The following is a 259,482-nucleotide window of genomic DNA, read 5'->3' as shown; positions in this document are numbered from 1 at the left end:
TGGTATTGGGAGACTTCCAGCATTTAAATGAAGAGATCACAAACTGAACCGCAAAAGAACAGTAGAAAGGATAGGCTTGGTGGGGAGGTCTCCTGCAGGAGTGATGTCAGGGTACAGGTTACTACTTCGTTTTTAATTATCCTTATATGTATATGTGTGTGCCTGAATGAATGTGTGTGCATCCTGTGCATGTAGGTGCCCGCTAAGGCTCCGGGACAGGTACCCGAACCCGGAACCGGATCCTCAGCAAGAATGAGTCGTTCTTAACCGTTGAGCCAATTCTACACCCCGTTTTGGTTTTGCAGCACAGGCTGGCCTTGAATTCAGGATGCCGAACTTCCTGAGAGCAAATATCATAAGCATACATCACCAAAACCAGGCACAGCAGTTTCTAGGATATGTCTTAACTAGGGGGTAAAAGAGGTGGGAAAGACAAGACTAAACAGCTCTGACAGATACTAAGAAAATATGCTGTTTTGGAAACTGCTGCTTCTTAGTAATCAAAGTTAGGGAAAGGCAAGATGGTTCAGGAAGTAAAGATGCTTGCTATGAAGCCTGACTACTAGATCCCCATGGTGGAAGGTGTTAAGCTGGAAGCCATAAAACAGTGAGCTTTATCAAGAATGTACACATGCGGAAATATGGTCAAATCTGCTTACAAAGCTTGACGATGTGGAAAGGGGATGAAGTAGGCATCACATTAGAGGTAAGAGGAAAGTAGACAGAGGGGATTAGAAATCCTGGGATGAGTCAGTGGGTTGGTGGCAAAGAGAATGAGCCAGTTGCAAGAAATGAGAGAATGGCAGAAATTCTGAACTGGGAAGTTTCGGCCTTTTTCCAAGAAGGGACTCTCATCTCAGCTCTGACTGAATTATGACAAATGGACATTGGGACCTCAGGTTGCCAGGTACTGGAGTTTTGCTTTTTTCCAAAGCAAGCTAGGATCTGCCCTTTAAGATATAATTAGCTATATTTCTAAATGTTGGCAGACTACTATTGTTCAGACCAAGGAAAGCTTTTCTCTAATCTGAAGGTGGCCCTTTGGTTGCTAATTTACAAGCCCAGATCTAAGCCAGAGCAGGGGCTAGAAGAATAAGGAGGTTAAGATTACAATATTAAGGTAAGAGAATCAGCATTATTTTGTGAAGGGCCTGATAAAGCAAGTGAGGCTAGAGCAGAGAGCATGGACAACACCATTAAAACTAAGGACTGATAAAGATAACACAACTTCTAAGAATTCTCTCATTTGGGCTGGAGATGTAGCTCAGCTGGTGGTAGGCCATTGCATGATATTTGATCACACTGTAATCCCAAAATCGTGTTACTTACTGGAAAAACCTGTTTCTTGTTGTGTTGTGGCTCAGCCCTCGAACACCTCTTTAATCCAAAAGCCATGGAGAGTAAGGGGGAGTCAGGAGCATGGATAGAAAGACACAGAGGAAGAAGGGAGGGACATTCAGTTTGAGCGTCTAGTTTGAGACAATGTAGGAGAAAAAGGCTTCTGGGATCCCGTAGGCAGAGAAGGAAGATCAGGTAGGTGCTTCCTCTGCCTTTCTGAGCTAGTAGTCTTTCACCTCAACATTTGGCTCCTGAGTCTTTATTGGTAAAATAAAACCATCGAGATTTTGTTGAAAACAACAGTAGCCTCCAAGGTTCAATCCCTAGCACCACATAAATGGGACATAGTAGTGTATATCTGTAAATCTTGGCACTAGAGAGGCAAAGGATCTTAAGTTCAAGCTCATCCTTGACTATGTACTGAGTTTAAAGCTGGTCTTGGCTCTATATGAGATCCTGTGTCGAAAAAAAAATACCACTTTCATTCAAGGAAAGACAAAATCCATGCCTGTTGTGGTATCAGATGCCTATAATCCCATTAGTCAAGAGGCCTAAGTGGGAGTATTGTGAGCTGTGCTACACAGTAAGATTGTCTCAAAAAAAAATGTAAAAAAAAAACTTGAAAAAATTTTCATAATACAACAATTTATTTCAAAACAAATACAATATTTTTAAAAGATGATACAAATGACTACATCCATTTGTCTCAGAAATGCACTATCCTGGGCTGGAGAGTTGGTTCAGAGATCAGGAGCACATAGTGTTCTTCAGAGGACCTGAGTGAAGGGACTCTAGCCAGCCCCGGCTCAGCAAACAGGGCTCTGGCGGGACTTGCCCTTCTCCCCTATGCCTCTGCCTTGCTAAAAACCATTAGATTATATTCATAAAGCTAGCCACCAAGGTCTATTTCCTTATTTGGCCACTCACTTCTCCTGAGGCTGACTACCAAGGTCCAGCAATCAAAATCCCCCTTTGGCTGCACTAATTAACATGCCCAGTTAAAAGTAGTAACATCCTAACACGGGTTTCCCCTTTTACCTTTATAAATTGCCATTTGACTATGGGTCACATCAGTCTCCTCTCTATCCAGAGGCAGTCCTTTGTCCCCCTCTGGGACAAATATCCCTTCCTCTCTCCCTTAATCCCTTCTCCTCCTCCTTCATCCTCTATCACCTGTCTTTGACTATTCCCTGCTCTTTGTCCCTTTGGAGAAAATAAATCTCCTTTGTGCTGAGAACTTGGTGTCTTGAGTTGAGCCAATACCAGTCTCGTCACTGAGTTTGGTTCCCAACAACCATTTCAGATGACTCACAACTACCTGTAACTCCAGCTCATAGATACCCAACATCCTCTTCTGGCCTCTGCAGGCCCGACATGCACGCACGCACGCACGCACGCACACATATACACGTACCATCTTTAATTTTAAAGATGTAATATTGAAGATGCTTAATACAGTGAATAAAACAACAGTGTACAAAGGATTATTCCACAGTGTGTGCTGCTTTCATTGGTTAAACAAACAGCCAACTGGCCAATACCTAGGCAGAAAGAGGTGAGGCAGGAGGGCCAGATTGAGAGAACACAGTCGCCAGCCAGATGTAGAAAAAGCAGGGGATGTCATGCTGACTTTCACATAGTAGAGTGTAGCTAAGAAATATGAATTAATTTAAGTTAAAAGAGCTAGTTAGTAACAAGCCTAAGCTATTGGCTGAGCATTTATAATTAATAATAAGTCTCTACATGGTTATTTGGGGAGCTGGTAGTCCCAATGAAAAACTCTACCTACAAATGGTACTCAACATCTGGCACCTACATCCACATAAGGTCTGAGAAAGCTTTTTTTAAAAAGTTTGAAAAAGCAGAGTCAAATGAAGCTTCCTAGTCTCGTGTCTCTCATGTTGGCTGCAGTATGGAGACACATCTCCCAGCCATTTCCTGGGGCATGATCCTCACCAGCACACCATGAGCTGAGGAGCTGCATGGTGGGTTAAAGGTTTTGCTCATACAGACAGAAAAGGTTATAGATACACAGTAAAGACAGATCAAGATGGGGGAAAAAAAAAACCTCTAAAGGGGTTACAATGTGTTTAGAAATGTACATATTCTCAGGAGAGAAAAAGAGAAAGAATATAGACAGTCATAGAAAAATACTTTAAAAGCTGGAGAGATGTCTCGAAGGTTAAGAGCACTGGCTGTTCTTCCAGAGGTCCTGAGTTCAATTCCCAGCAACCACATGGTGGCTCACAGCCATCTGTAATGAGATATGGTGCCCTCTTCTGGTGTGCAGGCAGAATGTTGTATACATAATAAAGAAATAAATCTTTAAAAAAAAGAAAAATATTTTAAAAATAGAATAAAGTAATATAAAGGGAAAGGGCCATATCAAGATGAAAAATACTTGTGGAGTCAGGATCCTGTATGTTGTTGTCTTTGAATTTTTTGGTTGCTGATGAACAAATGATAGCTGCTAAGAGACACTGGATTGTGAAGGCTGCTGAATTAAACCAACATATATATTTAAAAAATGTCTTGACTTCAAAATGAAAATCAAAATCTGGGGAAAAGGCTATGCTTTTGTTCCCACAGAAAATGAAAGGCTGTGGATTCATTCAGGGTTGAAGAAGATCAAGTTTGACTGAGGAAGACCCCCTGAAAATCTTGGATCAAACATAAGGAAATAAACCTAAAAACAAGACATATAATATATATTTTTACCTCCTCAAACATAAAACAAAGAATCACCTTTTGCTAACTTGTGTACAATATACAGTCTATACTTATATTAATGAAGATATGTAAATTACCTTTGAAAGTTTATGCATTATTAGAATAAGGGGACCAGATACCAATAAAAATGAATGGTCCTGATGATCCAACATCTCAGAATGTCTTTGTTAGAGTCTCCTTAGAGTTCTGCATCTAGAACTCAAGGCTGCTGGCTGAGATGGTCCAGCCTCACAGACTACTCCAGCCAGGACTTGATCATTATCCTGACTTTCTCAGGGTCCCCCAAAGATGCCAGTGCCCCCAAACAACGGGAAGCAGTCCAGAGAAAACAACATCCACATTCCCAAAAGATGGGTTATGCATGTTTGTCATCATTTAAGGGGGGTTGGTTACAAGTTGCTATTGGTCGATGTAAAAAAAAATGCTAAACAAAGGAGTTAAATTCAAAGATCTCTTTCTAAAGAAAAAAAAGGGGGATATAATATAGAAATGATGAGATAAAAGAGTAGATTATTGAATCCACTTTAATCCAAAAAGCAACTATTGATCTCAAAATACTTTACATTGGTATAGATTTTAGTTTATCGATACAAATTTAAAGTTATTTTTGTTGTACTATACATGTTTCTATTTGTTTTGGGTATTGTGCTTATATAGCTCATTTAAAAATGTAATGTATAATTAAAAACTACAGGTCAGTAGTTAGTCATCTATAACAATCAAACTTGTAGCCATATTAGGTATGATTTCAAGGTTAAACAGATATATTTATCTTGAAGATGGTCTTCAAATATTTCAAAGACCTACAGAATATGGAATTTAAGATATTTAATAACCTGAGGCTTTTCATGATAGTCTTCTCCCAAAAGCACAATTCACTTCAAAGAAGATGATGGGCATAGAAAACTGCCCTTGCCTCAATTGCTGACAATATACTATCCAAATTGGACAAGCAGGACACAAAAGAAGCACTGCTGGACTTTGCCAAGACAAGGCGGGACAGTCTTTCAAAATTCCTGCTTCACAAAAAAGTCTGTCAGATATTCTAGGCCTGTGGGCCAAGGATGAATGCCCCAACATTGCAGAGGAACTCTGGGTGAAGAAGGAAGTATTACATCCTTCTGGGGTCTTTGATGGAGTTTAAGGCTAAATAGTTAGACATAGTTTTCCTTAGTTATGATAGAAAAGTAAATTAGGTATAAGACTTTAAATTCGCAAAGATAAAGATAGATAATAGAGTATTTTCTCCCAATTTGCCAAATACAAATGGACTGGATATTGTAACTATGATTGCTACTTGATAACTGTTTTTGTTGTATATAACTTTACTATGTTAAAGTTAAAAACCTTCCTTTTTAATTAGCCAAAAGGGGGGGAAGTGCTGTGGAATGATCCTTTTGTACACTGTGAAGATGTTTTGTTCTCACTTGTTTCATAAGAAGCCAACTAGCCCATAGCTAGGCAGGAAGAGGTTAGGCAGGAGAGCCAGACTGAAAGAATTTGGGGAAGAAGGAGGGTGAAGATGCCAGCCAGATGCAGAGGAAGCAGGAGATGAACATGCCATGCTGGAAAAAAGGTACCACCACATGGTAGAGCACAGATAAGAAATATGGATTAATTTAAGTTGAAAGAGCTAGTCAGTAACAAGCCTAAGCTATTGGTTTAACATTTATAGTTAATAATAAGTCTCTGAGCGGTTATGTAAGGAGCCAGTGGTCCTAACAAAAAAACTCTGCCTGACCATAATAATACATACGCATAATTTTAAAAAATGAGTAAAAAAGAAATACAAATCCATCTACTATGTTAACATAATTTTAAAATAACCATCTGATTATGTCACTTGATACAGCAAAGGCATTAAATAGAGTTCAACATTCATAATTAAAACTCAACACACCAGGCACAGATGGGCACTTCCTCATCCTAATAAAGAATATCTTTTAAAAATGTGATACTTAACAAAAAGCATCTAAAAAAATTAAGGTATGTCACAGTCATTTACTGTTTATCTTTTGAGCCTATTACACTTATCTGGCACTCAAATCCTACCCATACATGTGTGTGCACACATTCACACTCCACACACTAAACACACACATATACATATAAGATATAATCTTAAAAACTATAGCAGATACAAACAGTAAAAATAATTATTGTTTATCTGAAACATGTGACATTGTCTTTGCTTATCTGAAATATACATTTAATTGGACCTCTATTTTCTCTGGCCATACTAGATGTTGTCTTATCTATAGCGTATGAAATCAAGCCTCTAAAAAGAGGTGGCTACTTGGATTCTATTTATTTTGACTTGGAGGAGGATTCTGGACTGCTCCACTCCAGGCAAAGATACATGCTACATCCAACACAGTGCCTGGTTCACACAGGTATTCAGAAAGTGCCTATTGCTCTGCAGATTGTGTGAAGATAAGGGCTACACTTATATTGTTTTTATATTGTTTACTGCTTACCCCCCCCCAGTCTATTGCAACACCCGGTGCACATTGAATATATGATTAACTGAATAGCTAACACTCATGCACCTACAAAATACACAGTTGACCTTTGAACTCCAGCCTTTGTACCTGGCTAATAAACACCTCTGTCAGTTGTGTGTGCTCGGGTGCTTACAAGTGTGCGAATGTGTGTGTGTGTGTGTCTGTCTGTGTCTGTGTGTCTGTGTATACAGTTGTGACAGGGAAGACACTGAGGAAGGTGCAATGAGACAGCTGGTCACATCCACAAGTCAGGAAGCAGAAAGAGATGAAAGGCCAAGCTCAGCTCATAAAGTGGTGCCGCCCACATTTAGTGTGAGCCTTCTAACTCAATTAACTCGGTTTAGAAACTTCCTCATAGACATGCACAAAGGTTTGTCTTCTAGGTGATTCTAGATCCTCTCAAGATGAAAATTAGTATCAACTATCACATAGCCAGAACTAAGACATTATTAGTGTCTAATATTATATTAGTAACTTTAAATTATTTTCTTTCAATATGAATCCTCAAAGTAAAATTCAGAATGTAAAGTCCTGACTATAATTCTGGAAATAAAATTTTCTCAGTTTTTTTTTTCTTTTTTGGTTTTTGGAGACATATTTTCTCTGTGTAATAGCTCTGGCTGTCCTGGAACTCACTCTGTAGACCAGACTGGCCTCTAATTCACATAGATCTGCCTGACTCTGCCTCCTGAGTGCTGGCATTAAAGTTGTGTGCCTACACTACAATTTATTAGTATGATATGAGGGAGGTATAATTGTGATTCAGGGAGTTGAAATATTTACTACAGCATGAAAAATAAAAGAACCCAGATACTGATATTGGGGTTCAAACATCAAGCTGAGTATCAGAAAAGCATCAGGCCACTAACTCTCACCTCTAACTCAGGCTGAAAGGGCTGATCCATGCAAGAGCTCTTCACCAAGTCTCAAACTGTTACCTCTCCTCAGTCTGGCTAGAGAATGAATGCCTGATACTGACCACTGAAGTCCCTGCTTCTATCTTTTATACCCCTCTAGTGCTGGGATTAAAGGCAAGTGATCTGTTACTCTTTTAGTCTGATTCAATCTCATGTATCCCTGGGTAGCCTTGAACTCAGAAATATCCATCTACCTTTTAAACAGGAGTCCTAGGATTAAAGGTGTGTGTACCACTACCTCCTCGCTTCTGCCTGCTGGGATTAAAGGTATCTGCCTAGCTTCCATGGCTTGTGGCTGACTTTGTTTTCTGAATCTTCAGGCAAGCTTTATTAGATCATAAACAAAATATCACCACAATTTACCACAAGCAACAGCTTATGGGAATCAAAATCAGATCTGTAACTCTAAAGTCAGTTTAAAGATCAGTTTGACTATACTATCTAATTGATTTGGATCATTACTTCTAAATCTAGTCTTTATGGTAATGTTTGTACCAAGTAGAACACTTCTCTGATCACAACTTCATATTTAAGCTTTAACTGATACACAAGTATAAAGTCAAACTTTTTCACAAAAATAGCAGCAAGCATTAATGAATATGTAGCATGTGGAAATACAAGCGCCCTCATATGCTGCTGTTTGGAATGTTTATAATGTAGGTGCTATGAAAAACAATCTTCAAATTCCTTAAAAAGTTGAAGTGCCCTAGGCAGTGGTGACACACGCTCTTAATCCCTGCACTCAGGAGGCAGAAGCAGCCAGATCTCAATGAGTTCAAGGCCAGCCTGAGTTCCAGGGCAGGCTCCAAAGCTACAGAGAAACACTGTATTGAAAAACAAAACAAAACAACAACAACAACAAAAAAACAAAAACAGAAAGAAAGAAAGAAAGAAAGAAAGAAAGAAAGAAAGAAAGAAAGAAAGAAAGATAGATAGATAGATCTGATAATTTGAATTAGATCCCTCTGTGGTAAAAGAGAGAATGGACTCCACAAGTTGTCCTTTAATTCCACACATGTGCCATGTCACATGTGCTCACCTACACAGGCACACAAACACAATAAACAAACAAACACATAAATGTTTCCAGAACATTTTCAGAACACAAAATTTCCAGGCTGAGTATCGTAGTGAACACTTGGCACTAAGAAGGCAGAGGCAGGTAGATCTTTCTGAGTAAGAGACCAGCCTGATTGATTACATAGTGAGTTCCAGGCTAGTCAGGGCCACATAGGAGATGATGCTGTTAAAATGAAAACAGGAAACAAGCTACAACTCTCTATAGTTTACTCCTACAAATGAACAGAGACTGCATAAGTTAGAACTAATGACAGAGGGCTAATGCAGAAAGAATTGTCTGTTTTTAGAGGATCTTAGAACTGTAAAGAATGTTTTTTTTTTTCTTTTCTTTCTCAAGACAGGGTTCCTCTGTGTAGCCCTGGCTGTTCTAGAACTCACTCTGTAGACTAGGCTGGCCTCAAACTCAGAGCTGCGGCCTGCCTTTGCCTTGCAAGTTCTGGGTTTCAAGGTGTACACCACCACCAACCAACTCACATTTGTAAAGAATCTTAATATAACTTAGAAAAGCATATCTACTTTCTTGTTTTGAAGATGAGTAAGGCCTATAGAATTTCATAAGGTAATATAACCAATGACTGAAAGAAATGGTAAATGTACTACCTTAGTAACTTAGTATACCTTGGTAAATCAGGAACCTTAGTAACTTTTTTGTTTGGCTGGTTGGTTTTGTTTTGTTGTTTTGAGACAGTCTCACTATGTAGTCCTAGTTAGCCTGGAATTCACAGAGATCCACCTGCTTCTGCTTCCTGAGTGCTAAGATAAAACGCATTGTCCACCATGCCTGATGTCATTCATGTTCTTTGCAATCTAGCTTTCCTAGTTGCTAGCAGTTCAAAGGAGGTAGAGTTGGAGAGTAGAATAGCAAACTCAAGAACCTTGTACCAAGATCATCAGGCTATTCTACTTGATATACCAGATTCTGTTGCTGGATCTTGCTGAGTTCAAACCTTTCACCATCAGTTTCTTGTATTCCTAGATAGATGTATGCTATGTTAACTGACTATATGTAGTTATATTTTTGCCACGGGAAAGAAAACCAACTTGACTTTTGTTTTGAGACAGGGTCTCTTTACATAGCCCTGATTGTCCTGGAACTCTCTATGTAGATCTGGCAGTCTTCCAACTCACAGAAATTCAACAGTCTCTGACCCAGAGTGCTGAGATTAAAGGCATTGAACACATCTGGCCCAACTTGACTTTTGAGAATAAGGAATTGTATTTCTAGAAGTCTTAAAAGAAAATTATATATTTCCTCAAGATAAGACTACTGAGGCTCATCAAACACACACACACACACACACACACACACACACACACACACACACACACACACACACGTATGTCATGGTTCTTTGCTTTTGGCTGGAATCATAACTTGGGGTAGCTTTTGGTTTTAACCATATTACAAGTATATGAAGCATTAGCATGTAGTTTTATTTTTAAGATAGATAATAACTGTCACAGCCGGGCAGTGGTGGCGCACTCCTTTAGTTCTAGCTCTCAGGAGGCAGAGGCAGGCGGATCTCTGTGAGTTCAAGACCAGCCTGGTCTACAAGAGCTAGTTCCAGGACAGCCTCCAAAGCCACAGAGAAACCCTGTCTCTGGGAAAAAAAGAAAAAAAAATACCTGTCACAATCTTTACTAGAAAGGGCAGATGTGATGTAATTAAGTTTCAGTTGATAAAGTTAAGAAAAAGTCAGAAAATATGATACTTATAAATGCCATTGTACATGATAAGAGATATTTTAAGTTATGGGAGTCCCAAGCAAAAAATAGTAAAATGTGTCACTGCTGTTGAATTTGCGAACCACATGGCATTGTGACATTACTAAACTAAACATAGGCTACTGTGGTTTTTAGATACTTTGGGTCACCACAAAGCTCTGGCTCAGGTCTCTACTAAAGAAATTTTAGGAAGCAGAGAAAATGGTGGCAGAAATTTTTACAAGAACAGAACATTTGACGCTGTTTTCTTTTTTTTTTCTCTCCCCTTAGATGAAAATGTCTAAGATTGTTTTGAGCTGTTGGGGGAGGGGCGTTGAATAACATGAATGCTTCCACACAAGGGAGAAATGAGGTTAAAAGGGCAGTTGGGAAACTAGCTACTAAGCAAGAATGCAAACATCAAGTTTTCCAATAAAGATGAATAGGGAAATAGATATACCTATTCTAATCGTAACTCAATTGAATAATAGAAAAACGCAAGTAAATAAACAGAAGTACTTACCCTCCCAAGGGAAGATGAGAGCTAGTACCGTGCCAAATGTTTATAAAGTGCCGAGTGAGAGGCGGTGCAGACACATTAGCATTTACTTTTATTGTTAAGGTGGCGCAAGATTTGTCCCTGCAGCTTTGGCTATCGGACGTGGCAACTCCGGGGGGTCTGTGCAGCCTCAAGAAGCTGCATCGCAGAGGGGCGTGCCGAGCCTTTCCGCAGCAGGAAGGGACCCGGAGAACAAGCAGGGCCAGGCTAGCGTTATCAAGTTAGGTGTCCCAGGCGCTGGGGTCCGGTCGCTGCCGCTGGTGCGGATCGTCCAGGCGCTAGGACAGCGGCTCTCCACGGCGCCAGGGACTGCGGCTCTGGAGCGGAGCCCCAGGCCGACAAGGGCCGCTAGGGGCCAGTTGCGCGTAGGCCGCTCTGGCCCTCCTCCGCTCGCTCGTCTCGGTGGCCCCGCTCCCCTCCCGCTGCCGCGGATGGGAGGGTGAGGACGCAGCCAGCGCGCGTGCGCGCTCCGCGCTGCAGCTAGTCTGCGTGCGTGAGTGGGAGGCGGCGGGCCTGCGACTCTGGCCTTCCCGGCTTGACTGCTCCGACGCCGCATCTCCAGTCATGAACCGGTTCGGCACCCGGTTGGTGGGAGCCACGGCGACCCCGCCGCCGCCGCCGAAAGCCCGCAGCAATGAGAACCTCGACAAAATCGATATGTCCCTGGGTGAGGGGCCGGGGCGGCCGCGCCGCGGTGGGGGAGGGGGCGGGAGTCCCGGTGGGGGAAGGGGCGGTTGGCCGCGGTTGTCGGGCGGGTTTGTTCGCGCGTGGGCGGAACCCGCGCGGGGGACCCCCCCAGGTGGGGCGGCGGAGACCCGGGCGTGCCCACCCCCCGCGGGGTAGGGAGGGGCCGGGCCGAGGACTGGTGTGGCCGCGCGGCCCGCAGGGTCGGCGGGTGCTGTCCTTTTCCCACGCGGGACGAGGGCCACGGTTTCCCTTGGGCGTGTGCGCAGCCCACCGCCTTTTCCTTACGAAGGGTCTTAAACCCGGCTAGGGCTGCGACCGGCCGCTGCGAGAAGGGGGTTTGCCTGGCGTGACTGTGCCCAGACTTACGCCTGGGACCGGAGATTTCCAACCGGCGCTCTCCTGGGAACGCCGGGGGCGGGGACGCGGTCCCGGAACGGGCGCTCTGAGCATCGTTAAGCGTGGACCATATTGCTGTGTTGTGTTAGGTGTTTACTGAGTGAAGCATGTTCCCAAGCCGGGTTTCAAAGTTAGCCAGTTGGGGGCGGGGAGGGAGAGATGTACGCAGATTGCTGAAACGTCAGGTAGAACGAGGGGTACAGCGCACCTAGTCAAAAGGATTCCGTGGTTGCTGTTGATTGTGTAAAAAGGAAAATAATAATAAAAAGCATGATGATTGTTTTTATTTTCGTTAAATAAAATTCAGATCCACCCAAACGAAGGCTTCTGTTTGACTTAGCGGGTCCCAAAGTGATTCCATTTTTGTAGAATGAAGTTGCCTGCTTTTTCCGGGTCTTTGCTCCCCACCACCACCCCTCTTTGATATATTTTTAAAAATGAAATAACTGACTGCTGAATTCAAGTGTGACCTTTTCTGAGGATGGTATTTAGGGTAATACTGTGCCTGGAAACATTGTTTTGCTTGCTATTTCTTTACATCCGTGTTACGTTTTATGTTAATTGGGAAAGTTTTTGATCAGCAGCTGAGAACGCTTTCTTGGTTTCTAGGGTTACCTCAGATCAGAACCTAATGTTTGAATTAGAAAAATCGTCAGGAATATGTTTGGCCTCTAGTCTGATGACACTGCTGATCAGTAATAAGCTAAAAAAAAAAAAAATGAGGACAGCTTTTGAGTGATAGCCGTCAATCCGTATAACTGATGTTGGATGCTTACAGGCAGCTAGGCAGTGGACTAAACATTTAATATACATTTAATTTCCTAATAAACTCACAAGCTTTGTGCTCCTAGTGATAGGTAATCTAGAGCTATACTATTTCAGCGGGCCCCTGCTTCTGACACTTCTAACCACATAACTGTGGATAAATTACTTGTTAGTACCTTTTGTCTAAAAAAGTGATGGAGGGGGCTAGAGAGATTGGCTTGGTGGCTAACAGCATATTCTGTTCTTGCAGTGGCCCAAAGTTTGGTTTCCAGCACCCACTTTTAGCAGCTTGGCTCATGACTTCCTGTTACTCCAGTTCCATTCCCTCTTTTTTCAGCGGCCATAGACACTGCTCACATGCACAAACCTACAGTCACACACACATAATTAAAAATAAAAGTTTAAGAAAGGTGACTGTTACTACCTAGAGATAGTTGGTTCTCTCCAGCCAATAGTTCCAGAGATTAAACTCAGGTCATCATGCTTTTGCCCACTGAGCCATTTTGTGTTTTGAGTTAAGGAAGGGTGTGTGTGTGTGTGTGTGTGGTGTGTGTGTGTGTGTGTGTGTGTGTGTGTGTGTGTGTTGCCTGTGGATGCCAGAAGTTGGCATCTGGTGTCCTCTTTAATCTCTGTCTACCTTTATGAGTCAGGGCCTCTAACTGAGTCTGAAGCTTGTCCATCTGGCTAACCTGGCTGGCCAGCATGTTATCAGAGGTCTGTGTCTGCTTCCCCGGTGCTGGGATTACAGGCCCAGCTTTGTATATAGGTGCTGGGGATCTGAACTGAGGTCTTCGTGCTTGTTGGGTAAGCATTTTACTGACTGAGACACCCCTCTATTCTTTTTGTATTTTGTTTGATAATTAGGACATCAGTTAAAGAGGGCTGATTCTTTTCAAAATAGAAGAAAAGTGCTGTGGAGAGCTGGAATAGAGCTGTCTTTTCCTCAAGAGAGTAGGTCAGTCTTCAGGTGCTTTTCTTTTAATCTTAGAGGTTTGTGAGGAAGAGATGGTTAGTCTTACAAGGTCTGCAGAAGTTTTAGAATCTGCATCTGGGTGTGACGAGACACACCCTAATCCCATCAGAGACGTTCAGGCAGACAGATCTCTGAGTTTGAGACCAGCCTGGTCTATATAGCAAGTTCTAGGTCAGCCAGGGTTTCATAGACAACTCCTCTCCAAAAATTTGGCTTTCATTTATTTATTCTTTCATTCATTTATTCTTTTTTTTTTTTTTACTCTGTTGGATTTATATGAGAACTTACGTAGATCATCTACCAAGTTAACTGACATTGGCTCAGTTTCTTACTTTAAAAATTAATATTGTAACCCTTTTTTCATAAGATTGCTGTGAGAATAATTGAATGCACTGTAATTATCTCAGACACATGAAGATTACCCTGGAAGAAATGTTTTTCTTTTGTTAAAAAAAGAAATGATGTATGTGTATGGGTGTTTAGCCTACAAATGTCTGTACACCACATGAGTGCCTGGTGCCTGTGGAAACTGGGGAAGGGCGTCAGATCCCCTGGAACTTGAGTTATAGCCCATTATAAGCTGCCACGTGGTCTCAGGGAATTAAACCTGGGTTCTCTGGAAGAGCAGCAAGTGCTCTTAACTGCTGACCAATCTCTAGCCCCAGAAGAGACTTTATAAAGTAGTTCATTGTAATGGATATTTTATCTTCTAGTACTTACCCTGTGTACTCATTGGGTAAGAGAGGCCATTTTCTCCTTTCATGCCAAAAGATTTTGTCTGAGGACTTAGATAATAAAATGTTTTTATATTTTTAATTTTTAGTTGTGGCAAGAATTGTGTTATACACCAGTAATGCAAGAGGATCATGAGTTTGAGGCTAGCCTGGCCCAAAGTGAGACCTGGTCTCAAGTTAATTTCAGCTGTATACATACGCTCTGTGTAAAAATTACCCTACTATGCTGGGCAATATACCTTTAATCTCAGCACTTGGAGGTAGAGGAAAATAGAATTCTAAGTTCCGAGATAGCCTGATCTATGAGTTCAAGGCCAGCCAGGGATATATAGTAGGACCTTGTCTCAAAAACAACAAAAAATTATCCTAGTAATCAAAAACAACACCTTCCTTGCTCTAATCTCCTGACCAGATTCATTGTTTGGGTATATTTTCAAAACTTTGAGGTTGTGGATGTCTACTGGAAAGTAAATAGTAGCCTATTAAGGGAAAACAATGTTTCCTGTTTTCTACTGAATGAGAATTTAATAAATTCTGATATTTCTGAAACCTTTTGTTTAAACCTAGCGTTATGGTTTAAATTAGTGTCTCCCAAAGGGCCCCTAATTGAAGTTCCCCAGCTGGTGATGGAATCATGAAGGCAGTGATACCCTCAATGGATTAGACATGGATAGGTTCATAACTGAAGGGGTTATTTAGGAGAGGTAGGACCTAGTTGGAGGAAGTAGGTTACCAAAGGCATGCCTTTGAAGGTCAGCGCCCTCTTCTCCTTTTCCAGGAAGTCAAGAGGCAGTCAGCTTTCCCTTCCATGCCCTTCCCTCATGATGTTATGTATCACTACAGGCCTAAAAACAATGGGGCCAAGTGACCACAGATGGAATGAAGCCTCTGGAATTATGAGCTCCGTCCCCCCCAAACACCTTTCAGTGTGTGTATGTGTGTGTGTTTCTTCAGTGGAGAAATGTGGCTAACACAAATGGTTTTTAGTGTCTTTTATTAAGTGGTAGTGAGGATCAATCCTAAGTTCTTAGGAGTGCTTAGTGTGGAGCACTCTACCACTGAGCTATACCTTCAGCCCTTATGTTTTTACATTTAGCAAGCTATTTTGCAGTTGGAGATTGGTATCAAGAAAACAACTATGTACTTTGAAGTACTTTAAATTACATGTATTTTTGTATATTTGTGTGCATGTTGCTGTATTTAGTCCAGAGAACAATTTATGTGAGAAATAATATAAATCATGTAAAAAATGATCCTTATAATCTCTTGTATTTCCTTCTCTGATTTAGGAAAAACTAATTATATTGACATCTCTATGGTTAAAGTTATTTGGAAAAACTATTGGAATAGCCTTTAGCTTTAGTAGGAAGTTGTTGACAGTGCAGTTTCTTTAGTTATTTGCATTGTCAGTCATCACAATTAATATTTGGCTTAGGGACTAGAGAGTTTTCCTTCCTTCCCTTTCCTTCCTTCCCTCCTTCATCCTCTCTGTCTTGAGATGGAGTGACATTATGTAGCTAAAGCTGCCCTTGGAGTTACAACAGTCCTCCTGCCTCACTCTGTCAAGTGCCAGGATTACAATTGAATGCCACCACACCCAGCTGTGTTTGGATATTTCTTCCTTTTTTTTTTTTTTGACACTTATTTCTTTGGGTCTGGGCTTGCACATCACAGCATGAGTAGGGTATGGAAAGGTATGGAAGTCAGAGGACAGCTTGTGGGGACCAGTTCTCTCCTTTGGCCATCAGGCCAGGAGGTAGGTGCCTTTATTTGCAGAGCCATCTCCCTGGCTCAGATATTTTTTGAATGAGTGTATTGTTGGCTTCTAGTAACCTTTAGCACTTAATAAGAATTTGAAATATATTTAATTTTCTCATCTTTTACATTGTTCACTGTGGTATTAATACAGTGTGATGTTTATGAATTATTCTGAGGTAGTTTGATGGTGTGTTTGGAATAATTAAGCTTACAGAATTAGAGAGGTCAGAATAGAAGTAATTATGAATGACTTTGCTAGAGGAAACAGAATCAGAATACAATACCTTTATGATGATACTTGTTAATTTTGTTGGTATTTGCTTGCCTGTTTCCATAAATAATTTAAACTATTGAGAATGAGGACTGTCTCACACTTTTGTTTCCTTTACTTACTTACACTTGAATTATTTGCCTAAAGTGTACACACAATAAATGTTTTCTGGATTCAGGTGAATTTAGAAATTTTGTCTTTTGAGGTCTTTATTGCTATTTTTGAGTTGGTTGGTTGGTTGGGTCTTTCTGAGAGCCCAAGTTTGCCTCAAACTCAGTATGTAGTCAAAGCTAACCCTTGAACTCCTGATCTCCTGCCTCTGCCTCCTTTTGCTGGCACTACAGGCACGTGCCACCATTCCAACAGCAAGAGTATACATTTTCTTGTTTGTAGTACTAGATTTGAACCCAAGGCTTTATATGTTCTAGGCAAACACTACTATTGAGCTAAATCTACCTGCTGTCCCATCTCCCTGGCAGAACTCATTAGTTGGTAGATCCTCTTTTCTCTGTTGATCGGAACTTTTGCTACAGAAACTTTTTTCAAGCATTTCATCAGGTACAATGGCTGATTGAAGCTTGGGATGAGGGAAAAGGATTGGAGTTCAGGTAGGCTAAGCCATATAGTAAGTTCAAAACCAGCCATGGGTACACACTGAGGCTGTCTGAAAAAGCTAAGATAATAATAATGGGGACTAAGTTTAGGAATATAGGAGAAATCTATTGACTATAAAGAGCCTGAGCAATTTATTCATTATGTCAAAATGAAAATAATTATGGCATTCCCTCTTTTGTAGATGATATTATCAAACTGAATAGAAAGGAAGGAAAGAAGCAAAATTTTCCAAGACTAAATAGAAGACTTCAGCAAAGTGGTACCCGGCAATTCAGGATGAGAGTACGGTGGGGAATCCAGCAGAATTCTGGTAAGTTTTAAAAAGCTGTTATTTATGAATTTATAGTGTAATATGTTCAGGGTAGACTTAAACCCTGGAAGGAATGCATCAGTACCACTTTGTGATTTTTATTTACTCTCAAATTTTTGTTTAGGTTTGAAAATGTGATAAAAAGAAATATGTCCTAAAATAGCCGATTGATATCCTTAAAATACTAAGTTGTTTAAGAGTAATCTCAGTTTATAAATAGTTTAAATTAGATTTAGAGTTTGGAATTGCCAAAGGTCATATATGGAATCAGATCCTGTGTCCCTCCCAGTGACAGTCTGATGGATAACTGACTGACCTCAGCTAGAGTTTGTCCAGTGAAAGAGCAAGCTGTACCACAAGATAACTGACTCTATTGAGGGACAGCTCTATTACTAGAAAATTCTCAGTTTGAATTAAAGCATGTCTAAGTATAGCAAGAACAAACTCACTTTGTAAAGGAGAATGCTATTCTGCAAAGAAAATTACTGCAGATTTATTTAGTTAGAGGCAGAGTCTCACTGTGTGGCCATGCTAGCTGTGTAGACGAGCCTGGCTTCAAAATCACAGAATCCGCCTGCCTCTACCTCCCAAGTACTGAGATTAAAGGCCTGCACCACCTTGCCCAGCTTTCCTCCAGGCTCTTTATCTATCTTATCATCCAAGAACTTTATTTGTAAATTTCTCAAAGGTGGCACTAAATAGACTGTTGTAGGTGTAATTAAATAATGTGCATGTATAGTTATTTTTGATAATCTGACAGCTGCTTTACCTATAATCATTTTGTTCTAAAATAGATTGGGAGCAATAATTAAACATATACATTATAAGTTAACTTTTTAGCAATGATACCAGCATCTTAGAATAAACCTTTGTTCAAATAAAAAGAAACTTAAGTCTTTCACATAAAAAACAACTTTTTTGGAAGCTACATCTGCAGTGGCATTGACAATTGTAGACACAAAGTTGGGAGGGAGGGACAACCCCTGTTTCTCAGCCCCTCCCCCACGTCCCACCTCACAAAACCCAGGAACCCATGGAAGAGAACTATTATGAAGTGTGATAAGGATGCTGAGGGTGGCTCCCTCAACTGATTGCTTCTGGTGGGGGTACAAGAGGGGGATGACTCAGTTCTGCTAAAGGGGCAGGCCAGTGAGGGTTTGATCATGTTCTGGTGAATGTATGAATAACCAAGTTGGACTTAGAAAAATACATCTTTTATTATTATTTTTCTTAATTTTAGGAGACGGCACAATGGGGGTGGACATGGAATGACCGGGTAATAAGAGCGAATGGGGTGTATGATGTGAAATTCCCGAAGAATCAATAAAAATTTTTAAAAAAGATAAAAAAAAACAGGGTTAGGAATGAATTTTAACGCTTGTTGGTGGGTAGGAAGGGGTGGAATAAGAGAATCTTACGTGTTTTAACATTTTCTACAATAGATGGAATTTTGACAGAAAATAACTTTGCCAAATTAATCAACTGTTAATTTCTTATTCTATATTTTGAAAAGCAAAAATTAATCTTCAGTTGTTTGAGAATAACATGTTTAACAGGTAATATATCAGCATGTATTCAAAAATATTACTGAGACTGGAACCTACAGGAAACAATGTTCTTTAGTGAGTTTTAAAAAATGTGTTTTTTGTTTTTATTTATATATAGGGGTGTGTGCATGTGAGTGCAGTTGCTGATGGAAGTCAGACCCTGGAGACTCTGGAGCTGGAGTTACATGTGGGTGTGAGCCACCTGACTTAGGTTCTGGGAACTGAGCTTGAGTTATCTGGAAGAGCAGCTAGTGCTCTTAACAGCTAAACCATATCTTTAACCTCTAATAATTTTTTGAAAAGATGAATCTAGTTTGTACATTTTGTGATAGGTATTTAGTTGTTAGAAATAAATATGTAATTCTTTTGATTTAAAGATTCCTTTGCAAATGTTTTTCAATATGCCATGTTTAATGTACCATGATTGTATGTTTATATATTTTGTTTTGAAGTAATCATCTAGAGTTCAGAGTATCCAGAAATAGAATTTATTAATATTTTACATACCTGATAAATGATTTGAACCTGCCTGGTTCTGGAAATGCATAAAGATACAGTCTTACGTTAAGGAGATAATTTCTAGTGACAAATAACTTAGAGAAGATAGAATTTTTAAAATGTCATTGGTGGGCATAGCAATGCATGTCCAGCATTTAGGAAGCAGAGAAAGGAGATTTGCTGCAAGTTCAAGGCCAGCTTAATCTATGTAGTGAGACTGTCTAAAAAAACAACAGCCAAAGTTGGGACAAGATGATAGGAGATAAGTATGTGGGGGTGGGGGGTGGTTACAGTATGGCTCAGCAGGAAAGAGAACAGACTGCTTCTCCAGAGGACTTAGGTTGGATTCCCAGCACTCACATGGTGGCTCACAACTGTCTATAACTACAATTCCAGAGCATCCAACACCATCTTCTGTCCTTGGTGGGCACCAGGTGTGCACGCAGGCAGGCACGCACACGCGCGCACACACACACACACACACACACACACACACACACACACGCACGCACGCACGCACGCACGCACGCATACACACACACACACACGCGCACGCACGCATACACACACACGCGCACACACACACAGAGCAAAGCACTCATACACATAAATTACACTCATACACATAAATTTTTTAAAGATACAATATTATAGACTTCACATAAGAAATTTGTGCTGAGAGAAAGTATGATTTGACAAATAAAATGAGATTTGATTTGATCCATGATGCATAAGAAAAATTATCCTTTTATGGGGTTATCATCTGAGCCTTGAGGTAAATGATATCTAGGGGAAGCTTAGCAACTCCTATGGTTGATGTTGCACTGGGTTAGGCTCTGATGACGGACTAGCTTAAAATAGAAGAGCTGCTGCTGCTATTGGATTGTTGTTACTATCCAATTGGCTGAGAAGAGTTTAGATTTCCACTTGTGGTATCAGTAATGACATTATTTAAGGGAACAGAATAATAGCAGATGGCCATTGGCAGATGATCATAGTATGATTTTGTTGGCTGGAAAACATAATTGAAGTCTTTAACTCCTTGTCTAAAATACTAACTTAGAAACTCATTGAACACTTGTAAAAATAACTTTAATGTCTTGTGGTAGAATCAAACCAAACAACAGAGGTGACCAAAATGTTATCTGGACACCTGTAGAGAATCCTAAAGACTGAAGGCTACGTGAGATGAAAACTGCATTTATATCAAGGCATTGTCATTCTTTCATGCAGATAGACTCTTCCTGAGTCTCTGTGACAAGTGATAATTTAAATTGCCTAAATACAGAATCGGTATCTTAGTTCATGCTTTAAAACATATTATTATGGACTAGGTAGTTTATAAACTCCTAATAAGTGTATTTCTTGGTTCTGGTGTCTAAGTCCTAGATCAGGGTTCCACCAGGGTCAAATTCTGATGAGAGCCTTCTGGGGTGATGCCCATGGACTTCTTGTGATAATGTCATGTGGTAGAAAGGGGTAGAGAACCCTCTGGGGTCCATTATATAAGAGTGAAAGCTCCCGCCTCATAACTTCAGTTATTTCTCAGAGGCTCCTAAAATTATTAAAGCAAAGGATGTATATCTGAAAGAAATTCATGGAAAGGACCAGTATGGGGTTTCAAAAGAAAGATAACTTTTCTATGTCTAGTCTAGTTCTCATGGATAAGAGAAGTGAAAGAATGGTGTAAGTGGATCTTTCTCTGTTCCACCTGCCAGCTCCCAAATAATCACATGGAGACTTCTTATTAATTATGAAAGTTTGGCCGATAACTTAGGCTTGTTTTTTTCGTTTACGATTTTTAAAAAATTTATTATGTATTCAATGTTCTGCCTGCATGTATGCCTGCAGGCCAGAAGAGGGCACCAGATCTCATTGTAGATGGTTGTGAGCCACCATGTAGTTGCTGGGAATTGAACTCAGGACCTCTGGAGGAGCAGTCAGTGCTCTTAACCTTGGAGCCATCTCTCCAGCCCCTTAGGCTTGTTTCTAACTAGCTCTTATAGCACAAATAATAAAAACCCAGAGACAGATATTGGGGTTAAAGCAGAAGATCAGAAAAGCAAAGTGGCCAGAAGCAAAGCAGCCAGCCACTAGCTCTTACCCCCCACCTCAGACCAAAATGGGCGATCTGACTCCATGAAATCCTTCCTTAGACTGCCTTGAGACGGCACTGAGCTCCTGCTTTGTATTCCTCTCTAATGGCTGGGATTAAAGGTATGTCATCCTAAGTGCTGGGATAAAAGGTGTGAATTCTATTTCTCTTTTAGACTGATTTATTTTCATGTAGCCCAGAGTGGCCTTGAACTCACAGAGATCCATCTGCCTCTGTCTCCTGAGTTTTGGGATAAAGGTATGTACCATTACTACCTGACCTCTATGGCTAACTAATGGCTTAGAGGTGTGTGGCTAACTAGTGGCTCTGCTCTGCACTATGATCTTCAGGCAAGCTTTATTAGATTACAAACAAAATATCACTACACTTAGAACTTAAAGTAACCCATTTTTATTAACTTACTTTCTGCCTTGTGGCTTTATTACCATATCTCCATAGTGCCCGTACTGCTCACTCAGCGTCTCCTGTCATCTCTACCCTTCTTCCCAGCATCCTCTGTGCCTGGAAATCACAACACAGTGGAAAGAATAATGAGTATGGGAGCAGTGTTCTATACGCTGACATTGAGAAGTGGAAGAGATTAAAGGGTAGACTCTGAACAGTATTATTTGCTCTCAGGTTTATTCCTGTTAGTCTTGTTTGTTTCATCTGCTGGAAACTATGGTATAAAAATGGATTCACTCTCAACGTTTCTTTTTTGCTTTGCAATTCACTCTTCAGGGGGAGAGATTGAGTGGGAATGAGGTGGGGAGGGGAAAGAACAATCAAATATATATTGAAAAGTAAACTGAAGCAAGATAAAAGTCCAACTCACTCCTGTGTAGTAATTTCAGTTTTTTGTTCCTCTTGTAGTCCTTTATCAAGTTGTGCTTGAGTGTTAGTGTGGAATTTATCCTAAATGGTCTTACCACATTCTCTTCCTCTCTTCCAGTGGGTCTAAGATACTAATAGTAAGCTGATATAATATTATCGGGAATTCTTTGTCATACATAGACTATGTCCGTTCCAAGCCTTACATGATTTATACCAAGTACTTCCATTCACTTTTACCCTCCCCTAGACTTACATTTCTCAATATATTGTGGTCATTCATGTCTTGTAGTTGTTACACTAACCGGAAATTCTTTGTGTCTGCCTTCCTACTCAAATGCTCATTTTCTAACAGCTAGTACAAAGCTCACTTTTTCATCGACCATTTTAGAGCTACATACACCTGCATTTAGAGCATGGATCTGTTCTTCTCTTTGATCATTGTTCCTTGCATTACCTACAAAAGTGAGATGGAAGCATCAGTCTCATTAGGTTCTCATGGAAATTAGCATTTGACAGTACCATGAGCTGTTTTAGTAGTTGACACAAATAAAATGACAAGTCAGATTTTATATACAAATTCACACAACATAATTTAATCTTTCCAGAAGAAAGTCACATATGGTTTAATTAGTCATTTTGTATCTTTATTGCTTTTTTTCTGTTAAAATTAATAGTAGTCAATACTTCTAGGACTGAGAATACCTGAGAAGGAGCATACCTGGACAAAACACAGTTCCCCTACACAAGAATTGATCTTATTAGAGAGGGTGAGACCATGCCATAGCCTCCTGGATGGCAGGAGAAGTGTATTGAGTTTCTGTCCTAATGTGACTCAGCGGGAAGTTATCTACGGATGTGTGGTGATGGGAACTGGACAAGTGCTGCTGAGGGTATAAAATGTGGGGGCAGGAAGGCTGGTGAATGTTCTTTAGTGTCCCATGCACAGGAACAAACCTCGAGAAGCACAGTGACACCTGTAAGAAAAATTCCTTCATTCTCTAGACTCTCCCTAGCTTCCTCTACTGACAACAGTGTCATGCCCACTGATAAAGCAGTGTTCTTATTAGAGGCAGATAGTAAAGGATGAGCTGTGGGAGCTGAAAGATAATAAATTAATAATGATTCACACATCCCATAGCATAACAGGCTTTCCTATCTTGTACTCTGATCTCAAAATTATTGGTAAGAATATCACACATAAAGATTCAGGAGTTAATAAGCTTGGAAATGATTCTATTACTTTCCCCTTAGAGATCCTACAGCAAAGAAAATTATTTTTTAAGAAATTTATGTATGTGAGTGCTCTATCTGCATGTACACCTCTATTTTCAAAAGAGGGTATCAGATCCCACTATAGATGGTTGTGAGCCACCATGCAGTTCGTGGAAATAGGTCGAACTGAGGAACTATAAAATAGCAGCCAGTGCTCTTAATCACTAAACCATCCTCTAGCCCCCAAGATCTATCTCTCTCTCTCTCTCTCTCTCTCTCTCTCTCTCTCTCTCTGTGTGTGTGTGTGTGTGTGTGTGTGTGTGTGTCTGTCTGTCTGTCTGTCTGTCTGTCTCTCTCTGTCCCCCACCCCTGCCATGGTCTCTCTGTGTTGCCCTTGCTGTCTATAGACCAGGCTGGCCTTAATCCACCTACCTGCCTGTGCCTCCTGAGTGCTGGTATTAAAGGCTTGCACCACCACTTCCTGGCTAAAAAAAAAAATTACTTTAATCTTAATTTTTACAATGAGACTTTACAATGTTACAGGTGTCATCTAAGGACTTTCCCCCTAAAAATCAATTAAATTGAGACTGCTCATTATCCCAGACATATTCTCCCCTAAATCAGAATTAACATGAGACTGCCCACCATCAAAGTAGTTACCTAGCTAAATCTCTGAAAATTTCTGGCTGTTGCATTAGGAAATTTTAAAAAGTTGAAGTATTATTGTTGGAAATAAGAAGGTATCATTTAATAGAAATCCCAAGGTTAAAAATACAGAATTACTTGTAAGACTCTAGGTTCAAGCTCAAGTACCAAGAGGAAAAGAAAAGTCTCCAGAAAATAATGCAAATTGTAACTGAATTCCATATAATAGTTTTTTAAAAAGGAAAAGACTATATTTTCTCTCATATGCAGAATCGTGTGTGTGTGTGTGTGTGTGTGTGTGTGTGTGTGTGTGTGTGTGTGTACATACACACATATATATATATGACATGAAAGCAAAGGAGGACTATTTGAGGGAAGGGAGAGGACTTGGGATGTAGTTCAGTGGTAGAACACTTGTCTAGTATAAATAAGACCCTGATTGAATCCCCTGTGCCTCCTGAGTGCTGGTATTAAAGGCTTGCACCACCATAGAAAAAGGGAATTCTACCATATGCTTCTAAAAATACAAGTAAATGCATTCATTTGGTTTTTTTTTTTTTTTTTTTTTTTTTTTTTTTTTTTTTTTTTTTTTTTTTTTGGTAATGTAAGTAAAAGTCCTTAAGAGCTTGCCTTATTCTTTGGCCTAGCATTTCATCTTCTAGAAATATGTTGAAGTGATGTGTAGAAATGTTAGAAGTAACTGAAATGAAAGTTGAAGGCCATGCTGTTGGATAATAAATTAGAGTCAGCCTGAACTACCTGAGACCCCTTCTCAAAAAGACAAAACAGATAACTGAAGTTGGTTAGACTGAGTGTAGCATACCTAAAAGTAATATAATAAAAAGATACAAGAAACATGGAATAATATTCATAGTGTAGTGTTAATGTATATACTATAAAATATTACATAAACATATGAATTTAGTTGATGTGAAAAGTTGGTTCAGTTCACCCTTAGGTGCTTAACTAATACACAGGGAATGCTTACCATGTGGTAATACTTTTTGAGTTAACTTAAATATAGCTGAAACTAAAAATATGCAGCAAGCTTTTTTATTTAGGCTATTTTGTTCTTTGATGATTTCATATATGTATAGAATGAGCTTTTTTAATCATTAAAAAGTGTATAAATTGGCGAGCTATTTAACAGAATAGCAAACTTAGTGATGTTACATGCTGCAGAGTTTAAAATAAGTTCATTCACTCTAGTGAAGATTTCAGCAAAAGCAGTTTGAATAGAGTAAGGCTAAAAGTAAAGAAACCAAATTGTAACTTAGTAAATGGAAGATGAGCTAGTGACTCTAGTGTAGATCAACGCTAATAGAAAAAAAAATTCGAACCATGTACTAAGGAATTTGGTTTAGACAAGTATATTCAGTATATTACCCATTTTAACATAAAATACAAAATCATTAATGAAACACTGTACCATCTCAGTTCAGATTAAACTCGCCACATATAATTAGTGACCACTACTGAACATGACGACACACATCTGTAATCCTAGACTTGGGAGACAAAAACAGGAAGATTGCTATGAAGTCAAGGCTAAGCCCATCTTCATAGCATTTCAAGACCAGCCAGGACTATGTAGTGAGACAAGAGCCTGTGTCAAAAACAAATAAATTAGTAGTTAGTGTATTGCACAAGTTGGTTTAGTCTGTCCTATTGGGAAATTGATGTTAGGGTAATGTTTACATAGCACCTGTAAGTCTGTGAGTTTGATCCCCATCACCACATACACTGTGTTTCACAAGTAAAATAGCTGATCAACTCTGCAGTTGAATTCCTAAATTTTTGTTGTCCTTTCCTTCTACAGGTTTTGGTAAAACTAGTGTGAGCCGTAGAGGAAGAGTATTGCCTGGAAAGAGACGTCCTTATGGAGTTATCACTGGCCTTGCTGCTAGGAAAGCAACTGGAATTCGAAAAGGAATTAGTCCTATGAATCGTCCACCTCTAAGTGACAAGGTAGGATGATGGCTTAATCCTGGGCTAGATACTATTTTCCTGTGTGTGTGTGTGTGTGTGTGTGTGTGTGTGTGTGTGTGTGTGTGTGTGTCACACACTTACTGTTAGTGATTTTTTTTGTTTTTTCTATGTTTGTTTATCTTTCAAGACAGGGTTTCTCTGTATAGATTTAGTTGTCCTAGAACTTGCTGTTGTAGACCAGACTGGCCTCGAACTCACAGAGATCCACCTGCCTCTGCCTCCCGAGTGCTGGGATGAAAAAAGGTGTGCACCACGACTGCCCAGCTCCAGTCCTGATTTTTAATATATCTTTTTGAATCAGAATCTCATGTAACCAAAGCTAGCTTTGGACTCCTGCCTCCACCTCTCAAATGCTGGAATTACAGTCATGTTCCTTCATGCCATGCTCTCTGATTTTTATATTTAATATGTAATTTATTTATTTTGGTTTATTTATCTTTGAGACAGTCTCTCTATTATATAACCCTAGCTGTACTGGAACTCAGTATGTAAACCAGGCTAGCCTCAGACTCAAAAAGATTGACCTTGGGCTAGAGAGATAGCTCAGAGGTTAAGTACTGACTGCTCTTCCAGAGGTCCTGAGTTCAATTCCCAGCAACCACATGGTGGCTCACAACCATCATCCCTAATGAGGTGCCCTCTTCTAGTGTGCAGATATACATGGAAGCAGAATGTTGTATAAATAAAAAAAAAAAAAAAGATTGGCCTGCCTCTGCCTTCCAGATGCTAGGATTAAAGGTATGTGCTGCCATTCCCAGATTGGTTTTTATTTTTGAGATGAAGTACTTTGGGATTAACATAAACATTTCAGTAGCTAAGTAGAGATCTTTACCATTCATAAATATACCTCATCCTCTAATACAGTTGTCCTTCCATATCTGTAGGAATTAGTTCCAGGACACTTCTTTGATACTTAGATGTTCACTTGGCTCAAAGTCAGTTTAGTATTTGCATATAAAATATGATCATTCTCCTGTGAACTTCATCATCCCTTAGTTACTTGTAATTCCTATTACATTATAATACTGTATAAATAATTGTTTTGCTGTATTTAAGAAACAATGACAAGAAACATCCATATACACATTTAGTAAACTTAGTTTCTGTCTCCTGTTTTTGATTGGGGGAGAGTTGAACTCACTGTTTAATCAAAGATGACTTGAACAACTGAACCCGCCTGCCTTTACTTGCCAAGGGAGGTTTGGATGATAGGACTTCACCACTGTACCTGGCATAAGGAAAGTTAAGAATTAACTTATAACAAATGATTACGACATGCCAAGTACTTTATAAGAAAAATTACATTTTATAGAGGAACCCTTCACATTTATCTATAAAATGGTCTTTGATGCTATCACTTAAGATAAAATAAGCTTGGAATGGGGGCTAGAGAAATTGTTCCAGGGATATGAAAACATGCTGCTCTTGCATGTTCTTGAGTTTAATTCCCAGCACCTATGTCAGGAAGCTTATGATCACATGTGACTCCAACTTCAGGGCCTCCAACAGCTTCTTCTGGCCTCTGTAAGCACCTGCATGCATATTCACAAACCTACACTCATACACAATATGCATAACTAAGGAAAATGCTTGGGCATTTCCTTCTTTCTAAATAATCTCTAAGAACCAATAAGGGGGTTCTGGGAGATGGCTCAGGATGGCACTTGCTGTGTAAGCATGTGGACCTTAGTTCATTCCACATAAAACAGCCTGTAATTTGAGAACTGGGAAGATGGAAACAGGCGGGTTCCTGGGGCTTGCTGGCCATTCAGTCTGTCTGAAATGGGTGAGGTCCATATTCAGTGAGGTTCTTTCTCAAAAGATAAAGTGGAAAGCTATTGAAGAATTACCTGAGATTCACCTCTGTCCTCCACACACATTTACACAAATGCATGTACATCCACACACATAAGTAAATAAAGATATGTTTAGGGGCTGGAGAGATGGCTCAGTGGTTAAAAGCCCTGGCTATTCTTCCAGAGGTCCTGAGTTCAATTCCCAGCACCCACATGGCAGCTCACAACTGTCTATAACTGTACCCTCTTCAGGTGTGTAAATGTACCTGCAGACAACATGCCAATAAACATAAATAAATAAATCTTTAAAAAAAAATCTGTTTAAAACAAAAATGGAGCCAGCTATGATTGCCTCAAAATCCTAATGCTTAGAAGATGGAGGTTGGAGGATTGTAAATCTGAGTCTAGCTTGGATTACATAGTATAACTGTATCTCAGGAAAACAAATAAACAGGCTGGGTGTGATTGTACACACCTTTAATCTCAGCACTTAGGAGGCACGGACAGGTGGATCTCTGTGAGTTACATAGTGGGTACCAGAATAGCCAGGGAAATGTAGAAAGACCCTGTCTAAAGAAAGACAGAAAGAAAGAATGAAATAAATCGAAGTTAAATATTCAAGAAAATATTTAAATACTGTTTATTTTTTAACCATTGTCAGTGGATGTTTATTAAGAACTTCTCATGCTTAAAGCAGTAGAAAAATGCAGGTAATGTATAAGAAATGGTCCATACAGTTAAGGATTTTGGAGACATCTTCATAGGACTATGGAAGGTTGAATTAGGATTATATGATGGAAATAATTTACATATATGGAGAAAAAAGATATTTCACGTGTTTGATTTTTATTAAATCCTACTCTACCTTATTATATTATACTCTACCCTCTTTGTTAGTAAAATACCTTTTTCACATACTTGTTTTGGAAATTTGTCTTTATTCTTAACATACAGTGTTAGTCAGCTTTTTAGTATTGTTGTAAATAGCTGAAATAATTAAGGAGTAAAGTTTATTTTGGCCTTACTTTTAGGGGTTTGTAGGTGCTACTGCTGGGAGTTGAGAAGGAACAGAGCTCATAGCTTTGGGCCTCTGGTGAAATAGGTCATGGCAGGAGATGGTAGTGGAACAAAATGTTCATCTCATGGCCAGAAATCAGAAAGAGGAGGGGGTAGGGTTGTCACAGTTCCCCCAGTGACCTAAGAACTTTCTCAGTGTGCCTTGGATTCTTTTCTTGAGTGCTAGAGTAGCATTTCTCCATCACTGGTTTACCTTCCCACCCAGTAACTTAGGTATTTTTTAAGTGTAATCTGATTGTCATCTTTTCAGTCATTTATGAAAAGTTCAAATTAGTTTAGTTTCTCTCCCTATTGTATGCAAGAAAGTGTTAGTCAGGCTTGGTAGTACACACCTTTAATCCCAGCACTAGGGAGGCAGAAGCAGGTGGATCTCTGAGTTCAAGGCCAGCCTGATCTACAGAGTGAGTTCAGGGCAGCCAGGGCTATATAGAGACCCTGTCTCAAAAAACAAAAGCAAAAAATAACAAAAAAATGTTTATTGTAGTAAGGTAGTTAATAGATGGCACTCTGATTAACACAGTTGTCTTACCTTCTAAAAGAATATAGAACGATATTTTCCAGCGTTAAAAAGGAAGACAAGCCTTCTGAGACAAAATGAAGTACAAAGGAAACCAGTTGCAGTTCTCAAGAGACCTAACCAGTTAAATAGAAAGTAAGTACTCAAAGAGAAGAGAAGAATGGGTTATCTGGAAGTATCTGTGTTAGTTACTTGTCTTGTTGCTGTGCCGAAAGATGTGATGAAAGCAACTTGAGGAGGGGTTTGTTTTAGGTAATAGTTAATCGTGGCAGGGAAGGTATGGCAGCAAGAACAGGTTGGTGACAGTGTCCACAGACATGAAACGGATGAGTGAGTCACTTCCCTTTTTCTATAGTTTGGGTCCCCAACCCATGGAATGTGTCTTAGTTACTTTTCTGTTGCTGTGAAGAGACACCATGACCAAGACAACTTGTAGAAGAAATGGTTTATTTGTGACTTAATATTTCAGAGTCCATGACCATCATGGTGGGGGATCATGGCAGCAGGTAGATGTGGCTCTGGAGCAGTAGCTGAGAGCTCACATCTTAATCCACAAGTAGGAAGTGAAGAGAAAGAGAGCACTGGGAATTATAGGACTTCAAAACCCACCCCTAGTGACACTCTCAGCTCTAAGAAGGCCACCCATACCTCCTAATCCTTCCCAAACAGTTCCACCAACTGGGAACCAAGTGTTCAAGTTTATGAGCCTGTGGGGCCATTTTTACTCAAACCACCACAGAATGGTGCCTTCTCTCTATGTTGGATGTATTTTCTTCCTTCAGTGTAATCTAATCTAAATAATCCTTTACAGACATGTCCAGAGAGTTCTTTCCATAGTGATTATAAATCCTGCCAAGTTGCCAATCAAGGTTAACTCTCACGGTGTACAAAATACTTTCTTTGATGGATGCTCAGAAGAGTGGATTTACAGTGATTCTTACTAGGTCATTTCAGTACAGTTACTTGCTGTGGTCTGGAGAGTGACTCGGTGCACTAAGCTAGCATGTGGGAGGCCCAGGGTTCCATCCCTAACACTGAGGGGAAAAAAAAAATAAAGATACTTGAAATGTCTATCTGAAATCTAAGATGGAAGGCATTCTGTAGGCACTTTCTTATTTCTTAGACACAATAATATTAAGGAGTTTCATTAATATAAACTTTTTAAAAAGTACCACTTTTTACGTGGTGGTGGTGGTGGTGGCATGTACCTTTAATCCCTGCACTCTGGAGGAAGAGGCAGGTGGATCTCCATGTGTTTGAGGCCAGCCTGGTCTACAAAGTGAGTTCCAGGACAGCCAGGGCCACACAGAGAAACCCTGTCTTGACCACCACCCCCAAAAATAAGTACCACTTTTTAATTTTGTATGTGTACATGTGTACCATGATGCATATGAGGAGGTCAAAGGACAACTCAAGGGCACTAGTTCATTCTTTCTCCCATGTAGATTGCAAGGATCCAGCTTGGGTTGTCAGGCTTGGTGGCCAGTGCCTTTACCTGCTGAGCTATCTCTCTGGACTTCTTTACCTCCCTTAACATATAAAACAAAATGTGTAAAAGTAATCATTTTGGTGAAAATCCTAGCACTTGGATAATAGTTATTCAGAATTGGAAATTATGAAAGGTGAATTGATTTATTTTCAGCCTTGACTCTTAAAACACTGAAGCATAATATGGTTTATTTTGGGAATAGGCAAGCTAGAAAGTTACATAAATATTTCTGGGTTTTGCTTGTTTTTCCTTTTCTTTTTTTCTTTTTTTTTTTTTTTTTTTTTTAAGATAGTCTTGTTGAGTAGCCCTGTAACCATGTAGATGAAACTGTCCTTCTGCCTCTGCCTTCCAGGTGCTGGGATTCAGGAGTATACCACCAGCCTAGGATGCATAGATATTTCTTAAATTGCTTTATTTGTTGGTTTTTGGTTTTTGGTTTTTTGGAGACAGGGTTTCTCTGTGGCTTTGGAGGCTATCCTGGAACTAGCTCTTGTAGACCAGGCTGGTCTTGCACTCACAGAGATCCTCTGCCTCAGCCTTCACCATTGCCAGGCTCCAAATCCTTTTTTTTAAAAGTTTATTTTTGTTCTGTGTGTATGGTGTTTTACCTCCATGTATGTCCATGAATCACGTGTTTGCAGTGCCCACAGAGGTCAGAAAAGCATGCTGGCTCTGCTGGAACTGGAGTTACAAATGGTTGTGAGCCACTGTGTGGGTGCTGGGAATCAAACCTAGGTCCCTTAGAAAGAGCAGCCAGTGCTCTTAACTGTTGAGCCCTCTCTCCAGCCACAAGTCTTTATTTGTGTTTTCAGATTGACTATGAGTGTATCTAGGTATGATTTGAACTAATCTTGTAAATTGTAATTTAAGAAACAAAATTTAGGGATAGAAAGTTTTGAAATATTAGAGAATAGAACATTTGGGAAATAGATTAATTCAAAACCAAGTTGTTATGTGGTATATTGCAGAGGGAAATATTTGTAAATCAAATTTAGCAACTTTATAAATAAGAAAGCAAATTGGAGTCTCTATTACATGCTTATCAGATTTTAAGCTTTTGAGTTTAACTGTTTTGCTTATTTTTTCTCAAGGTATTTGAAAACAAAGAGGCTGAGATTACTCATACATGTTTTTTGTTGCAGAAATAACATTCCAGCTAACTTTACCAGGAGTGGAAATAAACTAAGTCATCAGAAAGATACTCGTCAGGCAACTTTTCTTTTCAGAAGAGGCCTGAAGGTATTAAAAAGCACTGGTTGTGCTTCCTTTACTACCAGTGAATCCTTTGGTTTTCATAGGCTTGGACTGTTGGTGAGAGGGAGAAGTATGTATTATTGTGAAAGCAAGACATTAGGTTAGTTCTTTCTGTTAATAGATGTTTTTTTCTATTTCCCGTCTTTTTCTTGCTTGTATAGTGGCATCTTACAATAGTTTAGCTTGATTATTTACTAATAAACTTGGGTTTGCACTTGTTCTGATCCAGGGGCCCCAACAGAGTGTGTTGCTAGCACGGAACAGGCCCCTCCTGGGCTCATGTTCACGTTTATTTACTCTGGGTTGTAAAGTGACAATTTATAATAGCAATGCCGATTGCCCTTAAATCTTCTCTTTTCTATGAGATCAGCTGGGGTCTTGTTTTTATTTCCGTTTAGATTCAGTACCATTTATTTTCTTTGAGATCTGCTGGGGTTTTGTTGTTTTTATTTCCTTTTAGGTTCAGGCCCAGTTGAACACAGAACAACTGCTGGATGATGTGGTAGCAAAGAGAACTCGTCAGTAAGTTTCACCTTGGTTTTTTAAGATGTCATTTCTAAACTCATAAGATTGCCATCTGTCTCAGTGTGCAAAAATTAATGAAACCCAAAATGAATTCTTCCTGCAGTTGATAAATGGAACCCAGGACCTCACATGTGCTAGAACATCACTGAGCCACTTCTTTAGTCCCCAAAAGATTCAGGTTTTCAGATGTCTGTTTAGTACTGAGTCACTAAGTTAATTCTTCACTATTTATTGAATTTAAATGGTATCCACTACTCTCTCTGTCTCTCTCTCTCTCTCTCTCTCTCTCTCTCTCTCTCTCTCTCTCTCTCTCTCTTTCTCCCTCCCTCCCTCCCTCCCTCTCTGTCTCTCTTTGTCTCTTTCTCTGTACTTTCTTTTATACAAATTAGCCTGTTTAGAGAATGCCTAGAATAGAATCCCATAAAGCTTTTAGAAAATTTATAAAACACACAAGCACAGTAGAAATTTTTCTCCCTGCAACCCTGTAAAAGTCTTTTAAAAGTCAGCTTCTGTCCATTTTCTTCCCAAGTGTGACTTGTATAGTGCTCTGATTCTACTCAAGCTGCCAGAATTTGGAATTTTTTTTAGGCACTTCTATTTTTTTTTTAAAGATTTATTTATTTTTATGTGCATTGGTGTTTTGCCTGCATTTGTGTCTGTGTGAGGGTGCCAAATCCCCTAGAACTGGAGTTACAGGTGGTTGTCAGCTGCCATATGGGTGGTGGGAATTGAACCTAGGTCTTCTAGAGGAGCAGCAACTGAGCCCCCGAATTTGGAATTAAAAAATAAAAGAAGTTAAGTTTTTGTAGAATAAAATAAAGGTGGTCACAGTCCAGATGTAATGATAATTACAGTGAAGTGTGATTTTGAGCAGCTAGCATAGGAAATTATTTCAACCTGATGCTTGCAGTATCCTTTAGCACAGGAGACACGAACCAAAAACTACAGGAAGAAAATTATAATCATAGCCTGTAAATAATAATCATAGCCTGTGTGTGCTTCTTCAATGAACATTTATGTAATAGTGGTATTATATACTGTTTGTTTATGCTGGGAGAGGGTCTCATGTGACTCAGCCTCAAATTCAATGACATCTGACCTAAGCCTTAAACTCCTTATCTTCTGCCTCTCAAGTGCTGGAATTACAGATGTGTGGCAGCATGCATTACCTATTTTGAGCTTTGAGAGTCAAATGTAAATAGAGCAAAAGATAGCTTGGCAAAAATATAATGAAAGTATGCCAGATTTTGGCTAATATAAATTATAGAGGTAGAGCTCGCACTATTGTGTCATCCACCTGTAATGCCAGTGTTTAGAGGCTGATACAAGAAGATGCCAAGTTCAAGACTAGCCTAGACTACATAGTGAGACCCAATGAGACTGAAGAGGAAGAGGGGGGGGGGAAGAGGAGGAGGAGGAGAAAGAGGAGATACAAGCTGGGGAAAAAGGTGGAAAGAAGTAGAGAGGTGTAGGGGACAGTAAGCCACGCCTGTTAGAGGCTGGCTACAGGTGTGTGGTCAAGGTGAGGTCAGGATGATGTGGAATGGGCTCTTAAAGGGCCGCAGAGTGCATGGAAGCCCCTTCTCCTTCCCCTTCTCCCTGGCCTCGCTGCTCTGGCTTGCGTTTGGCTGGTATTTATCTCAATAAAGATAATCTTAAAAACCTACAGACGCAACGATTCAGAGAGGCTATTAAACTTTCATACAAGCAAACAGAAATTGAAATTAGATGCCATTGGACGAACCAGAGTTTTAAATTGCAATGAAAAGTAAAATAATAATATAACCATGAAAATAATTAGGAGGGAAGCTGAAGGCCTTGTTTCAGCTTGGGAAGTTTTTTGTTGTTGTTGTTGGGTTTTGTTTTGTCTAGGAAGAACTTTTTACATAGGCATCTTGTTTAATGAACTAGAAGTAGCTGGCAGTCAGAGCAAACAGGAAAGGTCAGAAATGCTGCCTCTAGATTAGAAATGGTGCACCTGGGGTGAGAGATTGTTAGTTTCATTAGACACTCCTCTGCATTTAATTTTTTTAAATGTCTGTATATTCATTGCATTGAAAAACATCTCACGAATTCAGGTTTGCAGTTCCTACACCTAAGATGTTGGTGCGTTAATTAGATCTTGGTGGGGTCCAGCGTGTGTGTGTGTGTGTGTGTGTGTGTGTGTGTGTGTGTGTGTGTGTGTGGTGTGTGTGTGTGAGAGAGAGAGAGAGAGAGAGAGAGAGAGAGAGAGAGAGAGAGAGAGATCTAAAAAATGAATGGCTCCTTTGCAGATGTGTAGTTTAGAGTTGAGAGTTCATCTTGGTAGTGGAACACTCAGCTGGTACACTAAGACAGAGGTGGGCAGAGGTGGAATGAGTATCTTTCCTTGGGATGCACTGTAATATTTACAAGTTTGCAAAAAAAAAAAAAAAAAAAGATTTACAAGTTTGCTTTTTAAGAAAAATTTGAATCCTAGATGGCGTACTTCCACCACAAATGGAGGAATTTTGACTGTATCCATTGACAACCCTGGAGCAGTACAGTGTCCGGTGTAAGTCTTTTTCTTCCTTCCTTTCTTTCCTTCAAAAATTGTAACCTCTCAGATGTAATAGGAAAGTGAAAAATATTGAACTTGTGCTCAGAGTATGCTGTCTAAGTTAGGATAAAATGAGATGCAAGGAAAAAGAGTAATTGTGACACTAACTAGGCCTTTAGTCCCAATACTTGGGAGGCTAAGGCAGAAGGAAGGATTGCCATGAGTTCTAAGACCAGGTTTAGATACATAGTGAGTTCAGGGTTATCTTGGACTAACCATTTCACTATATGTATTGCACTAGAAAACATAGGTTAATTTAATTAAAGGACCATGACTTAGAAATCACCAATCATTTAACTTGGTAAACATGTTGTATAGATAAGGCTGGAGAGGCAACTCTCTGTTCTTGCATAGGATCTGAATTCAGTTCCCAACATCCAGAAGGCATATCACAACCGTCTGTAACTTGAATCTCAGGGGCTCCAACACCCTCTCCTTGGCTTCCTGGTCACTGCACACATGGGTGCATATGAATACATGGAGGCAAGCACTCACACACATAAAATGGAAAAAAAAAAAACTTTTAAAAATAAGTTATACTTTAAAAAGATATTCTAGGAGCAGTTATAAATTTTGGTAGAGTAGTCCATCAAGAGCCAGCATGATAATTTTACTGTTTGAGAGCACAATGTAATAGCTGTAATTTACTTGACCTTGTGTAAAGAAATTTTGAGTACTTTTATCTGGTAAACTAACTGAAACTGTTTTTCTTTGCTAGACCTCAGAAACCACGATTAGCTCGTACTGCTGTGCCCTCATTCTTGACAAAAAGAGAGCAGTCTGATGTCAAGAAAGTTCCCAAAGGTGTCCCTCTACAGTTTGACATAAATAGTGTGGGAAAACAGGTAAAAAACAAAAACAAACAAACAAAAAACATACTTCTTTGGACCACTCATTGACAGTCTTCTGATAACCAAAATCATTTTATAGCAAATTAAATGGGGTGGCCTAACCCTTTCCCCAACCCCTAGGCAACTGCTAATCTGTTTTTTGTCTCATAGATTGCCTACTTTGGCATTTCATTTAAATCAGATCTTGTAGTATATGAACTTTTTTACTGGCTTCTTACACTTCCATAATTTATTTAAAGTTTCATTCAGATTAACATTTTCTTTTTATTATTTGAATAATGTTCATCACGTGTGTATGTCACATTTTGCCGTCTTTAATTATTTGGAAGTTTTTATGTTCTTTGGCTACTATAAATCTGTTTTGTCAGTTTTTATGTTAGCATGTTTCCTTCCTTCCTTCCTTCCTTCCTTCCTTCCTTCCTTCCTTCCTTCCTTCCTTCCTTTCTAAGTGCCAATGGCTATATTTGATATTTTGGTAGACTTTATGCTAACTCCACATTTAACCTTTTTAAGAACTACCAAGCTGTTTCCCAAAGAGGTGGCTATGTTCTTTCATATTCCTTTAGCATATATGGGGTTCCTAAACTTCTCCACATTCCTATCAACATTTATTGTCATCTGTCACTTTGAGTATAGTGGCAAGTGAGTGTAAATTGATATCTCACTGTGGTTTTCGACAGTTTGTATATTGTTGTATTCTTTGATCTTGTTAAGTTTACTTAACTTTAGGGGGCTGGAGAGATGACTCAGTGGTTAAGAGTACTGACTGCTCTCCTATAGGTCCTGAGTTCAATTTTCAACACCCACATGACTTCTTACAACCATTTATAATGAGATCCCATGCCCTCTTTTGGTATGTATACGTACATGCAAACAAAGTGCCCATAAACGTAAAATACTTAACAGATTTTTAAAAGATAAAAATAAAAACACCTTGGTTGATCAACTACTTTTAAAAAAAAGTACTGAACTTTATAGTCAATCTCTGGATTTCTTAGGGTTTTCTATATGAATACTTGTTTATTCTCTAAATTCTTTTCCAGTGTTAAAACCCTTTTTCTTATTGTAATGACTAGCACATTGACTACAGTGTTGAATAGGCATAGTAGGACTGGTGTGCTTGTTGTGTTCCAAAGCCTGAGGAAAAGCATTAAAAGGTTAACCATGTGTGCAATACTGTTAACAGTTGTTTACAGATCTTCACACCTGAGCTTGCCCACTTTTCTGAGCTTGAACTCAAAAGTATAGTTTTGCCTTTTCCCTTTTTTCTTCAGATACTGACCAATCCCAAGCATGCTTGCGGGGACACTCGGGGCCTTCCCGCTCTTTGCTCCCACTCCTCTTCTCTAGCTGTTTTCAGGTCTACATTGTGGCCTCTCCATTTCTATTTTCTGTCAGATGTTGAGAATTACAGCTTGCCTGTCTGTAGTTCCTCTCAAACTCTAGGAAAATAGTTTTTATATTTAAATGCATATCTCTGATGGCTTTAAGTTTATTGTAGATCCTCTTTATCAGATTGAGGGACTTCCCATCTTATTAATTTTCTGAGTTTTTACTGTGAATTTATGTTGAATTTCGTTGTACACTTCATTAGAAAACAGCTTGGCAGAAATAAGGTTCTGGTATTTAATTAGGTTAGAAGTAATGGGTTGTGGGGGAACTTGGTTTTGTTTCATGAGAGAGTACATGTTTATCATAGACAAAGTCCTTGGTACAGTCTCTAATACCAAACGTAGAAAAAAAAGAAACAAATTTGTTGTATTTTATTTTGATCATATTCTTAGTTTCTTCTCTGTTTGGAAGTATTTTGTTAGTTGTTAATCAAACCAAGTTTTATTTGAATTTTTATAGGGCACTCAGCTAAAAACTTCATTTTGAATACTCAGAAGTTGAAATAACAATAGTTCTATTATTTTTTTAAGTCATAGTCTCATACTTGGCCTCCTGGGATATTAGAAGTAGGCTACCATTTCTGGGTACAAATACCTTTTTTTGGTTGCTTTTTTTTTTCTTTTTTTGAGACAGGGTCTCACTGTATATCCTGGGGCTAGCCTCGTATTTGGTAAAGATCAGGCTGGCTTCAAACTCATAGATCCACCTGCCTTTGCTTCCTGAGTGCTAGATCAAAGGTGTATGCCAACACCATTTGAAGTAACTCTTTACCAAAGGAATCACTAGAATTTGTAACTGTTTGCAGAGCCACAAATTAATTCAGATAGAAGTATCAAATGTCTGTTACAGACAATAGTAGTAGTATGCATGTATTTATATAATATGTAATGTAGGCATTATAGTGATGGGAAGATAAGGATTCTTGGACTACCTAGTTGTAAGTTCTAGAGCTACTGATAGGCAACTTAATTATGTATGCCTTATTTTTGTTAGAGTTAAATTATACACGCAATTCAAGATTTTACGTATGGCTGTTACTAATTACTATTAATCTTTAGATCACATATAAAGGAAATGTTTTTTTTTTTTTTCAGTCAAGTTAATTTTTCCTTCCTTTTCTGTAGACAGGGATGACTTTGAATGAACGATTTGGGATACTGAAAGAACAAAGAGCCACTCTCACATTCAACAAAGGAGGAAGCCGCTTTGTAACTGTGGGATAGATCCACGGCAAAGGAACTCTTAAGTGATGACTGTTTGAAAAGTTGAATTGCTTGAAGAGTTCGTCAGAGAAGTTCAAGAAACTTTACTTCAGAATATTCACAAGCCTAAATAACTTTATTTTTGAAGGTTTTTTTTAATGTATAAATAATGCCCTGAAAGAATAACAGGGAATATACCTATCTGTTCTTAAAGATTTCATGGTTGGCCCAAACAAAGCAATTCTTTATTGACTTCTTAGATTCCTCGTGAAGCAGAAGGAAGACAGAAATATAGAAATTGATTATTTTTTATGAGTGTGGTATTTAGGATCTCATCACTTCTGTCCAGTTTGTAGACTTTGCCATGGTTAACCTTAAACTTCAGAAATAAGAATATACCCCTATGTTGCTGTCACTTATCATTAATGTGCTGGGGTAATAAGTACAGTTGTCATTAATGATATTTTTTAAACTGTAGGAGAATTTCAGTTTTGGCCTTTAAGATTTATGGAACTTAGAACTTGGCTCTTTTTTTTTTTTTTTTTTTTTTTTTTCAGTTGTTGTTAAGAGTAAACCCCCCTGAGTTCTAAGCATTTAGTGCTGAACTTTTAATAAGAATGTGGCTCTCAGGATTAGTCTTAGATCACAACATGTCAGGGCTAGAAATGCTTATTTGCATAATTATCTGGCAGAGCCTTGCAGGAGATGTTCAATACAAACCCTTATAGTTTGTCTTTAGTAAATGAAGAAGACATGAAAAACAGTAGCAAATCGAAGGATTGGAAACAGTAAAAAATAAAAACCTGGGTTATAGTTATACTCTTAATTTAGTGCTGATTTGAGTCTAGTGCCCACAGATTCTTAAAAGAATGGAATCCTGTATTTTGACAGTACACTTGCTAGACATAAAATCCTTTGCTTCATATTCAAAAGTTTTTTTTTAAAGCTCAATAAGTTCAATAATTTACAACCCTCCCAAACAAAAATCTACTTGTATGTGTCACAAAGAAAAAAAAATTATAATGAAGTTAAACTTAACTGTACACGTTCACTCGGTTTCTTTTTTTATTTTTATTTTTTTTATTTTTATTTTTATTTTTTTTTGTTTTTGTTTTTTTTTGTTTTTCGAGACAGGGTTTCTCTGTAGCTTTGGAGCCTCTCCTGAAATTCAAAGGCTAGGCTGGCCTCGAATTCAACAGAGATCTTCCTGTCTCTGCCTCCCAAGTGCTGGGATTGAAGGTGTGCATCACCACTACCCGGCTCACTGTTTCTTGTATCACTCAAAATTCAGGCATTATAGAGAGAAAGGGTTTCTTTCTTAATCTGGAGATCTGCTGTGCCAAGATAGTGCTGAGAGTCTTCACATAGTTATACAATTTGAATTACAGTAAAATGCCAAAATGCAGTGACATATCCCAGCTACAGGTTATCAAGTGTGATCATTTTGAAGCTTGACCTTTTGTTTTGCTATGATTTCAAGTCTCCGAGTGGGTGTTCAAGTATCTCTGATGTTGATTTCTTCTGTAAAACGAGACAAAGTACTATGCTTCCCACCCGCCTTCATTGCATCCTAGACTCCATTGTCTTTGATGCTCTTTGAATTTCTTACTGGCTTATGCTAGTCATGGAAAATCAGCAACAATTCCATGCTTATACCAAAGATCCAAATCTGATCCTCAATGTCTGTTATTTGCCAGTACTTCTACTTGATAAGGGATTTTTGGAAGCCAATCATAGAACTTGAAAATAAACTCTAGTTTCTCCTTAGCTGTGATGCTTTTCATTGAGGCCAAGGACTCATTATAAAACATTTTTGCCAATATGAATATTTATATTTGGTTCAGGAACAAAACATTTTAGAGTGGTTTGCTGGTAGCTTATTTTAAAGCAAAGGAAAAACAACTGAGCATGAACACTATCTTTGGAACAATTTGTGAAAATACAATATAAAAGTCTTTGTTTCCTGTTGTTTTAAATGTTATTATACAGAGGTATTAGTAATTCCGTTTTTTGGAAAAAATCTTAAAAATTGCCCAAATGTTGACATAAGTACATTGAAAAACAGTGTCTTTGGTATAGTAAATGTTTGCTCTTCATGCATTGTAATTTAATTTTCTTTCAAAGTGAATTTTGCCTTTGATACAACTAAGTTAAAACTCTTGAGTGCTAACATGTTGTATATAAACAAAACAATATGCTTTGTTGAAGGAAAATTCCCTTTCTTGGAATGTGGTTGTAGTCATCCTTGTTCAGTTTTTGAAGTCTTTTTTTTTTTTTTAATTTAAACAGGGTGCAACTTAAATTTTCCTTTGCATCAAGGTGTATGCAAAACATTGATGCAGTGCATCACAAAATGAAAGTTTGTATTTAGTGAGGAGGTGCTTTACACTGTACTTTTTGGTGTTTTTTGGAAAAGTTACATTAGATTTATTCTGAAGCTGTTCATTTTTGACAAATAAAATGTAACAGGTTTCACATGAATTATTCTGAGCTATAAAGGTTGAGTTGTGGTTTTCAGCTTGTTCTGTGTTATAGAACATTTCGCATCGATTATACTTGTGATTTCTAAGGATTTGAAGTGAAATCTACACTCTTGATGTCCTTCTATAACTGCCTTTTAACCATTTCATGCATAGGTAACATGGGGTTCCAACATAAGGTAACTGAGGGGAATTAAAGCTAATCAAATGGTTTACATTACAGAGCGTGAAGCCAGATGAGCCTTTAGAGATATCTTCATTAGCTCCTTTTTGACATCTTAGCAAAGTGAGAACCATGTTTTGAGCATTCATGTTTGAAGTCTCACATGTTATAATTCTCAGTGGACAATCAGCCACTTCCCATATAGACAATAGTTTTATGGTATTTAACATGTCAGATATCTAAGAATCAGGAATATCCCTGTCTCAGCATTTGTGGCATGTTCAGGAAATCTACTCTTCTGATGATAATTCCTACTTTATTGCTTTGATATTGAAGTTACTGAAGCTCATTAGGAAAGGCCAATGTTTCCAGCATATACCTGGAGGAAGATTGCTTATTCCAGACCCCATCTCAAAAAAACAAATACACCAAGGAAAAAAACTGGTGTTCTAATCTGACATGTATTTTCAAACAGACACAAACTTTTCACTTTATTAGTTATCAAATTATAAAATACTTTATATTTAAGAAGCATACATGAGTTGTTCTCAGTTGCTTAGTTTTATTAGAGGTGTAGATAATACGTTGCTATCTGTAATGTAATTCACATAGCATATGCAATTGGGAGAGTAGAAAAAAATAGTTCACTTGTCACTACAATGAATAATATATTCCAAATTTGGGCAATATTAAGCAAAAAGGTGCTTACTCAGACCTGGTCAGTAGACCTTTCCCATTAATTCAGAATTATTTGTTTTGCCTATATAAAAATCTTAGTTGAGAATGGTGATTCTATTTGGAGCTAGAGGTTTGGGTGGAGGTGGTATTACAGTCAGTCTCCATCTCCCCTTTCTTCTCTTCCTCCTCCCCTTCTCTTTCTCCATCTCCCCCTTCCTCTCCAGACTATGCATCACACTGTTATGCTTCAGCATTCAGAGAACTAAGTTCACAGCTATATGCCACACTACCCAGTTTTTTCACCTTTTTTTTTTTTTTTTTTTTTTTTTTTTTTTTGAGACATGGTTTCTCTGTATTGTTTTGGAGCCTGTTCTGGCACTCACTCTGTAGGCAAGGCTGGCCTTGAACTCAGAGATCTGCCTGCCTCTGCACCCTGAGTGCTGGGATTAAAGGCATGCACCACCACTGCCCGGCAGTTTTTTTTACATTTCAAAGACTGACTTGTGTGTTTGTGTACCTGTATGTCTGAATATGCATTGTGTGTGTGATGGTGCCCATGGAAGCAGTGAGTACTCTTAACCCTCTCCAGCCCCATTGACATTTCAGGATGGATACTTCAGTAAACACCCAGCATTTGTGAAAGGAATCTTGGAAACTGTAAAGATTTGCTTGGAAATTGTAGACTTCTAAGTATACTCTCATGAGAGGTATGCTAATGTGTATATATACTATGTTGAAGATTAATAGGAAGCTATTTACTTAGTGTATATGGCCATTAATGTCTACCCCTTAACCATTTACCCCTTTACCTCTAAAGAGAAGAAAATAGCATTAAACTTGGTTGTATAAATGTTCTTTAATTAATCAGTCCTTATTAAAGGAATAAGAAAGGCAAGTGTGATGGCCCATACCTGTGATCCCAGTACTTGGGAGGCAGAGGCCGAAAGATCACATTGCAGGTTCCAGTCTGCATAGTGAGTTCCAGGCCAGGCAGAACCAGACCTGTCTCAGGAAAACCAAAACTAAAAACAAAATGACCAAACATTTGTTGAATATTCACCAAGTGAGTTTCCTAAATTTAAAGAGGATTCAATACACCTAGTTTTTAAACTTAAGTAATAACCACAATGATTTTTTAGTGACTCTTTTCAAAGCTAGTGAAATTTGCCTCTAGTATTGAATGAGTTAATGTTTAGCCTATAAAGTAAACAGGAAGGGGGATCTGGCAACTCCTAAGACTGAATAACCCTCCACTGCCTTTTGTTCAGCTTCTCCTTAGAATGGTAGTTGATTTCTGTATCCCTTTTGACCAGAACCTTTTTACAGCTCTTCAATTCTTCACTAAAGTTATGAACTCTCTACAAAGACCCCATTTCTTACAATATGGTGCCTACTTTATGAAGATTGAGGAGCTGCATTAGATAGTGCATGTCTATATTCTTAGCCCTCAGGAAGCTGAGGCAGGAAAATCAAGAGTTTGAAGCCAGCCTGGGCTACATAGATAACTGCCTCAGATTAAAAAAAAAAAAAAAAAAAAAAAAAAAAGATGGAATAAGGTGAGAACTCTCCACTTTATAGTTGAAACCCCAAATCTTTACAAAAATAGTCTTTATCTCAAAAATATCTCCTTGATCTCAAATCCTTTAACAACTTAAAAATACTTTTTTTAAAGACTGTGTGTGTTGCTTGAGTTTACATGTATGTACCATGTGCTTTCCTGGTGCTTGACAAAATCAGAAGAGAATATTGGATCCCCTGGAACTAGAGTTGTGAGCCACTATGTGGGAGCTAGAACTAAACCCAGATTCTCAGCCAGAGCAACAGGTTCTAACCAGTAGCCAACAGTGCAACTCAGATTTAATCTTACATATTGTTCATGTTTTCACATGTGCACAAGTGTGTGTGTGTGTGTGTGTCACACGTACACATATCACAGAGCACATGTGGAAGTCAGAAGATAGCTTCCTTTCTGGAGTCTGTTCTTTGCTCCCACCCCCTGGCTTCTGGAAATCAAATTTGGGTGGTCAAGTTTGGTGGTAAGCACCTTTGCTCCCGGAGCTATCTCACTGGCCTAAATATTTTATTTTTAAAAGACCCATGTTTTTAACCGGGCATTGGTGGCACATGCCTTTAGTCCCAGCCCTTGGGAAGCAGAGGCAGGCAGATCTCTGTGAGTGCGAGGCCAGCCTGGTCTCCAGAGCGACTGCCAGGATAGGCTCCAAAGCTACACAGAGAAACCCTGTCTCGAAAAACCAAAAAAAAAAAAAAAAAAAAAAAAAAAAAAAAGGATACCTGTTTTTTTAGATAACATCTCACTATTGTCTGATACAGGATTTAAATTCCTGTGCTCAAGTAATTCCCTGCCTTCATTCATCCATTACTTGATTGAGGCAGGATCCCACCAGCTCTCTTATATTGATGAGCTCCTTGTTCTTGCTCCCCCCTCCTTTGTACTCCCCATTTCCAAATAACTTTAAAATAACGTTTTTATGTATGTATGGTGTATGCCTGTATGTGCTCAGAGGCCAGGTGAAGATGTCAAGTGTCCTGCTTTATCACTCTTGAAATACAGTCTCTCTCTGAACCTGCAGCTAGACTGGCACCTGGCGACCCTGAGTGATCTGTTTCCACTCTCCACTCTGTTGGACTTGGAACTCAGATGCTGCCACACCGGGTTTCCTTACCTGAATGCTGGAGATTTGAACTAGGGTCCTCATGTTTATGTAGCAAGGAACTCAACCCACAGAACCATCTTCCCAGGCTTCGAATTTTTTTTCTTGAGCATATTCTCACATGTGTAGCATCTTCATTTCTCCCCATATCCACAGACCCTTTAGTTAGTTTATTTTGGCTTCCAGCTATCTACAGACTTTCTTACCCTGTTCTGAAAAATTCTAATTTCCACCTGTACATTCTCTCTCTGGTGTTAATACATTATCTACTTCTCTTGCTTCCCACACTTCCTTATTACTGTTCTCTGTGGTCAGCCCTCCCGTATCTTCCTGGGATATGGGAGATTTGTATAGCATCAAGTTTAATTCACTAATGACTTCAAGTCAAACAGACTAGCCTCAGCCTAACACATCTGGTCAGTCCAGGATTATGTAGTATGTTGAGATTGCAGTGGAGTGTGCATATTGATAGGAAAAGGGCCATATTACTAAGAATTTGTCAAAATTCATGTGGATAGAAATGGCAATAGTGCATTAGGAAAGGCACATCTGGAAGTCTTGTAGGATTATATAGTTTATGTGTGTGATGTGTGAGTGAACATACACACAAGTCAGAGAGTAGTCCGTTCTCCCCTTCCACTATGGGGTCTGTAAGTTAAACACAACTCAAGTTGTATGACAAGCTTATTCCTGCACTGAGCCATTTTGCCAGTCCAGTTTAATCTATTTCAAGAGAGGTATCCCTTTGTAGCTAGGCTGACCTGGGTCCTGCTTCAATCTCTCAGGTACCCGAATTATAAGCATGTGCTACCATGCCTGGAAAGCTTAGCATCTTTCAAAGAACAACAATTTCAGAAAGACAGAAAATGCATATATTTGATAAACATTAATTGACAAAGACCACATTACTTTCCATGAAGTGATATTAATAGACAATAATTTATTGTAGGACTTGTTGCAAAAGAAACTAGAATGTCACATTATGAAGCGTCAGGCATGATATCAGGAACTTAACTTTGTATTCTCGAGGCTTAGAAGGCCAAGGCCAACCTGGGCTACAGGGGGACTCTTATCTTAAAGAAAAAAAAAAAAGGTTCATAGGGCAGTTCTCTGAGCAGCCTTTACTAATCAACTTTATTATTGAAACATTTTTACCACTTCTTGAACTCCGGAAAGTGCTTGTCTGGGCTTTCCTGAAGTTGGTCCTTGAATGATGAATAACTTCTCACACCTCATATTTTCTTTCATGCTCTGCTATGGAGTTTCTCATTTGTGTCTTAATGCTCTTACATGCTTCTAAATCTACCGGAATATGTGTTTACTGGTCTTTCATTATGGAATTTTGCTCTCTGTCATCCCATCCTACTTCATAAATTCTCCAGGTTTTGTTCGAAACCTCATTCATTCTTGCGAGAGATCCCTTTGCTGTGAACTCTGGTAGATAACCCTCCCCTCTTCATGCTCAGCCCTCAACTATTACTGTAACTGGCCTCCTCAGATTCCATAATAAGATTAGATAATTATTTAGGAAAAAGACTTTATCTGACAGCCCTTCGTATTTTCCACAGCGAATTGAATTTAATGGTAAGTGAAATTTAGATCACATACTAGGAATGGCTTGAGTTTAAAACAGATTTGGGGAAATAAGAGTGCAATATTAGGGAGATCCAACTAGTTTAAATTTGAGTGGTATTTTCACTTTTTCATTATAGAGTATTTTGTCTTTCTCAATTTTGGTTGCAGACTTGAATTTTAGACTTAAATGTTCTGCTTGAGGCAGTGATTAAAATCTGTACAAACAGCCATACTATTTAGACGCTTGTTTTCATTAAGAGCGCTTTCATAAAAAGTAGAATCTAAAATACATAACAATTTCAACAAGAATTAGGGACTTTGTAGCAAACTCTTCGCACACAGTATTTTTCTTCACTCAAGAACTAATAGTATATCCACAAATCTCAATGTAAATCATCTGGTGGTTCGGTGGCGATTTGGAGAGATAATTTCGGGCACATCCCAAGGAGTCGCCTCTTAACTGCCCAAGTTTCTGTCAGCAACAGTGCTAAGAATCGTTGCTGCTTAAAGTAATCCAACACTGAGGCAGGAAGGCGGGTGCTGAGGAGCGTTGTTAAAGATGGTTTTTGTAGCGGCCTTTTAGAAATACCGCTGGAAATCCGGAATAGAGAGCCGATGCAACTCTGCGATCTCCCTTTGGTTTCCCTGGAAAACCTCGGCATGGGCGGGGCACCAGCGCGTCCCGAGAGCTGTCCGGGGTCCCCGAGCCCCTTTCCCCGCCCACCCAGCGGTTCGGGTGGCGCATGCGCAGAGCCGGCCCGGAGAGTTGTCGGCTGGGAAATGGCGGCCGCGGGCTTGGTGGCTGTGGCAGCGGCTGCGGAATACTCTGGCCCAGTGGCGTCCGGGGGAAACCTCTCCGGTGCTAACTGTGGGCCGAGCCCTGGGGTAGGCCCGGGTCCTGTCCCGGGCTCGTGGAGCCGCTCGGTCGACCGAGCCCTGGAGGAGGCGGCGGTCACCGGGGTGCTGAGCCTGAGCGGCCGGAAACTGAGGGAGTTTCCCCGGGGAGCGGCCAACCATGACCTGACGGACACCACCCGGGCCGGTGAGCGGGGCGCAGGCATCCCTGCCGCCCGGGGCTGGCGGGGTGGGGAGGGGTTCGTCGGGTGGGGGGCGTGTGGCGACCGGCCCGAGGCTCCTGGTGGCCGGGGTAACGGGGGAGGCTGGCGGGACCGCGCACCCTCCCGGCCTGGCCAGACCGGGAGCCTGGGGTGCGGCGGCGCGCAGCATCACCTCCGAAGCCGGCCAGAGGCGACTGAGGATGATCTTTCCCGAGTCGCTCTCAGAGATCCCGCTGTCAGTGTTCCCTGTAGACTTTTGCCCCACCCCGATGTCTGCAGGCCCCATTGGATTGGGGCTGCCAAATTGACTTTGCTGAGTTGGGGAGTGTGGCCAGCTCGTCCTTCCATCGTAGGACGGGTGACGGCTGGATGCTGCATTGTCAAAGGGACCCATGTCCGTGCTGGCGTTTCCCTCTGTGTGTGTGTGTCTGTGTGATGTGGACTCTAACGTTGTAACTTAACTCTCGCCTCCGTCTGTTGATTTACCGAAAAGTACTTGTAAAAATATCGCATCTTTAGGTGCTCATTAGTTTCGTCTTCCACTCTGACGTGCCCTCCAAGAAAACGTGAGAAGAAAAGCTTCATAGGATATTGTCTACCTCATCTATATTTACTTTTCCCTTTAAAAACATTACTTTGCCTTATATTGTTTAAGACAGGAAAGAGAATGGGAATTAAGTATTATTCGGTTTCCTTAGTTGTGGGAAACAATGTATGGTGCCTGAGGTATTCAGCATACTATAATGTGTTCCCCTTGTGTTTAAAATATAGTTTCCTCAGGGAGTAGATTAAGAATTGAGTCTATGTTTTACATACATACAAGTGGAGAGGTCTCTTACGAAGTGGTTTAAATATTTTGTGTTTATGTAGTTAGTGAATGTGCAATATAATATACATTGTGTCGTCCTCATTCTGCTTAATTTTAAAATCTTAGAGTTAATACTTTCTTAAGCTTCTGTAGTCATCAAATTATTACATATAATCACTCCTGTTGGAAAAATAAATAGAACTGGGCTGGTGAGATGGATAAAAAGGCCCTTGCTGCCAAGCCTGACAGACAACCCGAGTTTGATCCCCAGAACCTACAGTTACATATTAGGAGAGAACTAATTTCTCAAAGTTGTCTTCTGACTCTCTCTCTCTCTCTCTCTCTCTCTCTCTCTCTCTCACACACACACACACACACACACACACACACACACACACACACTGCACCAAACACTAAAAACAAAGCAACAACAAAAAAAATGAAACAAAGATGTTAAGTATCTGCTAAAAAACTATTATTTCCAAAGAAACTTTGTTCTGCTTACTAAAGCTTATTTTGGGGAGTTATTCTTTGAATATAATTTGTATTTATTTTCTTTTAGTCAGTGGTACTAAACTTGCTAAGGTAAACATGAGCAGTTACTTGAATTCTAATGTATGTGTTGGTAGACATCATCTAAAATTGTCATGCCTACCCCTGCCTTCTTGAATCTGCTCAGGAGAGGGCTGATTGGCAGAGTGATTTTTATACTGAGGTGAGTCATTTTAGTATTGCTACACTAAGCCTGAAGGTAAAGAAAAAGATGATTACAGGAGTCTGTCTATCTAGCTTATTATCTTATCTGCTCTTCAGTAATTCTAGTAGCAACAGTTTAAGCCATCAGAAAATAAAAGTTTTATCCACAAAGAAAAACACATTTATGAGAAATAATATTTAATCTCAAGGAAAGTTTTCCTTTTTGAGCTCTTGTTTTTTATGTAAATTATTACTCAGACTTTAATTTTCTAGCTGCTATGTTAAATCAAAGGTTTTGTTGTTGTTTGACATTTTATCTGGTCAAAAGTATTTAAAAAAGAGGTTAAAAAGATCACAGAGCATAACCTGTTAGACCAGATTCATTTCTAACTTTGGCAGCCCTTATAATTAGAACAAAAATAGTTTTAAAACAAGCAGTTTAATGCCAATGACATAATTTATTGAGTGTTCATTATTTGTTATTCATCCTTAGATGTTTAAACATATTGCCTTGTTAAATATACACAGCATGTGGATTAAATACGATTACACCCAGTTTCTTAGGAAAAATAACTCAGAGATACTCCTACTGCTGATAGACTTTTATCTGACTCTGTTTGCTCCACTGTATCAAGCAGCTTCTCTGTGCAGTGAGGCATTCTTTTTGTTCTTGTTGCAGATAGTGAAAGCAAGGCTTAATAATGTGCTCAAAGACCTGTAGCCAAAGGACAAAGGAAGAGGGTGCTCTTTAGGACTGGAGCCCTGTTTGACATAACTCCAAAACCTATTCTTTTTTTGTAGATACTTGATGAATCCAGACTGGATTCTGTGTCTGTGTATCTTTATATGCTGTGTATGTATGGTATGTGTATGCCTGTCTCTGGTGTGGGTATGTGCGTATGAATGACGTGAAGGTGCTAAGGAGACCGGTCAGAAGAGGAGGGCATCAGCTCCGCTGGAGGGCGAGCTACCTGCTGCAGGTGCTGGGAATCAATTCAGGTTCTCTGCAGCCTGAGTTCAGACTTACAATAGTTAAAATCTATTTTGCTTAGAGCAGAAATTATAGAAAATTTAAAACTATGTATCAAAGCTGTCTCATAGATTGTTCTTTCATTAAGTATGGGATGTCCACAGTAGAATTGCTGCTTTCTAAGAATTTACATACTAAGAAGCAGACTTATTATTACCCATACTATTTACAATTGGACATAATTAGAAATTTCTTGAGTCCCCTCCTCCCCCCTTTGTTTAAAAAGGTAGATACTGCTGGGCATGATGGCACATGCCTTTAGTCCCAGTACTTGGGAGACAGAGGCAGGAGGATTCTGTGAGTTCCAGGACAGCCAGGGCTACAAAGAGAATCCCTGTCTTGAAAAAGTAAATAAATAAAGATAGCTGAACTGTTGAAACTAGAGGACCAGAAAGATAATACTATTACTAATAGCTGTGCTTGACACCTCTAAGCCCAGTCAGCGTTGTGTGTGTTACTGTGACAAAATACAAGTGGGACTTAGCTTAGGAGGAAATGGAGCTGGAGAGATGGCTCAGGAGTTACTAGTGCACACTGTTCTTGGAAGACTGTGTTTGGTCCCCAGCACCCACAGCAGGCAGTTCATAACTGCCTGTAACTCCAGCTCCAGGAGATCTGAGACCTCTGGCCTCCTAAGGTACTTGCAATCATGTGCACATATTCCCTCACCCCCTCACATACACATGCTTAAAGACAAACAAAAAACAAAAAACCAAACTTCTGTTTTTTTAAAGGAGGAGAAAAGGCTATTTGGCTCCTGGCTTCAGAAGTTTAAGTCCTTGCTCACTTTACCAAGTTACCAAAAGAGGAGGAGGTATGCCTATCTTGAGATGGCCTGGAAACAGAACCAGGAAGGAGCTGGGCTCTCTGCATCCTCCTCAAGGACAAAACTCCAGTGACCCAACTTCCTAATGGTTCCACCATTTCCCAGATCATTCCAGGCTGGGGACCAAGCTTTCCACACTTAGACATTTTAACTGCAGACTGCAGCAAACCTTTCCCATACTTCTGATATTGTGCTGAGGTGCCTCACAAGCATACAATTGTGAGCTGTGCGTACTAATTTATTTTCTCTCACTCCACACATCAGAAGATTGAGGGTCAGTAGATGATATAATTCAGTCAGGACGTCACAGCCAGAAAGCAACAGAACTAGGATTCAGATTCATATTTATCTAGGCATGCTGGTATATGCTTATAACCCTAACCTTTAGGAAGCTGAGGCAAGGAGGATCAGGGAGTTGAGGCAGCCTAAGCTATTTAGGAAGTTTAAGGCTAGATAGTGAGACCCTGTCTCAAGAATAGTCACATACATATTATTCTAAATCTTGTATTTTTGATCACTGAGTCATACAGGTTTGAAACCTGAGATTTCTTTTGTTTGCCTGATGCCTTCATTGGTATCATGATTGGTAGCACCGCCAGTTAGTAATGTACAGCCAAAAGCAATACAAACGGAAACTTTAGAGTAAAACTGGGGCTAGAGCATAAATTCAAGAAAATGATAGTGAAAGTTCAGAGATTCCGATTGTTTCTCCAAGAATAGAAAAGTGAGTCTTTTCTGGCATTTTGAAAAGGAGTATGAACGAACCAGCCTGAGGAAAAGCAAACAAAATTCACTAACTAGGCCTGTTCCAGAGTTCATATAATTGTAAGGCTTGGGGGAGCCATGGTACCCATCCGAGTTACTTACAGATGAGAAGCCTTCTCAGTTTGATGATGTGCTTTAGATGGTAGAGGTGATGACCAGATAGGTAGTATTTCACAGACAGCAAACATGAGTCATAGTTGAAACTGTAAGATGTTTTTTGAATGGAAGACCGAAAACAAGAAACAGAACAGGGTAGGGATGGGGAGGAAAGAATTAGATTACACACTTGAAAACAAATGGAGATGTAACGGGTATACCAATGTAATGCAGTGTCATCACAGGCATGAGGACTGAGACACTAACAACTGAATACTTATTTCCTAGGCAGGAAGAATGGAGACAGCTAAAATGCCATTTAATTTGTCAAGAATGCAATCTGTAACCCACAAAATGATGGTTTTATAAGCCTTAGAAATATATACTAGAGTGCCAAGTCTTAAGTGGAAATAATGTGGTTTTTGATATCAATCATGATTGAGATAAAATCTCCATGAAATTTTCTAGAACTTTGACTAGCCATAGGTGCTATTAAAATAAAAAAATTATTCTAGATCTGGAGACACAATGCCTATAATCTTAACCTTAGAAGGCTGCAGCAGGAGGATAAGGAGTTTAGATCAGCCTAAGATAGTTAGTGAGGCCCTGTTTCAGTCAAGCAACAAACCAGTGAATGAACCATCGAATAAATAAATGAGTGAAGCTGGCTATGTGCCTGGACTCCAGCTATGTAAGAGGTTCAGGTAGGAAATTACTTGAGCACAAGAAATTTGAGTCTTGTATTAAACAGCAGTGAGCAACACAGTGAGATGTTACCTCAATATATATATATATATATATATATATATATATATATGTATATGTATATGTATATGTATATATATGTATATGTATATGTGTGTATGTGTGTGTATATATACATATATATATGTTTATATAAATAAACAATAAAATATTTTAAAATTTTAAGGAATAAAATAAAAGCTTAGCCAGGTGATAGTGGTGCACACTTTTAATCCCAGCACTTGGGAGGCAGAGGCAGGTGGATCTCTGTGAGTTTGAGACCAGCCTGGTTTACAGAGTGAGTTCCAGGACAGCCAGGGCTACACAGAGAAACCCTGTCTCAAACAGTAAAACAAATAAATAAAATAAAAGATTTAGGTAGGCCAGCGAGATAGCTCAATGGGCAAAGGCACTTGCCACCAAGCTTAATGATTTTTTTAGCTTTCTTTTTATTTATTCTTTGTGTGTTTTACATCATGCACCTGGATCCCATTCATTTCCCTGTCTCTTCGAATCCACCTTCTGTCCTTGCAACACCCCCCCCAATAAAATAAAATTTAAGAGAAAAAAATTTTAAAAAGGAAAAATGTTGTCATGGAAGCTGTAGTGTGACATAGTGAGTCACGAAGTAAACCCTTTAGTCCATGTATCTTTACTGGAAGTGTTCATTACAAACAGTCATTGGTCTGGTTCAAGGCCTCGGTTTTCTGTTGCACTATTGATGCTGGGCCCTCACTGGGACTCCTCTCGGATATCCTGTTGTTGCCCTGTGTCATGGAGTTCCTGCGGCTTTGGGTCTGCAGAATTGGCCCCTTCATATACTCCAGCAGATCATAGATGGGGTGGATGTTGGGGCGGGCCAACTCGTAACCCTGGTTCTGGGCCTGGGTAGTTGCAGGGTTGGTCAGCCCATCAACTCTCCTCACCCTCAGCACCAGGTTGAGCTCTCCAGCATTGCCTGAGCTAGTTCACCCTATGCGTCACTGAGCAAGGGGCAGGGCTAATTGTCTTGCCTTCACCTCAAGGTCGCTTTCCGACATCTGGACTCTCAGGGCCAGCAACTATGTTGCTGAGGTGAAGTGCAGGGGCCACTCTCCAAGTGCTGCAGCTGATGAGGGGCAGACAGTTCTCCTGCTCATGTGGCCTCAGGGCCAGCTCGCCACCTGCCGCCATATGGCAGATGAGGAAGGAGCAGGGCCAGATCTCCCACCCTCAAGTTCTTGGGGTAGGTTCACCCGTACCCCATCAATAGGGTTAGTTCTACTGTGCTGGCCAGGCAAGGTGCAGGGCTCACTTTCCCAAGTGAAGCCTGATATTTTTCATTGGTCCCCAGAACCTGTGTCCTGGGAAGAAAGAATTAACTCCAGCAGGTTGTCTTCTGTGACACATGCATGTGCACCCGAACACACACACACACACACACACACACACTTGAAGTACACACACACCCACATATATATTTGAAGGCACAAGAATGTGGAAGTCAGAGGACAACCTCAGGTGTCAATTTTTGCCTTCCATTTTGAGACAGGGTCTTTTATTCACACTGTTAACACAGGTTAGCTGGCCAGCAAGTTTCTCTACCTGACGGGGCATGATAGGATTACAAATGCTACTACAACTATACCCAGCTTTTACTGGAGTTCCGTGGACCTGAACTCAGGTCATGAAGCTTGCAAGGCAATATATCTTACACACACACACACACACACACACACACACACACACACACACACGCGCACGCACGCACGCACGCGCGCGCGCACACACACACACACACTGAAATTTAAAAATTGAAGTCTTTGGCACTAATAAAGTCTCATCCTCACTCTCCTTCCTTTCTGCTTCAAAAACAAGTACAAGCTGTATATGATATTGACACTGTGGAAAAGGGACCTGGGGACTCGTTACTTAGATCATACACATAAATACTCATACACACATATGCTTATAAAGAGAGACAGGCTATGGTGGTTTACTATAAAGCTATTTAAAAATAAGAGTTAAATTGAAGTTTCAGGGAGAAAATCCAGGATTCTCTACAATGGGATGACTTTTGAAACAGGAAGGGTAAACAGTAGGATGATGACCACAGAGTCAGTGTGGAGACTGAAATAATACCAGCAGCATAATTCAGACTAGATTTTTTTAAGTTCTGATTTCTTTTACATATGTATCTTTGGGAGGTGGAATTATAGAAAATATAACTAAGTTACATAGCATCAGATATCCTCCAGTTCATTTATGAGGCAGTTATTCCATTTTGCTTAAGGGAGAGTTTTGTAAATGTGATGATTCAAGCAAAGGAATATTATTTTGAATTTCTAGAGAAGCCAATAACTTGTCATCCTAGCACTCAGTTGGTAGAGGCTGGATGATTACAAGTTCAAAGTCATTTTTGGTTACAAGGCAAGTTTGAGGCCAGCCTGGGCTACATGAAACTACACACACACACACACACACACACACACACACACAAATATCTTAGGCTTATTTCCTACAAAAGCTATAGACAGCACATTTTTCACTGAAGACACATTTTGGAGAACAGTTTGCACATCATAAAGAGAAGCCCCAATGTGAATGAAGGCTTATTTTTAATACATACATATGGAATGCAGAACACGATTGATTTTTTTCTGCAAATGAAGAGAACCTGTAAGAAAGCTGAGGAATCACTTGAACTGATACTTTACCAAAGAGGAGTTCCAAATGGCCAATAAATGTGGGAAAGTGCTCAACCTCCTCAGTAGTCAAGGCAATGGAAAACAACCACATTTTGAGGTACCACTTATGGAGCTGATAAAACCAGACACCAGGGAGAATGGGAAGAGTGGGGACACTCATGCACCTGCTGCTGGAAGTGGGAGTTGATATCAGCACCGACTTTGAAGACAAGTTTGAATTATCCAGCACAGTTAAAAATGCATGTGCTCTGTGGTCCAGAAAGTCAGCTCTGAGGTACATGTTCCAGAGACACTTGTGCTTAGTATACATGTGTATATCACATAAGTGTTCGTAACAGTATTTATATTTGACAACTCAAATGCTTATTGTAATAGATTAGTCAGTTGTGATACATCTGTTTATGGAGACTTCCTAGCAGTGAAAATGCATAAGCTACAACCATGTTTATTACATGGACCAGTCAGAGAAATGATGCTGAATGCTTGAAGTTTGACACAATATGTGTAGTTCAAATTTTTTTTTGTTTGACACAATATGTGTAGTTCAAATATATTTTAAGTTCAAAAGCAGGCACAATACATAAACGTTAAAATTATAAAGAAAATCACTGATGTGTTTCCCTTAGAAATGAGTATGCTGGTTCCACAGAAGTGGAAAGGAATCTGGAAGGGTTGCTGGATTGAGGTCAGATGTCCTTCTGAAGCTCGGGAGTCAGGTTTGTCCAATTCAGGGTAAAATGATTGCTGGGTTACAAAGTAGTTTGTTGGTTTTCCAGACAAGGTTTCTCTGTGTAGCTTTGCAGACCAGGCTGGCCTTGAACTCACAGAGATCTGCCTGACTCTGCCTCCCAAGTGCTGCAATTAAAGATGTGAATCACCACTGCCTGGCTACAAAGTAGTTTTATTACAGTGTACAATACTTATCTTTTCTGAGCCAGGCAGTGGTGGCTCATGCTTTTAATCCTTTAATCCCAGCACTAGGGAGGCAGAGGCAGGAGGATCTCTGTGAGTTCGAGACCAGCCTGGTCTACAAGAGCTAGTTCCAGGACAGCCTCCAAAGCCACAGAGAAACCCTGTCTCAAAAAAAAAAAAAAAAATTACCTTTTCTCCCATCCTCATCAACACATGCCATATGCCATATTTGTCTTTTTTTTTAAGATTTTATTTATTTATTATGTGTACAGTTATCTGCATGCATGCTTGCACACCAGAAGAGGGCACCAGATCTCATTACAGATGGTTGTGAGCCACCATGTGGTTGCTGGGAATTGAACTCAGGTCCTCTGGAAGAGTAGTCAGTGCTCTTAACCTCTGAGCCATCTCTCCAGCCCATATTTGTCTTTTTGATAATAACTGTTTTGACAGGTTGTGAGGTATTCTGTCCTTTTTATTTTCTTTTATCTGGTAATTAGTGATATTGAATGCCTTTTCCCATTTAATTATATCTATCTAGGTTCTTTGTCCATTTGAAGTTTTACTACATTTTATTATTTTGTGTGTGTGGTGCACAGGAGCCACCGTGTGTGCCTGCTGTACGTGTGTATGTAGGGCGCTAAACAATGTGCAGGAGCACTGGGGGGTCCCAAGGGTTGAACTCAGTTTGTCAGGCTTGGTAGCAACAGCTTTTACCAGACAAGCCATCTTGCCAGCTGTCTTTGTCCATTCTTTATTTTTTCTTTTGGTTTTCCAAGACAGAGTTTCTCATGTAACTGCTCTGGTTGTCCGGGAACTCAATTTGTAGATCAGGCTGGCCTCCAACTCAGAGATCTGACTGTCTCTACCTCCTGAGTGCTGGGATTAAAGGTTCGTGCCACCACAGCCTGGCATCTTTCTTGATATTGAGTCAGAGTTTTTTTACTTGGAGTTATTGGACTTCTGTATGTATTGTTACTTTTTGCTTACTCTGCCTTTTGTTGCCTTTTATGTTAGGGTCATTCCCAAAAAAACATTCTCTAGACAAGTATCATGGGAGTCTTCCCTCTGTTTTGTTTTGGGTTTTTTGTTGTTGTTTTGGGGTTTTTTTGTTTGTTTGTTTGTTTTTTTCTGTCTTTTGGGTGGTTTTGGTGTTTTGTTTTGTTTTGAGACAGGAACTTACTATATGTAGTCCTGGCCTGTAAATTGGAGTCCAGCCTGGGATTAAAGGTGTGGCATGCTGGGAAACCACAACCAGCTTCCCCTATTTTATGCTAGTAGTTTTATAGTTTCAAGTCTTACATTTAGGTTTTTACCACATTTTGAGATGATTTTTTTTTAGAAGATGTAAGAATCTAATTACATTTTTGATACTATTTTATGTGTATTTGTAGTTTTGCCTGTGTATGGGTGACTGATACCCAGGGTGGTCAGAAGAAGTCAACTGATCCACTGGAACTGGAGTTAGGGATGGTTGTGAGTTGCCATATGGGTGCTGAAAACTGAATCCTGATCCTTTGCGAGAGCAGCAAGTACCTCTCAACTTCTGAGCTTTCTCTCCAGCCCCAATTTTAATCTTCTGCATGTGGATATCCAACTTCCCCAACGTCATTAAAAAAGGACTGCTTTTCCCCATCGTGATTCTTGGTAGTGTCCTCAAGAGTCTTTTGACCAAAACTATGTGAGTTTCTTTCTGGGCTCTTTTTTTCCACTGGCTGTGTATTTTCATGTTATTGCCATTCTGTTTTTGAGTGCTACAGCCTGATAGGGTTTGAAATCAGGCAGTATGATGCTTTCAACTTTGTTCTTTTTGCCTAGGATTGTTTTGGTCCTTTAAAGGTTTTTGTGGTTGCAGAAACATTTTTAGGACTGTGGGGTTTTTTTTGTTGTTGTTGTTTTTTGTTTGTTTTTTTCCTGGTGGTAGGGAGTGAACCCAGGGGTTTTGTATGGCTTTGTTCAGAAAGATGGAACCTTACTGTGTTGCCTAGGCTGTGATCAGGAGACCCTCTGTCTGGAGCCTCTTGATTAGTTGGGAGTACATACAAGTGCCACCATGTCTAATTTTAGGATTGTTTCTGTGAAAAATGTCACTTAAAAAAAGAAGAAAAGGCTGCTGGGTGGGAGTGGGTGGGGAAGTGGGGAGATGGGGGGGTCACACTTCTTTAATCCCAGCATTCAGGAGGCAGAGGCAGATGGATATCTATAAATTTGAGGCCAGCTTGATCTACAGAGCTAGTTCTGGGATAGCCAAGGCTAGGGAGAGACTTGTCTTGAGAAAGAAAAAACAACAACAACAACAAAAAAAAAAAAAAAAAAAAAAAAAAGAGGAGGAGGAGGAAATTTTAATAATAGTAACAATTCCTCTAAACCATGGCAGCCCTAGAAGATGACCTGTAGAGTCTGATTCAGACTGGGTGGAGTCTCCTAAAGCTGCCTGTGGAACAAGCATCCTAAAGTTTAAGGTGTAGAAGATGGACAAGAATGGACAAGAACCACTTTTTGGAGAGAATCCTAAGGCTTTAGTCTTTTAAATTTTAAATAATTTTTTAAAAGATTTTATTTATTTATTATGTATACAACATTCTGCTTCCATGTGTATCTGCATATCAGAAGAGGGCACCAGATCTCATAACGGATGGTTGTAAGCCATCATGTGGTTGCTGGGAATTGAACTCAGGACCTTTGGAAGAGCAGTCGGTGCTCTTAATCTCTGAGCCATCTCTCCAGCCCAAATTTTAAATAATTTTTAAAACTTTAATAATTTAAAATAATGGAAGCTAATAAATTTTCATGTTTTTTTTTTTTTTGAAAGTTTGCTGCTCTTCCACATGAAATGATTAAGGTTGTTCGTAATGTCATTGTCTGGCTTTATTTGCCAGGTGTGATGAAATAAAATGAGGATCCAAAAGTCTTTATTCTTTTGTTCACTAAAAGGAACCAAGGCTTTTTAGGATAACAGTGTCTCATTTAGAGGACATGTGAGGCAAGTTGGACATAGAAAGGATTTTATTCTTGGCCTGCACCTTCTATGTTTTTCAGGGGCAGTGTTGGGGAAGCAGGCCTGCCATGTGATGTAGGCAGTGGCCCATGCATATGGGCTATAACAGTTATGATCACTTATAAATATCTGTAGGAATGGAGTAGGCATAGGAGGTAAAGTACAGATTGTAATATGAAAACGTTTTATGAAAAACTTTATTACATGTTTAAAAACTATCATAGAGAGAGAGAGGGAGGGAGGGGAAGAGAGAGAGAGAGGAAGGGAGGGAGGGAGGGAGGGAGGGAGGGAGGGAGGAAGAACAAAAGAAAGCTAGATGTGCCTGTGTGTGCCTATAATCCCACAGCACCTGGGAGGTGAAGGCGGTTATATCAGTTCAAGGTTATTCTTGGTTGTATAAAGTTCAAGGCCAGCCTTGACTGTGTAAGACCCCATTTAAAACCAACAAACCAAAAAAGTAATAAAAATTTGGGGACTACGGAGATTAAGATAGGAAGCATGAGTAAGACTCAGAAAGCACATCCCAATATCATTGTTTTTAACCTTCCTATCTGTATTAGTCCCTTTTTCATTGCTGCAATAAAATGTCTCAGTAGAGTAATAAATTTTTAAAAAGGTTTATTTAGCTCACAGTTCTGAGGGTCTGAGAGTATGTTACCTACTTCTGCTTAGCCCTGGTAGGGCCTCACGGTGTTGGCACACAATGGCACATGTAGAAGAGGTCACATGACATGACAGCGCAGAGAATAGCTAGTATTACACTTTTATAATAGCTTACTCTGAAAGGACCTAACCAGGGTCCTACAAAAGTTACTTTAGCCGGGCATTGGTGGCCCTCGCCTTTAATCCCAGAACTCCAGAGGCAGAGGTAGATGGATCTCTGTGAGTTGGAGGCCAGCCTGGTCTACAGAGCGAGTGCCAGGATAGGCTCCAAAACCACAGAGAAACCCTGTCTCAAAAAACAAAACAACAAAAAAGTTACTTTGATACTGCAAAGCTGTGCCCTTACCTTGCAGTGCCCCTATGTTCCATTGCCACACTAGTGACCAGGTTTCCAACACATGGACGTCCTGCAGATATACTCAAACCATATCCAAGCCACACTGCCTCAAGATCTGAAGGAATCCAGCTGGGTGACATTGTATTATAATATAGATACCTAACCTATAATCCCTACTTATCTTAACAGTCATATTTAGTAAGAGTCTCTGTGAAGAAAGACTGGTTTAATGATAGATCTGTATTAACCAAGGCTCTCTAGAAGAGGACCAGTTGAATGTATATGTAATTATATAGGGGATTTATTACACTGGCTTACACCATTAGAGGTTGGAGATTCCCACAGTGGCCATCTGCAAGCTTGAGAGCAAGGGAAAGCAGTAGCTGCTCAATCTAAAGCTCAGCATAAGAGGAACAACCTGGGGAGTCACTGGTGTGACTCTAGTTTAAAGCTAAAGAAGCTGGAGTCTGATGTCTGCTGGCAAAGCAATGGCAGCAGCAAAAGTTTGTTCCCACTCAAGAAAAATTGAACTTGCCTACCAAGGTGATTTCCTCTGTCTTCTATTATATGTTCTTCCCAAGCTCCCACCCTATTGGACAGTTCAGGAGACATTAATGGATCTCCTCCTGTAATTGCTGATCCACATGCAGAGAACGCCTTGATGTATATTAGCATTTTTTCTGGCTTCTCTCAATCTGGTCAAGCTGACAACATCACAAATATCTTATTAGATAGTACCCCATATATGATCCCTGGTTTTGAGTAGGATTACAGAGGTTCATATTTGGTTTCTGGCATCATCATCACTATTGAAACTGGGTCTCATGTAGCTTAGAATAGTAGTCTTGAATGTTTGATCTTAATACTTCTGACTCCAGGGTGTTAGAGCTCCCTGGGTGCATCACCACACCCTATTTCTTATTTATATTTTTTAAGCAGGATCTCATTGTCTGTTACCTGCTGGCAGGAAACTTGCCACATAACCCAGACTGGTCTAGAATTTGTGATCCTCATGTTTCTGCTTCCCCAGTGCTGGGATTACAAACTTACACCACAACCTTTGGCTATACATTTTAAAATCATGTATAGGATAATGATTTGTACACAAGAGTTGGGATCTTTTTGTATTGACCTTGAGTTCAAAGAAATTTAAGCTTGACGTTCAATAATGCTAACCCTAAATAGCATTCTCATCTGTGCAGTGTCTGTCTGATAAAAAGGTTTTACAGATTACAACCATATGGAACAAAGCAACAAAGGTGCTGTTATTATGTGCTTGGCACTTTTTTTTTTCTTTCCCAGTTTGGATTTTTTGTGTTTGTTGGTGTTTTGCCTGAAAAATAGATAGATAGATAGATAGATAGATAGATAGATAGATAGATAGATAGATAGATAGCTATATCTGTGTGAGATGCTGGATGGATCCCCTGGAACTAGAGTTACAGACAGTGTGAGCTGCCACGTGGATGCTGGGAATTGAACCCAGTTCCTCTGGAAGAACAGTCAGTGCTTTTAACCACAGAGCCAATTCTCCAGCAGTTTGGGCTTTTTGAAATAAAGTCTTACTGTGTGTTCTGGTTGTCCTAGAATTCACCATGGAATTCAGGCTTGTCTCAAACTTGTAGCCATCCTCCTGTCTCTGCCTCCCACCTTGTCTTTTCTTTTTTATATTGCTAGGGCCCCGGCCCTGGTATATGTTAGGCAATTGCTGTCCTACAGAGTTATTACTTCTAAGTTGTATTGTGTTTTCCCAGAGTGCTTTGTTGAAGACATTTATTTTTCCTATTGCATGATTTAATTCCCTAAACGATACGTTTTTATTTTACCTTGATTTGTGTGTGTATTATTTTAAGGGTTTTCTGTTAATTTTTCTTTTTTTGAGGAGTTGGGGATGAGGCAGTTTGTGTGTGTGTGTGTGTGTGTGTGTGTGTGTGTGTGGGCATTGGTGTGTGTGTGCCTGCATGTGTGCATGCATGTGTGCCAGTGTATGTAGAGTCAGTTCTCTTCTTCTACCATGTGAGTCCTGGGGTTTGAATTCAGGTCCTCCATCCTGGTGGTAAGTGCCTTTATCCATTGTCATCTTGATGGTCGTGGGGATTTTCTTTTTAAAGTTGTAGGTAAATCCTTTATTTTAGTTATTTTTAGACTTCCTATTAGTTGAAGTAGCTATCACTAGTAATTTCATGTTTTGCTGCAGTGTTTTCATGATGAGAGTAATGGGTGTTGTTGTCACTGTGTGCATGTGCTAACACACCCAGCTCATAAGTCACCTGCTTTTGGACATTATTAATTTATGTGCATTTACTTAGAAAGTCAATCATGCTTGAAACAGCTTTATTTCTTTTTCACAGCTATGCTTTCCTTGTATCATCTGAGTGGGATGCTGAAAAATGTATGTGGGCTGATAAAATTTTGGTGCATATTTCATAAACTGGGCTATGAAAAAAAGTTATAAGGAAATTTATCTAGAAAAATGAAAAATAAAGTGAGAACTACAACTGAATGTATCTCAGAGAATTATCTTGGACTATAAGTTTGGTTTTAGTGACATGTGCTGGACTGAAAACATCTATGACACCAAAGACAGGCAATGTGTAACAAAAAGAAACTCAGAAAAGAACACTAGTGTGATAATAAAACAAGAAAAATAATTCCAAAAGCTTAGAATTGATAACCACCTCCTGCCCTTTTTTAAAGACTGCCTCCTGTAGCCCAGTCTGGCTTCTAACCTGCCTCTAGTTCGAGGATTTCCCTCGACTTCAGAGCCTCTTGTCTTTGTTCCCAAGTGTTGGGATTACAGGGCTTTGTGCATGCTAGCCAAGCTCTCTGCCAGCCAGGCTGCATCCCCAGTCCTGGTTGATTTTGAGACAGTTTCATGTGGCTTAGGCTGGCCTCTAATTTGCTACTTCTTGGAGGATGACCCTTCTGCAGTGTTTCCCTCCTGCATTCACCTCCTGAGGGCTGAGATTACTGATGTGTGCCACTAGTTCTGGCTTTTAAAGATAGAACTAGGAGAAAATAGATTTTGGTCTTTGAAATCATGGTGTGTAGTATCTATTATAGCAGCCCTGGCAAGCTGATATACTCTGTTATTTCTTACTGTTTTACGGTTTGTTCTTTTATTGCTTTCTTTGTGTTGAGAGAACTGCTTTTAGTCTTCCTTTTAGATTAGCTATGCTGGCCACAGGTTCTCTTAGTTTTTCTTCATCTGAAGATATCTTGATTTTCCTCTTCCACTCCTGAGGGTGCTTTTTATTTAGACACAGTTCTGGGTGAGCAACTGTTGTCTTTCAGCATCTCAAAGATGCCCCACTTCTTCTTTTCTCATAGTTCAGAGTGTGCTGTTTACTGTCATTTCTGTTCTCATTGTTTTCAAGGTTGTTTTTATGTTCAGATTTCAGAAGTTTAGGTACTCTTATCTTAATGTCATTTTTCTTCTTTTTAAATTACTTGGAATTTGTTCAGTGCCTTGAGTCTCTAAATTTATAACTTCCCAACTGAGGAAGCTTTCACTTGGTGGCTTTTCCAGGCCCACCCTCCTGTTCTCACAGAACATTGTGACATGAGGAGTCTTAGATTTTTGCTTTAGTCTTACAGCTCTTTTATGCTCTGTTCATTTTTCTTACTTTCTGTCTTTCATTCTGAACAGAGGATTTCTACATTTCATTTTATTGCTTTTTTTTCTAAGATTTGTGTGTGTGTGTGTGTGTGTGTGTGTGTGTGTGTGTGTGTGTGTGCGTGCGTGCGTGCGTGCGTGCGCGCGCGTGCAAGTGAGCACATGAGTGCAGGTGCCCCAGTGGCTTGAAAACTGTGATCCTTCTGGAGCTGGTGTTACAGGTAGTTGTAAGCCACTTGACATGGCTTCCGGAACTGTCCTTAGACCCTCTACAAGAGCAGCAAGCACTCCATCTCCCTAGCCCCTACTTTGTTCTGTACCCTCCATCCTGCTGTTGACCCACACATTGGGTATGCTTGTTTCAGTTGCTTTATTTTTTCAGTTCTAGTTTTCATTTTAATCTCATTTCTTTCTGACAAGTTCCATTTCTTTGATGAGGCTTTCTGATTTTCACATGTTCCAAAGGAGTTTATGATGCTCACTGAAGCATTTTCATGATGGTCTAACAGCTGCCCCACCCACTTTGTTTTCTTTCCCTTGTGAGCTGTGACTTGTTTCTGAGGTGCCAACTGGGTGACTTCAGCTCCATGTCTGGAATGTGTGGCACAGGACAAAGCAGCACAAGCAAAACAACAACAAAACAAAACAACCCTGGAACTCAATGCCCTGAGGTCCCTGCCTTTCAACTTTTTAGAGCCTTCTTGTGTCTGTTTCATGTATAACATCTCAGTAGTTAGTTGTATTAAACAGAAGGAGTAAGGAAAAGTATATTTGTCCTATCATCCAGATATACTTTTAAAATTATATACATTTGCAGCTTTGATTATAATTAAAAACAAATTTAAAAAATAATTCACAAGTTGTATAAATGTGATATGACGAGTGAAATTCTGTTGCTTTTAACTTTCCTGGGTTAATATTAATAAACAAAAATTAATTTTATTTGCTTTCTACCTCAAAATTTTCATAGGAATGGCATTGGGTTTAGTTGAAAACAAAAATGAAATGTGTAAGCATAAAGTATTTCTACATTGTGGCAAATTTAAAGAGAAAGTTTCAAAAGTGTGATAGTCAGCCATCCTCAAGTTATCTTCATTCAACAAGGGTGACTTTGTGCTCCTTCTGTTTGATAATTGGGCTGCAGGAGGAGTGTGAGCAGTGCTGTGGTTTCTTATGTGACTGTATTACTTTGATATGGCACTCTAAGTACTTGACCTTCCATAAGACTTTTGTTTTTTAGTTGATTTAATATTGAACTGTGTATTGTAGAAGTTTTGTAGTTTGTACTTACAGTTTCTTATTAAATTGCTCAGTGTTGAAAAGAATACCTCATATAGAGATTGTTTGTAATAATCTCAGGCTTTCTTACATTCACAGTGTTGAATGTTCCAATAGAAAGTGGTGATATGGTATGTGGCTATTGCATAATGGGCCTTATTTGGTAAGGATGATGTCACTGTGTGGGATGGCCTGAAGTAGTTATTAAAGAACACAAGGCTTTTGAGTGCTAGCATTTCTTCCTAAATACCATTCTGCTGAAATTGTGTTTGGACTGGAATGAACCTCGATTTTCCTGACTTGCTTACTGAGATTTAGAGAAGTAAATTTTACTGTCATAATTCTATAACTGGATTGAATAAAATATTAAAATATATTTTCCCTTGGTAAAGAGAAATGGGATTAGGAAGGGGAAGGTTGTCAGTTTCTGTTATACCAGAATTTTGAGATTAAAGAAAGTTCAGGGATGCTTTGAATTTTTGTAGTGTGACACTCAGTTATTGCTGAAACATAACATAATGGTTATTAGAAAAAAGCTGTAATTTTTAAAGGTTTTTAATGTCCTTGTTACTAAAAAGAAGCAGATTACGTTTCTACTTTGATTCTGACACATTTGATATTTTTTATTATTGTGGTAAAAGATGCATAGCTAAATTTATTATAATATAAAATAATTATTTCTTTTAAATATACAATTGTTAGGCAAGTTGTCACCCCTGTGTCCATCCCCAGAATTTTCATCGTCCTAAACTGATGTACCTTTATCCACCAAACACTCTTGATTTTCTCCCCCTTCTGCCCCAGCTTACAGTAACCATTTTACCAAATGTCTCCCAAACTCTGACTCTTCAGAACCTGTGTGTCCAGAATCCTGCAGTGTCTGTCCTTTGTTGTCTGTCGTGTTTCACTTAGTTTTGGTAATGTTTTTAAGGTTCATCTATGGTGTACCATGAATCATTTACATTCCTTTCAAGTTCCAGGCCTATGTAGCAAGACCTAGTCCTTTTTTTTAGGCTGAAAAGTATTCTGTTGTGTACAGGCAGCACATCTTGTTTTCCCATCATCCACTCAGACATTTGGGTTGTTTATCCTTTTTGTCTATTGTGAATAATGGTGATGTGAATATTGGTGTACACGGTTGTCATGACTCAAGAGCTCAAAGGTCAGTATTACTGTGAGAGCGCGGGTCCTCATGGTTAAGTGTCACTGGTACCTAGGACTGAAATTCCCGGGAGGGTTAGCCCCTGTGAATGAGGCAGAGAGGAAATGAGTACACTATGGCCTGGCTGAATACATTTGTGCTAAGAGAGTACACGCTGCCCTGCCCAAATGAGAGGTTTAGAATGTGTCCCTTGATTCCTGTTTTGTTTGTGCTTTAAGCAGCTTACTCATAGAGAATAGCTAGGTCTGAACTCTATGTACAAGTGAATGATGAGTTCAAACTGATATTGTGGGCGCCGGGTGTTGGTGGCTCACGCCTTTAATCCCAGCACTCCCGAGGCAGAGGCAGGCGGATCTCTGTGAGTTCTAGACCAGCCTGGTCTACAAGAGCTAGTTCCAGGATAGCCTCCAAAGCCACAGAGAAACCCTGTCTCGAAAAACCAAAAAAAAAAAAAAAAAAAAGCCTATATTGTGGGCATAGAGAACCTGTTTGCACTAGAAGTACTTGGATTGATTGGCTCAAGTGAATTAATTTACCACATAAGTAGTTCCTTTTATCAGATGGTACCCTATCAATGTCCTGATATTTTTCATGAGGGTGAATAGAAGAATGGGGTAAAAGAGAGTAATTTGATCTGATAGGAAGATATAGTGATCTCATGCATCTTCAATATGAAAAGCAGACACTACTCCATTAAAAAAAAAAAAAAAAAAGAACATTGCTTCAAGCAATGTAGGAAGGGTCAAAAATGGTGATTGCATCAAAGGGCAAAACTGAAAAAAGAAAGAAAACAGACAAAATTACAGGCTTCTCTGAGAATAAATAACTTGTTAAGTTAAATGTTAGAAAACCCCTGAGATGGCTCAGGGGTTAAGAGCACTGACTGCTCCTCTTCCAGAGGTTCTGAGTTCAATTCCCAGCAACCACATGGTGGCTCACAACCATCTGTAATGTGATCTGGTGCCCTCTTCTGGCATGCACTGTATACATAATAAATAAATAAATACATAATAAATAAATAAACAAACAAATAAATAAATCTTTAAAAATAAAATGTTAGAAAACTACTTATGTGTAATTTTTTCTTTTATAAGATTTAAATTAGAACCTAATGTTTTAAAAGTTTTTTCCTCTTTCCTTTAGTATCTTATTTGAAGTAAGCAATATTATGTCAGTCAAAAATTATTTCTGTCCCTTATAGTCTTCATAGTCTCAAACAGACGTGGAAAAGTTAAAAATCTAGCTAGAGAAAATGCCATGCCAGCTGGAGCTGGGGGATTCAGCTGGTAAAGTGCTTGCTGCTGTCTTAGCTGCCTTTCTGTTGCTGTAATAAAATATCCCAACAAGAGCAATGGAAGGAAGGAAGGGAAGGAAGAGTTATTTTGGCTCACAGTTCTAGGGTACAGTCCATCAAGACAGATGTCATGGTGACAGGGGTCAGCTGCCCACAGGCAGGAAGAAGACAGCTATGAATGCTCCTTTTCATACTGTCCAGGCCACCCTTTTTTAGGGTGGTCTTCGAACCTCAGTTAACCTGTGTGTTAATCCCTCACAGGTGTGCCCAGAGGCTTGTCTCTAGGTGATTCTAGATTCTGTTAAGTTGATAATCAGTATTAGCCGTCTCATCTGACCTATGCTTGAGGACTTACGTTCAACCCTTAGAATGTATGGACAAAGCTGAGTGTGGTGGTTCAGGCTGTGATCTTATCAAGTACTGGGGAGGCCAAGACAGGAACATCCCTGGGGCTCAATGGCCAACTGGCCTGCCACCTAGTTTCATCATGAGCCCCAGGTCCCAGTGAGAAACCCTCTCAAAAAATAAGGTTGGAGGCTAGAGAAATGGCTCAACAGTTCAGAGTGCTTGCTGGTCTTGGAAAGCACCTGAGTTCCTTGGGCTCCAGGCTTGTCCTCAGAAAATAGCTCGTAGTTCCTAAAATCATAAGTAGTTAAAAGAAGGGGAAAAAATAGACTTACAGCTCTCTATGGTAGTACAGGTCTGTTTGTTGTGAGGTATTCACCAGAGAAGACTGCGCTGACATGTGTTTAAGGCAATAGAAAGTCTTTTTTAGTTGACTGGTGACTATACTGGGTGTTCAGGATCCCAGTGTAGCACTGAGCCTTTAACAGGATGAGCTTTTAAGCACAAAAACCATATTCTAGGTTGACATAATTCAGTTAACAAGAACAGTTAGCCAGAAGCAGAAGCTAAAAAGCAAGGTTAAGGCATTTTGAGACTTCCCAGAACTGTATGGACTTTGATGGATTAGGTTTTAGTTTTTAGTTTGGCTGGTAGTACTGTCTACATGCTAGGTTTTACAGCCTAAATGGCACTTTCATAATGGAGTTAGTTGTGCTAAGGTCTGGGGTGCTGGTACGTTGTAGTCTTAGGAATGAGTGGCAGGAGAGTCAGTAGCTCAAGGTTGTCCTCTGCTACTTAGCTTGGACTGAGTGGAAATAAAAAGATAGTGTACTTCTTGTGAGGTAGCCACTGATAAAGTGCTCATGTTCCTTCAAGCAACCTGTAAACAAAAAGACTTGATCAGCAGTATTCAAAGGTTTAAAAAAAAATTAACCTTGAACTTTAGAGGCCCATCTATTTGTCACTTATTTTTTTCTTTTTAAATAATACAGAGCCATGCTTTATTGTATGTATAGCAGTATAGTTTAAAATAGCACTATAGCCAGGTATGGTGGCACATGCCTTTAATTCCAGCACTCTTTAAGTTCAAGGCCAGCCCAGTTTACATTACAAGTTCCATGCCAACCAGAGCTACATAATAAAACCATATCTCAAAAACAAACAAACAGCAACAAAAGCCTAGGAACAAACCCACTATAATAGAATGATTTTTGTATAGCTTTCCAAAATTTATTTATTTATTTATTTATTTATTTATTTATTTATTTTTGATTTTTCAAGACAGGGTTTCTCTGTGTAGCTTTGAGCCTATCCTAGCTGCCGCTCTGGAGACCAGGCTGGCCTTGAACTCACAGAGATCCGCCTGCCTCTGCCTCCCAAGTGCTGGGACAAAGGCATACGTCACCAACGCCTGACTGATTTTATATAGTTTTAATCAGAAGAAAACCCCTTCCCCAGGAGTGGGGGAATGGTGATTATAATCAAAATTCATTTTATTACTAGTATGAAATTCTTCAAGAATTAATAAAATATTGTATCTAAAAACCTTTGGGTTCGAGTCCCATCTGGGTCGTGTCATTATCTAGCCGGCAGTGATGGTGCACACCTTTAATCCCAGCAATCGGGAGGCAGAGGCAGGTGAATCTCTGTGAGTTCAAGGCCAGCCTGGTCTTCAGAGAGAGAGTTCAGGACAGTCTCCAAACCTATAGAGAAACCATGTCTCGAAAAACAAAAACAAAAAAACCTTTCTCTTAAAAATCACTTTTTCAAAGTGGGTCCATGGGTCAGGTGTATTCACAACTAGTCATATCTGATTCTATTGCACTAATAATCAGAATAAAAAAAGAAAGCCCAGCTTTTATATTCACTGTCTCAAAGGAATAGTATATGTTGGAGCCTTTGGAATGCAAAAGTGGTTCTTGCTCCTTTAGTACACAGAAAGATGAACTCACATATCTACCATGAAACAACTGAGTTGAAAGTATAAAAAAAATTAGCTTTATTATATCCTTTTTATGAGTCATGTGTCCTTTTGCCTGCATTTCATCCTTTTTTATCACCTAATATAATCCTCTCTTGGTGATACTCATACCTGTTTACATATATACATATATACATTATAGGCAAGGTTACATATGAGAGAAAAAAAATGCAGTTTTTTTTTTTTTTCATTCTGGGTTTGAGCCACTTCACTTAATATTACACTCCCAGGTCCATCTGTTTCCTGAAGATTTCATGATACCATTTTTCTGTTCAGCTGAATAACATTCCATTTTTATATGTGTCACATTAACATTCATTGTTAATGGATATGTAAGCTAGTTTCATTCTTTGCTGTTTTGAATGGAGCGTCAGTAAACATGGATGTGCAAATATCTTTGGTAGGATATAGGGCTCTTTGGGTATATGCCGGAAGTGGTGCATGGTAGATCTCTTTTTAATTTCAAATATTTTTTTAAAAAACAGGTTTCATAGCATATATTTCTGGCCCCTTTAAATTGTACGTAGCCCCTCTGCATTCCAACTTTTATTAGCTGGTTCTAAAGCCAATGCCAGATATTGGAGGTTTTGATATATCAGAGCTCTGCTTCCAAGAGTATCAATTTCTAGTTTGCTTTTCTATTACTGTTTAATAAAATGCTTCAAAACTTAGAGACATAAATCAACAGTAACCTAGTTAACTCTACGGCTTCCTTTAGCATTAGTAGCTTCACCGTCCCTTAGTGGCATAAGGCATCAGTCAGTAACTTAGTTCTGCAGCTTCCTTTAGGTCTAGTAGCTGCACCCCTCCTGTTCACCCACGTGTACCTTGCCTTAAGTTTCTGTTACACAGGGTAAGAAGATAGCTGATTCCAGAACCAGAGTAAGGAAGTTTGTTAGCAAATGTTTAAAAAAAAAAAAAAAGAAAAAAGACAGAAAAATCAAAAGCACACCAGAAAGATACGGGAATTAACTTGAAGTGGACTTCCAGGAGTCAGATATGGGACAGTATGAGCACCAAAATGAACAAGGCTTACAAAGTAGGTTATATAGACAAGTAAAATGAAAAGTTATACAACCATGAAGATGATGGACTAATAGATAGATTGCTTGGCTGTTTTTAAATTGGAAAAGGGATGCCATAAATTAAAAACATTTTAGCCAGGTATGTTTTCTCACACCTGTAACTCCAGCACTAGGGAGGCAGAGCCATCTCTGAGTTCAGGGCCAGCCAGGGATACAAAGTAAGTAAGATTCTTGTCTCAAAACTAAACCAAACCATTGGTACTTGAGAAGTAATGTTAAGGTCCAAAGTCATGTATTTAGGCAAATATTCCTAAAGAACCTTTTTATGGTTATAAACCATTTCATCTTTTGGTTTCATTTTTTTTTACTTGTTTGTACATATGTTCATTCATTCAGTTAATGTATTTTTATTTTCCAGCTGATACATAAAATAAAGCAATTTACATACTTGTGGGATACCCTGTGGTATTTTAATACATTATGTATTGTTTAACTTAGGGTAACATTACCTTAAGCATCTTTGTGGTAAGAAAATCACATTCCTTTCTTCTTTTGAGCTGTCCTGTACATTTCTGTTGTCTGTAGTGTTCCAAATCTGCAGTAGCACCCTAGAACATTATCTTCCTATCTAGCTTGTAACCTACTGAGCACCCTCTCTCTACCCCTTCTGTTCTCCTCTACTCTTTAGCCTCTGGTAACCATCATTCTACTCTCAACATCTATGAGATCAACTGTTCTATGTCAGCTATGAGTGAGATCATGCAGTACTTGCCTTAACATAGTGACCTCTAATTATCTCCATATTGTTGATAAGTGATAGGATCTCATCTTCTTTATAGCTGAATAGTATTGTGGTTGTATATGGCTCAAATGTTTTTATGCATTAATTAATAGTAGACATGTAGGTTGTTTCTTTTTTTTTTCCTTTTGTGAATACTACTGCAATAAACTTGGAAGTACAGGGTTAGATTTGATGTATTTTTATCTTGATGTTTGTTTGGAAATAAGTGACTCTCTCCAAGGAATCTTCCTACTTCAGCCTCCTGAGAGAAAATCATGTTTTCTCTCTAGATTATATAGTATTTCTTCAAACAACAACAACAAAAGTAAAGGCAAAGTTGTATCTTCTCCCTATCAGTATTTCAGTTAAATGTGTTGTAGCCTTATATAGATGGTGCTCTAAAGAGGAAGGCTTTTTTTTTTTTGGTCCGAAATTTAAAACAATTAAATTATTTTTTTATGTGCATTGGTGTTTTATGCATGCATAAATGCATGCATGTCTGTACCATGTGCATGCAGTGACTTTGGAAGCCAGGAAAGGGTGTCAGATATCTCAGATTGGAGTTACAGGAAGTTGTGAGCTGCCGTGAGAATACTAGGAATTGAACCTAGAGCCCATGGAAGAACAGCCAGAGCTCTTAACTGCTAAGCCATCTCTCCAGGTCTATACAATTTTTGTTTCATATATTCACTGTATTTTTTTAATTGAACACCTCTTATGTTCTTTCTGATAAATATATAGTGTACAGAGCTGAACAATATCTGTCACAAAAAAAAGTATCCTTGTTGAAGGATGAGTTGAAGGATGAGGACCACACCTATCCAGCCAGACCCTGGAGAGGAAGCGAAATATTTCTTTTAATTAATTGAAGCGTTCATCTTTTCCAATGCCAAAAAATGTTCTTATATTTGTATCAGGCCTAAATATGCCTTTTCTGCCTTGCTCTACTGAATAGAATATCCAAAGACTGTGCCAAAGATTAGTGTAGTTGTTGGCTTACATCACTGTCATTAGACAAAAATGGCATTTGGAAGACCAAGACCACATTCAGGATGTGATACACAGAAGTAACTTAATAGCTTAATTGCAAAGCTGTTATGATCCAGACTGTGGCTTTTACACTACTTGGCAATCTCAATTGGGCTTGCAGTCTGGAAAACAACAGATGACTGGTTATATTGTCAGGGAGATGGAAACAGAGACCTGTGTCATAGTATTGTGTATATGTGAAGTCCAGGGACTTGTTCTAGTCACACAATGATACAGTAGCCCCCCCATCTCTCTCTCTCTCTCTCTCTCTCTCTCTCTCTCTCTCTCTCTCTCTCTCTCTCTCTTTCTCTCTCTCTCTCGATTTATTTATTTATTGCATATACAGTGTTCTGCCTACATGCCAGAAGAGGGCACCAGATTGAACTGTAGATGGTTGTGAGCCACCATGTGGTTGCTGGGAATTGAACTCAGGACCCCTGGAAGAGCAGTTAGTGCTCTTAACCTCTGAGCCATCTCTCCAGCCCAGGAGCCTCTATTTTATTAAACTTTACTGAAGGATAGGGAAACTATATGAAACATTTTAATGTAGATCTTTAAGTAAACATTTTATGCTTTTTTCCTTTTGTAAAGGCAAAAATAGTGGATATATTATTAGTTCTTTGGGGTGGCTAGTGATAACAGCTTTTGATGATCTGTGTTTTGGCGAAATTTTGATGTTTGTTCCTTTTATTTATTTATTTATTTTTTGATATGTCAAACTTGGAGAGCTGACTTATGTTTTCATTTTTGCATTTTATTTTATTTGAAAAAAATTCTCCATGAGTCATTTGGTTTGACTCAGAATAAGCATAAGAAATAGTGATAGAAGAGATGAAGAGAAATTAATGGATTCAATATGCATTTGGACCAAGAAACCGACATTTGCTGGTAGGATTAGGTTTGGGAAAGAGAAAAGACTGTTCAGAAAGGTTTCAGAATTCTAACTAAAGTGACTACATAAATAAAGGCATCATTCATTGAGACAGGAACAACTGGAAATACAACACATTAGCAAATATATAATATTTTAGCAGTGCTTCTGTGTAAAATTAGTCCTTAGTTAAGAAATAGGCAGGAATCTAAGACAGGAGGATCTTTATAAGTTCCAGGTCTGCCTGAGCAAGACTTTGTCTCTGTTGTGCCCGAGTCACAAGGATCCCCAAAGAGACCACCAAAGCAAAGGCATGAGGTTTATTAAATTGTCTATCCTTCCTCGGGAGGGACCCCATCTAGCAAGCTGATGCAGCAGCCTCCAGAAGGGGTGAAGTTCTCTGTCTACTGCTAGGTTTTAAAGACAAAAGTTACAGGATTACATCAGTAGGTATGGGTTGGTTTCTGATTGGTTGACATTTGGGAACAATCAGGAAAATTTCTCAAAGTCATATTTTGGCATGAAATACCTGTGTACCAGGTATTTTCATTGGTCAGTGCTGAGAGGGAACATCCTGCGGTTTCTATGGCTTTTTCTTGTTACTTGCAGGTGGCCTGTTGCACATAGATACCAGTAGTTTCTAGAACTGTATCCTGGAGACTATAGGGGAGGTTTTGGACTCCCCTGGAGTTTCTTTTGTGTCCAAACAGTTCCCAGGAACCAAGTACCTAGGAGGTGGGGGTTGGGGGGGTTGGGGGAGTCTGGAGTTTCTTTGTGTTCAGTTTTGGCCCTAGGCTCCAGGAGGCCAGAGGATCTATAGTTTACTTATGTCAGAGTCCTATGTGTCTTTTCTGTAGCCTGTCGTGGCTGCTAAAGCAGGGGCTGAGTGAGGGTCTGATCCCTTCATTCCTATAAGTGAAGCCTTTTAGTTTAGTTTACCCCTTTCAGTCTCAAAAACTAGAAATAAAACAATGTAAAAGTTAAGAAGTCCTTTTCCCTTGTGGTAAAATAGGCAGTTATCAAGCATTCAACTAGACATACAGAAGCAAACTATTTTCTATAAATAAAAATTTCCTGTTGTAGTTAAAATTTATTATCTAGCTTTATTTCCTTATTTTGAATCTTAATAAAACCAGAAGTATTAGCTAAGAATCTAGATCTACTAACATTTCAAACATAACTGAAATCATAATAGTAAACAATAAGAAACCATAGACAATTCAAGGTACAATGAGGTTGCATCTGTCATGTGACCCTTTTGAATATCCAACTATTATGAGTAATGTTGTTAAATATAAACCATGTCTTTCAGTTAAAAGACCTGTCAGATAAGGAGTATGGTACACACCTGTAATCCCAGCACTTGGGAGTTGAAGGCCAGGAGTTCAAGGCCAGCCTTGGTTATATTGTGAGTTCAATGACAGCCTGGGCTATATGACACTGTATCTCAGAAAGAAAAAGAGACAGAGAGAGAGAGAGAAAGAAAGGAAGAAGGGAGAGAGATCAGGTAGCAACAATAGTAAAAGAAAGCAATACTCTTCCAGTAGTTGATAGAAGAAAAAAAAACTGATAAAAAAAAATGATGGCAGGTATTGAATGAATGTTACCAAATAAGTAAATGTGACCTATAAACTTAACTGGAATATTATATCCAGTGCAGAAGTCTTTTCAGACTCATAAAATGGTTATATAACTTGCCATTTTCTGAATCATAGGGAAATCTCGGCAAATATCAAAGGATTAAAATGAGGTAATTTTTTTTAAATCAGATATAGTCTATTAAAGTTAGAAATAATTAACAAAATATAGCTAGAATGCCCTTATATGTTTGGCAATTAAGTAATATTTTTAATAGAATGAGTCAAATAGTAGAAATTATATCAATATCTTTAAAAACATCCTAATAAAACTCTTATATTAGTAAAGGCTTATGAAATTAAAAACAACAGTAATTTGTTTGTTTGTTTTCGAGACAGGGTTTCTCTGTGTAGCACTGGCTGTCCAAGTTTGCTCTGTAGACCAGGCTGGCCTAGAGCTCACAGAGACCTCCCTGCCTCTGCCTCCTTGTGTGTATACCACCACCTCCTGGCTTCTTTTCTTTTTCTTAAAGACAGGGTCACACTATGTAGCTCTGGCTGGCTTGCTGGCCTGGAACTTTCTATATACTCTAAATCCACGGAGATTACCTGCCTGTGCCTCCTGAGTGATTATAACTTCTTTTTGTTGTTGTTGTTTTATTTTTTTGAGAAAGGGTTCTCTTTGCAACAGTCCTGGCTATTCTGGAACTCATTTTGTAGACCAAGCTGGCCTTGAACTCAGAGAGATCTTCCTGCCTCTGCCTCCCAAGTGCTGGGACCAAAGGTGTGTGCCACCACTGCCCAACTTGTTTTTTTTAAGGCAGTTGTCTTACTGTATAGCCGTGGAACTTAACCTGCCTCCACCCAAGATTGAAGGCATGCACTACTATGTCTAATCGAATTTGTAGCTTTAATAGCATATAATTGCAAAGAAATAAGTAAAATTTAGTGGGCTAAGTATCTCAATGAATTGAAAAGAAAGCAAAACAGCATGACCCCTCCTGATAGATGGGAGGTGACAAGGAGTAGAAATGAACAAAATAAAAACCACATATATGATGAACAGGCTAACTAAGCAGTAGTTAATGGTGGGGTGGGGATGTAGCTAAGTGACAGAGTGCTTTTTTAGCATATACAAGACTCTAGATCTAGCCCCTGGCACTGAAGAAAGTCAGAAAATGCTATGGTGTTGTAAACTTCTTATCTACTTGTCAAGAAAAAAAAAAAAAGGAATAAATAACCAAATCAAAAGAGTATAGCAGGTGAAGTCACTACAAATACTGTAAAAGTTTATAAGCACAGGATATTATGAATAACTTTATGCCAGTAAAATTTAAAATGTTAATAAAAATAGCAAACAGCTAGGCAGGCACGATGATAAAAATGCCTGTGGTCCCAGTGAGGATTGAGTCAGCCTGGGCCGCATAACAAGATCTCATTCTAAATGAGTATAGAAGCAAAAACAACAAACTTCTAGAACATGATTTAAAACTGATTCAAGAAAAATATAAGGCCTAAATGATCTTAAAATCCTAAAGAAACCCAACCAGTAGAATAATTCTTCAAGGAAGACTCTAAGTCTAGATGGCTTTGCCAGCAAATTCTAACAAGCTTTAAAAGTAACAGTAATTTGAAACCTGCATTACCCTTTTCAGCCAATAGAAAAAGAGGGAATGCCCCCAAACCAAATTGAAGTAAGTAGTACAATTTTGTTGTACCCCGACAGAGAAGTTATAATCCCAGTTCATTCATGATGATATATGTAAAAAAAACTCCAAGGTTGACCCCAACTAACAAGCTAAGCAGTAGTTGAGAGGCTACCTTAAATGCCCTTCTCTGTTAATGAGATTGATTACTACCTTATATTTCATCCTAGAGCCTTCATCCAGTAGCTGATGGAAGCAGACGTAGACACCCACAGCTAAACACTGAGCTGAACTCTGGAATCCATTTGCAGAGAGGGAGGAGTGATGAGCAAAGGGGTCAAGACCAGGTTGGAGAAACCCACAGAAACAGCTGACCTGAACAAAGGGGAGCTCATGGACCCCAGACTGATAGCTGGGAAACCAGCATAGGACTGATCCAGACCCTCTGAATGGGGATGTCAGTTTGGAGGTCAGGGCAATCTGTGGTGCCTCTGGTAGTGGATCAGTATTTATCCCTAGTATACAAATGGACTTTGGGAGACAAATCCACATAGAGGGATGCTCTCTCAGCCCATACACACAGGGAGAGTCTAGGCCCTGCTCCAAATGGTATGACAGGCTTTGAAGATCCCCCATGGAAGGTCTCACCCTCCCTGGGGAGCAGAGGGGGGGGTGGGATAGGGGTTTGTTGGGGGTGCAGAGGAGGAAGAGGGAACTGGGATTGACATGTAAAACAAGCTTGTTTCTAATTTATTTTTTTTAAAAAAGGGAAAAAAATCTTGAACTGCACATTAATAAGCACTATGGTATAAAGGATATGCAGTAGAGGTAATATCACAAAGAAAATGGTTTGTGTTTTTGTTACTTTCCTAATTGCTACAGTGCTGACAAAAGAAGGCTTCTTTTGGCTCACAGTTACAGGGGACAGCCAGTTATGGTGCAGTCATGACAGCAGGTACCTGAGGCAGCTGGTCACATTGCATCCAGAATTGCAAAGGAGAGAAGAAAGATAAATGCTGGTGCTCAGCTCCTTTTCACTTGTTTATTCCATCTGAGACCCCACCCCTCAGTAGTGCCATGCCCATTCAGGGTGGGCCTTCTCTTTTTGTTAAACCTTTGTAGAAAGACCCTCATAGAATACCCAGATGTGTTCTTTGGTGATTCTAAATCTAACCAAGTTGACAGTGAATATAAACCATCACATTTTCTTCAAGGTTATTATAAAAGTTCTTTAACATTAGAAAATTAGTTTCACTCTACATTAATAGAATGAAGGACTTATGAGGATAAGAATTCTACACAAAAAGAATAAAATGGCCGGGCATTGGTGGCGGATGCCTTTAATACCAGCACTCGGGAGGCAGAGGCAGGCAGATCTCTGTGAGTTCGAGGCCAGCCTGGTCTCCAGAGCGAGTGCCAGGATAGGCTCCAAAGCTACACAGAGAAACCCTGTCTCAAAAAACAAAAACAAAAACAAAAAAAAGAATAAAATGATGGCATAATATAAAGTAAAAACTGGGAATTCCTCTCTTGGCTCTCCTTTTACTCCTGGGAGTTAGTACTTTCTCACTATTTTTGTTTTGTTTTTCAAGATAGGGTTTCTCTGTAGCTTTGAAGCCTGTCCTGGAGCTTGCTCTGTACACCAGACTGGCCTCAAACTCATAGAGATCTGCTTGCCTCTGCCTCCTGAGTGTTGGGATTTAAAGGCGAGTGCCACCACTACCCCGAAAGCTCACATTTTCTTAATGCATTTACCTTTACAAAAAAAAAAAAAAGCTAATAAGGAAAATTCCTCATTAATGTAATAAAATATAAAAATCATATGATCATCTCAATAGAGGAGGAAAAATTGTTAATAAATTTAATAACCACTACCTATAAAAAGTCTTAGCAAACTAAGAGGGTTTTCTTAATTTTATGAAGAATCAACAAAGAAAATGGTTAAAATTAGAAACAAAAGAGATACTGTTACTTTTATTCAGCATTATGCCTGATGTTCTAACAAGCAGGGTGAGGAAATTACGTAAATAAATGGGAAGCACAGAGGAAGAAACAAAGGCTCCATTATTCATAGCTGTGTAAAGAGTCTGAAGGGATCTGTAGACAGGTTACTTGAACTAAAAGTTTACCAAGGCTGTCAGATACAAAATAACATATGACAATTATTTTACTTCTGTATGTGAGTAGCAAGTGATTAGAAGTACATCATTTATGAAATAATAGGATCTGGGAATATACCAGAAGTCTGGTACAATCCCTGAGGAAAATTGTGAGGCTGTCTTATATTCAACGCTCCATTGCCGAGGAGATGAGCTGTGTGTGCTTTTAGACTGAAGGTTCAATGCTCCTAGGATTTTCTTCCCACCTTGTTGGAATTGGGGTGATCCTGGGAAACTCAAAAAGTGTTCACCTTTTTGAGATCTAACAAGTTCATTTTAAAATACAAAGACAAATTCAAAGGACCTAGAAACCAAGTTAGCAGCTTGGGAACAGCAGGTGCATCATGATTTCTTTGGTAAAGAGTAGGACAGTTGGGCTGAGGAAATGGCTTAGAGGATAAAAGGTACATGCTGCCGAGACCTGACAAGCTGATCTGAGTCCCAAGGTGGAAGGAGAGAACCTACTCTGGGCAGTTGTCCACTGGCCTCCATGAATATGTCAGGGTAGCTTCAGTCTCTCTCTCTCTGTCTCTCTCTCTTTCTCTCTCTCAAATATCTACTTGGGAGGTGGATTTTGGGGGAGGGATCCACTTGTTTCCGATGTTATTGGAATTTAGTGATACAATTTTGATATGAATGGCCAATGTCTTAGAATATGTATTACTTATAAAGAATAATGATTTTATTTTTAGTGTGTGTAGAAAGTAAAAATGAAACATTTCCCAGCAACAGTTTAAAGACGTGTGCTTAGTGGTTTATTCACACAACTAATCAATATTTTAAAGTTTATGTTGAACCAGTTTCCACAATAAGAATTCTGGCGAATTCAAGTTACTATGAAGCATACTAATGAATTTCAGTAAAACAAGTTCCAAATTGTTTTAAGTTTTTCTGTTTTCTTTCAGACTTGTCACGAAATCGCCTCTCAGAAATTCCTATGGAAGCGTGTCACTTTGTTTCTCTGGAAAGTCTTAACCTGTACCAGAATTGTATTCGATATATCCCAGAGGCCATTCTAAACTTACAAGCTCTGACGTTCTTAAATATTAGGTAAGAATAGTATTCTTTCAGAAAAAGTGGTTTTATATGATCTTTAATTTTGAACCTCTCTGTCACTAAAATGTTTACAGTTATTTATGGTACCTGTTCACACCAGCAGTTTCTAATAGGTTCTTAGGATATTATGACAGTTTCTCCCTCGTTTCTCTTGTTTCTCCCTTTATTTTTAGCTTTGCATAGTTAACAGACCCTGCTAGCCATTAGCTTAATAGGCTTGTAGAAGTCTTGCAGCCATGGTTCTCCAGTTACATTTTCAAATTAGCTTCAAGAAAATACTACATCTGATGGACTGGGTGGGATACAGCTTAGCTGGTAAGAGCATGGTGTGCACAAGGCTCTAGGTTCAGTCCCCAGCAAAACACACTACTTTGGTGTTTTTGTTGTGTGTGCATATAATGTGAGTATTTGGGTTTGTGCTGTAACGCACATACAGAGGCAAAGGACAACTGTGTAATCACTTCTTTACTTCCACTTTTATGTGGGTTCTAGAGATTGAATTCAGCTTGCCATTCTTGTAAAAAAGTGCCTTTACCCACTGAGCCATCTTGTTGGACATTAGAAGTGCCCAGTTTATATGCCTTAAAAAAATTCCATTCCTGAGGCTAGAGAGATGACTTAGTATTTAAAAGCTTATACTGCTCTTTCGGAGAACTTGAGTTCAGTTCCTAGCATCCTAGTCAGGCAGCTCACAAATTGCTTCTCCAAGGGAATCTGGTGCCCTCTCTGGCTTCTTTGGGTGCTGTACTCAACGTGCTTAGACCCACCTCTCTAACATATGCATACATGCTTAATTAAAAATAAAAGTAAAACATAAAAAATAGAATTCATTCTGTTCAGATATTTAGTTCTAGAAGTTTTTAAAATCATGTTAAAAATAGCACTACTAGAGAAATTTGCATGTAAATGTTAACCTTTTCTTAATAAGCATGTGTAGGAATAGAATTATTATTCAATTAAAATTTTTTTTAAAGTCCATTAACTATATTATTGAACAAAAAAGATCTTGAAAATGGGGAAAGACCGTGCGTTGGTAGCCCACACCTTTAATCCCAGCACTCAGGAGGCACAAGGCAGGCAGATCTCTGAGTTCGAGGCCAGCCTGGTCTACAGAGGGAGTGCCAGGATAGGCTCCAAAAAAAGAAAAGAAAATGGGGAAAGACTTGACCCTAAAAGAATTATTATGGGGTTAAATTTACAAAGTAAACTTTAATTTGTTTTTGTACTAATGATAGTTGTGCTTTATTATTTTGTGTTTCTGATTTTCTTTTTTAATAAACAAAAATTCCTGTTATCTGTTTTAAGTTTAGTCAGCTGGGAACTGATTAAACTGACAAGAACTAAAATCTAGTATCCTATTTGTTCCTTCTAAGACTTATTTTTGTATCTAAAATGACAAAGATGGAAACTTTTTTATCAGTGGTGTCTGACTGCTCTTTCTCTACTCATTTAGTCGGAACCAACTGTCAACATTGCCAGTACACTTGTGTAATTTACCATTGAAAGTCTTAATTGCTAGTAATAACAAATTGGTCTCACTTCCTGAAGAAATTGGACATCTCAGACATTTGACGGAACTTGTAAGTTAATATTTTATTTTTTGATTGTCCAACATGTCTGCAGTCTTCTCTATGATAAAAATTGAATACTAAGATTGTTTTGAAAATAATTTTATAGCTTTGGCTTGAAATATAATTAAGTAAGTTTTAAATGTACAAGTCTTAATATCTCCACAGAAAATGGGGACATGTCATTGGTTATTTTCTAACTAGCATTAAATGATTTCTGTGTTACTAAATTTTTGAGGCATAGTTAATAATGTAGTTGAGTTTTCAAATTAAAATTTTAATATCATCAATATTTTTATGATTTTTCTTAGCCTTTATTGGTGTATGGGCACTCCAAAAGTTACTTTGTGTTTTGGATGTTTGGTTTCCTCTTGCCATACCCTTGGAATAGTAGCTAACTTTAACTTGTTATTATATATTTTCTGAGATATATTAAACTTTACCTACTATTATTTGTGACTATACAAGAAACCATCTTTTAAGTGATTATGTTTTGAGTAGTTAAAGAATCAGACTAGCCGGGTGATGGTAGTGCACCTCTTTAATCCCAGCACTTCAGAGGCAGAGGCAGGTGAGTCTCTGTGAGTTCAAAGCCATCCAGGGCCACACAGAGAAACCGTGTCTAAGGGGGAAAAAAAAGTCAGACTATTTATATCCCCATATCATATTATAAGCTGGATTCTAATATTGTCTGCATTTTATAGCTGAGACACCAGTACTCAGATGATGTACTCTGCCAGAGGCTGTGTAACCATACAATTGGAAATCAGCCTGCTTGGACTAAAGCCATGTTTCATATCACAATAAATAATTAAATGCAGCTGTGTCCATTGAGATTTAGAAATACAGTGTGTGTGTGTGTGTGTGTGTGTGTGTGTGTGTGTGTGTGTGTGTGTGTGTGTGTGGTTTATTGATAAAGATGGTTATAAACAGAAAAAAATGGTTATAAATGTAGTTGGACAAATTAGATATTGGTGGTGGGATTTAAGTATAACAGGTTATAGGTTAAAAATTCACTGACATTAAATCTAGAGTTGGGATTTTGAGCTATCTAGACCTTGGAAATAAATCCAAAATGTATGTTTGGGGGCATCCTTTAGAACTTGACTTGTTAGCACGAAGTAGGTATAACTTATACACTTAAGTTCTTTTGTTTATTTTTTCCATGATAGACAAAATATAAGCATTTCATTTTTATTCAAATTTTTTTCATACAGTATAGTTTGATCATATTCTTTTTTGAGAAAAGGTCTTACTTTGTAGCCTATGCTGGCCTTGAACTCAGTCTCCCTACCTTAGTTTCCCAAAGTCTTATTGTCAAATCATTTAAACTTACAAATACTTATTAAGTCCTAAATAGATAGCAGATAGGAACATGTTTGAGATGCTGCTTTTAGTTTTCTACAGGAGGTGCTAATTAATGTGCTCCTGCCCTCCTCATTCAGGGAACCTGACAAAGCAAGGATGATTGACTTCAGAGCTGCTGCTTTCCTAGTGGTCTTTTCACTGCACCCTTGTGGGTGGAAGTAAATGACTTTCTGTCAACACATGTGCTTTCTGAGAGGTACATCACACATTGCTAAGGTTCCTTTTCAACTTCTTTTTTTTTTTTTTTTTTTTTTTTTTTTTTTTTTTGTTTTTCGAGACAGGGTTTCTCTGTGTAGCTTTGGAGCCTATCCTGGCAGTTGCTCTGGAGACCAGGCTGGCCTTGAACTCACAGAGATCCTCCTGCCTCTGCCTCCCAAGTGCTGGGACTAAAGGCGTGTGCCACCAACGCCCGGCCCTTTTCAACTTATTTTACTACCCTTTCTAAATTTGTTGCACTGGACTTCAAAGTCTAATTTTTTATTCTACTTCAGTCATTAATGAATAGGAAGGTGAGGTGAAATAATTCTTTTCTCATTTGAGAAAAGCAAAATAATGTCTGGGACCAGTGGATCAGCAGAGCAGGTAAAAATGTGTGCAGCCAAGCCTGGCCACCCAAGTTCAACCCCTGAGGCCCATTTGGTCGACAGAGAAAACCACATCACTGTTCTCTGGCCTCCCCACACCAGAATTCCCTCCCCACTTCCTCCGATCTACAAATAAATAATAAATTAATAAAAAGTTTTAAAACTGTCAGAAGCTTATTGAGGCTTTGTAAGTAGTATGAATTACCATTTGTCACTCATGTATTGGAGGACTTTTAAGCATCCGTGTACAGCTTGAGCTTCCTTTTGCTACACGTGATTATGGTTTTATAAGTTAGTCTAATTGGCCTCAGAATTATGGAATCCTGAATTTATTAACCTTGGAAGCTGTAGCTAGCCACTTTATTCAAACCTGTTGGAATCATCTCTTAATCAAGCTACCAGCAGGTTTCTGTATAGTGTATTAGACTCAGGCTGACTGGATAATAACAGCCTGTTTTCCCATAGCCTTTGAGTTGTGTACAGCTTATTATTTCCCTTTATATTCAGTAGGGCAAACATTAGAGTCATTGTCTACATTTTAATTTTATATTCTTGAACAATCAAACTGATATTTTGAAAAATGATGACTTTTCTGTGAAATAACTTTCATTTAACTTTTATCATTGTTTTATTTTTCTATCTTAATTAGAACAGTATAAAATAAAATACACATTTTTCTGCTTAACTTTTCACAAACATTTTCATTGAATCTGATATTCTTGGCCTTCTATTTATATCTTAAGCCATATCATTTTAATTTTAGAATTTTTCTATAAACCTATATAAAATATAAAGAATTATTCAAAAGCCTGTAATTAAAATAAATGAGAATACAAACTGAGGTATTCTTAGATACTGGGTGATAATATATATATATATTATAAAATATATTTTTTATGACCAGTAAGGAATGTAGGTATTATCTTGCCTAATATCATTTTGTAAATATTTTAAAGCAAGCAGGTTTGTGATTAGAATAATCATACCTTGGCACTCTTTTGAAATAGGATGTTAGCTGCAATGAAATTCAAACTGTACCTTCCCAGATTGGTAATCTGGAAGCCTTGAGAGACTTTAATGTAAGAAGAAATCATCTAGTACGTTTGCCTGAAGGTAAGAAATGATGAAATAATTGTTTTGTTTGGTATTTGTCTTTTTATTTTAAAGATCTCTCAGTCTGTGTATGAGTTAGAGCCAGTGTTTGAGATCATGGCATGGGCCTGTTATCCCAGCTACTCAAGAAGCTAACACAGGAAGATCACATCATGAGCAACTGAGTGAAACTCTGTCTTAAAGTCAAAATTAAAGGGAGGAAAATCATGAGTCTTGAGCCAGCCTGAGCAATACAAAAAAGACTCTGTTTTCAGAAAGAGAGAGAGGAGAAGGGAGAGAGAGAATAGAAGAGGGTTAGGGATGTAGTTCATTGGTAGAGCACTTGGCTAGCACAGTCAAGGCTGGAGGTCCAGTCCTCAATAGCAACAAAACAACAACACAAACTTGAGAGGAAAGTTTTGGTGATTCCAGTTTAGATGCTGTTGACTAAAGAACTATTGCAGTTGGTCCTTCAGGGCAGTCTCATTGTGAATTTAACTAAGCATGACCATGGGCAGAAATATAGTATGCTTGATAGTCTGGTGTGATGCTGAGCATTTCTGCAGTTAGCCCTGATTTATAAATGGATCTTGAAAATTAAGTAAGATCAATGGAGTTTGAGTTGAACTTAATTTTATTCCATACTAGAAAATTCAAACAAGATCTACTTAAGCACGTTTAGGTGATAGGCAATAACAAGCGATGTGAGAGACAGTAGCAGAAGGTAGGCTATCTTAGGTTGACTGTAAACTCTGACATATGCATGGGGGGAATGTTTTTCGAGACAGGGTTTCTCTGTGGCTTTGGAGCCTGTTCTGGAACTAGCTCTTGTAGACCAGGCTGGTCTCAAACGCACAGAGATTCTCCCGCCTCTGCCTCCCAAGTGCTGGGATTAAAGGTGTTCGCCATCACCGCCTGACTGACATATGGATTTTTTTTAAGTATTTTATTTTTTTTTAAAGATTCTATTTTATTTATTTATTATGTATACAACATTCTGCTTCCATGTATATCTGTACACCAGAAGAGGGCTCCAGATCTCATAGCGGATAGTTGTGAGCCACCATGTGGTTGCTGGGAATTGAACTCAGGACCTCTGGAAGAGCAGTCAGTGCTCTTAACCTCTGAGCCATCTCTGCAGCCCGACATATGGATTTTAATGACAGAAATGATTAAACAAATTAAACTTTATCAAGTGCTCACAAATACAGATCTATGAAAGAAAAGGTTGCAAATGAAAATGAAAACTATTTTTAATTAAAATCAGACTATATTTGTTTAATTTAGTTATAGAAAATTTCTTAAATAAATGAACTTCAATGTGCCTGTCATACTACAATGATTAGCTCATGGTGATCTTTATACACACACACTTTTCACACCCATGTTTCTCCACCCTAAGCCTCTAGATTAATTCAAAGCAAATTCTAGGAAATAATCCATGAACATTTCAGAGTGTATATTTAAAAATAAGGAATCAGTCTTCTGTGATGGTATGTGCCCATAACCTCAACCCTAGGGAGGTAGATACAGGAGGATCATGAGTATAAGGCCTGCCTTGTCTCAAAACTAAAGAAGGAAAAACCAGCAACGATAGAAAGAAAATCTTCAGAAATATTTTCCTAACAATGATTTAGGTTCTATAAGATATGACAGAGTTAGCTGGGCGTTGGTGGCGCACGCCTTTAATCCCAGCACTCAGGAGGCAGAGGCAGGAGGATCTCTGTGAGTTGGAGGCCAGCCTGGTCTACAGAGCAAGTGCCAGGATAGACTCCAAAGCTACACAGAGAAACCCTGTCTCGAAAAACCAAAAAAAAAAAAAAAAAAAAAAAAAAAAAAAAAAGACAGAGTTTATAATAAATGTTATTTAACTAATGTTTTTGCTTTTACTATAAAGTCCAAACATCATTCCAATTTGACCTAGTGAAATATTTAGTTCTTACATACATTTGACATTTTGGATCTGCAGATTAGAAAATTACTTTGTCAGTTCACCTTTATACACTCATCACCACAGGCTACCCGGTGCCTCACATGTTCTCACTGAACTTGTTGGGTAGCCTTCACACAGACACTGTTTGCCTTCGGGCCTTTCCTCCATTGTCTGTTGGCATTTGCCACAGCTCAGTATGGGAACAGAAGCTCCCAGTAAACAAGAAATATGACCTATGTCCTAATAACCCAACACATTCATTCTTATTCTCCTCTCTCTGTCTCTCTCTCCCTCCCTCTCTCTCTCCCTCTCTCTCCCTCCCTCTCTCTCTCCCTCCCTCTCTCTCTCTCTTTCTCTCTCCCTCTCTCTCTCTCTCTCTCTCTCTCTCCCTCTTTCTCGTCTTTCCTCTCCCCTCTGAGAATTAAATCAAGCTGCTATTATTAAGCTATGCTACTACTTTTTCTTTTTTCTTTTTTCTTTTTTTATTTTCATTTTGAAACAGTCCAACTTGCCTTGGCTGCCCTGAAATTTTCTGTTCCCTGTCTTGACTCGTAAGTAGCTGGGATACCACCACCTTACAATGCCAGATCCAGAATTCTTTCTAGGGCCATCTCTTTATTCTGGGCCTACTCACCATCTTCTAGGGTTGTTCATGGAGTAAGATTACTGATGAAAATACTGAAGTTTGGGGTTTTATATGTGTGTTGGGTTTTTTCCCTGAAGTAGACTTTCATAGTGTAGCCCTAGGCTAGCCTCGGTTTCACAATCCTTCTGTCTCAGCCTTATGAGCGCTGGGATGACAGGTTAGTGCCACCATATCTGGCAACATTGAGGTTTTGATGAAAATTGGGATTTTCAGATGAGAAGTACAGTGAAATGATTTTATTATCTAATTTATCCCTTTTATAAATTGTTGGAAATGTAAATTACACAGTTGTAAATGTTTAATTGCATTGGTTTGTAATCAGCATGTTAACTAGCCTGAGATGACAGGACGTTTATTTGAACATTAACTAGTAATCTTTGACATTGTATTTTGGTTGGTAATATATCTTTTGTTACATTGCCATTTTCATTTTAAAATTAGTTTTAACTATCATTCAAAAGATATTTAAAAGCTTAACGTAATTAGTATTAATACTCACCTTTTCCACACCCTTTTCTCACCTTCCCCCAAATTCAGGTTGCAGTGGTCAGGAGAATATTCATTAGTTTTGTTGGCTATTTCATCTAGCATTTCTTGACTTTTAAATGGTGATTTGGAGAGAGGAGCCTTTGTTTGTTTGTTTTTGAAACTTGGTCTTGGTATGTAGTTGTGGCTAGCCTGGAACTCACACCTTTATAGCTCAGGCTGGTACTTCTGCTGCCAGTCGTCCTGCCTTAGCCTCCCGAGTGCTGTGGGTAGGGTGCTGCACCTAGCTGAAGGGTGTTAAAGCCTGGTAGCTGAAAGCATGATGCCATCTCTAATCCCACTCCTCTGTGAACAGACTCTTCAGCCTGGAAGACTTAAGCTCTTCCCTTTTTTCTTGGTCATTGACCTTCTGTGAGGATATATGGTATGGGCTAGCTCTGTATGCCATTCACTTAAGGACACTCTCTGCAGACTGTTGTCTTGAGACATTGCTTGTTTGACCTTTCCCCCTGTTTTCTTATATTTATTTATTTGGGTGTGTGTGTGTGCATGATCCACAGTGCAAGTGTATGGTCAGAAGACAATTGGGTTCATTCCTTTTATCATGTGGATTCCAGGGGTCAAACTCTTCTGACTTTGCAGGGTTTTTTGTTTGTTTGTTTTCTTTTGTGTGGGGGTTGTTTGTTTGTTTGTTTGTTTTTAAGACAAAGTCTCCCCGTGCTCCCTGTGTAACCCTGACTATCCTGGAGCTCTGTGTAAACCAAGCTGGCCTCAATTGAACTCACAGGGATCCTCCTGCCTCTAACTCCCACCTGCTCCCCAGTCTTCCCATGTGCCACTACACCTGCTTACTGAGTCATTTGCTGGCCTTTCTCTCTTTTTTAATAATTTTTTTCTGTTCCGTTTTTCCAATTGAATGTTATATCTTAATCTTTGCTCCTTTGATTTTTCTTATCATCCCTTTCTTCACTATTTTGTGCTACCCTAGAGTAAAGTAATTCAAAACATTCTTGAATTTTTTTAAACTCTTTTTTAGATTTATTTATTTCTATTTTATGTGCATTGGTGTTTTGCTTGCATGTATGTCTGTGTGAAGATGTCAGATCCTCTAGAACTAGAGTTTAGACAGTTGTGAGCTGCCATGTGGGTGCTGGGAATTGAACCCAGGTCCTCTGGAAGAACAGCCAGTGCTCTCAACTGCTGAGTTTTTAAAACTGCATGTATGTAATTACTGGCATTCAGGAGTGGGGCTCAGACAGGGTAGATGGAAAGGTGGAATTGCCATTAGTGTGTTTACTTTTACATCCTCTATTTTCAATTGTCAACATATACTCACTTCCCATTGAGCCTCACTCCCTAAGTTCAGAGCCTTTTGGTACCATTTCATTAGAGAATAACTTTCTGCCTCCTGTGGTGTGACTGTGAGTGCCCAGCTAAGTGACTTGGGACTGTGTATAAAGATCTCTATCTAACTTCTTTGTTGTCCTCCTTCTTTTTCTTTTCTTTTTTTTTATTTTTATTTATTTATTTTTTGAATGGTGTGCAGCTTCTGACAACTAAGTAGTCCAGGGAGGGGAGTCAAACTGCTTGATTTTTGGTAGTTTTCCTATCTTTAAGCAATCAGATTTTCTTTTATACCTTGTCAGTCACTAGGAATAGAGGTAAATGATCTTTGAATCCACCACATTTAACTGGAAGCACTTGTGAAAACTGTATGCTTAATATGTATGGTTGCATTTTACCTCCTTGCAGAGCTGGCAGAGGTGCCTTTGATACGACTAGACTTCTCATGCAATAAAATCACAGCCATCCCCGTGTGTTACCGCAACCTCAGGCACCTCCAGGTGATCACCCTGGAAAACAACCCACTGCAGTCACCTCCTGCACAGGTAAAAATGGGTATTCTGCTGAAAGGGATGACTGCTCTGGGAAAGTTCTCTTAAGAGAAACTATTTCCCTGTGTGTCATCAACCCAGTGCCCTTGGTAACAGGTGGAAGAAAGGTTTGATGTTTCCACCAGCATTCCCTTTCACTGGTTTGACACTTCTGTGTATGCTTGTTCATGTGTGCACCTGAGGTTGACAGCCAATGTCTCCTCAGTCGTTCTCCTTGTTTGTTAGTTTTGGAGACAAAATCTCTCACTGAACTTGGAGCTCACAAATTAGCTAGCTTGGGCAGCCAACAAGCCCCAGAGATCCTTCCATCTCCACCTCCCCGATGTATGATACACACTGCTGTGCCCAGCTTCTATGTGGGTACTGAAGGTCCAAACTCAGGTCCTCATGCTTGCACAGGGGTATGCATATTCCTAACTGAGCTTTTCCCCAGCTCTTGGGCACTTTTAAGTTGAAGAATGCCTCAAAAACTAATTTTCTAGTAAAATTTTAGTTTCTTTTGTAATCTTTTCTATTAAAGCTTTAGTTGGAATATATAAATACCATAAACAGCAACTTTCCAAACTAAAAATTATCACTGTATTCTTGTTATCATTATTTTTGTGCCTTCCTGTTTCCTGAAACAGTAAGTTTCTCATTTAGCCAGTTGGTTCATTTGTTTGTCACTGACTGAAATGAAAATAATAACTGTAGGGTGGCTTATATCCTATAATGTTTGAAATATTTGCCAAGCCCATAATTTTCACTTTGAGATTTCTTAGAAATTTCTTTTTTCTATTGGTGCTCTGACATGTAGAATTCAGAGGACAATTTCTTGAAGTTGGTTCTCTCTCTACCTTCTTCATGTGAGCTCCAGGGATCAAACTCATTATCAGTAGCATAGGCAGTGGCTACCTCTACCTGCAAGCTGTGTCTCTCCAGCCCTCACTTTGCAGTTTTTTAATAATTTTGTATAAGTCATTATAGAATCTGTAAAAATTATATTTGAACTTTATAACTACAAAAAGGTTTGCGCTAATTGGTTTTTAAACTGTGACAAAGTACTTGAGAGAAAATAAGTTACAAGAAGGAAGACTCCTGGTTTCAGAGGTTTTAGCCCCTGGTCAGCTGGCTTTTGCCTGTGGTGAGACATAGTCATAGCAACAGGAGTGTGTGTTAGGAAGCTGCTTGCCTCACAATAGCCAGAAAACAGGAACAAAGAGGAAGGCTTCAGGGACTAGACACAGGCTTTAAAAGCATACTCCCCGCCCACCCTGTCTTCCTGTAAGCTGTCATACATTAATTCATTGAACACATTATAGCCCTCTTAATCCATTCACCTCTTAAAAGCTCATCAGCTAACAACTAAGATTTTGACATATGAGCTTTTGGGAACATTTATAGACTCAAATTATAGAGTTTCATCAGCCTAAAGAATTGACTCATGAGAGGTCACAACAAAATTATATGTGTATAAATTTCTCCATTTTATAATTTCCAGTTCTTTCCTACAGAGATGAGCGTTAAAAATGTAATTGTACATGGTTAAATACTCAGAGAGAAATCTTACAAGTCCTGAACGTGTGTAACAAATGAGTATGTTAAATTTACTTGGTGTGTAACAGTATTTGTAATAATAAATTACTTCTATTTCTGGAACAGTATTTATAATCATAGATTACTTCTGTTCCTGATAAATGACGAAACCCTTAAGTAAACACTGAATCAGATCATAGTTTTTTTTTTAATTAATGCACTATATATTTAATAGAGATACCTTAAAAACCCAATTTATGTTATTCAAAGAGCTAGTTATGATTTATAAAAAAAGAACGCCATGGGTCTGGAGAGGTGATGCAGCAGTTAAGAACACAGATTTTTTTTTCCCCCAGGGATCTAGGACCACTAGCAAGTATCAACATGGCTGTTCACAACTGTTTGTAAATCTAGTTCAAGGGGATCTAATATTCTCTTCTGGCCTCTGTGGGCACCAAGCATGCACATGGTACATAAACATGCATGCAGGCAAAACACCCATACACATAAAATAATACTAGCTTTTTTAAAGACATCTATATTTCAGATGAATAGTAATTTGGCTATGTTTATTTTATTTAGATATGTATAAAAGGCAAAATCCACATATTTAAATACCTGAACATACAGGCTTGTAAGATTGCTCCAGATCTGCCGGATTATGAAAGGAGACCATTGGGATTTGGTTCGTGGTAAGTATGTTTTATTCTTCTGTCATAGCACATCACAGAGAAAATCAAATACACTTTAGCCTTTAATTGCCTGGTGTTTGCCTGAAGGAAAGTACCACTCTTCTCCTCAGAATGCTTGTATCAAATAGGAATTGGCTGCATAGATCCTACAAAGCGGAGTTCTAAGTCAGTCTCTTACAACTTGGGCACTGTTGACCTTGTAAATCCAGACAGTTCTTTGTCAGGGGAGGCTCTTCCCATTGTGTGGATGGTTAGCAGCATCCTGTCCCCATCTCCTAGGTGCCAGTAACAATTGAAATGTTTCCAGATAGCCAGATACTGCCAGTACCCCTGGCAAGCCCCCAGTTGAAATCCACTGGTTTGAGTCTCTTGAATAATAACCTTCGCTCTGCCACTTAAAAGTTTTTTGATTTACAACAAGTCATTTGAACATTTTGCTTCATTTTTCTTTATAAGTGTGAAGAAGCTGTTGAATGTTGACATCACTTTGAGATATTTTTAGTCTGTGAATCCCTTAACTACATACCACATGCCTTGTAAGATGTGGAACAATCTTAAGTGTAGGAAATAAATTTAAAAGCCTTCAAAAAGGTGCAATAGATGTCCCAATAAAGATGCTGCGATGCTCAACAGAGAACCTCTCAGGCCTTTGTTCAGGACCTGTCAATTTTGGCTAAATGCACAGTCCAGATGAGCTTGCTTTGTAATTTTCTAGCCTAAAATAGATCAACAAATGTCCATGTAGTTTCTAAAAACGGATGTAGCCAGGCATTGCTATGGTGTATTGAATATGTATCATGTTCAGAAAAGGCAGTTTATTATAGTTTTTATTGGAAATTATTAAAATGAAACATAAATTGTTTTACAAAGGAGTAATCTGAAGCTGTCTGAAAACTTTCCTTACATACAACAGGATTTTTGGGGAAATAGTGTGTTATTCACTCCACAGGGATTTCACTCCTGCCCTTTACTGCAAGAATCTGCCAGGCTTATGGTATTACTCACTCAGAGAGCATTCAGTATACATAGTAATTATTCAGGAAATAGTAAATGAAAGAAAAGCTGATTTAATCAGACAAATACTGCTTTCCTTCATCTAAAATTATCAGGAAGATCTTTGTAATGACATTCTAGGGTGCTTAGTCTGGCTATTAGATTGAGAACTTAGACACTGTAAAGGATATTTGAGTAGCAGCTCTAACCTAGTTGCTTAAGCATAAACTAATACAGCAAAGAAAATGAAAGTCATACTGTGACCATACCTACCAAGAATACCTTTGGTTCCATATTCACCTCTCAGAGGACGGAAGCAGGTAAAGGATGCTAAGGACAAGACTGGTGAACTGTGGACAGTTGGTAGAGACTTAGTGTGGTGTAGTGTGCTACATGTAGGCCTCTTGGAGGACGAGGGTTTTGACATTGAAGACTATGAAATGACTCAGATCCTTATTGCCAAGAGTTTTCATTTTACCATTTATTTTCTCTTTCTTCTTGCTTTTTTTCCTAGCTCAATTAATTGTTTATAATATGGAAACACTTGTTATGTGTGGATGAAAGCCTTGATTTTCCTATTTTGTTTTCATTAAAAATGTTTTATATGATACTCTTACAAGCTGTACAACAATTCAAAGTTGGCTTTCCTTTGAGTATACATAATTGATTTTCCCTGGTGGAGTTGGTGATTCTTGGAAGGAAGACTTCCCTGTCTTGAAATAGCAGAGTAGGAGCATGAAATTGCCACTGCTGCCATTTAGGCTTGAATGGAAGCAGGCTAATGATGGTGGATGCAGGTGTGTGTTTGACGTTCCGCCTAAAGAGATGGTAATGGATGGTGCGCTTTGATTGAAGGCTGGTGTATATTTGCAGAACCTGTTTCTCTGGGACCTGTTCCTTAGTTCTGAGGCTGCCTTAATTTATTCTTGTAAATATTATAGTACTTATATTATTTTAAATATATAATGAAATACATAAATTATTAGGTTACTGGCAAAGGACTTGAGTGCATGCTTGCTAACAGATAAAAGGCTAGAATTGAAGGAAGATGTTCTTTCAGGTTACTAAGTAAGTGAGAAACCTAAATAACATAAAGATGTCATTTCTCTTCAAAGGAATTAGAAGTTAGAGAAGTAATGCATTGCAGTCCCTGTCATAATCTCTAGTAATGGTCACTAATTAGACTGTTTTCTATATTTTCCCTTTTTTCAGAGACGAACTATTGTTTCAGAACGTTCTAGAAACGTTCGGTTAATCGGGTACATATATGTGGATATAGTTGGCCCTCTGTTTCCATGAATTCAACCAAGTACAGCTTGAAAGTATTGGGGGGGGGGTGCCTGTGCTGTAAACATTTACATTTTTCTTGTCATTATTCCCTAAACAACATAGCATAGCAACTATTTACGTAGCCTTTATATTACATTAGACATTGTCGATAATCTAAAGATGATTTAAAGTTCATGGGCAGAGGATTACCAGGTATGGTGACTTGTGTCTATAGTTCTACCCCCTCAGAAGGCTTAAGCAGGAAGATGGCTTGAACCCAGGAATTTGGACTCACCTTAGACAGGTCTGTCTCAAAAAACAAACAAACAAACAATGATAGCAACAACAAAAAACCCTGCTGGCTGTGGTGGTACATTCTTGTAGTCTCCCTAGATTTGGGGGTCTGTGACGAATCCTGGAACTAGTTCCTCATGAATACTGAAGGGAGACTTTATATATAATATTTCATTTATCTCCTCGAGCACCAGGGAATGAAATGCTGTGCCTTCCTGTTTTTCTTTCAGAGGTACAGAAAATAGAATTGCATTATGGTAGCTGATTTATTTGTTCAAAGTATAGGCATGGAGTTAGAGGCTCATGGTTCTGAGTTTCTGTCTAAGCTGCTTAACCTTTCCAAACTTCCATTGTCAGTATTATCTTTGCACTCTTATACTTTGGAAATATCAAATATTCTGAATCTGAAAGTTCTTAACATGACCATAAAACCTATATAAATATTAGGCAAAGATTAATTTAGATAGAGTCCAAACCTCCTAGAGAGTCCCTTAACTCTGAATATTAAATACAAACTAGACATACAAGTACTTTCAGTCCTTTGATTTAGCCATCTTTTGATGTTGGGTTTTTTGTTTTGTTTGGGTTTTTTGTTTGTTTGTTTGTTTGTTTTTGAGATAGTGTCCTACTGTGTAGAGTTGGCTGGCCTGGGATTTACTATGTAGACCAGGCTGGCCTTGAACTCAGTTCCACCTGCCTCTGCCTCTGCCTCCTGAGTGCTGGGATTAAAGGTGTGCACCATCATGCCCAGCCACATTTAACCATTTTAATGCTAGTGTATCGTTTTTTTTTTTTTAAAAAAAGACTCACAATTAACGTAGTGGTACTTACCATAATCCCAGCACTTGGAGGCAGGCAGAAGGATGCTGTACCTGATAAGGAACAAGACCCTGTTTTAAACAGTAAAAAGCATAGAGGAAATGGCCAAAGTACATGATAAAATTGTATGAAAATATCTATAAAACAAAACACTGTGTGAAGTCAATATAAAAATTCATGTTTAATTGAAAAATACTACCACAAAACCCAGCACTAACAGAAATAAACATAAAAATTACAAATTTGTATTTGTTTCCAGATACAAATGATTCCATGCTATTTGGTAAACTGCACTAATATTACCTTTGCTTTATTTAGTGGCACCATGGTTTTCATTGGTGATGGATAGACTCGTGATTTTTTTTTTCTTTTTTTAAGGTTTTTTTTTTTTTTTTTTTTTTTTTTTTTTTTTTGGTCACAGTTTCTCTGTGTAGCTCCAGCTATCCTGGAACTCCCTGGAACCAAGCTGGCCTTAAACTCATAGATCTTCTTGCCTCTCTCTGTCTCCCAAGTGCTGAAGTACTAAGATTAAAGATGTTGTTCACCATACCTGGCTAAGACCACTTTTTGATAAGATAATTTTAAGCCACTTTGTTATTGACTAAACATTTATTTTTGTTAATGTGAGAACAAACCCAAACTAAAGAAATACTAAGACACTGACTGATAAGAAAAAAATCTATCCTTGGGGCTGGAGATATAGCTCAGTGGTTAAGAGAACTGGCTGCTCTTCCAGAGGTTCTGAGTTCAATTCCCAGCACCCACGTGGCAGCTCACACCTGTCTGTAACTCCAGTTCCAGAGGATTCAACACCTTCAAACAGACATATATGCAGGCAAAAACAACAATGCACATAAACTAATAGTAAATATTATTTATTTAAAAAAAAAAGAAAAATTCTGCCTCCTAGCACACACTGGAGGGTCATGAGTTCAGGGTCAACTCTGAACTACAGAGTGAGCCTCTGAAATCAAAAAAGAAAGACCTGCCTCTGTAACCCCACCCACTGAATTAATTTTGCTCAACAAGCCTAATCTTTTAAAGGCAAGTGATGTTTAATATTCTTATTGACATTCAGTCAATGCTAGTTGCACAAATTCAATTGAAGTAGATGTAGTGACTTTTAACAAGAAATGCTCTCCAGCCGGGCCGTGTGGCACACGCCTTTAATCCCAGCATTTGGGAGGCAGAGGCAGGCGGATCTCTGTGAGTTCGAGGCCAGCCTGGTCTCCAGAGCGACTGCCAGGATAGGCTCCTAAGCTACACAGAGAAACCTTGTCTCGAAAAACTAAAAAAAAAAAAAAGAAAAAAAGAAAGAAATGCTCTCTTTTATGAGCACATTCTTGGGGCTGGAGAGATGGCTCAGAGGTTAAGAACACTGGCTGTTCTTCTGGAGGTCCTGAGTTCAATTCCCAGCAAGCATGTGGCTCACAACCATCCATAATGAGATCTGGTGTCTGGTGCCCTCTTTTGGCCTGCAGGTAAACGTGTAGACAGAGCACTCATACATTAAAAAAATACATAATAAATAAATCTTTTTTTTTTATTGTTGTTGTTGTTGTTTTTTGAGATAGTGTTTCTCTGTGTAGCTTTGGAACCTATTCTGGCACTCACTCTGGAGAAAGGCTGGCCTCGAACTCACAGAGATCCGCCTGCCTCTGCCTCCTCAGTACTGGGATTAAAGGCGTGTGCCACCAATGCCCGGCATAAATAAATCTTCTTTTAAAAAGCACATTCTTACTGAAGTGGTAACTTATTTAATGGTTTGTTCAAGGCTCTGTACAACCCATGAGTTGTATTTTTTCAGACTAAGAAACTACACCATAAACCCCGTTGTGCTTTACCACTTCATCATCTTGCTATAGAGAAGTTAACTTGAAGCTACTTTGGGGCTAGTTTGTGGGGTTTTTTTGGTTTGGTTTGGTTTTTGGTTTGGTTTTTGTTTTGTTTTGGTTTTTTGTTGTTGTTGTTGTTTCATTTTGTTTTGTTTTTTGATAGAGGGTTTATCTCAGACTGCTTTGGAGTCTGTCCTAGAGCTTGCTCTGTAAACCAGGCTGACCTTGAACTTACAGAGATATGCTTGCCTCTGCTTCTGAGTGTGCACCACCAACACCCAGCTTTGGGGCTAGTTTGTTAAGGCGACTGAACTTTATGGGCAAAGATATCCATATAGAGCCACAGGAATGACTAGGTTCAAGAAAGGTGACCATACCAAATGCTGGAGAGGATGTAGAGTAACCAGGGTGCTCAGATGTTGTTCACAGATGTGCAGGAATAGTGTCTCCAGTGCTGTAGCAGTTCTGCTGAGACATGATTGACAGACAGTAATTCTGCCAGGTTCAGTGAGTTCTGTGAGTTTGGGAAACAAGCTAGAGTCAAATGCCAGCAGCACAGCATTTCCATTTCTTGCCTGTCCCTTAAAGCTAGGTTGGTGTTTTGTTTTGTTTTGTTTTGTTTTGTTTTTTGAGACAGGGTTTCTCTGTGTAGCTTTGGAGCCTATCCTGGAACTCACTCTGTAGACCAGACTGGCCTTGAACTCACAGAGATCCACCTGCCTCTGTCTCCCAAATCCTGGGATTAAAGGCGTGCGCCACCAAAACCCAGCTGGTTATTTTTTTCTACCCTAAGACCCAACAGACAACTGTTGTGTTTCTGCCATGTTTTGCCTGTTCTAGCATTTGGTGTGAGTGGAGTCGGTGTGTGGCATCTTGCTCTGGTTATGCTTAGCAAGAGCCCTGAGATTCTTTGATGTTAATATGTATTCTTAGGACCTGTTATCAATTTCCACACTAATGTAAGACTTAAAAAATAAAACCCTCAGAGCAGTGTTTGTCCCTGATAATAACAAGGTGATAAAAATTAGCTACAGAAAGGTGTGGGGAAATTTACTGGCAAAATAGAAAAGTCCTCTGTACTGATAGAATTACAAAGATACAGCATTTGTCAACATTATACTGCTAATATCTAAATGTATTTAAATTTTATTTGGACAAATAGGTAAAAACCAAGCCAGGTGTGGTGGTGCATGCCTTTAATCCCAGCACTCAGGAGGCCGCAGCAGGTGGATCTCTGGGCTATCCTGGTCTACATAGTAAGTTTTAGGACAGCCAGGGCTACAAGTCAATCTTAGCAACTGTGAAGGTCTAAATAATTTATCTTATCGGGTTATAATACAGTAAAACTAGAAATCAGTAGCAAAAAGGAAAACAGTTCTGGAAATTTGCAGGAATCGTATAAATGCATGGAGACAGACAGTATAATCACTGAAGAAGGGGGGGGGGCTAAAATCCTAGAATCAAATTAAATGAAGCACAAGCTAAGGCAATTGTAAGAGGAATGTTTATAGCTAGGAGTGCTCACATTTAAAAGTTAGATTCAGATACCCTAATGATACACCCCAAGGTTTTAGAAAAATGGTAACAATCCAAGCCCCAAAGCATAGAGCAGGAAGACATAGTCAAGATTGAGACAGAAGTTCATGAATTGCATACTGAAAGAACAACATGTAGACAGTTGTTCAAGATTGGCAAACCCCTGGCCAAATTAGCTAAGAGAAAGAGAGGGAATACACAGAAATTAGAAAGGAAGAAGGAGTGGTTACCACAGAGTACAAGAAAAAGGGGGGGGGATAAGCTCTTAAGTGGGTGAGTTCCTTGGAAGGTATGACCTACCAAAACTAAATTACCATGGTATAAACAACTTAGGGCAGTAGCAATCAGTGAAGACTCAAGTTATAATTAAGTCTCCAACAAAGGAAGGTCCAGGACCAGATGGATTCACTGCTGAATTTTACCAAACCTTTGAAAAACAGCTAGGATCACTGCCCTCCAGCTGTCCCACTCAACAAGTACAAACACTGCCAAATTCATCCGTGAAGCCAGGGTAACCCTAGTACCAAAACCAGATAAGGAGAATGTTTTCATTTGTGTAGTACCTGCATTTGGGTGTACAGGTATTTGAGTGAGTGAGTGTGTGTGTGTGTGTGTGTGTGTGTGTGTGTGTGTGTGTGTGTGTGTGTGTGTGTGTGTGTTTGTTTTCGGTTTGCATTTGCATTTGCGTATGCGCTTGTGTGTGCACGAGCACCCATGCATGCATGCATGCATGCTTGCTTTCGTGAAAGCTAGCAAGGGAATCCTGGGAGTAGAGGAAGATAACATATGGGACTTGAAAACAGGGCAGTAGAACAGTTGTGATGATAAAGCAGAAAGAGGGATTGACGGGAGGAAGAAAACACTTGGGAGGGAGACAGGAGAGGGTGTGAACAGATGTTGACAGTGTGGTGGCACTTGACTATGGAGAGGCTATGAGAGGAAATCCACTGTGTTGTAAGCTAACATTAAAAATGAGCACAATGAAACTGAATTGAGCAGTGGTACTTTTGAAAGTGAATTCTAAGTGTGGAGGCTCATACTATTCTCACTTAGCTCTAATATTTATGTGACTGAGTGTCATGAGAATGTTTGTTAATGAAGTTGTGATTAATTAATTTCAATTAATTTCAAATGTTAATTTTAAATGATCCAGTCTCATAGTAAAAAGTAACACTTCTTCTGGACAGCCATGAAGAACTGTACTCAGGTCGTCCTTATGGAGCCCTTGATTCAGGCTTCAATAGCGTGGATAGTGGAGATAAGAGATGGTCAGGAAATGAGGTAAGTGTTCTTCTCTTCGTATGATTCAGAAAAAAAAATTTAAATTAACAGGAATATCTAAATTGGAATTCAGTTTATTTCATAAAATAGAGAAACATTAAATAAAGGGCAAAACCCCCACATAGTCTTACCAAACAAGAATTCTACACTGTTCGTCTCATGTAAGGATAGGAATAGGAATTGAGGTGGTTAAAACTGAAGCCTAATTGGCCCATGGTAACATGGCTCTAGCTCTTAGAAGCTCTAGCTCCTAGAAGACTGAGGCAGGAGGACCATGAATTTGAAGATTGATCTATGTAGTAGTTCCAGGACAGCTTGCATTGCATAGCAAGTCTCTGTCTCAAACAAAACAATTTAAAAAAAAAAAATCCTGACATGTAGAACTTGGGCTGGATGATCTGGAGGGGCGCTGGAAGCTGAGGTAAACAGGATGCTAAACTAATGGGTAAAGAGGTGGAGCCTGACCCAGGTGTTAGCTCAATGGTGGAGCTCTTCCCTGGCTCTGGGCAAGGCTCTGCTTCAGTCCTACAGAAGGTGGAACATCTTAGTGAGTTCATTCACATGCCCCAAAATACATGGGTTTTTTATTCTTTTTCATTAGTATTATATTTTTTTGTCATTTAAAATTACTAGATGGGAGTTGGTGGCACATGCCTTTGATCCCAGCACTCGGAAGTCGGAGACAGGTAGATCTCTGTGAATTCAAGGCCAGCCTGGTCTACAGAGCAAGTGTCAAGACAGGCTCAAATGCCATACAGAGAAACCCTGTCATGAAAAATAAATAAATAAATAAAATTACTAGAGTATATTTTAGCTATGAATTAAATGACTACACTTTTGCTAGAGGGACTGGTAACCAACATTTTCTAAGATTGCTTCATTAAGAGTTCAAAACAGAAGCCTGATGCACATGCCTTGAATGCTTTAATCCCAGCTCTCTAGAGGCAATAGCAGATGGAGCTCTGTGAGTTCAAGGCCAGCCAGGACTACATAGTTCCAGGTCATCCAGGGCTGCACAGTGAGACCCTATTAAACATAAATAAGTAAATAAATCAAATAATAAGTAAATCAAAACAAATTAAAATGAGATTACAACTTAGTTACAATTTGTAGTTACATATGTAGATCTTGGTGACTATGTTCATGAATATTGCATTGTATATATATGTAGATAATTTAAACCCATGTAAATACTTACAGTTCTGAATATCCTTCTATTTTTATTCATGTGGTAAAATTTGCCATTCTAAAGTACACATTTTAGTTGTATTAAATATGTTCACAGAATATACAATATTCACTGTCAATTCCCAAAACTTTTTTGCTTTATATTCTTCTTTGTAAATTTTAGTTTCTATCCGTGTACTTTATATTATCTAAACTTGGGAATGATGGATTTTTTGTTTGTTTGGTTTGTTTGGGGGGGGTTGTTTGTTTATTTTGTTTTGTTTTTAGGGTTTCTCTGTGTAGCCCTAGCTGTCCTGAACTCACTCTGTAGACCAGACTGGCCTCAAACTTGCAGAGATCTGCCTGCCCCTGCTTCCTGAGTGCTAGGATTAAAAGCACACAACACCACAACCCTTGGGAATTATGGGAGGGTTTTGTTTTGTTTTTTTGGTTTTTGGTTTTGTTTTTTGTTTTTGTTTTTTTTTTGTTTTTGTTTTTGTTTTGTTTTTGTTTTGAGACAAGGTTTCTCTGTGTAGCTTTGGAGCCTATCCTGGCACTTGCTCTGGAGACCAGGCTGTCCTCGAACTCACAGAGATCCGCCTGCCTCTGCCTCCCGAGTGCTGGGATTAAAGGCATGTGCCACCAGGAAATTATGGTTTTTAATGTTTCTGCTTTTTTTAAGCCTACAGATGAATTTTCAGATCTGCCTCTTCGAGTGGCGGAGATTACTAAAGAGCAAAGACTTCGGAGAGAGAGCCAGTACCAGGAGAATCGAAACAGTGTGGTAGTCACAAATGGCGGAGGTAAACAAGATTCTGATGATATTTAAAGCCTTTTTAGTTAGCTTGTTTTGTTTTATAACCTGCTCTCCTGTTGCCCAGACTGGCTTCAAACCCAGAATAACTTGGAACTTCTGCTCCTCCTGCCTTCTCCCCAGCCCTGGGAGTACAGGTGCGTTCTACCACACCTGGTTTTGTAGTGCTGAGGATTGAACCCAGGGCCTGTGTGTAATAGGAAAGGACTTCACCAACTGAACCTAGCTCCTGCCTTAACGTTGTTGTTGTTTAAGGAAGAAATAGTTTGTTTTGGCTTAGGGTTCCAGAGGGTTCCAGGCCACCATGGTGAGGAAGATATGGCAGCATGCAGGGAAGGCATGGTGTCACAAGTAGGGAGTTTGTGATGTCTTTGTCATTCCCACTCTTTTATCTTCCTATCTGTATCTCCTTCATGATTCTAAAGACTTCTGTTCATATATGACAAAAAAAAAAAAGGTTTGTCATTGGGATGAAATTTTAATTTCTCTATATGTTCAGTTTGTAATTAAAAGTATTTCTCACGCTTACTTCAGGGGAAACTTTAGCAAGGACAGTTTCCTTGCTAAAGTGTCTACCAGCCTATATCTGGAGTAGTTCTTTTTATCTTGGTCTTATTACAGTATTCTTCCCGTAATTAGAGTCTCTTTTTAAGATTCTCCATTTAAAGAGATTTCTTGAGCTCTTTGATCAATGATGTTTATCTGCTTGTGTTTGTTTTTCACTTTTAAAAATAGAGTTATTTGTTTATTGGGAAGGAGTATACCACCACAGGCATGATGAGGTTAGAGGACGACTTTTTCTCTCCTTCCATCTTGCAGATCCCAGGGATCAAATTCAGGTCATCAGGCCCAGCAGCAAATGCTCTTGCCTACTGAGTCATTTAGCCAGCACTGTTTTAAAATGAGTTTTTACCCCATTATCCAGGCTGACATGCAGCCCCTGGATTCAAGTAACCTTCCAGCCTCCTGAACATTGGGGACTATAGGTGTCTACCAGCCCATCCTCCAGGGCATGTCTTAGTGTCGACTTTGTTTTCCATCTGAAATGGTGTTGTTTGCAGCTTCTGAAAACTAGCTTTTCTTATTCTGACACTGAACTTAGCAGTCATTTTTATGAAATAAACAGTTCTCTCTGCTTCCATGTACTTCTGAAGCAGAGTTTAGCATTCTATTCTGTATTCTTCCAGTTTGAATTTTAAAGCCTTAGGTTCAAATTTTGAGGGCCAGTGCTGAGGGAAAAATTACATCGATTTTCTAGAAATGCACATGTTTTTGAGAAGCAGTTTCATTTTTAATGAAGTCATTTGTTTTTTGTGGAGTTTGGTGGTGTTGTTTTCTCCTCTCTGGCTTACATTCTTCATTTCTGTTACTTATGAAAAATAAGCTGATTAACAATAAAGACACTTGACGTCAACCTCTCACCTCCACATGTACACATACATGTGCACATACAGCCATACACACGCTTGCACACATGCATACACCACAGATATATCCAGCATACAAATTTAAAAGCTGAAATGTGGCTTTTCTGAATTGAGATATAACTACAAAATCTTCATCAAAGTTTGACTGTACTAGTCTGGATAATATGAAAGCCTGATGTTGTTTTCTTGAAAAATGTTCTTAATATGTAAACTATTTAATTGAACAAATTACAGCATATAGAATAAATGAATGTGTGTGTGAGTGTGTGTGTGTGTGTGTGTGTGTGTGTGTGTGTGTGTGTGTGAGAGAGAGAGAGAGAGAGGGAGAGAGAGAGAGAGAGAGAGATTTCTAATATAATGTCACCTTACAACTTTTTTTATCCTTTTAGATCTGAATAAACTTATAATACAAAATTCAATTTAATATAAACCAGTTCAGTTAAATTCAGGGTTCTGACACAGTGGGACAACATAAAACAATGGTTGGTGTTTAATATATTGCTTGAGAAACGTCTCGCAGTGAGGCATCTTCCAGTGTGCCGTTTTAACTAGCTGTTAAAAGTAGGTAGCTTCAACAATTACGGACATCCAGAAGCTTAGCAGATGAAACCATTCTATGGCCATGTCCCCAGTTGCCTCCCTTTCTTCTTCTAAAGTGTCTTTTTTAGCTGAGTAGACATTTATAACTTATGAGATATACTTTCCAGTCAGTATTTGATTTTTAGCAAAGTATCTTGAGAAGAAAAAAATTCTTCAGATGACTCCGTTTCACTCACAGATTGCTGCAAAAGTATCCAAAGCATTGACCTCTGGCACATAATTTAAATAGGGAAATCTTTGTTCTCTCTTTTTTTTTTTTTTTTTTTTTTCAGTTTGAGCTACAGGAAGGGAAGCAGTCAATAAGTTTCTTCTTCTCCCATATCTTTTGTTGTCTTCTGCTCTCTTCTGAGTTAATGGATGCATTTTCTGAATCCCAAACTAATGAAAGGACACAGCTGTCTGTCTCTAAGCTGTAGCCTACCAGCCAGCTTCTGTCTCACAGACTCCAGACTGCCTGTTTAAAACACTGCTGAGCCATCCAGAGAAAATACATGTCAGAGTCTGCATTTCAATGACTCACCCTCAGTTGTTACAATCTTTAGTGTATATGGACTAAGGTTTTCAAGAGATGATTTTTATAAGGGGCTGTAGAGTAAATACTAAAGGCTTGTGTCATAGAACAAACACAAGGAAAAGGGAGAATATAATTTAACTTTATTGACTGTTTAACTTTGAATTTCTCTCTCTCTCTCTCTCTCTCTCTCTCTCTCTCTGGGGTACAGTGGAGCATGATCTAGATCAGATTGACTATATTGACAGCTGCACTACAGAAGAAGAAGAAAACGATGTCAAACAGCCCAAAGGCTTGGATAGCAGCAGTCTCAGCTCACAGTTCATGGCATACATTGAACAACGTCGAATCTCCCATGAGGTAGTATCCCCATTCTAGCCTAAAGAAATTACTATCCCCTACTGAAAACAATCACGCTGGTATAAATTGCAGTCGTAATACGTGATTTATTGGTCAAGGCCTATATGTTTTATTTTCCTTTACAGTTTTGTTCTTGGATTTTTCAGATTTAATTTGGAAAAATCAGGAAGTAGTCTCAAGAATGGTTCAAGTTTTATTCTTCAGATAAGAAGGCAGATTTCACTCATTTGAGGATGCAGTAAAAGGAGACCCAAGAGTGACGCCTGAGCATGGCCTCATTCCTTTGAAGAAAGTGCATGGCATAGGATACTTTTCCTTTTTATATTGTTTTGCTTTCTGACTGGCTTTTTTTTCCTTCTTGATTGCTTTTCTTTTTTATTATTGCTAACTATAAATCATAATTTGATAGATAATTAATTTAACCAAGGTTGACTTTTGAGGAAACATTCAAGTTACCCACCCATAGAATAATAATATTTAATTATACTGGTACTTTTATCCTAAGCTAACAGAATATAAATTGTTTGCTATTAAAATTCTTGGGTGTCTCTTATAATGAAGCATTGAATTGCCTAAAATACAAGTAAGCATTCAGACCACTGTAGACTCTCTGCCAATTCCTCAAGGGTCTCAAGTAGAATAGCATTCTTCAATGTGTCTAGTCAACATAGTAAAATGGCTTCATTTTAGTGTGTGCTGTGTTAATGTCTGGAGCTTGTCCCAGGCTCTGAGCAGGAGTTGTTTGAGAAACACTAGGGGCCTTTTTGAAGAATGATGTATTTAACTTAGAAATCAAGAATCAGTTGCTTCAAGTGGAGTGCACTGTGGAGTAATAGCATTCCTTAAAAGAATCCTCTGGCTCCTGTTTGAAGGCTTGTGAACACAGTCATTTTTGTTACAGTTCAGAAGACACTTGTCTCTAAAATCAGATAAAATCACATAAATCAAACCCTGTAGCCGAGAGATGATGATAGACCAGTAGGTGATAAAACTGACCTGTGGTTCAAGCTGTTAGTCTTTGCCTAGAGTCAAGAGTTACTTTCTAATAGAATTTAAATTAATAATGCTAATAGTACTCTTTAGAGAAATCTCTTTTCTTATCCTGTCTTCCTTTAATCACTTTATAATGTTAGGTTGTCTGAGTAGAGTGTCTCTGCAGAATGGAACAGAAACTGCTTACTGGCCTGCTGAGCAATGTTGTGTTACTGTTTCCCTACCACATTGTAGAGGCGTCTGTGTGTGCTGTAGCTTTCTAACATGGGGCAGCTTGTAAAGTGTGAGGCAGCAGTGAAAGAAGGTAATGAGCTAATTCAGCATATGCAGTAAGCTTGCCAGTGGGTGAGTGCCGAGGTCTTCTATGTTTGTTTTGAGACAGGGCCTCACTATAGAGCCCTGGCTGGTCTGGAACTCACTATATAGACCATGCTGGCCTCGAACTCACAAAGATCACCTGTCTCTGCCTCCTGAGTACTGGGATTAAAGATGTGCGACACCACACCTGGCTGCTACGGTCCTTCTTATTCTGATAATATTACTCTGTGTAATCACTAATTTATACAATAAGAAGATAACCTGTTAAATAAATTAAATATTCATAGATTTTTTGCATATTTTTTTCATCAAAGCCTATAATACAGCCTATAGGGTTTTTAATGTGTGTTTGTTTTGGTTTGGTTCTGCTTTTGTTCATTTGTATGTATGTGAGTATGTCAGCTCACATACCACAGTGTATCTGTGGAGCTCAGAGGACAGCTTTGTGGAGTTGGGTCTCTCCGTCCAGCTTTCTGTAGTTCTGGAAATCACTCTGAGGTTTCTGGTTTGCACAGCAAGTACCTTCCACACTGACTCATCTCAGCAGCCATTGCTTTTAGTTTCTTGAGATGGAGTCTTTCTGTTACCTAGACTGTCTTCAAACTGAGTTCTTTTGCCTCAGCTTCCCAAGTGCTGGGATTTTAGGCATGCACCAGCACAGCCTGCTAGCCTGCATGCTTTCAGACACAGCTCACAAAGGAAAGTCCTATCAAAATAAATTTCCTAAAGGTAAAACTAATTAAAAAACACAGCATTTTTGATATATTATGTGTTTTAAATTTATTTACTGACTTTTCTTTTTGGTCTAGGGTACACCAGTAAAGCCAATACCTATTAGAGAGTTTCAAAAAACAGAAGACATGAAAAGATACTCACATCAAAACAGGTTTGAAAAAGCAACTCTACTTAATTCTTTCTGTCTTGAAACTCAGTAATAAGACTGTGAGTTGATTTTGGTTTTGTGCAGATGCAAATATAATGAAGACATTTGGTTTGTGTGTACTTTACATGCCATGCATTTAAAAGTAGGTAAGTCTGTATGTGTGTTCACATCATTGTAAAAATGATTTATTGATTCCAAATCCAGACTACCTAAATCATTACTTTAGAATTAGTTAATTTGAAAGTACTTAGTAATAGTGAAATTTTGTGGTGATGGGTGTTTACTTATGAATAGAAAATTTAAAGATTTTCAGAAGCCCCACTTTTTAACTTAAATTTTTGAATGGGTAACAGAAGAGGTTACATTTATTTCCATTCTTACTTCAATTTTGACAGTCTCTCCACTGTACTTAAGAGTCCCCCTATTTCTGAAATTAACTCAATGCTGTTTTTTTTTTTTTCCTAGAACTCTAAAATGTTTCTGCCTATAAACTGTATCACATTAGTTAAATTTTTTTTCCAGTCTTTGGTCTTTGTGTATGAAATCTTAAAAACAGGCTTGATATATCTTTTCTTTTTTGGGGGGGGGTGGTTTTTATTTTTCAAAATTAGGATTCCTCTATGTAGCCTTGGCTGTCCTAGAACTCAGTCTATAGGCCAGCTGGCCTTGAACTCAGAGATCCACCTGCCTCTGCCTCATGGAATCATAGGCATGCAGCACCACACCTCGCTGATATGTCTGTTCTTAAATGACAGTGAATTTACTGTGTAGCATCTATCATCCATCCATAGGTATTCATAACAAAGAGCATGCTAATGCTGTCTCTGGAATTATGGTATAGATGGAATAAAGAAAATGTAAAGGAAGAAGAATGAATTTTTTTATGTGCATTGTTGTTTTGCCATGGGTGTCAGGTCTCCTGGAACTGAAGTCACAGACAGTTGTAAGCTGCCATGTGGGTTCCAGGACTCGAACACAAGTCCTCTGGAAGACAAGTCAGTGCTCTTAACCATTGAGCCATCTCTTCAGCCCCAAATATGAAAATTTTATAACTTGGCCTTTTATACCCATCACTTATTTCTTAGAGGTTTAGTTAAATTTTATATACTTTGAAATTTATCTCATAATGGATATGGCCATTTTCTATAAATGCCCATTAGGCACACACTTGAAGTATTGAGTAAGCAGTTAGGTACTCAAGAGATATGGAGAACTTGAAGCTTAAACAACTGGCAAAAGAGCCTGAGCAGGAGCACTCATAGGGATGGAAAACAAAGGATAATGTTTGAAAGGATAAATGAAAAGGAGGATTTTAAAAATGGAGAAGGCTTCATTCTTCTTCTGTGCTGCCTTCCAGGTAGCTACCATTTCTTTGGCAGCATCATGGCTGCCCTCCAGCATCTGATGAAGCCCAAGGCCACCAAAAAGAGGACCAATACGTTCACTTAGCACCAATCAGAATGATGTGTCAAAACTAAACAAAACTGTTAGAAAGCCAGATATATTGACATTAGGGTGCAGAGGAGATCCAGGGCCAAACTCTGGTGCCCAGCATCAATCAGTAAGGAGCAACAACATGCTCTCCAGTAGCTTCTGGAAGTTCCTGGTCCACAATGGCTAAGCTGGAGGTGCTGCTGCTGAGCAGCAAACCTTACTGTGCTGAGATCGCTCACAGCGTTCCCTCCAAGAACCAAACAGTAGAACAGCACAGCTGGCTGTCAGTCACCAATCCCAAGGCCAGGCTGCACAGCAAAGAAAATGAATAAATAAATAAAACCACAAACCCTTTCAGAAAAAAAGAGAGACAAGGATGAAGTGTCGCATACCACAGATCTACTAGGCTGGGTGAGGATAGGCATGCTGCCTTGGGCAGAGCTTCGCTGCTCAAGTGGCCCAGTGAATGTAAAACGTACAAAATAGAGACTGGGTTTGGCTAGCTTCTTAAAAGAAAGGTCAGTATAAAAGGAGGGTAAAGAAATATGGTATTAGCTGAGCACAGGCCAGGAATCCCAGGCACTCAGGGGCCTGTGGTAGAAGGATCGAAAGTTCAATGCTAGCTTAGACAACTTAATGAGACCCTGTCTCCAAATGTGTAAAAGAAGACAGGGCCTAGAAAAGTCATGCAGTGTTGGAGTCCTTCATTAGCTTCTGTTTTCAAAATGAGATAAATATGGTAGGAGAAGGTATATATTAAATGATTCAAAAACAGTGTTCAGGTGGGAAGAACACATAACCCTACTGGGGATGGGTTTAGCTGGTCCTTTGTTTAGGTTCAGATCATACAGAGATGGCTAATAAAAGCTGTAGGAAGTTTCAGTCTTCAGAGTAGTAAAGCTGGGACAAAGATGTCATTAATTCCTGTCATCCTAAACATGTAGTCATTCCAGTATGTTTTTATGGTCTATGATGACCTGTCGTATCTTTTGTGTATGAATGAACATGTATGTTTGGGAAGATGCAGTGTGTATGCAGGTGTACATGCACATATGTGTATATGCATGTAGAGGCCAGACAATCTCAGGTGGTGTTCCCTAGGAACACATACACCTTCCCAAGATGACTGACTGCAGGCGCTACTAGCAGGTCTAAGGCCGAGCCACCTCTAACGTAAGGGACAGTCTTAAAAATTACCATATGTGAAATGTGAGTAATGCTGTTTGTTGTTGAGACACATCCATGAGTGAAAAGAAATCATGTGGCGGCGTGAAGTATGATAGTGACACACTAGGGGAGGAACAAAGCTGTGGCGGGCCCACAGCACGCCAAGTGGTCTCCATCTTTAACTTCTCTCACCTTAGTTGTTGGCATTACAGGTTCATGTTTCTTCGGTGTGTGTAGTGCTCCATTTTTTTGTTTTTTCAGACAGGGTTTCTCTGTGTAACAGCTCTGGCTGTCCTGGAACTAGCTCTGTAGACCAGGCTGACCTCAAACTCACAGAAATCCACCTGCCTCTACCTCCCAAGTGCTAAGGTTAAAGGCGTGTGCCACCAACGCCTGGTTTAGTGCTCCATTTTTAAGTCCCAGAGCACTTCCCTTTCTCATCTTCTCTGTGTTAAGTGGGGATGATAGAGGAGGAGGAGCTCTACACTACTCACTAGGAAGCGTGGGTTCTAGTTCAGGATCTGACATATGTACCTTCCATTAAGCCCCAAGGGGCTCATTTTTCTTAGTTGTAAAAGTAATGGCTTATACTGCACAGTACCTGAAGTCCCTTTCAGTTCTCATTGATTACCTGGTAGTTGAGAATATAAAATCAAATAGCAGGATTTAAGTCTAACTTTACAACTTATAGACTGTGTCACCTTAGTAAGGTCACTGTTCCTGTGGCTGAAATTCTTAGTTTTCAGCTGAGAATTATAGTAGTTCTTTGTTCATAGGATTACTGTGAGGCATAATCAAGAAACACCAAGTATGTGCGAAATACTTAATACAGTAGCAGTTCATGGTAAGAACCCAATGAGTATTTGTCTGTTTGTCCCAGAAAGATGTTATCCCAAATAATGACATGAGCTTTATTTTATAAATGATAAACCTTGATTTCACAAATATATCAAAGGGGGAAGTCCTGGGTCAACAAGATGACTCAGCAGGTAAATATGCTTGCCACCAAGCCTGACAACTTCAGTTTAATCCCTGGAGTCATACTTGCAGGCCAAACACTGCATTCATAATAAATAAATAAATCTTTGAAAAACAAAACTAAAGAAAAAGAAAGGACCATTTTGAGATGTTCTCCATGAATTGGAGTCTGTCTTAGTTAGGGTTTCTGTAGCTGTGGTAAAAACATCACAATCGAAAACAACTTGGGAAGAGAGGGGTTTATTTCACCTTAGTTTGTAAGACCATCAGTGAAGTAAGCCAGGGTAGGAAATCAGGTGGGGACCTGGGAAGTAGGAACTGGAACAGAAGCCATGGATTCATGATACTTACTCATGCTCAGCCTGCTTTCTTATGCACTTCAGAACCCCCTGCCTAGGGGTGGTATCACCCACAGTGGGCTGAGCCCTCCCGTTTCAAACACTAAGAAAATGCCACACTGGTGTGCCTGTAGGCAAATCTAGTGGTGCCACTTTTTCAGTTCAGGCTTCTTCCCAATGACACCAGCCTGTGTGAAGTTGACATAAAAACTGACCCATCACCGGGCAGTGGTGGCACACACCTTTAATCCCAGCACTCAGGAGGCAGAGGCAGGTGGATCTCTGTGAGTTCTAGACCAGCCTGGTCTACAAGAGCTAGTTCCAGGACAGCCTCCAAAGCCACAGAGAAACCCTGTTTTGAAAAACCAAAAAGCAAAACAAGCAAACAACAACAACAACAAAAACCTGACCATCACAGAGTCTTTAGAAAAGAAATTTGTGTCCTTAATATGTGATAAGATCCTACCAGAGAAAAGATAGGCACATTAAGTGGGGTGGTAGTCCTAAATGTCAGACTAAAGAATTTGAGCCCCTGAGTTGACTTCTAACACTAGCAAGAAAAAGAAAAAAGAATATTATTTTTTAGGTGTTGAGACTACAAGAACTTAGAGTTTGCTTCTGTTTGCCTACTAGCTTATTGATGTCAGTGAAGCACACATTGTTTGCAGAGGCTGGAAAAATGTAACCCTGCTTGAGGAAGAAAATAAATACCAAACTGTAAAATGGAGGAGAATAGTGCTGTTTTTGTGTTTGTTAAGCATCACGTAGAGCCTCGCCTTTTCCTTCAGAGTAAAAATCAATAGAATTTTTACTTTGTTGCATAAGATGCTCTGTAAGTGTAGTCCCCGGGTTTCTACCGCAGCCCAGGTTTCTGTTGATAAAATAGCTGTGTCCATCAAGGCATCTCAGTTTACACATCTCTTGTTTCAGTGATGGTAGGAAAGTGGGTAACAGCTCTGCATGTTACAAAAAAAAAAAAAAAAAACTTTTTGAAAAGTGCTCTCAACCAACTGTCATCAGTATTGACGGCGTAGACAGTGGTTAGCTAGCCATCAGTGATACCGTCACATGATATGCAAGTTGCGGATAACAGGTAGGCCTGTGGTTTAATGAAGTTTCTTGGGCTTAGGTTTACAAAATGCAATTACTCTTTCAATGTTGACTCAACAGGTTGCCTGCTGATTAACAGAAACTGTAAACTGTAAACAATGAACTTTCACTTGTCTCTTATTTTGTTGTCAATGAGCTCTTATTTTTCTTTTTGTGACCCAGGGCTCCACTTGAGCCATCATCTGTGTTATCACTGCCACCAAGTCACAATCAGGTAAGTTTTTTTTATCAACTAGATTTTGTTCTTTTGTTTGATTTTTTTTTTTTTTTTTTGAGATAGAGTTTCTATCTATGTAGCCCTGGTTGTCCTGGAACTCACTCTGTAGACAAGGCTGGCCTCAAATTCACAGATATCTGCCTGCTTCTACCTTCTGAGTGCTGGGACTAAAGGCATTTGCCACCACGTGGGTTCCTGGGATTGAACCCAGGTCATTAGGTTTTGGTGGCAAGCGCCTTTACTGGCTGGGCTTTCTTGTCAACCTATTTTTCTTTTATAATACTTAAACTGCCATTAATTGCAATATCTATAAGTCTTACTATTTGTCTTCTCAGTTCATATAGCATGTGGACATGATAGTTCCTGCTTTCATACATACAACAACAGTGAATTTTTTTTTAAATGTTAGTTATGCAAAGTAAAACTTGAGTTAGCAGCATTCTTTATATTCATATAGGTTACTGACGTGTTGACCCTTATCCTCACTTGTATGTCCAAAATGAAACCTCTCTTGCAGCTTTCGAATTCAGACTTGGAGCTTAATCAGAGGAGAGGACAGTTGATCGAATGCACTCGGAGAGAGGCACAGCTTGCAGCCCTGCAGTACGAGGAGGAGAAAATACGGACCAAGCAGATTCAGAGAGGTGCTGTTCTGGACTTTGTCAAAGTAAGTCCTTTACCGTCATTGACAGATACTCTTGAAGTTAGGAGAAGTAAATGTAAATTCTTTTTGCCAAGACTGTCAGTTATTGTTGCATTAATTAAAGGACCAATTGTTTCTCTCATAAGGAATCTCAACTAAAGATAGAGTGACTGGGCTGGAGAGATGGCTTAGGGGTTAAGAGCACTGCCCATTCTTCCAGAGGTCCTGAGTCCAATTCCCAGCAACTACATGGTGGCTCACAACCACCTTGAATGAGATCTGGTGCCCTCTGCTGGCATGCAGGCAGAAGACTGTATACATAATAAATAAATTAAATCTTAAAAAAAAAAAAAAAAAGAGTGACTGTCTCCTATAGCCGTAGTTGTGACTGATTCTAAACCAGTAGAAACCATTACCTTGACCACCTTACTATGGGGCTGCTGGCTCTCCCATCTCAGGTGTGGTAAAGATCATAAAAGCAGCAGAACCATGTGAATGTCAAACTGTTATCATCCAAACCTGTCTCCAGATTTTTCCTATAGGAAATGCTGTTGGCAAGGCTTCATTCTTTCATGGTCTTTGATTCTTTCCTTCCTTCCTGTTAACATGCCTGCTCGATAAGGACACCATTACTGTTTCTTCCATGGATATTTTATAGCATCTGTAGTGCAGGTTGAGAACTATGGAAAACAAATGTTGATTGTATGGTTTGCTTTTTCATTTTGAAATCATCTTGGAATTATTAAGTGATAAATAATAGGTATTTATAATTTTGTTCACATATATGTCTCTCTCATTCATTTGCAAACTTTAAGACAGGAACTGTGTGTTTTGCTCACTAGAGCTTAGCAGGTTTGAGACTGTAGAAAAACTCAGAGACTTGTTTAATGAGTCATTCTTGCCTAGAAAAGTTTCTCTCCTGTGTTTTAAGATTTTAGACTGAGACCATCTTTTGAAAGTACTCTCTGCTTTTTTGTTCTACTGTTTATGTGAATCCTTCCTTTATATTTCTTTTTTGTGTGTTTTGCCTGCATGTATGTATGTGTGTGTGTACTGCATGCATGCCTGGGTCCCTTGGATGTAAGAAGGTTTCAGACCCTTTGGAACAGAGTTCTAGGCGACCATGTGGTTACTGGAACCAAACCCAGATCCCCTGCAAGAACAAGTGCTCTTAACCACTGTGCCATCTCTCCAGCCCTGTATTCATCTCTCCCCATGCTACACCCTCTCAGCTATTTCAGCCCTGTGATGACCATGGTCCTCCTCCTCATTGGAGTCCTCTTTAGTGGAACCACTGCCTATTGCTTCTGACAAAATGTAGAAAAATCATCTGACCAGTGACAAAAGCTAAATCAGCATTCCTAGAAACAAGTTTCTAGAAGTCTGAAAAGTGATCTCAACCAGGCTTATCACCTCCCAGCACCTCTCTTCCTCTCTTCATCCTGAGATGTCTCCTCCTTTTGTGCCTTATCTCTGAGAATGTAGGTGGCTAAAATGTTTGTTTATCTAAAATGTCTTTTACCTCCTGTCATGATTTTGCTTAAATCATCTATTGCTATACACTGTTTCCCCTAATTTGTCAAGCATTGCCCTCTTCCATAAGTCTTTACTTGATTTATTACCAAATAAAGACTTAAAACATAGTCAAGACTGTCTGTCCATCTGTTTCATATTTATAGTAGGGAAGATGAGAGTGTTTGTGTTTCACAAATGAAGCTGCAATACAGAAGTGAAGCACTGGTCCCACATATAGTAGGCTAATTGTGCTCAGAAGACAAACCTGGGTCTCCTAAAGCCTTACTTGATCCACATCATTCACTGATTTGATGGGACGTGAGTGAGTGCTGGTGATGTGCCTGTAAAGGTAAATAATACACAAGGCTCAATTTAATTAGGTTTTGTCAGGAACGGTGAGTAAGGAAGTAAAAGAAAACAGCTTAGAATGAAAGCGCTTGTTTTATACCAAGGCAAAGAAGAAGCATATCATCAGAAATGACCTTCGAAGGACATATGTTATCCTAGGAACCGGTCTGTGGCATTATAGGTTGAGAGAATGTGGGTGGTTTAGGAGCTAGGAATGCTCTTCCATAATTTATATGCTTGACATAATGGCTCTTGAGGAAAATAGCATCTAGTTTAGAATTTGGTTTGAGACAGCAAAAGCCAGTGAATTGATGAGATGGTGAAGATGGCATGGTAACAATAACACTTACAAAATTCAATGAATGCTTTCTACATATCAAACGTTTTAAGCAGTTTCTTTGTCTCCATCCCAGTCCCTATCCCCGTTCCCTTCCCCAGCCCCACCCCCGTTTGTTTTGGTTTTGTTTTTTTAAGACAGGGTTTCTCTGAGGTGTAGCCTTGGCTGTCCTGGAACTAGCTCTGTAGACCAGGCTGGCCTGGAACTCAAGAGATCTGTTTGCCCCTGCCTCCCAACTGCTGGATTAAAGATACATGCCACCATGAAAAGAATTACCATCCTCTTTTTATAGATCAGAAAATTGAGGTGCATGAAGGAAAATAGCTTGCCTGAGGTGCTCAGCTAGTAATAGAGTGGGGAGTCTAATAAAGCCAGCTAGTCTGACCAGACTGCTGTCTGGCCTCTCAGTAATCCATAGTGACTAGTGTACCTCAGTTGCTATTGTTAGCTTATTTAGCTTGCCTTCTGTAGAAGCTTAACAGCTAGTAGGAGTTAAATAGTCATACTATCGGATTGAGCAAAATAATTTCCCAAGAGTTTGATCTGTTAAGCAGAAGAAAGAAATTAAGAAATTAGAAGTTCTTAGTGGGGGGGGGGGAGAGACACGACGACACGACGACATGAGAAGAAAGATCCTTCTGAAAAATCCATTTTCTCTTGTTAGAACAATCTGGAAAGAAACAAAAGGAGAAAATGGTACAGAAAGTAATTGCAGTAATTAGACTGGTATAATATGAAGGTGTAATTTCTAAGCTTGGTTGGCAGTATTGCCAAGGAGATAGAAGCATTTGCGTTTGTGCCTACATGTGTCACACTGTGCTTTTCTGAGCTATTCTGTGCCCTCCATGTGTATGATATTTTTTTTGAAAGATTTTATTTATTATGTATACAGCATTCTGCTTCCACGTACATCCGCACACCAAAAGAGAGCACCAGATCTCATAATGGATGGTTGTGAGCCACCACCTGGTTGCCGGGAACCGAACTCAGGACCTCTGGAAGAGCAGCTGGTGCTCTTAACCTCTGAGCCATCTCTCCAGCCCCCCATGTGTATCATATTAAACTTAAAAGTCTATTATTAATTTTAATATTGCCATGGCAGGCACTGTGCCCTTTGTAAATTAAGCATATGAGAAATTTCTAAATCGATGAGTGCTGAACAATGAATAAATCATTAAAGATAAATGCAGAAAGAAATATGTAAAGCCATTTGAGTGAATGAGTTCATGAGAATATTCATGAGATATGAATGTATATGTGTAGTTTTTAGTTTTTTCTATTTAAAAAATATAAAAGTAGGATACTTATATCATACTTATAAAAGTATGATAGTATAGTTTGTTGCTGTTCTTCATTTAAACCAAAATGTTTAAAACAGGCTCCAAAGCTACACAGAGAAACCCTGTCTGGAAAAACAAACAAACAAACAAAAACAAAAAACAGGATCATACTCTCCTTAATTAGTAAATACAAGAAATAAATAGATGTGATCTATTTGATTAATGTATAAGTTCCAGCAGTTGAGATTCTAACTAGCTTCCTCTTTCTGGGCATATAGCAAAAAGCGTCACAAAGTCCACAGAAACAGCAACCCCCTGGAGATGGTGAGGTAAGGCCATATAATTACTTTTTCTTGGAATTTATTATTTTTGGAATGGAAATGAAATGTTTGACATATGATTATCATGTTTTCAGTAATCAAAGTTTTTAAATGATCAATAAATACTTTCTTTGGCTGGTGTAGTGACACATGCCCATAATCTCATCATCTGGCAGGCAGAGGCGGGAGGCTAAAGAGTTCAAGACTAGCCTGGGCTACATAGTGAATTTCTGGCTTGCCTGAACTATGTAGAGGAACCTCCATCTCAAACCAACCTGCTTCCCAAAATTGTCTTTTTTCCCCACCACAGAATTCTGTATACTGCCAGGCAGTGGTGGCACACTCATTTAATCCCAGCACTTGGGAGGCAGATGCAAGCAGATCTCTGTGAGTTCGAAGCCAGCCTGGCCTACAGAGTGTCAGGACAGGCTTCAAAGCTACACAGAGAAGCCCTGCCTCGAAAAACAAAAAATAAATAAATAAATAAATGAAATTCTACATAGGAAGAAAAATAAGGCACAGGATAAGGAAGGAGGTTATGAGAACATATATGTTAGGGCTGCCTAGACAACCATCTAGAGATTTTTTATGATAGCTAATGGTTTTGAAGCAAAGTTCTTAGTAACCATTTTGATTTACTTTTGTATAAACACTTTGTGTCGTGGGTATGAGACCTTAAAGTGTCATTCATGTATTTTCAGTTGTCCTTTCTTCAGAGTAATAATTATAAAACTTTTAACAACCAAAGTTTGATGAGCTTAATAAATTTTTTTACTTCAACATTTCTGTTTTTGTTTCTCTTTTCTTTTTTTTCCCCCTTGTTTGAAATGATGTCCCATGTAGCCCAGCCAGGACTCAAACTCACCATGTAAGGTGATGAACTTGAATTCTTGCTCCTCCTGTCCCCACTTCCCAAGTGTTTCCTGCCAATACAGCAGCTAACATTTCCTTACTTGTCTAAGAAAGGCAATGAAAAGATGCCTTGACTGGAAATCATAACTTTAGGTCTACTTTTAATTTGTCGTGGGTTTAGGAAATGTCCATAGATTCTTTATGCTGTAGTTGCATCAGTACTTCATTGTTCTCTTCTATAAGCAGAGTCATCCTGGTGCCTGAGTTTTAGAAGGTGTATAGGCAGTAAGGTCTCATTTGAAGTTGTTAAAGGTCTCTAGGAGGAAGTCAGGACTCAAAAATCAATCTACTGACTGTGATGTCATGAACTACAGGTGATGCATGTGGTCCTGTGTGTCAGCATCTTTGGAAATGTGCCTTCATATGTTGCTTTCCTGTGTATGTATTTGTGAAATGTGTCTCTTGTGTACATTGTTTGTTTTTGACATTGCTTCATTTTCTTCACCTTCCCAGTGTCCCTTCCCATCCAGAAGGTCTCAGCACACTGATGATAGTGCCTTGTTAGTGGTAAGAGAAATGTGCATAGTGGAGTTCATGTTGTTTCTAGCTGTTGTGCTTTCCCTCAGAATTGATGTAAATACCATAAAACATGATGGGCACCGTCACTAAATGCTTTACAAATAACCAGAACTGCCTCTTCCATTAACTTTGTGATCTAGCCAGGCTTCTAGAGTTTGACTCATGCACCTTCCCAGTGCTTCCCAGGGAAACATCTGCATTGAGAACCCTACTTGCTAAATTTATATGTGATGAGACATAATGTCATAATTAATTTTTAATGTCTTTTCTAATTTTGAGGACATCTTATTAATCATTAATTTGGCTCATGAGTCACCCTTGTGTGTTAAGTGGAGTCCCACACTCCATGACACTAATTATATGTGGCAACCTATTTGGTTTTTGTTGTTTTCATTTTTACAGAATATCCTTCCACCCCCTTGTAGTATCACACATGCTCACTGGCACTGGAAAAACCCACTGGGTGTAGAAGTGGGAACAAAAGCTTTATCTCCAAGCTTAAAGTTTAAATAGTTACTTATATTTGAAGATTGTTCTTCCACGCTCATTTTTAACTCAGGAATACATTAACTATAGTACTGTCCGCTAATGATTTTGAATACTACTGTGCTTTATTGCCTGTTGCTTCATCCACCTACAGTGAATGGAACAGGAAGGCTTTCTTTCAAGTTTTTTATGTCAGTCTTCGAAGAGAATTCTAACCATTTACAAAATTGCTTTTCCCATCATGTTTTATGGTTTTATTTTATAGTAAAAATTCCATGTCTGCAGCAACTCCTCTCTCAATTACTAGAAACTGCCCTTGGTTTGTGCGGTGCAAATTATGGGCTTCGGTGTAAAGGTCTTTACAATGTAACTTGCGTTGTTGCTCACATTTCTCTGTATTCTGCCATCTTCATTTCTGTTAAGATGGATAAAATACATATTAACTGAGCAGTCTTAAAAGTGACCATGATGACGTGCCTCTGGAGTATTAGCAGAAATTAACTGCCACAAGGAGTGAAAACATAATTTATAGTGAGGATCTCTGATGCCAATTATTTCACTCAGTTCTCACAACTACCTTCAAAATTAAGGTTAAACTCATCGCTACTGATTTAGTGAGACAGAGAATGCCTTACCCAGGTGTGGCTTGTCCAAGGTTTTGACCTGCTAAATCCAGAGCTGGGTTGGAATCTACAAATCCAAGGCCTGTAGTAAATACCCATGCTGGATTGCCCTCCATGCTAAAGCTGAAGGCATGACAGGAAGCCAAAGATAAGATTTAATAGCACATAGAGTAAGTGATAAAACTCTGAGTGTCCAGATGTTTTGGTCAAATAAAAAGTAGAATTTGGAAAAACAATAATAGCAAAATGCCCTTATCATGAAGTCTGAAATAGCCGTTAGTCATTGTCAAAACAAAAATCTTGCATTTTGGCTGTTTGCCTGGTTTCCTGAATTAGGTGGCCTTGAAAACAAGTACTTTTGGCTGTTGTACTGTGCTTCTGTATTTCTAGCTCTTAGGAGGCAAGGCATAGGCAACAGGTTTGCCTCAAGTTCAAGGCCATCCTGGACTGCAAGCCTAGTTCAAAGCATGCTTAGACTGTGTGACAAGGCCCTCAAAAACACCCAAATAGCAGCACTCAGGAGGCAGAGGCAGGCGGATCTCTATGAGTTTGAGGCCAGCCTGATCTTCAAAGAGAGTTCCAGGACAGTCTCCAAACCTACAGAGAAACCCTGTCTCGAAAAACAAAAAACAAAAACAACACAAGCAAACAAACAAAAACCCAAACAAATAAAAGATAAAAGCAAAGTTTATACTTTTTTATATGATAAACAGCATCATGCCAGGTGGTGGTGGCACGTGCCTTTAATTCCAGCACTCGGGAGGCAAAGACAGTTGGATCTCTGTGAGTTCAGACCAGCCTGGTCTACAGAGTGAGTTCCAGTTCCAGGACAGGCTCCAAAGCTAAACAGAGGAACCCCATCTTGAAAATCAAAAAACAAAACAAAAACAAAAGCTAGGCAGTGGAGAAGTAGGCATTCAGGGTCATCTACCCTATGAGAGAGAGAAGTTTAAAGAGTCACATTTTAAATCTTATCTCTGATCTTCTCAGAATTGTTCTTCAAAGAGTTCATTTCATGCTGCTCTTAAAGTCTACATTTTAAAATATAGCCTGAATGAAGCTTTGTGTGTTCTGGCTACTCTGTCTCTATCCTTATCTCTGGGCTTTTTTTTTTTTTTTTTTTTTTTTAGGAAAAGCCCTGTCCTCAGATCTTTGTAATGCTATATTCTCTCTGCATGGACTGCTTTCTTCTCTACCTACACTCTTTGATTGATCCATACTCATTCTTCAAGGATCTGCTTAAGCATCCCATCTTTGAAACGGCTTTTCTGGGGCCAGAGAGATGGTTCAGCAGTTAAGAGCACTTGCTGCTCTGCAGATGACTCAAGTTCAGTTCCCAGCACCCACATGGTGGCTCACAGCTATCTGTGACTCCACTGCCAAAGGATATGATGCCCTCTTTTGACCTCCAGCAGGCATCAGGCTCACACGTGGTGCATATGGTAGACACACACATTAAGGCAAAACAGCCATAAATCATTACAGAGAGAGAGTTGGTGAGGCACTGGGATCATGAGGAGATGTTTTAGTGGGTAAAGTACCTGCTTTGCATGCGTAAAGACCTGTGTATTATTCTAACACCCTCTTTAAGAAGCCTGGTATGGTGCTGCACACTGTAATTGTAGTTCTGGGGCCATGCAGGTGGTTCCCTGGGGTCTGCTGACCAACTAGCCTGGCCTACTTGGCAAACTCAGTGAGGAAAGCACTTGTGCAAGGGTGAGGACCTGAGTTGGAGTCCCTGGGACCCATGTAACACTGGATACAGTAGTGCACCCGTAACCCCTGTGCTGCTGTGAATGCAGACAGACTCTCTGTGACCTGATTATGCAACAGCTGATGACAGAGAGACGCTGTCTCAAAACCGGAAGGAAGGTGAGAACCAAACCCTAAGGTTGTCCTCTGACTTTACCCATGCAGCGTGGTGCTGCTGCTCTCACACCTCCACACGTTTACAAACGGACACATCATACACATGAAGTTTTGTCTTGTTTTGTTTTGTATTTAAAGGTAAAGGAGTCAAATAAAAGTAAGATTACACTTTACCGTCCTTGAAATTGTGGTCATTTTGAGTTTCACAGATGAAGAGATGAAATGTGGGGTCATCTTTACAGTGTGAAGCAGAGCCCTAATGTCCTCCCTCTTCTCCAGTACAACTTGGATTAATATTGAAAAATATTTTGATTTATGCCAGCCCTGCTTCTTTAAAAATGAATTCTCTGATGATATTTATTTCCCTTTTTACAGAGCAATAGAAGACACATTAGTTTCAAAGCTATTTTGCTAAAATCATGATTTCGCCGGGTGGTGGTGGCACACGCCTTTAGTCCCAGCACTTGGGAGGCAGGCGGATCTCTGTGAGTTTGAGATCAGCCCAGCCTAGTCTACAAGAGCTAGTTCCAGGACAGCCTCCAAAGCTACAGAGAAACCCTGTCTCGAAAAAACCAAAAAAAAAAAAAAAAAAAAAAAGAAAGAAAAACAGAAAAAGCCTCTTTTACAAGATGTCTGTATGGGAAACATGAGTTCTGAAACATTTGTTTGTCTTTATATTTTCTGTGACTTAGTAGCAGCTCTAAAACTAGAGTAATGCATCTTAATTTTAGATTAATGTGGTCTGAGGTCATTAGAGTATTCTGAATTGTATAGGTTCTGCTATGTAATGATTACATACATGATGCAGTTTTTCCAAAGCTTTTCTCTGTCAGCCGTATTAGTGTCTTAGTAAATAGTTTAAAAGTTGTTGATGGCCTTTCCTCTGCTCATTTTACTGCTTGACTTTGCCTGCCTGGCATTTGCTAACTCAGGTGCTGCCTTCTGTTTCTTCCTTGTTTGAAATTTAGTCGCTGTCAGGTATGGATGGAGTAAGCTGCGTGGATACCCTGCCTCATTCTTCTGCCTTCACACCTCTCAAGGTATCTCTTGGTGCACTAATGCACCAGGAAATTCCAGGAGCGGGGCAGGGAGTGTACAAGGGGGTCTTACATTTTCAATGGATTGAAGTAACAGCAAGGCACACTCAGATCTCCTGAAATACTTCCTAAGGTTAGGGAAGTATTAGCACTAGTTTCACCTGCCTTGGCAAGTTTTACAATGCCAGAGCTGCAATTCCAGGACATCCTTCCCCTTCTACAATTTCAGGGTCACCACACCAACATGCAGCTCCCACTAGTTTCTCATTTGGGTTGCTGTTGAATGCCTGGTTACCAAGTAGGTAATGTCCAGCTGCAGAACCATAGTTGCTGTAGGCAGGTTCCATTGTCACCAGCCATTGTACTTGGGCACAAAAGGGTTTGTGGGCATATGAGGTGGCAAGGAGCTGGGCTGTGCAGTGGTTAAAGAAGTGAGCATTTCTTTTTTAATTAGCTGAACTTTGTTTCCTTTTTGCAGATAAACTTTATATTCATTTAGTTATTGCTCCATTTTTACACTTTTGTCAATGGATTGAAAATGTTAGGACTTGAGCAGGTGTGGGTGGCACACTACTTTAATCCTAGCACTCTGGAGGCAGAGGCAGGCAGATCTCCATAAATTTGAGTGCAGCCTGATCTATACAGAGTTCCAAGAAAGCTCCTGCCACATAAAACCAAAAAGAAAATGTTAGTACTCGAATATTCTAGCAAATGTGTGTCATTTTCTGCATGTGCTTGTGCTGGTGGGTGGTGTTGTGGATTGAACCCCGACATGTTATATAAGCCATCTACTACTAAGCCACACCCCAGAAATTATCTATCATGTTTTAAATATATTTTAACAGAAATTAAGAAATGGTCATTATACTTTAAGGTTGCATTTTACTTTCTAAAGAAAAAAATGTACTTAAGAGACTATATTAGAGCTGGGAAGTGGTGGCGCATGCCTTTAATACCAGCTCTCAGGAGGCAAAGGCAGCCAGATTTCGGTGAGTTTGAGGACAGCCAGGACTGTTACACAGAGAAACTCTGTCTTGGGAAAAAACAAACAACAACAACAAAACCTATATTAGAGGGGCTGGAGAGGTGGCTCAGAGGTCAAGAGCACTGGCTGTTCTTCCAGAAGACATGGGTTCAATTCTCAGCACCCAGATGGCAGCTCATACCTGTCTGTAGCGCCAGTTCCAGGGCATACAACATCCTCACACAGACATGCATGCAGGCAAAACACATAATGCACATAAAATAAATAAACGATTTAAAAAAAAGAGAGAGAGACTATATTAGAAAGTAAGGTTTCTCTTTCTGGTGTATTTCTCAATAGTCGTTTTTGCTTTAGGATGGTCCTTTCCCACATTGTTTGGAGAGGTCAGTTAGGTCTTTAGAGAATGAATTACATAAATACAACTAAGCAAAAAAATTATCTTTTAAAGAAAAAGTAGATAATCAATCAGTTACACTAAACTTTCATTTCTAGACTTAGTTTTAAAGAAAAAGTTGCATGGCTTTCTTATATTCCCCAAGTTACTAAAATGTGGAAACTGTCCTTTCTTGGCTAGTAACTGTTGATATTATCTGTTTCTCCACAGAGTGATGACAGAGTTAATGTCACCTCAAGCTTTCCTACGACAGAGACAGGTAATAGAGACAAAAGTGCTATATCTAATGGTTTTGGAGGGAGTCCGAGGGAGGGGGAACCAGAGTCTTGTTATATGATCAAGGCTAGCCAGAACTTATGGTTGTCCTGCCTCATCCTCCCAAGTACTAGGATTACAGCAGGTACCTGTCACCAGGCTCACCACACCACAGTTATTCTTTACCAGGATTTCTTTGTGTGTGTGTGTGTGTGTGTGTGTGTGTGTGTGTGTGTGTGTGAGAGAGAGAGAGAGAGAGAGACAGAGAGAGACAGAGAGAGACAGAGAGAGACACAGAGAGAGACACAGAGACAGAGAGAGACACAGAGACAGACAGACAGAGAGACAGACAGAGACAGAGAGACAGACAGAGAGAGAGACAGACAGACATATATATACACAGACAAAGGCAGAGGTGACTGTCCCACATGACCCAGTCAGGCTTGTTACTTGGTGTAAAGATAAGGCAGAGTCCGAGTCTCCTGCTTCTGCCTCCAGCTGCAGAGCATTAGCTGTGTCACCACGCCTGGCTCTGATATTGCTGGGGAGCAAACTGATCAAACTCAGGGCTTTATGAATGCCAGGCAAACACTACCAACTAAGTCACAGCCCTAGCCCGCTTTAGGATTTCTTTTTTTAATAGTTAGCCATTTGGTAAGGAAAAATGAATGGGAATTATTAGGGCTATAGTATTGCTAGAGTATATTAACTTTTAACCTGCATTTGTTGATATACTAAAAATAACAACTTTTAAAATAAATAAGCAGCTTTTCTTTTATACATGAGAGTTTTTCATTAATGAATAGAATCATCATTTTATATCATTGTTTGATTTGTTTTTCCTTTTGTGCTGTTTATCAGATTTTTGTGACATTTGTCTACGTGGTCTTTGATTTGCTTCCCATTTCCTTTAACATCATCTTGCTTTTCCATGCTGATATAGTCCATCATTCCCCTGCATATTCTTTTCCTGCTGCCACCCAGAGAAATGAGCCCCAGCGCCCTGACAGCTTCCTTTTCCGAGCTGCTGTTAGGGCAGAGACTACTAAAGGTGAGTGGTGGCGGTTTTACAGGCATGGCAGAGAGGGGGGCCTTACACAGTGACCTGACCACTTACATGCTTTCAGCTGCACACCTAACTGCATCTGGCAAAAGTTAGCTCTGCAGGTGTATGTAACCTCACTGTCATTAAATCAGGAGCATCTAGGGTTTTTTGTTTGGATTTGAAACTTTCTTAGTACCATTTAAAATATATTTTATAATGTTTCAACTGTGCATCATGGGTACATACCTAGAATCCCTGCATTTAGAAGGCTGAGGCAGAATTGATTTTAAGGCTAGCCCAGGCTATATCACAAGATCCTGTCTCAAAAGCCAAAACCAAAAACAGATTGAACAAATAAATTAAAGAACATTCTTCCCTTACTATGAACTCTTTCTCAGATCTTTCTGTATTGACAAACTATTGAACTTTTATGTCCCTATTAGCAGCAGTTTTACTTTGAGAAATATGCACTTGTGTAGAACAAAAGATAGATATAAAAACATTCATAGCAACATTATTTATAATGGCTCTAAATTGAATGTTCACAAGTAGAAAGGGGGTGAACATTGATGTATCTTTATAATGAAATGTCATAAAAGTAATGAAAATGATACTTACAACAGTACTGATATATCTAGAATGTACAGTTCTGATAAATATCTTTAGTGTTGATGAAAACAAGCCATAAAGAATACATACAGTATGGTTTAATCTATAGACAATTCTCAAAAATGAACAAAATAAATCTTTGGCGCTTAAAGTGAGGATACTGATACTCGGTGCTCTAATGGGCAGAGAACATACAAGCGGCTTTGAGGTACTGGTAAATCTCACTTGTAGCATTTAGCCATTTCATTTTGTGAGGATAATTTATTGGCATCTATTTAGAACTGGGTAATTTTACATATATGTTGTATTTTTTCAATAAAAACATTTGTAAATAGATGTAATTCAAACTGCCATTATAATTGTATATTTGAAATTTTTTTTTTTTTTTCGAGACAGGGTTTCTCTGTGGCTTTGGAGGCTGTCCTGGAACTAGCTCTTGTAGACCAGGCTGGTCTTGAACTCACAGAGATCCACCTGCCTCTGCCTCCCGAGTGCTAGGATTAAAGGCGTGAAATTTCTTATTTTATTTTATTTATTTTATTTTTTTTGAGCCTATCCTGGCACTTGCTCTGGAGACCAGGCTGGCCTCGAACTCACAGAGATCCGACTGCCTCTGCCTCCCGAGTGCTGGGTTTAAAGGCGTGCACCACCAACACCTGGCTGAATCCCCTGGAACTGGAGTTAGAAGTATGAGCCACCATGTGGGTGCTGGGAAGTGAAACTTGGGTCCTCTATTGACAAGATAGGCAAGTTCTCTTAGCCACTGAGCCGTCTCCCAGCGCCAGATGACAATGCTTTTAAAACGTTATCTAGAAAGTAGAAAGCACTGCAGTGGCAAGGATACTTGCCAGACAAATGTATTTTCCCAGCACTGGTAGCTGACCTTCCCATCATCTCACGTGTTTTCCAGCTTGTGCCTCACCCCTGCTGTCTTCTGCACCTGCAACTGGACCTGCAGATCCTGTAACAAGACAGAGAGAAGAGGAGCTGAAATTAATAGATCAACTACGCAAAGTGTGTACATTATCTTTGGCAGTGCCATTTCTATATTTCATAGCCTTTTGTTTACATGCTCCCTTCTACCACTACCATAAAGTCAGTCCATTGTTTGCTGTATTTTATGATGATGTAAGAAATTTTACTATTGAGGAAAAATTCCTTTAAACTTTTTATTGAGAAAATTAGATGAATAATTTTAAAAGCTCACATCATAGCCATGTTCATTTTCGTTTTTTCTGTTTTCTGTTTTGCACCATGTTAAAAGGAGTAGTTACAGTGTGTAAGTGCCAGATGTGGCATGGTGGTCCACACATGTAACCACTTGGTACTCTGAAGTAACAGGATCACCAGTTCAAGACCAGACTATGCTACATAGTGAGACCCTTCCTTAAAAGAGAGAGGGTTTGTGTGCATAGGCACATTCTCAAACCATATATATTGAGGAATTAGAATTGAACAAGAATCCAGTTTGGTTTCGTTTTTGTTTTTTGAGACAAGTTCTCACTGTGTCACTCAGGCTGGCCTTGATCTCTCAGTCTTCCTCCCTGTGCCTCTCTGGTCTGGAATCACAGGCATACACCACCATGCCCAGAGTTAGTGGTTTCCCAAGTCATAAAATGATAGTTATTTCTTTTGTGCTTTATATCACTTTGACCTGGCTACAATGCATACACTCTATCTCTTTAAGTTACTGAGCTGAGTTAGAGGAAATGGGGACTGGAGTGTCCAAGTTATTTCCTTTTTTTCTGGAGTCTGTTTTGTTTTGGCTTTGTTGTTTTTGTTTTGAGACAAGGTCTTATTTTATGGCCCTGGCCAGCCTGGAAGTCACGGTGTCACCCAGGTGGGCATCAAACTTGCTGTAGTCCTTCTGCTCACCAAGCATCCTAAATGCTGGAGTTACAGGCATATGTCACCATATCCAGTTTTTTGTTTTTTTTTTTTTTCTGGATGTCTAACTAGATATATTCCATTGACTTGCTTTTATATCCTGTATAATAATCACTCTTCAATTAATGCATGACATTTCCTGTCCTTGCAGCATATTGAGTACCGGTTAAAAGTATCTCTGCCCTGTGATCTTGGAGCAGCTCTAACTGATGGTGTTGTACTTTGCCACTTGGCCAATCATGTTCGGCCTCGATCTGTCCCAAGCATTCATGTCCCATCTCCAGCCGTGGTAAGTTGTAGTGCCAGACAACATTGACTATTCATGACTGCTTTTTAGTTCAGTGGAGTCATTGTGCTAGAAACTAGCAGTGCAGAAACAAAGGGCCCAGTCTCCACCTTCCTGCTCTCACTTACAGCGTGCATTGACTATTGTAAGAGGTGTGTAAGAAGTGTGCTGTGGGGATACCAAAAGAAAACTGGTTAACTCTGCCTAGAAAATTCAGAGAAAACTTCTAGAGAAGAAATTGAACTAATTCAGTTATGAAGTATAGGAAGGAATTGGCCAGGCGTTGGTGGCACAGGCCTTTAATCCCAGCACTCAGGAGGCAGAGGTGGGTCTCTGTGAGTTCGAGACCAGCCTGGTCTACAAGAGCTAGTTCCAGGAGAGCCTCCAGAGCCACAGAGAAACCCTGTCTCGAAAAAAAAAGGGGGGGGGAGGAATTGGCCAGCTAGCAACTTAAATGAAGGAATTGTTCAGTTGCTGAGAATAGATCACGCACAGGGTGAATGTGTGGGTATAGGTGGCAGTGGGTGAAGCTGCCAGTTAGCCTAGGCTGTGTTTTAGAGGCTGTAAAACATGTCTCCAAGTTAGAGGTTTGTAGTAGTGTAAATAGGGGGAGATATTAGAAATGCTTGTTGAGTGTTCAACAGGCATAGTAGTATGATGCACACTGTTAGATCATCATTAGGAAGGGCTGGCAAGATGGCTCAGCAAATAAAGATTCTTGGCACCAAGCCTCACAGCCTGGATTGTAGTCTGATGCAGTAGAAATCAATCAAGCGTAAAGAGCTCTTTGAACTTTCCTGTCCATTTCTGGTTAACAATTTTTTGACCTTACCCTTGGCTCCAGGCTGGAGCCAGGCTTATGACTTGTGTCTACAGACTGGCCGCTCTGTCGGCAGAATCCTGCCAGACTTTGAGTTCATTTACTGTCTTACCTCTTGTGGAATCAGGAAATATATCACTAAGAAGCATTCTCCTTGAAAGTCTTATCACTTAAGAACCAGACATTTTAAACATCAGGTTTTATCCCAATATCATGCTGCTTGAGGAAAGTTTAGATTCACCTTTGGTAAACAGTGGTATAGGGCCTGGAGCATGACTCAAAAGGTGAAGAGCACTGTGCTCTTGCAGGGGACCTGGGTTGGATTGACAGCACCCACATGGTGGCTCACAACCATCCATTAACTTCAGTTACAGGGACCTAATGCCTTCTTCTGACTTCTGTGGACAAAACATCCAAACACATAAAATAAAATAATCTAAAAAAAAGTTTAAAATAAAGGCAGTGATAACAGAAGTAAGGGTTGGGAACCAAGGACCACAGGAAAAAAATATATCACTGTCTAAAGAGGGGAATCGGGGTCTACCCAGGAATATCCAGTTTTGAACTACCTAATTTTTCTCCTTTGGTTCTAAGTGGAGGAATTAAGCTATTTGCTCAAAACAGGTATGCAGACTTGCTAAAACCTGAGGAATATACTTCCTCTTAGAAGTTGGATCAGGGCCTATGGACATTAGCTTTTACATTTTTAGTCATCCTCCTTTTTCTAGGATTATTTTTTATTTTTTTAATTACATATATGTGTATATCTGAATATGGGTCTATACATATGACTGCTCTTCCAGCAGAGTCTAGATGGGGGTGTCAGATCCCATGGAGCTGGACTTCAGGTGGTTGTGAGCTGCCATGTGGTTGTTGGGAATCGAACTCTGGACCTCTGGAAAAGCAATATTCACTTTATCTTCTGAGACACCTCTCCAGTCCTTAACATAGCTTTCTTAAAATGAGATTGCTTTGCTATATATGCTTATTAATGCTTTAGGTATAATTTAAAGGAGTTCCTTATATTTTAAGAAAAATTTTTTAGCCAGGTGGAGGTGATGCACACTTTAATTCCTAGCACTTGGGAGGCAGAGGCAGGCAGATCTTCATGCTTTCAAGATCAGTCTGGTCTACAAAGTGAGTTCCAGGACAGCCAGGGCTACATAGAGAAACCCTATCTTGGAAAATAAAATGTTTTTAAAATTTGTGGATGCATCTGTGTTTGTGCACATGTACGCATATGCTTAAAATAGTTTGTGTGTGGAGCTGGAGAGATGGCTTACAGGTTAAGAGCACCGACTGCTCTTCCAGAGGTCCTGAGTTCAATTCCCAGCAACCACATGGTGGCTCACAACCATCCATTATGAGATCTGGTGCCCTCTTCTGGTGTGCAGATATACATGGAAGCAGAATGTTGTATATATAATAAATAAATAAAATCTAAAAAGAAAAAAAATAGTTTTGTGTATCACATGTGTACAGGAGTTCATGGAAGCCAAAAAAGGGCATTGGATTCCCTGGAACTAAAGTTAACAGTGTCTGTAAGCTGTCATATGGGTACTGTGAACCCAATCATTCCAGCCCCATACTTTAAATGAAATTTTTAATGAAAACAAATTTTAAAAATACAGTTTTTGAGCCAAGTGTGGTAATGCACACTTTTAATCCTAGCCCTTGGAAGGTAGAAGCAGGTAGAGCACTATGATTTCAAGGCCAGTCTGGTCAGTTCAGACCAGCCAGGGCTGCATAGTGAGACCCGTCTCAAAAACAAATATTAAGTTTTGGGCTGGTGACATGGTTCAACAGGTAGAGTTTGCCACATGAGACTGACTACTAGAGTTGGATCCTGGAATGCACATTAAGGGAGAAGGAATGACCAATTCTGCAGAGTTGTTCTCTGGCCTCCATATGACACACATGCCCCACACACTGTGTATATACAGTAATAGTAAATATTCCACTAAAAGTTTCAGGCTGGACATGGTGGATCATGCCTGTAATCTGAGCACTTAGGAGTTTGAGGCAGGAAGACCATCGTGGTCTACACAGCAAGCTTAAAGCCAGCCTGTACTACATGAGACCCTATCTTAAAAATAAAGTTTTTAATGCATGAAACAGTGTTTGAATCATTTTAAATATCCAGAACTAATTTTTCATCTCTTGTTCTTTTCAGTTCAGATCTCATATTCAGTGTAGGCTCTACATTATAGAAATAAAAGAGGCTAGACTTTGCTGCCAAAAGTCATGCCATGCCATTTGCAGTTCTGGGGAAACCTTTAGAAATAGTGGGTTCCTGTAAGGTTTGCTGCTTAAGATGAAGCTGTGATTACTGCAGTCTAGAGCGAGTGATGGAGAGGCTGCTGCCCGAATCCCACTGATGGATGAGCCTTCCCATTGAAGTTTGCAGAGGAGGGTGGGGTTTGTGAACTTCTTGGGCAGCAGGTGTTCTTCCATTCTGCCCCACACTTGTATGCTTTAAGATGCTACTAGTAGTCTTCATGTAATGGCAAAGTGTACTGAGTGCTTGTTTGCTCCCCTCCCCCTCCCCCACCCCCACCCCCTCCCCCTCCCCCAAATGTCTCCTTCCCTCAGTCCTTCATTTTCATATGAGCTATAGGAAATTGCATTTGAACCAGTTTTTAACTAGTAGCATTAACCTTATCCTTTTTACCCTTGCTTTTGCACAAAAACATGATTTTTTTTCTTCCTATAGCAAGGTTATGTAGGTCTATTCCATAAACATTAATATTTCAGAAACATGGGTTTCCCTCTTTTGTAAAACAAATGCTATTGGCTGCTTCTCCTGCTTATCTTCTCTCCTGAACTCAGACTAGGGTCTTGACCACTTCACAGGAAGAAGTGCTAATGGTTCTTGCCTTTGCTCCCTGCCCTGTGAGGCAGAGAGAAGCTGTCATGTAGAGAGAATTTCTAGCCTAGACAGATAACGCTGATGTGAAGTAGTTGGTCCTGTTGGATTTGGGAGTTTTGGTTTTCTGAGACATGGTCTCACTGTGTAGTCCTGGCAGACTACATATACATAAAACTATATATAGACCAATCTGGCTACAAACACAGAGAAGTCCACCTGCTTCCACCTCTTGAGTGCTAGGATTAAAGTGTGTCACCACCAGGCGTTGGTGGCGCACACCTTTAATCCCAGCACTCAGGAAGGCAGAGGCAAGCAGATCTCTATGAGTTTGAGGCCACCCTGGTCTCCAGAGCGAGTTCCAGGACAGCCTCCAAAGCTACAGAGAAACCCTGTCTCAAAAAATAAAACAAACAAACAAACAAACTAAAAAAGTGTGTCATCCTACCCAGCTATTTTGTCTCATTTAGCCAAGGCTGGCTTTGAACTCCCTACCTGTACCATCCACATTCCAGAGTTCCAGGCATCTCCAACCGAACTGGCCATGCATGCTCTTTATTTGCAGAATTGCTGTGAAGATTAGGTCCTTTGCCCAGGAGCTGTGCCTCCTAGCAGCTTCCCCCTTGCTTCTCAGTTCACCTCACCTTCCTCTGGAGCTGAACATACCATATATCTCCCTTACTTTTCCTGGCACAGGCAGCAGCAGCATTGGTCAGCGCCCGTGTGAAGTAGCAGGTAGAGAAGCCCAGACCTTGGTTCTGTTCTCATCTGCCAGGAGATCCTGATCCTACAGTTTATGTTCCATCTCCCACACACACACACACACACCTTTTCACTTGAGTTAAAAATTTGTCACTGGCAAGAAAGGGAGCTGTACTGGTTAAAACTTTCTGTCAACTTGACACAAGCCAGTGTCATCTGGGAAGAGCAACCTCAACTGAGAAAACACCTCTACCAGACTGGCCTGTAGGCAAGTCTGTGTTCCGTTTTCTTGATTAATGATCCATGTAAGGGCCCAGCCTGCTAGGGACAGTGCTACTTCTGGGCAGGTGGTCCTGGGTTATATAAGAAAGCAAAGTGAGCAAGCCTTGGATAGAGAACAAGCCAATGCAAACATAATTCTTCTAATGGTCTCTGCTGTAGCCCTGAATCCAGGTTCCCATCCCCCTTGAGTTCCTGCTTGGTTTCCCCCAATGATGGTGTATAAAGTGTAAAATGGACTAGACCCTTTCCTCCCCCAGACATACATGGTCATGACAGCAGTAGAAAGCTAACCAGGGCAGATCCCTCCCTGGACACTGGCTTCCTGTCATCTTTCCTGATCCTTTGAAAGTTACTCCATTAGAACTGGGAGATAATTGTTTCTTTCCGTCCATCTCACTGGCTGCCTTTTTATCTTTCATGACAAAGCTAATCCTAGCCCCGGATACCTTTGTCTGCTCAAGATCACAATGCTTTCTTTCACTGCTTTTGTTTTGTTTCTTCTTATGCCAAAGAATTATGTTTCGTGTTTACAAGTAAAGTCTTTTGTTTTCTAGAGATGGTACAAGTGTCCATGCATTTAATAATTTAAAAACCTGTCGGTCTACCAAGTGGTTGGTGGCACATGCCTTTAATCCCAGCACTCGAGAGGCAAAAGCAGGCAGATCTCTGTGAGTTCAAGGCCAGCCTGGTATACAAAGCTACACAGAGAAACCCTGTCTCAAAAAACAAAACAAACAAACAAACAACAAAACTGTAGGTCATAGACCCTACAAACATCTGACTTTCATACCCAATACTTGAACATCATTTTAGAATATAAATTCCTATTTTTCTTACATTGTGTTCCATGATAACTAACTAGGTCAGAAACAAAACTTTGAGAGGATATGGGATGCCTCTTTACTTTTAATCTTTAGAGGTCTTTACAGAAAAGTAAGCTCACTGGTTAGTAATTAAGGAAATTTCCTGTGTTAACCATTCACCTTTAAAGTAGTTTTGTAACCATCATTAAGACATAATGAGTTAAATGTAAAAGATAGGGCTGGGGTTAAGACGACTGGCTGTTCTTGCCAAGGACCAGGATCAATTCCCAGCACCCACATGAGGCTCCAGCGTATCCATTACTCCATTTCCCAAGGACCCAACACGTCTTCTGGATTCTGCAGGCACTGCATGCACATGATGTATGGATGGATGGATGTACATGCAGACAAGACAGTCATACCTATAAAATTAATGTTTTCAAATAGTGGGCGGTGGTGGCGCATGCCTTAAATCCCAGCCCTTGGAAAACTGAGACAGGTGGATCTCTGTGAGTTTGAGGCCAGCCTGGTCAACAGAGTGGGTACTAAGCCAGCCAGAGCTGTATAGTGATACACTGCCTCAAAAAAGTAATAAACCAAAAGAAATGAACTGTCAATTGTGGCCATGCTTGAACAGTGAACTGCTAGGTGATACCTTTTCTTAATGTTCTCTCTAATTTTCTTTTGTTTATTTTGTGTCAAGATGGAAAAATACCGTCTTAGCACTTTCCTTACTAAACCAAAGCAAAATGCACCTATTGGAAGGTGGCAGACTCCCTTCAGAGACCAGCACCTATTTCTGTAAATAGTATTTATCGAATGCAGCCACACTAGTCTAGTCATCCCTGTGGCTGCTTTCATGCCCCTAGCAGACTTGGGTAGTGGCAACAGTTCTGTGGCTCTGGAAATTAGCATTCCCTGTCTGATCTCCTAAGGAAAAGTTTGCTGAGCCCCAGTGTGCATAGCAGTATGTGACAACCAGCAAGAGTGGTTTAAATCTTTGTTGGTAACACGGTTTTCCCTACTTTCTTGTCTCACTGCAGCCTAAATTAACAATGGCAAAATGCAGGCGAAATGTGGAGAACTTCCTGGATGCTTGCAGAAAAATTGGTGTACCTCAGGTAAGGGTGTGTGTGTGTGTGTGTGTGTGTGTGTGTGTGTGTGTGTGTGTGTGTGTAATTGTTCTTACCAAGTCTAGCTATTAACTAAGCTGATCACTACTAACATGATATGTAATTACAAGGCTGTCTCAATATTCTCTCCAGAAATACTCTTTCGTGTTTCTCTCATTTCCAAGGATCTTTAAAGAGACTGCTAAGTGTTGATTTAAATAGTTGTATTATAACTAATAAATGAAAAATAATTGCTCTATTTTCTTAAACATCCCCACTAGTTCTTTGACCTATATACGGCTACACATAACAGAATTTTTTCACACAAGTACCATTCAGATTGGGTATTCTTTTGTTGACTTCAGTTTTTTAATACTTGCTGTTAATACATTTTAAATATATGTATTAAATAATTTTAGACGTCACAAAATGTTACAAAAATAACAGAGTTTTTATGTATACTTCACCCCAGTTTCTCAGACGCTAACATCAAATACACAAGTAGTATAGCTGTACAAACTGAGTCATCCAAATGACAGTCCTGTTAGCTAAATTGAGGTGTAATTCCGCTTCCACCTGTCTTTCCACTAGGCTGCAACCCTTTGGAAGTTAGCACAGTGGAGACCACTTGTAAGCACGTGCCCTATTAGAAGGAGAAGTGCTCCCATGACCCTCTGTGGCAGTGGTTCTTAACCTGTGGGTCCAGACCCCCATTGGGGATCAAAGAGTCCTTTCACAGGGGCCACCTAAGACCATGGAAAACACTGATACTACATTACGATTCATAACAGTAGCAAAATTATAGTCATAAAGTAGCAGTGAAAGTAATTTCATAGTTGGGGGTCACCAGAGCATATGAGGGTCACAACATTAGGAAGGTTGAGAAGCACTGGTCTGTTGTGTTTCTTGCCATTGATGGTACTATAGTTAAACGTTATAGATTTAATAAGAAATGTTCACACTGTTCATTTAGCGACCCCTTTGATGCACAGTTAAAAACTGCTTTACTCTTGAGGGGTGGGTGCATGAAGTTTTGGAAGATGTGGACATGGGCTTTTTGACCTAGTATTCCACTCAGGTTGGTCTTAGAGCTTTCCTCCCACCTCAGCCGCCAGTGCTGGAATTGTGGTGCTCACCACTGCGCTTACAACAGTGTAAAGAAATTAGCAGCTTGGTGTGGTGTGGTGTGGTGTGGATGGCAGTTTCTCCTTTCTTGCTGCAGATGGACGCTGTGGCCTCCTGCATGCTCTGCTACTGAGCCACACCCTCCAGTCTCTAAGCCTTAGTTTTGTCTAGTCTGCAGAGAGAAAAACACCAGCTTCTGTCAGCTGCTTGATTAACTGTTAGAAACTCAGGATTGGCCCCTTTTCTCCAAGTTAAGCCCGGTAGCTTCCCAGTGATGCTTTTCACCCAGTACACACCATCCTGCTCTAACTGAGCGAGAGCCAGAGGCCACAGCTTCATGTATGCAACGAACCACCCTTCACTTCCAGCTTCACATACTGCAGAGTAGAAAAGAAAGGCAGTTCCCACCTGCATCTTCTTTAGCCAGTATGAATTCCACACCTGCTCCTTAGCCTACCAGGTAGATCATTCTGGTATGTTCTGCTGTGTTGTGGACGGGTTTGTTTTCCACCCCTTTCCCTTTTTGGTTCAAGAAGGGGTTTCTCTGTAGCTTTGGAACCTGTTCTGGAACTCACTTTGTAGACCAGGCTGGTCTTGAACTCACAGAGATCCGCCTGCCTCTGCCTCCCAAGTGCTGGGATTAAAGGCGTGTGCCACCAACGCCCAGCCTTTTCTAAACTCCACTAAGACTTATTTCATCTTATGGACAAACTCAAACTAGAATTTTCATTTTTACATCATTGTCTTACAAAAGGTTATGAAACCATTTTACCATTTACTACCTTTTCTAAGAAATTGGCATGTATTTTCTTTTTTTTTTTTTTTTTTCGAGACAGAGTTTCTCTGTGGCTTTGGAGGCTGTCCTGGAACTAGCTCTTATAGACCAGGGTGGTCTCGAACTCACAGGGATCTGCCTGCTTCTGCCTCCCGAGTGTTGGGATTAAAGGCGTGCGCCACCAATGCCCGGCCAGGCATGTATTTTCCCCACAGTAAAAGTCCTAATGTCCGTATGTGCACATTAGCATTCAGGTATTCCTGTCTTTTGTCAGCATGGCCGCTACCTGCTCAAGTTCCACACCATATGTGCTGCACTGAGTGTGCCTTGCACTGGTACAGAAAATGGGAAGCACAAAAAGCAGTAGTGTGCTGGTTCTACCCATGCCAGACTCTCCGGAGTCTTCCTCGGCACCATTTCTAGACATCAGAGCTGCCTGGCAGGCTCTACAGAGGCATCTTATCTCAACTGCAAAGGCCGGAACCTAGAACTCTTTCAGAATGTTCCTGCCCTTGGTCAGCAAAGTAGAAAAATGGTGTGTGTTAAAGCATGCATTTAAGTCAGCATTTTCCAAGCAGAGCTTCAGAGTGTTCATTACAGCTCAGCCAGCCCTTCCACCTGAGCTGAGCTATTCGAAGGCAGGTACAGAGACAGAAAAAGTACAGTTTAAAAACTAATTTTTTTTTCCCCCAGGGTGGTTAGCCTGGGTTCTGTACATCCACACCACACCTCCAGCTCCTCTTCCAGAAAGAGGAAGTGGACACCCACACAAGCCAGCTCTTCCTTCTCCTCTTCTGCCTTCCACCCACTCTCTACCAGTGTTAGATGAGTTTAGTTTTACTGCTATTTCTGTTGAAAAGTAGTCATTTTTCTGGACAGAATAAAGGATAATGAACAAATTCACAAATTGGTAGCATCCACCTAGCAGTCCATCTTGCTTTGTTTTTACCCCCTTTTGGCACTCACTAGACTGTAAAATGGAACATAGTAGCTAAGTGTGTCGGACTCAGTGCCTAGGTAGAAAATAAGAATAAAGGTTGTTACTTCTCAGTATAACTAAAAAGTGTTGTGCAGGATGAACTATGAGTCCAGGGTGGTGAAGCATGCCTGTAATCACTCCACCTGGAAAATGCAGGCAGTAGGATATGGAGTTGAAGGTCATCTTTAGCTGTATAGTGAGTTTGAGACAAGACTGGGCAGCATAAGACCCTGTTTCAGACAAAAATAAAATGAAAGACAAATGATAAACAAAAATGAGTCAAATTATGACTTGAAATGGGCTGGGGATGTAGCAAAGGTAGAGGCCTTTCCTACATCACAGCTCACCCTCAAAATATGAAGGGATCACTAAAACTAAGGAGACGAAGAAGCCTGTGAGTAAAGACGTGTGTGTGTGCGCGTTCACTTTTATTGTTGTGCTTTTATTATCTTACATCCTAGAGTTATTGTATGTGTTAAAGAGTATTTCCAGGTTGAGTCCACTGATACCTTACTAATGGTGACTTCAGATGTTCTCTCCATTTCTGCTTTGTGTAGTAGTGAACCAGATCTAGAGATGGTGGGTTTCATCTGAAGGTTTAAGTTAGTCACGGAGCTCCTCCTTAGTACTCCTCATTACAAGGCTTGCTCAGCCTTGGAGCCTCTGTGGTTTGCCTGCTTTGTGATTACCACACTCCAGTCAGCAACCTCACTCTGTGCCTACTCTTCCCTCATTAATAAGGAAGAATGGGAATTGAGATGAGGACGCCTCCTACTCACCTCCCCAACTCTCAGGCCTCACACCACCCTGAACCACAAGCCAGCTCTGTCCATTGTTTCCTTAATGCTCGTGGCTAGCCACCAACAAGCAAGCCTTATTCTGCTACCCAGTAGAGAAATCATCTGTGTGCATAGATAAGCCCACAGTTATTTTCCAGCATTTCGTACTTATGATAAAAGGCCGCAGGGTATGTGGCTGACATGATTTATTGAGTTCTGTACTCGTCTGCATCTGCTGCACTGACTGTGTTTTTCTGTTTTCCTTTCCTGCTCACATTTGGACAGGACAATCTGTGTTCCCCTTCAGACATCCTTCAGCTAAACCTCAGCGTTAAAAGAACTGTCGAAACACTGCTTTCTCTGGGGGCACATGCGGAAGAACCCAGCTTTGTCTCTTTCTCTGTCCAGCTTGTGGGTTTTGTGGCATTTTACTGTGCTTTCATGTTAACTCTCTGTGTGCTTTATTACCGGCTCTTCCCTCTTAGCTGACCGTGCACCCTGTGCCTTCCACCTCCTTCCTGTGCTTGGTGAAGGTTTGTTTCTCATATACAATTACTGACAGAGTGCTAACTTGAGTAGGTGCATCGTTTCTTGTATGTCCAGACAGCAGCGCATTGCACAGCAGGTGCTAACAAAGGCTAACAGAGAGATCAGCTTTCTGTCTCCTGGTCATTTGCTTGCCCCCTGCCCTGTGTGGCCTTGTTTCTCATATTGGGGGTGGGGGATGGTTGAGGTGTTTTTATTAATGCAGTCCTGAGCCATAGAGAACTCTGCCCGTCTTTTTATACTGTGCTACAACTTCACTTTTGAAGTAAAGAATGTCTGAGCCCTTTCAGCAGCTGCTCACCATAAAATTATTGGTACCCTTTCTAATTTGGAGTAAGTACCTTGTTGCTTAGTCCTCTACCCTCAAGTCCTAAGGAGCCCTTAATATTAGACATTTAAACTTTAGTTTGTCTGAATTTTTAGTTTAAAGGTACTGGAGGTTCCCCAGATTGCTGTTCTGAGCCAATTTAAGACAGTGGTCAATGAGCAGATGACCAGAGTCTACATCGGAGATCTGGTCATGCTTACGACGTGTGCTGCCTGTGACAGATCCACTGCTGGAATCCTGTTAAAATGTGACATTTGAAATTCATATCATGTCTACCATGTTTGAACCATTCTTATAGGTGACTTTGTATTTTGTAGACTGTTGGGGAGATTGTATCGGAACTGCAGGTCCAGTGAAGCTGCAGTCTGTATCAGATTGCTTAGTAGATCAGTTTCTGGACCTGGGGCCGAGAACAGCATTGCTGCATTCAGATTGTAGCTCTCACAAATGGTGTCTCCAAACTCTAGGAACAAAACTGGACAGCAGCTCAGGAGCATAATACCCTGCGGTAGTCAACCTGGGCACATGCTTACCTCATGTAAAGTGGGCTGTTCTTTACTGTCCCCTACTAATGTTAATGCAGTGACAGACTCAGTGCTATGCAACAGTGCCTTCCAAGGTGTGATGGTGTGGATTTGTCTTACTTTTATTGTCTGAGTTCTGTAGCATTTTGTCCTTTTACACACACACACACACACACACAAACACACACCACAACACACGTGTGCACACGTGGTCAGGCTTAAAGCCAGGTGTGGTTATACACACCTGTAATCCCAGCATTTAGGAGACTAGGCTACAAAGCAAGACATTATCTTTAAAATGAAAACAAAACCACCAAAGAAGCTGCTGTGTGGTCTAAACCAGCAATGGTGGGTTCCTAGGAGACATCCACAAAGTTGATGTACATGTGGTGTCTAGACCACTATGCACCTAGCCACTTGCCCTTGGCTTGGGCCTGGGTACTGCTGAGCAGGCAACAGGAAACTGGCCCTGGAGAAAATGCCCCACCCAGAGCAGAGCACACACAGATTTCATCTTTTTGTTGTTGTTGGTTTTTGTTTGTTTGATTTGGTGTGGGGGGGGGATTTTGTTGTTGTTTTGGGTTTTGGTTTTGCAAAACAGGGTTTCTCAGTGTAGCCCTGGCAACTGGATCTGTAGACCAGGTTGGCCTCAAACTCACGGAGATCCACCTGCCCCTGCGTCCCGAGTGCTGGGATTAAAGGCATTCATCACCACTTGGCTTTCAAATACAAGTTTTGGTTTGGTTTGGTTTTTCGAGACAGGGTTTCTCTGTGTAGCTTTGGAGCCTATCCTGTTACTCACTCTGGAGACCAGACTGGCCTCGAACTCACAGAGATCTGCCTGCCTCTGCCTCCCGAGTACTGGGATTAAAGGCTTGTGCCACCAACGCCCGGCTCAAATACAAGTTTTAAGGCAGGTTCTCACTGTGTAGCTCTGGCTGGCCTTGAACTCACAGAAACCTGCCTGGCTCTGCCTCCTACATCCTAGGATCAAACATACCCAGCTAAAATACACCTTTTAGAATCTGATTTTTAACTAATTTAGGTTTACCCTTCCACGAATTACCCAAAGTAGAGCAATGTTTCTTAAATCCATTTAACATTGAGGGCTATGGCATCGAGCCTGAGCCACCTCCCTTTCCTGCAGTTAAAGTCATCATAAAGGGGATGTGTCCCCTTCTGTGAGTTCCTTTCCAGAGTGTTCTCTGTAAATGCTGTGTTTTCCACTTGAGCCGTGATGTAACTTGGGCTGCTTTTCCACTTTTATGTACTCTGTAAGTCTGCCCTGATCTTTTGTCAGAGACAGTGTCCTTTCTGCGCAGTGCTCTGTTCTCCCGGTGTGTAACTGTATGCCACCTGTCAGTTTTGCGCTTTTCCAGATGTTCTGTATGGACCTTTAGTTGTGTTAATAAAGTGACCCTGAGTGTGAGATGCCGTCTGCATCTGCCTCCTTTAGCAGGGTGGGTTTACCAGAGGCTTTCTGTGTCTCACTTGATTATTATGGGGTGGGGGTGGAAGTTCCTTTCAGTTCTGTGATGTTCATCCTGTTTTGTTTGTCTTATGTTACATTGTCCCCTTTCAGGAGCAATTATGTTTGCCTCTGCACATTTTAGAAGAGAAGGGGTTGAGCCAGGTTGCGGTGACTGTCCAGGCCCTCCTGGAACTTGCCCCACCCAAGCAGCAGCAGCAGCAGCAGCAGCAGCAGCAGCAGCAGCAGCCACAGCTCTCTGCTGTCTGAGGACTTCCAGGGCCCTGGGTGTTGGCACAGCCAAAACAAGGAGCAGGAGGATGCAATTGCTGGTGTTGCCTGCTCAGACGGAGCCCTGGGTGTTGCCAGAAGTGCTATCTTCATGATTCCTGCCAGGAATGTTTGCTTCATTTCTCCATTTTAGGGGAGATTAAACCCATTTCCACTATTTTTTGTTTTTAATGAAGACAAAGTTTTCTTAAGTGGAACTTTCATTATTGAGGACCCAACATGGAAGCCTAAGCTGGCTATGCCTAAGCCTAAGTCTGCTTCTTGGGGAGCAGACTTATTTTTCATGCCAGAGTCAGTATCTTCAAAGCCAGCTGTTTAGCTCTCTCAGAAGACATACACGCTGTTATCTTTGCCAGTTCCCGGGTGTCTACAGTTCCCTGGTTTCCACAGTTGGGCTTCATTCTCCTGGAGCATTTGTGAAATCCAGATCTGCATCAAAGGTTTTGGCTGTGGCTGGGAACCTGCATTTTCGGCAGACTTTGCAGTTGTTCTCAGCCAGTAGAGACCACTGTTCCAAGACACATAGTTAGGTGGTTTGAGGGTACCACCCCTACTGCATTTAAATCAAAGGCTATATTGTGATGACTTGGACAATTCTGTCAAAGAAAACAAAAATAATAGAGAAGCCCCCGATTTTGCACAGTATAACGGGTATTTAAAACCGATGTCCAGGCCTCTCCCCAGCCCTGCCCACTACCACCCCATCTTTTTCTAGAGGGCGGTTCTGCACATCACCCTGCTATTTCCTAAACATAGACACATGATACCACAGTTCTAAGCTGTAAGGTATAACGTGCACTACTCAACAGTATTTGCATTTGCCTCAGTGAGCCCTGCATGCTGATCCCAGGGCACCTGAACCAGGCATGACGGATGCACTAACAGCTCCCTGCTCATGGGACCCTGAACACAATGCCAAAAGAACTGAAGGAAAGCCACACTTCTTACAGTCCTTTCAGGCAGTCCTTGCAGTTCCATAGCTCCTAGAAAGCACTCAGAGCAACTTCCTGTCTCTCATCTAGCCCCTCCCCCAGATCCACTGCCTGTGCCTTACTGCATAACTGTGAGCAGAGAACAAAAGGGCCTAGGGTTCCAGCGCCAAGTAGGCATCTTTATTTAAATTTAAGCACAAAGCTTTTTCTTCTCCTAGATTTTGCACACTTTTTAGTTGTTAGTTGTGTCTTTGGTGTTCATTGTGGCAAATCGGTTTTGTAGGGTTTTTCTTTTATGGTTTTTCTTCCCAAGGCTTGCATTTGAGAACAGTATTTACCCTGTATAGTATCTAAAAGTAATAACTTTGATACTGGGCCATGGTTCTATCCCCAGCACCTAAAATAAGGTACAGAGAGGCACACAAGCTAATTGCAGACATTCTGAAAGTGGAACCTGAGTGGTCAGGATTTTGCAGGATGTTAGGCAGCTTCAGCCCACCTAGGCTACATTAGATTGTGGCTGAAGAACTGGCTCAGAAGTTGAGAGCACTTGCTGCTCTTGCAAAGAGTCAGGGTTCAGTTCCCAGCACCGACATAGCAGTTCATAACTGATGCCCTACAATGGCTTCCTCAAGTACCAGGCATATACATGGTACAAATACATATATGAAGGTAAAAACACTCATACATGTAAAAATACTTTTGCAAAAATATTCTTCCTCTAAAAGTGACTTTGAACAAAATCATTTTGAGTAGTCAAAATAATTTCTCCTTGTTTGTGCACAGAAGTGTTTATGAGAACATTGTCCCTTTATCCAAGTTTAAAAAAACATGTAACAGCAGCCAGGCATGATGGCACATGCTTATAACTCAGGAGGTTAAGGCTGGAGGAACATGAATTTTAAGCCAGCCTGGGCTATACTGCAAGCCCTTATTGCCAGAGAAAGTAAGTGTAACCTAGAGCACCTTGGCTCCTACGTACTCACAACAGAAGTGACACGGCTTGTTTACGGCCAGCTGTGCTTCTGGGCTATAGCTACACTTCCTTCTAGTCATCATTAAACAAACCTTAGCATAATTTCTAAATTCTAGGTTTCACTATTGTACAGAAAGTGAGTCCAGAAGACAGTACATACTATAACACTTGGAATAGCTACAGGAGTTCCAAGGAGTACAGTGACGTTGCAGAGCATGGTGGCACATGCCTTTAATCCCAGCTTTTGAGAGTCAGGGGAGGCAGATCTCGTCTACACTGTGAGTTCCAGGGCTACACAGTAAGACCCTACCTCAGAAAAAAGAGGACATTTTAACATTTCAGTTTTTGGGTTTTTTTTTTGGTTTTTTTTTTTTGGTTTTTCGAGACAGGGTTTCTCTGTGTAGTTTTGGATCCTATCCTGGCACTCGCTCTGTAGCCAGGCTAGCCGCGAACTCACAGAGATCTCCTGCCTCTGCCTCCTCAGTACTGGGATTAAAGGCGTGTGCCACCAACGCCCAGGCAGCATTTCAGCTTTTCCTGTGAGACCTGGATGTACTTATGAAGCTAATTCAAATTTAATTATCAGGAAACATTTGCACAGTTTTGGCTGCAGTTGTTGCGGCTCCTCTGAGTCAGCGTATAATAACAAATCAGGTTTCTGCCGGCCTTCTGTGGCTTCACACATATGTTTCTAAATTGGAAAGAACAATCCATTTTGTATTTAACCTTGCTAGAGACCCCATTGTGAGTTAAAATTAGTCATGTCATACTCCCTTGATGGGAAATGGCTACCTTACTAGTGCTGGTGGCTGGACAAGCCAAGTGCCTGCCCCGCCACCTACAGAGATGTCATGTCCGCGGCCTGCAGGCTTGCAGAAGTGCCTCTGCCTAGCACTCCACCGAGACCCTCCTGTAATGAGCAGGTCTGAGAGATGCAGTGGAGGAACCATCGTATGTGGCTAGAACAGACGAAAAAGGCAGAGCAGTGGGTGGTTTCCAATCCAGCTACCATGTAAATACCCCCTTGCAGCTAATCGTGAAGCCTGTAATCTGGCTTCCTCTAGTCAGCAGTGCCTAATAATGTGCTATGCTGATGAGTTTGAAGAACTAAGTATTTAGATGGTTGTAGAAATGAAGGAAAACTTGGTTGTTTAGAAGCCTTTTATATACACATTGCAGTGAGGTGGTTACAGCAGATTTGACTTCTGAAATGTTACATGTAATTAGCAAAAGGTTTTGTAAACATTGTCCTATATTTGTATGTCTGTAAATATATTGTATAAGTTCTGAGTATAAATATGTCGATACTGTGTATGTTATTTTAAGTTGCCTGTATGCCATCTTATATGTGAACATTAAAATAAAAGCCAATACTTCAGTAGCATGTAATAAACACTTGCAAATGTTCAAATCTAAAACTTGGTCTCCGTAGCAAAGACAAATCAAAGGAAGGGCATCTGTCGGTCTGGCTCACTGAAGGGACGAATCTTGTTAAAACAGCCTTTGAGGTTAACACTCACTTCTTAAGAAGGCTCCGGTAGGGAGATGGCATGTGATGACAAGGGTTAGGCTCAATTCAGGCTGGGGCTATAGTGCAGTTGGTAGTGTGCCTACTGGAATGCATGAAGTCCTGTATGTTACTCACTTCTGTAATCCTAGCACTTGAGAGACAGCAGGAGGTTCAAGACCAGCCTACTACATACTGAGTTTGAAACCAACTTGGGCTACATGAAGTCTTAATTCATGAAATAAGTAATACACATTAAGATAACTTTCCTCTCAGAAATAACCAGTTGAGGGCCAGTGAAATGGCTCAGCAGGGAAAGGGGCTTGCTGACAAGCCTAATGATTTGAATTTAATCCCATGACCCAAAAGAGACACCGTAGAAGGAAACAGTTCTTGAAAGCTGCCCTCCTCTCATCCCCACACATGAGTTGTGGCATGTACACGTAAAATACTTTGAATTTTTTTTTCAAGGTAGGATTTCCCCTTGGTTTATAGACCAGGCTGGCCTCGAACTCACAGAGATCCGCCTGCCTCTGCCTCCCAAGTTCTGGGATTAAAGGTGTGTGCCACCACCACCCAGTGCAATCTATTTTAAAGAAACAAACTAAGACATGGTCTTCATGATTTTAATCCCAGCACACAGGATGGCAGAGGCAGGCAGATCTTTGAATCGAAGGGCAACCTGGTCTACCGTGCAGGTTCTGAGATGAGCCTGGCAACCTGAATTAGCCTGAGAACCCACAAAAAGTTGGGGAGAACTGAGAACCGGCACACACACACAGAAAGAAGCAGAGATGGGGTGGAGACAAACGAGCAGGCTGCACTGTCATGAAAGCTCTAGCATTCCAAGACACTCCTTGTTGATTAGTCAAAGCAAGAATGAGCCAGTGGGCTCACTGGGAGAAGTGCAAACAACCAGCTTTGTTGTAAACCACACAAGCCCGTTTTCACCCATCTTGTTTCTTTAAGTCTTAATTCCAGATGGTGGACATAGTTGGGTCTCGCTTGGCAAAAAATCTCTGAACTAACCTTCTGGACCCCATGTCCCATCTTTACCACTAGAAGACTGTATCCACACTCAACCTGTCTCTCGTATTGGCCACTTCATCCCTAAACCCTAGAAAAGTCACCGGAGCAGCCACCAACCCTAGAACCCTGCGAGACAGGCAAGAACCAAAGTTCCATGTGCATACATATTATGCTATGGCCTTGTAATTCTCACTGAACATTTCACTTTTATAGTAGTTTTTCACTTTAATCATATGGCATAAAATCAGAATCAAACATTACAGGAGTTTTTAGTGAATCAGTATAAGCCGATGAACTGTTTTCTGATGAGAAAGAAGCTACTCAACACTCCTTCCCTCAAGTCCACAGTCTGGTGAAGAGGCCCTACAGCCATGTTGTAGCCCCCATTCGGGGTTTGAAAACTAGGATAACAGGCCTAGTGAACTCTGTAGGCATCACAGATGACAACCCACAGGTGAGTGTTGTGACAGCATCATTTGTGTCTCTTGAAACCAGAGGAAAGAACAACAGGCACTTGTCACTTCTTGCCTCTCCGTTTTTCCTTCTCCTTGCCTTTGGAATCTTTGATGTCTTCTTTCTCTTTCCTGGGCATTTTGAAACTTCCAATTTCCCTCCGGACCACTGTACCTCGCCACCAGGCCTGAAGCTGCGAGAGAGAAGGGAGGCAGTTCATCTCAGTGTGCCCAACAGCACTGTGATCTTTCTACACAAGAGAGAACCAACAGTCGCTTGTGTTTAAGGAACATCTTTGAGACATGGCAGTGGCCAGGCTGCTGTCAGTAAGGATACCCTGTTGTGTCCCTGGCCGAGAATGAAAATACAGTGTGCTAGGCCAAGTTTTCCTTCAGACTTAGACCCCCACCTTCTGTGTTGTGTTTGCTCTTTTGGTAAACACCTCACACCTCCCAGCCATTGGTGGTAAAGGAAATGAATATCTGTTACCTGCACTCAGCGACCCACTGAGAAGTCTCAGTGGTTGGTGGTACAGTGTGTCACTTATCTTTAGGGAGCAGCTAAAAGTCCCCTTGGATGTCTTTGTCAGTGTGATGCAACTGTTCTGAGCAATCTAGATTATAAAATCAGACTAGCCTTGCCTTCGGAGAGCACGTGAATCCACCAGTGAGAACAAAAGCAATCTCTGCTTAGTTAGTTCTTTACTGGGAATTGAATCTTGACAAATGGAAAACATACAAGCTTGACCAACATTTCTAATTATACACCAGATTTTTCTAATGGGAGGATCAAAGATGAGTTTGGATACCTGGTCCTGAAAGTACTTTAAAATTTTCATTTTGGACTTGTGGTGTGGCTTAGTGATAAAATGCTTAAAGGCCTGGGCTTCCTAGTATCACAAAATGGAACAGAACACTGCCTTGTGTGGTAGTGCACACCTGTGATTCCAGCACTTGAGTGGTGGAGTTCGAGGCCAGCCTGAGCCACACAGGCAGAACTTGCTTCCTACTCTACATCTCAGATCCATTCCCCCAGGGCCCCTGAAGGAAGGATGCTCTTCTGGGTAGTTTTTTTGGTTGTTGTTTGCTTGCTTTTTTGTTTTTTTGGTTTTTTTTTTTTTTTTCAAATCAGCTGCTGTCTTTGCATTACAGTTTTTGCTTTAAACATATTTTACCAATGGCTGAAGAGATGACTCGGCAGTTAAAGAGCATGTACTGCTCTTGCAGATAACTTGAGTTAGTTTCCCAATACCCACAACATCTGGAGTTCACAACCATCCATAACTCCAGTTCCAAGGAACCTGATGCCTCTCTGGACCTCTGTAGGTACCTGTGCTCATGTGCACATACCCACATACAGACATACAGTCCTTTACATAATGAAAAGTAAAAGTGAATCTTAAAAAACATCTTCCAGAATCTGGACATGACTATCTCAGCTAAGCCTTGATTGCTCACATCTAAAATCCCCAGTGCTCAAGAGGCTGAGGAAGAAGAGCACTGTAGCTCGGGAGGCAGAGGCATTGGATCTCTGTGAGTTTGAGGCCAGCCTGGTCTACAGATCAAGTTCCAGGACAGTCTCCAAAACAATACAGAGAAACCCTGTTGTAGGGGAACCTGTAGCCACGCCTGCTTAGGGGCTGGCTACAGGTCTGCCTGACCATGCCTTCGAGGGCATGGTCAGGGTGATGTAGAGTGAGAGGGTCAGGGCTTCGTTTCAGTTTCATTTTCCCCTTTCGGCTTGCTGCTGCACCTGCTGGCTAGGTCGCTCTGTAAGTAAGCCTTTTCCCTATTAAATACCCTTATATTTCTACTTGGCTCCGTATTGGTAATTTCTCACCAAATCCTGTCTCGGAAAAAAAAAAAAAAAAGTGCGTGCGTGGTGCGTGCGTGCGCGTGCGTGTGTGTAGAAAGAAGTTTTAAACATGGAGGTTTTTTTGTTTTTTTTTTTTTTTTTTCCTAATTTGCATTGTCCCTTTTTACTTTTGGGGGTTTTGTTTTTTCTTTTTCTTTTTTTGTTTCTTTTTAAGCAACTTGTATTGGATGGCAGCAGATAGCCAGGGCTGATTTACAACAGGATGTGGAGGAGGGCAGGGCATTCAGAAGCATGCTGCCTATATCGGAGTCCCCTGCTCAGATTTTATGGCTGGAAGGAAACTTTGCTTCCATTGCTCATCTCCTCGCCACGGACCTGCACTGTGTCTAGCCTCCATGCCAGCCCCAGCCACCCCAGCATCCTAGCTACCTTCACGATGCTCTTCAGCTCCAGGTCATCCTGTTGCTTCTTCTTTCTCATCTTCTCCTTTTCCAGCCGGTCCTCAATAATGACCTGCTCGTACTCTCGGATCTGCACAAGTACACACAAAGCACAGTCGCTATAGCCCAGCCTGCCTTGCATGCCAGTAATCCCAGATTGCCGGGGACATAGACAGGAAGATTGCCACAAGTCCAAGGCCAGTCTACAAAGCAAGTGTATGTCTCAGAAAAAAAAAAAAAAATCGGCCCTTGTTATCATCATCAGAGAATCCCATTGGTTTACAGACACACATCTGCTTTTGGCCAAGTCTTCCCCAGTCCCTAGCTTAGCCTCCACTCATTCTCCAGGGGTCCCCCTATTACCCCTTACCGTCTTTGCAAGGTCTTGAAGGTGTGCTAGGTCAGAGGCCTTGACAGCCTTGAGAGAATTTAGCTCATTCTGTTTTGCTTCTGTGTCTTTATCAAATTTCTCCATCCAGAACTCTAGCTTCTCCTCAAGTTTCTACTTAGAAAGAACATTAAAACATGGCTCCACCAGACATAAGATAACAAGACCAGGTGTTCCAGTTACAGCAAGAACAAGCAAATTTTTCTACAGAGATCCAGTCAGAACAGACTTGGTGAGGACATGAGAGAGGGGGTGCTGACATTTTGTCTGGTTGGTGGCTACATCAAACTGCACTCCACATTTGTATACTTTTCTGTGTGTAAGCCACTCAGTTTTTAAAATAGGAGGCACACCTATGAACTAACAGCTTGTGATTCATAACTCAAGCCAGACAGAACCCCATAATAGAGGGTGGAGGTCAGTAAGGAGTCCTGTCCCAGCTAAGACACTAATGGAAAGTGGTCCCTATTGGGAGAGAAAGAGTCCATCTTTGAGGGTGTGGCCCCTGGTAGTCACCACACTCCACTAGAATGCCACACAGCCAACAGTGTATGGGCAGTAAGAATTGTGTTGATGAGTTTTTATTTAAGGATAGTTTAGGTGGGTAGGGAAGTGGGGGTTAGATCTGAGGGGGGTTGGAGAAGAAGATATGAATTTATCAACTAATCAGATGAGAAAATATATAAAATGACAACAAAAATAAGAGGAAGGGCTGGGGTACAGCTCAGGGTAACTCTTGCCTTGCACCTGCGGCCTTGGGCTGGACACCCAGCACTGCAAAACAGATGCTTGAGCTCTTCAGAAATGAATCAATGCTCAAAGCCACGGTAAAAAAAAACAAGGGGAGGTAGCAGAGGAGCAGGTAGAAATTCTGAGAGCTAAGCAATGGCATCAGCTCTCATTTTTATTAAAAACACTGAACACTGGTCAAAAGACTGAAATGTGGGCTGGGGGTATACTCAGTTGGGGTGCTGGTCTAGCATGCACAAAGCCCTGGGTTTGACAGCCAGTAACACATAAAAGTAGACATGGTTGCCCACACCAAAGTAGAAGAGGATCAGAAGTTCAAGGCCATCATTAGCTACATAGCAAGTTCTAGTCCAGCCTGGGATATATGAGACCCTGTCTGGGGGAGGGGGAGTATTGAAGATTATCAGTGAAAACAGATATGATTCTAAGATGTCAAGCCAACCTAATTTTCCAATATGATAGACGAGATTCAGTCTTGGAAAGTTACTAAGATGGACGTTGGCAAGGGAGAATGAGAGCAGGTGCTGGGAGCAGAATTCCGGCCCTCTGGAGAGCAGATGATGATGTCTGTCGCCTGTGTCATCTCTTCAGCTCCACGGCTGGCTTCCTTTACATGTCTTACACACACTGAGATTCTGATTTCTTTCTCATAGGTGTAGAATTAATCATTGTCTATATTCTGTTGTTTTTTGTTTTTATTAAAGTAAAACTTTTTATTTACCTCCCCCTTTCCAGTATCCTATCTTGAGATCAACTTTATGCAAATGGCACTGCATTAGCATACAAAATCTGGGATTACAAGTGTGCAGCACCAAGCCTGTATTTCCTGTGAGTGCTGAGGTCTAACTCAGGTCCTAATGCTTACACAGCAAGCATTTTACCTACTGAGGCAGCTCTTCAGCCCATTACAAGATTTTAAAAAGTTGCAGATTTAAAAAAAGGTGGCATCTGCCTTTAATATCAGCACTTGGGAGGCAGAGGTACTGAATCCTAGTCTACATGATGAACTGTGGGCCAACCAGACTACATAGTGAGACACTGTCCTTACATCAAAACCATTGCTTTCCTTGGAATTTTATAAGTGGAATTTTTTGTTTGAACAGTCTTACTATGGAGCCTTTTCCACCCTAGTACTTGTTATGTACACCAGGAAGGGTTTTGGTTTGTTAGATAGATAGATAGATAGATAGATAGATAGATAGATGGATAGATTTTTTTTTTTTTTTTTGCAGTTTCAAGACAGGTTTTCCTCTGTGTAACAGCCCTTGCTGTCCTGGAACTCCCTTTGTAGACCAAGCTGGCCTCAAACTCAGAGATCTGCCTGCCTGTACTTCCCAAGTACTGGGATTAAAGGTGTACACCACCTCTGCCTGGAGTGGAATTTTTAAAAAATGATCTCTTTACCTTATGGGTATGGCTGTTTTGCCTGTGTGTGTGTGTGTATGTGTGTGCGCGCGCGCTCACGTGCATGCATACCATGTACACCCAGTGCCCTTGAAGACCAGGAGAGGGCACTGAATCCCCTGGGCCTGGAATTGCAACTGTGAGCTGACATGTAGGAGCTGGGAACTGAACCCAGGTCCTCTGCAAAAGCAGTCAGTGTTCTTAACCTCTAGGACATCTCTATTTTGATTCTAGTTTAGTCAAATGTCCAGGAGACTCACCTGCTGCTCTTTCTTAAGGAACAATTCGATCTCCGTGTGAACTCGGTTCTCTTCTTCAGTTTTCATCCTCAGTTTCTGTAATGCGTCAAACACAGGCTCTCTCCTCAGCAAGGCTGAGGTCAGCAGTTCCCAGGCAACACATGCAGCAAGAACCCCAGGAATGCCAGGACTCCCCAAAGAGCTATCTAGCCATTTGTACTCCACAAACCATGCAGAGTCACAGGCTGGCTCCTCCTTAGACACACACAAGGGCCCCAGAAAATGCCGTCACAACCCTGTCATCTAAAAACAATGCTTCAAAGGGTACAAGAGTCTCATCCCAGAGAAGGAAAGTATAGAATTCAAGACAGCCCACACCTGGAATCCCAGCATTCTGGAGGCTGAGGCAGGCAGACCAATTTAAGGCCAGCCCATCACGACAGAGTGAATTTGAGACCAGCCTGAACTACAGAAACCAATGACGGAGGAGGAAGAAGAAGGATGAGGAGAAAATAACAAAACAACAAAAAATCAGGGGTTAGGGGTGGTCCAAGAGCAGCACCTGGGAAGTAAGCTTTCACAGCAGCCTTCTCCAAGTCATGGAAAGAAGCAGGAGTGGCTGGAGCAAAGGCTGCACTTCCAGAGGACCCAGCAAACATATGGTGGCTCACAACCATCTATAATGAGATCTAGTGCCCTCTTCTGGCCTGCAGGCATACATGCAGGCAGAACACTGTACACATAATAAATTTTTAAAAAGAAGCAGGAGGTATAATCATTAAAATCTCTAATCACAAATATTTAATGCCCCATTTAATCTTTTATGTTTGACCTCAAGGCTGCACTGGCCATGAAGGGAAACCTTAATCATCTTCTTCCTCTTTCACCGGCTGAGGCAGGAGAGAGCCCAGCAGTTAAAAGAGTGCACTGCTCTTGTTAGAGGACCTAAGTTTAGTTCTACCCCCCAGGTTGGATGGCTCAAAACCACCTATAACTCCAGGCCCATGGGGCCCAATGCCTCTAGCCTTCCTGGGCACTAACAAGCACACACCTATACATAATATTAAAATATGGAGCTGGAGTTACAGGAGGTTGTGAACCTCCCAACATGGGTGCTGGGGACGGAAAGCAGGACTTCTGGAAGAAATGCATGTACTCTGGTTTGTTTGTTATTCTAGACAGGGTTTCTCTGTGTAGCCCTAGAGGTCCTAGAACTCACTCTGTAGACCAGGCTGGCCTTGAACTCACAGAAGTCTGCCTGCCTCTGCCTCCCAGGTGCTGAGAGTAAAGGTGTGTGCCACCGCCCAACTAAGAAGTGCACGTACTCTTAACAGCTGATCCATCTCTCCTGCCCAAGATAAATCAATCACTTTTTTTAAAGTGACAGCTCACATGACATCAAGTCATCTACCCAGGTTTTTGTTTTGATGTTTGTTGACACTGGAAGGTGGACTCAAAACCTGGCATATGCTGTCACCAAGCTCCATCCCCAGATAGCCTAGTGTAGCACAGGTTACCTCAATCTCCTCCAGCAGGTGTTCCTCTGCTCTGCTACATTTCTTCTGGGTCTGGGAAATCTGCAGCTCAGTGTTTCTTTTCATATAAAGATTCTCCAGGTTGGTTTTGGCCTTCATCTCTTGTAACTGGTCCTTGAGGTGAGCAATGTATTCATTCCCATTCTGCAGAGATGAGACCGGATTTCTGAACTAAAATTTTATTGTGCTTCTAAGGCAACCGGCAAGTGGGGCTGGCTTTCTCCCAGCACACTGAGGGAAACTACTTAGTCATCACGATATTGTGAATGAAAATGAATCACAGAACCAGGAGACAGAGCATAAGGCTTGTCACAGATTCCAGACCAATGAGGACCACGGAGTGAGAATTTATCTCATTAAAAAGAAAAGCAATGCATGGTGGAACACATCTTTAATCCCAGCACTCTGGAGGCACAGGCGGGTAGGTTTTGTGCATTGGAGGCCAGCCTACTTACATAGCAAGTTCCAGACCAGCCAGAGCTACACATTGAGACTGTCTCAAAAGGAGGAAAGAAAATGAAGCTGCGTGTAGTGGTTCATACCTATAATCCCAGCCCTGAGAAAACAAAGGCAGAAAGTTCGGGAGTTCAACGTCATCCTCAGCTACATTCTTAGCTGCTAAAAGCCAGCCTGGACTACAGAAGACCTTGTCTCTAAAAAGGGCAGAGGGGCTGGCCATAAGGCTCAGTGGATCCCTGCCACCAAACCTTATGATCTGAGTTTGATCCCTGGGACCCACATGATAGAGAGCGAGAGAATTGACTTCCTCAAGTTGTCCTCTGACCTCCATACATTCGCTCCACACACACAATACTAAATAAATGTGAGGAGTCGAGGGACATCATCTTTGTTTGCATGTTAGTTTGTTTTTTGAGACAATTTCTCTGTGTAACATCCCTGGGCTGTCCTGTAACTCACTCTGTAGACCAGGCTGGCCTTGAATTCACAGAGAAATGCCTCTGCCTTCCAAGTGCTAGGATTAAAGCTGTGCACCACCACCTGGCATGCTTCACAATTTTAAGGTCTCAAAACTCACTAACTTTTTAAAAAAGAAAATTCTTCAGTAGCAGACACTGAGCTAGGCAGTAGTGAACAATGGAGACCTAACCAGCCATAGTCCCATAAGGGTTCCAGTTTAGTGGAAGGGTGTTGTGAAAGGAAAGTGTGTGGACTTATCTAAATTGTGTGGGTGGTGTGGGAGAAAGATAGGCTCTGGGAGACACAGTAAAGGTGACCTCCATTAACACAACATCTAAACAGAAGGTTTACATTATATCATGCAACATTATGGAACTTTTTATAAATTTTGTAAAAAAGAAGAAGCCTAAGTCATCTGGATTTAATGCTATTGCCTTAAGCTTCTGAATTATTTTCCTTCCTGCTTTACATAAACATCTTTTGCAAACACATCTCACAAAAACATTTTATCAACAGTGTGAAATACAGAGTAAAATATAAAATCTTAGCTGGCATTAGATGCTAAAATCATGACTGAAGTATTATTCCAGCAATTGAACTGAAGTTCAGGTCCATTTTCATATATTCCCACAAAGCAAAACATGCCACCCGAGGCACATCACATTCCTGCACAGACACAGCACACACTGCAGAGACACAGCACACACTGCACAGACACAGCACACACTGCACAGACGCAGCACACACTGCACAGACACAGCACACACTGCAGAGGGACAGCACACACTGCACAGACACAGCACACACTGCAGAGGGACAGCACACACTGCAGAGGGACAGCACACACTGCAGAGGGACAGCACACACTGCAGAGGGACAGCACACACTGCAGAGGGACAGCACACACTGCAGAGGGACAGCACACACTGCAGAGGGACAGCACACACTGCAGAGGGATAGCACACACTGCAGAGGGACAGGACACACTGCACAGACACAGCACACACTGCAGAGGGACAGCACACACTGCACAGACACAGCACACACTGCAGAGGGACAGCACACACTGCACAGACACAGCACACACTGCACAGACACAGCACACACTGCAGAGGGACAGCACACACTGCAGAGGGACAGCACTGCAGACAAACGACTCAGGAATTTCTTTTAAGGCCTTTCACTCAGAGATCTGCCTTCACCACAGCCTGTCATCCTGATCATCCCTGTGACCAAGGCCCTCGGCCTGATTTGGTCTATTTGTGGGGTTTGAAGGCAGACCAAACTTTCTACTCCAAGCCCCCCACTGCCTTCAGACATGGTCTTCTGGACATATTATTGAATCAGAGAAGACGATGGAGTGACAGAGCAGTCAGCCAATTACATTCATAAGGCCCTGGCGGCTGCCGTAGGATGTGAGCCGAAAGTATGTGAGCAGTAGAGGCCGTTCTCACCACTGGCCCTGGCTTGGGGAGCACGGGCCTTAAGAAATTTGAAAGCTAGACTCTGGAGAGGCTGTCACTCGTCTGGCAGATCAGGTCAACTCTTTGTTTGGATGGCAAGAGTTAAACAGGGATGCCGCTGACTGGAGTAAAGAAAGCCACACTCAAAGCATGTACTTCTGACTTGGGGGGGGGGGCACTCCTGTGATCCTGTCATGTAGGATGTGGAAGCCGGGGGATAGGAGTTCAAGGTTGTCCTTTGCCAGTGAGACAGCTCAAGCCAGCCTGAGCGACATGAGACCAAACATATTTATGCCACCACAGTTCTCTATTCAAGTAACATTTCTGTCTGACCATACTCAGCACTGAACGTGGATGTGAGGCATGGGAGACAGCCAAAACCTGACTCCAGACTCCCGAGTCTTGAGGAAATCAAGTCTTTTTAAACTATGACCGAAGTTTTCAGGAACGGAAACTTCTGTAAAGTCTATCCAATTGGGGAGAAAAAAATAAGTGCAAACTAGCTTTTATAAATCCTCACAAATAAGAAGGTGTTTTGAAAAATACAAGTGAAGAATTTACATGGGTAAAGATTCAAGACCAACATCCAAGACATTTTGTAATTAACAAATATACAACAAGTAGAGGGTCAACAATTGGTTAAGGGACTTGAAGATCATATCTTGGTGCTGGGGAGATGTCTCAGTGGGTTAAGAGTGCTTGTTCTACAAGCATGGGGACCTGAGTTCAAATCCCCATGGGCTATGGGTAAAGTTATTGTTGCCAAGCCTGACAACCTGAACTCAATCCCCAGTACTCATAATGGTGGGAGGTGTGGAATATTCCTTTCCACTGTGCAAACATAAGTCATTGTGATGGGTTTAATAAAGAAGCTGACTGGATAAGGTTAGGTGGGAGAACCAAGCTAAGAGGATGCTGGGAAGAAGGATGCAGTTTCGGGAGTCTTGAGGAGACATGGAGAGAAGCAAGATGAACCAATGAACCTGCCCTATGTACTGAGAAAAGGTAACAAGCCACATGGTAGAACGTAGGTAAGAAATATGGGCTAATTTAAGTTGTAAGAGCTACTTAGTAACAAGCCTAAGCTATCAGCCAAGCATTTATAATTAACAGTAAGTCCCTGTGTGGTTATTTGGGAACTGGCTGGCAGGACAGAGAAATCTGCCTATAGGAAGTATAAAGCCAGCTCCTGCAAGATGTCCTCTGACCTCTACACACACACACAAAACAAACAAACATAATTAAAAACATTGGGAAAGCCAGGCATTGCTGGTCATGGTGGCACATGCCTTTAATCTCAGTACAGTATTCCAGAATCAGAAGCAGATGGTTCCCTGAGAGTTCCAGGCCAGCCTGATCTACATAGAGAGTTCCAGGGCTACAAAGTAACTAAGATGTATGTCTAACATACATAACAAATAATAATAATAAACATGTTAAAGCAGCTATCGCTGTGGCTGTAACCCCAGCACTGCGTTGTGAAGAGATATCCCAGGATTGTGCTGGCAGCCAACCTAGCTGAAACGGTGAGCCCCTTGGTCAGTGAGAGAGCCTGTCTCAAGGCAATAAGGTGGTGAGTGACAGAGCAACACAGCCAGTGTCTTCCTCTGCCTTTCACATGTTCTCACAGGCACACACAGCAGCCCCCGAGTGTGCATACACCACACAAACACACACACACACACACACACGCACGCACGCACGCACGCACGCACGCACGCACGCACGCACGCACGCACGCACGCACGCACGCACGCACGCACGCACGCACGCACGCACGCACGCACACAGACACACACACGAGCACACACACAGAGGAGATAATGAACTGGTACTTTGTACATGATGGCAAGCACTTTCCCATTGAGCTACCTCCCTGGCTCCCCTTTATTTTGTTTTCCTGAAGCAGGGTCTTACACAGCCAAGGTTATACTTGCTCAAACTTGCAATTCCCCTGCCTCAGACCTGATCCCTCAGTGTAGGGATTTCAGGTTAGCAACATTATGCTTAGCTGCTATTAATCTTTTGTTTGTTTGTTTGTTTTTTGTTTTTTGTTTTTTCCCCGAGACAGGGTCTTTCTGTGGCTTTGGAGGCTGTCCTGGAACTAGCTCGTGTAGACCAGGCTGGTCTCAAACTCAGAGATCTGCCTGCCTCTGCCTCCCTAGTGCTAGGATTAAAGGCATGTGCCACCACTGCCCAGCCGCTACTAATCTTTTTTTTAATATTTATTTTAATTGTATGTGAATTGGTGTTTTGTCTGAATGTATTTATCTGTGAGGGTGCCACATGCCCTGGAACTGGAGTTATGGACAGCTGTGAGCTGCCATGTGGGTGCTGGGAATCGAACCTAGGCCCTCAGGAAGAATAGCCAGTGCTCTTAACTGCTGAGCCACCTCTCCAGGCCAACTACTAATCTTTTTTTTTTTTTAAGATTTTATTTATTTATTATGTATACAACATTCTGCTTCCATGTATATCTGCACACCAGAAGAGGGCACCAGATCTCATGACAGATGGTTGTGAGCCACCATGTGGTTGTTGGGAATTGAACCTCTGGAAGAGGAAGGAGCCAGTACTGTTAACCTCTGAGCCATCTCTCCAGCCCACTACTAATCTTTTTAAACAACCCTTCCAACACTTTCTCCTCTCTTTCTCTTGCTTTTTTGTTTTGTTTTTGTTTTTTCAAGACAGGGTTTCTCTGTGTAGCTCTGGAGCCTTTCCTGGAACTCGCTCTGTAGACCAAGCTGGATTCGAACTCACAGAGCTCTGCCTGCCTCTGCCTCCTGAGTTCTGGGAATAAAGGCTTGTTGCCACCACCACCCAGCCTCCCCTCCTCTCATTTTGCTATTTGGCCTGAACCAACTTCAGCTTCACAATCCTCTTTCCTCTGTGTACTGGAGTTCTAGGCATGCATTTTCATGCTTTGGCCATTTCAAAAACTATTTTAGGTCTGGAAAGGTGGCTCAGCAGTTAACAGCACTGGGTGTTCTTCCAGAGGACCCAGGTTGCATTCCCAGTACCCACAAGCAGCTCACAATATCTGTAACTCCAGTTCCAGGGGATCTGATGCCATCTTTTGTGAGTTCCAGGACAACCAGGGCTACACAGAGAAACCCTGTCTCAAAAAACAGAAAATATATATATAATTAATTAATGAAATAAAATCAGTAGATACCCTAGCAGAAGCAGAGACCTTTCCTAGCTAACTCCTCTGTGGAAGATTACTTCCACATAATAAAATCAGTAGACACCCTAGCAGAAGCAGAGGCCTTTCCTAGCTAACTCCTCTGTGGAAGAGTACTTGCACACAGTGGTCTTAGCGCAGTAGCTTTGGTGTCACCCTCACCGGTAAGTCTTACCTGTACTTGCACTTGGCGCTCCTTCTTGACATCAATTAACTGTCTTTGAAGAAATTTGATCTGTCTTCTTCCTTTTTCCTCCCTAAAAGAAGTAAGAATGTTAAGAACAGGGCTTCTCAAATGTTAGGATCATCTGGACATTAAAAATCAGGCTCTTGTCTGGTGGTGGAGGCCTTTTTTTTCTGTCAGATATGCTAAGTAAGTGCTCTACCACCAAGCCATCCTAGTCCTGTGTTGAGTACCTTTGGACCATGCTGAACATTTCTGGGAAGGACAATATATCACGGTGTGCACCTGGCTTTATACTGATTGTTGTGTTGCTTGTTCGATCCAGTGCTGTGGATCGAACTCAGAGCCTATGTATTTACAGAAGTGCTCCCTGACAGCTATACCACATTTAGAACACTGACCAGGTTTCAGTCTGCTCTGCCTTGAGCAGAGGAGCAGTATCTTTACCGTTATTGCAGTACAAGAGATTGACCCAGGGGCTCTGCGTACCAGGCACTCTCCCACTTAACTTAGCCATGCTGGCCTCTAATTTGCAATCCCTCTCCCTCAGTTTCTAGAGCATACGAGATTATAAGCCTGTACCACATACCTAGCAACAGTATCTTTAATATAGTGTGAATTTAACTAAGTCTCCCAAATCTGAACGATTGCTCCCCCTAGGTTAGGAATATGCAGGAGCTCAGAACACAATGGTCAGTCTTCCAGTGGTAACTAGAAAGTACATGTTTGATGCTTGAGAAATCAAGGACTTCTGGAGTTTTATACCACATTACAATACTGCAAAGCAGGGCCTGGAGAGGTGGCTCAGTGGGTAAAGGGCTGGCTATGAAGTGTGGTCCTGAGTTTGGAGACCCAGAACCCACACAAAGCCAGGTGCAGGAGCATCCAGCTGTAACCCACTGTAGGGTAATTCAGCCCTCCAAATGCAGAGACAGGATATCCCTGGAGCAAGCTGGGTAGCCAGACTAGCTGTATAGGTGAGTTCTGGGTTCTGTTGAGAGATTCTTCCTCAAACAATAAGGTGGGAAACACTCAAAAAATACTCCAATGTCAACCTCAGGCCTACACACACACATATATGTACCCAACATATGTACATGCGTCCCCACACAAGCAAACATGCATACACACACATGCACACCACATACACATGCATGTGAGAAAGGAGATACTGCAAAGTAGACCAGGATATTTGGCACAGGTCTGTAGTCCCAGCAACTTTGAGGCAGGAGGAACTCCTAGGGTCTAAGCACTTGCCTAAGTAGCATGGCGAGAGAACATCTAAAGAGAAACTCAGACACATCCATCACCACCCTGACCTTGTGATGGCTTCATGGAAATTCATTCTATTATCTCTTTCTCTGCCCAAGGCTTCCAGGAGACTCTTGAATGAGCCAAAGTCTTGCATCTCCTTCATGGCAGTTGCAATCACATCACTGAAATATTGCCTGCAAAGGGGAACAAACAAGCTCATGAGACACACTGCCCCAGCTTCAAGAAGGGTTACAGAAGCCACACCAGTTAAAAGCTGGAAGGGGATGGACAAGTTGACCCACACCTATAATCCCAGCTTTGGAAGTCGGAAGGGCTGCAACAGTTCAAGGCCACCCTGGACTACATAGCAGCTTCGGGGCCAGCTTAGGCTACAGAGATGTTGTCCCATAAAAAGAGACAGGGGCTGGGGAGATGGCTCAATAGATAAAGTGCTTGCTATGCAAGTGATGAGACCAAAGTTCAGATCCCTGAAACCTGTGTAAATGCAGACGGGTGTGGGAGCCTGCCTGCAATCCAAGTGCTTGGAAGAAAGGAGGCAGGGGACCCTCTGGAGCAAGCTGGCTAACTAAACAGAGTTCTAGGATTGACTGAAAGACTGCCTCGATGAATAAGGTAGAAAAGTGTATGATGAGCCGGGCATTGGTGGCGCACGCCTTTAATCCCAGCACTCGGGAGGCAGAGGCAAGCAGATCTCTGTGAGTTCAAGGCCAGCCTGGTCTCCAGAGCAATTGCCAGGATAGGCTCCAAAGCTACACAGAGAAACCCTGTCTCAAAAAAACAAACAAAAAAAAAAAAAAAAGAAAGAAAGAAGAAAAGTGTATGATGTTGGCTCCTCAACATTAATCTCAGGCCTCTAGATGTACACACACACATATGTGCACATGTACCCACACATGTCCACACATACAAAAGATGCTTATGTATGTGCACATCACACATCAAAAAAGAAAAGAAAACATATGAAGTTGACACATCTCTGCCACACTGTCTTCCAGCTCTTTCTGTTTGTGTTGCTTCTTGTTGCAGAGGGCAGCTGTTAATGCTGAGATGTGTGGCTGCTGGGTTATCTCCACCATTCCTCCCAAGCTCAGGGGACATCTCAGAAGAGGAGGGTGGAAGGAGAGTGAGACAAGAGTCGGGTTCAGGGTTGTGGAATGTGGTCCTCCGGCCATGACAGGCCAAGAAGAAGAAAACCAGAGGCTGGAGAAGCACTGGCTGCTTTTGCAGGGGACCCAGGTTTGGTTCCCAGCATCCACATGGCAGCTCAAAACCGGGCACAAGGCACACACATAGTTCACATACATATATGCAGGCAAAACTCATACACTCATACACACACACACACACACACACACACACACACCAATTAAACCTAATTTTTTAATTTGTTTTGATACAGAGTTGGAAAAATTATATTTATCATTTTGTACTTATCAATAATAATTCATACAAAAAAGAGTTAACAGCTCTATTAAGAAGAGAGTTTCTGCCAGACAGTGATGGCACACACCTTTAATCCAGCACTTAGGAAGCAGAAACAGGCAGATAGATAGATCTCTGTGAGTTCAAAGCCAGCCTGGTCTCCAGAGCGAGTTCCAGGACCGCCTGAGCTACAAAGAGAAACCCTGTCTGGAAAAAAAAAAAAAGAAGGAGAAGGAAGGAAGGAAGGAGGAGGAGGAGGAGGAAGAGGAGGAGGAGGAGAAGGAAGAAGAAGAAAAAGGAAGAAGAAGAAGAAGAAGAAAGAAAGAAAGAAAGAAAGAAAGTTACAAACTAAAATAGGATGTGGTGGTGCAGATCTGTAAGCCCAGAACTCAGTAGAAAGCAAGAGGCCCAGAAATTTTAGGCCTGCCTGGTTTACACAGTGAGTTCAGACCACTTGGGACTAGAGACTGAAAAAGAAAGAACGCGAAGCAAGAAAAGAAAGAAGAGAGGTAGGGAGAGAGGGAGAATGGGAGAAAAAGAAAAAGAAAAGGGGGAAGAAAGAGGTAGGGAGAGTAAGAGGAAAGGGAGAACAAAAGCTCGTTAACTTGTTCAAGATAATACAGCACCATGGGTTATTTGGGGGGGGGGCTGCTTGTTTGTTTTGCTTTTTTTTTATTTGTTTTTGGGGGGTTTTTTGTTTTGTTTTGGTTTTGGTTTTTCCAGACAGGGTTTCTCTGTGGCTTTGGAGGCTGTCCTGGAACTAGCTCTTGTAGACCAGGCTGTTCTTGAACTCACAGAGATCTGCCTGCCTCTGCCTCCCGAGTGCTGGAACTAAAGGCATGCGCCACCACCAGCCAGCTTGTTTTGGGTTTTTGTTTTTTTGTTTTGTTTTGATTTTTTTCAAGGCAGGGTTTCTCAGTAACTATGGAGCCAGTCCTGGAACTCACTTTGTAGACCAGGCTGGCCTCGAACTCACAGAGATCCACCTGCCTCTGCCTCCAGAGTGTTGGGATCAAAGTCATGTGCCATCACTGCCCAGCTTGTTTTAGTTTATCAAGGCAGGGTTTCTCTGTGTAGCCCTGGTTGTCCTGGAACTTGCTCTGTAGACCAGGCTGGCCATGTTTTAAACTGTGCCACTCCACTTTTGGGACCTTCACAGAAGCAGGTGTCCTCTTTCACACCTGCTGGCTGGTATGATTACCTTCCCTTCTTCTTACCTATCATTCTGAATTTTCTTCAGTGTCTCCAGGTTTATGATGGTCTGCCTGGTAGGCTTCTTTAAGATTAAGTCCTGGCCTCGTTGTTTCATTTCTGACAAAGGAAGAGATAATTTCCTTGTACTTGAGACCGCAGATGGTTTTTCGTGGCTTGCTTTCTGAAAATAAATGGTGTTAAAGATACTGTTTTAGGGGTTAAGAGTACTTATTCTTGCAGAAGACCCATGTGGGGGCTCACAACCATCTGTAACTCCAGTTCCAGGGGACCCACACACCCTCTTCAGACCTCGGTGGGTGTGCATGGTGCACAGACATAGACTCAAACAAAACATTCGTACACATACAAACTAAATAAATCTTAAAAAGAAAGTCTTTAGAGATAATTGTTTTAAAGAGACAACACTTTAAGAGGACTGCTGTGTATTTTTCAACCTTTTTCTCCACTTACATTCCATACTCCAAGAAAACAGACCTTTCTTCAGCCCCATCAAAACATATATCCCACTGTTTCTTGTCTTCCTGCCTCCACACATTCTGTCATCCCCTAACTTAATGCCTGGTGAACTATAAGACAAAGAGCAAAGGTGAAGCTTGGGGCTGAGGGGGTAGGCCCATGATAGAATACATCCTTAACATGTGGAAGGCCCTGGACCCAACCCCAGCATCACAAAGGGTAAAAGAGCAAGAGTCTGATGGTTCTGGCTTGCGATCCTGGCACCTGGGAGGTGGAGGGCAGAAGTCAGGATTTCTGGGTCACCTGGCAGGATATTAAGTTTCAGGCCAGCTTTGGCTAAGGTTGACCCTGCTCAAAACTACAAAGCAACAATCCAAAAATGAACAGTAAAATAACAAATCAACAAAAACCCACAGTGATCTGTAAATTTGCCATATTGTAAGTATAAAATAGCAAGATGAGATCTTGGTTTTTATGAGAGGAGAGACAGTGTCTTAGAGGCATCAGTCCACTTCACACCATTTAATTTATTTATTTATTTATTTATTTATTTATTTATTTATTTACTTTTTTCTTTCTGTATTGGGGATGGAACACCCAGGCTTTGTGCCTGGGCATGTCAGATTCTGAGCTAATCCCTATATCTTCATTTTCTTTCATCTCAAATTCTCCATGGAATAAGGTTGGTAATAAACATGATCATCCCGGGGCTGGAGTTCCTGAGTTCAATTCCCGGCAACCACATGGTGGCTCACAACCAACTGTAATGAGATCTTGTGCCCTCTGCTGGCGTGTAGGGACACATGCAGGCAAAACACAATATACACAGACAGCGTAGTGGCATGGACCTGTGGTCATGGGTAAGGAAGGCTGAGTGGAGTCACGAGAGAACTCACTGGGCAACACAGTGAGACAGACAACAAAACAATATAAAACTATACAATATAAACAAATATAAAACAATATAAAACTACAATAATACAAATACAAATAATACAAATACAAATAATAATACAATAATACAAATACAAATAATACTACAATAATACAAAACAATATAAAACTATACAAAATAAAAGGAGAATTGTACTAAAAAGTGAAAATTGGTACCAAATTTAGTAATGTATTTCAGATCCTGAGGGCTATATAAGAAAAGCCAAAATATTTTTCAGACCTAAATTCAAGTACTGAGGAACCACAAGACATCATTTGTCTCCCAATTGATTCTTAACCTGTGGCTAAATGCTTGGGCTACTGACAGTAACGACACTTTTGGACTGTAAAGCCAGCTTCAGTGTCTCAATCCTGGCTCTGTTTTTTACTAAAATTTATCTGTTTTTTATCTAAAATTTCTGTGCTGCTGTTTTCTCATTGGCAAAATAAACAGCTAATGTTTTAGAAACTATACAAGGAGGGGGAATGGAAATGTAGGAGAAAATGTGGTAATATTCTTTGTCTACTGACCCTACTCTCTTGTCCCCAGACCTCAAACTCCCTTCTCCCTCATTGTGGTCCCCTCTACTCTCCTGTCCTGGGTGAGCGTATATATAAGTTCAGATCTCACCTATGAGAGAATACACACACACACACACACACACACACACAATTCAAAATAAAAGTGAATTGTTTTAAGGGGAAAAAATCACAAGAAGGGCTCCTATTATGCCAGAAAATCTTGTATGTGAAATATCACTATCATAGCTGGGCGTTGGTGGCGCACGCCTTTAATCCCAGCACTCGGGAGGCAGAGGCAGGAGGATCTCTGAGTTCCAGGCCAGCCTGGTCTCCAGAGCAACTGCCAGGATAGGCTCCAAAGCTACACAGAGAAACCCTGTCTCAAACCAAAATATATATATATATATATATATATATATATATATATATATATATGTCTGTAAATGATAATTAGAGGTAAATTTAGTCTCCTTCTATTAGGATGAACGTCTCTGTTAGACATGGAAAACAATGTACTCTCTCTCCAACATAGTGGATTTTACTGGTCACAAGATCATAAATAATATACTCTGTACAAATTATATTTTTAATTAATTATTTTTTAAATAGGCTCTCTCTGTATATCTCTGGCTGACCTGGAACTTGCTCTGTAGACCAGGCCATTCTCAAACGCAGAGATCCACCCACCTCTGCCTTCCAAGTGCTGGGATTAAAGGCATGCACCACCACTACCTGGCAAAAATGTGTTTTTAAATTACATTTATAGGATTGGAGAGATGGCTCAGAGATTAAGAGCATTTGCTGTTCTAGTAGAGAACCCAGCACCCACATTTCATCTTGCAACCATCTGTAACTCCAGATCTAAAGGATCCATAGCCCTCTTCTGGCTTCCTTGGGCACCAGGCATGTATATGGTGAACATCCATACATTCAGATAAAACACCCATACACATAAAGAAACTTTCTATGTAGAGCAGGAAGTTACTGGCCTCAAATTCCCTGCAATTTTCTCATCTCTTCATCGCCAGTGCTGAGATTACAGATATGAGCTCAGTGGGGCCTGGAAGTCCACATCACCATTGAAAATATAACTGTGCCCAGATATTTGCAAATGTGCCCAGATATTTGCAAAAGCAGAATGTGACATATTCAGAAACAACAACAGAGTTGTTTTTGATTAAAGAAATGTTGACAGGGTCCAGATGCATTTCCTCCCCGCTTAGTGTCCACTTGGCTTTTAGCAACCAAGAAATACAAGATAGGTGGGACATTTGATCTCTGCAAACTGTGATCTCAGTATATGCACGACATCCAGAGGATAGGTTTCTCAGCACCCCTGGATACTCAAGCTCCTTAAATAAAGCTGGTGCAATATTAGCATACAATCTAGGCAAATGTGCTCTATGTTTTAAATAGGCTCTAGATTTCCTATAACGGTGAATGCAATGTACAATAGCTATTATATTGAATTGTTTAGGAATAGTGATGGGGATGGGGGGAGGGGAGTCTAACATATCCAGTAAAGACCAAACTTTTTCCAAATATTTTTTTTTGTCAGAGATTGGCTGCTGTCTGCTGTATTTACACAGACTTAGCTTTGGGCCTTATGGACTAATGCCAATATATTGCAAAAGCAAACTGTGCTTCCTGAGCTATATGCCACTTGTTCCATTTTGAGCGTGGACCTCAAATAACTGTGATATGGCCTTTTATCCAATGTAAAGGTGTTGCTTCCCAAGCTAAGTCTAATGACACGAGTAGCACAGATACTGTAGAGGTCAAAAGGGAAGAGAAGATGGGATGGAAGGAGGCAAGGGTGCTGACCTGGGAGATGCTCTGCTTTCTTTCATATGGGACGGGAATGATGTAGCCTAGAATAGAAAGCTGGTCGATGACGTCCTCCATAATGGTAGAGACCCTCAGCACATCTAGAAGGGACAGGTAATCTATGACTTCTGGGGCGGTTTCTTCCTCCTCTTCTTCTTCTAGTTCTTCTTCTAAAGATCCAGGAGGTTCTCCTGTCACCACCATGGTCACCTCAGAATGCAAAGCTTCTGAAGATGAGTCCAAGGCTTCCAAGTGGTCCCTAAGGCCAGGAGAATAGAAAGATTAAGTCAGTGACTAAAGAGGAAATATTACTTACCCTCAAAATTACCGGTAGCATGTAAATTGACTCCTGTGAGGTTCACATTTTCATATAACATAACCTATTGAAAAACAAAGGCAGGCATTTGTGGGGGATTCTGCCAAAGACCCTCCAGTAGGACCAGCTGAAGACAATGTCCTGCCCAGTAAAGCTGTGCCGTCTATGCTTTCTGGCTACGATAATGCAAATTGAAATTGAGCCACAATTAACTTGATCTGAAAGCAGCATGTTTGGATGCTAATCAAAAGTGCCTCCTGGTTACTGAAAGACAGGCAACGGTAGCCAGCCACCAAGGTGGCCCCAATAACTCTTTCTGGTGTTTATGCCCATGTGTGATTTTCCCTACAGTGAGAGAGAGTGTGTTTTCCACAGCAAGTAGTAAATAACATGACAGCTTTGATCTCACTCCAAAGCTCACTCCCAGGGGAGCAGTGTGTCTTGTCTGCCCCTGGTCAACTTCAACCTCCTGGTTAATATTGTCAACTTGACTGGATCTAGACTCACCAGATAAACCTCCAGGCATTGTTGTGGAGGATTTTCTAGTACAGGGTTACTTGAGATGAGAAGACTCACCGTAAATGGACTGAATATGGGCTGGAGAGATTTGCTCAGAGGTTAAGAGCACTGACTGCTCTTGCAGAGGTCCTGGGTTCAATTCCCAGCACCCACATGGCAGCTCACAACCATCTGTAATTACAGTTCCAGAGGACCCAAGATCCATGGCACAACATCAATACACATAAAAATAAATGTTTTTTTTTTTTAAACTGGACTCAATAAAAAAAGGTGAAATCCAGCTGAGCCTCAGCACCCATCTCGCTCTCTGCCTCTTTCTCTCTGCCTCTCTCTCCCTCTGTCTCTCCCTCCCTCCCTCTCTCTCCCTGTCTCTCTCTCCATCTCTCTTTCCCCCTCTGAGTCTTTCTGCGTCTGTCTCTCTATCTCCCTCTCTCCTCTCCCCCCACTCTCCCACCTCTATCTCTCTGTCTGCCTCCTGACTGTGGATGTCATGTGACCAGTCCTTTCTGCTCCTGATGCCATGCCTTCCCCTCCATAACAGACTCTCCCGGAAAGTGTAAGCCAAAACAAAGCTTTTCACTTCTTCCTTTAAACTGCTTCTTGCCCGGTATTTTGTTACAGCAATGAGAGAACTAACCAGCACAGACCCCAAACCAGGGCCATTTGTTAAGTTGTTCCTGAACTCCCAATCCACAGGAACTCTGAGATGGTAGAACTTTATAGTTTAGTTCATTAAAAATTTTTTTGGGGAGGTTTGTACCAGGCTTTTTCTTTTGGGCCACTAACCAGCTCCCAAATCATGACACAGAGACTTATTAGTTATGAATGCTCAGCCTAGCTTAGGCTCATTTCTGGCTAGCTTTTTAAACTTAATCTGTTTCTCTTCATCTATATTTTGTCTTGAGGATTTCTACCTTTCTTTCTTCTGTATATCTTTCACTCTTTCTCCTGTCTGACTGGCAGCTGCCCGGCTTCTGGCCCTGAGAGTGGCCCTCTCTTTCTCCCTTTTTCTCTCTGTTCTTCTCTTGCTCTTCTCTCTCAAGCCTAGATATCCCCCTATTTATTCTCTGTACCTGGCATCCCCGCCTCTCCTTTCTCTGCCTAGCTATTGACCATTCAGCTCTTTATTAGACCAGTCAGGTGCCTTAGGCAGGCAAGGGGAAACAAATGCAACACATCTCTACATAGTTAAACAAATGCAGCATAAACAAAAGTAACACACCTTTGCACAGTTAAAGGAATATTCCATAGCAAAACCAAATGTGACACATCTTTGCCTAGTTAAAGTAATATTCACAACAGTGGTTTGTTACACAGTAACAGATAAATAATCCACAGAATTTAATTTTTACACATAATGTCATACTATATGTACAAACTGGAATTTGAACGTACCCGTCCATTTTTCCTGAGTTACTTCTGTTGTCCTCTGGGGTAGATTTATAATTTCACAAGAATGCAGTAAGCTTAAATGGGAAAGAAATGCCATTAGTTCAAGAGAATGCTGAATCCTGTTTTTTTTTTTATTTATTTTTTATTCCCGTGCTCTTTCACTAGGAGAAAAAAAAAATGCAGAATTACAAGAGCTATGGTTTGTCTCCTTCTCCTTAGTGGAGCAGACTCATGTGGTGAGGCTTATTTAGTGGTTGGCTTTATTACTGGTCTACCAAACAGAAGATACATGCAACGCAGCCTTTTGCCTCTTCTTAAGGTAATTTAAGTACAATTTTAGTATGTTTCATTGTATCCTGATTTTGAATTGGTAATCACTATAGAACAGATTTAGTTATTATTTTTCTATTATTCTCTCCTCTATATTGAATTAAATGAATCTACCCTGTTCTGTCAGATTATAGAATTTATTGTACCTTGACTTAGAACAATTGAGATCACATTTAGAAATACTATATTATTTATTTATTTTTTAAGACTGTATTTTTTTAAGCCAGGCGTTGGTGGCATACGCCTTTAATCCCAGCACTCACGAGGCAGAGGCAGGCGGTTATCTGTGAGTTCGAGACCAGCCTGGTCTACAAGAGCTAGTTCCAGGACATCCTCCAAAGCCACAGGGAAACCTTGTCTGGAAAAACCAAAAAAAAAAAAATGACTATTTTTTAAAAATTAATTAATTTTTTATGTGCATTGGTGTTTTGCCTGCATGTGTGTCTGTGTGAGGATGCCAGACCCCCTGGAACCAGAGTTATAGATAGTTGTGAGCTGCCATATGGGTGCTAGGAATTGAACCTAAGTCTTCTGGAAGGGCAGTCAGTGCTCTTAATTGCTGAGCCATCATCTCTCCAGCCCCAGAAAAACTATATTAACCCTGGAAATCAGTTTAATAAGTTATTATCCTTCAGAGCTGGGCATGGTGGCAAAAATCTGTAATCCCAGTACTTGGAAAGGGGAGGGTGAAGAATCAGGAGTTCAAGGCCATCCTTGGGTTAACATAGGGAGTTTGGTAAGCTATGTGAGACCTTGTCTTTGTTGCTAATGTTTATTTTTTTTACTTATGTGTGTGTGCCTGTTTGGCCCTATGTTCACCCCATGGACATACAGAAGACCAGAAGATTCCCTAAAATTGAAATTATAGGTCATTGTGAGCCATGTGATGTAGATACAAGATCTCTGTAAAAGCAATATGTGCTCTTAACCATTGAGCCATCTCTCCAGCCTAGTTGCTCTTTAAAATGGTCTAGAAGAGGTAATTCCAGGACAGCCTTCAAAGCCACAGAAAAAGCCTGTCTCGAAAAAAACAAAACAAAACAAATTGCATATGAATCTAGTTCTAGATCTGAGGCTCTCCTCTGACCCCTGAAAACACCCACATACATGTGACATACATATGTGTACATAAACAGTGTTTTGGTTTTCAAGACAGGGTTTCTCTGTGTAGCCCTGGTTGTCCTGGAATTTTCTCTGTAGACCAGGCCGGCCTTGAATTCACAGAGATCTACCTCACGAGTGTTGGGATTAAAGGAAGGCTGGTGCCACCACCACCGGGCTTCATAAACAATTTTTGTTGGTTGGTTGGTTGGTTGGTTTAAGGAAGTTATCACCTTTTAACATACCATATGCTCTATCTGATTGTTGTCTTGTGATTTTTTTCTGGGGGGGGGCGGGCATGAGTGAGTGAAGGGTCCTACTCTGTAGCCCAGGATATCCTTGTACACATTATGTCCCTCTGACTGGCCTGAAAACATAAAGCAATCTTCATACTTCAGTCTTACAGACACAAGAGCCAAAGTGCCCAGCCTGCTCCTCCATGCAGGCTGCAAGAGGGGGAAGTTTTTGCTGTTTACTGCAGTGCCCTCAAGACTACACCATTCTCTGTAGTGGCAGTCATGCAGTACTTGCTGAATAAATGAACGAATCCATCAGTCAGCGCAGAAGAATGTGAATCTGAGTCTACTAAATTCATCCTCACCTGACAAGTAAAACAACGGAGGAATGAATATATCTATCTCTCACCTTCCCCACTCCCTCTCCCCCTTTTTAGAGGGGTCTCCTAGCTCAGGCTGACTAGCAGTCCCTGTGTAGCCTTCGAACTATTCTCCTGGTTGCGCACCCACAATACTGGGATTACAAACAAGCACCGCGACCCGCGGTTTGCCTCGTATGTTGCCCTAGTTTAACATGGGTCCTTGCTATCTAACTCAGTCCGGCCTCGAATTTGTGACGCGATACCTCAGGCTCCGGAATGAGTGCTGAGATTAACAGGCAGGAGTCACCACGCCCTGTTTGTTTTCGTGAAAGATAAAGGCTTAGATAAGAGAAAAGACGAGAGCTTCCCCTGCCTTCGTGCTCCAGGTTTTTCTGTCCTCCATTCAAGGAAGAGGGAAAAAAAACCCTCCTTTTCCTCACCTTTCCACCAGCCCGGCAGGAGGCGGGACCCAAACTAAGGCGTAGCTATGGCAACGCGCAGGCTTCTTTTTTTTTTTCCGTTAGGACCTTTGCCTTTTTCTTAGTCGACTACAATTTTGCCTTTTTTTCCCCCCCGAAGTACTACGTGTCGCCGCTTAGAAAGTTGAAAGAACAGGAAAAGAAAGTAAAGTTCCTGAGCGCGGCTTGTCCGAGTCGAGCCTCTCTCCCTGATAGCTCTCCGGCAGAGTGCAAGCGGCCTAAGCGCGGCGAGGGGCGGGGCGTGCATCCCACAAGGCCGCGCGGCGGGCCTTGCCTTCCTCTTTCCGCCATCTTGGCGCCGGTGGAGGTGAGCGAGGCTCCCGCTGCTCAACTTTGGGGGCCGGTTGCTGGGGTGGGTTTGTCTGCGCCGCTCCCCGAGACCCCCCTGCACCTCGGAGGCCCTGACCGCCGTCCATTTCTGGGGACTCCAGGAAGAGGGAGGGCGGGATGGCGGAGATGAGGGACCGATGGTGTTGAGGCCCCCGGCCGTGGGGAGGGAGGCTCGCAGGTCCCGGCTGCTCCTCGGGCTCCGGAGGCTGCATTTCGTCCGTCTTGCTTGCCCGGGAAGCGGTGATGCCTAGAGGCTGCTTTCCCCGAGCTGGACCTTGTGCGTGTTACCTGTGCATTCTGCAGAGTTTTGCCAACTGGCTTAGGTTTGCCTCTGGGGTTTCTACAAGTTAGATCTTGAGTCTTCCCCGAACCTAGCTTTTCCAGGTTCCGGAGTAGTGAGTTGTCGTCATTCATTCTCAGAAGTCTTGAGTATTTTTGCCAGGCTCTACCTCTGTAGCTGGTATGGCAGAGTTAGGAGTTCCCAGTACTTGAAGTGCTACTGAATTCGCCCAACGTGCTCCAGAAAAGGAGTTGACAGGTGGGAAACGTGCTCCACGGCTCTAACTTGAGATCTTGTTTGTTTTCAGGCCTGCTGGGAACAGGACTTCTAAAAGGCAAACATGTCTGGAAGGTATGAGACTCGGTTTTTCCTTTTTTTTTTTTTTTTAAATCTTAACTAGATGTGAAACCCAGGTTTAAAATCATGCGGGAGGGGAACAAGATAATTTGCTTTCCATAGCTGTTGTAAGAATTCTTCAAAACAAGTCACGGTGGTTTGCCAGAAGTTAAATGAACAGTTGTAAAGTTTATTCATAATGTCTGTCTTGTGTGTCTTAGGCTGTGGTGCAAGGCCATTTTTGCTGGCTATAAGCGAGGTCTCCGGAACCAGAGAGAGCACACAGCTCTTCTCAAAATTGAAGGTGTTTATGCCCGAGATGAAACGGAATTCTACTTGGGCAAGAGATGTGCTTACGTGTATAAAGCAAAAAAGTAAGTGTGTTTGGATGCCTTTCAATTTCTGTTTGGTCCCCCTCATTTTTCTACTGAAAGAGTAGAGGTGTTAGTGTAGATTGTTGCTGTTGTTGATTTGCTTAGAGGCCACAAGGAGGAACTTAAAGGAAATTATAGAAGAATTATGTTGTCGGTGATAGTGGATATAGGGAACTTTGGCTTTTAGAAAAATTACAGTTGTAGAAAGGCCCAGGGTTCAGTCTCTAACATGGTTTTAAAGGAAAGATTAAGGCTCCCACCTCCCAAAGGTCCGACAGAATACTTGTCAATGCATCTTGGCTTATTTTAATTCCTTAGGATATTTTTGTGTTGTGTGTTTTTTTTTTTTTTTAAGTGTGTGTGTGTGGTTTTCTTGTTTTGCTTTTTTTTTTCCCCCTCTCCAGACAGGGTTTCTCTTTATTGCTTTGGAGCCTGTCCTGAACTCCCTCTGTAGACCAGATCTAACTGTCTGTGCCCCCTCCCACCAAGTGCTGGGATTAAAGGCTTGTGCCACCACTGCCAAGTGTGTGTGTTTTAAGATGAAGACTGCATCTCTTGGCCCTCTTTTCCTACTGGGAATTGATTATAAGGCCTTATACACATTTTAAGGTCATGAGTATGTTCAAACCCCAATGATGCTTGCCTTTAATGCCAGCATTTGGGAGGCAGAGTGCAGGGCATCCACGTCTCCATTTTTTTTTCTTTTATCTCCAGTAGACTTCACTGTGTATTTCAAAACTTACTGTTTTTCAAAACTTTTCCTGTTTTTAGCACATGTAGGTCTTTCTGTCTTTAGTGGTCATCATCTTATAAAATAAAATGTTTGGCATATATGAACTGTTGGATGAAAATACTCTATATATTCCAATTTCCTAAATAGTTCTTTGTGGAAAACTAGAGGTGAAAGCTGGGTCTTAGAAAATAGCTGAGTTTGTGTCAGGTATATGTTAGTGCCGGGCTCTCATGCTTCTTGTATCCTTTTAAAACCAGCAACACAGTTACACCCGGGGGCAAACCAAACAAAACCAGAGTGATCTGGGGGAAAGTAACCAGGGCCCATGGAAACAGTGGCATGGTTCGTGCCAAATTCCGAAGCAACCTTCCTGCAAAAGCCATTGGACACAGAATCCGTGTGGTAAGTACAAACAGCAAAATAAATGGCTCTTTTCATCACCAACAGTTCAAGGGTGGACTTTGAAGGTTTTTGTGAGTGTAAAACTGAATTGGTGACATAAGGGAAAAGTTGCATGGAGCCTCTGTTGATTATTGTAGAGAAAAGCAAGGTGAAAGCAGGTGCTCAGGTGCTTATGTGAGTCTCAGATTTTGCTGAAGCTAACTGTTAAGAGAAATATCTTGGGCAGGTTTTGGTTATCTCTTTGAGACAGGTCTCGCTGTAGCTCTGGTTGACTGGGGCTTGTTACATGGACAAGGCTAATCTTTATTTTATTTGAGACAGGGTCTCATTGAGTTGTCCAGGCTTGTCTTGAAACTCATGATAGCCCAGCCAGGCCTTGAACTTAAAACTCCTGATTTAGCCTTCCAAGTACCTGGGATTTCAGGCCAGTCCTACCAGGCTTGCCTTGTGTCATATGTTTGGGGGTGTGTGGGAGGGATTCTATGATGAGTGTTACCCCGTCTATCATGTTTGTCAGTACTACCAGAATATGTGGGAAAACATATTCATTCTAGGTCTCGGGACTTGGGCCTTTGTCTTAGACATAGAATGATGAGATTTAGCAAGGCAGTGGTGACACACACCTTTGATCCCAGCACTAGGGAGAGGCAAAAGGCAGGCTGATCTCTGTAGTTATAAGCCAACCTGGTCTACAGAGCAAGTTCTAGGACAATCAGGGCTCTTACACAGAGAAACCCTGTCTCAATAAAAAAGAAAGGAAAAATCCAAGAAAGAGAGATGAGATTTTTGTCACATGTCTTTAGAGTCCACTTACACTATAATGATGATGATGTTAGGCTTAGTGCCACCATATCTGACTCTTAGTATTATATTTTGGCGATGTTACTTTACATTTATTGGGGGGGAGCCATATGTGAAGGTTAAAGGACAATTTTTTGAAGTCAGCTCTTCTACTATGGCAGTTCTAAGAAATCAAACTCACATGGTCAGTCTTGGTGTTGAGTTCCTGTACCCACTGAGCCATTTCACCATCCCTTGAAAATTTTTGTTGCTGTTTCGGGCCTAGGGAGGATAAAGTCAGGCTTTGGGCCCAGTTATAGTTAAAATTCATAATGCCTTGTGCTCACTAAGTATGGGGTGGAGAGGTGCTGGTTGCTGTACAAAATGCAGTCCTAAAAGTTCTTTCTCCAGAAGCCACATAAAAAATTCAGGTACAGCAGTGTGTCTGAAATTCTAGCACTGGGTAGACAAGATCCTTGGTGTTTATGGGACAGCCCATGAACTCTAGCATCACTCAATGAGAGACTTCCCTATCAGAGTGAAAAGCTGTTGATGAAAATGAATGCCACAAGTAGATGAGCATGTATATATGAAGATTGTTAGCACCTAAGCATGTTTCCTAAAGGCCAAATGTCTTACAAACTAAACTTCCTTAATATCAGGATATTTATCCTTATTGTGTATGCAATGATTTGTAGGTTTGTATGTATCATTCACCTAATGTTTTTATGTTTTTCTGTTTCCCTAGATGCTGTACCCTTCCAGGATTTAAACTAATGAAAAGTAAATAAATAAAAGTGGATTTGTGCTCTTGTATTTTTTTTTCCACCAGAACTTTCCTAAAAGTTTCCCTGTGTTTAAGGTGATGGAAGTTGTCCAGTATTGTCAGAGTGTAAGAAAATTCTATATAATTGTCAGTATTGGCTAAATAGCCATGTTTAAAAGATCCCTTGTCACCAGGTGGTAGCAGTGCACAACTTTAGTCCCAGCAGAAGATTTGAAGGGACACAGGGGCAGCCTGGTCTACAGAGTGAGTTTCGGGACAGCCAAGGCTATACAGAGGAACCCTGTCTCAAAATCCCCAAAACAAAGTTCTGTCGATGCTCGTGTAGGGTATTTGAGGCCAGTTAGCACTGGACAGAGAGCCTGTCTCAAAGTTTTATGTACATTAATGCTGGGGCATAGTGGATGGGCAAATAAGCTTTGGGAAAGTGTTTCAGTTCTGGACATAGGAGACAGAAGCATTGAATCATCTTGGGCCTGGGGTGGAATTCAGTGAAGCACTTGGGTGACATGCCCTGAGTTTGGGAACCATGATGGACAGTACATGTTCATATAGGTAAGAAAAGTTCGGTGCGGAGTTAGGAAAAACTTGAATGGTGCTTCTCTTCGTGTTTGTTGCCTCGTTTGGATAAACTAGAGGGTTAATTTGGAATTGGTGTATGGGAGTAAATGTGCATTTCGTGTTTTTATGCCTTGGAAAATGGCTTTTGATTTTTATTTTAAAGCATGGTGCAGGACTGATAACATGAGTGAGTAGGGCTCTAAATACTTGTGATTTTGAGGATGTGCTAGAAAATAGGAAGGTGTCTTTGGTGTTAATTGCTAGCAAGTCCTTTTATTAGCCAGTCTTTACACTGGAGTGTAATTGTGTACAACGTCCTGAATTCTCTTCCCACAGTAAATGAATGTGCCAAAAGACCAAGGTGGGACAAAGACTAGTTCAAGCTGCAAATCCTAGTTGGAAGTGATTCCAGAGTAGTGATTTGGGAAGCAGTGGGTCAGCTGGGTTCTCCATCAGATTGGAAATGTAGGTTAGCTCACTAGATCCCTAAAGGAGTCACATTGGAAAAATCTAGGTTTCAAGAAAGTGCCAATCTTGGGGTTACCTCAAATGAAAATTATTTTTCCAAAAAGCCAACAAAGCAACTGTGTCTTTCTCAGTAAAGATGTCAGCAGAGCAGGGCAGTGGTGGCTCATGCCTTTCATCCCAGAAGCCATGCAGACTCTGAGTTTGAGGCCAACCTGGTTTGAGTTCCAGGACAGGTTCCAAAGCTACACAGAGAAATGCTGCTTTGAAAAGAAAAATAGATGTGGCCAGCAACCCCAGGAATAGAAAAAGGAAATAGGGTGTAATGTAAAAGGCACATAGTGGGGGAATTAGGTGTCTCAGGACAAAGTTCTTGGGAAACAAGGCATGAACAAAGCCTTTCAAATTTCTTATGACTTGGGTGAGACTTTTACCCATTGTGGTCATGGAAATTAACGTGTAAAAAGATTAATATGTTTGAATTATCTTGGCAACCTTCTATAAATTGAAGTCAAGTGGGATTTGTGAACTTACACTTTGGAGAAGTAGAGTAAGCTCCATAAACACTGATTTAATTCTTTGAAGGCTGCATAGATGTTTGCAAGGTTGGGGAGCCTGCCATTTGAAGTGAGTTTAAGTGTGGTGCACGCCTTTAATTCCAGCAGAGGGAGGCGGATCCCTGAGTTCGAGGCCAGCCTGGTCTACAAGAGGTAGTTTCAAGATAGCCTTCAAAGCCACAGAGGAACCCTGTCTCGAAAAACAAAACAACAACAACAAAAATAAATAAAAATTGAAGCGTCTGGCGCTGTGGGCAATGAACAGTGGATAAGGTAGTATTGGAGGGGTTAGTAAGAATTAGGCATTTGAGCTAAATAAAGTCGAACCTCTTTAAGGTATAAGAAATTATTTATATATGCCGTGTCAAGTGAGTTGTGCGAAGGTACCCAACTTTTTCAGGCTTAATATTGGGTAGTCAGGTTTCCCTAAGAATCCCAAACCCCTGAGTAGGTTGTACAGGCGGCTTTGGCGGTTAAGCGATGGGGCTGAGAACATGTGGTTCGCAGGACTGTTGTCAGCTGTTAGTCCGGGTCCCGGCAGCCGGCCGGTACGCTTGCTTCCAGTGAACGAAGTAGGACAAGCGGCTTCCGAGGACGCCGCCCCCCACGCCCATCCGCTCCGCACCGATCCCCGCTCGCCCTGGGTTCCCACAGCTCAGGTCACGTGGGCGGCCCGGCGGTGTTCATTGGCCATCTCTACGCTCGCGCGGACGCCGCTGCCCTCGCCCTCCGCTGGACCCGGCGAGATGCCGGCCAATGGCGAGGCTGCTGAGGCCCCGCCACCTGTCCGCGGCGAGGGCGGGCGGCGGCGGGGAGGCGTCGCACTCCATGGTAACGACGCCGGCCCGAAGATGGCGGCCGCTGGCGTTGGAGCGGCGGGCGGCCCGGGAGCAGGGCCGCGGGGCCGCTGGGGCGGCTGCCTGTGGGTGCGAGGCGTCCTGCTCGTGCTGGGCGGGCTCCCGGCCGGCGCCGCGGCTGCTCCGATATCCCTGAGCACTTCGCCTCCGTGTCGGCATCACGTCCCTTCTGACACCGAGGTAGGGGGAAGCGGGGTGCGAGCGGGCCGGGCGAGGGAGTGCCGGATTAACACGGAGGGTGTGGCGTCCGCGGCGCCCGCCCGCCCTGCTGCTGCAGGTGCCCTGCGGGAGAAAGCCAGCGCCCGGGCCGCCGTCGGCCCCTGCTCCGGGCAGAGCGCCTGACTTAGGCGCTTGTCCCCCTCCCGTTCCGCTTAGCCACTAGTAGCCCCACAAACTTGGGCGAGCACCAGAATAACCGAAGCACTTGTTAAAACAGATTGCTGCCCTGCTCCCTCACTTTCTGACTCAGGAGGTCTGGCATGGGTCCTCACAGTTCAGATTCCTAGACACTGATGCTGCTCACCCGAGCACCACACCGGGAACCACTCACTAATCTGAAGATTTCGGAAGCAGCTTACCGGAGAACCAGACAGAGCTGTTGGAGGGCTACTGAGAGGTCTCTGGAGACAAAGTTCAGCATTTGTTTTCTAGTTATTACCGCTTTGCTGCCTTTATCCCATCCCTCTAGCCCTGCCAAGTCTGTTCCTCCTTCCACTAGTTTCTCTCCCACTCTAAATTCCTTTAGTCTTGTTCAAGTCTCAACCTCAGATCTGCCTAACCGAACCAGCCCGGTAGAGCGTTCTTTCCAGTTCCACAGAACGCCTTATCTGCCCTGCATTCTGGCGCTTAAGCAGGTTCTACTCTGGTTACACTTAGCTCAACGTAATTTAGTTCTAAGGTTCCTTGAGATAACATTTGTGTTGTACTGAGCCCTTCCTCGGAGGCAGCCCCATGGTTACTACTACTACTATTCTGTGAGTAAACAAGGGACAATACTTGAGATGGGACTGCATGGTGGGGTTGGCATTTAGTGTGTACCTAGAAAGCTTTAGAATCTTTAACTAGAGAAACCGTTGCAGCCCAGAAATCTCACTCTACTCATTTTGTAGTAATTTCCAATAATGTTGTATGCAGCTCAGGCTAGCCAGGAATTGGAGGATGCTGGTGATCTGGTAAACCTGCCCCTATCTCAGTCACCGTGTACCTACATTCAGGGTTTTAGCTTTTATCATGACCTTGTATTTCAGATGGATTATTTTACATATCTTATTGACACAGGGTCTCTTTCTATAACACAGGCTAGCCTGGCACTCACTATGTTGCCCAAGCTGGCTTCTAAGTCGCATAGAATAATATCTTTTTTTTTTTTTTTTTTTTTTTTTTTTTTTTTTTTTTTTTTTTTTTTTTTTTTCGAGACAAGGTTTCTCTGTGGCTTTGGAGGCTGTCCTGGAACTAGCTCGTGTAGACCAGGCTGGTCTCAAACTCACAGAGATCCGCCTGCCTCTGCCTGTCTAGTGCTGGGATTAAAGGTGTGCTCCACTAACGCCCATCAGAATAATATCTCTTAATGCTATCTGATGTTTTTGTTGTCTCCAGACTTCTTTCTTTAAGACTGTAGTCCAGTCTTAATGCTATCTGATGTTTTTGTTGTCTCCAGACTTCTTTCTTTAAGACTGTAGTCCAGACTGGCTAGAACTTGCTGTGTAGCTCTGGCTTACCTTGAACTCCCGTATTCCCTTGCCTTTCCAGAGTGCTGGGGTTATAAATGTGCGGCATCACTCCTGGCTCTGGTCTTTTATCCTCTCCAGTGAGCTTGTCATTTTAGTTGGTGTTCCTTTAAGCCTCAATCCCTTCTGTTTGGTTCTTTCCATCAGTGCCTGCTGGGCTTATTCCCCTTTAAACCTTTGAGCACATGAGAGCTTCATTACCAAAGTTGTTTCCGTTCAGGTCTGTGGGGTTGGATGCTGCTTACTGCTCTTTTTTCCTCAGCACAAGTCACGCTCTTCTGTTCTCAGGACTGTGAGTTTTCATTGGGTAGTGGACTCTGTGGGCTTCCCCTCTGGCTGTCATTCTCCTATAACTCTGTGGTTCTGTAAGATCTGAACACTTCTACCCACCAAGCTTGTAAGGCTCTGCATTCTGCCACCTATTCAAAACCAGAATGGGAAGTGTTCTCGGGGAAGAAGTAACCTTACAAGTCAGAGGTTCTCTCTCTCTCTCTCTCTCTCTCTCTCTCTCTCTCTCTCTCTCTCTCTGTGTGTGTGTGTGTGTGTGTGTGTGTGTGTGTGTGTGTAAATGTGTATATACATATATTTTTAATATTTATTTTATGTTCATTAGTGTTTTGCTGGCATGCATGTCTGTGTGAGGATGTTGGATGCACTGGAACAGGAGTTATAGACAGTTGTGAGCTGCTATGTGGGTGCTGGGAATTGAACTCAGGTCCTCTAGAAGAGCAGTCAGTACCCCTAACCACTGAGCCATCCTGGCTTCCAGAAATGTATGTTAGTGCTGAGCTTTATGTTCTGGATTCTGCAGTCTCTATGTGGCCTATTTTATATATCAGGTCCCCTGTAACCAGAATTACAGATAGTTGTGAGCTGCCATGTGGGTGCTGAGAATTGAACCCTGAGTCCTCTAGGAGAGCAGCCAGTGCTCTTAACCACTGAGCTATGTCTCTAGCCCATAAACCTTGGCAATTTTTATTTCTCCTAAGCTAAGGAGAGTCATGTAAATGAGAGCTAGGAAAAGATAAATGAAACATTCTCTTGTAGGAAGTTTTTGTGCTTTTTAAAAAAGTAACTTAAGGTTCTTTAGGGCTGGGGTAATGGCTCATTTGGTGAAGTACTTGCCTTTCAAGCCTGAGGGCCTGAGTTTGGTGTCCTAGAGCCCAGGTTAAAAAGACAAACTGAGCTGGGCAGTGGTGACGCATGCCTTTAATCCCAGCCCTCAGAGACAGAGGCAGAGGCAGGCAGATCTCTGTGAGTTTGAGTTCCAGGACAGCCAGGGATACACGATGAAACCCTGTCTCAAAGGGGGAAAAAAAATGGAGTGTGAAGATTCTACTTATAACCCTAGCCTTGGGGAAGCAGAGACAAAGGGACCGCTGGGGTTTACTGGTCAAACAGCCTAGACTGCTTGGCAACTTCCAAGCCCATGAGAGACCCTGTCTCAAAATACAAGGTGGAGGGCATTTGTCTACACATTTATGTGCACACATGTGTTATGCATCTATATGTTTGCACACACACACACAAACACAGACACACACATAAACACACATGAACCCCCATACATACACGCTTATACTTTTAGTCTCTTGTCATTTCTTTCCTATTTTGAGATAAGGTCTCACTAGTCATTCTGTAGCTCTGACTGAACTTGAACTCACAGAGATTGCCTGCTGCTGCTTCCCAGTGCTGGGATTAATGGTGTGAGCCAAGATGTTCCACCTCTCTTGTCATTTCTAAAGACTCGGAGTCAACAAAACTAGAATTAAGAAAGCCAAAGCTTTTTGGCAGCTGCTGTCACTATAATGATTGATTCACATCACTCAAGTTCAAAATACTTCTCTCTCAGATGATAACATTTGCTTGGGAAACATTTAGGGTTCAGGACTGCTGACATCATAGAATATAAAGTAAGGGACTTTTGGAGGAGTATAACGCTTGGCTCATTATTCTTGTTTAGGTCTCAGTTGGGTAGTTAAATGAACACACATTATATTTAAATTCTACTTTTATAAAGAAAAATGTCATATTGACCTTTTACAGAGTTTTCAAACTGTCCATTCATTCTTCTAGGTCATCACTAAGGTTCATCTCAAGACAAATCATGTCGTAAAGAGAGATGCTGATGGGCATTTACGAATCAAGACTATCTACGATCAAAGTATTGAAGAGTAAGTTTGCTGTTTTGTTTGCAATTTGCTTATTGTTTGTTTGAGACATCAGCTGTGTTGCTCAAACTGGCTATCACTTCATTGTGTTACCCAGACTGGCCTCAAACTCCCTCACCATCTTCCTGTCTCAGTCTTGTCATCTTTTTCCCTTGTCAGTCTCAATATTAAAGATATTTTCATGGTTATCTAACATAATGGCCATAGATAGAACTAGAAAAGGGCTGGTGTAACTTTAAAATAGAACTGAGTTGAAATTGCCTTTTATTCTGAATAAGCTAAAGCCTGTTTATCATGAATAATTTAAAGAGAACAAATTTGACCTTACTTGACTATGGCCTCAGCAGACCTGGAAGACACTTGTCAGTAAGTATTCAAAGGAAAAATAAGAGGAGTTGTAAATATAAACAACATAAGGAAGTTTACAGAATTATTCAGTAGATAGATTTTGTAGTGTAATTGGTATGTCATCTGAGAGTGGTCCAGATGACAGGTAGACTGGAGGAGTTAATGATATGCTCACAGAGCAGTCCATGTCTTTCTCCAGCTTAACCATTCTGGATGAATGAGATACTGTGTGATCATGCTTAGTTCCATGCTTAGGCACAGAGTAATGTGTCATAGGCCCATTCAGGAAGCTGAGGCTTTAGAAGACAAGCTCCAATGTGCAACTGTGCACTTGTGTATGGAATGTCTTAGGGCCCTTGAGATACAGTCCAGAGAGATAGGATGTGCTGTGACTCGGGTGGCCGTGCTTTTCTTGTGTGGTCGTAGAGACTGCACCCAGGGCCTTGGACCCACCAGGCAAGTGCCCTACCACTGAGCTAGGTCACCCTTAGAGCGGCAGTTCTTTTATGTTTTTCTCATCATTTTCAGGCTGCTCCCTGAGAAAAGATATCTTGTAAAGGTATGTAATAATAAATACTTCTCAAGTGGATACTTCAAACAGGTATATTTTCTGTGCTAATTCTTCCATGAAAAAAAAAATACATATGTGTGGTTTGTGGATGAATGAATAAAAGATTTGGTAGTAGATGTAGTTTTCATTTTGATAAAGGTATTTTGTGAGGGCCATCAGGGGTCAAACTTTATTGGCACATGCTTTTACAACTGAGCCATCTCACCAGCCCCAGAGGTTTTTGTTTTTGTTTTTTTACATAGAGTCCATCTCATCAAGGGGTGTGTGTGTGTGTGTGTGTGTGTGTGTGTGTGTGTGTGTGTGTGTGTACATGCACTCGTGCATGCACATACAGATGGCAACTTTCAGGGTTTGATCTCCACTTCCACTGTGGGTTCCTGGGATTGAGGATCATCAATGTTACACAGCAAATGCCCTTATCTGCTGAGCCATCTCACCAGCCCTCATCACATCTTTAACTGTGGATGGCATCTCACAGAACATATTAAGCCAGCTCCCTATGACCCACAAGAGCTTAATGAGCATCTACATAAGATTTCCTTAACAGAAGCCACCTTAATACTAGAATCTAAATCAGTCTCAAATTTGAAATAATCACCAATAGTTGGAGTATACATCTTCATTAATGCTCTCAGTCATCAGTTGAGATTATGTTTTCTAAAGTAGATAAATTGGAGCTGGGAAAGTTTCTGCCTAATCCTGTATTCCCAAACTCCACTAGGAAACAAGCTATCTTTTCCTCCTAAATTCACTCTATCCTTGCTGCCACATGACCTTGGACAGGTGTCTATATCCTGGAATCCTAGGAGCTTTCTTCTTATGTCTTATAGCCATTAGTACCCTGTGTTTCTTTTCTCTTTTAGTTTTATTTTTAAAACAATCTTATTTTACATACCAATCCCAGTTCAGCCAGTATTTATTCCTAGGGCTTGAGCTGGCTTTTTGGAACCCATTCACTATGGAGGGATACTTTGCTCAACCTAGATACAAGAGGGAGGGCCATGTTTATTTTCTTAAACATACTGTATCTCATGACGGTAATTCTAACGAGATTTTTCTATTTTATTTAGAACAAACTTTTCCCACAAGCTATTTCTTACTTAGAGAGAACATTTCAGGTTCGTCGGCCTGCCGGCAGGATCTTACTCAGCAGGTATGTAACTTCAGACAGTGATCCTTTCCTCCATCCAGTTAGCTCTGTGGACTCCCAATTCTACCATATGACAACACATGAAATTTATAGTAGAATTTTGTTACATGTGTTTTTAGAGACTAAACTACAAGATATTTAAGGGGGTTGGAAAAACACCTGCTAAGCCAGACGTTGGTGGCGCATGCCTTTAATCCCAACACTTGGGAGGCAGAGGCAGGTGGATCTCTGTGAGTTTGAGGCCAGCCTGGTCTCCAGAGCAAGTGGCAGGATAGGCTCCAAAGCTACACAGAGAAACCCTGTCTCGAAAAACCAAAAAAAAAAAAAAAGAAGAAGAAAAAAGAAAAAGCACCTGCTAAATGACCCCCTTTCCATTATAAGCTGTTCTTGTCTCCATTTCCTCCTCCTCCATGTGGTTGTGCCGTTTGCTTTGTGAGGTGTTTGATAAGTCTCTTAGTGAACTGTCTACCTAGTTAAATAGTAACCATTCCTACAGAAGTCATACAGTGGGTGTATTAGTTACTTTTCTATTGCTGTGATAGAGCACCGTGACCAAGGCAGGGCTTATTTGGGCCTTAGGGTTCATGATGTCAGGGCCCATGATGGTGGAGAAGAGGTGACAGGTGGCAGGCAGCACAAGTGACTATAGTTTAACTGCTGTGAACTATTCTCTTTATTTTTTGTAATTTTTGATATATGAATAACCCAAAGACAATGCGCAACAAACCAGTACCTACGGAAAGAAAACGATCCACACAGATACTGTACTGGGGAGTGTGCAGTGCATACCAAGTGTGGCCCAGTTATAGTGCCCGAGGAACATCTCCAGGTGAGTCCCCTGCACTCAGCAGGCTTTCCATTCCAGAGTGTAAATGGGAGGTTCCCAATCTCTGAGCAAGGAGTTGTCAGATGCACAGTAACTCTGCTTGTTTGTTTGTTTGTTTGTGGTGCTCTGGAGGAAACTGGTGCTCTGCATGTTAGGCAAGTACTCTACACACACACACACACACACACACACACACACACACACACACACACACACACACACCACGCCCCCCCCCACTCCATTTTCTACCAACATCTAATCCTAAAACATAAACTGTCAGCTTCAACCCAAGTTTGAACTGTTTTCCATAAAAACAGTAGCAGCTGAGCTGGGCGTTGGTGGCGCACACCTCTAATTCCAGCACTCGGGAGGCAGAGGCAGGCGGATCTCTGTGAGTTCAAGGCCAGCCTGGTCTCCAGAGTGAGTTCCAGGATAGGCTCCAAAATAATACAGAGAAACCCTGTCTTGAAAAACCAATAAATAAATAAATAAATAAATAAATAAATAGTAGCAGCTGACCAGGCCCAATGAGATCCACTTCCAGATATACTGAAGCAAGAGGATCACTTGAGCCTATGAATTCAAGAGCATCGGGGGCAACATTGCAGGATTCTGTTTCAAAAAAGGCACAATAATAATTGTATGATGTGTGTTCAGGAGTGTTCCTTATGAAACTATAAATAGACCTATTTAGGTTATTAAATTATAGTACAACTATAAAATGGAATGGTTAAAAATGAAGTCAATCTGTACTGACTTGAAGAGCTATTTAAGCTCTTAACTGAAAGAAGAAAGGTTGGGAGTCAGTAGGTCTAGTTAGCTTGTTTATCTGAAAAGCACAGATGTGCATTTGCAAAAGCAAAACAAAACAAAAAACCCTATGCAGTGAGCCAGGTGTCTATAATCCAACACTTGGAGGGCAGAGGCAGGAGATTCTCAGGTTTGGTTTCAGCCTGGGCTGCATAGCAAGACTTATTTCAAAAAGCAAAAGAAATCAGAAAAAGGAATATCTGGAAGAAAATACACACTAAAAAATCTAGATATAGTTCAAAATGCTAATTTTTTTTCTTTTATTTTTTTCATTTTGTGTGTATGGCTGATTTGCCTGCGTGATTCTCTGTACACCATGTGTGTGCAGTGCCTGGGGAGGCCAGAAGAGGGCATCATATCCCCGATAACGAGTTACAGATTGAACCATCTCTAGCCCTGGTTTTTTTCTTTTGTAAAAACTTGTATTTTTAATTTAATAATAAACATATATGTGTATATGTTTATACATATGAGCATAGGTGCCCATGAAGGATCATAGAAATCAGATCCCCTGGAACTGGAGTTTCAGGCAGATGTGAGCAGTCTAACATGAGTGCTAAGAACTGAACTTGGGTCCTCTGAAAGAGTAGTCGGTCTATGATACTCTTAACTACTGAGTCATCTCTCCAGCTTTACTATTTATTTATTATTATTTATTTTTTGAGATAGGATCTCTATGTAGTCCTGGCTGTCCCAGAATTCACTATAGCAACCAGGCTGGCCTTGAATTTACACACATCTACCTGTCTCTGCCTCCCAAATGCTGAGATTAAAGGTGTGTACCACCATTCCCAGCTATTTGCTTTTTATTTATTTATTTATTTATTTATTTTGTGTGTTTATGCATGGCATGTGTGTGGAACTCAGAGGACATCGTTTGAAAGCTGGTTCTGCCCTTTTTTTAAAAAATATTTATTTATTTATTATATATATAGCATTCTGTCTGCATGTATCCCTGCAGGCCAGAAGAGGGCACCAGATCTCATTTGGATGGTTGTGAACCATCATGCTGGGAATTGAACCCAGGTCCTCTGGAAGAGCAGCCAGTCTCTTAATGGTTCTGTCCTTTCACCCTGTAGGGTCCCAGGCTCAAGCTCAGGTCTGGCGAGGCAGCGTTGCCTCTGCTGCCACCCCATCTCACCAACCCAAGTTTTTTTTATAAAGGGAAATACTTTCCATTAGGTTGAAAGTTTTTATTAATTAGATTTGAAATAATTATATCCAAAGGAGGTTGCAAAATTATGTGTATGGCATAAGTCAGTGGTAGAACACTGCCTGCCACGTGTTCCATTCCAAACACAGCAAAGTGTGGGTGTGGCTGTGTGCAGGAAAGCCCCTTCAGCGAGGGTGTGGCTTTCACTTCTGTCCCTGGAACAAATACCTGGCCAAAGTAACTGGGGAGAAAAGGTTTCTTTCAGTTCCAGGTTATAGTCCATCATTAAGAGACGTCAAGGCAGGCACTTTAAGGACAGCCTTGGTTGGTATTCCAAGGAACTATAGCAGGAACAGTAGAAGATGCTACTTGCTAGCTGCCTTATACTCAGCTTGCTTACAGTTCAGGACCACCTGCTTGGGAATGGCACCACCCACAGGGGGCTGGGCCCCCTACATCAGTTAATAATCAAGACAGCTTCAAGCAGACATGCCCGTAGGCCAGCATGATCTAGGCATCCCCTAGCCTCCCTTCTCATGGATTCTAGGTTGTGGCAAGTTGACATTTCGAAGGAACCAAGCATGCCTAGTAGTTTCAGGGGTTTTGTTGTTGTTGTTGGTTATTTTGGGGATTTTGGTGGTGAGGGGTTGTTTTTAGTTGTTTGTTTTTTATTATTTTTATTTCATGTGCATTGGTGTTTTATATGTACATTTGTGTGAGGATACAAGATCCCCTGGAACTGGATTTACAGACAGGTGTGAGCTGAACCCAGGTCCTCTGGAAGAGCAGCCGGTGCTCTTAACTGCTGAGCCATCTCTCCAGCCCCTTGTTTCTTGTTTTTTTAAGATGGGGGTCTCACTACGTATCCTGGCTGTCCTGTAATTCCCTGTGAAGATCAGGTTGACCTCAAACTCACGGAGCTCTGCTTCTCCCTTCCAAGTGCTGGACTAAAGGCCTGCATCACCATACCCAGCTTAGTTTCAGGATTTAAACACCATTTGTTTCTTTTTTTTCTGCATCTTACTTTGTTGACCTTTATAAATAGCAGTCATTTTCTTTTGTTTTAATTTGTTTTGTTTTGTTTTGTTTTTTTTCTGAGACAGGGTTTCTCTGTAAAACAGTCCTGGCTGTCCTGGAACTCACTCTGTAGACCAGGCTGGCCTTGAACTCACAGAGATTTGCTTGCCTCTGCCTCCAGATTAAAGGCATGGGTCACCACAGCCCAGCTGTCATTTGCTTCCATTGTGTATAAATTTTCGATCATTTGTGTCAAGTAAAAATTTTAGTGAAATAAATTCTGAAGAGGAAAGAAGAGAACAGATAAAGAGAGGTGGGGTTTGTGATCTTGATTGGTTTTGTTGAGCTGGAAATCTTGCCTCACGGCTTGGTATTGCTTGCCTCATACTCAGCTCCCAAGTACCAGGAGTGTAGGTTTGTAATGCATGCCTGCTCAGTTCCCGATTTGGGTGAGAGTTTAGGGAGAGTAAGTGAGAGTTAAATAATGTGTATCTCCAGTCTGTAATCACCTGATAAGTCACTCGGCTAACTCAGTGTCTTGTCTGCTTTTTCTGTTCCCCTGTGTATGCAGCAATGCAGGGTCTGCCGAGAGGGTAAGTGGCCCTGCGGAGCAGTGGGTGCGCTAGACCAAGAGGGTGTTCAGGATGCAGACTTCATTCTCTATGTTGGTGCTCTGGCCACTGAGAGATGCAGCCATGAAAACATCATCTCTTATGCAGCCTATTGTCAGCAGGAGGCACAAATGGACAGGTAAGCCTTCCCCTGAGGCAGCTTCCCAAAAGCTTTAGCACACTGTAAAAAGAATTTTGCATCTGCTCAGTTGTTTTTAGGGCTAAGAAATAAGTTGTTAGAGGTTAGAAAGTGAAAAAAAATCCCTTGACCCTTTTTCCTCTTTTTTTTTTTTTTTTTTTTTAGAATATGTTTACTTACTCTTTGTGGGTATGTATGTGTACCTGAGGGTGTGTGTGTGTGTGTGTGTGTGTGTGTGTGTGTATCTGTACCACATGTGTGCAGGAGCTTGAGGAGGTCAGGCATCAGATTCCCTGAAATTGGATTCACAGGCAGTTGTGTGCTGGGAACCAAACCCAGGTCCTCTGGAAGAGCAGTCATTGCTCTTAACTGCTGGGACATCTCTCAGCCTCTTCTTGCCTTTTTCCCACAAAAAAACTTCAAGAAAAAAAAAAAACCTACTATCAAGAGAGAATTTCTGATTATAAAACAAAAAACACAAAAGATGAGAAATTTTATTGTCATTTAATTCTTTAACGAAATAATTTGGAGTTTAAATTTTACCTTTAACAGCTTACACTGTACAAATATAAGAATATTCTAGTATTTTATTTGTGTTACCTACCAACTTGCATCTTACTTACTGGATTACTTACTGGATAAGTCAATAGAAATTGGTTACAGACAGGTGGTGGTGGCAGTGGCCCACACCTTCAAAATCAATACTCAGGAGGCAGAAACAGGCCAAGTGAGTTCAAGGCCAGCCTGCTCTACAAGTCGAGTTCCAGGGTGGGCTCCAAAGCTATAGAAAAATCCTGTCTCAACACCCCCTCCCCAAATAAATTGATTACATATATAAAAGATTGGCTGCCACACACCAGAAAACTAGTTAATGGAAGTAAGTAGTAAACTCTTACACAACTTAGAACAGCGGTTCTCAGCCTGTGGGTCACAAGCCCTCTAGCAAACCTCTAGCTCCAAAAGTATTTACATTACGATTCATAACAGAGGCAAAATTACAGTTATAAAGTAGCAACAAAAATAATGTTATGTTTGGGGAACAACATGAGGAGCTGTATTAAAAAGGGTGGTCGCATTAGGAAGGTTGAGAACCACTGCCTCGAGTGTTACAGTGTGACATTCAAAAGTTAGCATGTTTAATTCATGTGCATTTCATGACCATTGTGTCTGCCCATCTGCCCAAAGACTCGTTGACTTTAGAGAGTTTTTATCTTTTCATTCTTTGGTGTATTTATGCATTAATTTATTTTTGAGCTGGGGTGTTGCTAAGTAGCCCCCGGTCAGCCTTGAACTTTAGTGATCCTCTTGCCTTAGCTTCTGGGGTGCTGGGATTACAGAAGTATGCTTCCAGGTTCCTGAAGGGCCTGAGGAAGTAAGCAGGTGTTGTGAAAAGCAGTGAGTCACTGTGATGTGATAGAATCTCTTCTCACTGCTGTTACAGAGAACTCAACAAAAATAAGCTAAGGGGACTGGAGAGGTGACTGGGTGGCTAAGAGTATATTACTGCTTTGCCAGAGGACTCCAGTTCCATCTCCAGCACCCCCACCAGGCCTACTCATAATTGCTTGTGTGTGACCCTCTAGTTCCAGAGGGACCTCACGCCCTCTTCTGTCCTTCGGGAGTATTGCACTCACATGCACAAACCCAGACTCAAGCACATCTACTCTAATTAGAAAATACAGGGTCATGCCCGGCGTTGGTGGTGCATGACTTTAATCCCAGCACGGGAGGCAGAGGCAGGCAGATCTCTGTGAGTTCGAGGCCAGCCTGGTCTCCAGAGCAAGTGCCAGGATAGGCTCCAAAGCTACACAGAGAAACCCTGTCTCGAAAAACAAAACAAACAAAAAAGAAAATTCAGGGTCTGGAGTTCCAAGTACCCACATGGCAGTTCACAACCATCCTTAACTCCATTTCTAGGAGATCAGATCACTTCAGACCTCTGCAGATACCAGGCACACATGTATAATACATACATGCAGACAGAACACTCATACACATAAAATGAAAAACAAATCTAAGAATAAATAAAAACAAATTTAGCTAGAAGGTTGTGGCACACCCTCACAGAGATCCACCTGCCTCTGCCTCCCAGGAATTGGGATTAAAGGCATGAGCCACCACCTCCTAGCAGTGGAATATTTTTGAGAAATATACTTTGGCTTGTTAGTGCTACAAGATAATAGTTCTTTTCGTCAATTTGAACTAAACTGTATTGGATTGCATACACACAAAAAAATTACATTTTTTAAATATAAAGTGTTGAAAGAACATTGCAACAACAAAGTACCTGTCTGTATTTGGATGCTCTAAGAAAAAGACTCAGAAGGACAGACTTTCCAGTCTTTCCAGTTTGTCTAGGACTGTCCTGGCTATAGCACTGAATGTCCCATGTTAGAGGAGACAGAGGAAACTAGTGAATCTTGGGCAAACTAAGATGGCTTGAAAATAACATACATGGTATTGTTGACAATAGCAGTTGCCTCCGGTGTTGGATATTAGAAGAGACGGGGAATAACAAGGGCATTCTTACTATCTTCTTTATATATATTTTTTCTTAAAAATGTTTTTATTTTGTGTATTTGGGTGTTTTGTTTGCATATATTTCTGCACACCACTTATTTGCTGTGTGACTGCAGAGTTATAGACAAGTTGTAAGCCACTGCATGAGTGCTGGGAACTGAACTGGGTCTTACTGCTGAGCCATCTCTCCAGCCCTCTTTATATATTTCTACATTGTTAGAGCATATTCTTTTATACTGTAAGCTTTTAAAAACTTTTATAAAAGCTATGTTGAACTTTATATATTAGGATCAAGGTGACTCGCCTGGATGAGTGAGGGAAAGTGTTATGATATATGGCACGGGTGGGACCTTTGGTAGTTTCCATGGTGGGTGAGGGGCAGACAGAACTTAATGGGAAGGAAGTTTTAGTGGGGGAAGGGAAGGGAGAGATGGGAGAGGAGAGAGATGGGGGCACAGAGATCCGTCTGCCTCCTCAGATAAATGGTGGAAAGAAAAAGTGGGAGTAGGCAGAGCTTGTCTCTTAAAGGGCCCTTTGCACCTGTGTACAGAGCCTGCCGTACATGCAAGGGTGACCACTCTGCCAGGTCCCCAAAGGGCAGAGCCAGTTTGCATTTGCCTAGATGATAACAGGAAGAATATAAAATCCCAGGTGACTGAATCTGAGTTATTAGTTCATCTTGTTTCTGTGTCTCATGATACTGAAAGCACCTACTGGATCTGCTTGTCTTCTGCTGAGAGAATTATGTGTTGGAGGCAGACAGGAGTGGTGTGTTTCAGTTTTGTTACACTGCTTTTTATTTAGTGTGGTATTTTAATGTTTGATCACAGTTGATACGCATGAGTAGGTAAAAGAATAAATGGTCTTTGTACCAGAGAATGTGGAACTGATCACACCTGGGGAAAGGTTGGGTTTCTTCTGGGAATGTGGATGTGGGACAAAGCACAGCACTGCATCTTTAGTTTTGCCCCCACCCCAGTGAGGGAGATATGGTCTCACGTCTTTAGCCTGGCCTGGAACTCATTCACTATGTGGCTTGAATGAGGATGACCTCTAATTCCTTATCCTCCTGCTCCTCCCTCCCAAATGCTGAGATTACAAAAGCATGTGGGCCACACCCAACCAGTCTTGTGAGTCTAGAGAATTCTGTATTGTGTGAATCTATGCCCATGACCAGCTGATTATACTGCTGGCAAAGAAGGTGAACAGTTAAACAGGCTTGTGTGCTTGCCTCCTGCAATTTACAGATTGTATAGAGCATGCTGTTTTAAAATGTGATGCATACTTCATACAGGATCCTGTAACGTAGAACAAAGGAAAGTTACAAGGAATATCATTTCACTTGATTTGAGAAGGAAGACCTCTTTTGAAGAAGTAAAATTTTAGCTGCAGCCTGAGCAGTGATAGGCTTTAGCCAAATAAAGAGGTAGGAAACTCTATGGGTTGGAGAGAGGTGTATGCTTGCAATGTTGGCAGCTTGGAAAGCTGGTTCAGGCAAACTCAAAGTTCAAGGCTAGTTTGTTGTTGTTTGTTGGTTTTTGAAAACTTCTTGATATGTAGACCTGGCTGCTATGAAACTCACCATGTAGACTCCAGGCTGGCCTTGAACTCAAAATGATCCTTCTGCTTCTGTTTCCCAAGTGCTAGAATTGCAGGCACAGACAATTTAGCAAGATCCAATGAGTTGGGGGTGTAACTTAGTGGTAGAGTGCTTGCTTTGCATGTGTGAGGCCCTGAATTCAGTCAGAAAACAAGAAAGAAAAAAGAAGATGGAGCCGGGGTAGAAGTTCATGTTAGAGAAAAGCCATGTGGACCTGTTCCTTCCAGAGCTCCTTTAAACAAGGCCTAAGGTCCAGGTGGAATCCAGCTGCGATTCCAGCTACTTAAAAACAAATGTTCATTGTAAGTAGGCACCTATAACTCAGTGAGGGTTCTGGTGTTTCCACAGTAAACTGCTAAAGCAAAGGTAGAGGAAAGTTCGGATCCCGTCACATAGTCTGTTTGCCACCTCTTTGAAAGACACCAGGATACGCAGTGGTCATTACTCAGTGTTGAACGCTTGAAAGCGCCTACAAAGCTCCCATTCCCCTCCAAAAACAAGTGTTGCTTTTCCATGCCATTGGAAAGCAAAAGGTGTGGGTCTTGACAGTAAAAAAAAAAAAGTTAGTTATAAAATTGCATTTCATAAATATTGTCCTTGAGCTGTCTTTCATAAAGAAATTATGGTTAGCAAATACTGTAAATGCTACTCTGGGATATAGTGAAAAATGTCTTGTTTATTTTAACAGGCCGATAGCAGGATATGCTAACCTGTGTCCAAATATGATCTCCACCCAACCACAAGAGTTTATTGGGATGCTGTCCACAGTGAAACATGAGATCATTCATGCCCTGGTAAATGCCATTAACTTCTGTCCTTGCCTTCAGACCATGGATTTGTTGTCTATTCAGTCATCTTAATACACGTTTTAAATGATATGTGAATTCTTAGGTTCATGTTTGGTAAAGCCTGGTTAGTTATGTTTTTGTCAATAGGAATTTTTAATAGTAGGTTAAGTTTTGCTATCTGGTATAATTTACAATTAAAGGAATATTTCCATTGCGTAAGTAGGATGTTGAAGAGATGGTTAAACTTCTAAAGAAAAGCATCTTAGGGCCAGATGTGGTGGCTCAGGCCTGTATTCCAACATTTGAGATGCTGAGGCAGGAGGATTTCTGTAAGCTTGAGGCCATGATTACAAGCGTGTGCTAGGGTACCCAATGTATGCAATGTTGGGGATTAAATCCAGGACTTCATACACACTAGATGGCCATTCTACCAGCTGAGCTGCATGCCTAGCTGACTGCCTCTGACACACACACACACATAAATGTGGATAGATTTGAGGCTTAGACATTGAGCTTTTTTGTTTTGTTTTTTTGAGACAGGGTTTCTCTGTGTAGTTTTGTAGACCAGGTTGGCCTCGAACTCACAGAGATCTGCCTATCTCTGCCTCCCAAGTGCTGGGATTAAAGGCATGTGCCAACACCACCCAGCAGACATTAAGCTGTTTGGTTTTTTTTTTGTTTTTTTTTTGTTTTTTGACATTAAGCTTTTATAGATGTTATTAGGAGTATACCTGATCCCCAGCTCCCTACACAATTCAATATTGTTAATAATTTTCAGTAGTAGTGGCTGCAGTTTTGGCACTTAGTAAATTTGGGTGAAGAAGATAGCCCAAAGATGTCCTTGTTATTATTGTCCATTATTGTGCCTTAGGTTGTGTTTAGTATAAAATAGATAATAACTTTTTCTTAAGTTTTTCTTTCTTTAAGTCTGATATTTATAAATAAAGGCCAGTGAAGTGGTAGGGAGTTGGTCCTGCAATTATTGTGGTACTTTTATATTTTCAGCGTTTGTTCCACATTTGGAAATGGTACATGATAGGGTCTCCAACATGAAAAATACTAAAATATATGTAAAACCATACAGATGAATTAAAAAGTACAATTCCCTGGGTTCTGTAGTGTATGCCTAGAAGTATCACGATAACATAGCATTGATATGTAGAGCCTGAAAACAAATGTAAAATATATAATGTGCTGTAGAGAATCCTGTATTGAAAACATTCAAAAAAAAAAAAAAAAAAGAATGCATACTGCTCTTTCAGTTCCTAATACCCATGTGGAGCAGATTGCAACCACCCCTAACTCCAGCTCCACGGCCTCTAGCACCCCTTCTGGCCCCTGTGAGCTCGCATACATGCATGGGTGCATTTACACGTGAGTAAAAGTAAAAATAATCTTTTGAAGTGTTTACAGCAAGTAGTTCAGTGTTTTAAACTGTAAACGCAACACCCTTGCTTGCTGTTGAGTTGAATTCTGGGGTAACTTCTGCAAGGCTGCATAACACTCTGTGACTAATAACACCTCCTCCTCGATGGAGGATGATACTGTGTCTGTGCTGGGACTCAACACTCTGCTCTAGGACACTTTGGATTCTTTCTTCCAGGGTTTCTCTGCTGGACTTTTTGCATTCTACCATGATCAAGATGGAACTCCCCTGACATCACGGTCTGCAGATGGCCTCCCACCTTTCAACTATAGGTATTTGCTATTTTCATTCTTGTTCATCCTTTTTAGAGGATGCTAGGACTAGAACCTGGGAATTACAGCACTGTTCATGTGGTGAACGACAGTTACTTCGTGGCCAACCCAAAGTAACGGTAGACAGTAAGACAAGATGCACTTAAGAGATGGTTTGTTCAGAAGATCAGGACACCCCTTTACACTCAGGACTCTTCCCACCATATTATAACACATTTCACTTTGCGCTATAGTTAGGCTATGGGAAAACATGGAGTGGTTATGTTTGGGGTTTTATTCATTTAGCCTACTAAATTAGCAGTGTTTTAAGAAGTTCAAGGTCTAAAATGAGCAATGCTAAGAAATGCTGAGAACAGCTTATCAGTTTTGTAGAAAATAGCAGTCATAGGACAGTAACCATCAGCCTGCATGTATATAAAAATAAATACCTAAATTAGGGCACATATCCATAATAACACATGAAAATATTCATGACAATTTTATTATAAACAGCCAAATAATATAAACCACCGCAAAATTATCAAAATTAGGTTAAATAAGTAAATTTTAATATGTTCATGAAACTGAAAACTGTATAATACTAAAAAGAACATACTGTGGCTGGGGTGTAGGTCAGTAGTAGAACATGCGCACATGAGGTCATAGGTTCAGTCCCAGGCCCAGCAATAGTCTTTGCTGTGTGAAGAAACATGGGTGAACTACTCAGGTATAGTATAAAGCAGAATAACTCAAATAGTCCATCTATATGGAAATCAGATACTGGCAATAATAAAAGATAAGGGCTTCACTTTAGGGAGCAGTCTGCTAACTGCTGTAAAGTAGCTACCGATGGAGCGGTGTCACGGGAAACCTTCCCTGTGCTGACTGTTCCTATTCCTTTCTTAGGGTACTAACGTGAGGTAGGTATTAACAGTTCATCTAGGGCTGGCAAGATGGCTCAGTAGGGAAAGTGCTTACTGTACAAGCCTAACAAACAGGTATATAACACAAACATACATACACATGCACACACTAATAATAATACATAGATTATGAATTAAAAAATGAACACTTGGGACTGGAGAGAAGGCTTAGCAATTAAGAGCACTTGCTGCTCTTGCAGAGGACCTGAGTTTTATTGCCAGCATCCATTTCAGGAGGCCCATAACTGCTTGTAACTTGAGTTTCAGAAGATCTGACCCCTCCTCTGGTCTCCCTGGGTGCCTGCACATGAGTGACATACACACATATAGACACACACAGGCACATTAATAAAAAAATAATAAAAAATTCAATTAACCCTTAAATGACTTGTTTTATGTACATTTTGCTTTAATTACAAAGTTCTCCAGTAAAATAGTTAATACTATTTAGTGTGTATTTATTTATTTCTTGTTGGATTTTTTATTTGTTTTGTTTTTTGTTTTTTGAGACAGGATTTCTCTATGTAGCCCTGGCTATCCTAAAACTTGCTCTGAAGACCAGACTGTCCTCGAACTCAGATACCTACCTGTCTCAGCTTCTCAAGTGCTGGGATTAAAGGTGTACACCACCACACCTGATTTATTTCTAGTATTTTTAGAGTAATTATAAAGTACAAAATTCTAGGCAGTGGTAATGACCCATACCTGTAACCTCTGCACTTTCGGGGGGTAAAGGCAGGAAAATCAGAAATTCAAGGTCAGCCTCTGCTACTTAATCTGTTCTGGGTTACATGAGACCTCATCTCAAAGAACCAAAGTTGGGAGGACAACAGCAAAGAAACAAAATGTTAATGTATAAATGGATGTTTTTCCTAGAGTGTGCCTTTTGTTTGGTAGTGTGGAACAAGTCTGGTCTTTGATGGTAAAATGTAAAGTGCTGGTCCTGATGTAAAATGTAAAGGATGAGATTAGCATACTCTCTGGAGTGGGAGAGTGATGGACGTAAGGGTCAAGGGAAGCTGATACTTGATGAAATCTTCCAGGTTAATTGGAGATACTAGAGTAATAAATTCAGTTGTTAGGCATGAAGAATTGGATTAGGCTTTAGCCTGTTTGGAGAAACCATTCACATGCTGGGCTTGGTGGTTTATGCCTGTAATCCCAGAACTTGGGAGGCTGAGGCAGTAGGATAAGGAGCTCAATACCAGCCTCTGCTACATACCAAGTTTAAGGCTAGCCTATACTATATGAGAGCCTCTTTAAAAAACAAACAACAACAACCAGATAAAATCAAAGCAAAACAAAAAAGAGTGAGGTTTGAGAGAAACTGTTACCCTTGAAGGATGAATGGAGAACAGAATATTGGTTAATTAATGAACTAAAAACTGTTTATTTTCTTGCTGTCTTTGTTCACTGTGTTTAAACGTTGTCTTCCAAAAATAAATAAAAATAAAATGAATTAATACAGCACCCCCCCCACACACACACACACAGTAGTCAGGGTCCTGGATATCAGAGTATTGAGTGGGAGAAGCGGGGATGAGAAATAAAGAAGATGAAAACAATAGCTGGGGCAGGAGACCTTGTATAAGCTGATAACTTATGCCAAGAAAGTTTATTATATAGCTTCATTTATACTATTTGAGGGGGAAATGGCCAGGTTCAGCAGAGAGCTAGGACAATGTTGACAGAAACACGGCATTTCTCAGTTACAGTTGGCTAAGGACTGATAACCATTGCCTGGGGGGAGAGTCCAGTCCCCAGAAATGGCATCCTGGACTCCTATGAGGCACTCACTGGCTTTAGCTCTAGACTGGCCTTGCCACGTCCACTCCTGGACAAGAACACAGAACTGAAGTTCCCTTTGTCCTTTCTTCAGGGCCTCTTGGGTTAATCTTGCTTCCTACACTGCAAATATAATGTGACCAACTGTTTTACACTCATGTTGCCATGTCTTCCTCACTACAATGGACTGTATCCACTTTCAAAACCATGGTCCACCTGTCTCGAAAAACCAAATAATAATAATAATAAAACCATGGTCCAAAATAAGGTGTCTCTTCCAAAAAAAAAATCTCAAAATTGGAAGTAGATAAACAGATATGTTATGCAATAAATATAAAAGGAACTGCCCCCCCCCCAGATGCTTGGCTAGCCTTGAACTTACATGTAGCTAAGGATGCCCTTTATATGATGCTAGGGACAAAATTCAGCTCAAGTACTGTACCAACCAAGCTGCATCCAGTTGCATCTGTAGCCTGGCATTTTAGTTTTGATGGAAATATTTTTGGGGTTCTTCTGTCAGCCCCTGTATCATTGTTGGATATTCTTGTCTCTAACGACAACAACTTTGTTTCACATCTTTCATCAGATGTTAGGATAGCCACTCCAGTCCTCTTCAGGGGATTAGTTACATAGTGCCTCTTTTAAATTGCTTTCCATCTATTTGTGTCCTTGGATCTAAACAGCATTTCTTGGGCTGGAATAGTGAATCATACATTTTTAAAAGTCTCCTTTGCTACTGCTGTCTTGGATTATTGGTTTTCACAGTGGCCTTGAAATTGTAGACAGGGGATGGGAACCTCAGTGCTGGTGTTCTTCACGGAACTCATCCATCTTTCATGAATAAGGGCTTCTCGAATTGATGCAGCCCTTTGTTTATTTCCAGGGCTCTGGAAACGTTAATTTGGCCAAGTTCTTGTTGATTTCACGCCAGAGTTTTTCCTTAGAACTTTCTAAAATTTAATTTTGTAGCTGACATGAAATAATTGCTTTCCTTAATGGATAACCAGTTTCAGTGCACAACAATTAAATCATGTTTTCATTAATATGGCAGCACTTTTTGTTCAGTTTCCTTATATGCTTGGGTCTGTCTCTGCTTTGGTTCCTTTTCTTACTTTACTCCTCCTCCTCTTTTCTTTTTTTAATGCACTAAACTTGTCAGAAGCCGCTGAGGGCTGGGGTCTAGTCAGTGGCCGAGTGCTTGCCACGCATCTACAACATCCTGGGCTGGATCTCTCGAAAGTCAAAGGGGAAATGATGTAGTTAATTTATTGTTGTCCCAGCTCAGTATTGCTGTTTGAACTTGAACAAGTTCTTTCATCTCCCTAAGCATCTGCCTTTTTGCCTACACGAGACTGTAAGAAAATCCTTATGAACCTGGTGTGGTGGTACACGCCTATAACTGAAGCACCTGGGAGGCAAAGATGGGTGGGTCTCTGTGACTTCAAGGCTACTCTGGTCTACATAGGCCAACTAGGGCTACATAGTAAGATCCTGTCTCAAGAAAAAAAAAATAAAATGCTTATAAGTACATTACATGGAAATGATACATAATAAACTCTCAAATATTTCAATTTCATATTTTTATTCGTGAATACTTTTACATTTACAGTTGTAGTAAGTTGGCAAAATGACTATCTTTTATTCTGTAATTACAGTCTTGGATTGTATCAGTGGAGTGATAAAGTAGTTCGAAAAGTGGAGAGATTGTGGAATGTGCGAAATAATAAGATAGTTCGCCACACTGTGTATCTCCTAGTAACTCCTCGTGTTGTTGTGAGTATTATTGAACTTCTTTGTCTCTCATTTTTGATTATGGTCCTTGCTTTACTGGCAATTTCTGTTTAAGAATGTGTGCTTACATTTCAGTGTGTAGTAGAAAATGTAGGAAGACAATGAAATGGAAATTTGGCAGTGCATTGCCATCTAGCCCACTGCTTTAAGGCAGGAGATGAGAGGCACTTGTGCCTAGGGAGAAGCAGCATTTTTCAGTGTTATTTGTAGGGCTGGAGAGAGAAAGTTCCTGCTACACAAACATGAGGACCTGAGTTCAGATCCCCAGCACCCCTGTGGTTAAAGAAAAATTCCACAAACAGTTAGTGCTTGTCTGTAACCCCAGAAATTGGTGAAAGAATGGAGACAGGCAGATCCCTAGAGTTCAGGTGGTTTCCCAGCCAGCCTATCACAGTGGGCATGCACATGAACGCGTGCACACATACACACACACACACACACACACACACACACACACACACACACAGAGAGAGAGAGAGAGAAATGTTATTTTAAAAATGAGGTGACGGGTCATACCAGTTACTGACTTCTGGCTTCCACATGCACATGCACACACAGGATCATGTATGCACACCACACACAAAGTTATTTGAACAGAAAAAAAGAAGCCATACCTGGCGTTGGGGCAATGGCTAGTGGTTAGGAGCACTTGCTGTTCCTACAGAGGACCTGGGTTTGAGTCCCAGCATCCACATAGCTGCCCATAACTGTCCATAACTCCACTCCCAGGAGCTCCTTCTGACTTGGGCAGACATTGGGCATAAAAAATACTCATAAATAAACATAAAGAGGAGAGGAGCGTGGGAACTCTTAGGTTCAGCTCACTGTCGTCTTCCTTGGGCACATACCTAAATAAAGGGAAGAAGGAAGGCACGGAAGAGGATAGCTGCTGGTGCTTGCTTTGTTGGAGATGGCTTTAAAAGACCATCACCTCAGCCTGGCGGTGGTGGTGCATGCCTTTAGTCCCAGCACTCGGGAGGCAGAGGCAGGCGGATCTCTGAGTTCGAGACCAGCCTGGTCTGCAAGAGCTAGTTCCAGGACAGGCTCCAAAGCCACAGAGAAACCCTGTCTCGAAACCTCCCCTGCAAAACCCATTAGGTTGTTTTAAAAATATTAAAATGGAAAAGAACAAGCTGTACACTAGTGGGATGCAGTTGGTGGTATGAAAACAGCCTTTGCGTTGGGACAAAGTATTTGCAAGCCATATATTTGCTAATAAGTTACTATAAAAATACATAAGAATATAACTGCAAGAAAACAAATGCCCTAATTGCAAAATGGAAAAGAAGACAGATGTCATGGTGTATGCCTGTAATCTGAGCCCTCGAGATTATGAGGCAAAGGATGGAGAGTCTAGGCCAGCCTAGGTTACATAGTGTGACCCTGGCTCCTAAAAGTAAAATAAATGTCTAATAATTTGGTATTCCCTATCCTCATTTGTAAGGGCTACTTTCAGGCTGTGACTCTTTCCTAAAGTTCTATATACTTTAATAAATTGATAAAACTGAAAAAAAAAATAAAAAGGAAAATAAAACTAGCAACAACAAATAATGGGCAAGGAACCTAAAAAGGCCTTTTTGTTTGGTTTGGTTTTGGGGTTGTTGGTTTTTGGTTTTTTTTTTGTCTTTTCTTTTAAGACAGGGTCACTTTTTGTAGTCCTGGCTGTTCAGAACTTGCTCTGTAGACCAGGCTGGCCTGGAATTCACAGAGTTCCATCTGCGTCTGCCTCCCAAGTGCTGAGGTTAAAGGCCTAAGCAACCATAGTGGCTAACATGACATAAAAAAAGCAAACAAAAAACCCAAACAAGCCTGCAAATGGGCAATAGATATATAAAAATGTTCAGCATTACTAACCATTGGGAAATAATTAAAACTCTAATAAGATGTCTTACACCTGTGGCTTTTATAAAAAAGACAAAGCATGTTATGTATTGGCCAGGATACAGAGAAAACATACAGTGTTGTTGGGACTATGAATAAAATACCTCCATTGAGGAAAACTTTTTCCTCAATAAACTAAAATAGAATTACCATAGGATCCAGCAATCCTACTTTTGGACATTTAGTCACGAGGTTTGAAATCAGTTTGTCAAATGTCTCTACTCACATATTTGTACATCGCAAGTCACAATAGCCAAGTTATGCGAACTGCCTAAATGTCCATCAATACATAAATATGTGACAAATGTGTATATACATAGTGAAACAGCATTCGGTCTTAAAGTGGAGGGAAACTGTCATTTATGATGTCATTCAAGAGATTCAAGAACATTATGCTGAGTGTAGTAAGCTCAGCACAGAATGAGAAACACTCAGTGTTCGAGTGTGATATCTGAAACAGTGCAGACTGACATGTGGCTCAGTTGGTAGAGTGCTTGCCTAGTGTGTGTAAAGCCCTGGATTCGGACCCCAGTACTACATAAAGTGCACATGTGGTGCACATCTGTGTACCCTATACTCAGGAGGCAAAGGAAGAAACTCAAGGTCATCCACAGCTTCATAACAATTTAGAGATCAGCCTGGGCTACATAATAATGCCCTATCTACAATAAAATAATGGAATACACAGAAATAGCATAGGGTGGGGGTTCCAGATGACAGGGGCGTGCATGGAGGGAATGCTATACAATTTCAAAGAGGAGGAAGTGCTTTTTCTTCTTAAAAATCAATTTTTTATCAGATCTGTATTGAATAAATTAATATTGTACATTTAAAAGTTGCTAGGGGGCCTGGAGAGATTGTTAATGGTTAAAGCACTGGCTGTTCTTCCAGAGTTCAATTCCCACTACCCACATGGCAGCTCACAACTGTCTGTAATTCCATTGTCAGAGAATCTGGATGTCTTTTTCTGTCCTTCATAGGTACTGCATGCACAGACCTGCACTCAGGGACACAAATATATGTAAAATACATATTTTTAAATTGCTAAGGAATAAATTTCAAAAGTTCTATTTTTTTTTTTTTTTTTTTTTGGTTTTTCCAGACAAGGTTTCTCTGTGTAGCTTTGGAGCCTATCCTGGCACTTGCTCTGGAGACTAGGCTAGCCTCTAACTCACAGAGATCCTCCTGCCTCTGCTTCCCGAGTGCTGGGATCAAAGGTGTGCGCCACTGACGCCCAGCAAAAGTTCCTTTTTAAGTTTTTATTAGTTTATATTAATTATACATACTTGCTTTATTATGACATTTTCAAACATGTATGTAATGTGCTTTAATCCTATTCCTGCTCTCAAGTATTATATTTGAGATGATAGATATGTTAATAAGCTTGATTAAACTCTTCCATGATATCCATAAATCATGACATTACTGTACCCTATAACAATGTATAATTATAAATTACCAATTTATAATAGATAAGAAAATTTTAAATTATTAACATCAGAATTACAACTAATCATAATCTTTTTTTGTTTTTTTGAGACAGGGTTTCTCTGTGTAGCTTTAGAGCCTATCCTGGAACTCATTCTGTAGACCAGGCTGGCCTCAAACTCAGAGAGATCTGCCTGCTTCTGTATCCTGAGTGCTGGGAATCAAAGACACGTGCTACCACCACCCAGCTCTAATTTTTTTTTTTTTTTGATGTAACATTTTTTTGTGTTTTTTGAGGCAGGGTCACACGTAGCCCAGGTTATACTCTCTGCAGGTAATGATGACCTGGACTCCTGATCCTCTTGCCTCTAATAACAAGCATGTACCAATACCCGGCTGTAAAAAATATATGTCCCTTATAGTTGAAAAGTAAAGAGAGAGCTCAGTGGCTAAGAGTGTTCACTGTGCAGCCAGGAGTACCAGAGTCCCTCACCCATGTAGCAAGCTGGGAATCTTACAGATGCTTGTAACTCCAGCTTCAAGGTCTGTGACACCCTCTTGCCTGTGTACATGAACACAAACACATACATAAATAGTTTTCAGAATAAATCTTCAAAGAGAGAAAAATATTAAGAGAAGTAATAGTTTTCTAGCCAAGAAGAATGTGATGATATCAAGTATTTAACTATATTTAAATCGTATTTTAAGGAGGTTCTGTCTCATCAAGCTGACTCTTTCATATGACTTTATAATATGAAAGTGCTGTCGTCTCACCATGCTCTTGTGGTTTTGTTTCTCTGACTCTCAGGAAGAAGCGAGGAGGCATTTCAACTGTCCAGTTCTAGAGGGGATGGAGCTTGAAAATCAAGGCGGGATGGGCACTGAGCTCAACCACTGGGAGAAGCGGTTGCTGGAGGTCTGTTCAGTCCTGCTCAATGTTTATTTTTACTAACGTAACTCGTGCACATGGTTCAGTTCTGTATAATGTGTTTCTATACAAACACTTGTTTATATAGAGAGAATCTGGACGCTGAATGAATTTACTAGAGTAAATCCAACTAAAGTAATTCTAAAATTACTTTAAAATGGAGATTATTCAAACAGGAATAAGAAGGTAAAACATTAGTAGCGTAGACTACTAATGTGTGTACTTGGAGCTCCTAATGTTTGGTTTTTGAGACAGGGTTTCTCTGTGGCTTTGGAGGCTGTCCTGGAACTAGCCCTTGTAGACCAGGCTGATTCCAAACTCACAGAGATCCACCTGCCTCTGCCTCCTGAGTGCTGTGATCAAAGGTGTGCACCACCACCACCCAACACACATTATATTTTAAATAATATTTTCTTTTTATTTTAAGACAATGTCTTCCTATATAGTCCAGGCTGGCCTTGAACTTAAAGCAGTACCCTTTCTTCTGCCTCTGGACTTTGAACACTAGGATTGCAGATGTATACACCATAGCAGACTAAAAAACTGTTGTGATTTTGCTTTTGTAGTACTGGGCATTTAACTCATAGTTTTGTGCATGCTTGGCAATTGTGTTATTTCTGAGATGTATCTCTACTCCTAAATTTTCATAATTTAAAAATAAAATGTAAGCTGGGCGTTGCGGGGGGGGGGGGGGAGGCTTTAGTTCTAGCACTTTAGGAGGCAGAGGCAGGTGGAGCTCTGTGAGTTTGAGGCCAGCCTGGTCTATATAATGAGTTGCAGGCCAGCCAGAGCTACACAGTGAGAAGGTGTCTCAAAAAAAGATGTGATGAGCAACTGCAGTGCATCCCTCCAGGGTGGGGGAATAGTGGACATTCTTAGTTCAACTGAACAATCACACTCTCAGGCCCTCACCAGGCCCTGCTGGGGCAGTTCCATAGAAGGATATTAGCACACAGCATGCCAGCACAGCCTGGCTGTCAGCATGCCTGTCTCCCTCATCTGCAGTACAGGAACTCAAAACTCCTCCCCGGATATAAGATATGGTTTGGCTTAAGAGTTCTGTGACCCAAATAGGAGCTATTATCTTTTTAGTGGTTCCATAAGGAACACTCCCAATAGTTACTTTACACAATGACATCTCAAACTGTTACTTCCTAATAGGTATTCATGTTCATTTATAGTTCTCCCAAATCCAGAGGTGCATCAGCAGGCCTTTCCCCTTATGTATTATTGCCAGCTAATGTCCTATCTTTATTAGGTTTCAGGGGAATAGAGCCAGAAAGTTAATCCCAGATCACATTCATTTATATAGAAAGAATCTGGAGTTAGAATTCAGACTCTGAAGTGAGATGCCTTGGTTAGAAAGTGTATTTCTTCTTCGAGATCTGTTTGGATAGTTGCCGTAAATAGAGCTCATGACTGAAGGTCATCAGCTTGGGAAGAATGAATTTCTGCTTGTGCTCAATTACTGTGATCTAGGTCACCAAAGAGCAGCAATGGCAAGCATTTATGAAAGCACATACCCTCACTCTTCCCATGGGAATGTCTGTCCTTATATTTATTTTCCTTAAGGAATTTCCTTAAGTGATTTCCTTGGAAGCTGGCCAGAAATGAAATTTTATGTATTTTTCAGTAGAAGACCTGAGAATATCAATTTTATTAGCTTCTTTGTTTCTCTTAGATGAGTATTGTTTCCAAGGACTGTTGTATTAAATGTTAAGGTATGGGCAAAGAACACTCAGTGTCATGAAGAGACTCAGAGAACACTGGAGTGGCCCAGCCAGCCTGGAACCTTCACCAGGATGTGGCTTCCTTGTAGGAATCCTGGGATGTAAATTAAAGTACTGGACAACTAGGTATTTTGCCTGATCCTTTGATCCCCTGGTTCTGCCATGCTTTTTGCACATTAGTGTAGGTGTCTATGATCACAACATAGTAAAGTGTTTTCTTTGCAAACCATGTAAACATCCCTCCTGACCACCTGCCCCCAACACTCCCTTAGGAAGAGTGAACCGTTCTCAGTAGGCTCCTCACTACATGGATGCTTATGTTTATTCTGTCATCAGAAAGTCTTCACTGTTGGTTGTCCTCAATGCGGGGAAATCATACATGATGGAGACTCGAGGCAGAGAGTAGAGTCTATTCCTTCTATCAAGATGCCTTAAAATCTTTTATATTTGCACATTTTCTAGTCAATATTTGCCCACATGAAACATCTTAAATATGCATAGGGGTCATAGAAAAGCCATCTAATAAATAAAATCTGTTGGTAATTTTCAGAATGAAGCAATGACTGGTTCTCACACCCAGAACCGAGTCCTCTCTCGAATCACTCTGGCATTAATGGAGGACACTGGGTAAGACGGCTGTGAGAAAATGATGTTTATAAAATGAGTATTCAAAATATAGCTTAAGAAAATGCTGATATTCCAAAGCAAAATGTACTTACTGATTCTTTGATTTTTGTGCAGTTTGTTTTAATATAACAGAATGAATATAACAAAATCTCAGATACTATGAAGCCATGCTAATATGAAGGGAAAACTAACCTAGATAGTTTTAAATTATTTAATCAAATGAGTGATATATAAATTCCTAGAATTTTTGTTGTTGTTTTATTTTGTGTTTTGAGACAGGGTCTCACTGTGTGGTTCTTCTGGCCTGGAACTTTGTATGTAGACCAGCCTGGCCTCAAAGTCAGAGAGATCCTCCTGCCTCTGCCTCCCAACTGCTGGGATTAAGGTTAGTATCACCATTCCCGGCAGATTCCTAGTTTTTAAATGAATGGATCTCTCTGGTAAAAGAGTGAAATATTGTATTTAAATAAACCACTTTATGTAACTCCTACTTAACAAATCAGAGTAATTTTAGTGGGAGCATTATTGCCTCTTGCTTTTTCTAAAACAGCCTACAAGAAATTTGAAAATAGCATCAAATTTGAGAATCAGTGTTAAAAGTATTATTTTAAAAACCCTGAAAATAAACTGACTTTGTGATACTGACTGTAATCTTAATCCTCGTACTGCAGAAGCTGACGAAGGGTGATTGTGAGGTCACGTCTAGGCTGCATAGTAAAACTCTGCCTCAGAAATTTTTTTTTTTTTTTTTTTTTTTGGTTTTTCAAGATAGGGTTTCTCTGTATTGTTTTGGAGCCTGTCCTGGAACTCACTCTGTAGACCAGGCTGGCCTCGAACTTACAGAGATCCGCCTGCCTCTGCCTCCTGAGTGCTGGGATTAAAGATGTGCGCCACCAACGCCTGGCCAGAAATATTTTTATAAAAGCAAAAACAAACAAAAAACCCCACACACAACATGAAAATAACTTATATTGTCTTAACTTTTGAGGAATCAACAATGTATAAAGATTTAGGGGCTGGAGAGATGGCTGAGCAGTTAAGAATACTGCCTGCTCTTTCAGAGGAACCAAATTCAATTCCTAGCACCCACTTGGCAGCCCGCAACTGTCTGTGACTTCAGTTTGAAGGATCTGACACCCTCTTCTAGCCTCCTCAGACACTAGACACACGTATTATGCACAGACATGTATTCAGGCAAAGCATTCATACATATAAAATAAAATAAATAAAATTTTTAAAAATTAAGACTAAATTGAAAAAAAGAAGTTGTCTTAATTCCTTTTCAACCGCTGTGATAAAACTGCAAAACCAAGGAGTGTGTTTATTTTGGCTTGTGGATTCAGAGGGTTAAAGTGTGTGATGGCGGAGGAAGGAGCAGCTGAGAGCTCACATCCTGCTCACAGTCATGAGGCAGAAACAGCACTGGGAATCATGGGAATGTTTTGAAATCTCTAAGCGCCCCCACCCCAGTGACATACCTCCAACCAGACCACACTTAATCCTTCCCAAATCCTTGCCAACTGGGGACCAATTATTCAAATATATGAACCTATGGGGGCCATTCTCATTCAAATCACCACAGAAGTATAAAGATTTTAAAATACAGAGGTCATGACAAAATATAGAGGCCATAGCTGACCCTAGGAATAGTTTCAATAAAAATGAGAGGAGTGGGGTGCAGTGGCTTAATGGTAGTTAGTACACTTGCCTGGCATATTCAGGTCTCCATCCCCAACATAGACGCTCCCATTAAATGATGATAGTGATGATGATAATGATTATGATGAGATTAATAATTCCTCTCTTCTGTTTAATGAGAGCCGAAGATCTAGGTCAGAAAGGATTTGATTAAGACAGCTTTTTCCTAACAGTGCAAAATCAGTGAGATCTAGAAAACCAAGAACGAATTACCTTAATGAGAGAAAGAAGTCGACTCAGGTGGGAATTAGGCTTCCTGCCTGTTAATTCAGGGGGCAGGAGTGGGAGTGAAGATGCAGGCTGTTTTGTAGGTAAAGGCTGGATGTGGAAGAAATTCATAAATGTTGGTTTCCATGTCACTGGCATTCAGAAGTACATTCAACCCCAGGGGAGAGGAAGGCAGAAATTATATGTAAGTAGTTTAAATGATTCATGGGCATTGTTTTATGACACTCGACACAAATCTACTTTTTGTTGTTTTCTTTGTGGGATTTTTGTTAATGTTGTTGTTTTGGGGAGAAGGGGCGGGGTTCACTATCCCAGGCTAGCTTTGAACTGCTCCCCGTACCTCTGTCTTCCGAGTATTGGGATTACAGGTGTGTACCACAGGCAGCTCACCTGCCTTCTAATCTCCTTCTCCTGCTGGAAGAACACTAAGGAAAAATAGCAATCTTACACCCTGGGAGAGAGGGGGAGTCGCTGGTATCACTCTGAAAGTCATTATTAGCATTATTAGCATTAGTAAAATTTGAAATAAAAAAGGTATATTCCATAAAGTGATAACAAATATTTAAGTTCATCTTGGGGGTATTCTTTTGAGTGTTTTATTATGAAATATACTAATATACACAAAATGCAGAGAAAACAATGCATATAAAACAGTGACTCTCCAGCCGGGTGTTGGTGGCGCACGCCTTTAATCCCAGCACTCAGGAGGCAGAGGCAGGTGGATCTCTGTGAGTTTGAGGCCAGCCAGAACTCGCCAGAGCGAGTGCCAGGATAGGCTCCAAAGCTACTCAGAGAAACCCTGTCTCGGGAAAAAAAAAAAAAAAACAGTGACTCATTCCTAAATCCTAGAATCAGCAATATGTTGTCTCTCATTTGTAACATTATCTTTATTATCTTGAAAGTTGCAATATTTTTTTAAATATTTATTTATTTATTATGTATACAGTATTTTGTCTGCATATATCCCTCCAGGCTAGAAGAGGGTACCAGATCTCATTTTGGATGGTTGTGAGCAACCATGTGGGTGCTGGGAATTGAACCCAGGTCCTCTGGAAGAACAGCCAGTGCTCTTAAACCTCTGAGCCATCTCTCCAGCCCAGAAAGTTGCAGATATTTTTCCTATACATTCAACTACAAGTTCCTTTAATATATGGACTCTTAAAAGGAACCATTAACAAAATTAAAAATTTCTTAATATTTTATAATATCTTGTTATAAAGGATTACATAACCATATAACCCTTTGTTTTTCTCCCTTTTTTGTTTGATAGATTTGTAGTTTTATTTATAAAGGTCTTTATAATATGTACATACACACATACATATATATGCATATTTATAGCTCTTAGTATTGGAGTTCAATGTGATATTTCAATACATGTGTTCTTCATCTACTGATAAATGCAGCTTCCATTTTCCAAGCATGTTTTCAAACCTTAGTAACTATTCTTTATTCAGTTATTTTTTGTTGTTTAAAAACTTTCTCTCTGAAATAGAGCATGCAGCACTTGTCTTTCTATGCCTGGCTTATTTCATGTGGCACACTATCTCCTGTTTACTTGCACATTCCTAATGATAATACACAGCTGTATTTCCTTTTCTGTTAACTTAATGAAATATCATGACAAAAGCAACTTAAAGTTTATCATGGTCATAATTTGAGAGTACATTGTGGCAGGGAAGCCTGTTTGTTTAAGATCTAAATATGGGGCCAGGCAGTGGTGGCCTTAAATCCAAGCAGAGGGAGGTGGAACTCTGTAAGTTCAAGGCCAGTCTGAGTCTGGTCTGCAAGAGCTGGTTCCAGGACAGCCAGGGCTACACAGAGAAACCCTGCCTCGAAAAACCAAAAAGAAAAGAAAAGAAAAAAAAGAAGATCTAAATATAATTCTGATTGGTTGGTACATCTCTTAGGTCTGTTGATCTAAACCTTTTATGCACATTGTACACAAGTATGCGGTTTCACTGGCATAGTACCTCACACCACAGGAAGCATCTTGACCAAAGTGTCAATGCTCAGGCATTGACAGAGACACCAAGACCTTCGACAGGAAAAGAATACCTTAACAAACCGTGCTGGGACCAGGTCAGAATTGAACAAGACCTAACTTACTAGCTGAAAAATACAACACTTGAAATAAATCAGATGTGAGTCTTTATGATACTGGATTAGGAAATGATTCTTAGATCTAACACCAAAAGCGCCAGTAACCAAAGAAGAAAAATAGAACATTTGGACATCAGAAAAATTTAAAAATTGTGCTTCAGAGAAAATTATCGAGAAAATAAAAAATACCTCACAGAATAAGAATATATGTTTGTAGGTCATTTATCGAGTGACTATACAATATCCAGAATATGTAGAGGGACAGTGAATGGCACAATAAGAAAAAGGCCATAGGGAAAAAGCCATAATTTAAAAAGAAATGCAAAGTTTAAAGAGTATTTCTTAGAAAAATATTCAGCGGCAAGTGAGCATATGCAAAGATGTATAACATCACATGTCGGGCTGGAGCTGTACAGATGGCTCAGAGGTTAAGAGCACCGACTGCTCTTACAGAGGTCCTAAGTTCAGTTCCCAGCTCACAACCATCCATTATGAGATCTGGTGCCCTCTTCTGGTGTGCAGATATACATGGATACATAATAAATAAAATCTAAAAACAAAACAAAAAAATCACATGTCATTAACAAACGACCAATTAAAAGTCTAATGGGACATGATTACACACACACAGCACTCTCAATACCACCAAATCCCAGCAAGGACACAGAGTAACAGAATTCATTGTTAGTAGGAAATGATTCAGCCACATTTGAAGATAGTTTGGTAATTGCTTATAAAGCCAAAGATGTTCTTACCATACAGCTAGCTCTGTGCCTTGATATTTACCCAATGAGTTGGAATTGTACACCTGCAACAAAAGCCTGCACACAGAAGCTCATATTGGCTGGATAAACAAGCTGTGATAGACCAGATAAGGAAGAATTATTTAACACTAAAATCAAAGGAGCTACAAACCATGAGAAAACATGAATACTAAGTGGAACAAGCCAATCTGTAAAGGCTTCACACTGCAAATCCAACTATATGATGAAGAGAGAAACTGTGGAGACAGTTTAAAGAAGGGTGGTTGCTGGGGTTGGTGCAGGAAGGAAAACAAATATGGAGAAGACTGGCTGGGGCACTAAACCCTGCTGTAGCATCTTATTGATAGATCCCTCCCCTCCCTCCCTCCCTTCATTTCTGCTTTCTTTTCTTGTAGTGCTGGAGATCAAACTTAGGGATTTTGTGCGTGCATGCTAAAACATACCTAAAAGAGTATGCAATACTAAGAGGGAACCCTGACGTGAACTATGGATTTTGGTAGTAATGGCATTCCTGTGTAGATTCACTGGTGTAACTAATATGTAACTTTGGTGAGGGACACTGTGAGTCTAGAAGTGGGGAGAATCTAGGAAGTCTTTGTACCCTCTACTCAGTTTTGCTAGTACTTTAAAACTGCCTCCCTGCACTAAAGTTTGAAAAAGAGAAAAAACAAACAAAAGAGATTCTGCTATACCACAATTGTGTGAGCCTTTAAAACATTATGTTAAGTGAAAAGATCCAGACTGACAGTGGTTTAGTGTTTATCAGGAATGGGAGATGGGGAAGGGAACATGGTTTATTTGGGGCGGGGGGGTGGGGGGTGGGGGGGATGGAAGTTTCCTGAAATTAGATAGTTATGGCATGACCATGTGTGTATCCTAGACGTGTATGTGCTCATTATAAAGATTAATTTCATGTTATGTGGGTTTGGTCTCACTTTTTAAAAGCGCATAGAGACATAGAAGCCAAAGCTCTGAGTTCCAAGCAGTCACTTAACTGGTTTGCACCTTTGACTTTCCTCACTTATAAAGTGGAGGTAGCCGTGATCCTTATTCTATGGAGGTTTCTGAGGCTTAACCGAGCTACTAAATGGAAAGCCCTGGGACAGTGCCTTAGCGCATTGTCATTATCAACCAACTGTTGGAATTTTATATAAAACCCGAACCAAAGTCTCCTGAGAAAAGATTCACATTTACTGCGCACAGCACAGTCCTTCATTCTGTTGCTTTTGAAAGAAAGGAAGTCTCCTGGAATGCACTAAATGATTTGTAGCCCAGGAAGCCCTGGAAACAGTTTCCATAAAAGCCTCAGGTCCCCACATCAGCTTTACTTTTGCTGGTAATACACTTCTGGTAGTACTTTTTAATTGTCTTTTGTAAAACTCATTATTAGGGTACTTTGGTTTATCTGTCTTCCTTACTAGATTAGAATTTTTAAATATTTATTTGGGGTTTTGTTTGTTTATTTGAGACAGGGTGTCATTATGTAGCTCTGTCTGGCCTGAAACTCACTGTAGACTAGGCTAGCCTCAAATTCAGAGATCTGCCTCCCTCTGTCTCACCAGTGCTGGGACTAAACAGTGTACCACACACCCAACTTATTTTTATTTGTGTTTCTATGCTACATGTATGTAAGTACCCACAGAGGCCAGAAGGCTTTTGATCCCCTGAAGCTGGAGTCTGTGCTGGCTAAACTGCTTTTGATTAAAAAACTCTTTCTCACAGTCCTGTGCAGCAGCCTCCTGCAGCAAGGGCTTTACAATGTTCAGCTCCGGCTGTGGCCTGCAGGGTCCCTCTGAAATCACTGATCTGCCTATTGGGGAGATCTGCAGTAGGTGCTAAAGTTTGTAAAAGGCTCTTTCTTGCCATTGTTTCCACAGCTGGTACAAAGCAAATTACAGCATGGCAGAGAAACTCGACTGGGGCCGAGGAATGGGCTGTGAATTTGTCAGGAAGAGCTGTAAATTCTGGATTGATCAGCAGAGGCAAAAGTAAGAACATGTTTTCAAGTGTATCTTTGTGTAGTTCATTTCTGACCTGGGTTCTTTGTCCTGAGCATCAAATACCAGCTACTGTGTGTAGAAAATATTCTATGAGTTCTTCATAAAAATCTTAAGTAACTACAGGATTGTTTTGGATGACAAACTAGAAGAATCCACAGTGAGGTGGCCAGTGCCATGAAAATTGTTTTAATTGGTGTGTGTGTGTGTGTGTGTGTGTGTGTGTGTGTGTGTTGTAAGCTTTTTGCATGTTTCTCTCATTCTTACTGTTTTCTTCATAGAATTCACACATGAATATACAAACAAATGTTGATTTAGTATCTGGAAGCTGGACTAAGGATGTAGCTTAGTGGTAGAGTGCTTGCCTGGCATGTGCGAGGCCCTGGGTTCAATCCCCAGCCCTGAAAAATAAATCTTCTCTAGATTGGGGTTCTGAAACTGGATGTTTATGGTAATCACCTTCTCTCTTTGTTTCTTTCCAGAGATTTTTTTTTTAATTGGTCTTTTTTAACAATCTACTTAAATGACTCAGTAGAGTATTTGCCTAGCATGCATGAAATGCTGAGTTTGATCCCCAGTACCATATAAACTGGTGTGATAAAGTAAACATGTAATCCCACTACTCCAGAGGTTGTCTTCAGCTGCATAGCAGGTTCAGGCCAGGCTGGGTCCCTTTTGATCCCCTGATGTCATGTGTTGTTCTCATTCTGGCTTCTGCTCTTTGTGGCATATTTCCCTCTGCTTGTTCTGGTCGTCTCCTACTCTCTCCAGAGTCTTGAGCCATTTCATTAGAGGCATTTCTTCTTTCAATGTCCTTAACACTGCAACTTTCCTCTCTAGCAGACCCCACAACTACAATTTCAGTGTTCTGTAGCTTTCTTCTCATCTAGTTCAAAGTGTTTTGCCCCTTGAGTTTCTTTGACCTGTGGATTATTGACTAGTATGTTGCTTAGTTTTCAAAGGTGAGACATTTTTCATGTCATATTTTTGCTGTGGAAATCTAGTTTGATTCCATTATAGTAGAGGAAATACTCTGTATGATTTCAGTTTATCTGAGCGTATTGAGGGTTGCATTATGACTCAACAGGGTTTGTCTTGCTGTGTGTTCTCTGAGCAGTTGGAAAGAATGCATAGTCTGCTGTTGCTTGGTGGAACGTATGGCAAGACCATGATGTCTGTGGGTCCATGGTGTTAGCCCTTTACATCTTTTTGATTTCCCCCTTGCTTAGTCTCCTGATTGTTTTACATTTTTAAAATTAAAAATTAATTTTTAGCCGGGCGTTGGTGGTGCACACCTTTAATCCCAACACTCGGGAGGCAGAAGCAGGCGGATCTCTGTGAGTGTGAGGTCAGCCTGGTCTCCAGAGTGAGTTCCAGGATAGGCTCCAAAGCTACACAGAGAAACCCTGTCTCGAAAAAAAAAAAAATTATTTTTTTAAAAACTAATCTTTAAAAAAAATCATCTGTCTTTATTTCTGTGTGTGTCCATACTGTATGTAGGGAGAACTGTGCATGCCATGGCACATGTGTGGTTGTCAGAGGACAACTTTGTGGAGTTGGGACTCTCCTTCCACTTTTATGTGGGTTCCGGTGATTGAACTCAGACTACAGGACTAGCCTTCACCCACTGAGCCATCTGGCTGGTCCATTCTACAGTCGTTGAGAAAGTTCCCACCACCCTGGTTTTCTTCCTTTCTTTCTTTCTTCCTTTCTTTCTTTCTTTCTTTCTTTCTTTCTTTCTTTCTTTCTTTCTTTCTTTCTTAAGATTTTATTTGCTTCCATATATATCTGCACACCAAAAGAGGGCACTAGATCTCATTACAGATGGTTGTGAGCCACCATGTGGTTGCTGGGAATTGAACTCAGGACCTCTGGAAGAGCAGTCAGTGCTCTTAACCTCTGAGCCATCTCTCCATCTCCCTCCCTGAGTTTCTAACCCTGAAGTCCCTATCTAGTCTGTCCTCTTTGCTCTGTTTTTCCATGTCTTTCATTGTGTTAGTTCTACTATCTAGGAATTTCAGTTGTGCTTTAAATGAAGAAGAGAGAAAATGCATCTGTTCTGTCTTCCAGGGAATAGAAGTGAGACTTCATATTTTGTTAATTCAGATTATGGACCTACAGAACTGGATTTTACTGGTGTAGAAAAGGGTTAATATGATTTTCTTTAATAGGGTGTAATGAGCTTTCGGCATCAAGATGAGTCCTCCACATCTGTGCTCAGCATCCCCTCTACTCTGGGGAAAAATCTTGATAACCTGACATTTTACTATGAACTGTTAAACTCTGGGATCATAGCTGAAGAGATGGCCTCTATAATGGACCTCCATTCAACAGGCCATTGACATGGAAAATAACCTGACAGCAGTTTGCCTTCCTTGTGTGCAGGAGGCAGGTGCCGAGCCCATTCTGTGACACGCTCAGGAGTAACCCACTGCAGTTGACTTGCAGACAGGACCAGAGAGCCGTTGCTGTGTGTAACCTGCAGAGGTTTCCTAACCCTTTACCACCAGAGTACCAGGTAACACTTGTCCCCAGCACAGCTTTAGGAATCAACTTCTTCAAAAGTATCTCTGTTTTAATTAAGAGAGTAAGTCTCTTCCGTTTTTTACTGTGTAATTTCCTGGGAACCTGCAGATCCCTCATTTCTTCAGGGCTAACGTGCTGCTGAGCAGTCATGTAGTACTTAGTGTGCTTTGGGACAACAGCCAAGCAAGCCCCAGGATCCTGCCCCATCTCCCCAGCAGTGGGTTACAGGGCTGCCCCATGCCCCGCTGTTGAGGGTCAAATGTGAGTCCTCACACTTGACAGAAAATGCTGCAGCCACCAAGTCAACTCCTCAGCTTCTGTTTGATCTTTTTCTTCCTAATCATTGATAACATCTCCTTTAAATTTCTCTAATTTATTCAGAAAACAAAACTCTTGAAAGAAAATACTTTAGTTACTCTAATCTAGCTAACTAGAAGATGTGGAAGTTGTGCTTTAAAAATGATTTGATTTCTGGGATCTAAAAGATGAACAGGGGATGGAGAGATGGCTCTTGTGGGAGGACCTGGGTACCATTCCCAGCACCCACCTGTCAGCTCACAACTGTCTGTAGCTCCACTGCCAGGGCATCCGGCAGACTTTTCTGGCCTCCAGGGACACCCTGCACACACATAGCACACTTACTTACATGCAAGAAAAACACTTAAACACATAAAAATTGAAGTAAATCAATCTTTTCTAAAAATAAATGGTAGCTGGGCGTTGGTGGCGCACTTGAGAGGCAGAAGCACGGATCTCTGTGAGTTCGAGACCACCCTGGTCTACAAGAGCTAGTTCCAGGACAGCTTCCAAAGCCACAGAGAAACCCTGTCTTGAAAAACCAATAAATAAATAAATAAATAAATAAATAAATAAATAAATGGTAAATAAAATGGCTGCCCGTGTCCAGCTTGAGTCTGACTGATTTTAATTTCCTCTTCTGGATCCAGGTGTGGCGCTCACAGGATTAAGACCCTGTCAAAAACATCAGCAAAGCAAGTTCCTATTCTTAGTCTTTCAAGTCCCTTAGCTGCATCTGCCACTCACAAAGGAACCTATTGTCACGCGTGTCTCAGAAGCTAATGGCAATGATGTCTGCCCAGGTGTGAGGTTCCAGCATGGACTGGACCTCACTGAGTACATCAGACTCCATCAGATGGCAAAGGAATTTGTAGGGATAGTCTCACAGTATGTTGGTGTAAAATGTGATTCTTTTTTTTCCAGACAGGGTGCCATGTGCCCTGGCTGTCCTCTAAGTAGTTCTCCTGGCTTGTTTTCCCACCTGTTGGGATTTAAAGGCATGTGCCACTTCCTGGCACAATGAATTTACTTGGTTCCTTGCTTCTTTGGTATTCAAACTATTTTATGTAAATAGCTTTATTTTTTTTAAGTTTTTTTTTTCCTAAAATGACTTAGACAATTCCTGTTTTAAAATGTTTGCTGTATTGCTTGGATGGCTTCAGACTCCTGGGCCCCCGTAGTCCTCATGTCTCAGCCGCCACATAAGGGGGCTGGGGTTTACAGCACAGTCCATTGTACTTAGTATTTTATATTAAAAATGTCTTCATTTTATGCATTAGTTTTATGTTATATCAGCCCTTTTCTCTTACTGTTTTTTTGTGGTGTTTGTTTGTAAGTGAGGGTCTCACTATGTAGTTCTGACTGGCCTGGAATTCACTTCTTAGACCACAGATCCACCTGCCTCTGCCTCCTAAGTGCTGGGATTAAAGGAGTGTGCCACCATGTCTAGCTCTGTCTCACTGTCTTTTGGGGTTTTGTTTTATTTTTTGCTATATGTATATCTTTAGCGTTTTTTAAAGACAAAGGCAGATGTGCATGTGTAGTTGCCTGTGGTCTTGTTTTGAGTTCACAGAGTGACTCTTGTTCTTCTCCCCTCTTGTGATTCGATCACAGTACTTTGACGAGCTCAGTGGAGTATCTGCAGAGGATTTACCTTACTATGGTGGGTCAGTAGAAATTGCCGACTACTGCCCTTTCAGTCAGGAATTCAGCTGGCATTTAAGTGGCGAATACCAGCGAAGCTCCGACTGTAGAATACTGGAAAATCAACCAGGTTAGTAGTCAAGTGAAATGAATGGTTAAGTGCCTCATACAATTTTATGTTACCTATATAAAATAGTTGCTAAGAAAACAGCTCGTGTAGCTAGATGACCTTGAGTTTGTGTTTCAACTCCTCTATTGTCTGTCTATATATAATTACTCAACTTTTGTGTTACTTGCTTTCTCTGCCCATATATTACTTACCTCATAACTTATTACAAAAATTAAATGGAAGCTAGAGAGATGACTCAGCAGTTAAGACCACCTACTTTTCTTGCAGAGGAGCAGAGTTCACTTTCTATGTCCTGTTAGCAGCTCACACCTGTTTGTCACTCTGTCTCCAGGCAATCTTATACCTGATTCTGAACTTCACAGGCTCCTGCACTTCCATTCATATACCCACACACAGATACACATACTTTAAAATAATAAAAATAAATCTTTAAGGGGGCTGGAGAGATGGCTCAGAGGTTAAGAGCATTGACTGGTCTTCCAGAGGTCTTGAGTTCAATTCCTGGCAACCACATGGTGGCTCACAACCATCCATTATGAAATCTGGTGCCCACTTCTGGTGTGCAGATATATACATGGAAGCAGCATGTTGTATACATAATAAATAAGTAAAATTTAAAAATAAATAAATAAATCTTTAAGAACAGCAAGAAGAAACGAAGTAGTTAGTGCTTAGAACTCTGCCTGATGCATAGAAAGGATTGCAGACTGCTGGATACGAAGATACACGCATGTGTACACCTTGCGTCTGCCTTGTTGGAAACACTTCATTGCCTACTGTTTCATCTCCTGAAATCCCTATGGGAGACTTAAGGAAGACGTCATGTTTTCCCAATGCATGAACAGACCCTACGTGATACAGTCCATTCGTGGGAAGATCCCATAGGGCTCCTCCTCGTTTATTGGAGTTCTTTAGGGAACCTGTTTCTCCCTGTGATTGCTTCAGATTTCCCAATAATACTGTGTCCCACAGCCAAAAAAAGATGGTGCCATATTATCTATTTCCTTTAAATACATAAAAAACAAGACAGAAAAGCAATAAATAGTATGATCATTATACTTCATACTAACCAAGTACCTAAACAAATATTCTCAAATATGATGTTTAATAAAAAGCAGTAATTAGCTATTCGTGGTGGCTTGTGCTTATAATCTTAGCACCTAGAAAGATGGGGCAAGAAGATTAGAGAGCTTAAGGTCACCATGGCGACAGAGTAAGACCCTGTCTCAAAAAGCAAAGGCAGAGATGGCTCAGTGGTTAAGAGCCCTGGCTGCTTTTCCACAGAGCCTGGGTTCGGTTCCCAGAACCCAGATGAGAGCTCACAACTGTCTGAAACTCCTATTCCAGGGGATCAGACACCCACTTTTGGCCTCTTAGGTACCAGGCAGGCATGCTCTTGGTGCACAGACATACATGAAACCAAAACACCCATACACAGAAAATAATAAAATACATATATATCTTTTAAAGCAAGGGGGACAAACATCAATTGTTTTTTCCATCTTTTTTCAAAAATTTTAACTTGGTCTTCCCCTCTTTTCATCTTGTTCCTACTGTATTACAGATTAGTAAACCATAGACTTCTGTGATATTTTTTTATCATTCATTCTTTTTCTTTCTTTTTGGAATAGTCTCTTGAACATAAAGGGCTTGACAGTAATAGAATACAAACCACAGCTGCTGCTTATGCCTCAGCCTGGCACACTTAACTGGATCTCTGGTCACTTTTGCTCTCACTCACCTATTGCAGACACATCCCAAACACTAATGATGGAACGACTCAGCGGTGCCTTGCTGAGGTGAAAGAAATGCACAGATCTGTCCATGAGGATTTGCTAGAAAGATCACAGTATTGTTTTAGAGTTAGGCTCAACACTACTTTTTAAAAGTACAAATATTCTAGGCTTTGCAACTGTGCTTTGCCCTCTATAGTGTGAAAGTTTACAGAGAATATGAAATGAGTGGGGGTCTCTGGTTTAGCTTGAGGATTGTAGTTTGCTGATAACTACTTAAACCTCCTACTTTGAAAAACATGAAACTTGGACTGGCAAATTGATTCAGCAGGTAAAGGCCCTTGCTGTTCAAGCCTGGGGACTTAAGGTTGATTCCTGGGACCCACATAAAAGTGGAAGGAGAGAAGTGCACAGTCGTCCTCTGACCTTCACACGTGCACCTTGCCAGCCCCAGGCTGTGCACACATGTGTGCACACACAAATAATAAGTAAGTGAAAACTGCCATGAACCTTGTGTGGACTGTAAGAGAACACGTTGTAACTAGAATCGGAGGACCTTGTCTCTCTGCCTCCATTCACCACATACCCGAAGCTGTGTGCTTTAGTCTCCAACTGCCGAATGATTTTCCACAAGGTGTGGGAGTTAGAGGCAGTTAGACCACAAGTTCTGGATCCAGCCTGAACTACATAGGAAAACATTGTCTTCCAAATCCAAACAACAAAATATTATAACACCTGCCCTGAGTCACATGAAAGGATACCTTATTTATAGGCCGTTACCAAAAGTGGTTCTTGTTTGGTATCTAATAATGTGATTTTTTTTTTTTTTAAGTGCCAGGTCCTCTATATAATTAATCTCCATACTTAGGGTCCACATAATTTCATTTCCGGTTTAGTAATTCTCTCATACTGGTTCTTTTCTGAAAAGTCAGTTGAGTTTGGAGTCTTATTTATCTTTTTTTTTTTTATTTGAAATTTTCCATTCAGCAAATTTTATTTGTTTACGTGTTTTTGTTTGGGGAGACAGTTTCCCTCTGAGACTCACAGCAGTTCTCCTGCTTTGCCTTTCAAGACCTGGGATTGCAGATGTGAGCCATGGGCCTGCCTCAAGTACATTTTTAAACTGCTGCTGTTGTGAAGACAGAGTCTCTGTAACCCAGGCTGGCCCCAAGTTTGCTATCCTCCTGTCTTTTTGTCCCCAGAACAACTTTTAATCATGAAAATAGAATGCCTCATTTCTTATTCTTTGCACTAACGGTCAGTATGTGAGAAGACTCTTTGGATTTGTTTTAGAAATGTTTAAAAACTACGGTGCAGAGAAGTATGGCCCCCACTCGGTCTGTCTGCTTCAGAAATCGGCCTTTGTCATGGAACAGTGCGAGAGGAAGCTCAGTTACCCAGACTGGGGGAGTGGATGCTACCAGGTAAACCATGAGTTCAGTCACTGCTCCAAATATTAAATGTATATCAGATTATAATTGATATTACTTATATAGATGATTTGCAGATCATTACTTTCACTTACTTTGGTTTTGTAATTGTTAGTTTGAGTGCTGTGGTTTGAGGAAATGCTGTCATTTATCTGTGAGAAATTGCTTTTAACTGCCGTCTATTTGGAATATATATAACTTGAGCTAGGCAGGCAAGTTGTGCATATTTTCATTCCCAGCACTTGGGCGGCAGAGGCAGGCTGGATTTTTTTTTTTTTTTTTTTAAACAAAGTCTCTATGTAACCCTGACTATCCTGGAACTTGCTATGTAAACCAGACTGGCCTAGCAATAACCTTGAATTCCTAGTCCTCCTGCCTTCAAGTGCTGGATTATAGGTATATATCACCACTCCTGGCTGTGAACGTGATGCTCTTTAAATTACATACAACTAGATTGGGTAAAACTTGTCTTCTTCCAAAACTGCAGTACCACATATTGTTTCTCTATCAAACACACAACACAAGCATAAAGAACAACTAAATAGCTAAGAATCCAGTGTGGTGCCTCTGGGAAGGCACAGGTACTGAGAACTCTCTGTCCTCCCACTGGTAATTGGGACAGATGGTTTTTAGTGTTTACACGACCCCGATGTTGTCAATGATGAACCATGTGGCGCCCATTCATCCAAGGCTCTTACTAACTTCGTTTTTCTCCCCTGTTTGAAGGTTTCCTGTTCTCCTCAAGGTCTGAAGGTTTGGGTTCAAGATACTTCATATCTGTGCAGCCGGGCTGGGCAGGTCCTGCCTGTCCGCATTCAGATGAACGGCTGGATTCACAATGGAAACCTGCTGTGCCCTTCCTGCTGGGACTTCTGTGAGCAGTGTCCACCGGAAACTGACCCTCCAGCTGCTAACCTGACTCGAGCCCTTCCTCTGGGTGAGTACTCTCCACAATTGGAGGAGTGAGGGAACGTAAAGGGCTGCTCCTTACAAGATATTGACGGGCTCTGGAGCAGGCCAGGCTCCTTTCCCTCTGCTTGAGGTTCTCTAGGAAAACCCTGCTACCTGCTGTTATTAGACAAGTCTAGTCAAGGCTGTGAGATGATGTTTCTACCCCAGGAGCATGACAGAGGCAGCAGTGATCACAAACACTCAACTCCCTGCCCTTCAGCCCAGTGGCCCTTACACTCTCTTCTGCTCCCTCTTAGTAGGGAGCAGAGGAAACCCTGAGTGAGTTAGTGTTGACGTGGGCCCACCCATGTCAAGGACTCCAGTGCCTCGGCCCTATAGGAGTGGCAAAGACTCAGAATGATGGCAGAGCCTTCCTCCAGAATCCAGGTGGGAAAGATTAAAATATAAAAGGTAGCAACTGCGGGCTGGAGAGATGGCTCAGAGGTTAAGAGCACCGACTGCTCTTCCAGAGGTCCTGAGTTCAATTCCCAGCGACCACATGGTAGTTCACAACCATCTGTCATGAGATCTGGTGCCCTCTTCTGGTGTGCAGATACAACTGCAGCTTCCTTCTCCTGGATGTTTAAAGCCTGAGATGGCTCTTCCACAGAGACTTCTACACACACTAGGTAGCCCCCCCTCCTTCTGGACTGTACATAGCAAATACACTGAGGTTCCAGGTTGTCTCAGTAGTGACCCCAGCTTTCCAGTGTACATCTGTTGTGTCTGTCTTTTCTGTAGTGGGTGGCTTTTCTTCATTTCCCTCACTGCCCCTGGTCAGGTCAAGTCCCACTGCACTGGACACAGCTTCTCTTTATGTATCAGTTGCTGATGTGCTCAAGTGCCTTGGCTTCCTGTGTTTGTCACTATGTGTGAATAGCACACACAGAATTTTAACTGGCCACCTATTAAACTGTGCCGGCAACTCTCACATATGCTTGCTCTTTTACATAAGGTGTGTGTGTGTCTGTCTGTCTGTCTGTGTGTCTGTCTGTCTGTCTGTCTGTCTCCGTGTGTATCTGTCTCTGTGTGTCTCTCCGTGTATATGTCTCTGTGTGTCTCTGAGTGTATGTGTGTGTCTATGTGCTGCGTGTGGTTGTATATGTGTGTATGTGTGCATGTATGTCTGTGGGGTGGGTGTGTCCATCTTTCATTTTTTGAGACAATCTCATTTAGCTCATGCTGGCCCCAGACAGCAACTCCATCTGAAACTGAGGGTGCTTTTAACTTCCTTCTGTCTCCACCTTCCAAGAGCTGGGATTATCTGCCTGTGTTACCATTGCCATGCCTGCTTTATGCCATGCTGGTGATTGAACCTAGGCCTCATACAAGCTTGACAAGTACTCTACCAACTGAGCTGCATCCTCAGACTGAGTTGTCTCTCTCTCTCTCTCTCTCTCTCTCTCTCTCTCTCTTTCTCTCTCTCTCTCTCTCTCTCTCTCCATGACAGGGTGTCTCTGTGTAGCTTTGTAGACCAGGCTGGCCTCAAACTCACAGAGATCTGCTTGCCTCTGTTTCTCTTTAAAACAGTTATTAACTGCCTAATTTTATTTTTTTATTCATGTCATTAGTTTATTTACAATTTTATTTAGTAATAAGAGTTCAAGAGTTTAATCCAATTTTCAGATCACATCTCTTAAACAATCTTCATTCCGTTAGAGGGATGAATTAAATATCCTCATTTTTTGAGTAGTTGGTGCCTTACTATAAAGAAGGGAGCGGCAAATCCAGATCCAAAGTACACAGTCATCATAGCCAGTAACCGCCACTTGTTTTCCACTGAAAATGGCAAATTCTTTCCCGGGCCCTCCTCATAGTGGCTTCGAAGGACCTCTGGACACTCTGGCCCAACATGGCGCCCCAGGAGGCTCTGCGAGGCCCGCAGAGCTGGAAGGCAGAAGAAACTGCCCCCTACGTGCCTAATTTTAAAATGTGATATTTTCAGTGTACTTGCATGAGACATATAGTTAACCTACAGCAACACCTTTTTTTTTTATGCAGTGTTGACTTTATTTATTTTTATTTATTTATTTTAAGGTTTATTTATTATGTATACAGTGTTCTGTCTGTCTGTATGCTTGCAGACCTGAAGAGGGCACCAGATCTTATTATAGATGGTTGTGAGCCACCATGTGGTTGCTGGGAATTGAATTCAGGACCTCTGGAAGAGCAGTCAGTGCTCCTAACCTCTGAGCCATCTCTCCAGCCCCACAGCAACACCTTTTCAATGTAGCTGTCTTGTGAATTAGAGTATTTTAGTGTTGAGCTGCTAACATTAAAGCTGATATTTAACAGTGCATGTGGCACATTCCTACAATCCCAGCACCTGGGAGATGGATGCAGGAGGATCAAGAGTTCAAGTTATCCTCAACCACAACAGAGAGTGTGAGGCTTATCTTTACTGCGAGATACCCTGTTTCAAAAACAAATGAATGAACAAACATAAAACCTGCATAATACCCTGATATAAATTAGAGTGAATTTCATCTTGATTAATTTGACTTTTTTATTATTCCCATTTGGCTTGTTCATATAACCTTACAGAAGCAATATATTTCAGAATACTGAAATTCATTTTTTAATTTATTTTCAGACAGGGTCTCACCCTGTCACCCAGGATGGCCCAGAACTTTCTGTGTAGACCAGGTTGGCCTTACACTTATAAAGATCCTCTCCCCTCTGCCTGCCTCAGTGCTTAGATTACAGGAGTGCACACCACACCCTGCTCATAGAGGACTAGGGATTGAACACGTGGCCGAAGGCAGGTAGGGCAAGCACTCTTCTATTGAGCTGTAGCTCTAGACTCTCTGCCCCACTCTCTAAAGGTGGTCCTTGCTCCCCTTCTCTCAGGATTTAACTGGGATGATTTACTCACAAACATGCTGTTTTGTTTGCTTTCTACCCCTAGACCTCTGCTCCTGCTCTTCTAGCCTGGTGGTCACGCTTTGGCTCCTCCTAGGCAATCTGTTTCCTCTGCTGGCTGGATTTCTTCTGTGTGTGTGGCACTAGGAATGGAAAAGTGACTTCTCAAGACGACAGTTTTGGCATGTTCCCATGAACAAAGCACAAAACCTGGTGGAGTGCCCGCCCATGCAACGATGCAGATTACAGAGATGGCGTTCCTGACTCTGGCTTGGAAGTGCTGGCGGTAACAGGATTGTGAAGCATAGCTCCACAGCAGTCACTCCCCATCAGCCACACAGCCACCTCGGAGTTTGGAGAGGCATTGCAAGTGCCGAGGCTCCCTAGTTTATGGATATGCCATCTTCTGGCAGTGAGCTCTCCCTTAAGTGCAGGGCAGATGTAGGGATTGCCTTGGTCACACACCTCAGTGTTTATGTAACTGAAGCAGCTCCTGTGCACTGAGGTCACTCACAGAGCGGCTACTGCCCACTCCAGAGTTTAGGTTGAGGAGGCCATCCTCCAAGTCCAAAAATGGTCATTGGGATTTCAGATTTCCTGTCACCATTGCACGTGTTTTAAATGAACAACTGGACATGATACACTCAAGTCATCATACTGCTTTTCAGTTCTGCTTTGCTGTAGCTTATGACTTGACCATGTTCTTGCCAGCTGTGTGGCCCATTCACGACTGAGCTGTCACCATTGTGTTCTCAGCTCTGAGCCGTCCTCATCCGATTCAGTGTCCACTTGCATTTCTCATTAATTTCATGGCAACTTGAAAACCCGTGGGAAGAGTGTGAAGTACAGCACACAGTAAGAGCGTTGGAATCGTGTGGACAGAAGACAGCAAGGCTGTGTGTGCTTCAGGTAATATTTAGAACAACTGTAACCCATCAAAACCCAACTGATCCTTTCTGGCCTATGTAAATTCTAGGAGTTCAGACATGGACAGGCTGCAGTCACTTCCAAGTGGACAGAGCTGTTACAGAAGAACTGCTAATATCTGGACGTTATTTCATGAACAGGAAGAAAAACTCAAGTCAAAACAAGGTGATCTGAATTGCTTCCTAAGAGCCAAGTGTAGGTTTGGCATCCAGGCTGCCCACAGGGGCCCGCCCACCTGTGTCCTTTACCGAGCTGGAAGATTACCTTTGCTTTAAATGTCCACATGGACTCTGCGAAGCAGTCTGCTCTGCCGGAGCTTACCAACCTCTACTAACTCAATTTTGAAATTCTCTAGAGAGGAGTGATATCCTATTTTTTTCCCTAAAGATGATCAATTCTGTAGCCTTTAGGACCAGTGAGGTAGCTCAGAGAGTAAAGGCGCTTACCATCAAGCCTAATGTCCTGAGTCTGAAGCCTGGAGACCACATGGGAGTAGAAAGGGACTGATTGTTGAAAGTTCCTCTGACCCCCACACATGCACACGCTTGTGTAGGCAAGTAAATGAAAAACAGTTTCTAAAATGAGACGTGACATTTGGACACACTCCTCTATCCCCCCCCCTCGTCCCACTCTACACATAGTTATTGGGTGCTCTATTTAAGAATTTGTGCAGTGAAAGTTGAACATGGTGGCCTGTAATCCCAGTACTTGGGAATTAGAGACAGGAGGGAGGATCCCGAGTTCAAGTTCATCCTCAGCTACATAGGGAATTTGAATTTGAAGCTAGTATTGGCTGCATGAAACCCTTGTCTTGAGAATAGAGAAAAGAAAGAAATTATGTAAGTGAGCAAACACCATGGCACTAAGTAGTAACTCCAGTAACTATGGCACTGTAGAGAGATAGCAGGCTCAGAATATAGGAAAACTCACCCCCCATTTTTTTTTCAAAGGCAGAAATTTAAAATGTATACTTGCATGCAGTATAAGTTGGAGATATTCATCCTTGTGAAAAGCTAAGGGACCCAAACTCGGTCAGCTTCAGCTAAAGAGGAGTCAAGGCAGCACTCTGTATTTTTCCAGTATTCTGCATTCCTTAAATTGTACAAAGTCAGAAAAGTGAGTATGTTTTTAAAGAAATATACAATATGCTGGGCATGGTGGCACAATCTTTCAATCCCAGCACTAGGGAGGCAAAGGCTAGTGGATATCTGAGTGTAAGTCTAGCCTGGTCTACAAAGTAAGTTTTCCAGACCAGCTAGGGCTGCATAGAGAGATGAACCTGTCTAAATGGGGGGGGGGGATATACATTAAACTTTCATACCTATGATGATTGTGAATCATCCTACAAAATGTATAAAGAATTTCACCAAAAATAACAGTGGAGTATATTGAGAGTCAGTGATAGGTTTGATTACATTTTGACTGTTGTGCAGTAATGCCATTTAGGTAGTATTGTTTACAAGCATGGTGCTTTTTATACTTGAAATATATTTTTGCTTTATTTTTTAATTAATATAATTATATTTGCACTAATGACTTTCTGGAGAAAATGTTACAGATGACATTTTTTGTATATATATTTATTAAGCTTGGAATGTGATGTCCCAGAGTTTTCTCTGCACAAACATGAAACTTAACGCAGCCCATGTCAAGAAGCACTGAACTCCCAAGGGTTCTTAGCTTCGCTGCTTTGTCCCTTCCTCTTCAGTGAGGCTGGAGCCAAGGTCACTCATCACTGATCCCACATGGTATGCTTAGCAAGATTTAGATGGTCCCTCAGCCTGTAAGACAGTTTAAGAGGCTCATTGTCACTTTGAATAATAACTAAGAAAAGGAGTCTACAGTCTGAGATTCCAATGCAGAATTATCAATAGAATTCAGCTGTGAACTAGCCTCCTGCTAGTGTTCTGTGGCAGATTAGCCTTTTCACATCACAAGGACAAAACTAGTGGCCCATGGAGGGAACCAAGCAGGGTGCTCCATGGTGGAAGTGAGGTAGGGCAGGAAGGAGAGGGGGGACAGCTGATCAGGGGGCTGTAAACTGGAGTCCCTTCCTGAACCCGAAAGGTCAAGTGTTTATAAAAACTGACTACCTCAGTGTTCAGTTCAGGCAGGTCATTGTAAGTGTTTTAAGGTCCTAGGTGTCAAACTTACCAAGTGAATCGTCTCAGGTTTTCTCAGAATTTACAGGAAGGAAGCAAAGCCATGTGAGGAGGCTTGAGCATGGCAGGGAAGGAGCTGGGCAGAGTTTGTTAGTCTGTATGTCAACTCCTCTAATATATTCTGCCGAACACCCTTCCAGTAATCCTAACATTTTTCCTATAGGATTCTTATATTTCTAAGACCAAATGGGCATCCTAAAAGTGCTATAAATTGTGCTTAGCATTAGTTTTCTGCCTAGGTCGGCCTAGAGTTTATAGAGATTTGAAGATATAACATAATTGTATGGGTTGTAAATAGTTTTAGGAAGATACATAAGTAATTACATCAGAGTATTCCATGAAATGGTAACGTTTCTTCAATATTAGACTTACAGACAGAACCCTGCATGGTGGTCATGCTTATCATCCCAGCATGGGGGAGATAGAGGTAAGAGGATTATGATTTTAAGACCAGTCTGGGCTATAAAGAGAGACACAGTCTCACTTCTGCTGTCCCCCGAAAAAAGAAAATTTCCCGATTGCGGCCATACATAAAGCAGTTGGATGGTTGGTCCTGATCTTTACTCTCTAAAGCCTCATAACTTACACTTGACGAGGACTAGGTCACTGCTGGCCCTGCTCAGCCTCCTGGAGTCTCCAGCCTAGATGCTGTGTTCCATGCCTTGCCCAGCTGTGGACTTAGGGCCAGATGAACAGAAAAGAGCCAGGCTCTGAAGACAGCTGAGTGGCCCCAGCAAAGGGAGATGGATGTTGCTCATAGCCTCACAGCCAGCTTTGAGGTGGGCACTAGGTCTCCCTGCCATGACCTTTGTGACCTTTGCCCCCACCCAGGAGGTCTGAGCTGCTCATTCTGAAGTAAGGCCTGAACTGGAGAAAAGACAGTTTTCCTTTTTTACATTAGGTTGGAACTGGGGAGGGAATCCTTTTATGTTTACATTTGTAATAAGTAAAATAGACTTTAAAATTAGTCTTCATTTGTGGTGGTGAATTTTAAGTATAATATATTCCTTAGAAAAACATACTTAATAAAAATGGAAACTAACTTGAAGCTTATCTTTACCAAAATCCATTAACTTTTTTGTTGTTGCTTTGTTTTTTGTTTGTTTGTTTTTGAGACAGGGTCACACTATGTAGCCCTGGCTGTCCTGGAACTCGCTCTGTAGACCAGGCTGGCCTCCGACTCACAGAGATCCACCTGCCTCTGCCTCCAGAGTGCAGGGATTAGAGGCGGGTGCCACAAAGCCCAACAACCATTAACTTTTAAAACCTGGATAAGAAACACAAATACAGTTGTGAACTCTTGGGGAAAGAGGAAGAGGTTACTGTGAAATAACATCCAATTTTACCTAAGTGTAAGTAAAGAAGTCCTGCTTCCAGAATGGGGACAGGCCATGTGTAAAGCTGCAGGAACAGCCTATGAAGAGTTAAGCTGGAAAGAGAGCAGGCCAGACTCATCCCCAGAACAGTGTGATCCCTGCCACAGCTCAGAGGCTTCACTTGGCCCTGTGACAAGCCTGTATGGTCCTGGAGAGTGACTTCCTGATAACCCCAATGTGAGTATGAGCAGACATCCTTCCTGCCATGGACCTGCCTTCCCAGGATACACTTGGAGCTATTCTGCTGTGACATGGAGCAACTGAGCAGATTAGTTATTGAATAGAGGTCTTTCTGGGGATTTCCTAATAATCTTTAGATTCTTTTTAGAGCTTTAACTACTTCATATATGGACCTAAAGCTACAAACAATAAGTTTAAGTGTTTAGATAAATCTAGTAGTATTTACTTAGCATGCTAACAATAGGTTTCATGTAGTGTCTCGTCTACATCTCCTTTTAGTATGGTCATAGACTAGCTCACTTAAGGAACCCTGTTACAGATATTAGTCTTTTTTTTTTTTTTCCACAGCCTTTCTCATGGATTCATGGATTCATGGATTTTGCTTTGTTTTGATAGGGTCTCATGTAGCCCAAGCTGGCCTACTTCTTATCCTCCTGTCTCCATCTCTTTTTTTTTTTTTTTTTTTAAGATTTATTATGTATAGTGTTCTGCCTGCATGTTTGCTTGCAGGCCAAAAGAGGGCACCAGATCTCATTATAGATGGTTGTGAGCCACCATGTGGTTGCTGGGAATTGAACCCAGGACTTTTAGAAGACCAACCAGTGCTTTTAACCTCTGAGCCATCTCTCCAGCCCTGTCTCCACCTCTTAAGTGCTGGGATTATAGACAGAATAAGGAACCAGGGAAATGGCTTATTCAGTAAAGCACTCACCATATAAGCAGGTACCCAACACCTACATAAAATATCAAGCATGGCGTCACAAACTTGTATCCCCAGTGTTGGGAAGGCGGGGACAGGAGGAGGATCTCGGGATCACTGGCCCGGGCTACTCTAGCTAACTGGGGAGACTCAGAAATAAGTGGGCAGCTAGAAAGCTAGTTCAGAGAGTAAGAGCACTACTGCTCATGTGGAGGACCAGGCTCACTACCCAGCACCTCAGTTAAGTGGGAGGGGTACCCTCAAAGCTGTCTATAACTCCAGTTCCAGGGAATCCAAAGCCCTTTCTGGTCTTAGAGGGTACCTGCACTCACACGATGCATGTATGTTAAACTCACACACAAAAAATGGGAGATATACTGGAAGAAGCTTGACATCTACCTCTGGCCTCCAAATGCATGTACACAGACACAAACACATACACTCATATTCATCGTACACAATGTTCAGCTAGGTGGCCCACACCTATAATCTCAGTGCTTAGGAGGCTGTGGTAGAGATGCCACAATTCAAGGCAGTCATGCAGTACAAAGTAAGACCTTGTCTCCAAAAGTAAGAAGTTGCAGAATAACCAGGCAGTGGTAGCACACCAGTACTTGGGAGATAGAGGCAAGTGGATCTCTGTGAATTTGAGGCTAGCCTGGGCTACAGAGTGAGTTCCGGGACAGCCAAAGCTGGACAGAGAAACCCAGGCTCAAAAAAACAAAAATTGCAGAATAAATCAAGTGTTTTAAATATGTGATCTGGGGCCCTCAAGATGGCTTAGTGGTTTGCTGCCAAGCCTAACCACCTATGTTCAAATTCCAGGAGCCACATGGTAGAAGGGGGGACCAACACCTTCCATGTGTCCCCTGACCTCCACATGCACACTGGGGTGTGCCCCTCCCCACAGTAAATAAAAAATATAAAAACTTTAACTATGTGGTCTGGTGTTCTATAGATGGCCTTTTCATTTTATATATGTAGAAATACTTTCTGTCTATATTTGATATAATTTTTCATGTGTATATGCACATGCTTATGGGTATCCTTGCAGACAAGGAAAGGTTGGATCCCCTAAAAGTGAAGTTCAGGTTGTTCACACCACCTGACCAGTGTTCTGGGGGAGCTCTGGTTCTCTGGAAGAACAGCAAGCACTCTTAACCACCTAGCTATCTGTCCAGCTCCCTTCTGACTTTATATATTGGGATTATACTTTATACTGTAGATTCAATATATATCAGCACTCAGTGTCACCAAACCACATCATTTTTCAGTTTCAACAGACATTAAAGGCTCAACAGTTTTTGTTTGGTTGGTTTTTCGAGACGGGGTTTCTCTGTGTAGCTTTGGAGCCTATTCTGGCACTCGCTCTGTAGACCAGGCTGACCTCAAACTCACGGAGATCCGCCTGCCTCTGCTTCCCGAGTGCTGGAATTAAAGACATGCACCACCAACGCCTGACATCAACAGTTTTATGATACTGCCTTACTTAAAACTATCCAAATCATAGTATCCAAACAGTTCATCATTTACCCATCTTAGGTCTCTCCTACTGGCATTTCAGAAGTGCCATTCAGAAGGTTGAGGATGGGAGAGCAGACCCCACGTGCTCACACTCACTGGAATTCATGGGAAGATGATGCCGTATTTGAGGATGGGCAAACCCACACAGGTAGGTAACCACAAAGACTAGTGGGTGTGCCTGCCTCCTCAAAGCTGCCCAGTGGCTCCTAGAACCTGGACAACTGGGCACTCCTGACTTTGCCCAAGGGAAGGTATGGCTGACATTGGATGTGCCCGTTACACCGTTACTGTTCATAACTGGATGAGTGGCACTGTCAGGGAGCACTTCATCCGTGTGCTCAGTGTTTCCAGTTTAGGAATTGGTCAGGATGCAAACTCTAAGGACCCATCCCCAGCTTTCTTAGACTGGAAACTCATTTCCTTGCATATTAGGTTCTAATCTCTGTTTTCACAACTTGATTCTCTAAATGTGATGTCTTTATGAACTTATCCCTACTTTAAAAATGGTTCAGGGATTTGACGTCCATATTTCCTCATCTATTTCCAGTCTCCTAATACATGAGGATGTGATGAGATGTAATTAAGTAAGTGTGTAGCTATTTGCTTTCTCCCAATAGATTTAAGAAGGCTAAGGAGAGAAAGTCTGTGTAAGTGTTCCATAATGGTTGGGGATACAGTGTGGTCCTGATGAGGAGATCACTATAGACAGTGAGATGTCTATAGGCCACACCCTGTGCTGAAGCAGATGCCCTGCTTTCCCACTGATGGACTCAGTCTCAGGACTTAATCCTAGGAGCCAGTTTCCATAACGGGAGTTCTTGACAAGTTCCCTCTTAACTCACGCTCCCATAGCCACATCAGTGACTACACCACTTCCCCAAAGCGCCAGGGCTGATGGCTGAGCTGCTAGCATATTGGGCTTTGGGACCTTCAATGCAAACTGTAGCAGAGGCACCACATAGAAGAGACTGGAGCAGGCAGGCTGACTCAGAACAGAGAGAAGCAGCCACACCCAGAGTGTGGATCAGACTGCGCTTGCCTTGTGAGGTGAGACACTGAGAACAGAAAAGAGCTGGGCTGCTGCCTCCAGGAAAGTAACCTCTGTCTACGAGGAATGCGCGGTCTGAGATCTGACGAGTAGTGAATGGAGCTTTTGCAAAAGAGATAGTCTCCTGTGGTGACTGTTGACACAAAAACACAGCTCTTCCCTCAAAGGGAATAAAGTTTACTATGGAGCCATGTTTGAGTGACCATAGCCAGGGAAGGGAATTCAGATTACTCCCCAGCAGCATGTGGTACTGTGGTAAGAGTTTAATGAAGGTTCAGTACTGGCGAAAATCAAGTAGGCAGGTGATTACAGCAAAGGCTTCAGGTGACATTCTTAGCCTTTGGTTGGTGGAAGCCAAGGGATCTTATTTATACATCTGAAAAAGTTTTTCACCTGATAGTTATGGGATCATAGATCAAACAGAAGGTGCAGTAAATGGCTATTTAGGTTGTTAAAAACATCCCAAGGCTAATTTGGCTTCTGACTTAAAACATTCCAGTTCTCTACAAGTGCAAGTTTTCAATCCAGTCAATGGGTCTTGAAAGATATTAAACACAGCCACCCCCATCCCCCACCCCCCACTCCAGGGACTTGTGTTTGTACTCTTTTTTGGCTCTTGTTTTACACAGCAGTGTGTAAGTTCAAGACTTCTTTTCTTCCATATAGGCTCACTTTAGTGTGTCAGTGCATTTGTGTGTGTGTGTGTGTGAGAGAGAGAGAGACAGAGACAGAGAGAGAGAGAGAGAAACAGTAATCATTTGAAGGTCTGAGAACAACTTTTAGGAATTGGTTCTCATCATTTTCTATTATGTGTTCACAGCATTTTTATTCACTGAGCCATTTTGCTGGCCCTAAAACAGGTTTTTTGTTTTGTTTTGGTTTTGGCTTTTCGAGACAGGGTTTCTCTGTGGCTTTGGAAGCTGTCCTGGAACTAGCTCTCGTAGACCAGGCTGGTCTCGAACTCACAGAGATCTGCCTGCCTCTGCCTCTTGAGTGCTGGGATTAAAGGTGTGTGCCAACAACACCCGGCTTCTTTATTGTTTTCAATTTTGTTTGTTTGTTTTTTAAACTTTATTATGTGTCTTTGTGTGCAAGAGCATGCCATGGTATTCATGTGGAGGTCAAGAGTACAATTTTTGGGAGTCCTCTACTTCCACCAATTGTGGGTTTGGGGGACAGAATTAAGGTCACCAGGCTTGATGGCAAGGGTCCTTACCTGCTGATCCATTTAACTCAGTTTTACTCTTTTTTTTTTTTTTTTTTTTTTTTTTTTTTTGAGACAGGGTTTCTCTGTATTGTTTTGGAAGCTGTCCTGGAACTCTCTCTGTAGACCAGGCTGGCCTTGAACTCACAGACATCCGCCTGCCTCTGCCTCCCAAGTGCTGGGATTAAAGGCGCGCACCACCAACGCCCGGTTTAGGAATGAAATTTTTTGTAAATAGATGTCTTGAATTACTGTTCTTTACCTAGTGTTGAGTTTCTTATTTCTTTTTTTTTCCTTCTATCCCAGGCCCCACCCCCTGCTGGCCTCCAACTTTTGATGCTTCTCCTTCTCAGCCTCAAGAATGCTGTAACTATGAGTCACCATGCCTAGATCTTTGTTTTATTTTTAATCCTCCTTTTTCTTGTTTGTGACCACTAGGCAAATATTAAAGGAACTACAATCAAATATAGGTAAATGGTTGTGCTGAAGAAAATATAAATGTCCCGCTGTGAGGGAGTGATTCAATAAACAATGCAGTATTCCTCCCTACAGCACACTGTATACCAACAGAGCCTACTTTGTCCCCTCGTGCCGCTCCTCCCTACAGCACATCACACACCCGCACAGTGTACTTTATCCCCACGCCGCTCCCCTGCTCTGGCTGTGATCCCTTTGTGACCAAAAGGCAGCACAGCTGTCCAGATAGCACAATCACCTTCTTGAAACACGGACAACTTTTACTCAAGTGAACGAACCTAGCACACAGTACTCATCAGGACCAGCCAGTGGGCTCTTTGGAGGGAGCATTTATGAATTCCTCCCAGCATTTAAAGCATCCTGTCTTCAGTTCCACCATGCTCGTCTGGAGCATTTGCCCTTTGCCCAAGCAAGCTATGGTAAAGTTCAAGAGCCAGTGCCTGACCATGCCAGCACTTGTCAATGCCATATACTCAAAAGAAGGAGGGACAAGCATTTTGACAAGAGAATGCCTTTATTTTCCAGTGGTGTCTCACTGTGTAGCCCTGTCTGGAAGGAAACCAGGTTGGCCTCAAGTTCAGAAGCCTACCTGCCTCTGCATGGGACTAAAAGCAGGAGCCACCATGCCCAGCAAGAATACCAGAAGAAGAGGAGGAGGAAGAGGAAGAAGGAAGGAAAAAAAGGAAGGGAGTGAAGGAGGGAGGCAGTCCATTGCAAACATGCCAGGAAGCCAGATTCAAAGCAGGGGAAGACGCTGGAGCTGTTGTATGCAGGCGGGGACCTGGGCATGGTGATCCTGCTCTGAAAGGATGGAGCCCAATATTCTGGAATGCAGTCTCACTTCCGAGGAGTTAACAGCCCAGCCACACCAGACTTTATGGAGCACTTTATGATAGTGAAGCATTGCAAGATTTAAACCGCAAGTGTGTCATGGTGCAGAGTCTGTGCTTCGTCGTTTCTGTGGGGAGTGGGCAGATGCCTTCCAAGACAAAAGGCCGTTTTGCCAGCAGCATTGCTCAGGAAGAAACCTTCATCTGTCCACGTCTGTGCACAAGTGTGGGGGTGAGCAAGGGAGACAGAAGCCTCGGTAACTTGGGCTGTCCCAATGGTAGCCAGTTGCTGGGTTCTTGCCCCAGGCTCTACCACCAGCCTTTTCTTCTATTTACCAGGCTCAGCACAGCTAAAAGCCCCCTGTTGTGGAGCAGGTTCTCTTCTCCACAAGGGGTGTGCTCACTGTAAGGGGAGCCTTTCCCTTTAAAAATTACTACTGATGGTACAGTGTTCCTGATTATTGGATTTTAATGCACTTTTTGTTTTGTTTTGAACCTGGAACTCGATATGTAGACCAACCTGGCCTCAAACTGGCAGAAATCCACCTGCCTCTGCCTCCTGAGTACTGGGACTAAAGGAGTACACCAATGCCCCTGGCTTTTAATGCACACTTAAACTGTATTTTTCTTTGATAGTCACAACCCTCTGGGTATGTGCCCAGCACTGCATTAGGCTGGGGGACATATTCAGTCTTCATCCTTTGACCCTGAGTCTTAAATATCTTTTTACAAGGTATCAGCTGCCACCACTAGTCTGGGCTATCTAATGCCTTTGATATTACCTCATCTCCTTGCAGAGATCACACCCTTCTTCCTGCTACTGTATTTTTCCACCACAAGCTAACAGTTGAATCTCATTAAGTCTTTGGAGTTCATTTTAAATGTCATCTTCCAGAAAACATCCATATCCACTAGATGTTCATTGTGACTTTTCATTGCAACTCCCCGTGGTGGCTACTTTGTTACTCTTCTGCACTCTTCCACATTCCCCCAGCTAGACCTTAAGATCACTAAGGGTCAGGATTATGTGTTACAAAGTTGTGTGGACCATTACAATATAACAAACAGGAAATAAACTTTGGGGTTTGGATCTATGGCTCTCTAAAACCATCCTTGGAACAGATCTAATGCCTGATTGCACAAGCCCAGGATCTTTACAGAGCAGGACTGGTTGCCACCAGAGCAATGAAAAGTAGTGAATGGCCACACATATGGCAAATAAAGATGGGTTGTTTGGGGGAGGAATCTTTACATAAGATCTCAAAAAGCCCTCTCCCTGTGTTTGCTCTTGGTTGATTTAAAATCACTGACTTGGGAGAACACAGTGGCTGAGCAGCGCCTTATGAGCTCCCAATTAGCTTGGCTAGATCGTGACAACCGTTGCCTAGTTTCTTCACAAAAGGCTGATTTTTGATAGAGACCTGTTGGGCTCTTTACAAGAGCTTGTGGTGATATGCCAGATGACTAACTGAGATAAAGGCATAGCACCTCCCTTTGTTGTCTCAGCGTTTGAATCAAAGCTGCCTCAGTGCTCCGTGGCATAATCGAGAATTCCTGGAAAGAAGCTGTGTCAGCAAGGCCCTGTTGAAACTCCAGTATGTAGGATACAGGGAGGTTGGACTGCTGCAGGTCCAGAGGTGAGTTCCCTTGTGTTGGGCTAGCTTTAACCCATCCTTGCCCACCTCTGTGTCAAAGCTAACATCCTGGTAAATACATTCTTGGAATCTGTTAATTCCAAATTAACTAAACCACTAGCCTCCCCCATCCCATAAGCTGTCATCAGATAGCACTTGAGGCCTGTAGAAAAGCTTCCTCCATCAGCTATAACCACCTCTTTGTTGGACCTGTAAGATCCAAAGGAAACTCCAATTCCCCAAACTCCAAAAGGCAGTCCGATTATTCAACCTGGACTATATGGGGAATTTCTGGCAGATAGACAAAAGCCAGCATTCCTCAGGAACTTGTGAAACTGGTTCCCCTTTACCAAAAGAAGTCATTCTCCTTTACCTCTGACAGAGGAACATATATCTGGCTACCTGCTGCCCTCCAGGCTTCTCAGTATCACAGGCACATTTCAAAGTCCATGTTAGCATCCTAGCCCTTCTCACCTTGTCCTCCATCTTATGGGTGTAGACGGAGGTTCTGCCTTGCCTGATCCCACAGCCATTGGGACTATTTATTGCTCAGGCTTCTTATTGTCTATCCCTCTCTTAATTATTAACACATAACTATTCATCTATGTATTTCTACATGACCTTATCTTACTGGAGAAGCCCAGCCATCGTCCCTTCCTGGTGGCTACATGGTGTCTCTCTCACGACTGCTGCCCTGCCTCTTTTCTTCCCCGTATTCTCCTAGTCTGGTATAGCCCCACCTATACTTCCTGCCTGGCTACTGGCCAATCAGCATTTATTCATCAGCCATTAAGAGAAGCATATATTCACAGCATACAAAGGACATCCCCCACCACCTGGGCTTCCCTCCCCACTGCTGCTCATTCATCTCATCACCCTGCTACTGTTGCTATAGTCTCTCTGTGCTCTGCTCCTGCTTCTCTCGCTATTTTTCTTCTATTCTCTATCCCCTGCTATCCCTCCCTCCCTCCCTCACAGAGAGCCAGTCCGGTCTGCTGACTCTGTCCAATCTGCTGCTTTCTCTGTCTGCTCTGGCTGTTCTCTCGTATCTACAATAAAAGCCTTTCCCTTAACCATACCATGAAGCATGTCATCAGCTTATACAGTGCCCACCAATGTACTCTAAACTTGCCCAGATTTGTGATGATCTTTGTTCTGAAAGACTATAAACCTTCATGAAGCTGCTTCTTACATTTTCACATGGGAATTGGAGTAACCTAAATTCTGTGTTCCCAGACCATAGTCACTCAAAGTGGCTCCTGAATAAGCAATCTCTGACTCCCTTTAAGGAGAGAGCTGCGTTTTACACATCAACCATGTAGACACATTGATCATTTAAAAACTTTTGTTCAGGGGGGAGGGGAGGGTGAGGGAGAAGGGATTGACATCTGAAGCAAGCTTGTTCCTAATTTGAACTAATTAAATTAAATTAAATTAAATTAAAAAAAGCTTTTGTTCAGAAGGCGGAAGACATGGCTCAGCAGTTAACAGCATGAGTTATTCTTTGAGGATCCTGATTCAATCCCACATGGCAGCTCACAAGGATCCTGTGCTTTCTGCTGGCCTTCACAGACACCAGGCACATACACAGTGCAGACATAGGTATAGAAAACACTCATACACATATTAATTTTCAAAATTTAAAACTTATTCAAAACTGTAGTACGTGTGAACTTGCCTTTTCTCCCCCTCCAGGTGCTGTTGAGGCAGGAAATTAGGATAAAGGGTAAAGCCTGGGGAGACTGCTGCAAAGGCTGTAAATTTTAGCATATTAAAAAAGAGATTGGCTCCCGGTGGTGGTGGTGCCCACCTTTAATCCCAGCACTTGGGAGGCAGAGGCAGGAGGATCTCTGTGAGTTTAAGGCCAGCCTGGTCTACAAAGTGAGTTCCAGGACAGCCAGGGCTACACAGAAAGACCCTATCTTTTTGTTTGTTTGTTTTTTTGTTTTTTGTTTTTTCAAGAGTTTTTCTCTGTGTAGCTTTGGAGCCAGAAAGACCCTATCTTGAAAAACAAAATTAAATTGTGATAAGAATGCTGACTTGTAGCTCTCCACAGTTGAGGACTTCTGGTTGGGGGTAGGGGTGGGGAAGGACTCAGTTCTCTTTAAGGGACTGGCCACTGGGAGTTTGACCATGCTCCAGTGAGTATATGGGCAACACAAATTGGACTTCTGTTTTCTTATTTTGTTTCTTTCTCCTTCTTTTGTTTTTTGTTTGTTCTTTTTCTTTCTTCCTTTTATTTTGGTGCGGGGAGGCAAAATGGTAGGGAGAGACCTGGAAGGACTGAGAAGTAAGTGTGATTGTGGTGTATTATGTGAAATTCACCCAATAATCAATAAAAATATTATGTTGAAAAGAAAACAGATTGGTTAAGAGGAAGGAAGGAAGTGTCAACAGAGGCTGGAGAGATGGCTCGGGAGTTAAGAGTGTGCTCTGCTCTTCCGCAGTACCTGTGTTCTGGTCCCAGCACCCATGTTGGCCAGGGTCTCGTCTAACCATATGGTTGGCGCTGGCTGGCTCAAAGCAGGCATCAGTGACTTCTGCTACAGAAAACCGCTCATGTTGCATCTCATGGCCAGAAGGTGATGGGTTTTAGAATAGGGCCCCAGGTTGGTCTGGGATTTTGTTACATTATCACTTAGGGCTTCATCAATCTGAGAGAAGTGGTGACGGAAGACACAATCTGGTTAATAAAGGAATTGAGGTCAGGATCAAGATATCTATGACAGATATCACAGGTAGACCCTTAGTCTACCAGGGACACACAATTGGTGTACTCCAGGATGGTGTGTGGCTAGAGTTCCCAGCTCCACTACAGCTTTAGAAACCTGGTAGTCTGGGTCAGTTTAAAATCCACCTTGAACTTCTTGCCATAATCAATAGAGATATATAACCAGAAAGGGGAAGGGCGTGTGTGAACCAAATCTATGGAAAATCAAGAAGCCCAAAGACCACGCATTTGTGATTCCTCTCAACCCAAGGTCAGTGATGTCCTTTCCCATAGTGTTCACTCTTGGCATAGTGATTGGCAGCAGCCTCCTTGCCCGAGATGAGCTGCTCTGGGCAGAAGAGCTGGCAGTGAGGGCCAGAGCAAATGCCATCTGTACTGTGGGTTCCGGGCATGCCTGAAGAACACTGAAGAAGGTGCTAAAGGAGCCATCACTTCCCTAAATGGTCTTTTTCCCTTGGCATCTGGCCAGCTGACTGGATGCATGTTCCAGCAGTAAAGATCCCAGAAGGCTTTGCCAGTTTGGACACTGTTAGATCCAAATGAAATTCCAACCCCCCACACTCCAAAAGGCAGTCCAGAAATGGGCTCAACCTGGACTATAGCAGGATTTCTGGCAGATAGATAAAGCTCAGGAACTTGTGAAGCCAGTTCCCCTCTACCAAAGGGAGCCATTTCCCTTACCTCTGACAGAAGGGGCATATGAGGCCCTATGAGGCCCTTCATCATATCAACACCCATGCTGTTAGACATTTCAAAGTCCATGCTAGTATCCTAGCCCTTCTCATCTCCTCCTCTACCCTAAACTCCTCCATCTCATGGGCTTCCCTCCCCACAGCCACTCATTCTCCTCATCACCCTGCTATTCCACTGTGCTGTCTCCCTCCCTCCCCTCTCTCTCTCTCTCTGTCACTCCCTACATCCTCTCCTCCTCACCCTCCCTCCCTCTCTGTGTCCCTCCTCTTCCTCTCTTCTGTCTCTCTCTGTCTCTGTCTCCCTCTCTCTGTCTCTGCTTCTCTCCTGATAAGGTTCAGTCTGTTGGCCATATCCTGCTAAATTCTTTCCTTCTATGCTCTGGACTCTCCCAGATGCTGCTGGCTGTTCACTCTCTCCCCACCTTCTCTCCCTCCTCTCCCCTCTGCCCCCCCTCTCTCATATCTACAATAGAAACCTCCCCATGGAATGGTCATGTCAACACTGTCATACAGACACCAACTTGGCCAGTGTGGCTGGAACTGTGCTCAGGTATTGTGGGGTATAGGTTAGGAGGCAAAGGTGTGTGAACAGAAGTTCCTGAGAAGAAGCTCTGGCTGTGAGTGGAAAAACTCCTGGACAGACACTGGACAGAGACTGGTGGATGGATTGGAATTTCAGTACTCTAGAGAGATGGGAATTTTTCAGGTTCAGAGGATAATTACCTTATCTTGAGCTAGTTTTAGCCTTCTGGAACAAGCCATTCCTTGCCCTACTCTATGTCTTATAATAATTAATAAAAAACCTTTTAGAATCTACTGACTTAGCAAACCACTAGTTTTCACCAACCCCAATGTTTAAAATGTCATTAGATAGCGTCTAGACCTACAGAATAACTCTTCCCCATCTTGCTGTGCTACCTTTCTGGTGTATCCACCCGTGATAGTTTGAAGGAGAATGGCCCCCATGTATTTGAGAGCTTAATCACCAGGGAGTGGAACTGCTTGAACTGCTTGAAAGGATTAGAGGGATTAGGAAGTGTGGCCTTGCTGGAGAAAGTGTATCCCTGGGGTGGGCTCTGAGGTTTCAAAAGCTCCTGCCAGTCCCAATGTCTCTGCCTCTGTTTATGGATCAGGATGTAGCTCTCAGCTACTTCCCTAGCAATGTGCCTGCCTGCCATCATCATCACCACCAGGTTCCTTGCAATGCTGATAATGGACTAAGCCTATGAAACTGTAAGCAAGCTCAAATGCTTCCTTTTATAAGGGTTGCTGTGAAGTATCTCTTCACAGCACAGAACAGTAACTAAGATACCACAGATGTGTTTTAAACTTGTCGTGATTTATGATTTTCTTTGTTCTGTAAAAACTTCATGAAATTGCTTCCATATTGGAACATTGAGTTTGGAGTAACTGAAATCTGTGTCCCAGGCCATGGCCCCTCAGAATGGTTTCTGAATAAACTGTCTCCTATTTCCTTTAAGATGACAGCTGTGGGTTTTGTGTCAACAGGTAAGAGGAACATACACTGAACTCCAGCTACTATAGCACCAACAAGCTAAGAATGGAGGTAAGTAGTGTGCTCATGCCAAAGTCCCTAACTCTATGCCAGCAAGGAAGATAAGATGGAAATGATCAGTTCTTCCTCCTGTCCCTTGCATTTCTGTCCTGCCTGGGTGCTGAATAAGTAAGAGTTCAGTAACACCTGCTCATCTGTCATCTCTCTACCTCTATCACCTCTCTCTTTCTCCCTCTACACACACACACACACACACACACACACACACACACACACACACACACACCACACATCCATCTATATAATCTATATGCAGTATATAGATCTAGATATATCCACATATATATTTATCATCTAGCCATCATCTGTCTTTATATCTATCTATCAATCATCCACATCTGTTTGAGTGTATACACAGCACATATGTGGAGGTCAGAGGACAACATACAGGTGTCGGTTCTGTCCTCTCGTGTGGAGCCTGAGGACTAAATTCCGATCGGTCATTAGGTTTGGTGAGAAGGGCTTTTACCCAGTAAGCAATCTCTCCAGCCCAAGAAAAAAGGTCAAGGTAAGCCAGACTCTGCTCCCCAGAGTCTGTGGCTTCCAGCCTGGTCTGCCAGACTCTCAGGCCAGGGGCTTACAATGGTTTACATTAGGAGGTGAAGCTGGTAGGTATGGAAGAGAATTAAAGGCATGTGCCACCAAAGCCCAGCCCCTTGGCAACTCTTACAAAGGAAAATATTTAATTGGAGCTGGCTTACACTTTCAGAGGATTAGTTCATTATCTTCATGGCAGCATGAGGACAGACATGGTGCTGGAGAAGGAGCCGAGAGGTCTCCATTTTTAAAAGATTTATTTATTTTTTACATATTCTGTGTTCTGCCTGAATGTGCTAGAAGAAGGCACCAAATCTCATTACAGATAGTTTCGAGTCATGAATGTGGTTTCTGGGAATTGAACTCAGGACCTATGGAATAGCAGCCAGTGAGCCGTCTTTCCAGGTTGAGTTTTCTACATTTTGTTTCACAGGCAGCAGAAGCCACTGTCCCCCTATCTCCATTCCAGGAGATCTGACCCCTTCTTCTTGCCTTTGATAGCAACAGGCACTTGCACATACATGCAGGCAACTCACATACGGATACAGAAATTTTGTTTTTGTTTTTGTTTTTTGAGACAGGGTTTCTCTGCATAGCTTTGGAGGCTGTCCTGGAGCTCACTTCTGTAGACCAGACTGGCCTCAAACTCACAGAGATCTTCCTGTCTCTGCCTCCCCAGTGCTGGGATTAAAGGTATGCACCACCCTGCCTGGCCCAGACAAAATAAAAAATTATAAGAATACTGGGCTACACAAAGAAACCCTGTCTTGAGAGAGAGAGAGAGAGAGAGAGAGAGAGAGAGAGAGAGAGAGAGAGAGAGATTCTTTTAACCATTGAGTCCTCTCAACAGCTCTCTGTTAAGGCTCTTTATCATGGGATCCAATCACCTCAGCCTGGGCTACAGAGTGAGATTGTTTTGTTTTTTGTCAACTTAACAAAAACCTGGCTATATTTAGGGAAAGAGAACCTTAATTTAGAACATGCCTTCATAAGATAGTCTATATGCAAGTCTATAGAGTATTTGTCTTGACTGATGATCTGGGAGGTTCCAGTTCGCTGTGGGTTGTGCCACCCTATGCAAGTGGTCCTGGGTTCTATAAAAAAGCAGGCTGAGCAAGTCATGAGGAGCAAGCCAGTAAGCAGCACACTCCATGGCCTCTTTCTCATTTCCTGCTTTTAGATTCCTGCCTTGGCTAAATGAACCCCCTCCTCCCAGAGTTGCTTTTGGTCATGGAATTTGTCTTCGGGTTTTCTATTGTTGTGAAGAGAAACCAAGACCACAGCAACTCTTATAAAGGGAAACTTTTAATTGAGGTGTGGACTTATAGTTTCAGAGGTCCCATCCATTATCATCATGGTGGGGAGCATGGCGGCAGGCAGCCTAGAGAAATAACTGAGAGTCCTACATCTTGCAGGCAGCAGGAAGTTGACTGAGACACTTCAGTGGTATCCTGAGCATAGGAAACCTCAAACCTGCCCTCACAGTGACACACTTCCTTCAACAAAGCCACACCTCCTAATAGTGCCACTCCCTATGATAAGCTTATGGGGGCCAATTACATTCAGACTACAACAGTATTTTATCACAGCAGTAAAATCCTTACTAAGACAAACTGTTCTTAAAAATTAAAAAGCCAGTGCATCCAGCATCTTGCTCCCTCACAGCCCACTGTGAAATGACCTTAGATAGACACCCAGAAATTCCCATTGCTGAAGAGCACAAGGATGGTTTTATTGTCCTTTAGTGACACTTTATCTCTTACATTAGCTTATGAAATCATTTTACTCACCTGTGAAGACTTATTAGTTATGTGTATATGTATGCACCTATGTGTGGGAGTGTGCACTTGAGTGTCCTTCGAGCCCAGTACAGGGTGTGGGACCCTTAAATCCCAAGTCCTGGAGTAGGAGTTAGGGGTGGCTGTGAGCCGCCTGGTGTGGGTGCTGGGAACTGAACTCTGGTCCTCTTTGTAAGCAGGGTTCAGTTTCAGCGGCTGAGCCATCTCCCCAGTCCCACTTACCTTTCTTTTCTTCTACGTATCCGAAGTTTTCATCCAGACAGTGGAGCATACATGGCTCTAATTGTCCATAATCATAGCACTTGAAATGCTAAACTAGGAAGGTAGCCAAAAGTAGTCGGGGTACCTGTCTCAAAAACAACAACAAAAAAGCATTGCTGTTTCTTTTCTCCTGGAAACACTAAGGTTTACCATTTTATCATTTGGTGACTTTGTTTTGTAACCAGTAAATGTAACAGCAGCTCAGCACTTCAGGGTTTCTCTCCGTTCTCTCTAATATGTCCCGATGGCACTCGTCAGCCCTGTTCTTGTCCGATGGAAGACAACGTTGCTCTCAATGTTTGTCTCCTTAAACCCTAAAATCAGACTATGGGACACTCTCACGTGCATCAGCCTCAGTTCTGCCTCTCTTCACACACGTCACCCTCACCCCACCCTCGTGGATTTGACAGAACTAGTCTGGCTGCTTCCCAAGCTGCTACAAAGGCTTAGTGAAGCAGGTCTCCACCAGGCCTCTATAATTGAACATCTCTTTCTGTGATAAATCTGGGAATTAGCAGGGTTCATGCTTCTACCCTGTGGCCGCACTGACTCACTGAACGCGCCTTTCCCTTGGCAAAATGTCCATAACAGTCTTTTGGAGTGCATGTGTATGGTGCATGTTTAGTGTATGGCATGCACGTGAAAGCCAGAGGAGGCTGCCATGTCCTGTTTTATCTTCCTTTACTGTATTCCCTTGAGACAGGGTCTCTCGATGAATGTGGAGCTAGGCAGGCAGCCAGCAGGCCCCGCAGCCCTCCAGTCTGTGCCCCCCCCCCCCACGGTGCTAGAGTTAGAGGCATGTGTGGCCACGCCTGACTTCTCCATGCTACTGGAGACTTGAACTCAGGTCCTCATGCTTGCACAGGACCTGAGCCATCTCCTGGTCCCATAACTTACTCATTATTTTTTTACTGTTCAAAAATTGTTATAGGGATCCAGAAAGAAGGCTCAGCAGTTAATAGCACTTGCTGCTCTTGCAGAGGACCTGAGTTCAGTTCCCAGAACCCACGTTGGGTGACTCACAACATCTTGTAAGACCAGCCTGAGGGGTTCCTCTGGCCTAGAGGACACCTACATTTGCTACACACACCCCGCACATTCACACACACACACTTAAAAATAACTTTTTTTTTTTTTTGGTTTTTTTGAGACAGGGTTTCTCTGTGTAGCTTTGGAGCCTCTCCTGGCACTCGCTCTGGAGGCCAGGCTGGCCTCAAACTCACAGAGATCTGCCTGCCTCTGCCTCCCGAGTGCTGGGAGGCACCAATGTCCAAAATAAATATTTAAATCTTTAAAAACAAAAACTAAAAACTATCCTAAACAAAACCAAAATTCACCACCTTGGCATATCTGAGACTATAGTTCAGTGCCATCAACTATATTCACATCTGTACAACATTACCGACATATGTACCCCTGTCGTCATCCACACAGGAGCTCTGGACCCTGGGAAAGAAGTCCCCATTCATTCTCCCGGCCCTGCGCATCCCAGGGACCTGTAAGCTGCTTTCTGTTTCTTCGAATTTACATATGCCAGACACTCCGAACATCTGTTGCTTCATGTCATGTGTGTTTCACTTGATGTATTTTGTGGGGCCACTGGATGTTTTCTTGTTATTTTGGTTTTGTGTGTGTGTTGTTTATGAGTGTACTCACCTGTGTATGCACTTATAGAAGTGAGAGGCCAGTGTGGGGTCTTTCCTCTAACACCCTCTACCCTATTTTTGAGAGAGTCTCTTATTGAATCTGGAGCTTGTTGTTGCTTGACTGGATGACCAGTGAGCCCCCTCAGACACTGCGCCCCACCTGCACCCCAGCTCTGAGGTCGCAGGCTCCTGCCGTCATGCCCCAGCTCACACAGCAAGTGCTTTACCACTGACCCAACTCCCAGCCCCTAGCTTTTGATTTTTTGAGAGTAAGTCTCATTATATAACTGTGGCTGGCCCTAAACTTGTAACAATTCTCTTGCCTCAGCTGCATAATATCCCATCGTATATGTTACTTTTATCTATCCATCTGTTGGTGGACATGTGAGTTTTTTTCCCACAGTTTTTTTGTTTTGTTTTGCTTTTTGAGACAGGATTTCTCTGTGTAGCTTTGGAAGCTGTGCTGGAACTCACTCTGTAGACCAGGCTGGCCTCAAGCTCACAGAGATCCACCTGCCTCTGATTCCCAAGTCCTGATATTAAAGGTGTGTGCCACCACCACCTGGCAATTTTTTTCCACTTTCTGGCTATTGTGAATAATACACATGTTTTTCAATCTGATTTAAATTGTCTTAGGCACAGTGTATACTAGGACTGGAATTTTTATGTGTTACAGCAGTTCTAAGTTTAACCAGCTGAGGAATGACCAGACTGTCCCACAGTGGACACACCATTCCTCATTCTCAAGCCATGTTTGCTGGAAACAATTTATAGCTGGGTGTGTGATACATGCTTGTAACCCCAGCACTCTGGAGACTGAGGCAAGACAATCTCAGTTTCAAGGCCAGCCTGGACTAAATAGTGAGAGGCTGTCTAAAAGGGAAAATATAGGCACCCTATCAAATGTAAGGTAGCATCCAAGAGGTTTTGATTTGCATTTCTCCAATGAAGTTTAGCATTTTTCCATATGCTTTTTGGCAGTTCTTGTGTCTTTGGAGAAATGTCTATTCCAGTCCTTGCCTCTGTATTAGGGTTGTTTGTGGCTTATTGATTTATTTGTTCTTAATATGAAGTGATATATTTTCCAACTGCATTTTAAAATTTAATTTTTAGCTAAATATTATAGATGGGGTAGATTTCTGGTACTGTGAGGACACACAAGGTGACTAGAAACATTTCATTCCGTGACTTCTCCCCACCATGTCAAAGGCCAGGGTCCACTGGGACAGAATGCTGGAGGGAGCCATCCCAGTGAGGCTTGCTGTTCACCACATTGAAGGGTTCTGGGTAGGATTCGCTGGTCCAGCAGTTTCTGGAATTAGGTGTTTGTATGATGGGAGCAGAGGATGAGAGCAGATGGCCATCTTCACAGGGGAGAAACTTTATAGCAGAAGTCGATACCAGCCTGTCCTGCAGTTTAGGCCCTGCTGGGTTGGACTTTATGCAGTCAGAACTTCACAGACAAGGCCACTTACCACTGGCTGCTAATGGGTGGGATTTAGTCAGGGTCTTCCTTGAGGCCTGAAGCTGCTTGAGACCCCTGTGTGAGTGTGTGAGTGGTCCCTCCTATGCAGCCATTATGACCTACATCTCTTGTCCTGCCACCGGCGTGTCATCCTCAGGGACACTAACTACCTGCAGCAGTCACAGGGTGCCCTGCAGACACCCCTTCCCCACCCCACCCTGGCTCTTGGTCCCTCAGGTCTCATGTCCCAGGCTGCAGCCCCACAAAGTACAAGGTGTTACTTTGTTTTAAGCAACTATGAAGGTTGCTCCTGTAAGTTGCAGACAGCCTGTGCTTTTAAATTTTACTTGTAGCCTAGAGTCCCACCCAGCCGTAGATGACAGGCTGTGGAGGCTACGGCTGTTCCTTTTTAAATTCCGGCCCAGTTGGGAGAACAGATTGTTCAATAAAAGAGATGGTCCTTCTGGTTCTTGCAGCTCCTAAGATAGAGCAACCAAAAACCAACCCCAAACTGAAAACAAGAAGTGAAAGCTGTGAGGATAAGCTTTTCAGTTAAGCCAATTTACAATTCCTCCCTCGTCAATTTAACACGTGTTCCTCAAGCTTCATATTGGACAAGTACTCTGCTAGAGCTGGGGATATGTCAGAAGGCTTCCCAGGAGGCAGGCGCAGCTCCCATGATGGGAAGGATAGTGATCCCAAAACACATCCCTGCTCTAGTCCTGGTACCTATGAACCTATTTGGTTCCTGGCACCCAAAACCTCACACGGTAGGAATTTGATTCAGCATTGAGCTACATCCCCCGTACATGTAATCTTCAGACAGGAGGTTTTTCTCCATTATCTGAGTGAGTCTGGTATAATCAATGGTTCTCTCTAAGAAGGAGGTTCAAAGAGCTGGGGATGTGGCCCAGTAGGTGAACGTGGTGGCTGCCTACACACATATGAACACACACCCCACACAGAGGATGCTCAAAATGTAAAGCGTGGCTCTGAGGTAGCTCATGGATAATGATGCATGCCGCCAAATCTGCTGTCCGGAGTTTCTCACTCAGAACGCGCAGGGTGGAAGTGGAAAACTGACTCCCAAAAGTTGTTCTCTGACCCCAACATGAGCACCATGAAGTGCAGCACCCATACACATACTTACACACACAATAAATAAATAAATAAATAAATGTGAAGAAAAGTTTCATTAAAAAATAAAATTTAAGCCAGGCATTGGTGCGCCTTTAATCCCAGCACTCGGGAGGCAGAACTCACTCTGTGAGTTTGAGGCCAGCCTGGTCTCCAGAGGGAGTGCCAGGATAGGCTCCAAAGCTACACAGAAAAACCCTGTCTCGAAAAACCAAAAATAAAATAAAATAAAATTTAAAACAAACCACCCAACCAGAGCTGGAATTAGGGTGAGAGGCAAGTTAAACAATAACCATGGGGCACATATTTTTAAATAGGAACAGGGGAAGGTCAAACAGAAAAGAGCTGTAGGGATGGAAGCAGGGTCAAGGAGTTTAAGTGTTGCCTAGTGTCCTTGCCATGGAGGGAGAAGCCACTTAAAAACACAATCTGGGAGCTGATCATAGTGGCACTCACCTTTAATCCCAGAAGAGGCAGGCAGGTCTCTGTGAGTTTGAGATAAGCCTGGTCTACAGAGCAAGTTCCAAGACAGCTAGGGCTGTTACAGAGAGAAAACCTGTCTTGAAAAAAACAAAACAAAACAAACAAACAAAAAAACAAAACAAAACACATCCTAGGCCAGCAAAGATGGCTTGGTAGGTAAAAGTATTTTGTAGGTGGGGGTTTTCTGTGTTTCAGCAGCTGCTTCCCAAATAACCAACACAGAGGCATAGTTATAGATGCTCAGCTGATAGTTCAGGCTTATTACTACCTAACTTTTACATTTATTATTATTATTGTTGTTTTGTTGTTGTTGTTTGAGACAGGGTTTCTCTGTAGCTTTGGAGACTGTCCTGGAACTCTCATTGAAGACCAGGCTGGCCTCAAACTCACAGAGATCCACCTGCATCTGCCTCCTAAGTGCTGGGATTAAAGGCGTGCGCCACCACCACCTGGCTCTAACTCTTACATTTAAATTAACCCATATTTCTTATCTGTGCTTTGCCATGTGGCTCATGGCTTGTTGTCCCATGTTCTATATGTCCTGCTTCCTCAGAGTTGACTGTCATCTCCCCTTCTTCCCATCATTCTCCTAGTTTGGTTGTCTTGCCTGGCTACTAGCCAATCAGCTTTTTAGTAAACCACTCCAAGTGACAAATCTTCATAGTGAACAGAAAGATTATTCCACAGCAGGACTTGCTATGTAATCCTGATGTCCTGAGTGCCATGTGATGTATTCGACTGTTTCCTCTCATTTTTACCTCACCCATCAGTCTCTGTATCTCTGTCTCTGTCTCTCTGTCTCTCTCTCTGTCTCTCTCTCTGTCTGTCTGTCTCATACACACACAATAAAGAAACAACAACCCAACATCAAAAAACAAACCACTTCCCTTTAGCTAGGCATGAAGGTTGGAGCTAGGAGACAGAGCAATTTGGAATGAGGATAGGGGAAAGATTGACTAGAGCCCTGAGCCAGGGAAAGCAGAGGACTTAGCTGCCCTTGCCTCTCTTGCTGTCTTATATGACACTATCCTGCTCCTTAGTCCCCAGATACCCAACTTTAGAATGCTCTTTGCCCTACCCCCACCTCAAGCCTCTTGTCGTGCTGGCGTGTATCACTCAGAAACTAGGATATTCTGTTCCCTTTCAGTCACGATTCAACTCTCTTGGGTAGACCTGGTCCCAATTGGTCATCTTGTGCTTTCTTATGCATCACAGATACCAAGCCTAGATTTATCTTAGCAAGTATACTTTGCTCGCCACGGGATGGGCTCCAGAGGACACAAGCACACTGCTTCACTTTTCCTGGCCACAAGGAGCTCACTGGCCCGGAATGGAAGGGAGTTGTAAACTAGACAGCCATGGATTTGAACTACTTGAAAAACATAGCCATCACTCTCAGGAGAATTCAGCCACAATATCCTTTCAGATGAGATGGGTGGGGCCTTCAGATGAGGGGGTGGGGCCTTCAGGCAAGCAGGGCAGCATTCTAGTGGCTTCCTGGTTCTGTGCCAGGCACTTCAAATAGCTATGTCACGTGGCTGCCTTTGGATTCCATGAGATAACACCATACAGAGACTTGTAAAGACTCTCCCTTTTCCCTTCAGCCAACTTCAGCTGAATTTTGATATGACAGCCAAAGAACGTTAGCCAATTTAAAAATAAAGATCTTCAGGGAATTGTTACAAGGGAGCTGCTAGGTACACTCAGCCCCTTCAGTGAGGTCCTTCTGAGTGCTCTATCAGTGGGAGATGTCACTCAGCCAACCCGTGCATGTGAGCTCCAGATTACAAAATCTGACTTGAACCAGGTGTACTTTCTTTATTATATTACATTAATTTATCATGTGTGTCTGTGGATGGGTACTCTCACATGCAGTATGCATGTGTGCAGAGGTCAGAGGGCAACTTTCAGAGGTTGGTTCTCTCCGTCCACTGTGTGGGTCCCAAGCTTTGCATTCAGGTCAGTAGGCACACAGGTCATCTCACAGGCACCACGTATACTTTCTTTTCCTCAGACACACTGTAAGGAATGGGGCTTGTAGCATCTTCTCTTATGACCATGGGACCTTTAGGCCTCACTTTTCTCTTTGTGGGTGTCTGGGGTTATTGATAATCAGCATCCATCTCCCCAATGCCAGCTTCCTTCACTTATTGTTTTACTTTACACACAATGGCTTTGTTGGACAATTTGAGATATGATATTTTAAAAAACGATGCATTTCTTTTATGTATTAGTGTTTGCCTGTATATATGTCTGTGAACCACGTGTGTGCCTGTTGCCTGCAGAGACCAGAAAGGGGCATCAGATCCCCTAGAACTAGGGTTACAGATGGTTCTGAGACACTGTATGGGTGCTGGGAACTGAACCCAGGTTCTCTGCAAGAACAGCTAGTGCTCTTAACCACTGAGCCATTTCTCCAGCCCCCTCTGCACCATCGTTCCCTGTCAGACTTTACTTCCCGAGTGCTGGGATTAAAGTGCTGTGTTCATCCCTTGTAAGTGAGGAAAGAACTTTGTGTTTTAGGAGATGAAAGGTTGCAGACTTGACACACAGCTCACAGCTGCCCCAAGAATCCTCCTGACCCAGCATTAGGGGAGCAGAGCTGCAGGATGAGAACAGGCTTCCACCCAGCTGCCCCTTGGGTGGGAGGGCAGAGGTGAGACCACGTTAATTGTTCTTCATGGAAGCCTAGAAGCTAAGAGCCTCAGCAAAGGGCTCAAAGCCAGAGCTGTCCATCTGCCCCACTGGACAGAAAAATGAGGATTAGGTAAACCATTATAAATATCTAATCTAATCGTGACATTTAGACTCCCCAAGGAGGGCAGAATCCGGCACCTCACACATGAGAGGCAAACACACTAAGCTGAATCCTTAGATGGGAGTTTTCAGTTCTTTCAACTCACAAATGAGGAATCGAAGGTTCCAGCAGGGAAAGTGTTTGCCTGAAGCCCACATTTGTACTCTGACTGGGGAAGAATACAAACCCCGCTCTTACCTTCAGACTTCAAACCATGTGTTCCACCCAAGAATGTCCTCACATGTACCCGGCTGTGCTTCATCGGCAACAGCTTTAGCACCAGATTTCTATGCTAATGTACACGCGTCTTTCTGAGAGAGTGCATAATTTCCAGAATCTCTTTCACCATGGTCTTTTTAAAAATCCTGGATCTGTGTACACTCTTCAGAAGAGGATAAAAGGATTTTTCAGAAAGGCTTAGGAAATGGTGCCCTGTGCTGCCCAGTTCCTGTCAGGCACCGTACAGATAGGCTGCCCACACAGAACCCTGACCGTTCACACAGCCAGGCACTGCTGTTGCAGAGGCACAAGACCCTGGATGGGAAGCCATCCTCCTATGAACTGCTGGTGTCTGTGTGGTGGGTGGAGGGGACTGTGTCCAGAACAAGATGGACATGGACCATGGACAGTTGCTCTTCTCTGACATGAAGTGTCACCTCAGTGTGTCTGGGGTTGGAACTTAAGCCCACTCTGCCTTGCTTCACACCATTGCATTTCTGTGGTGAGTCACAGAAAGTCACAGTCTAGCAGGTGAACCAAGCATACAAGGAGCTATGATGCGATGACAGATTAGACAACAAGGACACACAAGGCAAACGAAAGGTCTTGGGGAGAGAGACAGTGAAGACAGGCCTGGAGAATGGGGTCAAGGAAGGAGTCTGAATGACCCACTGAGGCATCTACCCCTGGGTATTAAAGACTGACTGGGGATTTTGCAGAGGGCTGAATGGGGGAAGAGAGACTCATGTGTACATAGGTGGAGGAGTGAGATCACACGAGTCTTGTTGGCAGGAAGCGAACAGCAATCCAGAGTGAAAGGCAAAGGTCTGTGTGTGATCGACTTTGTGAACCCAGCTGAGGGGAATGACAGGCGAAACCTGACTAAAGGAGTTGGTCTGACGGAAGTGACTCAGGGACACTGGAGACCGGTTAAGGAGACTGCTCTGGGGGTTGAGCCTTGGCATTTGGTTCACCTTGGAGATGAGGAGCAGCCTATGCAGCCTCAGAGGATGAGGGGCTAAGGGAGACACAAAAAGCAGGTAGGTTGTTTGGGGGACGACAGAAATGGAAAGCTGAAGCAGTAGAATGCTTGGGAACCAGGAAGGAGTTAAAGGTCACCGCTCTGCAGGGCTTGTGAGCCTCAGAGAATCTCCCAGAAATCCACACTGACCTCATATTCCTGTTCAACTGTTAATTCTGGGTAGAGTTAGATGACCCCAGAGCTCATCAGGGGAAAATGTCGCTGACTTGAGGTGACAGGGCCTCATCTCTCCCCGGAGGGTCACTCCTTTTAAACGTTCCTTCTATCCCAGAAGCCCATTCTCACCCATGGCTCTTGTTCAAAGAGGAGAGGGTGGACCTTTATAGAGACCTCCATGATCTTAGCGCTGCCTCCACATAGCCTGCTGGGAACTCCAGCGGCTGCATTTGTACCCACAATGCTGCTCTCACCTCCAAGCTCTGACTGGTGCTCCTCTCCCACTGTCTTCCATATGCAGAACGACCCTGTCTTATTCATCACCTAAGATTTATTTAGACAAGGCTCACATCCTCCAGGCACCAACCGCCTCACTCCAAGCTGGTCCTGTCCTACGGCCTGTGCTGTCTTTGCTCATAGTTAGCACCTGAGCCACAGCTGCCACACCAGATTATGAGATCTGTGGAGGGACCCATATTTTACTGTTGATTTGTGGTGCTGGGGATTAAACCCAGGGCCTTGTGCAGCCAGGCAAATTTTCTTTTTGTTTTATTTTTCAGAGACAGGGTTTCTCTGAAGTCCTGGCTGTCCTGGAACTCACTCTGTAGAACAGGCTGGCCTTGAACTCATAGAGATCCTCCTGCCTCTGCCTTTCAAGTGCTGGGATTAAAGGTGTGCACTTGTACTCAGGGCCAGGTAAGTTCTTTACACTCAGCCCTGGAGTCCATCTTTGTCTTTAGACTGTGAGCCTGTGAGTGCAATGACTTCCTTCTCTGCCACCACATTTTACTTATTTATTGAGTTTTATTTGGGCACAGGGTCTTACTATGTAGCCCTAGCTAGCCTGGAACTTGCTATGTAGATCAGATTGGCCTCAGACTCACAGAGATTCATTTGCCTCTGCCTCTGAGTGCTGAGATTAAAGGTTTGGGCCACCCAGTAGGTATGCAAGCAACAATTTTTGAAAGATTTATTTTATTTTGGAGGCCAGAGAGATGGCTCAGCAGTAAAGAGCACTGGCTGTTCTTCCAGAGGTCCTGAGTTCGATTCCCAGCAATCACACAGTGGCTCACAACCATCTATAATGAGATCTGGTGCCCTCTTCTGGCATGCAAGCACACATGTAGACAGAGCACTCATACCAGGGGAAAAAAGATTTATTTTATTTTTAATTATATTTGTAGGCATGTGTGCATGTGGTGGGGATTTCCTCGGGATGCCAGAGCTCATGGATCTCCCTGTCTCTCTGTAACTAGAGTTACGGGTGCTTATGAGTCACTTGAAGTGCATGCTGGGAACTGAACTCGGGTCTTGTGGAAACTCGGTATACTTTCCTAACCTCCTGGCCACCTCTCCAGCCCCCACCAAAGAGTTGAGAGCAGATTCAAGAGAGTGTGCATTCTAGCCTGCTTCTCTCATCTCCACCAGAAAGTCCTGAGCATCCCTTCCAGCTCCAGCCTCAACCTCATGCTCCACAAAAGGAAAAAGAGGGTAGCTTTGGGATACCTCAAGGGCAGGGTCTCCAGGGTGCGTTCTGCCTGGACCCCTCCAAGAAAGTGAGCAGAGCTCCCAAGGTGTCTTCTCCCCAGACTCCCTGAACAGCCAGTCTCTACCCTGCAAGGTCAGGGAAGGAGGGAAATGGAGTCAATGGTCAAGACTGACAATGTTCCCAGGCCAGGACATTATTTATAAAAATATAACCCATTAATCCTTTTTTATTTATATTCTCAAGCTAATATCCATTCACCTTTGTATTGGGAAGTCGCACAGCAAAAAGAGAGAGCCAAGATGGGTGCACCGTGGTTATCTGTAAAGACTCCAGTAAAATGTTCTTTTTTGTTGCCTAGAAACAAGGGACTTCACATGGGGCCATGCAAGTCTCCTCAGGTCCCATCTAGGGGCAAAAGTTTGCAAACTAAAGAAAGCCTTCCAAACCCAGAGCAGGGACACCCATCCTACATGTCTAGGTATTGCTGCTTTGACCCTGGCACTATGACGAGTCAAGGCCACAGATACCTGCTCTCTTTCTGTCTTTACTTTGCTGTAGAGAAACTGAGGCACAGTCAGGGCACAGTCAGGAGTTGGCCAAGATCACAAAATAGAAAGAGCAAAGCCAGAATCCAAAGCCAGAAGGTTGGTTTTTCAGAGCCCACTCTGGTAACCTGTAAGCTACTCTGCCTGTTCGAGTGATCAGATGCTTCCTAGACACTAACAAGACGAAAGGGGGCAGGGTTCAGGGAAGGACTCTTGAAGACACACATGCCACCCCTGCTGAAGAAGGCTAGATTTTTGTGTTAAAAAACAAGAAAGTTTATACAGGTGGAATGGCTCATGCCTATAATTCCAGTGCTTGGGAGGCAGAGCTAGAAGATTGTCATAAATTGGGAGACAAACTTGGGTACACACTGAGTTCCAGGATTACACAGCCTTGACTATAGAGTAACACCCTTACAAAGAAAGGATTGGCCAGATGGTTCATTGAGTAAAAGTGCGAGCTCTGCAAACCTGACAACCCCAGTTCAGTTAGAGTTCACAACTGAATGAGAGAAACAACCAACACCTGAAAGTTGTCCTCTGACGTCTGCACAAATGTGCCACACACACACACTTGTGCACACATGAATTCGTGTACACACACACACACACACACCACACACACGCACACGCATGCAGGCACGCACGCACACGCACACATACGAACATAAGAGAGAGAGAGAGAGAGAGAGAGAGAGAGAGAGAGAGAGATTACACACATACAACTATCACACACAGATATCACACATACAGGTATCACAAAATAATAAAAAAAAAACTGTAGTTTTTAAAGAGTTTAAATGTTGAAAAAAATACTATGGCAAATAGGCCTGAAGGATTTGCAAAAATAAAGGCTCATGTTACATTTTAAACTACTGGGCAAGAATTTCCACTGTGGGGAGCAGATGAATCCCTGAGAGAGTGAAGTCCTGAGTGAAAATGTGTACTGTTTGACATGAGCACAGTCATGTCAAGGAGCCTAGCTTCAGATCCAAGGGAGAATGGCAAGCTGCTCTGAGGGTGAGACTCAGAGAAAGATGGCAAAGCCTTCCTCTGGTCCCTGTGTAAGTGCTGGTAGTGTGTGCAGAAAATGTCCACCATGGCTCCCCCTGAAGTGTGCTCCTTGCTGCCATGGAGATTGGTTACACCTGCCTCTGCCTCCCTGTTCCTGTGTGTGTAGTAGCCCCGCCTCCTAGTTTAGCTGTATGTAATAACCACGCCTCCTTGTTCATGTGTATATAACCCTGCCTCCTTGTTCAGTTGCATATATAAACACTCTAAGCTTCCAGAGCTCTGCGGTTTCTCTATCATAAAATCTATTGGCCCCCCACCCCAGCTTTTCTGTCTGTGTGTACCTTTGTAATTTCTTCATTCCCTCATCGCCCCTGGAGTCAGGTCAGTCCCTGGAGCCACACAAGGACAAGGCACTCACACTCAGAGCTGGCTCATCTGATACCAGGAAACAAGATGGAGGCGTCATTTGACTAAGCAGCCCAGGCCTCTCTGGATGAGCAGTGTGCTGTGACAAGTGTTGATGTCACCATCCAAAGCCAGGCACGGTGGCACATGCCTGTGATCCAGGTCTTGGGAGGCAGAAGCAGGAGGATAGGCTCAGATTCAAAGCCAGTCAGGGCCACACAGTGAGACCCCACTTCAAAAAGGAAAAGAAAGAAAGAAAGAAAGAAAGAAAGAAAGAAAGAAAGGAAGGAAGGAAGGAAGGAAGAAAGAAAGAAAGAAAGAAAGAAAGAAAGAAAAAAAGAAAGACGAAAATTGAGTCAAGTGTTTGCCTAAGAAGCACAAAATCCTTGGTGATATCAACACCTGATAAAACCAGGCCTGGTGACAAACCAGCACCTGATAAAACCAGGCCTGTAACACCAGCAGCTGGGAGGTGGCAAGAGGATCAAGAAGGTCAAGGTTATCCTTAGTTATGTAGCAAATTTGAGACCAGCTTGGGATACCTAAGTCCCTGCCTATAAATAAATAAATAAATTTTGAAAATAAATTTTAAAAAGTAAACATTTAAAAGAGAGCTCAGCAAGTTACATGACAACCTCCAAAGCAATACAGAGAAACCCTGTCTCAAAAAACCAGAGAGAGAGAGAGACAGCTCAGGGGCTAGAGAGATGGCTCAACAGTTAAGAGCACACTGGCTGCTCTTTCAGAGGACTCGGGTTCAATTCCCAACACCTACATGGTAGCTCACAACTGTCTGTAACTCCAGTTCCAGGGTATCTGACACCCTCTTCTGTCTTCCTCAGGCACCAGGCATGCACACAATACAGAGACATACATGCATCACAACAACCATATACAATTAACAAATAAACAAAACCGCTCAAATCTTACGTTACAAGTGAGCGTGTTAGCTGGGCTAGCCTTAGCAATACTCTTAGAGCAGGACCAGTTATCTAATGAGCGAGCACTATGTAGGTATTTGTTCAATAAAGTCTACACAGATAGATGTGGGAGAGCCTGTGAAAAAAACCCATACTCTGGTTATTCCAGTGACCACTGAACATTTTTTCCACACCCTTTCTCCAGATGGTTTTAGAATCCCTTGCCCCAACCTGCAGCCTTGAACATGCTAGGCCACTTCTCTCTCTAACTTGGACATGCTAGGCCACAGGTACACAAACAAACCAGAAAAAAAACAAAGCAAAACAAACAAACAAACAAAGAAAATCTCGTTTCTGAACTTCTGTTTTCCTTGTCTGTTAAATGAAAATCCTAAGAATAACTCAAGGGAGTTGTAAGTACCACATAAGACAGAAGGTTACTGGGGATAACTACAAACCAACACACAATATATTTACTATCTTTTATTCCTTATTCAAAATCAGAGGTCTGGGGGAGTGGGGAGTAGAAGGTCTAGAAAAATGTCCTGAGTTGCAGAGTCAGATTTCTGGCCCCAGGATAATCTGCCTTGTCCCCAATCCCTTTCCTGGCCCAGCCCCAAACCCTGGCTGTTGGCCCAGGCAAGTAGAGCGGATGAGAGCCCTGTCCTTGGTTGCCGAAGTCACTGCACGGTGCCCTTCTGAAGGGAGGTGACACAGTTGTTGGAAGCAACTAATCATGCCCTGGCACACCAGATTAGCACATTCTGGACTGGATAGCCCACCCTGAGAACCTGGTGGCTGTGGGAAGGTGGCAACCTGAGTTGATGGCCTTGAAAGAACTGTAGAACACACGGGATATTCCCAAGTAAGGATAGCTCACACAGGGCCAAACAGAACTGCCAGAGCTGCACGTGGCAGGAGCTTCAGAAAGAACGCAGAGCCAGACTACAGCACACTGTGAGGGGTTCCCCGTGGCAGCTCTTTCTCTCCCTTTTACTGTCTGAAAGAGTCACGGTACAGCTTGATCATCTCTAGGATTAAATCAAGGAGAAATTGCTGGGCGATGGTGGCGCATGTCTTTAATCCCAGCATTTAGGAGGCAGACGCAGGTAGATCTCTGTGAGTTCGAGACCAGCCTGGTCTACAAAGAGTGTTTCAGGACAGCCAGGGATACACAGAGAAACCCTGTATGGGAAAAAAAAAGAAAATCAAGGAGAAATTAAGAGCATGACTCACCAAGAATACTGAGAGGGCTGGGTGTGGTAAAGTGAGTCTGTATTCCAAGTATGTAGGGACCTGGGGATGGAGCTTGGAAACCATAAGGCCAGCCTGTGCTGTGTAGTGAGACACTATCTGTTCTGGTTCTTTGGCAGCTTGACACAAGCCCGAGCTATCTGGGGAGAGGAACCTCAGCTGAGAAAATGTCATTAGTTTGCTTGTAGACAAGTCTGTGGGGGTGCCACCGCCGGGCAGCTGGTCATGAGTGGTTAGAAAGCAGACTAACGGTTGAAGAGATGACTCTGTGGTTAAGAGCACTTGCTGTTCAGTTCGCAGCATTCACATGGCGGCTCCAAGGGAACTGACCTCTGAAGGCACCAGGCAGGCATCTGGTGCACGTACATGTAGGCAAAAAACTCATAACTATAAATCCAAAAAAAGAAAAAAAATTAAGACAGGCTGAGCAAGCCAAAGAGCAAGCCACAAAGCATTTGTTCTTCCATAGTCTCTGTTTCAGTTCCTACTTTAAGTTATTGCTGTGGCTACCCCTGGAGATGGGTGTTTCCTTCACAAATTGCTTTAGCCGTGGTGTTTATCACAGCAACTGAAATCTATCTAGGACACTCCAAATGTCCCTCCAAAAGAACAAGTGACAGACAAGGCTCCACCGTGCCATCTGTAGCATTACCCTCAAGGTAAGAAGCAGTATAAAGCCATCCAGGGAAGGTGCTCATGGGAAGTTTTCATGTAGAATATAATTTCAAGCCGGGTGGTGGTGGCACATGCCTTTAATCCCAGCACTTGAGAGGCAGAGGTAGGCGGATCTCTGTGAGTTTGAGACCAGCCTGGAAAATGTTCTATATGATGGAACATTTAATCATATTAAAAAATGAAGGATGGAGCCGGGCGTTGGTGGCGCACGCCTTTAGTCCCAGCACTCGGGAGGCAGAGGCAGGCGGATCTCTGTGAGTTCGAGACCAGCCTGGTCTACAAGAGCTAGTTCCAGGACAGACTCCAAAGCCACAGAGAAACCCTGTCTCCAAAAATCAAAAAATAAAGTAAATAAATAAAAATAGAATATAATTTCAACAGGAAAGTAGAAACCTGCAGGCAGATGGGAACCCTTCATGCACACAGATTTTAACCAATTTCCAATATTCTTTCAATAGTGTGTCAGATGAATTCCATCTCTAAATACTTAGACCTGATTTTGTTAGCCCAAGTGGTGTGGGACAGTAATATCAACGGCTAGTTCACTTTCCCTGCTGTGATAGTTAACTTTAATTGTCAACTTGACACAACCTAGATCACTTGAGAAGAGAGGCTGGAGAGAGTGTTTATATTGGATTGCCCTGTGGGCAGGTCCGTGTCTTGGATAACTGATGTGTCTTGGATTGTCTTGGATAACTGATGAGAGATGATGTAGCCCACTGTTGGTGGCACCATTCCCTAGGCTGGTGGTGTCCTGAACTGTGTGAGAGTAGATAAACCAAGCTGAGAACAAGCAAGCAGCATGAGTGAATTGGTTTTTGTATGCTTTTCTGCTTGTTTTTGTTGTTGTTTGTTTGTTTTTGCTCTAGACTGAGGATGTGATATAGCCTGCTGTTTCAAGTTCCAGCATCTTTGAGTTCCCCTTTATGTTGGACTGCAACCTGGAATTGTGAGTTGGAGTTTGTTTTGTTTTGTCAGTTTTTTATCATAGTGACAGAAATAAAACTGTAGCAGGTATTATTATTCCCTCACCCCTTTTTGTATATAAGGGACATATTTTATTAAGTCTATTATGATTTTATTAGTTTTTGTAGGGCTAAAGATCAAACTTGGGGTATTGTTTAGACTAGGCAAGTGCTCTACTAACTCTCAGCCCTATATATTAGTTTTAAATTGATATTATTAAATCACAAGCTGGACAATGGTGCTATATACCTTGAATCCCAGCA

General features: G+C 41.5%; 6 protein-coding genes across 16 annotated transcripts; 4 read left to right on the top strand and 2 right to left on the bottom strand.

Annotated features, from left to right (window-relative positions):
* Nucleotides 1-11,301: 11,301 nt before the first annotated feature.
* Fyttd1 (forty-two-three domain containing 1) lies at nucleotides 11,302-41,326 on the top strand. Its single transcript, XM_027412829.2, has 9 exons — nucleotides 11,302-11,499; nucleotides 17,213-17,341; nucleotides 25,992-26,140; nucleotides 29,574-29,686; nucleotides 32,183-32,279; nucleotides 32,755-32,816; nucleotides 35,278-35,352; nucleotides 36,116-36,242; nucleotides 38,765-41,326. The coding sequence occupies exons 1-9, from the start codon at nucleotides 11,397-11,399 to the stop codon at nucleotides 38,861-38,863; spliced, it is 954 nt and encodes a 317-aa protein (XP_027268630.1). The 5' UTR covers nucleotides 11,302-11,396; the 3' UTR covers nucleotides 38,864-41,326.
* Nucleotides 41,327-47,159: 5,833 nt separating this feature from the next.
* Nucleotides 47,160-144,049, top strand: Lrch3 (leucine rich repeats and calponin homology domain containing 3). Of its 7 annotated transcripts, none has more exons than XM_027412824.2 (21): nucleotides 47,160-47,452; nucleotides 79,700-79,844; nucleotides 81,304-81,430; nucleotides 84,378-84,483; nucleotides 89,280-89,416; nucleotides 91,520-91,629; nucleotides 99,563-99,656; nucleotides 101,506-101,626; nucleotides 104,387-104,535; nucleotides 106,656-106,732; nucleotides 111,919-111,970; nucleotides 112,491-112,640; nucleotides 116,375-116,425; nucleotides 117,782-117,835; nucleotides 121,794-121,865; nucleotides 123,452-123,500; nucleotides 124,440-124,547; nucleotides 126,061-126,164; nucleotides 127,189-127,326; nucleotides 133,840-133,917; nucleotides 137,852-139,505. In XM_027412824.2, exons 1-21 carry the CDS (start codon nucleotides 47,191-47,193, stop codon nucleotides 138,053-138,055), a joined length of 2,388 nt encoding a protein of 795 aa, XP_027268625.1. In that variant the 5' UTR covers nucleotides 47,160-47,190; the 3' UTR covers nucleotides 138,056-139,505. The 7 variants fall into 7 exon arrangements, with proteins under 7 accessions (XP_027268625.1, XP_027268620.1, XP_035300513.1 ...); XM_027412819.2 differs by lacking the exon at nucleotides 137,852-139,505 and adding an exon at nucleotides 140,547-144,049 and having other exon boundaries at nucleotides 47,161-47,452; XM_035444622.1 differs by lacking the exons at nucleotides 117,782-117,835; nucleotides 137,852-139,505 and adding an exon at nucleotides 140,547-144,049 and having other exon boundaries at nucleotides 47,161-47,452.
* Nucleotides 144,050-145,353: 1,304 nt separating this feature from the next.
* Nucleotides 145,354-170,512, bottom strand: Iqcg (IQ motif containing G). 3 transcript variants are annotated; one of them, XM_027412811.2, is made up of 11 exons: nucleotides 170,287-170,512; nucleotides 167,821-167,891; nucleotides 165,588-165,849; nucleotides 161,855-162,012; nucleotides 159,260-159,388; nucleotides 157,932-158,013; nucleotides 152,174-152,335; nucleotides 150,678-150,752; nucleotides 148,246-148,377; nucleotides 147,865-147,966; nucleotides 145,354-145,813 (listed from the first exon to the last, which is right to left on the bottom strand). In XM_027412811.2, exons 2-11 carry the CDS (start codon nucleotides 167,826-167,828, stop codon nucleotides 145,685-145,687), a joined length of 1,239 nt encoding a protein of 412 aa, XP_027268612.1. In that variant the 5' UTR covers nucleotides 167,829-167,891; nucleotides 170,287-170,512; the 3' UTR covers nucleotides 145,354-145,684. The 3 variants fall into 3 exon arrangements, with proteins under 3 accessions (XP_027268612.1, XP_027268613.1, XP_027268614.1); XM_027412812.2 differs by lacking the exon at nucleotides 170,287-170,512 and adding an exon at nucleotides 170,110-170,259; XM_027412813.2 differs by lacking the exon at nucleotides 148,246-148,377.
* Nucleotides 170,513-170,518: 6 nt separating this feature from the next.
* On the top strand, nucleotides 170,519-174,376 carry Rpl35a (ribosomal protein L35a). Of its 2 annotated transcripts, none has more exons than XM_027412814.2 (5): nucleotides 170,519-170,632; nucleotides 171,243-171,286; nucleotides 171,493-171,645; nucleotides 172,636-172,780; nucleotides 174,309-174,376. In XM_027412814.2, the coding sequence occupies exons 2-5, from the start codon at nucleotides 171,276-171,278 to the stop codon at nucleotides 174,330-174,332; spliced, it is 333 nt and encodes a 110-aa protein (XP_027268615.1). In that variant the 5' UTR covers nucleotides 170,519-170,632; nucleotides 171,243-171,275; the 3' UTR covers nucleotides 174,333-174,376. The 2 variants fall into 2 exon arrangements, with proteins under 2 accessions (XP_027268615.1, XP_027268616.1); XM_027412815.2 differs by having other exon boundaries at nucleotides 170,609-170,677.
* A 2,283-nt stretch (nucleotides 174,377-176,659) lies between these two features.
* On the top strand, nucleotides 176,660-227,490 carry Lmln (leishmanolysin like peptidase). Of its 2 annotated transcripts, none has more exons than XM_035444621.1 (17): nucleotides 176,660-176,964; nucleotides 180,588-180,685; nucleotides 181,559-181,589; nucleotides 182,672-182,754; nucleotides 183,463-183,580; nucleotides 187,129-187,307; nucleotides 192,116-192,221; nucleotides 193,819-193,913; nucleotides 198,256-198,373; nucleotides 202,509-202,616; nucleotides 204,909-204,985; nucleotides 211,656-211,766; nucleotides 214,161-214,293; nucleotides 216,213-216,372; nucleotides 219,399-219,529; nucleotides 220,262-220,472; nucleotides 224,325-227,490. In XM_035444621.1, exons 1-17 carry the CDS (start codon nucleotides 176,674-176,676, stop codon nucleotides 224,447-224,449), a joined length of 2,175 nt encoding a protein of 724 aa, XP_035300512.1. In that variant the 5' UTR covers nucleotides 176,660-176,673; the 3' UTR covers nucleotides 224,450-227,490. The 2 variants fall into 2 exon arrangements, with proteins under 2 accessions (XP_035300512.1, XP_027268611.1); XM_027412810.2 differs by having other exon boundaries at nucleotides 223,395-224,466.
* Nucleotides 222,056-222,449, bottom strand: LOC107979008 (cytochrome c oxidase subunit 7C, mitochondrial-like). Its single transcript, XM_035443388.1, has one exon. The coding sequence runs from the start codon at nucleotides 222,447-222,449 to the stop codon at nucleotides 222,165-222,167; it is 285 nt and encodes a 94-aa protein (XP_035299279.1). The 3' UTR covers nucleotides 222,056-222,164.
* Nucleotides 227,491-259,482: the final 31,992 nt, after the last annotated feature.

Source organism: Cricetulus griseus, chromosome 4 (genome assembly GCF_003668045.3).
Source record: "Cricetulus griseus strain 17A/GY chromosome 4, alternate assembly CriGri-PICRH-1.0, whole genome shotgun sequence".
NCBI classification, from domain to species: domain Eukaryota; kingdom Metazoa; phylum Chordata; class Mammalia; order Rodentia; family Cricetidae; genus Cricetulus; species Cricetulus griseus.
This window is presented reverse-complemented; position numbering and strand designations above follow the sequence as displayed.

Excerpts from the sequence above, each read along its gene's own strand:
- Fyttd1 (XM_027412829.2), top strand. The coding sequence starts at position 11,397 with ATGAACCGGTTCGGCACCCGGTTGGTGGGAGCCACGGCGACCCCGCCG. Across the intron at positions 11,500-17,212 it reads CAAAATCGATATGTCCCTGG|ATGATATTATCAAACTGAAT; the intron begins GTGAGGGGCCGG and ends CCTCTTTTGTAG. Across the intron at positions 36,243-38,764 it reads TAAATAGTGTGGGAAAACAG|ACAGGGATGACTTTGAATGA; the intron begins GTAAAAAACAAA and ends CCTTTTCTGTAG.
- Lrch3 (XM_027412824.2), top strand. The coding sequence starts at position 47,191 with ATGGCGGCCGCGGGCTTGGTGGCTGTGGCAGCGGCTGCGGAATACTCT. Across the intron at positions 47,453-79,699 it reads GACGGACACCACCCGGGCCG|ACTTGTCACGAAATCGCCTC; the intron begins GTGAGCGGGGCG and ends GTTTTCTTTCAG. Across the intron at positions 79,845-81,303 it reads CTGACGTTCTTAAATATTAG|TCGGAACCAACTGTCAACAT; the intron begins GTAAGAATAGTA and ends CTACTCATTTAG.
- Iqcg (XM_027412811.2), bottom strand. Across the intron at positions 152,336-157,931 it reads AGCGCCAAGTGCAAGTACAG|AATGGGAATGAATACATTGC; the intron begins GTAAGACTTACC and ends TCATCTCTGCAG. Across the intron at positions 148,378-150,677 it reads TCCTTAAGAAAGAGCAGCAG|AAACTTGAGGAGAAGCTAGA; the intron begins GTGAGTCTCCTG and ends CTTTCTAAGTAG.
- Rpl35a (XM_027412814.2), top strand. Across the intron at positions 171,646-172,635 it reads TACGTGTATAAAGCAAAAAA|CAACACAGTTACACCCGGGG; the intron begins GTAAGTGTGTTT and ends TTTTAAAACCAG. Across the intron at positions 172,781-174,308 it reads TTGGACACAGAATCCGTGTG|ATGCTGTACCCTTCCAGGAT; the intron begins GTAAGTACAAAC and ends CTGTTTCCCTAG.
- Lmln (XM_035444621.1), top strand. The coding sequence starts at position 176,674 with ATGCCGGCCAATGGCGAGGCTGCTGAGGCCCCGCCACCTGTCCGCGGC. Across the intron at positions 202,617-204,908 it reads GGGAGAAGCGGTTGCTGGAG|AATGAAGCAATGACTGGTTC; the intron begins GTCTGTTCAGTC and ends GGTAATTTTCAG. Across the intron at positions 216,373-219,398 it reads AATACTGGAAAATCAACCAG|AAATGTTTAAAAACTACGGT; the intron begins GTTAGTAGTCAA and ends GATTTGTTTTAG.
- LOC107979008 (XM_035443388.1), bottom strand. The coding sequence starts at position 222,449 with ATGTCTCATGCAAGTACACTGAAAATATCACATTTTAAAATTAGGCAC.